The 272,612-nt window shown below is 43.9% G+C and overlaps 4 protein-coding genes, 1 long non-coding RNA gene, 1 other non-coding gene and 2 pseudogenes across 13 annotated transcripts; 5 read left to right on the top strand and 3 right to left on the bottom strand.

The window, feature by feature from the left end:
• The first annotated feature begins 51,680 nt into the window (after positions 1-51,680).
• On the top strand, positions 51,681-52,189 carry LOC120615634 (ubiquitin-60S ribosomal protein L40-like; annotated as a pseudogene).
• A 7,572-nt stretch (positions 52,190-59,761) lies between these two features.
• CUNH13orf46 (chromosome unknown C13orf46 homolog) lies at positions 59,762-72,041 on the bottom strand. 3 transcript variants are annotated; one of them, XM_039878749.1, is made up of 8 exons: positions 69,390-72,041; positions 65,664-65,715; positions 64,974-65,142; positions 64,837-64,884; positions 63,728-63,775; positions 62,465-62,532; positions 60,107-60,187; positions 59,762-59,960 (listed from the first exon to the last, which is right to left on the bottom strand). In XM_039878749.1, exons 1-7 carry the CDS (start codon positions 69,577-69,579, stop codon positions 60,121-60,123), a joined length of 642 nt encoding a protein of 213 aa, XP_039734683.1. In that variant the 5' UTR covers positions 69,580-72,041; the 3' UTR covers positions 59,762-59,960; positions 60,107-60,120. The 3 variants fall into 3 exon arrangements, with proteins under 3 accessions (XP_039734683.1, XP_039734682.1, XP_039734685.1); XM_039878748.1 differs by having other exon boundaries at positions 59,762-59,865; XM_039878751.1 differs by lacking the exon at positions 63,728-63,775 and having other exon boundaries at positions 59,762-59,865.
• An 81-nt stretch (positions 72,042-72,122) lies between these two features.
• On the bottom strand, positions 72,123-186,315 carry RASA3 (RAS p21 protein activator 3). Its single transcript, XM_039878747.1, has 24 exons — positions 186,163-186,315; positions 147,752-147,869; positions 129,969-130,072; positions 119,172-119,266; positions 112,041-112,117; positions 101,870-101,950; positions 101,404-101,476; positions 98,678-98,754; positions 95,845-95,949; positions 94,067-94,223; positions 93,588-93,736; positions 92,628-92,742; positions 91,666-91,740; positions 90,656-90,779; positions 89,122-89,228; positions 88,128-88,205; positions 85,615-85,692; positions 84,403-84,476; positions 83,435-83,541; positions 82,768-82,850; positions 79,304-79,512; positions 77,943-78,046; positions 75,097-75,280; positions 72,123-73,723 (listed from the first exon to the last, which is right to left on the bottom strand). The coding sequence occupies exons 1-24, from the start codon at positions 186,215-186,217 to the stop codon at positions 73,648-73,650; spliced, it is 2,505 nt and encodes an 834-aa protein (XP_039734681.1). The 5' UTR covers positions 186,218-186,315; the 3' UTR covers positions 72,123-73,647.
• A 4,431-nt stretch (positions 186,316-190,746) lies between these two features.
• On the bottom strand, positions 190,747-231,907 carry LOC120615606 (uncharacterized). 3 transcript variants are annotated; one of them, XR_005656322.1, is made up of 4 exons: positions 231,764-231,907; positions 196,823-197,042; positions 192,006-192,249; positions 190,747-191,293 (listed from the first exon to the last, which is right to left on the bottom strand). It is a non-coding gene; the product is annotated as an uncharacterized LOC120615606 (long non-coding RNA). The 3 variants fall into 3 exon arrangements; XR_005656321.1 differs by lacking the exon at positions 231,764-231,907 and adding an exon at positions 227,828-228,481; XR_005656323.1 differs by lacking the exon at positions 231,764-231,907 and adding an exon at positions 203,661-203,717.
• On the top strand, positions 193,523-193,629 carry LOC120615637 (U6 spliceosomal RNA). The gene has a single exon (XR_005656325.1). It is a non-coding gene; the product is annotated as a U6 spliceosomal RNA (small nuclear RNA).
• Positions 213,194-235,467, top strand: CFAP97D2 (CFAP97 domain containing 2). Of its 4 annotated transcripts, none has more exons than XM_039878745.1 (5): positions 213,194-213,692; positions 218,637-218,717; positions 219,641-219,759; positions 227,076-227,270; positions 235,014-235,467. In XM_039878745.1, exons 1-5 carry the CDS (start codon positions 213,603-213,605, stop codon positions 235,258-235,260), a joined length of 732 nt encoding a protein of 243 aa, XP_039734679.1. In that variant the 5' UTR covers positions 213,194-213,602; the 3' UTR covers positions 235,261-235,467. The 4 variants fall into 4 exon arrangements, with proteins under 4 accessions (XP_039734679.1, XP_039734680.1, XP_039734677.1 ...); XM_039878746.1 differs by having other exon boundaries at positions 213,195-213,692; positions 227,088-227,270; positions 235,011-235,467; XM_039878743.1 differs by having other exon boundaries at positions 213,195-213,692; positions 235,011-235,467.
• A 385-nt stretch (positions 235,468-235,852) lies between these two features.
• On the top strand, positions 235,853-235,971 carry LOC120615640 (uncharacterized; annotated as a pseudogene).
• A 9,330-nt stretch (positions 235,972-245,301) lies between these two features.
• Positions 245,302-270,596, top strand: CDC16 (cell division cycle 16). Its single transcript, XM_039878741.1, has 18 exons — positions 245,302-245,427; positions 248,616-248,667; positions 248,757-248,854; positions 250,091-250,129; positions 250,445-250,585; positions 252,392-252,551; positions 253,564-253,655; positions 254,154-254,287; positions 255,116-255,195; positions 256,321-256,370; positions 257,292-257,365; positions 258,959-259,084; positions 260,077-260,229; positions 261,676-261,739; positions 264,541-264,602; positions 265,584-265,719; positions 267,221-267,311; positions 270,105-270,596. The coding sequence occupies exons 1-18, from the start codon at positions 245,380-245,382 to the stop codon at positions 270,362-270,364; spliced, it is 1,860 nt and encodes a 619-aa protein (XP_039734675.1). The 5' UTR covers positions 245,302-245,379; the 3' UTR covers positions 270,365-270,596.
• The last annotated feature ends 2,016 nt before the right edge of the window (positions 270,597-272,612 follow it).

Raw genomic sequence — 272,612 nt, 5'->3', positions numbered from 1 at the left:
CCTTGGAAGCCCTTTAATAATTCATTTGTGGTTTTCTTCCGGTGCTCGAGGAGGTTGCTGAGGGGAGTTGGGGAGAGGAGCTGAAAAAGGGTGTGTGGGAAACCCTCCGTCAGCCATACTGACCGGTGTCCCTCATATTGACACACAGAGGTGCTCAAGGCCTGTGCGACCCTTAGTGGCTGGAGAGTGTGTGTAATGTAAGTAGGAGGCATGAGAACTAAATGTGAAATCAAACTATAATCACAGTCTGCAACGTGCTGATCAGCCCTATACCTAAACCATGAGGAAACCTACAGAACAAAAGAAGAGTCCTGCTGGCATTACTGACAAACCACAGATCCATACCTCGAAAGGAAAAGAGCGTATTTAGTGTACCTTACATTCATTCCCTACTGCCAAAATCATGGGGAACCAGTGGAACAAAGGCTGGGGATGGCCTGCAGGATTTTTTGCTACATACCCATGCTTTCACTCTGTATACCTATACCATCAAAAGAACATAGGTAAAGTCTTTAAACTGTAATTCATAGAAAATAAGAATGATATATAAACTGAATTCCCCAATTACTTGGGGTCTTCATCTTTGTCTATATATCTTTTTTTCATTGTCTTTTTCTCATTCTCTGTCTTTGGGAGGAGACCATGGCTCTGTCTGTGGAGCATCACTCCTCTAATAAACTGTTCTTCGTCTTTAACTCTGGCATGCGCTTGGATTCTTTCCTGAGCTCAGAAGGTGAGGGACTTGAATCTTCACTCCTGGGAATTCGCCCTCTCCTGCATCACGTGGAAGTCGTTTTCGTTGTCGTAGTGATTGCAGAGTATCATTGGCAATTAGAAGACAGCCAAGGGTACTGAATCCCCTGCCTTGTGCAGACAATCCCATACACAAATTATTCCGTATAAAGTGTCATTTAAGCCTCTAGATAAACTATAGAACAGGAGAAAAAGTAGGGAAGGTGGGAGGATGGGTTTGTGCTCCCAGCTAAGGCTTTTGGACCTTTTTGGATGGTATGTGGGAGCCATTGAGAGTTTTGGGGAACTGAAGTGCCATGTGGACTAATTTAGTCTAGAGAAGGTGATCCTTCCAACACAAGCTTGCCTGTGACTGAATGTCTCAGGCCCAACAAGGGGGCTTTGGTTTCTTCCTCACTGTGCATGTGCAAAAGACAAATGTTAGATGATGGGCCTCCTGCATCACTCTTGTTCCACCAGGAATTTATGGTTCAGGTTTCTTTGAGGTGCCTGAGGGAAGGAGGCAGACTGCCTGCTGGGAGGCCAATCTCTAGGCAGTTCCAGAAACCAGGCTGTGCAGGGCAGTGGGTGATGTGAAGTTTCACACAGACGGCCCAGAGCAGGGAGATGCTTAGATTCTTAAAAGAAGTGCCTAAGAACCCTGGTTTCTTGAGTAATTGGCAGCTTTCACAGAGCCTGAGAGAGAGTTGCCATAATCCAGGGAAGAGCCTTTCCAATGATAAGCTGTGAGCAGCTGTTTCAAAGAGAAGCTATAATTTTGGCCTCAAAATGCACATCCTGGGGCAAGAAGAAGGGAGGAACTGCAGTGATGGACTTAATCTATGTCCCCCGGATGCAGGTGCAGAGCGATGGACATGAGCCCACTTGTGTGCGTCTCCATCTCATTTCCATGACTATTAGTGAGCTATCAACACACCTGAGACATGCTGCTGACAGCGGCTACCTGTGGAAAGGGAAGGGGAAATTCCCTTTTTGCTTTATTCTTATATTTCTGCAGCTATTAAATTTTTTTTTGCATTGAACATATATTACTGTAACAAGTATAATTTACAAATACCAACTAGCCCCTCTAAAGGTAAGTGTTCTCTGTTGCATAAAGAGGGACTTTTGTAGAAACTTAGAAGGGCTTAATCAAATGACAGAAGACACAACAGCATGTGAGACCAGGGACTCTCCATCCAGACAAGCGTTACACACGCTGAGATAAAAGCGTCTTCTCTGGGCTGTCTCTCTGATGTTTCAAGGACAGCTGTGTGCATGTGCATGTGTTTGGCATGCTTAGGAGGATAAGGCTAAAAAGACCTAATTACAAAGGTCGTTAGGATTGCTTTTTTTGTTGGGGCGAATTATGTGATTACTATTCTGACTGTTCCCTTTTCTTATCTGTAACAGCCATCAGGATCTTTGAAAGTTATCTAACAGTTTATTCATTTAGAAAATTATGCTGATAACTGTCTTCCCTGGCAAACTGTCTCTGAAGACTGAGATGACTCATTTAGTTTTTACCAAAGGAATTAAGAGGCGATTCGGATTTTGTGGAAGAAAGCACTGAGTGGTACTTCTGAGCCCAAACCCAGTGGCACAGAGAAGCAGGTGGTAGTTTGGAGGTGCTGTCACCTGTGGGTCTCTCGGGGAGGGTGGGGGCTCACGCTCCGCCCCCAGCCTTGGAGGGGCTGTGTTGCACCCTGAGTGTCTGAGACCAGGATATGGGCTCCCTGATGGGAAACACTGGGGAGGATCGTGGAAGAGTATCACACACCTAAATTGACCTGAAAGATCTGCTTTGTTGTTTAATGTTTACCTAATAAAAGTAAGGGATAGTTGTAAGAACAAGAAATGTTCTTTTAGGAAGTCCCTAAATGTCTCAAAAGCCTCCCCTCCGTGATGGGGGAGGGGAGTAGTTTTCAGTGAAACCAAGTAAAGGGGTGGAAAGGGAGTTAGAACTGATCTTTCATGTCTGGGAAGGACATGTGGTTACATGATCTGATAAAATCAGGATTGGACCTTCTTCACGCATGTCGCTTCTCCACCTTTTGCTCTTTTCCCAGATGGGTCCTTCGATGGGGAAGGATTTAAATGCAGCTCAGTATAGGCTGCAGTGAGGGTAGCGATAGAGTATTTTGTTCTGATCTGCGTTGACAGCTGGCTTAAAACTAAGGAAAACGTGATGGAGAAGGCAGTCTGGGAATCAACAGAGTCATGCCGTGACCTCAATTTTGAACACACCCACCAGTGCCGACAGAAACTGAATCCTGGATCATGAATGCTGGCGACACGTAAACAAAGTTATTAAAATGAAATTGAGTAAACTGTGGCGCATATTTCCTCGTAAGTGCTGGAGTTTGCTGAGCCCTGCAGTTTCGAACAAATGGATGAATTTTGCTTTAATTAATTAAAAAAAAAACAAAAAACTAGTTTGACATGGAGCTTGAAGAGGTCTAGAAATGTCAGTCTGGGGAGTACAAAACATTTATAGCACCTCCTGAGCCTTTGGAATTGACTCAACTATTTAAACACACACAGAGTCGGTTTTTAACCTTCAAGGACAGGCCAGTGAGTGGTGACGCTCAAGGCACCTCGGTGGATCTTTGACACTCATCTCGGAGCAGCCAACCAGACTCCTGTTCTCATGAAGGCCATGCACTTTGGGTGTGTCAGTGTCCTGGAGCCACCGCAACAAGGACCAAGGTCAAGGGCTATGCTTCCTCAGTAGACTTCAGGGAAGGATCCTTCCTGCCTCCCATCTCCTGGAGTTTGCCAGCAGTCAGTCCTTGGCTTATAGACTTGTAACTTCAATCTCTGTCTCTGTCTTCAGCGTTCTCTCTGTGTGTCTCTTCTCTTCTTATAAAGACACCGGTCGTAATGGATTAGGACCTCGTCTTAACTAGTTACATCTGCAACAACCCCATTTCCAAATAAGGTCACATTCTGAGGTCCTGGAGGTCAGGACTTTAACATATGAGTTTGGGGTGACACATCTAACCCATAATAGGGTGATAGAATGGCAGAGCTGGGAAAGACCTCACAGGGACTTGTCTGCCCCTCTACATGCTTTGAAGGTGAAATGACGGCTGGACATCCCCCCAGATGGCAGAGTTGAGTGAACCCATCTTCTGGATGTTCCCACCCCGAACTGCTTTCAGGTGATGGTTTGTGCTTTTGTCTCTTGGGTATGACAAAGTATAGTTTTTTTAAATTTCAAAACCTGACTCTCACACAAACAGAATAAACAAATGTCAAAGATTTATTAACTCATTTATGAGGGAAGCAGACAGTTGATAAAACTGGTTCAAAGAGTATTTTAAGGATCTGGGTGTTCACAGGCATTTAAGAAGGAATGTGAGAACAAGGTCGCTGGGTCAGACACAAAACTGGTGAATGTCCTTCAAGGCCATTAACATAATATATATACTTTTTATGTAAATAATATATTTTAATATAAATTATATATATATTTTAAAGTTATCTTTTCTTGTGGGCAGAAATTATTCGCCTTTTTACTGGAAAAGATCTACGAGTTAATATGTAACTTACAGGATCTATAATTCATGTAAATAGCAAGATGAGATAGAGCACTTTGCAGAGACGATGAAGTAGCCAGGTGGAGCTTGGGAAAGGACGTCCAGTATGACAGTGGAGGTACAGGCCACATGCTCTCTGGCTTTATCTCTAAGTTTGGGATATTTTTCTTAACATAGATAATGACATCCCTCCATCTGTGAAGAGGCTGTTGCACAAATCAGAAAGTGTTTTGGAGAACTCTTTTTACCATGTAGGGTGTTATGATTACCATTTAATCTGTGTTCTGTACTAGTGGTTAAATCGATTCTAGATAACAAGAAAGACTGCTTACAGGCCAAATTCCTTTACAAGGAAATTCTAGGGTTACAATTGTCAATACTTAGTTGGTAGACCACTTAGTGAATTCAGGCAATGTGAGTGTGGAGATATTTCCCAAGAGATCACTCGTTTTCTCAAAAGGTTGGTTTGTTGGACAATCCTTTATTTGATGCTTAATGGAGAAGAAGGGAATTCTTGTTGAAATTACTGTTTGAGAGCCAAGTGTAGACACTTGGACTATGGCATCTATAAAACAAATTGCAGGTATAACAAATAAATTTAGTCAAATTCTTAGAATTTATAGTGAGACTCCACCCACCTCTATTACACTGACATGCTTGATGTGTGATGGAATTAGCTTATGTTTGGTACACCAAGTACCTCAGACCTCGAGGTGGCGCCTTCCCTGAGTCAGACAAGCAGATGCAGCTCATGGATGTGGGGTGTGAGCATAGTCCCTCTTCCCCCGAGCTCTCACCCCAGCAAATTTCTCGAGTCTGGCTATCGTACTACAATACCTGTCTTGTAGACGGTAAAGCACTTGCTCCCTTGGAATCTTTTCCCTGCTTGAAGAAGCTCCATAGCACAGGCTAGCATTTCCCATTTTCTTTAAAGTCAGGACTGTGTTCTACTCAGAAAATATATCCGTCCTCTCCTCCCTTGCACTTTCCTTGTCAAAGATGCCCTGGTATTTCGTCACCCCTCATCCTCCTGCAACTCACAAAATCCAAGGTTTTGGCCTATTTGCATGCATAGGTGATTTCCCCAGGAACTGGGCAGAGAGCAAACCTGGCCAGCACACTGAATTTTGCTCCAAGTAGTGTTGAGGTTATTAGTCTTTAAATAACCAATAGCCAGTTAACCATCCCAGGATGCGTGAGAAACAGCCATCAGAACATTGTGATGACCTGGGCACTGTGGACACAGTTAGGAAATGGTGCACGTGTACTGAAGATGTACATATAAGGAGGAGGCCCGCTTCAGAATGCTGAAGACTTCACCCTGTTCCAATTTTTTAGGGTTTGAGACATGCATAATTTATGTATTACACAAAAATGGATTTTTTTTTTTTTTGCTGGCTTTTTATTGCAAGAGGCAAGGGGAACACAACCAATTAGTTATAGTTGGTCAGAGTTGCCAAATCCTATATGATCACATAGGAGAGCGCTAAGCAGGGCTTAGGAAAGCACATTTCATTGGCCCCAAAGGCAGGGAGATCGGTATATTGGTGCCGAGAATGAGCTAATGATGTCCAGGGATTTAACTAAATAAACGATTTGTTGAAGCTATACCCACTCTAGTTGTGATTTGCCAAGTGTGATGCAGGCAGCCCTGGAAGCTGCTGCATTTTGGTGGGAGGATGCAGAGGCTGGAGCCAACAAGACAGAAATGCCTGCTTCGTCCTCTGTAGGCTGTGATGGAGTCCAGCCTCCCCTCCCACAGCCTGTAAAGGTTCACTGCGAGGGCCTGACACCTCTATTTCCTGTACATTTGTCGAGAACCGTGGAAATGCAGAGGGATTTTACAAGTAAACTTGATTTCATGCACAGTTTCTAGACTCTGCATGTAAATCAAATCATATTTGAAATGCAGAAGAAAAGCTGTAATGGTACTTTCCTGTGTGTTTTTGTAAAATAGGAGAATCAATGGATGGCTTTAATTTTTATGACACTCAGGTCGAAGACATTGTCTAGAGTGTTACTGCCATTTTTTTCTTTTTTAACAGAAGAAAATTTTTGAGGGCTTACTAAGCATCAAGCATCATAGCAGGTGCTGGGTACACAAAATCCATGGATGTCTGTTAATCATAAGGGTGTTGGCTGCGGGAGGTAGTGGTATATACTACCTCTTAAAGTTCTAATACACTATTGAACACTTAATTAAATTAAATTAAACTAAATTAAATTAAATTAATTAAATTAAATTATTTTGCTTTATTATCATTATACAGACAAGGAGCATGAGACTTAGAGAAGGTAAGTATCTTGCCTAGTGTCAGAGGCAAAAGTGGTTGAACTGAGTTTGAATCTAGTTCTGTGGGGTGCAATATCTCTACAGTCCTTTTGCAATAACTCCAGTCTTTCCTGTGATCCGTGGGGTGGGGGGAAGTGTCATCATCTTTTATATTAAGAGAAATCTCCACATCACTGTTAGGAGACGTATCCTATTGCTGACTGGTCTGTGTTCTTATTGGTGCCCACCATTTGATTCCTTCTTTGTATGTGTGTGACATCTTTAAAAAATAACTTGTTGAGGTGAAAATAAACAGAAAATAAACCATTTTAATGTGAACAACTCAGTGGCATTCGGTGAATTCACAATGTTGTGAAATCACCACCTTTATCTAGTTCCAAAACATTCCATCACTACAGTTAAACCCTACACGCATTAAGCAGCCACTCCCCACTCCCCCTTCCCCTAACCCCTGGCAACCACCAACTGCCTTCTGTCTCTATGGATTTGCCTCTTCTGGATACTTTTTATAACAGAATCATAGAGTATATCGTCTTTTGTGACAGCTTCTTATACTCAACGTGGTGTTCCAAGGTTCATTCATGTTGTAGCATGTGTCAGAGCTTCATTCCTTTGTGTGGCTGAATAATATTACATTGTATGGACAAACCACATTTTGTTTATTCATCATCAATTGAGGGGCACTTGAATTATTTCTACTTTTTGGCTGTTGTGAATAATGCTGCTATGAGCATTGATGTGTGTTCAGTATATTTTCTTATATTTCCATATGTGTACCCATACACATGTTTTTATGTCTTTTTTTAATCAACAGTTAATTTTTTTCCAGAAGTGCATTCTGAAAATATTATTTATGCTTTTGTTTCCTTTCATTCATCTAATAAAATTAAATTTTAATGAACTTTTTTTGGTATAGATAAAATAATTAAATTTAAAATATTGTTTTAATATACCTACTTTTCAATTGCTAATATCTTTCTCAAATACTTTAATGGTCCAGAGAAACTATTAAAAACACATATAAATACATGTACATAGGGATGGACATCTTTCCTTTTGTCTTAGGCCTTGATAAGGCTTGGCCAGCATTGGTCATTGGTACCCAAGGTGCCAGGAGGGCGTTGAAAGAAGCTTTGACCATCCCCCCAAACCCATACAATAATAATAACAACAACAACAACAATAATAATAATATTATAATAATGTCTAAGGACAAGGGATATTTTCTCAATCTTATGTAAAGAATTAATAAAAGAGATTTTAGAAAACTTTGCTACTTGTATTTATTTGTAACATAAAATCTAAGTAAACACAGTGCCTACTGTTCCCATATGGCTTCGAGCTGATCGCGCAGGCTGTGGGCGCAGTGATGATAGCTGTTTATCGTTGTCCGTTCTCCCTTCCCTCCTCAGTCATAGATGCTCAGCCCATAATCGCCTTCCTGACCATGTGACTAACTTCTCAGAGTGGAGTCTGAGGTAGAGGGGTGCACTCTGCACTCTCTCATCTTTTCCTCAGAGAGCCCAGCATCCACCACACAGCAGAACCAGGCCCTAAGAAATGGCAGAGCAGTGGGAGAGGAGGGACCTGGGTCCCTGAGCTGCTGTGTGGAGCTGTTACCCCAACAACCTGGGTCTGTCATGTGAGCAAGAAATGGAATTTCTTGTTTCTTAACAGTCACTGTGAATTCAGGCCTCTTTGCTGGAGCAGCTTAGCCTTGACCCCAACCCACACAGTGGTGGAGGTGGGGCATGCGCCCTGACATCCTTGACATCATGGCAATTACTCAAGATGCTGCAGGGACTTCTATAGCAGGTACTGTGGGCCATGGGGACCACCAAGCAGCCCCTAAGCCTTTCACGTGGGCACATGGCTTCTATTCACGTCAACAGCCCTAATCCATGTCTGCCACAACTCAGGCAATCATGGCACCTTCGTGGGCCCCTCTGGCCCCGGGGCCCTCCACTCCCCTGTGCCCTGGGCCCCCTGCCAGCCTCAACCCTGTGCTGATATCGTAATGCAGAGACTCTATCTGGGAAGCTTCTGTGGGATAGTTTATTTCAGGTCATGCCTTTTCCCTAGGGCTACAGAAATCAGGGTCACATCCTGAACCAAATCTCTATTTGACACTTATTGTTTCTGTTCCTGAGAAATGGATAAAATCAATTGAGCAAGAGTAAATATAGGGACACTTGACCTTTTCCAACACTTGGAGATGCGAGATGGTGTGTAAAGTAAAAACACAGCTGTAAAGATTTTACAGCTTGTTTGACATTGTGGGCTTGGCCTTTACAACCCGAGAGCCAGGGCTGCGTTTCTTCCAATGATGACTGTGTGGAATGCAATCCACTGACAGCCACAGAGCGCCGTCCCTCATGCAGCACCCTGAAAACTGTGAGAAGGTCGCCCTAGACTCTCTTAAGCTTTCCAAAATGAGACCAGGCCAAGCGAGAAACATGGAATGCCGGCCAAGGAAATGCTTTTGTCCAACCCCGCTTATCTGATTTTACCAGCATGTAGCTCTGTCTTATCAAAACAAGTTGTTTCCTCTGTTAAACTAGGTGGGAGTGTTAATAAATGTGGTGGGTGCCAGATTTAGCAAAATACTGCAGTGGTTGGTGGGAGGTGACCTTCTCTGTCCTTGTTGATGGGGGGTGGGATGAGATGCATAGTTTGGGGTTTGGATTGTGAAGATGGGGGTGATATAGGTGAGTGGGCAAGCACAGAGTTCTTTCTTGGCTAATGGGATTTTTGTTTCTGTATGCCCTTTCCACTCAAGGTTGTTTGAAGCATTGTATACTATATCTGTTTGCTCCTAAACTCCTTTAAAAAATGAAAGGTGTGTCTGAAGAGTGTTAATGACTTTTATTTTATAGAAGAGGAAAATGAAGGCAAAGATTATACAGACAGAAATGGAAGAGACCCTTAAAAAATACATATTCCCTTACGGCCTAAGATTTAGACAGACAGTGGCAAATCACTGCAAGTTAAATGCCTTCTATGGTCCCCTGGTTCCTCTTCATGATAGAGGATGTGCACAAAACACATGTTTAAAGTTACTTTCATAATCTAAGAGCTGGGGTCAGAAATATCCAACCTCTTGGCTCAGGCAGTTAGCTGGTAAGACATCACACAGGGAAAATGAATTCACAAAGTGATTTGATATTCACACGTTTGTGATGTTTATTTTGGAAACTTTCAAACATACACAAAGCAGCAAGAGCAGTGTACTGAGCCCTGTGATCCACTACCTGTGGCGATGATGCCAACTCATGGCCAGTCTTATTTTGTCTGCACTCCACCCATTTCCTTATGGGTTATTTTAAACCAGTCCCAGACGTCACGTTATTTTATCTATAAACATATCAGATAGTATTTCTAACAGATAAGAACTTAACTCCACATGACCATAATTCCATTATTACAACTAAAATAATTGGCAAGGACTCCTTAAAATTGTGAGATGTCACTGTTCAGATTCCCCTGGTTGTTTCACTATATTTTTAAGTTGTTGTTTTTTTCCAGTTAGGATCTTCTAAGTCTTTTTTAATGTTTTCATCTCTGGGCCAGGCTCTGGGCTGGGCACAGCAAAGGGGCATCAGAGAAGAGGGCCAGGCCATTACCCAGGGGGCTGGCCAGTGCTGCGGGAGGCACATCTGTGAACAGGGGCAGAATGGGCAGGAAGGTGTTGCAGGAGCCCTCAGGCAGTCATGAACCCTTAGGGAAGATGACCATCCTCCAAATGAGGTGGCATTGGACAAAGAAAAAGACATTCCACCCAGAGGGAATCTGTGCACAAAGGAGTGGAGACGGGAGTGGGCTGTGTGTGCTGGAAACTGCAATGGGTTCAGCAAGCTAAGTGGAGGATGTGGAGGCTGAAAAAGTGGGCTGGGCCCCCTCATTGTGGTCTTGAAAGTCCTGCTAGAATTTGGACTTTATTGGAGGCCACAGGGATATTGCAGTGTTCTGTTAGAGAACTCGCTCCATAGAAGCATTCTTCCCAAGGGTCTGCATGTTTCTGGCTTTGTGACCCCTGACACTCCCCGACACAGGCAACCCCCTATCAGTGTGGTGCCTCTGCCTATTTTGTTGTCTCCACCCACCAAACTTGACCACTGAATTAGTCCTCCTTTTGAATTTGGGTTAGCCCAGGAACTAAATCCCATGATGATGAGTCTTATTCATCCAGAAAGGAGATATGGAAGATTCTAAATATCTATGTGCAACTACGATCACATTCTGGCGTGCAGGGACCTCACCTCTTGGGTTCATAGCCATATCCCTAGCACTGGCTGGCACGTTGTTGACATCTAGTATTTATTGAATGAAAGAATTAACTTTGGGATAAGTGGCTTAAAACAACACAAATTTATTGTTTTACTGTTTTGGAAGTCAAAAAAGTCTGAAATAAAGGTGTCACAGGTCTGCTTCCTTCTGGAGGCTCCAGAGAACCTTTCCAGCTTTGCCTTTTCCAGCTTCTTCGGGTGCCTGTGTTCCTAGGCTCATGGCCACTTCTCCATCTTTGAACCAGCAGCACAGCATCTTTCAGTCTCTCTCTGACTGGCCCTCCTGCCTCCTTCTCTTATAAGGACCCTTAAGATTACATCCACCCACCTGCAAAATCAGAATCATCTCCCATCTCAAAATCCTCAACTTAATCTCATCTGCAAAGTCTCTTTTGTGTGCAAGGTAACATATTCATGGGTTCTGGGGATTCAGATGTGGATTTCTTAGGGAGGCATTATGCTGTTGACCACATAAACTACATAAAATTTTGTACTATGAGTATCAAAGACACATTCCCAAGGTGGATATAGGTTCAGGTACTTTAAGCCACATTCTTTCTTCCGATGGTTTATTGAAATTCTGTTTTAATGCTATAGTATACATCTCAAAATAAAGTTTGGATAAACGATTAAATGTCATCAACCACAGAAGATATAAAATAATAACACCTACACATTTATGTAAGAAGTGGCTTTTTAGAATACAAATTGAATGCTAAGGTTGCCCTACAGCCTATGCTATGTCTGCTCAGGGCTACACCAGCCAGAAGCAGTTCTGAGCCTGAGAATTGTCTCATGTCTCCTTGGGTAAAACAAAATTCCTACTCTTTTATAATTTAAATATTGTATTTTGAATCCTCAATGTTAACCCTTAAATGTAAGTTTTGCTACCTCTATTTCACAGATGAGGTAACTGAGATCAAGTTAAATAACTTTGAAAAACCAGAATCAAATCAGGTTTGAAAGCTCCATGGCCCACCTTCTTTCCTATTTCCAGATGTAAACCACCTTATCTAATGTTAGTGCTCCTCGGGGCCATGGGAACTACGTCTCCTGGGAGACTGTGATTAGAGAAGTTTCCCAGCAGCACAGAGTCTTTGGGTCTACAGTTGCTTTATAGGAGACATTGTCTTTATAGGACTGTCTTCGTGGCACTAAGACAGCTAAACTCCCTTGGTTGATTCAAGACATCCCTCAACCTACACAAATCTGGTTTCATGTGGCATTAACAAGATTCTGTTGTTAATTTAAGAATTATATATTGCTATTTGAGATGCACCAATTAAATTCAGATGGGAAAAGTTGGAAGAAATAGGAAGATTTCTGCTTCATAGAAAGGAGAGATAGAATTGGCTGGTAGCTGATGGCTGGCACATTTTTTCCCCTTATCCCACACTTTTGTGGTGGGAAAAATTATGCTTTGCTTAGAAGTGAGGTGGAAAAGGAGTGATTCTTCCCAGTTGAGGCCCACTAGGGAAGGGCCGGCTCCTCTCATTACCCGTCACATTCCCCAGAGGTAAATCAGCAGCAAAACATGACATCATGTCCATGTCTATGAGCAGCTGAACAAGTCTGTGGTTCCTGACCCATGCAGAAAGCATGTGCAGTTTAATGGGAAAGTGTGGGTTGTTATAATGCAGGACCCCTGCATATCCATGGTGCTCTTTGTACCTCGTCTCCTTGGAGCCCTAGAGAGCAGTGCACGCAAATGCAGATGTGAATACCTACTAAGTGCCAGAGGCTATGATGGGTCCTCACACTCAGGAGCCAACAGTTAGTAAGATTAATGGCAGGAGCACAAATGGAATTAAGTAGAACACAGTGTGGGATTAATGGTGGAGACCAAAAACAACGAGGAAGCAGCAAAGCATTCACTGGAGCTTAGGAGATTTTTGAAGCCTTTAGAGGTCAGCATCTGGCCCAATATCTTTTTAAGCAGCAGAGAGAACCATGGAAAGTCTCTGAGCTGGGGAGTGGAGGATGAAATTGTACAGCCCAGTGAGGGGTGGGTTAGGACAGGCTGGAATGGAGGGGCATCTGAACTGAGGGTAATCGGAAGAGGCTAGGCCAAAGCTAACATCCGTCTAATTTGTGATGGCGACAAGGAAAATGTAACGGGAACTGAGAAAAGAGAGCAGATGAAAGAGGCTTGCTGACACAGAACTGATAAGCCTTGGGAAACTCTTCAATGGCTCCCCATTGGCTTCCGGATGCTAAAGCTCAACTCCTCAATGCGATTTGCAGGTATGTCCCCTGCTCTTCCCTCTGGTGTCACCTTTCTCCACCTTCTCCCATGATTTGCCCCCGATACCTGAGCAGCTGGATGACTTGCCCTTCTCTGATGCGCCTGATGCTCTGGACCTAAGTCTTTGCCCTGCACACTCCCCACCCTGTTTCATCCTTCTGGGACCCTCTTCTGAACTCCCACCCAGGACTGACTCAGGGGTTCCTTCTGTGCGCCTGGCCCTTGGGTTGGAACTACTTTTTGCGTGTAGACATCATCAGGCCACGCCCTTGGAAGCACATCACTGGCATCTTGAGTGCTCAGCAAAAAAGTCTGAATGTCTGGAAGGATGAACTGAATATGAAGAACAGGATATAGGGACTTAATGCAGATCAGGTTTTAGGCCTGGACAACTTGGAGAAGTCAGTGAAACAGGTAAGTATTCAAACTTCTGCTCTGCACAGATCCCGTTACAAGGATGAAAGGACAAGCTACAGACTGAGAGACGATATATGCAAATTATGAACCTAACAAAGAACTTGTATCCAAAACATATGCTCTAAATTCAGCTGCAAGAAAACAAACAATCCAATTAGAAAATGAGCAAGCGATTCGAACATACACTTCACCACATCATTAGCCATGAGGGAAGTGCAGATTAAAACTGCAATTAGATATTACTCCACATTTGTCAGAATGGCTAAAATAATAACACCAAATCCTGGTAACAATGCTGAGAAACGATCTCTTGTTGACTCTTTAGGAAACTGCCCAAATATCTCCAGGGTGACTGTGCTATCTCACACGGTCACCCTGGAGATATTTGGGCAGTTTCCTAAAGAGTTGAACATACACTCCATGCAACTCAGCAATCACGCTCCTTAGGATTTACCCTAAAAAAATGGAGACTTGTGTTCACACAAAATTTCATAGCAGCTTTATTTGTAACAGCCAAAGACTAGAAACAACTCAGATGTCTTGCATCCTCCAAACAGATAAGCACGCCATGGACATTTGCGGCAGTAAAATGGGAGGAGCCATCAACACGCTCCCCTTGGGTGGCTCTCAAGAGCACTGGTCTCAAGATGCGCATACCTAAGTTCCCATTTGTACAACATTCTTAAAGTGACAAAATCGTAAGAATGGAGAAAGGTCAGTGGTGACCAGGGGTTAGGGTGGGGTGGTGACCTTTCAGGGGTGGCGTGAGAAAGCAAACTGGAACTGAAGTTAATTCTTTTCAACTTTATCAGGTGGCAGGTACAGAAAACCCAACCCCAGGTAGCTTACAAGAAAAGTGAGTTCATTTGTTGGCTTCTGTAGTTCAAAGCCCCGGGGCAGAGCTGACTGATGTCTACATCTGGCCCCTCTGCCTTCCCGCAGATCCTCCAGGTCAGCTCTGCTCTTTAATGGGCCCCATCATGAAGCTGGACAGGAGTTCCAAGGCCAGGAAGGGGCAGCCTTGGTCCTGGAAGCTCCCAGATGCCCAGGGACCCCTGGGCTCCCTGTTTAGAACACTCAGACCAGGTGCCCCACCACCAAAAAAACCCCCCAAAACTAAAATCCGAGGCTGTTTCTGGGAGAAGGGGCATAGGTAGAAGTGGACGATCTGCGAGCATCATCCACTCATGTCTCACAGCTGACCGCCAGCATGGGCAGCAGACAGCCCAGTGTTTAGAATAACGCCCAAACATGGTAAACTCAGGTAGGAATGGCAGAGTTGTTATGCAAAATCAATCACTATCGAATTAGTAAAGAACAAATAATGATAACACAAGATTGCTTTGTGATGTTTTGGAAGGGGAGCAGAGTTGAGTTCTGAAACTGGAGAGGTCTATGGCTGCAGCCTCAGTATCAGAGACCATCTGTTAGGAAGTGAGGAAGAAAGCTGCGTGGAGGGAAATCGTTTTCAAAGGATAATACTGATAATTTAGAGCTTTCAGTAGAATGAAATTTTGGATGAGAGAAACCAAGGAAGAGAAAGGAATCCTAGAGATTCTTAGCAGGGCCTGAGTGTGGTCAATTCGGTCAAGCGCAGTCATGATTCTCGCTCCTGACGGATGTGGGGATTTTTGGACGTCAAAGTTACATATAACAAATTGTACAGTTTTAATAAGTTGACAGTCCTATGTGACCCTCACCCTTGGTAAGATACAGACTGGCTCCCTCACTCCCTTTCTCAGTCAGCTCCCCCGACCCCTGCCAGAGGCCACCAGGCTTCTGTTGTTTCCATCATAGGTAAGTCTGATCTGCTTTTGAACTTCTTAGACAAGGATGCATGCAGTTTGCGTTCTTTATGTCTGGCTTCTTTCTCTCATTTTCTTCATTCACGCTGTTCTGCTGAACATTCTGGCTTTAGGAGGAAGTGTGGCCCCATCAGGATCCCATGTCATTTTCCTCCCATTACAGAGCATCTGGAAAGAAATGCTGCACCGTAGCTGCTTGGCTATGTGTAGAAGAATTCCCCAGTTCCCTGGGAAGAGGGAGGCTCATGTCAGGGGTGAGGGGCCCCAATTTCGTGACCACTGTCTAGACCAAGAGCATCCATTTCATCCCTCCAGTGATGTGTCTGCAACCTCAGCACTGCCTGCACAAAAGTCCCCCACTGGGTGGTTTAGAATAAATGACCAGTGAAGAATGAGTGAAACGCAGAAACCTGAGGTATGAAGCTTCTCGGGGCCATCAATGTCCATGAGGTCTGCCAGCAGCTGGTGATGACAAAGCCTTTAGATCCAGTGAGATTCGCCTTAGCAGGAAAGCTGAGCCTGATGGTGGAAGCCTGATGGTGGAACCCTTGCTGGAACATCTCCAAAATCAAACAGCAGAATGTTGGGAATTTTTTTCATACAGTCTAGAACTAGATTCTTGTTGTCGAGATTTCATTTTTCCTTACAACAAAGCAAGAATTTAGATGTGCTGAACTGTCAACAAACCAAAGGTTGTCGGCTCATGGTGGGGCCTGGGGTTCTTATTTCAAACTTGAAAGGGCCTGGAATAAGAATACATCATCACTAATTAGACCTCGGGCTCCAACAAGACAAAAATAAGCCTTATCGTAACCACCCACAGGCTGAGGAAAGATGAAAGCTGCTCCTCCGAGATTAAGGACCACAGGCAGAGCTGCACCCCGCTTCCAGACCAGGGCTCCCAGCCAGCTGGAAGCCTGCCCTGAAGATCATAGGATCTTAGATTTGATTGGAGCGGAATGGCCATCTCATCAGCTCTGTGTAAGGTCGCCTCCAACGCCCTTTTCACACCTTCTCATCCTCATCTGTGACTCTAACAACTCTTATCTCTTTTCTCCTACTCTGTGGAAACTGTAGGGTTATTTCAGGAAACAAAATATATTAAGCTGTCAAACCTGGAAGCACTGACTAACCAAAAATTAAAACTAAGCTTCCAGGAAAAAGATGCAAAATACTGTTATGCCTCCTGCAAGCCCCTTGTTTTCTGAGGGGAAGTACAAACTCCAGGTAAGCATTCGGAGTTTTCTCCATTGTTCCCTTGCAGTGGGAATGGACATGCTTTGAGCTTTTCCTGCATTGGGACTTCCAGTTTACATATCCCTCCCACCTCTCCACCATGGCCAGTTATGCCTGACAGCCAGTGACTCAGGATCTCCAAGGGGCTCCTCCAGCATGGAATGCCCACCTTACCCTTGCTCACAGGACCAGAACTTCCAAGAGGGGACTTTACACTCACAAGGATTCGGACTCCATCTTTACATCTTTTCCAGTACCTGATACATTGGGTACAAATACTAGGTGCTCCATAAATATAGGAAAAAGTCATAACCCTCACAGTAGAGGTATGCGATATTTAGCATTTTTTGCACAGCTCTTCAAAGTAGTAAAACAAACTTCTTCCTCAAACTCTCCAATAAAATACAAATGTTTCAGTATTGAAATATATTTTATTTAATTAAAGCACTGGATTGTTATAAGGTCAGCCATATATCAAGAGTCTTAAATACATTTATACCTCATGTTCCAATGTTCTGCTTCTGGGAATTTATCCAAAGAAAAGAATTCAAAATATGGAAAAATTCTTTATGCCTAAAAATATTCATTATAGGATAGCATTATTTCTGATAGAGAAAAATATAAACAATCCAAATGTCCAACAGGGAGACTATTAGGTGAACTGTGGTAAATTCTCTTAATGGTTGATGATAAAGCAATAAAAATTAACACTTATCAAGAGTTAATAATATTCATTCAGACATCCATGGGTTATGGTAAAGTATTCTGTGTAATAATTCTGTTCCAAAGGAAATAAGATTGTATACATGATATACGAGAAAAACTTTTTTTTTCTTGAACTGCCATATGAAAGTTCTTAAAGAAAATATAGCAAAAATGTTCACCACAGTTTCCTCTGGGTGATGGAACTCGAACCAATTTCTTTTTTTTTTTTTCTTTCATTTTTCAAATTTCCTATAATAAGCATTTTATAATGGAAAACTACCAGTAAGATATTGACTTCACTTGGTATGTATTTTCTACTCATGTATATGTTGATTTCTGTTGTTCTGCTGCCATTACCTACGTGCGCTATCTTTCCCACCGCTCTGTAATTCCTTGAGCAAACGAATGATGCTCTGGAGACCTGGAGTCACAGTACCGTGCAGGGCCGCGCATGCAGTGGTGTCTCATTGGTGTCTTCAGAGCAGGATGACCTACCTGCATATCTCCCCCACCGTGCAAGCGAGGAAACGGACAGAGAAAGATCTCAACCTGCCGAAGTACACAGCTCTGGCGGAGCTGGATCATCGATATATATCACCAACAAACACCACCGAAAAACTGTAGGAATTAATAAACTGTAGGGGAATTAATGTTTTCAGTCTATTAATGTCATTCCTGGAAACAATGTGAATCATTTCCAAACACCTCCATTGTTTCAGTGCATACTTTCCTTATGAGGTTGCCTTCGGTGGCCAAGGAATTTGCATGCTATAGCAAAGTCCTCATAAATTTCCAAACAATAGTCCCCAATTGTCTGCCTCTCTGGCAGGAGGACAGACATTGCAGCTTTGGACTCACTTTCTTCCAAATATGCATACTGTCAAAGACAGAGGACCCATCAGTGAGTTTAATAATCAGGGCCTTATCAGGGCAAGCCATTGTTTTAGCATTCAAGATAGAAATAGACTTCCAGGAAGATGGTCAAAAGGATAGCTGTTCTTGGGGTAAACACTCAGACGAGAGAGAATAATAACCAAAATAAAGAACAACTAACAAAAGTTCAGCAAGGAACTCTCTAAAAATAATGAGGAAATTTAGAGAAAAGACCATCTCTGGTCAAATTGATAAAAACTGCTCTGTAGGGGTAAGGAGAAGGAGATGGAAAAGAATAGATGGAAGAGACAGACCCACCATGCTGCGGGTGGAATACCCACTAAAAGCTGTTACTCATGCATGCCTAAATTTGCAATAACTATTTTACAAAAGAGAGATGAAAATGTGAATGTCTGTACAGGTGAGACAGTGTAATGGTATTCACATACTAAGCTTGGAATCATAATAGATCATTTAAAAGATTAAGCAAAGATGCAATGTTGATAATACTCCAAAAGCATTGCCAAAGTACAATACAGGAAGAACGGGTAGACTTGGGGAAAAAAATGAATCACAAAGATTCCTCTTGCAGATACTAGAGACAATGGAAAGGGTGATAGTGGTAACGATAAAAACAATCATAATAATAACCCCATTTATTGGGTGCATGATGCATACATTGTCCTGTTTAATCTCACAGCAACCTGTGGGGCGGGCATTCTTGTATCAAGTGTATGAAAAAGAAAACTGAGACTTGCAGCGATTGCAAGATCTCATAATTAATAAGCAAGCAGGGCCACATTGAAACCCAGATATAACTTTCAAGCACTTGCCAGCAATGTGGAAATGAATAACTGAAAAGTTAACTCCAGAAACTTTCCTGATCGTAAGTGCATCTTGGCACTGATATTATAGGCAGCCAGACTTGCCCATAAGCAACTAATTTATTTATTTTTTCCATAAGCCACTTAAAAAGTAAAGTTTCACTCCATTTCCACCCCTAGGCATCAACTTGACAAGTTTTTAGTTTTTTAAAAAAGAGAAAGGATCATATAAACACCCACGAAAAAATGAGAGGTAATATCTGGATAACTTGGTAATCATCCCTTAGACTTTTGAAATGAGAATATTTGGGGGAAAGTGTTAAATAAATAGAATTTCAATATATAACCTCCAAAAGTAGCATATCTAAAACATCACTCTTGATTTTCCCCTGGAGACCTGTCTTGGTCCATTATCGTCTTCATTTCTGTTAAACAGAGCTGCAGTGTCCAGATTTCTACCATACCTTCTCCAATTCTTCCACAAAGGAGGAGACCCAGATGCTCAGTTTCTCTTGGTCCAGGCTCTACAAACTGGGCACCAATTCATCAGGAATTTCTGGAATCGTTGCCAACATCCTGGAAGTCCAAGTCAACCACAAGCAGGTGGCATCAGACTTTTGGAGGGTCTGGTCAGGTGTGGTCTGCGTACTAGCCAAGCTTGCCCTAGTCACTCAGCCTCACAGTAATGTAGTACCACAACCCACCCGCTGGATTTTTTGGATGCCCTCTCCCCTTATGTTGTTGAGGGAGGGAGTTTATTCTATTTTGAAATTGTAATAATTAGAAAAAGGTGACTGTAATTGAATCTAGCAAGTAAAGATACATTTAATAAATTCCACAAAGCTATCATATTTCAATAACACTGAAACCAACTAAGAAAAAGAAGGATAAAAAGACACCTACAGAGGGAAATTAAGAATATCTTCTTAAATAAAACAGAAATACATAGAAAGCACTGTGAAGGGTATTTAAAAGCAATGAAAATACAGATTTTTAAATATTTTTCACTATCACAACACATTATATTTATAACATGAAGCCCAAGCATTATTTCTTATGGCAATGTTTCCTAAATTTCAGTCTTTTGCATGCCAATTTCAAAGTTTTGCCATATTTATATAATATGAACCATTATTATTTACTTAATACATGTTTAATAGACTCAGTTTTTAAATTTAAATACATCTAGCGCCACTTGAAACGATATCTGTAAAATCAGATTTGTTGTATTGGCTGTGCTTTTTTCTACAACACATTGAAACTATCAACTTTTAAAATAAAAAAAAGTGTGCATCCATGTGCCACATGAAACCTTTTGTATAATTCCTCCACATTCTAGGACTTAAGGAAATGGATAGTTATATCTTCCCCTATGAAAACACAGGTAGCTCAATAAATAAAGACCATAAATAGATGGATAATGGCAGTCAAAATAGAAAAAATAGCATAGCTTTTAATCTGTCCTCTGTCACCAGAAGGGCACCTGACACATGTACAGAAAACATTCCGAGACATCACCAAGTTGGTATATTATGCTACTCATTTTATTAGGGAAAGCCTCAAAATATATACAGGCAAGGCTCACTTAAAATCTAGGATAATTTTCTATCCCAAGTAAATTCTTATTATAATAGGACTTCTCCTTACAGAGCAGATATAATTTATCTTATGGAAAGGTGGCACCATAATTTGTGTTAACACTGAAAAATGTAAGAGCAGTATAAATATTTAAATAGTTACCAAGGTGCCACTCTAAAATTCAAACAATATTTTTATATAATTATTTTTTCTAATTATAAAAGTAATCCACGTGTATTGCAGACCACTTGAAAAATGTAAGAAAATATACATAAAGAAATACACTTTATCCAGAGATAACTGTTAAGATTTTCACACATGTTCATGATATCACACATGTTCTTTAATACATAGGTAAATATATATGTTATACCAATATAGATATATATTTTCATAAAAATGTGTTCCTGCTGTATATATGGTTCTATAACATGCTTTTCCTCCTTAGCAATATTACCAGCACTATTCAAGTTTATTAAAAACTCTCCTAAAATATATTTTAAAGTCTCCATGGTATTTCAGAATTGGAAGCTATCATAATTTACCTGGCTGGTAGCCACTGAGGGACTTTAGGACCTGCTTATATTTTTCATTACCATACCAACTAGGCACAGACATCTTTACACATGAGCTCTAGTGAACATTCAGTTAAATTGAAACATTTGAGACATATGAGTATTGTTATGATTCTCTGCTTTAATCATTTTTTTCATTTATCTGACCAAATATTTCAACAAATAAAAGGGCTCCTAAGAGCACAGTGTATTTCTCCATTTAGTCATACCCTTTTTTATGTCCCTTAGCAGAGTTTTTATGTTTTCATCTGCTTTACAAATGTATGCATGGTGGAGTTTTATATTTTTTATACATCTTATACTTTTTGCACACACTCAGATCTACCAGGCCTATCATGTCTGGTTTCTGCTTTTGGTATTATGCTTACACCTCTCAATTTACTCAAGTTTCTCTTATAGTTCCTTACAAAATTTGTTGTTTCCTCAGTATAAATTTTGTACATATTTCTTGATCTAACTAATCGTAGGTCTTTAATAGATTGGGTTACTATTTTGAATGGGTCCTCGATCCTCACTATTGTTTGCTAATTGGTTATTATTAGCATCCGGAAATGCTACTGGATTTGTATGTTTATTTTATTATCCATTATTGAAATTTCCTCTCTTAGTTTTACTAATTTTGAGTCCATTCTTTTGGGCATTTGAGGAAGATTTGTGGCTTGAAGCTCTGATTCTGGAATCAACCAGGCCTATGTTTGCATTTTAGACACACCATTTGCTAGATCTAGGTCTTAGGCAAGTCATTATATACTTTTTTTTCCTAGTTTTATAAAATATAATTGACAAATAACATTGTGTAAGTTTAAGGTGTACAATTTGATGATTTGGTACAAGAATATTTTGCAAAATGATTAATACATTAAGGTTCATTAACATATCTATCGCCTCACATAGTTACCATATTTTTTTTATGTGTGTATGGTGAGAACATTTAAGATCTACTCTCTTAGCAGATTTCAAGTATACAAACAGTTAGCCGTAGTCACTACGCTATACATTAGATCCTCAGAATTAATTCATCTTATAACCGGAAGTTTACACACTTTGACCAACATCTCTCCATTTCCCTCTCTCCCAGTCCGTGGCAACCATCAATCTACTCTGTTTCTATTAGTTGGGCTTTTTTAGATTCCATGTATAAGTGAGATTACAAAGTATTTGTCTTTCTCCGTATGACTCATTTCACTTAGCATTTATTAAATGTATCTTTACTTGCTCATTTTTTAATTGGATTACTTGTTTGCTGTTGAGTTGTATGAGCTCCTTATATATTTTGGATATTAATTCCTTATCAGATAGATGGTTGGTTTACAAACATTTTCTCTCATTCTGTATGTTCCTTTTCATGTTGTCAATTGTTTATTTTGCTGTGTATTTTAGTTTGATGAAGTCACACCTGTTTATTTTTGCTTTTGTTACTTCTGCATTTGGTATTATCTCTAAAAAAGTATTGCTAAGACCAATGTCAGGAAACTTTTCCCCTGTTTTCTTCTAAGAATTTTATGGTTTCAGGTTTTACATTTAAGTCCTTAATTTATTGTGAATTCATTTTTGTGAGTGGTGTTAGACTGGAGTTCAATTTCGTTCTTTTTCACGTGGCTATTCAGTTTTCCCAACACCCGTCTTTATCTTCTGAAGGCTTCGGTTCTTTGTCTGTAAAACAAGCATGGAAAGGCCTACGTCATGGGGATGGTGTGACAGTGAAATGAGATAATGTGTTTTAAAATGTATTGTAGAATTAGTAGTTAAAAAACAGTCACAGGGATGTAGATCACAGAATAGGGAATATAGTCAATATTATTGTAATGACAGTATGTAGTGCCAGATGCATGCTAGAGTAATTGGGGGGCTCACTTCATAAATTATATAAATGTCTAACCATTGTACTGTATATCTGAACTAATATATAATAATAATAGTTAATAATATAATAATAAAAAGATCTCAACTTATTCAGAAACACAGTACTTTTAGGGGGAAAAATGATAGATGCTTGAATTAAAAAGAACCTGCGTGATCATCTATGGCAATACTGTTATAGAACAGGTTTTGAACTGTTGGGGAAGGTCATCAAGAAGACATGGCTGCCGGTTTGACCATAGAAACTGGACCTTAGCAATTGGAGGCCCTCTATTCCCTCCCCTGTGCTTAGATATGTGCTTCTCTTGCCCTCCTCACACTAGAAGCTATCCAAGGACACGGCCTTGAGATACTAATTCAGTGATGAGACAGACTATTCAAACTGGGTATATAACTAAAGCCAGTTAAGGTTCCCTGCATATGTGACTAAACCCAGTTAAGACCTCTATATAAGCTTTTAAGTTTTGTCTCTGGGTGCAGAAATCTACTCCTGTTGCTGTTGTCCAGTAAAAGGCTCCTAGGTAAGTTCCCTTGCTTATTAAACCTGTCACCTGCCAAAAAAACTTTATCATAGGTCTTTCTTTCCTTCTCTTCCTTCCTTCCTTCCTTCCTTCCTCCTCCCCTCCTCCCTCCCTCCTCCCTCCTCCCTCCCTCCTTCCTTCCTTCCTTCCTTCCTTCCTTCCTTCCTCCCTCCTTCCTTCAGCTTCTTCCTTCCTCCTTTCTTTTCTCCTCCTCCTCCTCCTCCTCCTCCTCCTCCTCCTCCTCCTCCTCCTTCTCCTCCTCCTTCCTCTTCTTTTTCTTTGCTGTTGTATTTCTTATTTCTTTTTTTGGTCTTAATGCATTAGGTAGAACTTCTGGACTGTTGAATAACAGTGGAGACAGAAGATCTTTTTGCCACAGCCCCTATGATACCGGGAAAGCTCACTGCCTCACTGCCAAGGGTGCTGTTGCTTGCCCCTATTTTGTGCTCCTTTTCAGAAGTTCCTCCAAGTACAAACTTTGCAGCTGACGTCTCTTGACTGACATGGTCCAGGAGCACTACTAAGATAAAGTCAGGGAATCTTTCAGTGTTGCGTGGATCGGATATTCAGTTTTAAATACTTTACAGTAATTTTGCTTGGCAGAAGTTGTCTCTAGGACCAACTGGGCTCAGGGTACAGGACCCCTTTTGGGTTCCATGGGTGCAAGCAGCCCCTTTTGGTGCTCTCTGCCTGAGGGTGGATCCTCCAGCAGGGAGAATCACTCTGCCCAATTGAACTAATAATGCAGTGGGAGTTACCTTCTCCTCTCCCACCTTTTTCTTTTCTTTTCTTTTTCCTTTTTTCTTTTTCTTTTTTTTGCCTGGCTTATCTCTAAATCTAAAGAGATGTTGAAATGTGTTGGACAAAAACATCTGGGCGGCTTTCAGGTAAAGGCAGGCTTATCATCACGGAGAGGATTAATGACTTTAGATGTACAGCAGGCGAAGAGAATAAAAGCCGGTATGTAGAACATAGACAGGAGTTTCCCACCACCTTAAGAAAGCAAAAAACATGTTAAAAATGTTTCTTTTTATTTCTAGTTATCAATTTTTTTTATCAGATAAGGTTGTAAAATTATATCAATGTCTTTTCAGCATAGAATATTTCCCTTTTTTGAGCTATTTCCTTTTTATTTCCTTAATAGTGTTTTTTCAAAAGCAAAAGTTTTAAATTTTTATAAAGTCTAATTTATCAAGTTTTTCTTTTACGGTTCATGCCTTTCGTGTCATATCTAAGAATTCTTTGCCTATTCCAAGATTGCAAAGATTTTTCTCCTAGAAGTTCTATAGCTTTTTATTTTACATTGAGGTCTATGATCCATTTCGAAGTTAATTTTTGTGAATAGTGTGAGTTAAGGGTCAATGTTGACTTCTTTTTTGCCCATGTGAATATCTGGTTGTCTTAGCACCATTTGTGGAAAAGACACTCCTTTATTCACTGAGTTATCTTGGCACCTTTATTGAAAATGAGTTGACAATATATATGTAAGTATATTTCTATTGATGTGTAAAGATACAATTGATTTTTTTATATTATATTTGAGTTCTGCAACATTGCCAAATTAAAGTATTACTTCTGGTAGTTGTCTTCCAGTGCATGAATAGGTGTTGATTTTTGTCAAATGTTTTTTCTGCTCAGTTGATATGATTCTGTGACTTTTCTTCTTCAGTCCATTGATGTGGTATATTACACTAAATGATTTTCAAATATTAAACCAACTTTGCATCCCTGGAAAAAACTCCATTTGTCCACGGTATATAATCTCTGTTGTTCAGAATGGGTGATTTTTATTGTTTCATCTTTCAGTTTACTGATTCCTTACTCTGTCTCCTCTATCTTCTGTTGAGTCAATCCATTAAGGCTTCATATTTTTGTTCCTCCTGCCAGGAGGGCTACCCGCCTGACTGGTCTGCATGGCCTGCTGGGTGTTGCCGGTGTGGGCACAACCTGGAACCCCTGGAGGTTGACTTGTGCAGCCAGAACAGGTCACAGGAACAAAGGGGCATGGTTAGACCTCAGGAGTACAGGATTGGAGTCCGGCCTTGCTCATTGCAGGCCAAAGTCTGACCAGGCCACATTCACCTCTGGAGCCAAGTAGACATTCAGACAGAACTAAAGAAATACAAACATGAAGAAGGTTCTGGATGTTGTTCTGGCTCTTCGTTGCCAATGGTGGCCAAGATCTCAGACACGTTGTGATGCCCTAGGAGGCCGCCCCTCCCCTCGCCCTCCTCTCCCATTTGGGCCACTTTCCAAAATGGAGACAGGCTACCTGGGCCAGCATTGCATGCCGTTAGGCTCTCTGGTGATAAATATTGCATAAGCTCACAGTAACAGTTTCTATATTCTTTCATTTTCATTTTAGGAGAGAGGATCTTCCTGTAATGGTCATAGCACACACAGTAACAGTGATGACAATTTTGCATTATGCTGACACAGTTCCTAGAGCCGTAGATAAACCATCTCATTATTCCACTCAAATAACCTGGGAGGTTAGTTCTCTCTTCTGTGGATAAGAAAACTCATCCATGGGCACAGGAATGTTGGGGGCCTCACCTGAGGCCGTGTCCTGATAAGAGGTCGGTGTAGAGTCTGCATCGAGCCAGTCTAACTCCAGGCCCACACTGGAGGCCACTGTGCTCTGCACCGTCCAGTCAGCAAACGCCTTGAGGACCCTTGGGTGCTAGAACCTGCACATGACACTCACCTCAGCAGGGTGTCTAAGCCACGCTGTGAAGAGGGCCTTCTGCAGCTTGTGAGCAATGAGGCCAGTTTGTCTTCCCTTACCTGCCAACCATTTGGGCTCTGGGCATATCAAAGAGTTAAAGGTGTACGCTTTTGGATCCACAAAATAAACACAGTATGTTTTCTTAATCCCTTCACCATGTCTGTACATGGGTTTTAAGTGCTAATTGTGTTTAATGTCAGGAGAACTCATGCTTGGTTCAAACAAAAACTTAAGTTGGAAAGAATGTTCTCTCTTGTCGTGGGATGAGAATGCAGAGTGAGTACTCGGAGAGTTGGTCAGACAGAGCAGGACGATGAATGGTGTTGGTACATCAGTGGAGACTGAAGACAGACCCACCTTTCTGGTGCTTAGCGGTGCTCGCAGCATCTGGTCTGTGTTATATAGAAGCATTAAGGGCATTTACTTCTTGGCTGATTATAAATCAGTTACTTATTGTGGTCGCATTTAAAGAGCTGCCTAAGTTTTCCTCCTTGGTCAGAGTCCCTTCTCCCTTGAAAGCACAGTTCAGACTGTCTCTAGCTCGAAGTGGATCAAGCACGTCCTAATTATGCTTTCAGTCAAGATGCCTTTTCTTGGCATCAGAACACCCGAGCTGCTGGTGGCTCAAAGTGACAATTAGTGAAGTCCTTACCAGTTTTGTCTTTCCCAGACTGGATGGCTGCTGATTTTTTGGCTCATGCCTTGGTCCTAGAAAACTACGAGAGGATTTTAGAAGAGCAACATGTCCTTGGCAAGCAAATTAGATAATCCTGTATTTCTGTGACTTTCCTCTTTGCAATTGTGGTTCCAAACAGTGGAGAGTGGTTTCCTAGGAAATAAAAACCAAGGAGGTGGAATAACATGGGGGCCCCGTCAGCGGGTTAACGTAGAATGGACGACGGCCACCATCTAGAGGGCTCACTATACATTTTGACGTCCACGCCAGTGCCATGAAGCCATACTCACTGACGAGTAGTTTCTGGAGCTGCTACAATAACAACAAATCTTTGAAGAATGCCAATTCTTTCAGCATCTTATTTACGGTATGGAGAGCGTGCTTGTAAAATCTGGAAACTTCACAGCAAAGTTTACAAAAGTCTTGGTAATACTCAGAAAAGTCTCTAGTGAGCAAAGCCCAGGCTCACAGCAGGATTCAATTACCCAATAAAGGGTTTAAGGACAGTTACCCCAGGGCGGGCAACTGAGTTTGGTGAAATTTATATCCAGACTTTATTTTTCTCTTCTTTCTGAATCCCGTAGTCGAAATCCCGATGTCACCTAGTACTTCATGTTTACACAATGGCCTAAGGAACCTGTCATTTCTGAGAAGGAATACCAAAAAGGCTACGGTCCTCCAGCTTGAGGGGCAGGGGAGAAAACTCCTTAAGTTTGCTGCTCTCAGACATGTCAGGGGGTTGGTATTTATTCAGCCTCTCCTCCCCACCGTAGAAAGAAAGGAAACCATCCAGCGGAAGCCTCACGCTGCCAGTGAAATTGACCAGAAGTGTGGAAATGAAAAAGAGAAGGAAAAGAAAGCAGGTCTGTGGAAACGAGGGACAAGAGGGGACCTGGTCCTAGGGCCAGGGCTTCTGGTCTGGCTGGGTGTTGTCCTGCCACCTGGGTGAAGGATGGGCAGCATCTATAGCAGAGGATGTAGGTCATACCTGGAGGGGAGTCGCGGGACCAAAACTCTGCTGGGGAGGAGAGAGATTCTAATGGGAGAAACACCTCGACTCACTACAGCAGCTGCCACCGTTCTCAGCAAAACCCACCTTGAAGGGCACTCAGAACTTCATGAACCAGACAACCCTAAGACTGGGACAGCAGCTGGGGCAAGGGCCCTTGCTGTGTGATATTCAAGCACAAAATGAGCTCTGCGAAAGCAGAATAATAGTATTTATTAATATCTATCCCCAGTCATTTGTCACCTGAGATCACGGTGTGCCTCACCTCTGTGGAGTGAAGTTTGGGAAGTGCTGTCGGAGTGAGAGAAAATGCTTTGGGATCCTGCAGTGGTGGCAGGTGTCCAGGCAGGCCCTTTAGTAAATGCCGTCTCATGGATTTAAATGCTGTCCCGTGAGGTAAGCCCTTTTCAGCTGAGAAAACTGACTTTGAGAACGTTACCGAACCAGGTCACACCAGACTGTAAGCTGGTTGGCTTATTGTTCAAAGGATTCGCTGCCTCTTCATGGCCTGCCTGATGTCAGGTTTGGCTGCATGATTTGCTTTAGTCAGTAAAATGTGAGTCACAAATAAGCAGATGCTATGAGTACCACTGGGCGGCCCCATCATGTTCCCTTCCTCTTGGCCAGGGGATCTCCATTTTTTAGTTCGGGGTGTCGGAATGGAGCAGACAAGGAACAGAGCCACAGTTGACTAACCACCTGCAACAAGATCGAGAAACATGTCTGTGTTGTTGGAAGTCCCTGGGATGTTGGAGTTGTTATTGAGCATAACCTAGCTTGAGCTGATCGATTACAAAGCCAGAGTTCAAGTCCAAGTGTGCCCAGCTCCAGACTGGCCTCCTCAAACCCCCATAATTCTGCCCTCTGTGCAGGAAGAAATGTGACTGCCTACATCTGACAGAAAAGAAGCTGTGTCTTGGGGAGACCAAGCCACAATGTTCTCAGTAACAGAGATGGGAATCACACAAGTCCTCTGATTCCAAGCCCTATGACTGTACCCATGAGGAACCCCAGGGCCACTGTGCTGAACAGCCTTTGAGACACCATCCTTCTGCAGTCATTGAGGTCCCCAGGGATCTGGCGATATACTCTTTGGAGGGTTCATGTATTGGGCATTTTTGTGAGCTACCCCACTTTCGCTTTTCTTTTTTTCCTGGTTTTGGAAGTCCCTTTTCTGGTGAGATGCCCTTCCTTATCAATCAAGTGAAATTGATTACTCTCTTCCATCGTCTGCCACATAAGTGAGCACGTGACCCGGGGCTACCAATCAAAGAGTCCCACTCATCTGTTCACAGTGATTGGTTGAGGGGTGTGCATGTGAGCGAGCTGGGCCAATCAGACCCTTCTCTGGGACTTTTGCTGGATTACTGAGGAAGAAGCTCTCTGCTTAGATCAACATTGCTTGCTTTAAGCATGATGCAAATCACCTTCCACCTCATGAGACATTTTCCCGAGAATGAAACCAATCCAAAAAAAGGAAGTGGCCAGAGATGAATAGAGTGAACAAGAGATAGTCAAAATGACTTCTTTGATCCAGCCACACCTGAGCCAGTAAGATCTACTCTTATACTTTATATGATATATTTTTTCTGATTGTTATGAAAGGTAGCTTGAACTGGGTCTCTGTCACTTGTACTGAAAGAAGTCCTAACACTGTTTGAAATAGCACGGCTGAAACAGGCATGTTGGATACCTCCCACCATTCATTCGTTTTCATTCTACATCGATCCTAACCAGACAACATGCTGGCCTCCATCTCACTGCAACAGTGTGAAACAGTTAGTGAGATAGCATTTCCATGATGGCTTTGAAGGTAGAATGTATTTACTGGTATTGAATATAGTCCTGCATGGTAAAGATATCACAGCACAGTTCATGTACATGTCCAGACATACATGTGTGTACACATGAGCACACACTCATGCACACAGCTACATGATGAAATTGTTGTACTACTATTGGGTCATCTCTTCCATCATTAACCACTCCCCACCTTCAGTAGGAGAGCAGAGGGAACAGTGCCCTGTGACTGGTCACAGAGGATGCCAACAGTGGCTGCTGGATGCAGCTATTTTACCCAAGCTTCTCTGTTGGGAAATACTGATCTACTCCTAAAGCCTGGCTCTAGAGGAGAACAAGCTGGTTCAGTAGCTGCTACAATCAGAACCAGTAGTAATAAGAAGCAACTCACAAAAACAGTGGGATTAACAGAACTGCCCTGCTTGATAGAAGCTCTGCAGAAATCCATCCTGGTAGAGATGTCTGATTCTTGGCAGAGGGGCTGGAACAAGTGCAGATTCTAAACAGCCTTCATGGTACAGCTGTTTGCTGGGGCCTCAGCAGGGGCCATGAGTGTGATGTTGGGCCTCATCACCAGTCGATTGGACAAGAACTTTCCCTAAAGTGTGTGCCTGGGCACCAGGGTACCCAAAGGTTCCTGCTAGCGGTCACTGGGTTTACACTGTGGTGAGTCCTCACTTAAACCTTGAGAGCTCCTTTAAGGAGCAAGCACCTTGAGTGTCCCCAAATCCATCATCCCTGTGCCTGGACTGATCGCCTTCTCTCCTCCTGTAGGGTAACCTAAGAAAGCTAAGAGACAATGGCCCGAAGGCCACCTTGGACAGCATCCCCATTTCCCCCAGACATCATGGCCCACATGACCTACACTGCTCCCACTCCAGCCACAGGGCAGCTCTGGCAGTGTTTTAGGGGGTGGTTCCCTGGGGAGATGCTGTAGAGCTCTTATCTCACCTTTTTGTGATCTGGGTGGGCTGGGGAATGTGAATTAGCTTCTGGAGCATTGCTATGTGGCAGCTCAGCAGGGTCGTTGAGGGGTCTAACAGAGTGAACGTGTGGAAAGTACTTATTTAGTTCCTGGCACATAGCAAGTACTCGATAAATTTCAAAGATCATCTCAAATATTTTTCTATCACTGTTGAGGCTGATTTTTAACAATGCATCTGATTCCTCTTAGAGCGTCTCCAGTAAATCCACCCCCTTGGTTTTAAACTTGGGCCTAGAAACCCACCCACCGAGGGTTCTCCCGTAGGGCATAGTGTGAACTGATTCTCCACAGTAATAAGTGGAGGCCTCAGGATCTTCTGGCAGGAGCTACTGGGGCCTGGCCAAGAGCCCCACCAGCCCCAGTGTTAACTCAGAGGATCCTCAGAGATCAGCAGCCCAAAGTGGGGGTGAGCGCCTAGACTGAGGCCACCAGTGAGCACCGGCATCCAAGACTCTTGATTGAGGTGATCCCTGTGCCAAAAAGCAAGCATGACTATGTTCTCCTGCCAGGAAAATCCATTTTTAAATATAGTGTGTCGCAATATGCCTGACTTCTTCTTTATAGCCCCATTCCACCCCACCCACCCCATTGGGGCTTCAAGTAGATAGTCATGGCTCCAGGTTGGAGGCTTGTTGGAGGCTTGTGTTTTTGTTCATTGTGAAAGTCAACCTTCTTGGCCAGGCCCTATCCCCCGTATTCCCTTTGATTCATCAGCATTCTCAATTCTTCAGGGCCTGCCTTGCATTGCTGCCTGCACCCAGCTCCAAAAGAGCAACGTTATCCAGCAAAACAGCTTAGGAAAAGGCGATGTCTATTTAAACTTTAAAATGTGGAGGTTTCCTCCTTTAGGTTTTATTGTTCTTTTTAAAAAATATCATTTTCCAAATGGAATGTGAGGCCCGCTCCCCTCACCTCCTACTAGAAGCCTGGCCAACCCCTCCTGCAACAGCATCTGCCCCATCTCCTCTGCAGCCCCACCCTGGACAGCCTGCCCTGGACACCAGTGTTAAAGTCCCTGTGTGGCCACCTTCGTGTGATCGTCCCCACTCAGGGCCCTTGGTTGGCTTGGCCTGCAAATGGAGCTCACAGAGACAGTCTGAGCTTAGGTGGAAAATGGAGCTCACAGAGACAGTCTGAGCTTAGGTTAAGAAAGAGCCTCCTCATGCAGGACGTGTGGAGTCCCATCACACAGTTCTTATCCTCTCCTCCCTGCCCCTGAAGGATGGCACAGTTAAAGTTCAGTCTTTGCTGCAGAAGGTGATATTTCATGACAATCATTAGGGATGGGCGAGGCTTTAATGAACGGAGACATGAAACTGCCGAGGCAGAGATCTGGCCTCAGTTGAGGAGTCTGGAGCAGGTCGTGTTTTTCCATGCTTGGTGAGTCGGGCAGGCCTTGAGCTAGAACTTTGAATTTTTACTGTAGCTAATTCACTTGAGGTCTGAGCCACAAGTTTCCTCTTCTAAAAAAAAGGAGTTATTGACTAGATCATATGAAGTGTCAGCTGTCACATTTTATAATTTAATAATTAGGATAATTTCATTTATTATTAAAATATTGCAGACACAAAAGCTGCTCACTTTTTTCTATCAGCCTTATGTATTTTGAGTTCTCCTTGTTCTTTTCATGTTTAACCATATATATATACATATATTTACACAATTTCAAACATTTATACACTATTCAGTATCCTGATTTTTTTCATATATTTTGTATCTTTACACATTTACATATTATGCTTGTGATAATAAGCCATAAAATAGATATGCCTTGATTTACTCAATTGTTTTATTGTTAGACATTTTGAATTGTTTCTATTTTATAACGAATGCATATAGCTTTACTTTTCATCATTTAAATTAATTCCCTATGGGTTTAGTGGGTCAAAAGGCATAAATTTTTATATTCTATACCTTTTGTCAAATTGCTTTCCTAGAGTTTATACACTGTTTACGCTTTGTGCCATAGTTTCCTGGCCCTGAGTTCACATTTTATAATACTGAAAAAAAATGAGCAGTATCTGATTTAATTTGCGTTTCCTTGATTATTAGTGAAACTCTTCTGTTTGTGTTTATTTGCTCTTGCGAGACATATTCATAGGATCTCATCCCTCCCCACTCAGTGAGCCCGTTCGGGTGTGTGTTTCTTAGTGTTCCAAACCCCTCGCACAGCAATTTTGCACATAAGTATTTCAGCGGATGTGAAATCTGAAATATAGCTATCAATCTTTTGTGTCATATTTATTGAAAACGTTTTCCCCGTTCTGCCAATTTCTGGTTTTGCTTTGTGATTTTTGGATGACCCATGTGTTCAGGCTTCCTATAAGATGGCCATGAAAGCTGCTGCTCATCAGCCGATGCTGCCACAGGAGGTGCTGGCCAGGCTTCCTGGAGGAGGTTAGGGAAGAGGGGCTCACATTCCATTTGGAAAATGACGTGTGTTTTTTTTAAAAGCAGTAAAAATGAAAAGAGGAAACCTCCCATGTTCACATTTAAAAGTTTAAGTAGACATCGCCTTTTCCTAAACTGTTTTGCTGGATAACGTTGCTCTTTTGGACCCAGGGGCAGGCAGCAATGCAGGCCAGGCCCTGGAGAATTGGAGATTCTGATGAAGCAGAGGGAATACAGCGGGTAGGGCCCAGCCAGGGAGGGTGACTTTCACAATGAACAAAAACACAAACCTCCAATATGACTGGAGCATATGACTATTTACTTGAAGCTAATGAAAGGGGAAGGGGTGGGGGTAGAAAAAAAGCATATTGCAACATACTGTATTTTAAATGGATTTTCCTGGTACTAGAACATAGCCATTCTTATTTTTTGGCACAGGGATCACATTAATCAAGAGTCTTGGTTGCCCAGGCTCGCTGGTGGCTTCAGCATCTCTCTCATCTTCATGGTGCTCTTGCCAGGTGAGGATGAGACTTCCCTTGTAGACGAGGACACTGGGGCTCAGAGAAGCTAAACTGCTGATAGTGGAACCAGGAGGTTTTGTTTTATTTTTATGACTTATCTTATTACATTTTAATTAAAATAGTTGTATATGTAAAATACAATCACACTATAAAATAAAACAGGACCAAAATGCTTGCCTGGAATTGACAATGAGATGTCTTCCTCCTAACCATGTCTCAATTCCCTTTTTGCAACACCAACTACTTTTAACTTTAAGCCGTTTCTTCTGGTCGCTACTTTTATATTACTAAATCATATGCTTCTATTTTTATTCCTTGATTTATTAGTTATGGACAATATCTACTTATTTCTTGCTGCAATAGATGTTTTAGCTTCATCTTCCACACTCCCATATTCCCACTATAATTAATCTTTATTTTTAGTTACCTCCATAAATAGTATTCATATTTTAATGGCTATGTAAATATTATTTACTGCTGAGCCAAGAAAGCACTATAATTAATTTTTCCTTCTGTAAACACCATTTCCCTGCTTTGTCTACCCTGATAGTTTCAACTTTTTTTCTCATAATATGTTCTCATATTTGTTTATATTCTCTTCCTGTAGCTTTTATTCCTCTTCTTGATTATGTCAAATAGTCCACTAATTCCTTCCTGTTTTCCTCTGAAGGTAAGCCCCTCTTGAAGCCAGCTATCGTTCTGCTCCAGTTGGGCTATTTGCTCTGTAAACCTGATGCACAATCGTCATTTTAGGACTTCCCTTCACAGTTTTTCTGAGTTGGATTCCAGGTCTTCCTTGTTCTTTATTTTCTCCTTCATTTTGCTGGAGAACATACTGAAGTAACTTCTCAAAAAAGTGTGTCGGGGGGAGGTAAATATTCTGAGAACTTGAATGTCAGAAAACATCTTTATTCTATTTTTATAGTTGACTCATAATTTTTTTGGAACCAATTGCAAACTTGAAAGTAATTTTTCAGGTGCTAGGAATTGAACCCAATCTCTCTGATTCAAAAACCAGTTTTTGATTTTGTTTTTGTTTTTGTTTTTGTTTTTGACTTGATATACTTTCTGGCTGAGAAAGCAAGTCCACCATTATTTTTGTCCTCAGCAAGTAACTTGAAAGAAATCCTTTGAAAAGCAGTCTTAGATTCAAAACCAGAATAGTATTTTTCTTCTCGTCCTCGTCCTCTTCGTCCTCCTCGTCCTCCTCGTCCTCTTCCTCCTCCTCCTCCTCCTCCTCCTCTTCCTTCTCCTCCTCATCCTCTTCCTCCCTCTTCTTCTTCTTTTAATAAATTGCTTACACTTATGATGCTGTAAAATTTCCATTTGTAAAATAGAGATCCTCTCTCAATTGTTCGCTTTTTCTTTGGCATTTTTGGAAAACTACCAGTGAATTTTGGCTGAAAACTGTGTATGATGAAACATTTTACCAAGTAACCTCCATCCAGAGGTCTTGAAGCACTGGTCCTGTCTCTGGGTATTCTTAATGCGTTTGGCTTAATTTGATTTCATTTGTGCTGGGAAAAGAAATTGCCACGATCCTCTGAGAGCAATGACACCACAAATATTGACTCTAGGGTGAGCAAGTGTCTCAGCCAGCTCCAGGTGCCATAATAAAATATCACACACTGGCAGCCTAAACAACAGAAATTTACTTCTCACAGTTCTGGAGGCTGGGAATTCCAAGATCAAGGTGCTGGCAGATTTGGTTCTTGGCGAGGGCCTTCTTGCTGGCTTACAGATGGCCACCTTTTTCCTGTGTCCTCCCATGGTAGAGAGAGGGAACTCTGGTGTCCTTCTCTTCTAATCCCATGGAGGCTCCACCCTCATGACCTCATCTAATTATCTCCCAAAGGCCCAATATCCTAATGCCGTATTGTGGGTTAGGGTTTCAATATATAAATTTTGGGAGAAAACAATTCAGTCCATAACAGCCAGCTTTCGAAAAAGGTTGTGTTTTCTTTAATTCATTCCTAGTTAAGGTACTAGATCCTTAACTCACAAATGATCTGAGTAGGAGTCTCACCTTGAGCCCACTGTCTTTCATCTATACAAGCATTCATTGTACATCTAAGGTGGGCCAGCACATTTCTGAACCTGGGGACAAATAGTGAAAACAGACACAAATCCCTGCACTCGAGAAGTTGCACCCAAGCTCTGTAGCCCCAGGCCCTAGAGGGATGCATCCATTGCTTGTTGGAGTTGAGTCATGTGCTCCCCCTTGGCCTTTGTATATCAACATTAGTTAGGTCCGGTAAATTTTCTCCTAACAGAGAAAGTCTTAAAATGGGATTAGAGATTTTTCTGAAGGTTCTTCACAAAGGAAGTATGTAATTTCAGCCTATGTTCTCCAGTCAGTTCAGAATACCTTATCAAACTTGCTCGGCTAATCAGGAACTGGTTTCCCAAAGGCAAGTTTGAAAACAAACAAATTTTGAAGACAAATGAATTCTTTCATGGCCTGATGGTGTCTACTCCTTCATGCAGAGAAAGGGCTAATTTCCTAAATGGATGCTGGCAGGATTAACTAACCTAATTCCTTCATGAACACTGGACCCCTTGTTAAGGCTGCCACTATTCATCTACCCCTGGATAGCTCGAAGGAGCTCTGTGGTTAGAACTTGCCATTTGTCAAAGTGCATGTTGCCATTCATATTACATAGGTATGCTCTAATCGTAACTCACGCCTAGGGTCAGGATTCAGAGACACATGACTTGCTGCTCTTCTCCCTGCCTGGGGTGGGAGTGAGGGGGTTAAATAGCTCACCAAAGCTGTTAGTGGCACCCTGTTGACCCAGCTATGAAGCAGGAAGATCTGGGGAGCAAAAGAAGCAGAGAGTAGATAGTACATCCAAGGAATGGTAGAAGGGGAAAAAGAATTAGTTGAGAATTCATCAGGTGACACCAGTGCCAGTTTTACTCGTACAGACAAAGGACTTTTCTGAGTATAGCGGTCCTACCTCCTGTTAATGTTCCCCAGTTGCCTTGAGTCCTCAGTGGACAGCCATACTGCCACCGGGAAGCCCACAGCACTGTCCTTTTAGAATGCTTCTGGGGTTTTCTTTTTCTCTTGTCCTAGGAAAGATGCTATTGTGTTGTGTACTGACTAATTAGCCAAGGGCAAATGGAAGCAGTAAAGGGTTTTAGCAAAGCTTTCTGTCCCCATACCTTCTGTCCTTCAACTGTGCAGGCTTCCATATCATGTTTCGCACACTGGCTTCCTCCACACCAATGTTAAAACTGTCCTCAGGAGTCAGTGCAGACCTGTTCATCTTCAGTTCTGGGGTTTTTTTCAGCCTAATACTGTTCCTTACTAAATAAATGATCCCTCTCTTCAGCTTGAAGTGTTTTGACCCCTGGTTCATGAATAATCTGCCCCGCCCTGCCTCCCTCCCATCTCCCTGAAGTCTCTTTTCTCTCACTTCTATCACTCTTACAGCCTGGTGAAGATAAATCCCAGGCTTTGTCCTTTGCTGTAGTCTCTTCTCTAACATTCTCTCATGACAACCCCCCACTTTGACAAATTCACCTGTCTGGATAGACTTACAACTACCTTGTCACTGGTCTCACTCCTCCCTGTTTTCTTGCGTGATTTCAAATAAACAAATGTTCTCTCAACAAGGCATGCTCTCACCATGGTCCCTCTCTGCAAAACGCTTCCCAGGGTCTCTACTTCCAGAATAAATGACAAAGCCCAGCCGTCGAAGCTTTCCATTCTTTGCCTCCTATAAGCTTGCTGTTTGGTCTCTCACTCCTCCCTTTGCCATGCTCTTTGGTCCCACACTGGCCAATACTTGCTAACCTCTAGTCAAGTGTCATTTATTGGACTTCTGGCCTTTGCTTCTATTCCCTCTTCCTGGAATTTAAGGTCAACTTTTCATGTAAAGCCCAGAAAATTTCTTCAACTAGTTCTTTAAATTTTCAATACCAATTATCTGTACCTCTCTTACAGCTCTTAGGCTATTATGCCTTACTGTATGGTTACTGGTAGACAAGTCTTCTCTACTCTACTCATCTGAGCAATAGATTATTCATTTTTATATTCCTGTATAATACATTGTGGGCAGCAACAGATATTGTTATGTAAATGAATCAATAATTGGTCTCTGAATGTTTACCATTGACCACATATATAACTCATTGTGAATTAATTCATTGGGTTGATAAATGTTTGCTGAGCCACATTTGTTAGATAGATCAAAAAGAGTATTATTCTCTCACTTTCAATAATAGAACCTTTAAAAATGATCAAGTAGGAACTAGAGGACTTGAACAATACTATAAACCAGTGAGATCAAACAGCTATGTAAAGAATGCTCCAAGGAACGACAGCAGACTATACATTCTTTCCTAACTCCACATGAAGTATTCTCCAAGTAGACCACATGTTAGTTCATAAAACAATTCTAGTAAATTTTTAAAAATTAAAATCATATGCACTATCTTCTCTGACCACAATGGAATGAAACAAGAAATCAATACAGAAAGAAAACAGGAGTATTTAAAAATATATGGATATTAAATAAAATACTCTTAAACAACCAATGGAGCACAAAAAAAATCACCACAGAAATTAGAAAATACTTAAAGAAGAATAAAATGGAAACACAGGATACCAAAACTTATAAGATGCAACAAAAGCAGTGCTCAGAGGGAAATTTATAGCTATAAGCAGCTATATTAAAAAAATAAAGATTCAAATCAACGACCTAACTGTATACCTTAAGGAACTAGAAAACAAAACAAAACAAAAGAGAAGCAGCAGAAAGATGGAAACAGTTAAGGTTAGAGCAAAAATAAATGAAATAAAGAATATAAAACAATAGAAAACAAAGCCAAAAATTGGTTCTTCAAAAAGATCAACAAAGTTGGCAAGCCCTAACAAAGAGTCCAGAAATTAGCTATACTAAGAAAAGAAGAGAGAAGACATGAATAATATAAACATAAATGAAAGTGAGGACATTATTACCAATCAGACAGAAAGTAAAAGAAATATCAGAGTAGGCTATTGTATGCTCTTATATCAATAATATCAAATAAATTTGATAATCTTCAAGAAATGGACAAATTCCTAAAAACATATAAGTGACCAAAGTTGACTAAAGAAGAAATTTTAAAAATCTCAACAGATTTATATGAAATAAAGAGATGGAATCAAAAACCTTCCAACAAAGAAAAAAGTCCAGGACCAGATGGCTCCATGGCAAATTCTACCAAACATTTAAAGAAGAATTAACATCAATTCTTCCCAAACTCTTCCAAAAAATGGAAGAGGCAACACTTCCTAACACATTCTGTGAGGCCAATATTAATTACCCTAGTAACAAAGCCAAAGATACCACAAGAAAACTACAGACCAATATCTCTTATGAATATAAAAACAAAAATCCTCAAAAAAAAAAAATACAAGCAAACCATATCTAGCAAGACATAAAAAAGATTATACTCCATGACCAAGTGGAATTTATCCCAGAAACACAAGGGTCGTTCGCCATAAGAAAACCAATCAATGTAATACGCTATGCTAGCAGAATGAGGGAAGAAAAAAACAGTCATCTAAATGCAAAAAAGGCATTTGACAAAATCCAGCACTCTTGATAAAAACGTCAAGTTGAGAATAGAAGGCATGATAAAGGATATTTACAAAAAACCCCACAGCTAACATTATGCTCAATGGTAAAAGACTGAAAGTTTTCTTTCTAATATTGGGAACAGACAAGGATGTTTGCTTCCACCACTGTATGTAACATTGTATTATAGGTCTGCAGCCAAAGGAATTAAACAAGAAAAAGAAATAAAAGATATCAAAATAGTAAAGGAAGAAGTAAAACTATTTCTGTTTTCAGATGACTTGATTCCATATACAGAAAAAAATTTTAAATCCACAAAAAATACCTACTAAAGCTAATAAACAAATTCAACAAAGTTACAGGGTGCATGATCAAGACACAAAAATGAGTTGCGTTTCTATACATACCAATGAACGATCCAAAAAGACAATTAAGAAAATAATACCATTTATGGTACCATCTAAAAGAACAAAATACCTAAATGTAAATTTAACTAACAAGTTGAAGACTCATATGCTGAAAACTATGATACATTGCTGAAAGAAATTAAAGAAGACATAAATGTTCATGAATTGAAAGATGATATTATTAAGATGGAATACCTTCCAAAGTGATTTACAGATTCAATGCAATCCTACCATACACACACACGAATTAGGAAAATTCCAATGGCCTTTCTTACAGAAATGAAAAACCAATCCTCAGATTTATGTGGAATTGTAAATGATGTTGAATAATCTGAACACTATTGATAAAGAATGAAGTTGAAGAATTTATGCTTCTCTATCGAAACTTATTGCAAAGCTATAGTAATCAAAACCAATAAAATAGAATCGAGAGTCCAGAAATAAACTCAAATATTTAGGACCAACTGATATATAAGAAGGGTGCTATGACCATTCAATGGAGGAAAATAGTTTCTTCGACAGATGAGGCAACTGTATGATCACATACCAAAAAATGAATTTGGACCTCTACCTCATTCCATATATAAAAATTAGCTCTAAATGGATCAATAATCTAAATTTAAAAGCTAAAACTTATATTATTATTAGAAGAAAATAGGAGTAAAACTTCATAACCTTGGATTTGCCAATGTATTCTTAGATTTGGCACCAAAAGCACTGGCAACTAAAGAAAAAAAGAGATACATTGGACTTCATAAAAATTAAAAATTTTATGTGTCAAAAGACTTTATCAAGAAAGTAAAAACAACCCTACAGAATGGTGGAAATATTTGCAATCATATATCTAATAAGGATTCAGTAACCAGAATATATAAAGAACAATTTCAACTCAACGACATAAAGAAAACTCAATTTTTAAAATGGGCAAAGGACTCGAATAGACATTTCCCGATAGAACATAAAAATGGCCAATAAGCACATGCAAAGATGTTCAGAATCATTAGACATTAAGGAAATGCAAATTGAAACTCCAGTGAGATGCCACTTCACACCCACGAGAATGACTATAGTTTTTTTTTTTTAAATGGAAAAAGAAAGAAATGTGGAGCAATAGGAACTCTCATGTATTACAGGTAAGAATGTAAAGTGGTACAGCTTCTGTGGAAAGCAGTTTATTTGTTCCTCATAAAATTTATGCATAGAAGTAGCCTATGAACCAGCAATTCAATTCATAGGTATATATTCAAGAGACAAAAATGTATATCCACACAAAAACTTGTACATAAATGTTTATAGCAGCATTATTCACAATAGCCAAAAGTCCATTAACAGATAAACAGTTAAATAAACTGTGGTATAACTATAAAATGGAATATTATTCATCTATAAAAAGGAATGAAGTACTGATACATGCTAAAACTTATATGGACCTCAAAAACATTATGCTCAGTGAAAGAAGTTAGACACAGAAGTTCACATATTGCATGCTTCCTTTTATATGAAATATCCAGAATACACAAATCCATAGAGACGGAATCCCAACTGATTGTTGCCATGGGCTGGGGGGAAGGGGAATGAGAAATAGTTGCTTAATGATTATTGGGTGTTTTTCTGCGGTGAATGTTTTGAAAATGTTTGAAAACTAGAGAGAGGTGGTGGTTACACAACATTGCGAATGCACTAAATGCCGCTGAATTGTACACTTTAAAATAGCTGTTTGTTATATGAATTTTACCTCAATAAAATGTATGGGGGGGGGGAAAAGAGTTATATTTATGAGTGAATCTGTTTTTACATTTGCAATGGCAAGTTATTAGATCATTTCAGGTTATAGAGCAAATCACTTTACACTCACTCCCCTTGACACTTCCTGTTCTCGTTTAGCTGCCGTATCGGGGCCTTCAGGGACCAGATCATCCCTAGAGGCAGAGGACTGTGGAAGACACTACCTTTGACTTGCTCCACGAACTCTGAGGAGTATTTGACCATCCCTGCCTGTGTCTTCTCTGTGCCTTCAACCTCCAGGCCAAGGTCAGAGCTTGGACCTTATAGCCGTTGTTACCACTGGCTGTTTGAGGCTTGCAAAGTCCTGTCTAACAAAAATACCATCTCATTTACCTGTGGTGGAAAATATTGACCCCTTGGGTCTTATTCGATGAGGAGTACATCGATTGCTTGAGTGGAGCTCATGGATGCAGCTTCTGGCTGTCTGCTATGGAGGCTGGAGATACAGACTCTGGTCGACAAAATCCCTTAGTAAGGGCTCATGGGACAGGCATCATTATGTATGGGGTAAGCTGCTGCTGGTGCTGGTATTCTCTGGCTGGAGCAGACCAACGAGAACTCTGGGGCAGGAAATGATAGCAGTTATGCTATCTCCAGACGGTCGATCCTTCCATCCCACCCAGTCAGTCTTCCCCTCCTTCCCCTCCCCAGGTCTGAATTTCTTAAGTCTGAGACTTACCATCCAAACGCCCCTTGAGGGCCTCGAGATACTTTTTGGTGAAGAGACCTCCACCCCATCCCTCTCCCCGACAGGCAGCCCTTCTGTGGAGCAAATCTCCATGGCAGGGAGCAAATCTCCAGGGCTGGGCACACATGCACAGCAGTCATTCCTGCTTCAGCAAGACCAAAAGTAATAAGCAATGATGACTAAGTTAGATTTGGTCATGTCTGAATTTGCCAGAGTTTCCAGTTCCTGAGGCCAAGCGCAGCATCATACACACCAACAGAAGCCAAATAGTCCCCATGGGTGCCCTGGTTTTAGGTGGTTATTTAATGGGGGGTGGTTACTCCACTGGCCTTGGATGGTCAAACTGCTTTCTATGTCCAACTTTGTCAACATCCCAGGACAATTCTCTAGCAAGTCTCCTGGAAATATGCACACGCGAGCCTGGACTTCTTGAGAAGGGCAGTCTATGAGAATCATTTTCACCTCAGGCCCATTTTTCTGATAAAAGAATGTGCATTGACACTGTGCGGTAACCCACAAAAACTCTGTGGAGGTTCTTGGAAGAAAAACCACCGTGTTTCTCCAGATGTTTTGAAACATTAACTCTAAACGTGGCCCAAAGTAGTTAAAAGGGAAATGGAATTTTTGTTTATCCTTGTAAGTGGTGATTTATCATGTCTTCCCAGCCAGAAGCACACTCAGCACTATTCCAGGACACGTGAAGCAGGAGAGGTCTCTGCCTAGACCGCAGCCGAGACCAGGAATTTGCCATCAGAGAAGGTGATTGCGTTCCTGACCTGCGAGGCTGGAGATTTTTGTTTTTAAGAGCTCATTAGAGGCACTGAACCAGGGAAGAAAGCTTGTGCAGATAGAGTGAGTCATGGGGGTCATTTACCCATCTGTGGAGGAGGATGAGCATGAGCAGGGCCTGTGTGTGGGACGTGGAGCCCAGGCATGGTGGAGCGTGTCTGAGCCCACTGAGTCCTCTCCTCACAGACAGGAGCCAGAGCTTCCCTTGAAGCTGACACTGTGGCCAGATGGATGGAGGTAAGGGAGGGTCGGCCTAGAGCAGAGTCCAGTCCTGAGAGGTGAAGAAGGAAACAGAAACAGAAGGCCGAAGCAAGCCTACAGGGAGGCCAGCCCCAAGGAGGCCCAGCTAACCAGGTGATTTCTCAGCAGCAGCAGTGAGACCCTGGCAGGCCATCGAACGTCCCTCAGCCCCAGTTTCCTCATCTGTAAAATGGACACAAGAAGGCTACCCACCTCATGGGCAGTTGCAATCTGGTGAGTTTAGCACATTCCTGGCACACAGAAAGTGTTTATAAATCTCATGATCTGTGTTATCTTGTCTGAAATGAGAAGGCTGAACCCTACAAGAGCCCTAATGCTCCTGGCTTCCCACGAAAGTCTGTTTCTCATCTTGGTCTTGATGCATTTCTCTCAGTGACCTCTGATGCTGACATTGAACATCTTGTTCCCTGGATCACCGTGCTCCACACTTTGGTCCAGGATGAGAAAGGGCTGGACACGAAAGAGAAGTCCACGTGTTTGGTTAGAGAGGCTGGGATTTAGGTCAAGGTCAGAAGAAGCTAAGCCCTGGCCTCCCTAGCCAGAATCGATGGTTTAATTCTGTCTGAGGGTCCCATGTAAGGCGTGGTAGGGGTTGGCAACACCAGCAGAATGAAATTACATGACAGAATATAAGGAATACTGGGTGCCAGAGGGTATTTTCTGGTGGTCTCGTATCACATTTATTTACGCAGCTTTCCCACCCAACAGCCTGGTATTGGGCTATGTAGCTCCCACCTTGCCGTGGCACTCGGCTACCTTCTTTCTCCCAAGAAAATTGATGTTACCTAGAAAGAATCTCACACTGTGTGACCTAGGGCCCGCGATGCTTCTCTTCTGTGGTTCCATCATTGAACTTGCATTCCTAATACAGTCAAGGTGCTGCTGCTGGTTCAGGAACCCCACTTTGAGAACTATTGCTCTGAATGATGCTGCATTTATTTACTGGGATCTTAACCTTGTTACTGGGCTTGTTACTTGATTTCTTTGAACCTCAGTTTCCTCATCTGTAAAGTGGGAGTAATAACAGCACCCAAATCAAAGGAACCTGGGGGATTAAAGGCATGTAAACAAACACAGCACCTCTCATCTACAGCAACTATCACCTGTGCTCCTGCCTGCCTGCCGCCACCCGCAACACCGCCACCATGGTCCACTGAGCAAAACCCCCGTTCCCCTCCACCGCCTCCCCGTTGGCAGGGAAATTTGTCAAGGCTCCAGGTGCAGTGGGCACTGTGGGGCTGCCAAGGAGAGACGACTGTCGAGCCCTCTCCCAAGGATTCGGCACTTTGGAACTGAACACGTGGCCACAGAAAGTCCTGGCTTGTTTATCTCTTGGTGATTCTGGGCATGTGTCTTAGCTTTTTCCTATCACATGAATGACAGCTCCGATTTGACAAATATTTATTGACAAACTGTTTTCTTTCATTTACTGTAGACAATACAAACAGCCGATGAGGCACAATTTCTAATCTCTGAGTTTGGTCACTCTCTTACGTCTGCGATGGACCTCTCTTAAAAGTGTTGGATGCGATCACTAGGCTAAGCACAGCTCTCTTCATGGTCTCTTCTCTGATGGGTCCCCTTCATCCCAGAGGACTAGGGGGTCCTCTACTCTCTTGAGAGTGGGGTCCCAGGGCCATAGAACCTCAATCCACTCTGCAGCCTCTATTCTTGGCATCTGTAGAACCCCATGCTGTGACTACATGCCTCTTTCTAAGGTAAATTCCCCTCTGCGCCTCGCCACCAGGAAAGCCTGAAAACAAGGTCATAGACCAGCTGAGTGCTGCTGAGATGCACTCCAAGCTCGTAGCAATGAAGATGCCAACTTAGCCCTGCCAGGGATGATCCCAGAGAGAGCAGGCATTGAAGGCCAGCCAGCGGCCTGGAGGAGCCCATGGCCAGGTGGACTGACTATGGAGGAGGATGGAGGAGGAGGGCAGGAGACAGGAGGGAAGTGAGTGGGGCATTCACAGCTGGCCTCTAGGACCAGGCTGGGGACCTGCGACCACTACAGATAGACACTGGCAGGATGATTTGGAGAGGGCGGGGGTGTTGAGAGGTCATCTGGGTGAGTGGGGGTAGATTAAAGAGGGAGACCAGTGAGGCAGCTTGTATGTATTTGTGAGTATTTATTGAGCAAACTTTTCTGTTGAAATGTAAGGGCTGATCAAGATTCAGGACATCCCAGCACCCCCAAGGTTTCCTCTCACCCCACACAGGGCTGGCCCGGTACCAAGTTTATCACACAAGGCTCCTTTCACCTGTCCTGAGCCTTCATACAGAAGGAGTGCAACTGTGCACTCTTTGGACTTTGGTTCCTTCCCTTTAACTTATATCTGTGGGATTCATTTTGTAGTTACTCTGTCTTTACTGGGCTGAATTCCATTGTGCGGATGTGACAATGTGCCTCCTTTCTCCAGTGTGCAGACTTTGGAATTGTCGATGCAAGAGAAGATGAGGAATGATTAAGGGAGGGGCCATGGGGACAGAGAGAAACATCTACTTGGGAGAGATGTGCCCTCCTGTTGTTGGGAGTCCCTCCGCCCGCACAGTAAAGTGCAGAACATTCCAAAATCAGAAGTTCTGACTGTTCTATTATTTCTATGTCACTTCCCAGAAGTAACGTCGAAGTGACTACATGGGCCACTAGCATAATTTGCGTCCACTCCTTGTCCTAAAATTTAATCACACCCACGCAGTGCTAAAATTGTGAGATTTTCCTCCAGGGACCCATCTCCTCTGTTAAAGAATTTTTCATTCTACTGACCTAAATCCTTCTCATTACAATTGAATGTCACTTGTTGTGAAGGGGTTTTTTTGTCCATTTTTCAGCTTTATTGAGGTATATTTGACATGCAATAAAATGCACATATTTAAGATGTACAGTTTGATAAGTTTTGACATAAGAGATACACCCAAAAAGTTGTTACCAAAATCAAGATGATTATGAACACATCTGTCACTCCCAAAGCTTCCGCCTGCTCCCACCTTGCTTCTGCCCAGGCAACACTAACCTGTCACTGTAGATTAATTTTCATGTTCTGGAATTCTTTATAAATGGAATAATGCAGTATGAGCGCTTTTATTGCCTGACCTTGTTCACATAGTGTAATTATTTTCAGATTCACATTTCTTTTTAATGCTGAGTAGCATTCTGTTGTGTGGCTATATTAATTGGTTTACCCACTCACTTGTTGGTGAACATCTGGGTTGCTTCCAGATTTTAGCTATTAAAAGTAAAGCCGTTATGAACATTCATGTACCAGTCTTTGTGTGGACATATCTAAAAATGGAATGTCTGGGTCATATGGTCACATGTTTAATATTTTAAGAAACTGTCTAACTATTTTCCAAGGTGGTTTTATTATTTTACAGTCCTGCCAGCAGTCTACGTGAGTTCCATTTGCTCCACATCCTTCCCAACACTTGGCTGGTCAGTCTTTCAAATTTTAGCCATTCTAGTGGGTTTGTAGTGGTATCTTCTTGTGGTTTTAATTTGTGTTTCCCTGATGACTAGCGATGTTCAGAATCTTTTTGTGTGCTTCTTTGCCATCCATATATCTTCTTTGGTGACATGTCCTTTCAAATCTTTTGCCTGTTTTTAAATTGAATTGTCTGTCTCTTATTATTGAGTTGTAAGACTACTTTATATATTCTAGAGAAAATCCTTTGTTGGAAATATGTTTTGAAAATATTTTCGTCCACGCTGTGGTTTGCATTTTCGCTTTCTTTGGTGTCCCTTGAGGGGCAGAAGTTTAAGATTGTTGAGGTTTAATTTATTGCCGTTTTCACGTAGTTTGAACTTTTGCGTCATATTTAAGAAATATTTCCCAAATTAAAAGTTACTGGGATTTTATCTTCTATTTCTTATAGAAGTTTTATTTAGATTTATGATTTGTTTCAAGTTAATTTTTGTATGTGGTATGAGGTAAAATTTTTGAGGATTTTGTTTCATTTTGTTGCACATGAATGTCCAAATGATCCTTGTTGAAAGATAATTCTTTCCTATTGAATGGTCTTGGCACCTTTGTCCAGAATCAATTGACCCTATCTGAGTGGTCTATTTTGGGAATCTCTGTTCTGTCCCATCCATCTGTCTATTGTAATGGTGATATCATGGTGACCAGATGGCCCAGGGTCAGTTTCTCTTGGCTATTCTCCAGTTCTCCAGTGGTCAGTCCAGGAAGGCCAGCATCCCTCTTGGAGCTGTCCAGTGCAGGGTGTCCTCGAAGTGCAGCAAGTTCTGCCTTCTGATTTCTCCATGGCACCATTCTCCTTTAAAACTCCTCCCGGCTCCCAGCTTCTTCTTTCTTATCTGTCATTCAAGGCCCTGGGTAGCCTGGTGTTACCCTGACCTTTCAACCTAATCTCTCTCTGCTCCCTGGGTGGCTCCCGCATACCCAGTGCATCCTCCCTATAGGCTTCGCCAACCTGGTCCCTCTGGCTGTGGTGCCGTGTCTGGATCCTACTTTCCTTCACATCACCTGGGCCCAGCTTTCCATGAGAGCCCAGCAATGGGCTTCCCCTGCTCTGCACAGTGCTCCAGCCTAGGATGACTGGCCAGGCTCCTGGGTCCTGACAGAGTCACAGGTGAACTAACTCAGAACTAACTAATTGGTGACGCAGTGCCGCTTGCTAGGTGCCCTGCCTAGAGGTGTCTAGAAACCAGCTGGGAGGAAATGTAATAGGAACAGAGCTCACATCTTAAAATGGGGCCTTTCTTGCCACGAGGGTGAGGACATGGTACGGCCCTTTGGGGAGCTGATCAGGCCACAGGGAAGCATCTTTGAGGCAAGCCCAGCTTTCAGCTCTTCCTTCCTACCAACTCAAAGGAGAGAGCACATTCTTCCCTCCTCCAGCCAAACTCTCTTCTTTAGTGCTAACAGCACAATTGATCTTAAAACCCTCCTCTCAGCCAAGCCTGAGATCCTGGCTTTGGAGAGAGGGACTGTTCTCCTGCCTCCCTGGGGTCTTGCCTCCTACCTCCCGGGTCGGTGGGGTCGGTCCCAGTGGCGTCAGGCTTCCCGCAATGCCTTATCCCTGAGGACCTTCAGCTGCTTGAAGGAAAAGTGGAAAACAGTTCTGAAAAGCCTTCTTAGGCCCTGAGCCATTGTTTTCTCCTAGCAATCTTGGCCCCCATGTTCTGTTTAACCAATAAAAGCTTGGCCGCTGCCCCCCTGCTGTGAAATACTGCCCTGGCTGAGGCCAGGACAAACAGCGCCTTGGGGTGGCTGGCCTTCGGGGCTGCGCAGCCTTCCCGATTCCACCGGCCCTTGCTTTTGTTGGATTTCAAATTGTCCACTTAAATATCTCTCAGAAAATCAAGCTTCCTCCTCTTTAATGAAGAACAGAGTCAGTAGAATGGGTCTCTGACATCTGTCTCTCAACAGCTAAACTGGTGGCTGTTGGCAACTTGGCCTCCAGCATTCTCATTCCCCATGGTAACCACTGTTTTGGGGTAAACTGTATCCATGCCCTCCAGAGTTCCTGGTTAGGCTGCAAGCTGCTGGAAGCTGGGACTATGTGTTCATTTTTATACCTTCTTCCTTCTCTCCGTTTCGAGCTCACTGATCCCCAGCAGCCATGGTGCCTCCCCCTTGCCAGGCTCTGTGCCAAATGTCGGCTAAAAACCAACAACGTCATAGATTGTGATCACAGTCAGAAAAGCCTTGTGCCTTATAAAACACGTGCAAATTGACTATTGTCTTAAAATCCAGGAGTGTTGTGTAGTGCTGATCTGATGAAAGAATGCAGGATTCCATCGAATTTGGATTCTTAGCACTGAGCAGAAAAGCTGTTCGCATATATTAGGTTTTCATCAAGTTCAAAGGTCTTTTCAAAAGCTCAGAATTAGACGAAACAGACACACAACTTAAGAACCAAATAAATGCAGGTCAGTCAGGGACCAGCCCCGGTGAACGCGCCTGGCTTCTAAGCAGGAAGTCACCCACGTGCACACGTGGAATCACTGGTCCTGGGCTTCAGGATCCCCTGGGAACTCCTGTGCAGTGGCACAGTGAGCACAGGGAGAACCCATGTATCTCAAGGCCACAGTTGGCATCCAGTCCACATCATGGCCCAAATGCCTGCCTATCACACAGTCTCGAGCATGCTGACAGGCTATGCAGATGCCACCGTGAGCAAGAACTGGTCAGTGTCTTCTGGTCATGGCTCTGAGGCACACAGTAAGGATGGGGGCCAGCAAAGGAGGTTAGGCAAGCTCAGACACCCTGGGATGTGCTTGCTAGGGCTTGCCCATATCTCCCAAAACCACCTTGGGGGCAGAGCAGGAACCACAGCCTCAGAGGCACAGCAGCTTTTCACAAGTCAGCATCTCCTGGTTTCAGTTATGACTAAAAAAGGACGTGGAGTGTGTGAGATGGGAAGGGGGTTGCTTGTTAGTCCAAGGAGGCACTGAAAAAGCAAGGGGAGGGGTTAAGGAAGAAAGGAAAGGAAGACTGAAGGAAGTTCCAGCTAGTCCAGGGCCAGCAGAGCTGTTACCATGGAGACCAAATGCAGAACCACAGCCAGGGTCCATCCCATTCCCTCCAGCCTGCGCCTCACAGAGCGCCCATGTGCTGGACCCACTGGTGTCTATGATTAAGAAGGTTGTTTGCTTACCTCTTCCAGCTTCAGTGCCTGAAACCTCCCCTGTAGTCCTCAGCGTGGGCCCTGCAGGAGGCGCCCGGGCACTCACAGTCTCTCCTACCTGAATGAGCAGCCGAATGGGGCCCTCTGGCCTGATGGACCCCCAGCAGCTCCCCGGGGACATGGGTGGTTGCCCTTGGTCTCAATTACCTTATCGATTTTTACTTTACAATGTCCTTTCAGCATTTTTTCTTATGATTTTGATTTCCTCTTTGAGCTTTCCCTTTTGAATGGAGCCCAGGTCTTTGGAGGAGCAGCAGATTTACCGCTTCATAGAGCAGGGAAAGTATGAGATGAGCCTGGAACATTCTATGGGGACAGAAAGCCAGGAAATGCTTCCAAATTTAATGAATTAGAAAGTTAAGAGCTTGTCAAAGGACACAGGGTGCAGCCTGCAGGCGCTGCCAGTGGCCACAGATGGGACCGGTATGATCAGCAAAATATGTAATGATGGCTCTGTGTTCTAACCCGCAGAATAAAATACATGTGCATGTGTTTGTGCAGATAAACAACTGACTGGATAAGCCACTGGAAACAAGGATCAGAGCTCTGTGCTTAGAGGACGTTATATGTAAAACCCTGTCACTTAGTACTGCCGATGTCTTTTACTCCACGGCTCTGGGCAAGCAGAGGCAAGATTGCTTGTAGGGCTGGAGCTGGTAAGCCTGGAGCACCCACCAGGGCTTAAATGTGGGCTCCTTCCCAGGTGGGTCAGTGGTACAGCCTCAAGGGGCTCCAGCAAACCCAGAAACCCAGCCCGATGGGGCTGGGGCTACTGCCACCTTTTGCCATATGGAAAAGGAGGTCTGGCAGTGGAGGTTTTATTCCTGCCTCCCGTAGTCAACAAGTGTCCAGCAGATGCTCCTCGGGAAGCGAAGAGCTCAGCATCTGATAGGCCTATGTAGCTACCTAGGATGATGGCATCCAGAGCCAGTAGGCTTAGATAGATTCGAGAAGTAGCTGACTTGAGAGGGAAGATGTGCAGGGGCCAGGGGCCAGGACTCCAAAAAGACTTTCTGAAAAGGCCGGGCATTTCTTGGCCTGTGCAACAGCATGCATGTTGGGCCAGAAGATATCCTGTGCTCCATCACTGGCTGCAGCCCCTCGGGGTTCCTTTCTGATTCTCAGGCTTCCACCAGCAAGAGCCTGTAGAGAACGTGTTTTTTTTTTTTTTTTTCTGACAGAACAGGTCCCTGGACACAATCAAGCAGATTAGCAGACAAGGGGGGTATGAGAAACTCAGAAACATGGCCACTTATTTACTGCCAGCCAGTTGTTCTGTCACCTTGGCGGGGATCCTGGGTCCCTCTCCTTGCCCAGCAGACTATCTCTTGAGCATCAGCACTCCACCATGCCATCTGTTTGGGGAGGGATAATGGGATACCCAGGGCTGGGGGATATTTTGTGCTTTCCTGGCTCCCTCCCTCCCCCCGTAATTCTGGACTGTCAGTGCAGAACGCTCATCCTGCCCTTTCCAAGAACCCATATAAAGCCTTGCTTGGGATGCTGGAAGCTTCAGAGAGCCAAACCAGCCATGGGGGAGGGCTCAGGCTGTTCTTACAACTTCCAGCTGTGGGACCTGGGGACATCTCTTACCATTCTCAAGGGCTGGTATGAAGTTCTCAAAAACCTGTCCAAACAAGAGTCATAGCTAGAATACCATACAAAAATTTTAAAGAACCAACTTTTGGATGGATCACACAAACATCACATTGTTGAAAGGACCCAGGCCCCCTGCAAAGCCCCCGTACTTGTCTTCAAGAATACACAAAATCTGCATGGGGTGGGGGTGGGGGGTCGGTAGTGTCTGCTTTGGGAAAGGGGTCCAGTGACAGGCCAGAAAGAATCTGCTGGTTGATGTTTTCGGCATCAAAAAAATGTTTAAGGATAAATTTGACAAAGGGAATGTGAGACTTGGACACTGAAAATGACAAAGCGCTGGCTGAGAGAAATTAAAGACCTGGGTAGAGCTCTTTCTCTTCAGCGAGGCAGCCGAGCAGCATCCCCAGTGGATGGAGAGACACAGATCTTGGTGAAGACTCTGACGGGAAAGACCATCACACTAACTCGAGGTCGAGCCCAGTGACACCGTAGAGAATGTCAAAGCTAAAGTCCAGAACAAGGAGGGCATCCCACCAGCAGCGTCTGATTTTTGCAGACAAACAGCTGGAGGCTGGCCGTGCTCTCTCAGACTATAATACCCAAAAAGAGTCCATCCTGCACTTGATGCTTCATCTGTGGGGCGGCATCATCCACCCCTCTCTCTGCCAGCCCGCCCAGAAGTAGAAGAGCGACAAGATGATCTGCTGCAAGTGTTACACCTGCCTGCATCCCCCACATCCCTGTGCTGTCGACTGCCGCAAGGAGAAGTATGGTCACACCAGCAACCACACCCCAAGAAGAAGGTGCAATAAGGCCCCTCCACCGCCTCCTTAGCCTGCAGGGTGGCCTCCTGCCCAAACATCTTGTCCCTGGGGCTTCAATAAAGTTTCCTTTTGTTTACTGGAAAGAAAAAAGACCCAAGTAAACTGAGGGATGCTGTTGTGGTATCATAAATATATCTGGTCATTGTCCCAGTTCCTGGCGCTGAGTTCCCCAAACCCTTGGAATTTCCTGAGAAGAGCCCCTTCTGTTATTCATAAGAACCCCCTTTCTAGTACACCTGAGTCTGTGCTAATGAGGTGAGTCTTGGAGGCCTCTAGCACTGGGAACCAACTTTGAGATTCCCAAACTCTGGTCTTTTTGAGGCTAGGGGTTGAGTCAGTCACCAATTGACAATGACTGACTCGCTTGTGCCTATGTAGTGAAGCCTAGATAAAATCTTTTGGACAATGAGTTTCACAGAGCTTCTGGGTTGGGGTACTGGGAGGGTGATGCACCTGGAGAGGGCTTGGGAGCTCTGTTTTGCGGTTGGCCAGCAGAGTCCCAGTGCCCTGGGGACCCCACTGCGAGTGGTCTGTGCAGCGAGCACAGCTTCGTGGGGCTGAGGCCCTGGCCTGTGGAGTGTGCGCTGATTCCGGGCAGTTAGTGTCAGAGTGGGATTGCTGGACACTGGCTGGTGTCGAAGAATCAGGAAGTGGTGTTGGAACTCCCTTCTCTTGGTTCCTATACAAATGACAGGGGGCTGCGTGAGGGGAGGAGGAGGCTCCATTCTGACCCCTGGAGACCTGCCGGGGCCCAGTCCTTCGTGCAGAGAACAGACTTGAGCGAAGTGCTATGCTGGGCGTGAGCCTTCTCCCCTGGGACACTTCCTTCTCCAGAGGTGAGGTGACTGCTGCACGCCTCCTCATGCATCAGGACTGGTGTCCGCAGGCTTTGGATCTGGTGAGGGTGCTATCTGCCCTAATCCCCTAATCACATGTTGGCCGATGACCCTGCTTGTCCCGTATCCCCATCCCAATCCATTCTCCAACCCCCACCTCAAGTGACACCCACCTTGTCTGTAGCTTCGCTTCCACCCCCATATACCTGGCCCTAATTGCCCACTCACCAACCCTTGCCCGGGGTGGGAGTGGGGCTGAGGCACCTCTGACTGGAGCATTTACAGGGGAGGAAGGGGGCACTTGGCAGCAGAAAGCTGAAGTGGCCCCAACACAATCACATGTCTCTGAGTTGAATGTTGGTTTGCATTTTACAAACAAAACCAGCTGCTGAAACAGACATGTGGGCATCTAAAAAACCAGGGGAATCACATTTATTTCTCAATTATTTATTTAGAAAAACCATGCCAAACAGAGACTGAAGCCTGGACTGTAAGAGAGGAATCTGGGCGCCGAGAGGCAGGTCCCGCTGCCGAGACGCTGTGTCCCTCAGCCCAGAGCTGGATCACAGAACCCGATGGAATGTCACAGCCCCATGTGTGGGCAGAGCAGTCTCCTTCTGACCTTATTCTCCTTCCTCTGCCTCTCTGAGACTTCAGGCCCCTGGACCTATTTCTTGGGATTGGCAATCCCAGTACTGCCTTGGAAAGTAAACAGCACTGGACATCATGCAAATTTCCCTGGGTCAGTTCTCAGAGGCGCAAACAAGGGAGGCAGCTCCAAATCAAGCAGGGGAACCAGGAGTCTTGAAGGGCACAAGCAATGCATTCCGACTTACCGCTGGGGTTTGCAGCCTGGTCTGGGGACATTTCAAACCGCTCCTCCCCTGGGCATTATGTGTGGTTGGAAGAAGCCTGCTCCTTCCTGGGCAATCCCCAGGATAGATAGATATTTGCAGGGTGGGGGATCTTCCCATGAAGATTACTGCCCAGATTCTTGGGGTGTTGACTGGAGAACCCCCTTCGCAAAGTCGCCGGAAGTTAATGGGCAAACTTTGGTTTGGGGCACAACGTCAAGGCAAGATCACACACCCCTCCCTCTCTCCCTCCCTCCCACAGATCACCATGGAAGGTCCCCCCCAACACAGGTGCTGCGAGAGAGGACTATAGGGCTGTCTCCTAGAGTCAAAAACTTGTCTCCTGACAGATGGACAGCAGGGAAGTTGCTTCAAAGTAAATAAGATGATGACCTGACAGGGATCAGGAGACCACCTTAGATGGAGGTTTCCTGTAGATGGAATGTGAGGGACAGAGGCAGCTAGCATCCCTCAGGACAGAATGGCTCCTGTGAGAAGAGGCAGAGCGCGCCTGGCGTGTCCTGAGATGAACCAGGAAGGCGAGCGGGGGCTTCAGCATTCGGGCCCTGGGTTTCACTCACGTACAGTGCATGCAGCCTGGGGAATGAAAAGGCTAATTTCCCAGAGGTCTGTGGGTTGTAGGTGGCTGTGGGGGCAGAAGCAGCAGGGATGATGGAGAAAGGTGGGCATCAGGTGTTTTCGAGAGACTGCATGTGGGGACTGAGGCACGAAGGAACCTATGTCAGGTCCCCACTGACCGGGATGGTGGACTAGAGGCCAGTAAGGATGTCTGGCCCAGTGTGGTGGAAGGTCCTGTGACACTGGCCAGGGCTCCCGGCCCCCTGGGTGCAGAATAAGGACTGTGACCAAGTTTCCCTCAGTATCTGTGCTGCTTGCCTCTGTGCACCTCAGTGTTCTCATCTGTAGAATGAGATCATCTATGCCCTGCTTAAGTCTCAAAGTCTTGTCAGAATGAAATCCACCTAAGCCCTACTCCTCTACAGGGTATCATGCCCTCTGCCCCCCGCAGAGGACCCTGATCTACACTGTCACATTCGTCAGGACCAGAAATAACCTTGCCCTTAAAGCAGCACACCTTGGCAGGACCTGGACCTGGCTGAGCTCATTGTGACCCAAAAGGAGTTGACATGTGGCAAATGTCCTGCCACCTGTACATCACACTTACCTGAAAACCTGTTGCAGGTCAATGCAGATAGAGGGAAGACCCCAGCGTAGTCTAGCCAGTCCTAATTAGGGTCCTCTCAGCCCGGCCCATATACCCTGTCTTGTTGACTTTTAAATGCTGTGGAAGTCAGCACCTGGAGGATCTCCCTGACCCAGCACAGGGTCTCCCTCTGCTCTTGCCCCTCCCGCCTCCCTACACAGGGGTCTCTCTCTCTCTGCTCCTGCCCCCAGGATGCCCCTCCTCTTTTGCTCTTTTTTCCAAGGCACATAGGTGGAATTCTCAGGCAGGCTGCATCAGGGCAGGAGGAGAGATGGTAAGACACAGAGGGTCTTCCTTACTGCCTAGGCCTGAGCTAGTCCCAGACATCTTCAGTTCAAGTTGCCCTTGGAGGCCCATCAAGCCTGGGGAGCCTCTCTCAAGGCCTAAGCAGCCTCCAGACCTTCGTGCAGGGGCCAGACCATCCTTACTTGGCTCCTGTCCTCCTCCAAGGGAGACCCTCAGTGACCCAGTGTTACTGGGGGCAGAGGCATTGGTGACACCAGGGCACCAATTGTGACATTGGTGACACCATTGGTGACACAGGTGTCCTTGGGATATCAACAGTTTGAGGGAGTTTTGCTTTTGCTTTTTGTTTTGTGGAGTGAAATGTCTCAGGTCATGGTGGAAAAGATCCATTTGTGGGGTGGGTTTCCACACAAGCCAGCATCATCCAGCCTCAGGAGGCACCCAAGACACTCTAGATAAGAAGCGCCAGGGAACTTTGTCTGTCTGTTCTACAGAGCTCATGAGGTCATGGGTCATAAGGTCATGAGGCAAAGAGAGCCAGCGGCCTGGATACCTGACCTCTAAGCCGCATGTGTTAGTTCTGAGCCCTGAACTGCCCGCTGCCCGGGCCTGGGCACCCAGTGCACACAGGGCCTGGGTCGAGTCCCCCTGCCCTGCCCACCAATGACAGCCAACAACGAATTTATATTCCAGCCTCTCCTTCGATAAGTAATTAGATGAGAATTAAAGTTCTCCAGGAGTGGTGAAGCATCACTCTGCTGCCTCCTCTCGGTTAAAGATCTCAGATGGCGGCGACTGTCAGACTGAAAAACAGAGGTTGGCCGGGGGCGGGGGGAGGGGTGAGGGGAGTACTGCGTCGGAGCCACCACCAGGGGGCGCAGCGGGACAAGCGCTGCCGCTCGTTCCAGACGAGGTTTCTAAAAAGGGGTCGGCTTGCTGCAGGAGACGCATCCCTTTAATGACGCTTTCCTGGGAGGCAGCAGGAAAAGACTAGAAATAAGCAACAGTAGCAACAACAGCATGTGTAGGTTGGCGCTCTGGGGACGGCGACTTTTGAGGGCAGAGGCCAGTGCAGGTGCCCTGGTGAGTGGTGTTCCCTGGAGTCCCTCATGCCCCTCCCTCCATGCTCCATCTACCTGCTGTGCTCCGCCCCCTGCCCCCCCCCCCCCCCGCGCCACTTTCCTGGGCTACAAAATAGGTATAATAACAGAACCCGATTTGTGCATTGTTGTAAAATCAATGACTTAAAAAACGCAAAACTGCTCAGGATAGTTTACTGTGCCTGGCACGGAACAAACACTCCTGCTCCGTTTGCCATGTTGGCGCAGTTGTCAGAGCTGCTCGTATCTTGTTCTTCCTTCGAGGCTCTGTCTTCGGCTGGGCCCACTGTGCAGCATTTTCACATGACCCCGATGTGCCTGTTTAAGAAGAATGGTGCACTGTGCCCTGCGGGGTGCAGCCGATGAATGTCACTTTTCAAAGTGACGTAGTTAATTTTTAAGGAACTATGAGTAGATAAATTAAGATTCAATGGATGTCTATTACCTGTCTTCCCCACTAGAATGGAAGCTCCAAGAGTCTAGGTGTTTGTTTCGATCACTGCTGTGTCCCCAGAACTTAGAACAGTGTCTGGCATAGGGTTGGAGTTCAATAAACTTTTATGGATGGCGTTGGGAAAATGCTTGTGACATAATAAAAACTTGTAAAAAGAAAAAAAACATGGTCCCTTATGATACCAATTTTGTAAAAAAGCTGTATTTATCTATCTTCATGAATAGCACTCTCCATATACATGTAGAGAGAAAATTTCCGAGGTATGTGAAAACTCTAACAGTGATAATCTAAAGGTAATGAGATGACAAGTTAAATATTTGTTATTACTTCTCAATTATCTACAATGAGAATGCACATTAGATTTGGAGGAGAATAATAATATAGGAAAGAATAAGCTGGAGGTATTGCCGTGGGGTGTTTGGGGGATGAGGAAGGGACACGCACCAAGGTGTAGCTGGTGTTGCTCCATCAGAGGCCTCGGATCGGGAAGTGACCAAGGGCTGCCTGCTGCCTGTCCTGTTCCTGCCCAGGGAGAGGTCTGTCAGCCTCTCTCATTGCCCAGCAGGGACCAAGAAGGAAACCGGGTCAGGCCTGGGGCAACAGGGAATCACCACCGGGGACCACTGACCAAGCCTGTTTGTGACAGAAAAGGCATCAGTTCTCCTGGTGGAGTACCCCGAGGAGGGGGCAGTTCAGGAGAAAGACTCACAGGCAGCCTGGATAACCTGGCTTCGCCCCCTCCCTAAGTGTAAATGGCCATCTCATTGCCGGCTGTCGCAGCCTGTGCAGGATGCGTTGTCCCATTCTGCTCTCACCCACTACCAAGTCCATTCCACCCTGGCCTAGCCTCTGTGCAAGACAGGGCACAGCAGCTCCGGAGGCCACCAGGTGTTCTCAGGGTGGAGGCTCTGGTTTCCCTCCAGATTTGAGGCAAACAAGTGATTGTGGCGTACTGTGTCGCTGGGGATGAATAGATGGTTCTGGCTTCTCTATGGGTGTACAGATTCCTCAGGGTCATTGACTCTTTCTCAGTTCGGAGACCCACCGCCTCCCCTCATCACCCTTGGGGCTGGTGCGTTTCTCTGGCAGGAAGGAGAGGTGGATTGAGCAGCGCTGAGGTCACAAGCCTCCAACTCCAGTAGCTCCTGTTCCATGGGGGCACCCAAGAGGGCAGAGGGGCCTTGGCAGACCAGGGAGCTCCCAGAATAAAAGCGCAGGACTTTTCCTGCACGTTCCCTCACTCGAGGATCTGCAGCTTCCAGGGCCCCCTCTGCCCACTGCTCAGGAGCTCAGCATTTGAGCAGGAGGCATGAGCCACAAGCAATGTGCCTGCAAAACAGGCTCGTCTAGATTCCCAGGGGACCTGCAGACATCCCCAGAACGATGTGGGAGAGCAGAGACAGCACGTGACTTGGCATGTGGCCAGCTGCTCCCAGGGGCAAGGGATGGATAATGGACAAATGAATGGAGGATGATGACTTGGGGCCAGTCACCCTCCCGGCCCGTGGCCGAGCACAGGGTGCAGAGGACTGGAGAGAGGACTCAGGCCAATGCTGCTCTGCAGTGAGGATGCTGGGAGCTGGAGATCAGTGGCCTCTTCCTCCCACACCAACCAAGGGACAAACCAGCTGTTTCTCTAGAAGCTTTCTGAGTGCCTTTCTAGTTGGCAGCATTTGGTGGTCAGGCACGGGGACTGGGGCCTCCTGTCTGGGGGCTTGGACGCCGGGCCCTGGCTTGACATCTTGTCCAGGGCCATGAGCCTCAGCCCAGACTCCAGGATGCGATGAGCACTTGGCAGAACGGCCTGTTCTGCGATCTGTTCATTGGTCAGTGTGGCCGCAGGTCCACACCCCCACCCAGGAAAACCAGTTTCTGGGGCTGGATCTCAGCGTGCTGGTTCCGGCTATCTTTAAGCCTCCATTCTCATCTGGACAGAGGTCACGGTGGGGGAGAACTGAGGTGACTGGCACGTCTCACCAGCACAGTGGATGTTTGAGGGTTTCGCTTGTGTCCTCTGAACTCTGGGCCCAGATAGTCCTCTCTCTGAGATGCTGCTTGTCACCCTCCTGCACACTTGTGTGTGCACACATGCTGTGTATGCGTATGATTGCGCGCTCACGCGATATGTGCACGTGTGCGTGTGTGGTGTGCATGCAGGTGTATGCATGTGTGTATTGTGAGTGCATGTGCACGTTACGTGTGTGTGCACATGTTCACATGTGGGAGAGTGAGTGTGAGTGCTGGGTGGGGCCTGGTGAGATGTGTCTTAATGGAGAAAGCTGGGCCCACACATTCTGTCTTAGGCCGAACCATATGGAATTTCACATATTCACCCACTTGGCTCGTGGCAATTTGCCAAGACTAAGCCAGCTGAAAAAGAAAACTCCAAAGTCCCTGTCAAGTCTTCCTTTGCGCAGCCCCCTCTGCTTCTGTCCATTCCCCTGCAAGCAGTATCTCCTTGCACCTCGATCTCCTCTGTGTGGTGCTCCCGGCTCCCAATCAGGGCGCCTCTGACACGTGGCATGGGGACCTCCTGCACCCAGCTTCACTCCACTCCACTCCCAGCAAAGCTCAGCCTCCTGGGCCTCAGGGAACAATGCCCAACCTGTCTCGGGGCTCCTAGAGTTATGTCTTGTTGGAACAGGGCCCCAAGGTGATCTGCGGCCGACCTCGTGAGCTATCTCCCAGGGCCCATTCCAGGCCCATGGGGAATCTGACTTTGCTTCTGGGCATTCTTACGATCTGAAGGGTCAGGTACCTGTGACCTGGGAGGCTCTGCCATCAGGCCCTCTCTCCCTGATTTCACCTCCTGTCCTCAATTTACATTTCATGGAATCAGATGCATGAAAGGAAGGAAGGAGGATCTGTTGAGAGGGAGAGCATCTTCTGTTTAGTCTTTATTGTCTTTTTAAAAGATGGTATCATCACTCACCGAGTGGGTCAGTGATTCAAATCCGGGTCATCGGCGCCCCTGAAAAAGGTTTGCGTGGCATTTTTCAGGGCTACTTATCTTTGTCCTTCATCCCTTCCTGATCTGGCCAACTCCAGGTGACAGAAGTGGAGACCCTGGGTTGTTGGACAGAGGGGCGGGTCTCGAGGGGTACTGAGGAAGCTGGGGGGAGGTCAGGCAGGCAACCTAGCCTCCCTCTATTTTACTTCCCATCACCCCAGCTCCCCCTGCTCCCCCTGGCCTGCCTCCATATGCAAATTACCTTCTCCAGGGCTGCTACACGCTCTCCTTCACCTTCTTTCTCGTGGAGTATGGAATGCAGCATACCCAGCTGGTCCTGGTCCTGGAGGCCAAGAGGAAGGTAGGGGGGTGAGAGAGAGGTGTCCCCGCCCATGAGGCCACAGGTGCCTGGAGTGCGAAGCCTGGGCCCCAGGCAGCACCTCTACACCCCAAATGCATGCTACAGGGCCTCCGCTCCAACCTCTGCTATACCCCACTTCCTCGAATCTTGGGGAGCCGAGGCCTTGCCTCTCTAGCTTCAGGACTCTGCGTACGAAATCGATTCCAGTGCAGAGTCAGGTGTGCCTTCCCGCTAGCTGCCCCAATTTTCCCAGCCCACGGCCATGTCTCTGTCCTCTGCTCTGGAGCACCTGAGCCAGAAGGGACCCTTGAACATGAGAGACCTTAAAGACCAGCTGAGCCAAGCCACTCCCTGGGACCCCAAAGTCAGGGGTCACAAAGTGATGGATCCCCAACAACCAGCCCTGCCTGTTTCCAGAACATCTCAGCCCTGTGCTTGTTTCCCTGTGGGGCGGTCATTGGGGTTTCTACTTCCAGCAAAGGCTGCCTTGTAGATGAGGTGGAGCCCCCCATCCCTTGGCAGGGACCAGCATGCCTCGGTGGGCTCTGAATGGGCTGCTAGTGCACGGGTACCTGTCCATGTCATCTGAACGGGCCTGAGCAAGAGGGCTAGATAGGGATGACTTAGTTCTGAAAAAAACTGAGATTGTAAGTGAGCAGAGCAGCAGGACAGAGAGGTGACACCCCTTCCCCCACCTCTGCAAGTGTTCAGGCCAGGCCCTTAGAGTGGTACACCACAGACCCCCTTGCCCCCGACCTAGCGACCTCCAGCAGCCAAGGTTTGGTTTGGGGGCACTGGCTCATCTCATAGGTTTATTGGGCAGCTGAGTCATGGAGTGTGGGGGGCCAAGACCAAGAGACCAAGAGCGTGGACCCAGGATCGTCCAGCCCTCAGGGCAGAAAATAAAGCTGCCAAGCTGTGTCCAGTGTGACCGAATTTATTACCACGTCCATTAAGAAACGATGAGAAAAATAAGGGTCTGCTTATGAAAAGACTGCCTATTTTAAGCCACGTTTGGGAGTGTGATCCTGATGTCTTTCGCGTCATAAAGGCTGACATGTCTAGCTGTGTAAGTCAAAATCACAAGAGAAGTAGATCTTCTAAGTAAAGATGGAATTAAACTTCCTCACAGAAACTCTCTCCCCCAATACATATAAATCTGGAGGAAAGGCAGCAATAACAGCTGAAAGTCAAGCAAAGGGCTATAATGCTATAAACATTCAGAGCTGGCCATCCAAAAAAAATGGTATCCACCAAAAACCCCATTTTCACGAGCGTGCCTGTCCGTATGTCCTCAGGTCCAGGCTTTATTCTGAATCTAAACTTCAAAAATCGTGTGCTTCTGCGTACTCCTCACTGTTTCTGAGAGGCAGGTCTTGGGTAATTCAAATCTTTCCTCTTAGTTATGCAATTCCACGTTGTTTAAGTTATTTAAAACGACCATGTATCAGTTTTACAAAGCAAATAAAGAAAATTTTCTTTTAAAAAATGTGCAAGCAAATAAGCCAAGGTATTAATATACTTGTTAATTCTTAGTGGTGGGAAGTTGAATAAATTGCTGTTTTCTTCCTTGTGTTTCTCCGTATCATTAAAATAAAATAGATCCATGGGCCCTTGGGTGGCATAGTAGTGAATATCTCGCCTTTTCCCAGTACCCTTTACAGCCTCAGGAAGTGTGTGTGTGTCGGGGCGGGGGGTAGGGGTGGGAGGGAGCCTTCAATGGCCGTACACAATCTCAGTCCCGATAGGGTGTAGGTAGTCAGGACCAACATGCCTCCTGCTCCAGCCCCGAGGCCTGGCCTGCTTTGCTGAGAAACCAGGCACGTGTGATGGGTCCTCCCACCGCCTGCAGGACCAGTCTGCAACCTTTGCAGCCAAAACCCCAAACTGAGAAGCTGGTACAACTCACGTGGCCGCACCCCACTCCCACCTTCTCCTCTTCTCCCCTCCTTTCCCTTCTCCATATTCTAGCCATTCTGTTGGCTGATGAGATGGGAGAGAGGGTCTGGCTATGGAGTGAGGTGGGACTCGAGGTAAAGGTCATCCCAGATCCCTTAAGGGGTTAGATGCCCTGCTGCCTGCCTCTCAGTTCCTCCAGCCATGGTAAATGCTTAGGTCTCTGCATGCACCCAGGGGAAGATGGAAGGACATAGGCCCAGTTCTGCCCATTCCACATGAGGCACAGTGGGCCTTTCAGAAGCTGTGGTAGAGGAAGGTTCCCCCCACCTGCCTAACTGTGAACTTATGAGCATCACTCACTCGTCTTCTGACAAATCCCCCATGTCCACCTGGGACCTCTTCTCTTCTTTCACGGCACATGTGACCACCTGTGGGAAGCGGCAGGAGCAGTTTTAGGGGGAGGAATGGAGGAGGGAGTCAACCACAGGCACCAAGCCTGGATCTGCTGGACCTGCCCAAGGATCGGATGGGGATATGGAAATCGCACTGGCCTTGAGCATCCTCCCATGAGACAGGGCACCAAGTGGCAATTTCCAATTAGGGGACCCTGACCAAGGAACTGTGCCCTTGATGTGGGCCTCTGTGACCTCCAGTCTGTAACAGATCAGGAGACGTGGGCCCTAGGTCCCTGCTCTGCTATAGACTGACCCTCCTTGAGTCCACAGAAACTGTGATGCCCCCATGATAACCTTATCAGGGTTGATAACGAGCTCTTTTCACTGTGCAGTATGCTCTGAGGGCAGAGAAATAAAAGATGCAATCCGAGAAAAAATAACCCTTAGGGAGGAGCTTAAATTTGCCAAGAGAGAATTTTAAAAACTTCTAAAAAAATGACTTCTTACTACAGCAGGGAATTGGATAAAGACATCCTAGAATATTTGTGTTAGAAAGACATCCTAGACAGCCCCTGGGTCAACCATTTGTTTTTACAGAAAATGATGATGATGTGACAATGATGATAATGGTGATGATAATGGGGATGATGATGATGATGATAATGGTGATGATAGTGATGATAGTGATGGTGGCAGTGGTGGTGATGATGATACCTAATACTGAGGCTTTCTGGGTACTAGACACTGAGAGCTTTACAAAACAACCCTGGAGTATGGGTACTAGTAAGATCCCCATTTTATAGATGAGACAACTGAGGCACAGAGAGGTATGGTGACTTGTTTGAATACTTACTGGCAGAACCAGATGCGGAGGCCAGGTCTCCTAATTCCTAAGCCTGTGCCCTTGCTACCACCTCAGCATCATCCCACAAGAGGTTCTCAGGGCCCATGGACACCCCAAGCGTTGACCCAGGCCCTAGAGTCTCTGACGGTGGTGCTACAAGGAGTGCATGTCGGAGAGAGGGAAGAGGAGGAAGAGGAGAGAGGGTGACTTCCGGCCTGCAGGCCAATCCTCAACACCCTGGAGCTTTCCCGATGCTGCCGGTCCTGTCTCTGCCTCACCCTCCAACACACATGCCTGAGGCAAGCTCCCTGGAAAGCCTCATGGGCCCTGAGCACAAGCATTTCCCGGCGTGTGGTTTGGCTGTGTTGTGTGAGGGTTTTTTACCTCCTCGGCATGGTCTCCAAGATCAATCTCCACAAACACAGATGGTTTCTGTGAATAGAAACCAAGGAGACATGGATAATGTGCTTGGGCGAGCTAGGCAGGAAGTAGACTTCCTGGGAGGGAGAGAGTATTTCTAGCCTTGGGGGTCTGAGCAACTACCACTGGGACCACCAGACACTGACAGCGCTCAGTGGGGGCACCTGGAAAGCTGGGTAGAGGTCTTCTGGCAGCGTGAATGGCAAGGTATCCATGGGCCAGCTCTGGCAGAGGAGGGACAGGGAGGATTATGGCCTTCCCACCTTTCCCTTCTTATCTCTCATCAGGTCCCCAAGACCCCAGAGGGTCTCTCCCACTTTCACCCTTTGAGAACCAGGGCCTCCAGGTAACAACGTGGGGCCCAGAGCTGGCGCAGCCCCTCCACACCCACCCCAGGCCCGCACTATTGGGCAGCACCTCAACTCTGCCACCGCAAACTTGGGGCCCCATTTCACTGGGCAGGTGGATTCACACTGAGATGTGAGAGGCCCCGGCATCTCAGTTGTTAAAGCCTCAAGGTCACTAACTGGGCACCTTGGCTCAGCCCAGAATGTGTTTGCAATAGGAGCACTTTATTCAACACTAAGGGATGTATTTGGGGTGGGTGAAGGACTCCCCAGAACTCCTGGAGCCACACTAAGAACCATGTGTTATAAATCTTGGTAAAGCACATCCAGATACCACATGGACTGGGAGGGAGAATGACAGCTACCTTTCCTCAGAAAGTGCCATGTGCTGATTCCTATTACAGCGCTGATATGTCCTTGGCCAACGCACCGGGGCCTAGGGGCTTGGGGTTGTTTCCCTGGGCAAAGGTCAAACTGAGTTTTGCCTCCTGTCAGGGACCACATGCCTTTACAACTGCACTGTTTGGGGTTAGGATGCCCCAGCATTGGGCCAAGAGCTCAGAGCTCTCCGGGGCTCTCCGGGGCTTGGAGTGTGGCTTGGTCCAGCCTGTGGTCCCTGTGGAGATGACTTGGGACCATACGTCCTCAGAGTGCGCATGGTCCAGCAGTACTTTGCCTGACAGGCCTCCCCATCTGACTTCCGTCACCAAAATAAAAAGCTCTTGCCTCTTTTTCCAGAAGGTCTTCAAGCTTTATGGACTTTGAGTCTTGTTCCTGTAAGAAGACACCAAACAGGCCAATAAAGACGGGACTCCGACCCTAGGGGGCAGCAGTACATGGATATTAAAGGACCAAGGCCTGACCTTGGCCTCCTGGGTACGTTTCTCTGTGCTCTCTTCTTCCTGCTCCTCCTCACCACTGGCTTCTGAGTCACTCTTCTCAACCTCTGGTTCCATCTTTCCACTCTCATGGTCCGACTTTCCAAGGGCATCCTGATTCTTTTCCTGCTTGTCTTCCTCTAGGTTTGCCTGACTATAGAAGTGGAAGCAATGGTTTGGAATAGGTGTCGTGGAGACACAGCTTCAAGATGACACCTTTCTCTCTCTTGGGCATCGGGCAGCTCTGGGAGCAGCTCCAGCCTGGACACGTCAGCAAAGAGGAACCCGGGTGTTAAGGGCCTTCCCCCTTCCTGAGGGCAGGAGGGTGGGTGAGTGGACAGAGCAGAGCTGAGAGGTAGAGAGGGAAGGCAATGTGCAGAGGTACCGAGGACAGCGCAGTGCCACTCAAGTTGCTTCACGTACAGCAGGAGGGGTTGCCTGGGGAGGTGGGCACAGGGAAGGGGCGAGGAGGGGGCTTGCAACTCTGAGAACCACCTTGACTCATCCTGCCTCAAACCCTCCCATCTGGGGCCCAAGGGTCCTCTCAGGACACCCCAGGGCTTCTTCTGGGCCTCCAAGTCTCTACCTTGGTGCCAGCCCCACTTTCCACCCCCATCGTCCCATGTCCTACTCATGTCTACAGAAAACCATCTCTGCCGGACAAAGCTCACTTACCAGATGGTGTCTTCGGCTTCGCTTCTTAGGTCCTTTCCCTGATCTTCAGACTCTGAGGAGGAAAGAGTGGTGTTTGTCATCAGCACTTGCGTCATGTGGTATGGGAGGGCCGCTGGCCTGGGACCCCACAGCTGAGCCTTGCAAGGACTGATGGGACCCACCACAGGGCATTGGGCACTGGGCTCCCTGCAGCTCCAGGCACACTGCAGTGCTCAGTGTCCACCTGATGACTGATGGTTATGACTAAAGCGAGTCTGGATTTTTACTGGGACAGGTTGTCCCCCAATTCTGTGCCCCAGGACACTGACGACTCTGCACAAGCTTCCACCTACACGTGGTCACTCTAGGACCTCTGCCCTTTAAGGCAGAACTCGGGGTGAGGCATAAGGCATTGCCTATACAATAAAAGTGCAAGACCCAGGGAATCCCTTGAAATCTTCCTGGTCTCAGCACACTAGACTGGAGGCTGCAGAAGCAGACGGTGGAGGTGGGTATGTCCACTGGGCAGGCCTCCTCTGAAAGGCATTGTCGAGGTTTAGTGTGGTCATTTTTTCCAAGAAAAGCACTGACTGATGCCCAGTTAGTGAGGATTTTCGTCCGGGTGTGAGAGAGAGCAGTGCACCCAGTAGTTCAGGGAAGCTGCCTGGCGTCCAGGGAGCTGTTCTTCCAACCCCAGCCTCATGTAAGTAGTAAGTAGTGACCGTCAATTATGGTAAAACTGCATTTCAGTGACTTTGGCAGAACAGAGCCTGAGCCTCATGAGCTATTTTCACTGACCACAGAGCAGACTTCTGGCTTCCAGGAGCTTACAGATCGTCAGGGCCTGCAGGGAGGAGTTAGTTATTCAGGAGGGGATTCCCTAACCCCTCAGAGGGGACTCGAGGTCGCTGACATTCCAGGTTCCATTTCTGTGAGGCCACATCCGAGCCGGAATGGTTGGGATGACTGGTTCCTATAGGAGCTGCTCCCTCCCCGCCAGCATCTTGGCCCCACACAACACAACACACACCAAGGGCCAGGATGCAAACACAGCCCAGGGGAAATGCCAAAACTCTAAGTAAAGCTTTTGATAGAAGACCTAGGAAGTACCTCTGAGCAGCCCCTATCCTGGAAGGTTTCCTTATAGCATTTGGTGGTCGGACCATCTACTCCCGGCCTTCCATTCACAGGCCTCAGGGCTGGGGGCAACTGCCAGAAAGAAGAGGTGATGGCTGGCTCCCAAGATGTGCCCTGCATCCTGTTCCTGCTTCTCTAGGGAGTCTGATCCGGCCGGCCCTTGCATTCTCTCACGCTGTCCCTCCCTTGGAACATCTCCCCCGACCCCTGCCATCCTCCAACGCTATCATTCATGAGGACCTGGGCTTCCTTGCCCATGTCTTTGGGAGCTTTCGATCACAGCCAGGCCTCCCTGGTGCTCGGCATATGCAGCCTTGGGCTGTGTCATGCAGACACTTTTCTTTGTCCCTGTCTGGTCCGAGTTCTCTATGGATAAAACTAGGCATTCTCCATCTTCTTTATCTGCAGAAGCCACATAATCTCAGATGTTTATCTGTGGCTGTGCCATCCCCAGGCAGACACTGGTCATGCCAGACACAGAGCCTTGAAGGCAAATGTCGGGGGTGTGAAGGAGTGGGTGGGACAACTGTGTCCTGAGAGACTATCTCGGAATTTGGTACAGTAGTGCCCCCTTATCCACAGATTCACTTTTCAAGGTTTCAGATACCTGCCGTCAACTGTACGTAGTCTGAACATACTAAATGGAAAATTCCAGAAATATACAATTCATAAATATTAAATCGTGTGCTATTCTGAGCAACGTGATGAAATCTCTTACTGTCTCACTCTGTCCTGCCCAGGATGTGAATAATCCCTTTGTCCAGCATCTCCACTCTGCACGTGTATCTGCCTGTTATCCACTTGGTAGCTATCCTGGTTTTCAGACCCACTGTCACTGTATCGCAATGCTTGGGTTCAAGGAACCCTTATCTTACTAATAAAGGCCCTGAAGCACGAGAGTAGTGATGCTGACAGCTCAGATATGGCAGAGAGAAGCTGTAAAGTTTCCTTTAAGAGAAAAAGTTTGTATGTACAGGAAAGTTCGGTATTATCTGTAGTTTCAGGCATCCATTGGGCGTCTGGGAACGTATCCCTGTGGATAAGAGGGAACTTCTGTAGTTTTCAAGACATCCTTCAGGGAGAAGAGGATCAGTTCAGCTTCATCCTTGGATAAGACGACTGGAATGATTCAGAATCAATAGTTTTCGAACGGGGATTTAAAAATCGAATTCTTTTGGAAAACCTTCAGCAGCCCCTGAACCCATGTGTGCATGCACGTGCTTCTATGTGCCTGTTTTAGAAGACAAGGGCTGTCCCAGGCAGATCTTCAAACCCTGCTACTTCCTATAACATATATCTGGCAAGAAGAAGAAAAGAATCAATAAAAAAAAAAAGAGGTGATTTTTCCTTCTCCATGGGATGACGTGGACAGCAAGGCCTGGGTCAGCCTGCTCCCCATCCTGCAGGCTCTTGAGCTCCAAGGGAGACTGAACCCCTCCAGTATGGTCTAGGAGCCTGTGTGGCAGGACAACGTGCCACACAGAAACCTCTCTGCCATCCATTCAGTTTGGGGAAATCTAGGGGTGCCGGGTGGGATCTGAGCCTTCCCTCTGCATCCTCTCCTCATTGCCACCTTGTGGGTGGCCCCCATGTCGAGACATGCCCTCTGTGTTTACTTGCAATATCTCCTAAGCGGACTTAGGTCGATTTCTTCTTTGGGGAACGTTGCTCCTCTTGAGCGAGCCTGGGAAGTGTGGCTGTGCTCGGAGTTTTAACAGGAAGGAGGCGGAGGAGCCACTCACTCGGCTGCCCCTGCGCTGCCAGCTGGCCCGGCATCGCCTCCTTCTCCTCAAACACCACATCTTTGGGTTTTTACACTAGAGAAGAACAAATATTTTTGCACCCTTATCTCTTTAAATGGTCCCTAGAGCTTGAACAAGCAATCTGTATTCCTCGCTGTGTTTCATTTCTGTGGCCCACTGACCACCTCATAAAAGGCTACTTGCTGGAGTAAACTTTCCGGGAGAGCCAGACTGCCAAGTGCCCCAGCAAATGACCGAATTCGTCACTTCCACCCTTCAGCCAACTCAGGGTCCTACTGCTCTGAAGAAAGCGTCATGAGATGACTGCAGGTGAGAGAGCCCACGTTAGCTAACTCGTAAGGCACGTGCCACTTAAGTGCGAGGGCATTTCAGGGACACGTCCCCACTTCGGCCACCACATGACTCCTCTTGGCATATTTAGAAGAAACACGGCCTGCCATCCCCACAGCTTCATGGCTGACCCCAGGCCCTGGGAGGTGAGGCGGTTCCCTGAAGCAGAGGGAGGTTAGACTCAAAGGTACAATGTCACCCAAGGCCTCATTATAAACCCGAGACACTTCCCATCCTGGCCTTCTCAAGGCAACAGTATTCTCCATGTGTCTGATGGCATTGCAGGCCCATGGGGATCCCCAGATCCATCTGTCCTCACCCCCTTTTTCCTGTCCCAGCAGAACTCTCAGTTGTCCACCCATGATGGGCGTCAGGCCCTCAAGCTGGCCCCATCGGCACCCCGGCCTGATTCTGTCACCTGAAAACCTCAGTGTGCAACACTCACCACCTTGGCCTTTGGGTTTTTAAGCAGGGGCCCTAGGAAGGAGGCTGCTTGTCACCCCGCTGTGGCCCCTACCTAGCTCCTTGCATAGCTTCTGGATGCGGCTCGGAGGGTCCCCCTTCTGGTGTAAGCCGCCCACACTCCTGCTCCTCTGGAGTTCAGTCATCTCACTGGCCGCCTTGACGTGTCCGGAGGCCACCCCCAAAGGAGGGGCCCCGGGGCCCAGCCGGTGCCTCCTCTGCACGGTGGTGGCATCCTTCTCCATCCTTCCCCTCTCTTCAGGTTGCAGGAAAGAAGAGGGACCCGGCTCTCAGGCACACCCTCAGACAGAGGGCATGGTTTCCAACCTCTCTTGCAACGAGCAGCCCAAGAGTGTACCCGAGGGGGCCTCCCGTTGCTAAGTGTCCCCTGTGACATCACTGCAAAGTCAGAGGTCAGAGGTCAGCCCAGCACAGCCCTTCACGCAGGCTTCAGGTTTGGAGAGTGGGCTTTGCTGGGTTCCCTTCTTCTGGTCCGTCACCGGACTCTCCACTAGAGAAGGCAGAAGAGGGGCCAGGCAAACCAAGGGGCCCTCTCTGCGGACACCATGGGCACTTCTGGTGTTGTGTCTGCTTCAAGCCTTTGGATAATTTTCCATGCTTGAGAATCTTTTTTTTCTTTTTTTTTCCCAAGGACAAAATTGGCACAGACCAAAGTTGGGAATATGGACCAAAGATGCAGAAATGGCTGTGGTGGGTGCTGCAGACATTTCATTGATGGTGATGTGGTATCTTTTCTCTGTACTCTGCATAAGAGATTCTCCATGCAACCTTCAGTTTCAGAAGGCAGAGCTGTCTGGGGACAGGCAGGTTTGCACTGCACTGACAAAAATACCTTTTATGCATTTTCAGTCTGTATTAGGTTGCTGGTGCTGCCATAACAAAGTATCATAGCCTGGGGGGCTTAAACAAGAGATATTTACTTTCTAGATCTGCAGGCAGGAAGTCTGAGATCAGGGTGTTGGCAGGGTTGGCTCCTCCTGAGGCCTCTCTTCTTGGCATATAGATGGCTGTCTTCTCCCTGAATCCTCGCCTGGTTGACCCTCTGTGTGTTTGTGTACTAATCTCTTCTTATAAGGACACCAGTTACATGGAATTAGAGTTCACCCTAATGACTTCACATAACTTGAATTGCCTCTTTAAAGACCCTATCTCCAAATACAGTCTGAGGTACTGGGGGGCAGGGCTTCGCCACATGAGTTTTTGGTGGGACCCAATTCAATCCATAACAGAGCCTAACAAAAAATTTCTGACATCCTATTCCAGCACACTTTTTTTTTTTTCTTCCAATCATCCAAGATCATGGGGAAAGAAATCATAGTAGTTACTTCCCCTGAGCAACCAGCTTATTATACTTGGTGTGTCAGAAATATTCAGGATGAAGCAAAAGTGGCTCCCTAATTCCCCCTGCACTTCTGTCCCCTCAAACAAGCTTATAGCATCTTAGCTCATAGGAGGCCTCAGATCACCGAGCCAAGTGGCTGATGCAGAGACAGATGTGGTAGTGCCCATGTGCCCGAGACATTGCTCAGAGGCACCCACTGTAATCCAGAAGGCTCTGATCTTGGAGAGTCTAACTGATGAATGTCATGACAGTGGGACACTTAGGGACAGCTTTTTTTCTTCAGGTAACAGGATGTCTGAAGAAAGAGCAAGTGGACACTGGGGTCTCCAAAAGCCAATCGTGATCTGTTACTGGGGGTTCTGGGAGAGCGGCTTCTGGTCCCCACCTCCCAGCATTGGGACCCTAATGGAGTCCTGGAGAGGGGATTCTGGTACCCATCTTCCCTAGGGTTTTATCTTTTTAGTCCTTCCATATTCTCCCATGGAGGCAGACCTTCTCCGCCCTCCTGATTCTCTCTGCTGGGCCTGGTCCTGTTTGCGAATCTGAGTCGTCCAGGCTCCTGGGAGTGGTCCTTCTGTGGATGCTCATGGGCTGACCAGTGTCCATGGCCTCTCAACTCATGGGCAGGCACTCTCCCCTTGCTACCCCTGAAGCTCCCAACCAGCCCACAGTTGCCTCCCTCCCAGAGAAGACAGTAGAAACCAGAGAGAAGCAGCCTCCCCAGAGAAGGAGGCTGACAACCATCGACCGAAGTCCTGCAGCAGCAATACCCCCAAGAAACATCTGATTCTTCTCAGAACAACTGATTCAGATTGAAATTTTTTTAAAAAACCAAGTGAAAGCCAGATGGAGACAAGAAGGAAATGAGAAGACGTATTCTTGCCCCTGGAGGTGGGGTCTCTCCCCAGAGCCCCCATTGTGCATCTAGCTCCTCCCTCTCCACCCCTCTGGGAGAGACAAGGCTCTGCTCAATGATACTTGAGGTTCATCACCCTCTCGTTCCTCCTCTTTTGGGAGGTGAGCCTGTCTGGTCCTCAAGCTTGTGGCCCACTGCTTCATTCTCAGAGACAGTAGCATCTGATGGAGCCTACCTTTCCTACCCTCCTCGAGCTGGACCCCCATCTCCTCCTACACTGGCAGTTCCCAGCAGGACACCTTCCAGCAGCCCTCATGGTGCCCAGCCCTGCACATTTCCATCCAAGAGCATCATGGTTTCCAACTAACCCAAAGCCCCACAACTGGACCTCACTTGTCAGAGGGACCTCACCTGTCACTCAGAGGTCCTCACCTGTCATTGGAAGGCCCTCACCTGTCATCACAGGTACATCATCCAGCTCCCCACCTTCCCGGCTCCATAACACACACCCATCTCCCATGTGTGCAATTATCAGTGGGCACTCCTGGGAAACTAAGCCATCCAACAGAAAGAATAAAATGTCTGTTTTAATTGGCCAGTAAAATACATCACAAATCATTAGTATCTTATAAACAGAAACATTAAGTTACAAATCCATGTTAAAAATTGCAGTCTGGTGCAACCTAATAGCTGTGTGTCCCAAAGTTTATTTTCTGCAACATTTTTCTCCACCCTTTTTGTGACAAGTAATGCTACTATCTGCCATCTAGATTAATGAGTCTGAAGGACAACACTTGCAAACAAGAACAGAGATGGGCACAAGGGCACATGGTCCTGCGTGTTTCAACAGTGCTTTCCAAAGCCAGTGCCCGCAGCTGTGAGGACTGTGGGAAAACTCAGCAAACAGCTCCTCCTGAGTTAGCCTCCTCGCCCCCTCCCCCCCACCCCAACAGAAAATAGCCCAGCCACTGCCCTGATAGCTTCTAAGGGCTTCACAGAAACACAGCACATGCAATACTGCTCCTGGGGCCCAGGGGGCATCTGCACAGCTGAGCACCTCCCATTTCGAGCTCAGGACTTCTTCCCTTCCTTTGTCATCTTTGGAAGACCTGTAACTGGCTTCCATGCAATGCAACCCATTCCCTTTTTTGTCCTACTGTGGCACCCTTCCCTTTAATAAGTCCAAGTTTGAATGTTCTGAGTTACTTTATATCAAAGAGCTAATTAAAAACGTTAAGAAAAACAGCTTGAAAATAATACACATTTCTATTTTTAAAATCTTCGCCAAACTTCCACAAGGGGTGGCAAATGTGGACTCTACTTTTACACCCCACTGGCAGCAAAACAACACAATGTGTGCTTAAAGTGGGGGCTGGGCGGACGCCCAGCTCGGCCTGTCACCAGCTCCAGGGACTTCTGCAGACTGCGGGCGAGTCTCAGCAGTCAGCAAGGCTGGGACTCTAACCTCTGGGAGGGGAATCTGGAACACCACTCCCCAATAGGAATTCTCTGCAGAAAGACCTCGTACTCCCAAAGTATCAAGAGCATCCTCAAATTGAGATCTCCGTGCAGTTCTGCACATCCTGGCCACAAAACTGACCCTCCAGCCATGAACAACACCAGCATCAAAAGCTGAAACCAAGAGGTCACCTGCCCATGGCCACTGGGACAGCAGGCTTGTAGGAAAAGCGTAATGCTCATAATGTCCCAGCTGTGCTGAAGCAGAATGTTAAGAGTGCCAGACGGCTCCACGGTGCAGACATCGAAGAGACCAGCAGAGGCAGTAGTGCACACGAGACAGAAGCGCACGCTCTGCAAAGGACAAGGCCCCGCCAGCGCCTCGGTCCAGAAAGGCCAGCTCAGACAGAGCACCTGCCCATCAGCGTGACTAAAGTGCATGGCAACCACGAAAACGGCTCCTAGAGAGTCTCGGAAGTTCCATGAGCTTGATGCTTGTCATCTAAGCGAGCGGATAAAGTGTGAATCCCGTTGCTTGCTCGCTCTGCCTTCTTTCTCTCCCTTCTCTTTCCCAAAGACTGTGGCTTTCCTGGTGCAGCTCAGGGCGCCATCCTAGGATGGGACGTACTGCAGGCTCTAAATGGAATGGGTGGAGACCTCCGACTGCTGCCTGATGTAGCTTTGAAAACTCTTATCTCCAATGGGGTGTTCTCTGAAAAGGGGAAATGGGGAAGAGGAGAAAATGAGGCACAGCCCCCTCCAGCACCGGCGCTCATCTGTACTTTTTTTTAAGAGACTTTTTTCTATGTATGTATGTAATGCGTATTCTTTGTAATAAGTATGAAAAATACAGACAAGCAAAGGAAGAAGGAATTAGTCCAAAGTTGCCTGTGGAAGCACCCACTTTGACCCTGGTCAGTGTGTCGGTCATGTGCTCACAGTGAGTGTGTATGTAGAGCATGCGCTGCGCACCCACACACATGTGAAAACCGTGAGTTCCCGGAGGGCACAGTGCTGTCTGTTGAACGCCTGGTCCTCAGGGCTGTGCCTGTGTGTCGCCAGTCCTGTTAGCTCCCGAGCCCTCATACAGCTGCTGCCACAGGAAACAGGATCCAGCTTCACAGGCTGTTTTCAACCCATGGCTTTACCATGTTTAATGAAAGACAGCATTTTTAGGAGGTCAGTGGGGGCTCTCTTGATAGAGGCTGTTAAAAGGGATCTGAAATGAACTGTGAATGTTTGTGGAGCCAGGACAGCCTCGTCTAGGAGCAAAGATGGGTCAGCGTCACCTGGTCAAAGTTGGCATCTCTCTCAGAGCCCCTTCGCTTCCCTTCTTAGATCAAACCCACATCTTCCCTGGAAGGAGGGGACGGAGCAGGGAGGAGGACTTGCCACCACGTGGGGCTGCCCCATCCAAGGGTGTGTGGGTGAATGGGCTCTACCACGGTGGTCCACGGGCTGGACAGGGAAAGTCTGGCAGTGACACTAATGAGGACAGCCCCTCAGGACCATTCTAGCCCTTTATGTAATTTAACCCGATGTTCCAACAGCTCTTGAGGTGCTCATTACCCTCCATTCTTAGAGCAGCAGGAAGGGTGCAGCTTGGTTGACCTGCCTGTGGGCGTAAGGCCATCAGGAAGTGAAAGGGACACAGGTGGCTTGGCTGAGTCTAAAATCTCTGCACTCCCACCCCTCCCTCACAAGAGGCAGATGGGGGCCAGTCCAGAGCTGGCTGAGAGAGAGAGTGAGTGAGCAAGGAAAAGGAGAGGAACTTCCTGGGGAAAGGGCCGCTGGCCCAGGAAAGCCTAATTGGGAAGTGAATGGGTTGGGGAGGCAGGAGGGCAGAGGAATAGGAGAGTAAAGAGGCCGGAGGGGAGGAGCGGGGAGAGGTGCTGCCCCCAGGACACTGCCCGGAGGGCCCTGGAGAGTGAAGTGATGACCTGCTTGGAAGGGGCCAGGAAGCCTGCCCAGCCCTGAGGCTGCACACAGTAGCTCTGGGTCAGCCCAGCACCCTACACCCCCTTGGAGCTCCCTGTAGCCTCTTTCCCGGCTCCCCACACCCTTGCAACTGGGGGTCATACTCACTGGCTCCCATACTTGGTCTTCTTGAACTTGTCCCTTTTGTACTGGGCATGCTCCTGCTCCAAGGCCCCAACCCCAGCGATGACCTGCTTCAGTGTCTTGTAGGTCTCCTGGGGGTCATCGATGATGAACGTCGAATACTCTTCCTGCTCGGGGCCATCGTACACAGATCTGCTCCCACAGGCCTCTGCAGTGTCAGGGACAGGGCTGGAGGTCAGTGTGAGTGGGAGTGCACAGACAGGCTGCCCCTCGGACCTTCTCTGAAGCAGCCTCCTCAAGAAAGGGCTGACCACTCGCAAGCAGATGCACTCAGAAATGGAAGCCACTCCCACGAGTCCAGCCAACACCGAGTGCCAGAGAAGCCTGTGGGGCTAGGAAGCCAGGGCCTAGGAACCGAGGCTTCTGAGGGTCCAGCCCTGAGTGCCTGGGCCCCAGCCCATCTCTGACGAGCCCTTCTCCCAGACAACCTGTGCCCGTCCACACCCAAGGGGTTCACGAAGCCACAAACAGCAGACATCTGCTCCCGTACACTAGGTCAGGCTGGCTTGAGACCTGTGGGGTCACACATGGTCAGTCTAGGAAGATGAGCTTGAGGACGTCACCTCTTGGCTAGTCTGTGCTAGCAGTTTCCTGAGACCTCTCTTACCTCTACCTGCTTGGGCCATTTCACTCTTGCTGAAGACCATGCTATAGCCTTTAGTCATCCACAGGAAGCCCCCAAACACCTGAGCTGGCCCAGGCCCCCCCACCATCCCCAAACAACTGAGCTGGCCACCCCCCGCCACCGTCCCCAAACACTTGAGCTAGGCTCTACGCTCCACAGCCACAGAGAGGCCGAGTGGGAAGACGTGCACTTTGCAGGTGAGCCAGCATCAAGGGGGCTCCTTGCCCTCATCCATATTGCTAATTCATTATCACAGAACACGCTGGTGTCCTGTCCACTTTGCTGTCTTTACTTCCTAGTCAGGGGAAAACCCTCAATTCTTATGGAAAAGTCACAAGTCTGTGCAAATGAAAAGTGGGAAGATTTAAAATTCAAAGAAAAAGGGAATATGACGTGAGAAAGATAAGGGATTCTAAGCATGAGGGACAACAGAGAGAAGAAGAGGAGGAGGAGAAGGGAGACGAGGCCAGGGGCCCCCAGAGCACGAGCAAGAGCTCGGCCTTTTCCCCTTTCAAGTGAAGCACAGAGTTATGGTCTCGGGAGCCAGACTGCCTGCGTTTCCTCCCCAAAGCCACTGCTTGTTGCAACTGCTTGGCTTTGGGCAAGTTACTTAAGCTCCAGAGCATCAGTGAACCTTTCTAGGAAATGGGGGCAACAGCACCCCTGTGAGGCTCCTGGCCTGGGGCCCAGCACAAATGTGAGCTGCGGCTGCTACTGTCATAAAGATGGAAGGAGGAGATACCACAGACAGGTCAAGAGAGCTAAGATCTGAATAAGCAAGTGTTTGTGAAACATGTTAAAGGGAACCGAAATAAAAAGATAACTCTCACTGCCAGGACAGTGCAGGGTTAGCAGAGAACAGGCTGACATCGTCACGGAAGAGGGGGTCTGCAGCTTAGGTACAGAGCAGGCATCACCGAAGGCCCCGAGAGGAGGGACGAACGATGGTGATAGTGAGAAGGATAAAGATACAGGCAGCTAGGACCCAGCTCTTCCCAGCTCCAGGCGCTGTGCTCGCTGCTTTGTGGGGGTTTATCTTACTCAATCCTTGGATTAACCCCATGGGGTTGGTGCCACGGCTGTCCCATTTCACAGACGAGGAAATCAGGGCTCGCCTGGTGTGCGACTTGCCCAGTTTATCTCACAGTGGATACCAAAGCTGGCTCTGTGATTCCCGAAAGCATCCCATCTCAGGGTACTGAAGACTGTGGTCTGTGAGAGTGGGGAGTGACCCAAGAGAGGCCCAGACGCTGGAGGAGGTCCGAGGGCTCACGGTGTGTGAGTGGCTTTTAGTATTGAGAACATGAAGGAGTCCATAAGCCACATATCAGATGCAAAAATTTTGAATGAATTATTAAACAGATTATGAGCTAAGCTCGGGAAGGAGAAAATAAAACTGGCATCAACTAGAACAGATCACAATAAGTTCACTGCATTTCTTCTTTAACAAGGTTTGTAAAACCAAGACCTAGGGAAACGCCGGAGTGTGTATGTGTTGATTTCAGCAAGGCGACTGGTACGCTCTTATAAAACAGCCTAGGAAACAGAATGGAGCACTACAGACTTGACAACTGGACAGTTAGTTAATCAGGTAGTCTACCTTGACCCTCCACGGTGTCAAGTACTGAATTTTCCCCCCAAAAGATGCTTAAGCTGCAGAAAGATTTTCCCCAACAGTGCAAAACGATATCATTGAACATAGGCCATAGAGACTCAGAGGGGTTTACAGGCATATCTCGGAGACACTGAGGGTTTATTTCCAGACACCACAATAAAGCAAATATTGCAATAAAGCAAGTCATACAAATTTTTGGTTTCCCAGTGCATATAAGTTAAGTTTCACTATACTATTTATTGCCTATTAGGTATGCGTTAGCATTATGTCTAAAATAACAAAGTATGCACCTTAATTAAAATTATTTTATTGCTAAAAAATGCTAATCCTCATCTGAGCCTTCAGCAAGTCCTAATCTTGTGGCTGGTGGAGAGTCTCACCTTGATGTTGTTGAAAATGTAACATCCAGGAATTGCAATAAAGAGAAGCACAATAAAATGAGGTATGCCTGTACTTCCCTGAGTCATCTCTGTAGAGGGCTTCACGTGTCACCAGGACCCCGGCCAGGTGTCCCTAAAGCTGCCTATGATCTGTGTGACAGAGGCTGGATTACATCCTGTCTTTCCTTACCTTGCATCTTCTCAAGTTTGCTCATGTACAAGTTGAACAGGGAGTAGATGCGCTCCGTCTCTCGGTCCCCGTCGATGTCCAGCTGGATGTTTGCTGGGAGGCCGCTGCTCAAACACAGTGAGAAGAATGGAAAGCATAACGCTGTTATTCATGATACTGATTTTTTAAAAGATAACTAAAGACAAGAGAGTGATCTAACATTGAACTTATCCCTAACTGGAACTGGGGCATTTGTGTGAGGTTCACAAGTGTTTAAAAGTGACTGTCTACAGTCTTGGAGGACTGGAAGTCTCTCAGTACCCACACATCTGCCAAGACAGCAAGCAAACAAGGCAGACTTGTTTTGCTGTGGAAAGAAATAACCTGGAATAAAAACAGCCCCGACAGATGCACGTGGGCCATTAGTCCTGAAGAGCTGGTTGGCTGCTCCAGGTGGGGATCGGTGGGTCCCCTCTCCTTCCTGAGGCTCCAGGTGGGGAATCGGTGGGTCCCCTCTCCTTCCTGCTCCTGCCCAAGGATGCGACTATGGGCCCTCCCCTGACACAGGGCTCGGCCTCTCTGGGGGGATAGGATAGGGCTCGGTCACACACACTCCTGGACATGACCCAGCAGCAATTTATCTTAAGTCAGTTCCTTCATCTGCAAAGCCGCATCTCCTCTTCTCACGTCTGCAAGCTCGGGGGGGTGGGGGGGTGGGGGCAAGGATTCGTTATAGCCACAACCACAACAAACAGCAGTTATCCCTGTTCTCACAAGTCACAGGAGGCACAAGGACCGGCCGAGCACCAAGTCAGACCGCCTTCCAGGACTGGCAGCGATAAGCCTCTAGTAACCCACAGAAAGCCCAGCCAATAGTGGGGCTGGCAAGAGAAAGCCTGCCTCAGTTCGCAAAGAGGGGAGGGTGTGTCAGTTGGAGATATCAAAGAAGGTGTGGTCAGGGGGGTGGAACACTTCCAGACTCTTCTTATAAGAAACAAGATGGCAAAATCTGCCCCTGGCGGTGTGGGGGTGGATCTTCTCTCTGCCTGGAGCCCCCTCTTCCACCGCCCACCCACTCCCCAAGGACAGCTCCGACTCCCAGCAGGGGCAGGACTCTTGAAGGCTTGGAGTTCCTGCCAGTCTACACAGAGGCTTCCTGAGGATGAACCCAGGGGCTCCCTCAGGTGGAGGCTCCTGGGTGACTGAGAGAACAGCCTTGGACACTTAGCCTGCTGCACGCAGTTTGCCAAGTGGGCGGGGCTGCGTTTTAACTCCAATTCGACCCCTTGACCAAACTTCCTGGTAGAGTGCACAAACTGGATCACTGCTTGGCTGTGCTGGGAGGCTGGGAGGTCTGGGAGGCTGGAAAGGCGCTGACCTACCCAGTGCAGGGGGTGCAGCCAGGGGCCGTGTCCGAGGTGGCCCTACAGCACAGCCAGTGGCCGTTGAGGTAGGCGGAGGGGTGGTAGACGGTGAGGCGCTTCTTGTTGCACTGGCTCACTTTGGTGAGGATGTCGATCCAGGCCTTGGCCTCCACACAGTTGTTGGCCTGGATGTACAGCGCTCGCTCAGGCTGGATGACCTGGAACATCTGAGGGGACAGAGAATGAGCTCAAGGGGGCCGCCCAGCAAACAAGAGCTCCTGCCTGAGCCACAGGGACATTTCTTTGAGAGTATAAGCCCAGGGCTGCAGTGGGAGGGTCTGGAGTTATCCAGAGGCTCGGACAAGCTCAGGGGTGTCAGGAGTCTCCATTCGAAAAGCAAAGGAGTAGCACTGCTTGTCTCCCCGACAGGACCTCCTGGAGCTGACTGCAGCCGTTGCACAAATGGGTTGGTTTCTTTGGGTCCCCTTAGTTTTTAAGCTGGGATAGGCTTCTATGCAAGGTACATCAGAGCTCGCCCTGCCCACCTCATCTCTAGATCTGCCTCATGGCCTTTGCATGTGCTGTTGTCTCCATCTGACAGGTCCCCTCCTTCCCCACTGATCACCCTGGGGACTCGTCCTCCTCATTCTAGGCAGGTTTACTTCTCTCATGAGGCTTTGAGATGGCACTGCCTTTCCTATTTATTATTCATTCAACAAACATTCCTGAGTACCAGGTACTATTCTAGGTCCTGGGGACACAGCGTGGCCCAAAAAGAGTATCTGCCTTCATGAGCTTCCAGCCAGCAAGAAAGATAAAGTGAAAACAAAGTGCGGGGGGCTGATTGAGGATGAAGCAATGGGGGGTTCAGTATAGAACCCTCTAAATAAATGATCCTCCGGCTGAGATCACGGAGTGACTAAGAGTTAATTAAGCTGAGCGAAGAAAGCAAGGACAGGAAGTGCCCAAGCAGCAGGGACAGTAGACACAGAGGTCCTGGGGCCACAGGGACAGTATATGCAAAGTCTCTAGGGCATCAGGGAGGGTCAGGTGCTCCCCACAGGAGCAAAAGCCACCTGCACAAAAGAGGGAGTGAGCGAGAAGGTAGGCGGGCAGAGTCCTGGGAGGCTCTCGGGCTGGATGTGTCAGAGGCAGGAGGGGAGGCCAGCAGTCAGGATGTCAGAGAAAGACGATGGTGGCCTTTTCCAAAGGCACAGAGAGGACGAAGGAACAGGAGTCGATGGATTCTGGGAAAAGGAATTGTGAGTCCAATTTCCTGAGTGAACAGCCAGGGTTCATTTCCAGAGACCGAAGTCCTCCTGTCCCACCTGGCACACACGAGCACTGCTGCACAGGCCTCAAAGTGCACAAATCCGTGTGTGGCTTCGGTCCCCAGTGGAGGGAGAACCCCTAGAAGGAGGTATTTCGTCCTGACTGTCCTCACAGGCTGACCCCTCCAACAGGGCTCGGCACACAGCAAGCCTTCAAAATTGTCTCCCAAATGGAACAGCCATTAACCTAGTAGCCAGCGTCCGGGAAGCTGGCTCTGAGAAAGGCAGCAGGAAGAAAAGAGGCCGATGAATAAACAATGCTAAAATTAGGGAATTATGCTAAACCTAAATTAAGGGGCTGACAGAACGAAACAGATCACAGCTGTTTCCAGGACATATTCCGCACTCGCGTCCTTCCGTGGACGTCTGGGAATGCCGCCGGCTGAGGCACAACGTTTCCAGCCCCTATCCTGGAGAGGATGAGGTGCAGACAAGCTACAGAATACTGCCCACAAAGGAGGTGGCCTCCTGGAGCAGGCACGATGGTGTTAACGTCCCTCAGGTCTGGGAAAAACCGCGCATCTTCCATGGGGCCATCTGCCTGCCAAAGAAGTGGCCTCAAATAGCCCTGGGAGAAGGACGAGGAACTGAGTTAAGACAGGGCGGGATGAGCGGGAGCTGCTGCCTGCTGACGAAGCACAGGATGGAGCCACCTGGGTCCAGCAAACACCACCCACTTCGGGCCTCCGGGCAGATCTCAGACCAGGTGGAAATGGGAACTCCTCGTGACTCTTCAACCCCGGCCCAGCCAAAACAGAACCACAGCGTCCCCCACAGACCTAGTGAGGCCTTAGACACCTAATGAATACCAGACCATCAAACTGTGTCAATGAGCAAGGAGTGGACAGACACAGGAGAGGGAAGGGGACAGACTGGAGCCCCTGCCAGCTCCCAGGAGGCAGAGCCTGACTCAGGGTCCCATTCTATAAACCGTAAACTTGACATGTTGCTGAGCCTGCTGAGTGAGGAAACGACGCTCGATGCAGAGAGGCAGAGTGTCCAACGGGCCGTACTGCTATATGCTACCGGGCCGTCCTCCCAGGGCAGTGGGACGCCAGCTCCTGAATAAGACGGGGCCCTGGGAGTCCTTACAGTCCCAAGATACAGACGAATAAGCTGTTTGCTGAATAATTCTCCATGGGGGAGAAGAGAAAGCTGTGCATAGTAGGAAGCCAAGAAAAGCAGCGAGGGAATAAGGGAGCCAAAAAGGCATCACGGACAGGGGAGAATTTGAGAAGGAACAGGATACTGACACAATTCAGTGCATCTCTTCACGAATCACTGATTAACTATGAGCCGGGCCTCCCGACACGATGCACCCAGAGGACACAAGGCACCTCTGGGGTTCCTGACAAAAACGCATCACCCAAAACCTACCTGGCTGACCACCTGACACACCCAAATTGAGGTATGCCCACAAAAACTGGCCTGTATGCTTCAAAAATGCCAAGGCCACAGAACAGGGGAAAAGGCTGAGGAACGTTCCAGATTAAGGAGACAACAGAGAACTAAATGGGCCATGTGACCCTGCATTCCGTGCTAGCCTGGGGAAAAAAACGTTATAAAGAAGGGTTACTGGGACAACTGGCAAAATTTAAATATGAACTGTGGATTAGGGTCACATCAGTGTTGGGTGTCCTACTTTTGGTAACCACACAGGGTTATATAAAAGAAGGCCCTTGTTTATAAGCAACACACTGAAGTATTCATATGGTTCAAAAAAGATATGTACATCATACATGGAGAAAGGTGAGGAGGGAGAATGAAGGACCACGCTCAGGAAATGGGACAAAACCAGGGATGGATTCTGGATCAGGGAACATGGGAGGGTCCTTGTTTTGTTCTTGTAACTTTTCTGTAAGTTCAAAATTATATCAAAGTAAAAGTTTCAAAGAAATTCTGCATGGTCCCAGAGCCTGTCTGTCCCTGGGCCTCTGGAGTAGCCAGAGAAGCCACCTTCCGTCAGGCTCTGCTCACCCCGGCCGACCCAGGCAGGGACAGCCAGGCTGCTGCTCTGCCCTGTGGTTCAATGAGAAATCACGCAGTGTCTTGTGAACAGCAGGCAACGTGTGCCCTGAGAGGAGAAGCAGGGAAGGTAGGAGGGTAGCAGAAGCAGAGGGAGAGCTAGCCCCCTGGAGATGGTACACTCACGTTTTTCATCTTGAAGGATTCCTCCTCCAGTTTCTCCACTGCCAGAATGTTCTCAATGGGAATGCTGTAGAGAGGCTGGTCTCCTGCGGCAGAGAGGGGTTAGTGAGCAGACGGGCCCAGAGGTCAATGCCAGGTCGGGAGGAGGTGTTCTGGTCTCCTCTCCTTAGGTAAGATGGTTAAGAAACAGAGACCACAGTCATGAGTGGACCAAGGGGCAATGGTCAGAGAAGGCCTGGGGAAGAGCCCTTTGTGTCCACAGAACACCTGAATGTCACGCACTCATTCCCAATGACATCCAATACCTGCCTCCATCACGACACCAAAGCCTCTCACATACTGCCTCCAGGAACCATGTTCCCACATTTATATGGGGAGAAATTACATTCTCACCATTCCATGATATAGATCTGAGCCATTTCAGGTCCAGGAGAACACAGCCAAAATAGGAGAAGACTATTACGTCCGGTGAGCCCCTGATTCCTGCACTAGATGGTACGGGACCTGCCTGCCACCCTGCACCCGGCACCCAGGCCACCCTTGTGGATGTCACCCCCGCTCTCCTGTTTGAAGAAACTGCTCACTCTGAGGGACACACTTTCTCTGCCTTGTTTCACCCTGGAGAATACAGGGATGTGAAAACAAAGAAAAAGTGAACTTGTCTTGTTACCTTTGCTTTTCTGGTAGGTAAATTCATGGTTTGTCAGGCGGAACCATCTTTTCTTAAAATTCTTCATTCCAAAGCGCTTTCGTCCTTGTGCCCTCTTAATCATGAACCTATTGTGAATAGATATTTGGCGGGTGAATGTCCCATGGCTCAGGGGCTCATCCCACACCACCCTACCCATCCTGCAGCCTAAAGTCATATCCGCAAATCAAAATAACTCGCCATTTTTATATTTGTGATACCTGATGCAGACTGCAGATTTTCAATCTTATCATTTTATTTCCAAGCAAAAGGATTAAAAAATCAAAAGCCAGTGTCTCTACTTTAGAAGTTTAGCCCCTGGGCTGGTATTAACTTTAAATTACAAGTTGATGATGACAGTGGGTTTATCAGACCTCCAACAGAGCAGCCCTATCTCCCACATTGAAAATATCAATAAGAAATGCTCATAGAGCCACGTAGGTGTGTTCTGGAAAGCAGAGACCAGCGATGTGAAAGAAACACCTATTCTCTGGTAGGTACTATGCTTCAGTGTCTCCTGACAGAAGACGTTTCGGGAGTGAGGGGCTAATGGAGGGGACGGTGAGGCCTTGAACTTAGGCGTGAATGAGCCAACAACTGTGCAGACATGCTTGACAGTAAGGGGTCGTTCAATTTCCTCACCCCCTTTCCTCCCCCTGACAGGCATTTCTCCACTCCACAAATTCAGCAGAGGATAGGCACAGAGAAACAAAAGTAAGCAATGCCATGTTTAGTCATGATCTGGGTCAGTCTTGAGAAGTTTAAAAGTGATGGACAAAGGCCATGCTTCTCCCAGGTCTCTCCAGCCCCCAAAGGGTCTGGGCTGCCTCTGACCTAGGAGACCGCTGGTGCCCCAGGCAGAGATGTCCCATTTCATGGCTGAGGCAGACTGGGAATGACAACCCACTGCGTTTCTCTCCCACCTGCTCAGTGGCACTCACTGGCCTTACCCTTCCTTAAGCAGGATGGGCTGCTCCACGCTCTTGGGGTCTCTTCTCCCAGAGGATGAGATCAAATCTAAGAACTGAGGTGACAAAGAAACCAGACTATTAAAAGGGTAAGTGGCACACCTGAATACATTCGTTCTTACATGTAAATGATTCTATAGGATACTTTGTGTCCCTTTCTGACACTAGAGAAGAGAGAAGAATCTAGGAAGCAGGTGCCAGGGCAGTGGGTTCTTATTTGAGAATTGTAGGGATCCTGCTCTGGTTTCCACTGTGGCTGAGCAGCTTCCAGGCCCCACTCTGACCTCCCGCTGGCCCCTCCAGGGAAGGTCTCTCTGTACCCCAGCAATTACTTGGCCTGAAAGCTTGCCAAGCTTCAGGTAACACCTGGAGGTCCACTGCATTTTAACAGGTGACCCAGAGAATGCATCTCTCAAGGAATTGGAAGTAGCACCAGCTCTCCTCCCTGCTGTCCTTATCTCCCAAGAGCCCTCCCCCTGTGGTTTTGCCAGGGGCGGGGTGGGGGGCCTTCCTGTTCAATTCAACTGCCCCATGGCCTGTCTGGATTCCTTCCTTCAATCGATGGCTACCCCCAGCTCCTTTCCCTTCCTTCACTTCTAGTCAGGGTTTATATGATTTCTGAGCAATAAACATGTGTGACTGATTCTAAACAGAAGGAAAAAGTAGAGTTTTAGGATCCAGAAGAGTTTCTCCCCAAGCACTATGCCCCTAACTCTGGGTCCGGGATTGTAGGGTTCCACGACGGTGAGGCATTCGGTGGCGGTGGGGTGGGCTCCAGGAATAGACAGCCAGAACAGGGCAGGATATGAGAATTTGTGGAATAAATGGGGTGATATTCTATGAAGGTATAATGTGAAGTCTCTTAGAAAGAATTCAGACATAAAAAGTGAAGAATGAGCACCTCCAACTGTCAGGTCTCAAAGAGGAGTGTGGTGCAGGAGGAATTTACAGCAGCTCTTGGGGTGAAGAGGGTCCTGGCATGTGGTTGCGGGGTGGGGGCGGGGAGGAGTGAGTGTTGGTTGAACTATACTGGGAATGAACCAAATGCTCCGAACTGTTTAAAGTGGCTAATGGTCAATTTTATGTTTCATAAAGCTTAACTCATTTTTTTTTAAAAAAAGCAACTCTGTTTCTTAGGAACAAAAGATATTATATGGCAGTAAGTCTATGTTAATAATTGATGTCAATACTCACATTTTTTACTGCATCAGCATATTTCTGCTCATTGAAGAATTCGTAAAATGCAGCCATGTAGGATTCTTTAAAACTGGCCTAAAACAAAACAGGTCACTTAACGAAGGTCTGAAAAGTCTGAAAAATCTAGAGGCACGGATTATGATAAGCCTCTTTTATGGTAAGATGACAAGTATCGCTGGGTAACTGTACATGTTATAAGTGATGCCCCAGAACTTTAGCCCAGGCACAGTGGACCTTAAATCACAGAAGCATGCTAAAACGATCAGAGATAAATTCCACTTGAGCTGTGTTTTTAAAAGCTAACTATATGAGGTGTGTCGGAGGAGTCTTCAGTGAGTTATTTTTTACAAGTGACTCAATACCCTTCCTTGTGTGGTCACTCACATCTGGGTTCCAGGTCCACGAAGTTGTTACTGCACCCAGATGTGGTCGCTGGGATGGAGCCTCGTCAGTGAGCTGGGTGGTAGTGACGGGAGGGAGCGGGAGTGGGGGCCAAGCACAGGAATTAAGGGAGGGGCCTTCAAAGCAACCATCCCTAATGCCCCACCCCATTTAGCACTGTGTTCATATTTAAGTCACTTCACTATTTCTGGATGTGAAAATGAAGTGGGTTTTGTGCAGACCTCACACCCGGCAAGTGCCTATCTTTCTGAACTTCCAGCCAACAAAAACTGGGGTTGACTAGTGGAGAAAAGTACTTAGTGCACTTTAGCCTGCCCGTTAGCGACCGCACATCTTTCCTTTTACTCTGATCCAAAGAAAGCCAAGCAAACTAACAGCTCCACAAAGAACAGAATGAGGATGGCTGGAGCGGGGGCTTCCGTGGGTTGCGGCTCAACCCTTTCCAGATAGAAGGGGAGGCCATACCCAAGTTGGCCTGTCTACTGTCGGAGCCAACCTTGAACTCCACCGCCAAGAAGCAAGCCACCTCAGTCTGCACATCACTATCTGTGCATGTTGCCTCCCAACATCCTCAGAACTGCTGGTGATGAGACACTTTCTTGAGGCCTCAGGCCCTGGGGCAGACCCTCGGGGTGCACTCAGCACCAACATCCAGTATGAAGTGAGTGACAATGAAGGGGACACACAGATTTATCACCGAAAGGAGTGAAATGAATACAGAGCCCCAGGAAGGAAAGGGGCGTGCTGCTGTCTGCAAGGGGATGAGCCCTCTGGCCGTCTAGCAGCAACTCGACCTTCCTAAGATTCAGATGTCCTCAGATGCTCAAGGTCGAGGCTGCTGCCAGCTCATGGCAATAGGACTGGGCCACCTGTGGCAGCGGAGCTGAGGAGGCTCAGTCTCTGAATCTGCACGCGGGAGTGGATGTGTTAGCTACGCTACAGGTGATGGTAACGTACCATGTGCCATCCTAATTTTCCTCTAAAACAGCAAAGTGTCACAGCTCAGAGGGGCAAAGGGGCACTTGGAAAGTGCCGGAATGTTCTATCTCCTAAGCTTGTTGGCGGGGATGACTAGCTGGTTTTACTGTTCTTTTTTTGACTCATTTAAAAATTTTTTTCAATTACAGTTGACATTTATATATTGTATGTATAGCATAGTGGTTAGACATTTATATAACTTATGAAGTGATCCCTCTAACAAATCTAGTACCCACCTGGCACCATACAGTTATTACAATGTTATTGAGTATATTCCCTAGGATGTACTTTACATCCCTGTGATTATTCTGTAACTCCCAATTTGTACTTCTTAATCCTTTCACCTTTTTCACCCAGCCCCCAAACCCCCTCCCATCTGGCAATCATCAGTCTGTTCTCTATACCTAAGTTTGCTTCTGTTTTATTCATTTACTTTGTTTTTTAGATTTTACATGTAAGGGAAATCATATGGTATTTCTTTTTCTTTGTCTGACTCATTTCTCTTAGCATAATACTCTCTAGGTCCATCCATGTTGTTGCAAATGGTAAGATTGCATTCTTTTTTATGGCTAAGTAATATTCTCTCTATATATTTCACATCTTCTTTATACAATATCTATCAATAGACACTTAGGTTGCTTCCATATCTTGGGTATTGTATATGAAACGTCTTTGTCTCTTGTTATAGCCTTTGTTTTAAAGTCTATTTTGTCTGATGTAAGTATTGCTATCTCACCTTTTTTTTTTTTCATTTCTACTTGCATGAAATATCTTTTTTTATCCCTTTACTTTCAGTCTGTGTGTCTTTCAATCTGAAGTGAGTCTCTTGTATGCAACACATGTTAGGGTCTTGTTTTCTTCTCCATTCAGCCACCCTATGTCTTTTGATTGGAGCATTTAATCCACTTACATTTAAAGTAATTATTGATAGGTATGTAGCTATTGTCATTCTATTATTCATATTTTTTATCTTTTTTCTTTTTCTTCTTAAAGAAGTCCCTTTAACATTTCTTGTAATACTGGTTTGGTGGCGATGAACCTTATTCTTTATTGTTCTTTACCATTAAAACTGCATTAAAAATACACTCCTTTATGTCAAAAAGAGAAGACAATTAAAATAAACAACTTACAGACTTTGACTTGGATAAGCTGCCAAGAGTTTGAATAGTCTTTGAGATAAGTGTCAGCGTCCTAGAAGTCTGTGGGTCCTGTCAGACGGGAAAGAGAAACATGTTTTGTTTACATTTTTTACTTTGCTGTGATTGAGCCGAGAATTACACAGCCAACGAAATGAATGACATCGCCTAAAAGCTTCACAGTACAAGCATGCTGTTTGCTAGTAAACAATAAACATGCAAACACTGGATTTGGAAAAGTTCATTTAGATTCTTCTATTCCATGTGGTCTGGGAGTTGCTAAAAATGCAGGCTCTCAGGTCACTCCAGATCCCAGACCCCAGACCCCAGCATCTTAAGGTGCCAGTGGCTCCTTAAGTAGCAATGTATGAGAAGCTGCTGGAAATCAGTGCTCTGGACTCAACACATGGAAGGAGCATTGTCAACTTAGCATCCTTGCTTGGTTACCGTCCTCAGTTTTGCATCTACCTTTACATGGTTTGGAGAGCTAATTGAAAACCAACAAAAACAGGAACAGGCCCATCACCTGCGAATCCCCTCAATCTGGGCTTTCCACAAAGCACAGTGCCGACTTCGCCCTTTTTCTGCTTATGTGTCACTAACATTAGCTCCATGAAAGCTCGGAGCCTGGTACGTAGTGAGTGTTCAATAAATATTTGTTCATCAGTTCAATGACGGAATATATGACAGATCATAAATATTCCCATTTTTTCCATGGTGGGAGAGAGAACATAATAGCAGCTAGTAGGTAAAACCCTGGTCTTTAATGGCACAACTTATATAGAAAAGTGGCTAAACCTTCTTATAGACAAAGTTACAGGCAAGTGGCATGTTCATACCCTGATTATCATGCAACAACTTCTTCTCCCACCTCCACATCCCTCGCAAAGAGACCCTGGCCCAAGTTTCATGTCCCTTGCTGGTGCAGGAAGACTGGCTGGTACAGGAGGACTGGTCTACCAGTTTACAAAGGCTGATGCTCACTTACCGTGTGGTGAGGCGTGAGCTGGAAGAGGTTGGGAGACAGGATGGCAGGAGCGAAGAATCTCAAGAAAATGAAGCTACTCACAGCTGTGTACCTCACATCCAGGTCATCTGTGGCCAGGACAAAGAGAGAGCCAACTCAACGGGGCTCTCTGGAGATGACAGCAGTGGACCTGGGGAGGGAGTCTCTAATCCAGAGCCTTGCTCTTCCCGAGGGCCTCCTGGAGGCGGAGATGCTGGCTCGAAGCTCTCTCTTTGGCCCTACTCTCTCTCTCTCTCTCTCTCTCTCTCCCTCCCTCCTACTCTCCATCTCTCTCTCTCTCTCTCTCTCAGTCTCTCCCTGTCACTGTTGTTAAAAGCTCAGCACTGACAGTTGGGCTGTAACAGGCACACCTCACTCACCAGGCCCTAGTGGCATTACAGGGAGATGCCTCATTACTGGCTGGTTTGTTCAGATCTGAGGTGAGAGGGTATGGTTTGTTTATTATTTATTTACTTCCATCTTATTGCAAAGGAGGTCAGAGGCTTCCTGTGATTGGTAACTGCCCCTCCCAGACACTTGATGCTCTTCAGTCTGGAAGGAGCCTGAGCTCTCTGAAAGGAGGAGGTCCCAGCCGGAAGCGCATGGCCCAGGCTCTGCAGCTGGTGGGGACTGAGGTGCCCCGGTGAGTGGCGGGACAGGGCCAGGGCTCATCTCTGGGCCTTCTGTCCAGGCCACAGGGACTGCTCTAGGGACTTGGAGACCAAGGTTTCACCTGTTCCCCAAGACAGCAGGTCACACCTGGGCTGATTTACAGGCTCCCAGGGACGAATGAAACAAGTTGGGGACAGTGCCTACTGGACAGTGCCAGGCACCCCGTGGCCCCTTCCTTAACCTTCTGAGACCTAGTCTAAGCTGGTGTGCCCTCTACACCCAGGTCCTGTTAACCTGACCAGGCCCAGTAGGGCAGGACACTTCTACTTTGCCCAAGAGGAAGTCCACCCGGGTGGCTCTGGGTGCCTCCCTGAGGAATCAGCATAACTAAAAAGAGGGGGCTCGTTCCTGGGACCCCTCCAGTCCCAATTCCCCAAAGGGCTCATCCTGTCTTTCTTGAAAATGCAGCAAGGCAGCACTAAATAACAGGGCACCGAGCGGTGTTGTGACTGACCACAGCAGGAAACCGCGGGAGAACTGAGAAGGGCCGCTTCTCTGACTGCAGAGGCGCAAACTCAGACGAGTTAACACTCCGTCCCGAATAAACCACTGGGACAAACCTCGGCCAGCCGGTATTGTCGAGGGCCGGGGCACTGGTTCACCCAGGATGTGTAGACAGGACCTAGGGAGCACTGCCCAGCAGGACACAGATGGAGAGGGATGCCACGCGGGCCCCTCGCACTGACATCTGAGTGCTGGCCCAGCAGCTACGTTAGAACGGTCTTTATGGGGACTCTGAAATGTCCCTTCTTTGCTTTAAGGTATCTGGCACAGAGAAGGGGAACCACCCAGCGAGGGCCTGGAGTTATTTTCCACCGCATGAGCGTATCCACAGAAGACTCACCTTGGAAGCGCTTGGCAGCTGCCTCTCGGAGAGAGAAAAAAATGTCACACATGACAGTTGGACAGCTCACCCCCGACTTGGTGATGACATTGAAGATGCGGTCAACGTATTGCCGCAGGTTCTCCTGCAATGAGATGTGAGACATACTCATGGTGCTCATTTGGACCGGATACTCTCCCAAGACTGCATGGAGCATCACGACCACACTGGGGAGGGAGAGAGTCCAGAGGCAAGGGACTGGCTCAGAGCAGCTATGAGGAGCCACAGCGGCAGAAGATACACTTCCTATTATGATTTAAAAACAGCCTCTCAAAATACATACTGAGTAGTTATAGCAATTCACATGGCATAAATAACTGGAGTTCCAGGGTGTAGGGATAAGCCACATTGTGTCCCCCTCCTCCACCCTTAACCTCATTAACTGAATGTAGAGGTCATTTCACTGGACTATAAGTCCTCGAAGGTGAGAATCTCATCTCTTTTCTTTAAAGACATGACAAAGACTTGGCATGATCTGGATTTAAAAAAATCATAAAAAGGACTAAACCAGTAGGGTGAAGTGTCAAAATCAAGGAGTTCTGCTGTTTTAAAAAACAGGACACAGCTCTGGGAACGACCTGGGGTGGGCCAGGTTTAGGACCTGTTTGCTGAGAGGAAGGGAAAGGCGGGCAGGGAAGACTGGTCAGGCTGCTGAGGCCACCTCCACGGGGTGGGAGAGGGAAGGAGCAGGAGCTGAGTGTGGCAGGCCACGGAGTGACGCTAGTCAGAAGGAAAGAAGTCAAGAGCAAGGAAAGGTGGTGGCAAATAATCAACCAGGACTGGTCGCTTGACACAGTCAACCTCTCTACCTCAGCCTCTAGTGGGCACCCTCACAAAGCATGCCTCAGCTGGGTCTCCACCCCAACCTGAATCTTAGTGACACAGAGCATCCAAAGTGGCCATGTCCCAAAAATGCTCGAGAGAGGCGACTGGCTCTGGAAAGCGCTGGTGGACAAACCAGAACCCCTTACCATGTTGTTTTCAAGGTTTTCACCGTCTTTTAATTTCACAGGGTCAATTTCACAGGATTTGTGGCTCTGGCATATCTGGAAAGAGCATTTATGACAAGGAGTGAGTGAGACGAACTCCAGGAGCACAGGTGGGGTGGAGGTTAGCGGCATCAAGCTCAGAGACGGACATTGTGAGCCCTGTTCAGAAAACGGCTGCTCACGGCGAGCCCCTGCTCAGCTGCTGAGAGGAACGTGGGGAATAGCACAAGACATAGGGCAGTGTGGGAGGATGAAGTACTGTGAAAACAGGGCTTTCTGGAGACAGTTCTGCATTAGCTTACACAGGATCAGGCGTCATAAAGCTTAACAACGGTTTTCCTTCAAAGTGCTGCCAGGATTTTGCACACAGGCCAAAACAGAATGCTATTTTAAATGTTCTGACATTGCAAAGGGCCTGTTTTTTATGAAACCGTTCTAGGGGAAACACTGCCTGCCCAGGCATCACATTAAGGGGTCGAGTAAGAAACGCTGTCATCTGGAAAGGAAGTGTGTGATTCCTTCCAATGTGTCTGACAATAGAAAAGCCTCTATGACTGCTGGGGGCTCTGGAGATAGCTCTGGGCCTCACGAATTCAGGGAGACCCCACACTCATGGAGAAAGAGGTATCCTGTGAAGAACCAGTTTTTTTCTTGCATGTCCTTCTGTCTTTGGAATGATGGATTTTCTTAAGGGTTTCTTTCTTTTCTTTTTTTTTTTTTTAATTTGAAAAATGAGGAAGGTTCTGGAATACATACACACAGAAGGTCACTGTGGTGAAGCTGGGAGAGAGGCTGACATTAAAGTGATGGCTCTGCGTTCAGGTAAGTCCCTGTGCACTACAGTCTCTGTGCATCTGCCTGTTCTTCACGCGGATATGTGGGCTCCTGGGGAAACCCCTCAGCCACCGCCCAGTAATGCTGGGGCCTCGGGGACCCTGACCCACCTCCTCGATGGTGGGCTTCAGGGTGACGTGCAGGTAGTGCATTCCCGCCAGCTTCATCGTCTCATCGATGCACTTGGATGTCAACGAGTTTCCTCGGAAAATGGTGTTGGGGTCCCTGGAAAACAGCATCGGGTGATTTTTGTCTCCTCAGTCCAGCAAGGTGAAAAAGGAAGCAGACCTTGTTCCTGGGCGCCTGTCCATGGGACGCAGAAACACACTCGCCCTGTCTATTAGGTGTCTTAGGAGAAACACAAGACCAGGCCAGATGTTTTGCAGCTGGGGGTCCTGAGCCTCCAGGCCTTGCCTGTGTAAAGAACCCCCTGTACAAAGTCAGTGGAATTCCGCGAAACGGCGACACGCCCATAGCCATCAATCCATCAAGCGGAAAGCGAGCTGACAGTACTGCCCCTTTGCTGCCACTTCGTGCCTTGCCCCTCTGCAAGGCTTATTATTGCAATAAATTAATACCTCTAAAAACAAAACCTGGGGTCAGCACAGGAGATCTGGCAGGGAAGTGAACAGAGTAGGCTGTGCTTTATGACCTCTCTCAACAAGGGTGCATTCTGGGTGTTTCTGAACCAAAGGTGCCAGGGAGCGACTATCGGCAGAACCCATCCCCGTACAGCAAGCACAGTTCCTGGGGCGGCAGTGACCCCGTCCTCTTACGTGGGCCATACACCGAACCGAGCCCATTCCTGGGGCAACCGGTGCCACGTTCACCCCCGTCATGCACACGCACCTCGGGATTTCCAAGAAAAAGTGTCTCTCTGAAAGAAAACCTGAACCCACACATTTTCTTTTAGCTGCCCATCCCTGCGCTCTGATGCGTTCCGAGGAAGACTTCTGTTTTCTGGGTCCCCCGGACCTCCCCCCAGCCCTGGCCCCACCCCGTCACCAGGCCAGACCCCCTTGGGGGAATGTGAGGGGGTCCCGGGCAGGGGTGGCGGCGGCAGCACTCACTGCGTCCTCCGGACCTCAGCGTTGGCAATGGCACTGATGAAGGGCACCACCCGGCCGTAGTGCAGGAAGAGCCGGACCAGTGGGATGGCCGCCTCCTGCTTTTCTCTGCAGACCTCGCCCAGGATGTGGGCTGCGGATGCCGAGACGGGCTGCAGAAGAACACAGCCTGATCGGAGGGCAGCCCTCTGATCCCCCATGACACCTCCATAGCGAAGGGAGATGCAGATGTTTCTGAGCACAAAGCAGGCCTGGAGGGGCCAGGCTGCAGGGGAACATCACCAAGCAGGAGAAGGCAGCCCAGGTGTTGGGCCCCAGGTGGACAGGGAAGGAGGGCCTGGCAGGTGTGGTGGGTGGCCAAGGGACAGAGAAGACGAGGGTTGGTCTGCGGAGGCGAGGAAGAGGAGCTGGGCAGGGACGGGGTGGGTCAGCGGTTTGCAGGTGGACTGGGCTGCGGGTGGGTGCACCGGGCACAAGAGTACCTCCACGTCCGCAGACTTCAGCAGAAGGTCCCGCAGGGGGCTATAGTAGTCAGAAGAGAAGACATGGTCTTCTGTGTAAACCACGTTCAACCGCAGGGACCCTAGATCCCCTGGCTTCAGGCTCTTACTGCCGTTGTCTCGGGGCTGCAGGAAGTACCTGGGCACAGGACACAAGGACAAGGCAGCGTGAGGGCAGCACCTCCCAGGGGCTGGTCCTCCCATCATGGATTCTGTGTCAGGGGATGAGGCAGGAGGGGGCTCCAGCGTGATTCTGCAGGACACCCCTCTGCGGCGTCCATACACCTGAGGGGTTCGCCACGAATGTTTATTGTCGGGGCTGACTATATAGACCCATAGACTTAGAAGTTAAGGTGGGAAAGCGGGACGGGTGGAAGGAAAGGAGAGGACAAGAAGGAAGAGAAACGAGTGCAGATGTTACAGGAAACTGCAGAAAATAATTCACCTGGGAAGATTAACACTAGACGCTGGCTAGCGATAAGCAGAGCAAAACTGAAATTATTCTAAGAAATGTGTGGTAGGGCTTTCGGCATGAGGGGATGGCGAGCCTGCGCTGGTGAGCCGGGCAGACCACCGGGCGCCCGGTCCCTTTGGTGGTGGTTTCTAACAGGCCACTCTTTTCTCTTTGGTCCTACCCAGTATGGCCCTGGGGGAACCCTGCTTACTCTGAATTTATTAGCCAGGCAGTCACAGAGGCTATGTGGGTAGAACTTGTGTCTGTCTGGTAGAGGCACCAAACACATGGGTCCTCGGGGGGCTTCCACTGGGTTATCAGGTGAATATCGCATCCTTGGTTAAAAGGGCAGGGGCTGCTCAGCTAAACAATGCCTCCTGGCAGGAACCAGAACCTGGCTGGGGACTGGGCTGGTGCTGTCCTCGTGGAATTAGACACAAATTCCACAGTTTCCTGGGAACGAGAAACTGCCACTAAGCATAACACAAAAATCTACTCACACCGCAAGTCTGCAGACATGCAGAGCTCTATATGCGGAGTGTCGTGTGAGATCTGGGCCCGCGACATGAGACGTGTGGTGTGCGACCTGCACCTTCTCCCCATCTTGTGTGTCTGCTAAAGGAGATGTGTAATGTGTGTCTCCAGCGTCATCGTGATGATGTGCATTGTGATACAATGTGATTTATGATCATGAAAGAAAACAAAGGCATATTCCTTATGCCAAAATACAAGGTACCCTAGAGAAAACAAGAACTAAAGACATGGAAAGTAGTGAAGGCTTAGTCTTCTGGGATATGTGAGTGAGGAGGGGTGACTCACTCAGAGCTGGGACCCCCTCGACTTAGATGTGCAGATTTAAATGGAGATTTGCTTAAAACCCACAGCGCCCTGCACGCCTCTGTCATCAGGTGACACTTCTGACAACAGGCAAAGGTCATAAATGCCTGCCATGGGGCAGAGCCTGGTACAGTCATGCTCCAAAGTGTGCCAGCTGCCTGCCCTCAGCGATCTGACCCAAAACACAGTTCATGCCTCTGCCCTTCTCCGTTTTAGGCTCTCAGCCACCACTTCTCATGCTCTCAGCGTGACCACCTGCACCAGTACCTATCCTCCTGCTATGTCTCACCTGAAACCCCATCACCATGCCAGAGCTGGTTACGACCATGGGTAGGTGGCTAGGTGGGGTGCTGACTTGTGCCATTTCATTGTGGCTGCTAAGAGGCAGTTTCATGTCCTTTCAACTTGGTAACTCTGTCCTCCCATGCACCAGCCCGCTGGCGCGAGGCCAGGTGCGCAGTCACCTTACCACGCTTCGTAGGAGCTGGACTGCCGCAGCACTTTCAGGGGAATCCTGAGTTCTCCCAGAAACTCGTCTCCAAATTTCAAGTTACTGGCGTTCCAGAGGTCAACTCTGAAAAACAACACTTGCCGTAAGGATCTCTTTAAAGAAGGGGCAGGGACTGTCGCCAAGGTTCTTTCTTTCTCCCCTTTAAGCAGGATGGAGCCTTGAGTCCCACCACGTCGGTCTCCGTGAAGATCTACACTGACTGAGGACATTTAAAATGTGAGGTCAAAGCAGGACCTGACTTTCAAAAGAAGACATGCATTTCTCCCAGCTGCGGAGAAAGGAAGGAAGTGGAGGCAAAGCCCTTGTGCTGATGTCGGTGGGAGTGGGGCTCCTGTCTTTGTAACAGGAGGGAACTGCTATGACCTGAAGCCAGCGGCGTCCATTCCTTTTACCCAGGAGAGGCCCAAATGTAGCAGAACCTATTGTCCTTCAAGGCTGCAGAGTCTCAGACATAGAAGGAGAGCCCATCAGGGTGACCTCAGTCTGCGTGGCTGAACTCAGTGGCATGAATAAATGAAGTCCAGTTCTGCGGAGGCTGCCGCAGAGAGGTGCCCGCAGAGGACTGACTCGGCTGTCCAACTTAACAAGCAGGATGCCCCCTACCTTCCATCACAGGAAAGTACACCTGGAAAGAAAAACTGTCTCTAATCCCTCCTTCTCATTCTGCACTCAGAACCCTGTACCCATGATCCCTGGGACGTATCAGTGTGACTCATGACCAAGGGGGCCTGACACTCCCAACACAGAGGGGGAGACTGGCTAGCTGACAGATGCGACCACAGCACAATGTACCACTATTTTTGTGAAAAAGTTCACTCCCACCTTGCTGAAGAGTCTGGTCACTCACTAACCTTTTTCCTTGGGTGAAATTCTCACTGTTTTCTCCAATTTGGGGACATGGTGACTGTACATGCATGACTGATGGAGGTGAACGTTTCCCAGTGCTAACAAGCAAACATCACGAACACTCACAGTAAACAACTTAACCAAAGGTTACTTTAGGAGCTGGAAATATAAGATCAGTTCTCACCATACTTGGCAGTCAAAGGGAAAATTCTAGAGATTGCACGAGCCCTTCTGTCACCCTTGCAAGTCCAAGAGGGAGCAGCGGACAGCACAGAAAGGAAAGGGTGTAAAATGGGAGCACGTGCACGTCAGTAGGTGAAGATAAGCACCGTTCCGCAGCATGTCACTTACAGAAGAACAAGCAGGAGAACCTTTAATCTGCCAAGCAACACTTTAGTAATATAAAACAAGTCACCAGGCAGTCTTCTCTTCTTTTTAGTAGGAGAAGCATTTGAAAACATTTTTGGTTTGTATGTTCAGGAAAAAAAACAGAATATAACAAAACATAGTACTTCTCTCTTAAATTCAAAGTCTACTCTTTCATAAACACTTCTTTCTCTGAACACGAAAGGGGAGCTGTGTGTCTGAAGGAAGCTGGTGTACAGCTAAACCTTAAACAAGGCCTTTGAACCTCCAGTGGGGACCTTCTCAGACACTCAACTTGGGGTCACTTTGCTTCCGGTTCAGTATTTTGAAATGGAAAATGTAAACTAACTGGGAACATTTAAAACTGGGCTCAAACCAAGATCTGTGTGTGGAGGCCTCGGTCCCGCAGGACTTGAACCCGGGAGACAGATGCGGAAAGAGTCGCAGGGTCCACACTTGGGGGAGGGAAGAGTCCTGGCCTGCACCCTGCACCCCAATGGTCGGCCCCCATCCCACCTGGAGTTCCCCCACACCATGGCTTGGTTAATGCTTGGAGGACTGGAAAGCCGCTACACGTTCATGGGAGGGACACCAGAGTGCCCCACAAATGAGCGTCTGAGGTATTTCTAGCAGAACCTCATGGAAACTCTGGCCCTAAGGAAAGTAGATTTTAAACCATGTTGAAAACAGAGACTCATGGACATGGACTAGTGGTTACCAGAGGGGAGAGAGACAGGGGAGGGGGAAGGTGGACGAGATTAAAGGGGTCAAATATGTGGTGACAGAAAGAAATCTAACTATGGGAGGTGAACATACAGTGTAAATATATATGTACTTTACTGTTAAAGTATACAGTTGAAACATTGGATTTCATTAACCAATGTCACCATAAAAAAATTAATTAAAAAAAAAACCACACATGTCAAATCAGGAGCATTCCTACGGTTCTCCTGAACAGGCTAGTCAGACCAACATGTGATCACCCTAGCCCAGGATGACAGGAAAGTATGCCCTGGCTTATGATTTGTCTCTCCCAGGGTACCTCGCACCCAAGGGAGGTGCTATAGGCTGGCGGGGCTTCCTACCAACGTAGCTGACCGGAAGAAGGCCCTGAGTGGATCCTAAGACCAGTGCTGGTGAACTTGATGCTACGATCTTTGAGGATGACAAGTATAGACTCTGCACACTGAAGGCAGTATCACAAGGATCTCTAAGCAGCCAGGACAAGTGTGCTAGGCTGGGCGATGGCACTTGGTGGACAGAGCCTCACACACACTGAGTAGCATAAAGCCTTTGACCTTCGATTCTTAGAAGATATTGCAAAATGAACTATAAAATTGAGTTTGCCCCTTGGGCAAGTAAACGTCCTTTCAGCCACGACCAGCCAAATATCTGGGATGATTATGACTCACTTCAACTTCTGATATCCTCGTGTTAAAAGTACCAAGAACACTGAAATTCCTTCCTAGCCATTCCTCTATTTTTAGAAACAAAACAAACAAACAAAAAAATGAACAAGAGAGGTGAGCTCAGACTGCAGCTGCCAAGAAGAAATCCTGAAACACAGATTTTCGCTCACCGGATTTCAAGTTTGTCCACGTCCTCCTCCTCAAAGTCAAAATGGGACTTTCGGCTGTAGCTGCAGGGTCTGGTCACCTGGTAGTGCAGACAGAGGGAGAGTGAGTTAGACTGAGTGCCTGCTCCATGGGGACGGCCCCCAGGCTCTGGAGAGGAGGCCATGTGCCCTGTGGACGAGCAGAGGCTGGATTCCAGCCCGACCTCCTGGGAGCCAGGGGCGTGAGGCTGCACCAGGCACTTTCTGCTAACCTCCATGTAGTCCTCCCAGCACCCACAAGCGCTCTGGGCCACTCAGTCCCAGAGCTCCAGTCACCTTCCCCTCTTGACCTCTACTCCCTTGTGCCTTGATTCCACTCCTCCCAGCCTTCCCATCTCACTGCCTCCACCTGCTGCATCCTGTTGGCAGCCTGCTCATCTCTCACCCAAGCAGGGCTCCCACCAGCCATAGCCCAGTTGGCAAAAGCTTATCCACTTTGGCAAAAGCTTCTGAAGGCTTCTGAAGGCTTCCCGAGACCTCCACTCGTTCTCCTCACCTAGCACACGGGGGTCTTTCTACAACCTCTATCCCCCACCCAGCTCACTACTGGGTCCCTTCCTTACTCAGGCCCATGCTGGGAAGCCAACAAGGGTCTCTGAAATGCTACCTCCTCCAGGAAGCCCCCTGGCGCCTCCCGCCTGGTGCGGCTCACAGCTCTGTGTTAAGGTGTCCGGCTTCCAGCAGTATGGCCACAGGAGCTGGTCTGTTTTCTTCTCCCTCCTATTCCTGCCTGTCACTTAACACATCTATCCAGTAAACGAAAGAGGCTCTTACAGAATTTAAATAATCTCATTTAAATATTTAAGGGTTTTTAGATAAGTCTAGCTGTTATCCTGGAAGAAAAAGATCTGCCTCCTGCTGAAATGCCTGTAGGAGGCCCGTGCCAGCCCCACGCGCTCAGCCAAGCTGCATGTGCCCCCTGCCAGGGGCTCAGCCCCAGGCTGCTCGCCAGCTGAGGCTGAAAGGAGATGAGGAGAACACGACAGGAAGGGATCTGCTGCTAAGCAGGGCTGAGCCCTTTGAGTCAAAGGACATAAACTCCAAACAGAAGCATATTCCACGGCCCCGAGGGAGGCAGGCATCGGGTGGGCCCTAACCAGCAGCGCCGAGGTCCCAGGTCGAGGCCTTCCCTAGGTTTCCAAAGGTGTCAGTCCCAACTACGATCATACCTGGGGGGGTCACCAAATTAATCCAGTGAGTTGAGTCCCACATTTTTACAGAGTGGAATAGAAGCACACGGGATAGAAAACAGGCACCACTCCTCATGAGAGTGAGAACTGGGTGGGAGCGGATGTAGCTGTTCAAGTGAAGCCTGTCGCAAACTAAAGCTTATGCCTTAATGTGTGTTGTACTAAAAACACAAGTTTGGAAAGCGCTGATCTAAGCCATTCCAGGCAGCCTAGGCATGGAAGGTTGTTGCCACCTTTGATGCACAGTTCATATTAAAAACTTCCCTACGCTTGCTGTTCCAGACTTCTTCCTTGCCTTTGGAGACCCAGCATGAGTCCCCCTGAGGTTGGGGGGACCACATCAGCTTCCTGCCTTATCTTGAGTCTCTTAAAAACCATTTTCTTTGCCTGACTATAAAGCAAGAACGCCCATCTGGGAAAGAGAAGGGCTCCAGATCCCGCCTGGACACCTCTCCTCACAGCTGCACCAACCAAGTTGGCTGGCAGCCCCGTCCACTTAGGAAACGTGTGAGCTTCTGGACACCAGCAGGAAAAGGTCCAGGTTCTCTGCCCGTGAGCCTCTTGGTTCTAACTCAACTCTCCAACTTCTTTTTCCAAAAGTCTCCATTTTCACCCCAACCTCACTCTACATTCTAGATACAGTTTCCTGCGGCCTCCCAATGCTCCACACACGTACATGCTCCCTTCCCAGACTCTGCTCAGATGTCACCATGCTGGGAAGCCTTTTGCCCCACTTCCCAGGCAGGACTGGTGGCTGCCTTTGCTTTCTGTTCCCTGAACCCACTGACCTAACTAACAATCACTAGACTAAGTGGAATAATACATTCAAATGTGCTCTCTTCTGTTAAGTAGTGGGTTCATGAAGACGGGAGCGGAGGCCTTAGTCATCCTTACCTACCCATGATGTGGTACGTGTTAAGCATTCCAGAAACCTTTGCGGACAGAAAGAACACCTGCCTAAATATAGTCCATATGCGCTGTCTTAAAACTAAACCAGCCGTGTTGGCTTGTTGTCCTGTTCTGGTCTTCAATCCCTCATGCCTTCCATCTTACTAATTTTGGTTCGCATTCTGAGAGGCAGCCAAGGGGATCTCTGTGTCCGAATGCACTTCCTCTTTTGCTTCAAAACCCTCACTATTTCTAGTGAAACAAGCCTCCCTCCACTGCTCTGAGAAGATTGACTAGAATGGGTAAAAAAAAACAACACAAAAAACCCCAAACCAAACAAACAAACAAAAAACCAAGTCCCGATAATTTGGAAAGTATGAATTTGTCAGTATTCGACTCAAAACTGAGTCATTCTGGAAGCAACAAACGACCTTTCTTTCTAGGGAGGAGAGGAAAGTTCTACTCAGGGCGGGAGGGGACTCTTGGGTGTGGGGAATCGCTCAAGAGCTTTCAGAAGGAAACAAGTGACTAAGATCCTTCAGATCTAGACTTTTGCCAAAGAATCTTGGGTGTAGGGTTTCAGCTTAACATTCATGCCACTGAAATACCAACCTCAAAATAAAACACTTCGTCAAACTGAGGGTTGTTGGTCTTCTTTTTCACTTTCGTCTTCTTTGCTTCCGATCTGTAATCGAGGGAGGAAGAATCAAAATTAAAAATAACACTTTTGATGCCAAATCTCTCAGCCTTGAGACTGAGCTATCAAATGCACAAGTAATTTACTGCCTTTATTTATCTTATAAATATTTCTGTTTGTCTCCAACCCCAGATGGTATGCAAATCAGGAACCTTTACTGAGCCAAAAATACCCAACATGAAGAACATAAAGGCTTTCTTTTTTTTACGAAACAATTTTAGAGCAATAAAGGAAACAAAAGGAAGTCAAAGTTATATGTTCTACCTCACGCAGCGCATCCTGTCTTCCTCTGACTGAGAAATCCTCACCATCAGTCCAGGTGACTACCACCCTCCCTCCAGGCCCGGAGGCTGTGGGCAGGTGCAGGCGATGGCTACTTGCCTGTATGGTCCTGCTAGTGTCACAGTGGCGTAAGGATCACATTGCCCATTCACGATAGGGAGGCCTTGGCACTCGAGGATACTGAGGAGAGAAGTGGGAGGGATGATCAGGAGCAGGAGATGAAGGGGTCACAGCCTGTCTCTCAAGGCCGCTCTGGGGTCCGAGAAGGCAGCTGTTTTAACAGCTCAGGGCCAAGAGCCATGAGTTGTGGCACGGTGTTGGTCATCAACTGCCCAGAAGCTCCTGTCTAATAAAGAGTAATGGATGCACCGATTAGCCGTCAGAAAACATTTGTGGGGTGGGAGGAAGTGTGCATTGCATTCAGGGTACAGGAGCCTCGACTGAGGAAGACATGTTTCTGGTGATTTCCACGAGCAACGTCACGGCCTTCACTCCCTAGGAGCCAGGCATTGCTTGAGAGCTTTACGCGACTCACACGTTGATCTCTCCAACAATTTTACAAAGTCATATTTTTGTTAAGTGCATGTTATAGGTGGGAAAATGAGGCCCTGGCAGCTTGATGGGGCTTACAGCTACAGCCTGTGCATAATCTCCATGCTGCATGTGCCTCTCAGCAGCAAAAGACCATTTCTCACCCCTCACCGCCCAGCCTGTCTCAAGCTTCACTCATGCCTGATTCCACTGCAGGTCCAGGACCAACTGTCCGGACTCATGGTTTTGTTTAAATCCTGGAACATAGTTATACTAGCTCTTTGTCCTTGTTACTAATTCTATCAGCTCTGTCATTCCTGGGTCTGTTTCTATCGACTGTTCCTTCTCCGGGTTGCAGTTCACCTTCTCCTGTTTCTGGAATATCGATGTTGAGGGGATGCTGGACATTGTGAATTTCATGTTGTTGGTGTCCAGATTCTGTTGTCATCCGTAAAGAACAGAATTGCTGGACTCTGTGCTGGTTGGCAGTTAAGGGGGCTCTGGCTTTGGGCTGATTGTGGTAATTCTGGTTTGAAGCTTTGTCCAGGGAGGCACCAGCAGCCTTTGTCTAGGGACAGTTTGGCCCCACGACACAGGCATGGCCCTCCTAGAGTCCATGATGAGTGTTTTGAGTAATAACAGGCCTCTGCTGCACTGGTGGGGATTCGAATGACTCCCAGCCCTGCAATGGGAGCCCCCTTGTCTTACAGCCCCCATGTTCTGCCTGATTCTATGGTGTGTCACCCTGTACACACACTGGCCTGTGGAGCGTTGTGAAGTCCCCTCCTCTTCAGAACGTGCCCACAGTGGCCTCAGACCCCTAACTCCAAACTCTGTCTCCTCACCCACCTCTGAGCTCTGCATAAGACATCGCCCTGCCCTGTGTCACCACCACACTTCCAGGACAAAAGCTGGATGCTGTGGTTCACCTCATCTGTTTCCCTTACTTGGGGGTCACAGAGCTAAGCTGCCAGCTGCCCCATGTCCAAAATGGTTCACTCGTGCAGTGTCTGGCTCTTTAGCTGTTTGTGGTAGGAGAAGGGATCCATTTCCCACTATTTCAGTGTGGTCAGAAGTGGAAGTCCTAAGCCCCTTATTTGGACATCAGTTCAGCTACATATGGATGCATAATCGTTTTTCCTCAGATATCTGAGTGCTTCTTTTTTTCTTTGCTGTTGGGAAGTTGAGGATAACCATGTTCTGTCATTCTTTCATTAAGTCAAGTGGCCTGAGCTGCTTTGCCCTCCTGAGAAGACTTTAGGTTCCAACATTTTACCAGAATATTTCCTTCTGGGTAAAGGGTTTTGTTTCCTTTTGTTCCGCCTTCAGGGCGCTTGCGGCTCTTAGAGCTGGCGCCACCCCTGTCCTGTGCTGGGGAGTTCTCTATAAATTTCTTCTCTCTCCATTTCTCTCCTATTTTCTTCTGGAACACCTGTTGCATAAGGTTGGGGCTCATGGATTGCTCCATTATTTCCATTAGCTCTCTCTAGTATTTTTCAACTCTTTTTCTTTTTATTCTACTTTCTGGAATATGCTTGTGTTTCTCTCCCAAATTACTGACTTGGTCTTTTGTTATCTTCCTCCCTTTATTAACTCACCATTAAACAAATATTTATTCATCCATTAACTCATCGCTAAACAAGTACTTGTTGAGCTCTCACACTCGTGGCACATTTCCAGGAACCGAGATGGAGCCGTGAGGGGACAGAAGCTCAAGTCTGAAGCTCATGCCCGTGAAGCTCAGGTCTGCTTGGCTGGCACAGCAACAAACAGTGTGACAGTAAATAGGTAATAGGTGATTACTGTGTACGGTAATGTAAGGGAGGAAATAAACTAGATATAACAACAAAGAAACGCAGGGTGGCAGTCGACCCCTCGGGTAGTTGGGACCTCTGGGAGAAAGTGGTCCCTCAGGTTGAAGTCTTAAGGACAGGGACTCACCCATTATATGTCGGGGGAGAGAGGGCCCCCAAAGGGCAGCAGGTCTGAGACAGGCAGCCGGAGGTGGGGGCAACAGCTTGCTCAGGAGGGATGAGGGGAGGGAGGCCCATGATCCCTCTCTGTGCAAATGGTACACGTTAATGAAATGCATTTTTATATATTCAGTTGTTGATCAGGAAGAAGGTTCAGATGGTAGGTATGTACACTCCCCTTTTGTAGCCTCAGACATAACAGGTTTTTATGACCAGCAACCTGGATGGCATTGCTAAATATCTAACAGGAAGGGACTTCTTCTCAGTCGTATGTCTTAAAGAAGAGCTGCCAGATGCAGGACAGCAGCCACCTAGATAGAACACATCCAGCTACCGTGTGGATGTCACTTTCATTCCTCTTAAAAACCAATTTGAGAAACGCTCTTTTCTCTAACTCACAACAAAGCTTGGCTCCTGATAGCAGTTACATGAAGACATCTCGGGAGAAAAAGAAAAATCAATACCCTACCATCTGGCATGCAAAATGCACAAGCTAGGATAAAAAACGGTGTTAGCCTCCATCACACCCTCCTCCCCGCTGCGGGCATCACTTCATTAGCACCCTAACAGCTTTAGCAAGATTACAGCTCAGCTGCACAGCCTGGGGATGGGGGTGTGGCGCTCTCACCGGCTGCTCGGAGCACAGGAAGCCAAAGCTCATTTTACTTGAAAAGGTATATTCACATTTGGTGCATCTGCCTAGGCCTATTCTACGCCAAACAAATTTCACAAATGTTTAGGAATGTTAAAGGTAAATAACGGGAGAAAATACAATATTTGCTGCACTGGCCATTCTTATGTCCTGGAAAGGACTTCGAAACATACCAAGTAACAAAAACAATCAACTAATCCAGAATCTAAAGTACCAGAAATACAATATTTGTATTTATTTTAACATTTATAGATTTTGATATTCAACCTGACCCTTAAAAAATAGTTACGTCTCACAGAGTAAGAGCTTGCAGCTGTAAAATCTTGTTTCCATTTTTTTCTTTCCCTGGACATGGGCACGTGCTGGCACCTCCACTTCCTGCTCCACTAGGAAGAAACACAACATTCCTGCTGAGCTGGGCTGGTGTGCAGGCATGAGATAGCTGCAGAGACATCCTGGTGTGTGGTGACAAAGCACCATCTGTGGTCACCAGCAGAGGGCCCACCTTCTGGCTACCCAGCCCCCCACCCTTATGCTTTGCTTTGAAAGCCTTCCTGATCTTAGAAAGAGCCAGATATCAAAAGCCCGTCAGCTGTTTATTCTTTCTGTAATTTCTTAATAATAGAAAACAAGCTCTTGATTGTTTTGGAGATGTTGGAAACCTGAAAATAGGTAATTTCTCGGTTGGGTGCCCCTCGAGGTGGAGCTGCTAGCGGACTGTGCCGCCTTCTCTGGTGATCGGCACCATGGAGTTTGCTGGCCAAGCAGGGCCCACTGCTCTGGTCAGGAAGAGTGGCTCAGCGAGCACTGGCAAGGCTGTCAAAAGGACTCTTGCCAGCTCTCACTCTTGTGAAGTAATAACAGAGCTTGCAAGTGGGAAAGCACAAGAAACCTCACTCTTAGACAAAGCAGACAGGCATAGGATACCCGAGAGGAAGACCATTTACAGGAACAAGAAAGGAAGGGCTGTGAAAGAGGGCCAGCAAAGCTTGATCTCAGCTCCAGCAGAGCCAAGAACAGGCACACATGTGTTTTCCTTCCCCCTTGGTGTTCTGGCTGCACTAGTATTCTAAAGGAAGAGACTCAGGGTCCAAAGAAACAGTCACGAACGATCAATTCATTATCAATCCATAACATGATTTCCACTCACCCCGTCGTAGACACTCATGGCCCCAACACATCTCCAGGTCACACATGTCAAAATAAACCCAAAACAGGCAGAAGGAAGGAAATAATGAAGAACAGAGCAGAGATCATGACATAGAGAATAGAAAAACAATCAGTGGAACCCAAAGTGAGGTCTTTGAAAAGATCAACAAATTTGACAAATCTTTAGCTAGACTGACCAAGAAAAAGAGAAGACTCGAATTATTAAAATCAGTAATAGAAGAGAGGATATTACTAATTACCTTACACAAACAAATAAGTTTTAAAAGAAATTACAGAATATCTAACTAAATGGAAAGACATTGTTCAGGTGTTGGAAGGCTTAGTATTGTTAATTATCCAAACTGATATACAGATTCAATAAAATTCTTATCAAATGCTAGCTTCTATTTTTGCAGAAATTAAAATACTGATCTTAAAATTCACATGGAAATAAAAGAATCTCAGAATGGCTAAACAATCATGAAAAAGAAGGACCAACTTGGAAGACTCACACCTTCTGATTTCAAAAATTACTACAAATCTATAGTAATCTGTGTGGTACTGGCATAGATACGGGCATATAGTTCAATAAAATAGAACAGATTCCACACATAAGCTCCCACATTTATAGTCCAGTGATTTTCAATAAAATGCCCAGATAGTTTGATAGGAAACTATCTGGGCATTTTATTGAAAATCACTTTTCAATAAATGATGCTGGGACAACTGGACATTTAAATGCAAAAAACAATACTACTAACCCCACTTAACGCCACATGTAAATAAAAATTAACTCCAAATGTATAGAAGACCTAAAATTAAGAGGTAAACATGTAAACATCTTAGAAGGAAAATATAAGTGTAAATCTCTATGATCTTAGATTAGAAAATGGTTTATTAGGTAGGTACCTAAAACACAAGCAACAAAAGAAAAAGTAAATAAATTGGATTTCATCAAAATTTAAAACTTTCATATTATATAGAACACTATCAAGAAAGTGAAGACAACCAAAAGAATAACAGAAAATATTTGCAAATTATATACTTGACAAGAGTCTCGTATCCAGAATGTATGAAAAACTTACAACTTAATAATAAAAATGCTAATAACTCAATTAAAAAAATCAGTAAAGAACTTGAATAGACATTTCTTCAGAGAAGATGCAGAAATGGCCAACAATGACAAGGACGGTCAGTCTCATCGGTTATTATATTAAGAGAAATGTAAATCAAAACCACTTCACACCCACTAGGATGGTTACGATAAAAAAGACAGCCAATAATAACAAGTGTCAGCAAGGATGTGGAGAAAGTAGAGCCGTCACACACAGTTAGTGGGTGTAAAATGGGGCAGCTACTGTGACAACCAGTCTGGCAGTTTCTCAAAAAGTTAAACATAGTTACAATATGACCCAGCAATTCTACTCCTAGGTATTTACTCAAGAGAAATAAAAACATGTTTGTAAAAAACTAGTACAAGAATATTCATAGCTGCATTATTCACGATAGCCAAAAAGTGAAAGCAACACAAATGTCTATCAATGGATGATGGATAAACAAAATGTGGTATGCCTGTTCAATAGAATATTATTAAGCCTTTAAAGAAATGAAGTTCTGACACATGCTAAAACATGGATGAATTTTGAAAACATTATGCTAAGTGAAGGAAGCCAGTCACAAAGGACCGCATATTATATGGTTTCATTTATATGAAACCTCCAGTATAGGCAAATCCATAGACAAAAAGTATATTAGTGGTGCCGGGGGCTGGGGAAGGGGGCTGGAGTGTGATACTTATGGGGCTGGGGCTTCCTTTTGGGGCGATGAAAATGTTTTGGAACTAGACAGAGGTTAGTGGTGATAACTGCACAACCTTGTGAATATACTACTTTAAAATGTGGAATTTTATGGTACGTAAAGGATATTTTTTTTAAGTGAAAAAACAGAGGAAGAGGTGAGGTGGGGAAAGAAAAGCCCCAGTCGTGAGACACTTCTGACTTCCACGGTTGGAGAATATGAGCCCTGGGGGACCCCCACTCTTTCTCCCTCACTACATCCTTCTGGGAGACCCTTCTGCCCTGGGACTCCAAACAAAGTACACTACAGTGTGTACACGTGTTTATTACTGTGTGCTAACACGTGTGTGGTGGTATGAACTAGCACGTATGTGTATTAGCATAGGCACTCGTGTGTGCTGATGTGTCCTAGTGTATGTGCTAGTGCATACTAGATGTGTACTAGGTGTGCTAGTGTGGGTGCTAGCATGTCTACGTGTGTGTGCTAGTGTGTACTAGACTGTATACTAGTGTATGTGCTAGTCTGTGCTAGTGTATTCGTGTGTACTAGTATATACTAGTGTGCATGTTAGTGTGTATACTATCATGTGTGCTAGCACATGTGCTAGAGTGAGCTACTAGTGTGTGTACAATCAGGTGTGCTTGTAGGTGTTAGTATGCACTCACATGTATACTAACATGTGTACTAGTGTGTTATTGTGTACTAGGTGAGCCAGTGTGTGCTAGCGTGGGTATTAGCATGGGTGCTGATGTGTGTTATTGTGTATTAGTGTTTGTACTAGTATATACTAGTGTGTGCTAGCATTTTACTAGGTGTACTGGCATTTGCGCGAGTGTCCACTGGGAAGAAGTGAGCAGGATTCCATCGCACAGATGCAGGAACCAGACATCTGCATGGAAGTGCCCAGGAAGGTTGGCTCTGTACGCCTGGCTGGGGCCAGTATCACTAATACTTAAAAATTCCTCCGAAAAAAATTAATAAATAAATAAAAGTAAAAATAACAAAAAATTCCTCCAAAGGCTCCCACCCGTAGCCAGGACTGGGACCACGGCTCATCTGCCGGGCATAGACAAGGGTCCACTGCCCATTTCCTCCACAATTAAATGGCATGAGAAGCACAGCGGGAGAACTGAGTCCCCAGTCCTCATGGCCACAATCTCAATGAAACGCCCTGTCTCCTGTGGACGTGGGGTACACGTGGCCACATTTACATATGCTGCCACTTCCCAAAAAGTCATGCCCGGGGTTCAACGGGGACCTGGGGGCAATCACTGCTCAGCAACAGCTTCAGAGCCCAGAACTGAGGTTGCTCTGTGGAGGCAGGAGGCCGAACTGCTGACCAGGGGTGGGCAGGGGCCCACAGCCCTCCTGAGACGCCTTCTATTTGGAGAGACTGCTTCTCCGACCACGCATCTCTGCTTCCCCTTCTCTCGGTTGATCCTAGCAAGCTAACGCCCCATGGGGTCTCTGTGGCCTCTGCTTTTCCCCCAGGCCTCCTCTTCCTCCCACTGGCCTATCAGTCCTGCCCCTCCCACAGGCCCCAGCTGATGCCTCTGTCTAAGAAGATACCCGGATCTCCAGAACGACGCCATTTTGGTATGTGGCTCGTCTCCTGCACAAAGCTTGTTACATTGTGTGTGAGCTGTTCAAAGCCAGTGTCCTGCTGACATAAGAGCTGGTGTGTTGCTGCTCAGCACCCACACTGGTCCTTGGTACCAGGCAGTCTCTCAGAGGTACATGCTGCACAAAGGACAGGGGTATGGAATAGTAAAGAACTGGGCCTCCCTTGGGGCAGCCAGGCCTGGACAAAGCGGCCCTCCTCGCCAGTTAGGTGCCACCTGCGCACCTCACAATAGCCTCCTGGTCCCCCAGGGAGTGGAGCAAGACCAGGGTGATGGGCCCAATTCCCATATGTCAAAGAGGCCTGAGTCCTGCCAGCATTCGCAGAAAAGTCAGCAAGGAGAGGAAGCTTTTGTTTCCTCTCCACGGCTCCTTCCCGCTCCACTAGACAGGACGGGCCTTGTAAAATAAGCTGGAACACGTCCAGTACCCGGGTGTTTGCTGAGCATCTACGATGCGCTGGGCCCGGTCCCAAGTACCGCGGATGCAGTGATGAAAAAAACAGACCCAGATCTTGTCCTCTGGAATTTACATCCTAGGGGGACTGCATGAAATAACAGCTGTCATCAACCATATGTACACTGCAGTGCCGAGGGGCATGGGGTAGGGATGCAGAGGGCTGGCTGTGCCCTCTACAGACAGGGATGCCTCTTTGAGGACATCTGAGCAGAGATCTGAATTAAGGGGTATCTGGAGGAAGGGCATTCCAGGCAGAGGGACACAGAAGCAAAGGCCGAGGCAGGGTGGGCTGGACGTGTGTGAGAACCCACAGGAAGGTATGTCTGGAGTAGTGTGGGCAGAGGGACCCTGTGCCCCTCCTGTGCACACGTGAAAGGAATCAAACAACCACCTGCAGCACTAACAAAAACAGTTTGCAGCCGATCGCTGGAGGACAGAACCTAGAACTTGGTGAGGCAGGTGGTGAACATCCTCATGACATTCAAACAGACATCTGAACAGAAAAAGTATCGACAAGAGCCACATTGGCGCACAGATTTGAGAAAGCACTCTCAGAACAAATGCAGCTCATTTCCTTGCATAAATCTGAACCCTGTTAGAAAAACAGTGTTAGTGAGGCCCAGCCCTAACAAGGCATGGTCCAGTTAGCAGCTGTCTGCAAGGATCGAAGACAGCCTATGTAGCCTGAGGCCATCACGGTTCCAGGATCTGTTGGGGCAGCTGGTCTTTCCTCCCAGGAAACACAAGGATGTACAAAAGCTTCCCAGTTCCCACTCTTACATCTTCTCTAATCCAAAACTCCTTAAAAAAAGCAAAACCGAAAAAGCAGGCCATGTATAACGAACGACCCTGTGTTTCATAACAGAACCCCAAGTCCTTGGCCCGAGGTCCAAGTCAACTGCCTCTGGAGTTTCATGTGCCAGCAGTGGGAGTCTGGACATAGTGCACGCCCACACTCGGTGGCTGCTGCCGCCGACAGGCAGTCCTGACTTTAGACACTTGTGTTCCTGGAAACCACGATGAAACATGCACCCTAATAAGATGCAGAGACCCGATGACTGCGGTGTCCTGGTTAGGTCACACATGGACTCAGCGATAGACGGACACTTCTACCCTCCATCACACAGACGTGGGCTGGATGGGCCACTCTCGGGACAAGGCTCCTGTGTTTGCCCTCCTGGTTCTGTCTCCTATCCAGCCGGGTCCATTCTGTCTCCCCACTGCCAACCCACACCTTCTTGTTCTATGTGAGGCTTGTGTTAAACAGCCTTAAGTCCTTTTTGAACAAGGAATAAATTTTTAAGCAAACAAACAAGAAGATAGGCAGCTCTCTCCTCATGGCTCCAGGATCTGAGAGCACAGCAACTATTTTAAGAAGAACAGGAAGAATGAAGGAGTTAAGGACAAAGCTCGCTGAACTCACCTCCCATGTGTTTGTTCCCCAGTCCCCAAGTTTCAGATAATAGGAGTTCCCACCTCTTATACACGTCCTACACTGTGTCCTCCTGCATGTTCTATAGTGACAGCCCTGCAGCATGAACTGACCAGAGGCCATCTTCCAGCCATGGCATGATGAATGCAAATTGTGGACCATCTCAGACAGTGGCCAATGGCGGACACTCCTCACTACCTTCTGGTAGGGCAGAGGGAGTGGAATCCTAAAGCTGAAATTGGAGTCCTTGCCAGCATTTCCTAAGCCCAAGGAAAGGGCACACTCACCAAGCATTTCGGGGTAGAAGGGGTACTAGCGAGCTTTGGCGTCAGAGGTCTGAGTTCAGGCCCTAGCTCTGCCATCTGGCCTCAGGCAGGCCACTCACCATTTCCTCACTTGTAACACTAGGGCACGACATTAACCTCTTTTCCTAAACGTCCACAGAATAACTGGCTATTTATAAAACTCAACTAAGTCACCTCTAAGATGAGCATTTGTTTTATTGAGTACATTAAGAATACGTCAGAACCTATGAAAATGATATCAGCTTGGGGAATAATCAAGTCTGGAAATTCCAATTAATCTGTTTGAAAATCAACAACCCACCCCACGCCTGGGGGGTCAGAGTCACAATTTCTGGGCGGACTCGTGCCTTACCGCGTGGCCAGCTTATGGCAGACGACACCCGTGTCAGTGATGACTTCACTCAGCCTCAGCTCCAGGTGGACCTTGCCCTGAAAGGCACAAGGACAGAGGGTCACGGGGGAACGGCCAAGCACAGCGGAGAGCTGCAGTCTCCATTCACGAACACGTGGTTATGCCTGACCCTGCATGGCGTCCATCACACTTCTACCCACCCCCGCTTAGATTCCAGAGACCAGGACGGGGCGTGGCTCCCCGAGAGCATTAAAGGTTCCAGCCCAGCCGGCATATTAGGCTCCCCACTCTGCTGACAGCAAGCTACTGTTCAGAAAAAAAAGAGCTCAAAATGAGCAAGAAAAAGGTAGTCAAGAAAGTGCATCCCAGTTTGTTTGCTTTAGGTTGTGTTCTTTTACGCGACTTGGGTCTGTAGTCTGACACCCCAAAGCCTCAGGGGTAGATTTGGGCAGTTCTCCGCCCAGACATCTTGGTGCTTCTGCGTCCTTGGTGAGGACTGGATCAGAGGCCAGGGAATCTCAGTCCTGCTCTTCAGGCAGGAAGTTAATGCTCACAGATATTTGTGGAAGGAAGGGGAGCAGAGGGAGCTGGAGTAGTGAGAGCAGAACCCGTGCTGTATTCCTCCTGGTGTCTATGCAAAGGGTCACACCAGCGGGAGGACAGAGCAAATGGGTAAGGAGGGCACAAGCAGGTCATCATCAGATTATCGCAGGGGGTTCTGGGGAAGAGGAGAAAGGGGCCATGAGGAAAAGAAGAAGAAAACTCCTGTTTCCTAAAAAAAAAAAAAAAAAAAAACAAAAAAAACACTCAACAGATGTGTGGCACACTTACGTGAGAGATATATGTTATAAGGTTAAAATTAGTATTATTTTTTTATTAGAAAAGAGAGGCTGAACTAAATAATCTCCAGGGTCCTTTCTGACTAAAACATCTAGAAAGCCTTTTGAAGGCTGCCTTGTCTCTGAATATTCAGGACCCTGGGATGGGACAGGATGTCAGATGGAGCAGGTAGGACAAATGGGGAAGGTGAGAACAGGACAGCTCAGCTGGCTCCCACAGTGGTTTGAGTGTTCCTGCCACTTCTGTACTGCTAGTTCTCCTGGGCAGCTCCAGAGACACCTGTTGTCTGCCCCACCAGGTGTGCACTAGCCCTGTCCCTAACACCAGAGCAGCCGCTCTGCTCTTCATACTACCTGCATTCCAGCACACTGTCCGCATGGCTCGTGTCTGCGCCTCCCCAGTGCCTAACCTACATGAGAACCTTGGATGAGGTGGATCCCTGTCACCCCCAACCAGGACCCTGGGGCATCCGTGTGGAGAATGTGCTGGCCTTTCACCCATAGAAACCCCTAGTTCCGCACTTGGCCTGTGAGAAACCATCTGGCCAACAACATGAGGTTTTTGGATCCATCTCCCCAAGTCACTATTCTGAAACCACCCAGCTCTTCTGCCTAAGGAAAGGCAGTTCTCAAGAGATGCGCAGATTGAAAGATCTTGCACCTGCAGGATTCTAAGCTGTCCTTGCACCTGCGGGATTCTAAGCTTGAATCCTGAACCAATGGAGCATTTCACCGAAATGCTGGTAGCACCGATGATGAGAAAAGGATGGGCGCCATCCCGCCGGAAGATGAGGGAGACCATGGTCATCTGAGGGTTCCCCGCACTCAGACTTTAACTCCCAGTTAACACCTGACCCCACATGGAAGCACCACCGGTGTCTTTTGACAAGAGGCAGCACGACCCTCTTACTGAGAAAATAAACAAGAACCTAGGATCTGGTGAGGGGAGACACCTCTCCAGTTTGAGTCTGGGTTCATTTCCTTCACCCTAGCCCATCTTGACTCCCCTCTTGTCCCCTCTGTCCCCCTGAGAGCCCTTACTGGGCAGGTGCGGTTTTGAAAAGTACGTGGTGCTATAAACACCAGTCCACAACTTCCCCAAAGAAAGCCTTTCTGACTCTAAGCAAACTAGCTCCTCCCTTTAATGGGCTCCAGGATTGCCAAACCCTGAAACAAGTGGCTGTCCCCAGACACCACAGTACTGAGCCCTGCTTTGCAGTTTGGTGGGGAGGCTGGCTTCAGGGATTCTCCACAAGATGTGGCAGAAGCAGCTGCCACACCCACAACGCTGACAAAGAAGATCTGATGTGGATGAGGTGCCCCTGGGCTCCCTGACATACAAACTCGAGAGCCACAGGCCTCCCCTGGGAGTGACAGGCCCTAAGAAACTCAAACCTCGGCCTGGGCGCACATGGCAGCAGACTAGCCCCACACCACTCACCAGCTGGGGACAAAGCTGGTTACTGTCTTTGGGGCCTTTTCCTCATGTGCAGGACAAAGTGGTCACAGCGAGGGTGGAAACAATGGACAGGCAGATGCCCAGTGGTCTTGGAAGCAGGACCAGACTACCAGCACCACATCTGTGTGACCCTGTGCAACACCTAGTGTCCTGAGCACAGAATCGGTATCTGCAAAAGGTTTTGACTGGTGCCTGTCACACGTGGGAACTCCAGGAGCACTTGCCAAGAGACACTCTGCCTGGAGCAGTTGGTTTCCCAAGGGAACCAATGGCTCAGTCCAAACAGAGTCCTTGAGAGCTTCTTCCACCCTGGAAGCATCTCTCATCTGACAAGTGCACCAATGGCAGACTCCAGGATGTGGCATTTCCCCTCGCACGTGTCTGGGTCTGGTCCTCCTGGCTGACCTCGCTGAGCTCTAAGCAAATCCTCAGGGCCTGTAACTGAGGAAGGTGCCTGAGAGCCATGCCGGCTTTGTGGGGGTTGTGGGGGTGAGAGATATGCCCAAAGTGACAGCGATGATGCTGACAACGCTGATTTCCTATGGCTCCCTTTTCCTGAGCACCAGCCAGCGTTTAGAGCTTTCTGAATTATCCCGTAATTCTCAGCACATCCATGAAGTTGCACTGTCATCCTCTGCTAAGATGAGAACACTGAGGCGTATAGCAACTAACCACCTGCCCTCTGAAATCAGACTCAGGATGAAAGTTTGTGATAAACAGCATTAAGAACAGAACAATCTCCTATAAAGTCTGGTTCTTCCCCTGCCTTCTCAGATGCACTGGGTGTCAACTCTTTCATGGCTTAATTTTTAACATTGGCGATGGCCTTTCAGACTGATGTTTCACTAATTCATTTTAACGGGCTTCTGAGAAGCAAAAGAATGTAGCTGGGGTTTCATAGAGCCCCACTGCTGATGCCCGGGCTCGCCGTCCTGTTTCCTGTTTTTCCCAGAAGAGGACGACATGTCCACATCAGCAGACCCTGTGACGGCTCATGTTTCCTCTCTTAAGGCAAACACTTCCTTATACCAAGGTGGCCGATGTCGTTAGCTAATCTGTGTTGGTACCATTTTCTGGTGATTTGGGAGAGGATAATATGAGTTAAAACAAAACCATACATACACTTTACATAACCGAAAGGACTTTCTCCCCAGAAGTTAACTCAACTGATCTGCAGTTCAGAAGTTCACATCTGTTGTTATGCAGTGTCACTGACGGTTCAGGTGACGCCTCACACTGTGTGGGCATCACACCACCTCCAACCCAGCACAAACAACCCAGCCACAAATGCCGACGCCCAGAGACACTGAGGGCCACACCTTCCAACTCAGGGCAGGCAGGAAATTCAGGTTCTAGGCTCAGCCTCTGCACAGCCAGCATCTGGGCTCACAGAGCACCAGACACAGACCTGCTAGGCTGAGCTACTACCTGCTCAGTTACACACAGCGAGGTAAGTGGAGGGGAAGGAAGGAGGCCTGACCTTGCCCTCTCCTTCCTGCAACTCCTTAAACCCTTCAAAAAACTCAGCTGCTGACATTGATTGTTTGGGAAATTCTTCAAATAGGATTGTCTGACACATGCGTCACATTCCTAGAGATGATTTGGATGTGGCTGCCAGGCTTGCTGTGATGGCTCACTGGCATTCTTTTCTGAATATATAGTTTCTTAACAAGTTTACTAAAACAAAACAAAGCACAAAGCAGAGCTTAGTGGCTGCCAGGCATCGTTGGAGGTGTTAGGGAAGGACCCCCTAGTGGCACAGTAAGGGGGGCCTGCTTGGATGATGGCTAGGAGACTGTCTCCCTCCCCATTCAATACCAAGAAGGACCCAAGGCATGAGAAGAAGGAACCCTTCCAAACTCAAGCAAATGTTTTGGCAGCCATGACTGGCTGTGCAGCGCAGAGCACATTTCACGCTCATTCCTGCAAATCACCTTGTTCTGTGAGCCACCTAGGGTCAGGGAAGGAGCTGAAGCAACTAATCATTTTTAATAAAGTGATTTACCAGAGACTTAAACAACATCGGCTCCAGAAGGAAGCAAGATATTTTTTAAATCATCTTTTCCCCCCATTTCTGTGACTCATTGATCTCTCGTTGACCCCAGTTTTGTGACACTTTCTTTTGGACACATGCCTTTTACTGTGAATTACAGAGCAGATGGATTTAAGAAACCATATGCTGTCCTCTGCCCTTTTAAAAATCGTTAAGTGTGACATTTCAAAATGAAAAGTCGGCTGTAGGGCAAAGATCATAATTTCACTTTTAAAAGCCAGTTTTGAACCTGGGGGCGTGCTGCTCCCCTGGGGATATGACCACTTTTTGAGTGGGCACCCTAAGAACTAACTACCCAGCACAGTGCCGGGACTTGGCGGGCAATCAATGAACATCATCCTTCTTCTTCTCTTCATGGTAATAATGATAAAGTTCCCGTTCAAAATTCACAAATTCCTAGGAAACTGGCCCAGCTAGAGTCAGTATCCCATCTCATAGATGATATGAATCAGGCTCAGAAGGACAAGGGACTTATCCACAGGCCCCAAAAGTGCATCAAAATGAAATAGTGCAACTATTACACATAGCCATACGATGAAGCCATGCATCCACGTTTGTAAGATTTGTGGTAACAGAGCAGTTCTGGATCTTGACTGTGGTGGCGATTACACAAATTTACACATGATAAGCTGCACAGGATACGAATGTACACACATGTGCACACGCATGCAATCAGCTGCATAGAATACACACATGCACTTGTGCACATGTACCTGCATACACACGTGCATGGACACACCGATACACATGTGTACACGTAAAATTGGTGAGATCTGAATGAGATCTGTGTATTGTGAGACTGTCAGCTGTGCTCTTGCACCAGTTACACAGGATGCTACCACAGAGGAACAGAATGCAAGAAACACAGGCCTTTATTCAATATTTTTAGTCTTTAAGTATAAATAGGAGAATATACAATTTGCTAATCATTATTCCCTGCCTACTTTTGTGACTTCCTATGAATCTGTAACCATTTCAAAATTAAAAGTAAAAAAAGGCAAGAGAAAAGAAAAGTTACTCTTGTCAATAAAATCCCACTTGAATCTGGAGGTAACACGGTAGGAAGAACATGGTGAAGACACCGCTGCAGGATGCTCTCAGAAGCCATCTGATTATGCTGCCATAGGCTATGTTACTTCAGAATAAAAGTGATGGGGAAAATCGTCAGAATGAAAAGCAGGAATGGTTTCAGTTACAGAGCACCATTTCAGAGCACATCACTTTTGGAAACTTCTGTCTAAAGATGAGATTTCCAAATCACCCAAGCAGGTGCAGTTGGTTGTTGTATTCCTGGTGTTAATATTCATCTTTACTGTTAGAATAGTTTTTCAACTTCGGACAGGGTTTGTTAATTCTGTAGTAATTATACTATCTTCTAATCTCTACAGCAAGTATGGGCCCTTGGTTGGAATTAATTAAATGTGAAGTACCATTATGATGCCTCTCTGGCTCAACTCAACACTTCCCTCTGGCTGCCTCCTTGTCAGTTTGTGGATCCATCTCTGTGGCCACTAGGGCCTGTGCACGCCAGGACTCAACAGGCAGAATCCCTGAGACCCTGCCTTTACCCTCAGAGCCCAGCTGAGGCCAAGGGTCCAGGGGAAAGCATGAGGCATGAGGTCTCCAGATGCTGGACAAGAACCTCTGGTGTGGGGTGTGCCAGGCGGTGCTGGGGAAGTCCTACTGCAACGTGTCAGGCACTGGCCAGCCGTTCACAAAACCCTGCTTTACAGAGGAGACTGAAGCTTGGAGAGAACCATCCTTGGCATATTTCACTAGTAGATGGGGACACTAAGCTCTGAGCCAGTCCTGCCTATGCCAGAGACCCTGTGCCCAGCCACATACCCCTGCCAAGCCTTGCCGTCCCACAGGACCCGCCAATGAAAAAGCTTGTGTATCTCAGTGTCAGGGCCATTGTACCATCTGGTCTTGGCTCCCAGTCTTGGAAGCCACTTGCATGAGTTTAAGAACAGAAGTTCTTAAACTTGCATGAGTTCCAGACACTTGCATGAGTTTAAGAACAGGCTTCTCATGCATGAGTTCCAGACACTTGCATGAGTTTAAGAACAGGCTTGACTGGAAACCACACAAGCCAGGGTCACAAGAGAAGAGAAGATGCAGCTGCCCCTCCGATGGGTGTTCGGGTGTTCTCTGGGACACTCAGTGTGAAGAGTGACCCCAAGTTACTGGCAAGTCCAAGAGCAGTCTTGTAGGGAAAGGTTGGGAACCTGGAGCCCTGCAGTCTTGCCTGCTCGGGGGAGAAACCCCCAGTCCTTGGGGGGTGGCTCCTTCCACAGGATAGGGGGATCAGTCCTAGCTAACACATTGCCCATGCGAGCCAGGGTGAGTCTAGGACGCTTCACACGATGGGAACCTCATCAGAGTGGTCACTTCTTTTAACTCTAAATCCTTCTTCATTGAGTGTGGAGCGCTTGAGAACACATTCGATGACCTCCAGCAAACACAGGGACCTACAGTATGAAGTTCTGCGTGCTATTCTCACCTCATATCTTTATTTTTTCTTATCCATATTTTCTCTTCACCTTCAATTATGTTATTGTCCTTTCATAGTTTGTATTTTTAAAAGCTGCTTCAATCTGTGACAATAACAAATTGAATAAACAAAATTAACAAGCCTATCCTTACTATAAATAGGAGGACACAATGTGATAACCATCAGTCCCTGTTGAAACCAAAACCCTGCTTATCTTTTTTAACCACATAGTCTCTTCCATTTCCAAAGGTCTCCAATGTTCCATGGGTTCTAGTGGGGGTCTCACCTGTACTTCTGAGTCAGCGTCGACATGCTGCAGCTGGAACCACGTGTCCCTGTTATGGTACTTCTGTAAGTCCTCCTTCTGAATGGCCACCTTCCCTAAAACATACAACACAGAGGAAAAGCAGGCATGAGAGGGAACAAATCCTCCAGACCCAACAAGGTTCATAAGCGGAAATCTCCCACTACCACTAACCAATTACTTCAAACGATATAATCCAAAACAGATAATCGAGTAAACTGATAACGCCACGCTATCTTCCTTGCAGTATAGTCAATATATGCCACATTTCATCTTGAAGGTGCCCATGTCCCACCCACTAGCAGAACACATCTCACACATGACTGTCTCGGTGGTTGCCAATCTGCCTGCTCTCAGGATGGACGCACAGCCTGAGTTTAGACAGGGCCCACCTTTTGTGAGCACTTTCACTCTCTGTACTTTACACAAGGTGGTTGTAATGAGGTGGAGGCAGTAGTGGGGTATTTTCTACAGACAGGGAAACGGCTCTGCCAGGCACTTGCACAGTAAACTGCTCAGGACCTGGGAGGAATGCAGGATGGGGGTGAGGGAGTGAGCACTGAAGGCAATTGCTAGGCCATTCGGGCAGGGAGACCTGGACGAGCCACACCACCATTGCCTTCTGCCTCGACATCTGCGTTGCAAAGTGAGGATAGGGCAGTGCTTGCTTGGTAGGGCTTTGATGAGGATTTCATGGAAATGTGTGTGTAAAAGCAGGTGTGTGTGTGTGTGTGTGTACTTGTATGACCTATAGCTTAGAATACACAGGTGTGCATATTTAGGTTATACAGTGTGTGTGCAAACACAAACATGTGAACATACTCAGCTTAAATAATGTGTATGCACATGTGTGCATATGCATATTTTGCTTACACAGTGTGTGCATGCTGTGTGCACAGTCAGCTTATCTAGTATACATATGTACATGTGTATATTTAGCTTATATAGCATGTGTGCATGTGTGTGCATGTCAGATCCGTAGTCACAATGGCACACCTATGTACTCAGGTTACCTCATGGCAACAAAAGAAACTCAGGATGCAGCTAGAATGAACCATCACCCTCCTATTGCCCACCTGGGTCTATGAATCAGTGTCTCTCAAAGTGCGATCACGAGTCACCTACATCAAAACATCTGGAGAGTTTCCTAAAATGCAGGTTCCTGGGCCCTATCCCAGTTGGAGGGAACAGAATATCTGTTATGGGGTCCTGGAATCTTCATTTCCAAGTCCCCAGGGAACTTTCGTGGGCCCCAAAGTTTGAGGATGTCCACTCTAGATAGTTTTACAATCTGTACATAGGCTTGGTACTTTGGAGCTAGAATTTCAGCGAAAATACACATATACACATTTTGTTATATATATGCATATGTGTATTTTTATATGCAGCTTTTGTTTCCCTGCCTTTCTTCCATTATTTCCTCTTCCCCAAACATCCTTGCTCCTTGAGTCCCCCTGCAATGTCGCCTGCTCTTAGGTGCTCCCCTGGGATCTGTTCTGTTTCCAAATGAGACTTTACTGGGGTCTCCGCCCAATCTGTTCCAAGATGAGGGATTTAAGGAAAAGAAGAGGACACTCTGCTGTTTGGTGCTGTGGGATTTCAGGCCATGCTACCTCAAAATACGTCACTTTGCACAAAGATGACTTAAGCTGAAGGTAAACGAGAATCAACAGATGCAGAAAGGAGCCCGACCAGAGTTCCCCTTCTCTGACCACGAGCAGAAACTGCTGAGAAATAAGGGTTGCCCCACATCCCTCTCTCAGGAAGTTTTATGGCCATGAAGAAGATGGAAAGTCGGCACCAGGATGGTCCTAAACAAAAAACCTACTCCATTCATTCCCCATATACTCACTGTCCCATGGTCTGCCACCCTTCGAGGCCTAAAACCTTTCTCCTTTGTCTTGTCCCTTCTCTGAAATGTACTGTTCCTTTGCTAAGACGACATACCAGTCCAAAGTCTAACTCTTTGAGTTACTCATCATTGAAGTTTCCCCTGCGTGATGCGTGCCGTGGGCGTTAATAAACTGTTTCTCTCTGGTTAATCTGCCTTTTGTCAGTCCATTTTACAGGGCCCTGGCCAGGGAATCTTAGTAGGCAGAGAACAGAACTCCTCCCCTATGGTCTTCACACTTTGTTCTGAGAACTTGGTCAGTGGAGCTCTGCTCTGGAGTCCAGACCCTGAGACACCCACCCACCAGCACAGATGTGAACGTTCAAAAGGTGAAACAAACACGAAAAAGCTGTTCCAAGTGCCAGAGGAAAGGTGTCCAGGGAGTCAGGACAATTGACAATTTGCTTCCAATGACTCTTGTCTTCAATCTCCACCTATCCATCATTGTGCCATTCGTTATATCAGCACATGTACATCATCTCATTGTCTCAAAGGGAAGGTAATGTATTTCACACTCCGCACACTGCAAAGGAGACTTGAGAAAGACCCTGGAACCATTCGACCTGGGATCCTCAGTTCAAGGTCAGTTAATTTCACACAGCCAGTTCTTCTGTCTGCCTGTGAAGTGGACGCAGCACACAAGCACTCCAAGGGTCAATACCATTGCTCACGTCAACCTCGCTGGCTCAGCTCTCACCACACAGAGCCATCTGAAGCTAAATCCTGCCCAGCCACACACTGCACAACCATTTCAGTCACTGCACACAGTCAAAGTTGGTGTGTGGTGAGAGCTGAGCCAGAGAGACAGACGCAGGGAACATGCAGCGGACACAGGCTGCGAAGAGAGTATACTCCACAGAAATTCAGAGAGACCCAAATTACAAGCCATGCGAGATTTCCTCCAACCAGCATCAAGTTACAAGGGCAGGATGGCCCTCTCAGGACTCATCTCAGGCTCCTCCTCACTCCCCAGTCCTCCCGTCCCACCACTCATTGCCTTGTGGCATCTCGCTGAGGTCCTGACAGTGGATCCCACTATCTCTGGCCATCCCTCAGCCCACCCCTATGCCAGGAAGAACAGCCGCCGAGGGAATATGCCTTCCTCTCTGTTTGGCTCCTGCAAAACTCTTTCCTTTCTCCCAATGGGAATATGGTTTTGAGTCTTGCAAGAATAAAGCCACATGAAACAAAAAAATTCTTGGAATTGAATTGAGCAATATATTTCATTGAAAAAGAAAAAAGAAATCTTCAGACTCCGTGATTAGTTCAGCTGGATAAGAGGATTACGTTTGAAGTTTGAAATGTTAAGTAATTGCAATGCTTTTATGAGCTTTAACTGGAATAGGGAGGAGTCACATATTTAATGCTTATATGAATCTTGCAACTTACACATCATTACTCTTTATTTTTGGAAGTACTTAATCTAATATTAAGTATGTAATACAGGAAAATATCACAAAACTCGAAACTGTCAAAGAATATAAAATACAGTCAAGAATAAATTTCTCTCTCCCCTGACACACAGGTTCCTGACTCAAGGGTCACCTGTCACCAACTTTCTCTTTGGCCTTCTAAAGATCAATCACATTCAAGAATATACAAATCTGTGCTTTTAAAACATGTATATTAGTGTTTCTAAATACTGTTCTGAGAGAATACCTGATCTGCAACCATAAGGTCTACTTAAATGTCTTCGATGTGGCATAATCCACAGAGTTGTTCCAATCTGAGTTGTTCCAATCAAAAGTCACTAAATCATTTGGCCTCACTTTCTCATTTGGACAGAGGTGGGGCTGCCTGATTTTCACCACTAAAAACTTGTATTATTTCCTCTAATGGGTGCTGTATCTGTCAGGGTCTGTTCAGAAGAGAGAGGCACGCCAGGTAGTTCAATAGAGGGCATGTGATTTGGGAAACCAAGTACAGAGTTATCAGAGGACATGGGGACATGTGGACAACCACGGTAAAACCTGCAGGGAGGCCAATTAAGATCAGACTTTAGGAAGGGCAGCCAAACGTTTCCCCAAGGTCGAGCCAGTGACAGAGATGTTTGGTCTCATCACTCCTTTTCAACCTGGTGTCCTAACTGGTCCATAAAGGCAAGAGAAAGAAACAAGGGCACGTAGACTAGAAAGGAAGAAGTAAAAGTCTTTATTCACAGAATCTATAAGAAAATCTGTGAGAAAAGCTAATAGAACAGGTGTGTTTAGCAAGACCACAGAATACAAGATAATACATAAAAATCAAGTGTATTTGTACATACAAGTAATGACAATGAAAACTGAAAATTTAAAAAAACCAATAGTATCTTTCACAAAATGATGCTTTTATGGCTTGTGCTTTTGGTGTACTATCTTAAAAAGTCTTCATCTACTCCATCAAAAACAAAATATGTAAAGATAAATAAATAAATGTGTGTGTGCACGTGCACACATACACAAGATATGTATATGCTGAAAACACATTCCAAAATACCGATGAGAGAAATTAAAGAATACCCAAGTGCATGGAGAGATATGCCATACTGGAGGGTCTGACGACTCAAATTTGGTAAAATGTTAGTTTTCCCCAAATTAATCTACAAGTCAGTGCAATCTCAGGCATTTGGGAAATTAAGAAACTGATTAAAAAATGTAAATGACAATTTGAAGGGCCTAGAATAGCAAAACAAGTTTAGGAAACAAACAAAGTTGGGGGCGCGCTCACTGGATATGCCCCCTCACTCCTGGACTCGAATCCACGGCAGGGCACGCGTGCGGCAGCGGCACCAGGAGACACGGAAGGTGAGTGTGGGCTCCTCCTGGCTCGATGCCAGCAGATCAGACACGGAAGACCGTGAGAAGCCGGTGACTGTGCTCGTTTCCATGACACAAATTTATACTCTAAATCTTGGCTTCTCATCCTGGTAACAACATAATTACTAGTCATAACTTTAAATTATTCCTGGAGATCCAGACAGGCACTTATTTTTACAGCTGTAAAAAAGATGGCGAAAACATCTAAGCCCAATTACACACTGACACACCATAATTTTAAAGCCACCAAGAATGGCTAAACCATGATTTTGCTGGTAATCTTTAAAAATAGCAGATACCTCCAACAGAATGATTAATAACTATCTTACTTGATTATTTTGAGGGGAAATAACCTCAGAACCAATTTGAGCAGGTTCTCTGATTAAAATATGCAAAAACACTTAAATTTCTTTTTCCTTGAGAGAACAAAAGTTCTTATGTACCTCCAAGAATTAATCAAATTCCTTCATTCTAGTATAATCTGAGCCAATTTCTAAAACCAGAATTGTATCTCCATATTCATTTTCACCTGTCATACTGGTGTGTCCAATGTAGGCATAGTGCCACTGGGTAAAATGTCAACTTCTAACTGAATAGCTTAAGATTCTAACTTTCGCACTTCCTTTTCTTGCTTCCTTCCTTCCCTCCTTCCTTAAACAAACCTTGAGCACCCAGTAGGTGTTGTACAGTTATAAACCTGGGCCCTCCCTTAAGGAGCTCCAGGCCATGGGAAGTCATTTCAGTGGACACATAACAAGAAGCAAAAGAAATGCTCCATCAGGTGAAGCCATAGGAGAACACCAAGGGGACAGCTTGTTCAGGTGCCACCTCAGGCTAACCAGGGTCTTGAGTGGGCGGCAGCAGCCACGCGGGCATGAGGATGGGTAGACAGACCAGAGGTGGGGTGCCAGGCCGAGGAAGCAGTGTGAGCCGAGGTCAGGAGGCAGGGGGCACCAGGAGATGGATTGGGAAGGGTTAGGAGGGCTTGAGCCCACCTCTGGGGTTGAGGGGGACAGGAAAGGGGAATCCCTCTGCAAAGTACCCATGAAGAGCTTGAATGCCAAGCTAAAGGTTTGGGCATCATCCTGAAGGCAAAGAGAGCCTTGCAGGACCTGAGCAGCTGAGTCCCATGGTCAGATCTGAATTTCAGATCCATCACAATAATGAGGGACAGCTGCCAGCAAGACCTGGAGAGTGTGCACTGTAAACTTACAAACTCTTCATCAGTTTCCTTCAGAGTTAAGAATCCAGCTGGGAAGCAATCATGATGGTTCCATCTTAAAATTAAGCCAAATATGAATTATCTGAGTTCCTATGTGATCTATGCCCATGTATTTCCTGGACAAACTCCAGTTATTTCTACTTAAATCACAGCAGTTTCCAAAAATGTTATCTTTTGGAAATGAAGATTCTCGGGCCCTGTGTCAGACCCATGACTCAGCATCTACATTTTAACAAGTGTGTAAAGCTCTGATCTTCACTACCAGAAACACCACCGGAAGCTTGGATCATTTCTTCATAAGCACCACTTTACGCTACCTCACCAAAAAAGCTTCCTTTAGACTTTCTGAGTTTGAATTTGTCATCATCTGTCAAGTGAAAGCCCACCGCCCAGGCAACTTCACTGGACTAAAAAAGCAGTTAGGCTGGAGTACTCAAAGTGGCTCCAGCCAGAGGAGGAACAAGCTAAAAGGAGCTCTTGGTAGAAGAGGATGAATATTCTCTTTCGACCAACAAGCTTTGCAGAAGTGGGGCTCCCCCAGCCTTAGGCCCACATCTGTCACCCTGTTGTCTTACACCTACACAAAGCTACCTCTTCAGGTGGAAGTAAATCCACTGCAAGGCTCTGGTGTTTAGATGTAGAGACCCAATAAGAAAGAGTTCTACAATCACATGGTTCCATTATAATAAAGGGGAAATGCATGTCAGGGGCTAGGACAAATATAAATGGGGTTGGGGAGTCCAGGATGACTCTAGGGTTATGGGTTTGCACCAAGTGAATTTTGGGTGGTGGGACACAGATGGGGCTGAAAAATGGTGGACAGTGGTGGTGGAAAACTGTGGGTGGTGGAAGAGTAATGGTGGATCAAGGGACAGGATGAAGGCTTGAGGACGGTGGATGGTACATGATGAGTGGAGGAAGAGGACAGATGACGGTTGGCTGATGGTAGGTGATGATGGGCAGAGGGTTGTGTATGGTGATGGTGGATGGTGGATGATGATGATGGGTGGCAGATGGTGAGTGAATGGTGGATAGCGGGCGGTGGTAGATGGTGGTTGGTAGGTGATGGGTAGGGGTGGTGCAGGACAGAGGATGAATGATTCATGGCGGTGGTGGAAAGCACACGATGAGTGAAGGGAGGTGGATGGTGATGGTGGATGATGGGTGTTAGAGGATGATGGATGGTAGGGGATGAGTTGCAGGTGGTGGAGGACAGACAATGGATGATGAATGGTAGGTGGTCGATGGTACATAATGGGAGGAGGGTGGTGGATGGTGATAGTAGATTGCAGCTCATGGGAGGGGATGGTGGTGGTGAGTCGAGGAAGATGATTTCTTTGTCCGATATAAATACATCCTTCTGCCATCACCATCCTCATCTCCCACCTACCTTCTACCGCTACTACCATCCATTACTTTCCAGCCCCATCTATGTACCACCACCCACAATCCACCTGGTAGTATAAACGTATAAGCAGGAGCCATCTCGTACTGCTTCCTCCCCAATCAGTTACTCTCTCTAAATACAGGCAATGAAGCATAATCTAAAATGAACTCAGAAGCACAGACCGAGAATCTGGCTGCCGAGGTCTAAATGCCAGCTCTACCACCTACAAGCCATATGACTTGTCTGAAACCAGCTTCCTCATCTGAAAATGCACATACCTCACAAAGTTATGATGATTAAATAAGTCAATATTTGTAAAGTGCTTAGAACAATACTTTGCATATAATAAATGCTATGTATTTGTTAAATAAGAGATATGCACCAGATACTTCAATTTACATCTCTTCTCATTTCCTACAACATGAATTCCTGCCAGATAGTTCCAGAGTAAATAGGAAGCACTTACTATTCTTCCAAAGGGGAGAGTATGGAAGGTAGAAGAAATGACAGAACGAAAGTGCAGCTCCCTGACGCACTGGATGGCTCTTTAAAGTTGGGTGGTGGGTTTAACGTTTTAGAATCAAACACTAATCCCTATATACGCCCATCCAAAACGCTTTAGCCAGCAACAGAGTTCACTGAGGGCTCAGCACATGAATACCTCATAAAACTCTGATAAAGTTTTATTATTTTTCAGCTAAGCCACCCTAGCCAGAATAAAACAAGAATCAACATGTCCTAACCCTGTATAAAGGCTCCTCACTGCCCCACCTGTTTTTTTCATAAGCCCTAGATAGTACTGACTTGGACGCCTATTCACCCAACTTCGATAGAGCAAATAAGAGGCATTGTGATGGCTCACGGAGATGACTCAGGGGTAGGAAGTAAGCCACACGCATGAACTAAAGGAGGAATTCACATATGGATCAAGATCCTAAAAAGGAAAGTAGGGTGAAGGAGAGAAGGAAATGACAGAGCATGAGATCAGAATGGGAGGAAGGAGAGGGGAGGCAGGGGAGGAGCTTCTAAGGCCCTGCCCACCATGGAACAACTCAAGAGCAGAGCAGCAGGATGTGTTTTGTCGCTTTGTCCAGCCCCCATTCCTGCTGTAGACACAGCGATCTGGTGAGTCTGGTGGAAAACGTGACTACTGCTCTCCCTTCCTCTAGTCATTCCAAATCACTTAGGTTTAGGAATGCTTTCACACTCACGCATCAGGTGACTAGTGCCCAGAGTCCAGGGGAAAGCATAAATCTAAATGCCTGATTAGAACATAAAATGTTCAGACTGAAATTCTGTGAAGCCACCTATCACACACTGGGCAGGATGAAAATAAGATTCAGAGTAAGAGTGAGTTCTGGGGTGTTGGGTAGGAAAACCTACTGAAGGATTTTAGGGAGGTAGATGACTTCATGGGATGACCAAAGCAGGTGTAGACACACCTTTCCCCTCCCATGTCTCTGTTAATACTGGTACTCAATTCTCTACAAATAGAACCAGAGATGTTTGATTTGTTGGCCCCCCGCCTGCTAGGCCATCCTCTCTGAACCTCAGTGTTTTTTAATATAGTAAGTGGAGGTGTTATATACTTCCTGGGGTTAATACAAAAGATAAATGGCATGGTTTTATGCCCACGAAAACACCCAGCATAGTGCCTAGCACATATAAGCATTAAGCATTAGTTTTTTTCTAACTGTAAGAATCACCTGAGGAACTTAATAAACTATGGAATTCCAGGTTCAGCCCTAGGAAAATCTGAGTCCACTGGTATGGATAAATTTTAACACACTCCCCATTAGCGAGAGAGAAGCATGCTGCTCGGGGATAGACAGCATGGGATCTCGTCACTGCAGGACTAGTCAGATTTCAGAAAACTGAGGTGCATTAAAAAGGCTTCTAGTGGTAAGATGGTGACAGGTAGACTGTGCAGGCGGAGTCCTGTGCAGTACACAGGTAGAGTTCCACCCGTGTGCGTGTGTGTGTGTGTGTGTGTGTGTGTGTGTGTGTGAATACACATGAGGTTTTATGTCGAGACAGATAGAAAGGCCATTGTGGACACTGAGAAGTTAAGCCCAGAGAACAATTTGGTCAGATTATGAAAGGTCTCAAATGCATGCGCAGGAGACTTCTTTCTCCAGGCCAGATCAGGCAGGGTGGCCTCAAACTTGGCACATTAAAAAAAATTAATAAATCAGACTCTAAAATGAAAGCATGTAATTCCAAAAAAAATTTCTTCAGATAGGAGACTATCTATAAAACACACTGAATCTGTAAAATCAAATAAATGCAATGTGTGGAGTTATTCTCGAAAATCGTCCATTCTTTCAACAAATGTTTAGTGATCACCTCCTACACCAATGCCAGATGTTGCAGATGGACATGATGGAGTCATTTTGGGGCCCTGATCATGTTTTGAACATCTTTTGTAAGTGCAGTGGGATGCCAGTGGTCAGCTTTAAACCCACACATAAAAAAGGCAGCTCTGGTAGTCCTAGAGTGAGGAGAGAAGTGTGAAGAGCAAGCTCTGAGGCCATGCAGCCTACATTCCAAGACCACTACAGACCTTCCATAGTGGTCTGGGCAGTGAGTAGGGGATGGTCAGAACGCCCGAAGGCTGAGCCAGAGGAAAGGCAACGAACAGTCTGTGTGACTCAAGTGCCCTCAGATTCAAAGTGCTCTACCCAACAGCTAAACAACCCCAATGCCTTCCCTCCTAGGAAAGGCCAAGACCATAACGTAGATGCTATATGCTGCTTGGATTCCTATAACTACAATTGTGCCCACGTTTGGCTTCTCAAGTCTATTTTTAATGCCACGGTGAACATGAATGGGACAGAGGTGCACTCCTGAACTCCGGAAGGTTCTTTGATGTTCTACACCTCTCCTCCACAGTCAGATCGGGCATCACTCTCTCCAGGAGTTTACTACTGAAATGCCAGTGCCTTTTAGAGCACCTCACTATGTCTGAGAACACCCTAATATCTCTGAGAACACTCCAATGCCTTGGAGAGCACTGCGATACCATCCTAGTCACAATGGAGGGGTGTTGGGTGTCAGGAACGGGCACAGCCTGAGGATGACAGGATGATGACAGAGGGTCTCTTATGCACACTGGACCCACAGAGGAGCCCTCAGGAGTCATTTGAGGACAGGTTTGGGGGTGCTGGACTCTCATCTTAAAGGACAGTTCCAAAGCCTTTGCTGGCGTGTTCTGGTCTCCCCATGTGAGTCCATGCTGTGAAGCTCCTCCTCATGCTGCCGGGGTGGGGCTCAGGCAGCATGTCCCAGCCATGGGGGATGCCACAGCCAGCCTAGCTGGGCACCCTGGGCCACTTCCTGCCACTGCTCAGCACGGCCAGAAAGGCCAGGCTAAAAATGCTAAATCAACTCTGCTGTGCCTGGAAGAGACACCACGCTTACGCCAGAATGAGACCCCATTCAGAAGAGGTGAAGAAAAAAAGGAAACATCTATTTAAGTACCTACCAATGATTGAATCCCTCCGGAAAACGTCTCTATCAAAAATGTAAAACGACAGGTGGCGAAAGCTCCGAGGAATTTCACAGTAGAAGTCTTCTCCGTAGAAGGGGCTGGACAAATAAACAGAATGAGCACCGTTAGACTCTGTGAGGTGATGCCTCGTCATCAGTCGTCGCTCGCATGGGCATCGAAGTGGGGGCCCGCAGACTCAGCACTGACCTCGGGCACACACATGTCATCTTATTTTTAAATACACCACAAACACACTATTCTGCGTTCCACTTGTGAGATATAAAATTGCAGTTTCTTAATTGGGGTTAAAATGAACTCAAGAGTAAACAGGCTGTAAAAATCTTCATAGATGTGGCCCCAGCACCAAAGGCATGTCACATTAAATGAATGAACTACTACGCTGGTTTGGCAACACCTCAGGGAAATCAGAAAGCAGATCGTGGTATTAACAAAATTATGTCTGTTGTGGGTGTCTAGGTTTAGCACAAATGCTCCAGAACCACTAACCATTTCGAAGGTCTGGGGTAGCAGGTGGCAGGCCTCATTTAGCATTCCAGTTCCAGACAATGTTCCCCTTTCTCCAGAAGTTACGGTGAAATCCATGCCTTTGGCTGGAAGGAGAGGATCCTCACCAACCACAGCCAACCCTCCACACAGACTTTGAGGCTCATTCACCCACAATGGAGACTCAAAATAAACTGCAAATTCTGATCAAGGGGCAGGAATCCCCCGACGGTTCTGGCTGGGCATGGGCTTGGGTTAGCAGACGCTTGTTCATGGAAGCCACGGTAAATGTACAGAGAATACAACACCCACCAGATCTGCATCTGCTGGTTAGGAAATGGAGCAATTACTTCAGCACGCACACCTGTGACTACCTTGAAATCTGGCATGATTCTATTTTCATGCACGTGCATGGCTAAGGAAACACGTAATAGGTCAAGTAAGAACAAAAACAGTATGTTACATTTTGTTAGGAGAAAGAGGGATGTATATTCCTGACCAAGTATATAAAGAGAGATGGAAAAGAACTGATACCATGAGTGTCTCCTACCGAAAGTGACACTCATTTATTGTGACACAGACATGACAATAGGTAAGAAAGGGAGGGAGGGAGAGAGGGACCAGCTGCCAACCAAGAGACCTCCAGATCCATATTTTATCAATTCTGAGATGACTTTCCCCAACCCAAACTTTAGCATCTCTGAAATAAGAATGTATCCTGCAGTCAATGTCATAGATTAATTAGCACTGCTCTTTCTTAGTGGCACATAAAATACGGTGTATCTCATAATTGACATGTTACAGATTCTGTGAAATACAGTATTTTTGGTGGCATGATGTACCATTACTTGCTCTGGTATCATCGGTGTCTGCTTTCCATCATACTGTCCCCACGATGAAATAATGAAATCTCTAGAATACTGACTTCCCCTTAAACACAGGCGTGTGATATGTCAGTCAAAATTATGAAGCTCCTAAAGCACACGGACCAACTTCCAGCTCATTTTGTAGCTTGAGATCAACTCAGCATGGCCCAGTTAACCTGTGAAAGAAGGAGCAAATGGACCAACCCTGGAACTAGAATGAAACTCACCCAGTGAGGTGAGCTGGCTGTGGGGAAACCGACCAGGATGGGCGTGGGAGCGATGCTGACCCCTCAAGTAGAAGGTGGATGTACCAGCCCAGGAGGACAGGCTCCAGGAACCAGGGAGCTCGTTCAGGCCCTCATTCACTCCACCAACCAAGACAGCATTAGACTCAGGGACAAAGGTCACCAGCCAAAAGGGCAGGAAGCACAGAAGCCATCACCAGAAGCCATCACAGAAGGCAGGCATGATGGGAAAGTGAGAACCTGCTCAGAAGGGAAGGGGCGCAGTGTGAAGGATGGGAAAGCAGGAGGCAGGAGGGAGCTAGACAAGACTAGGGGCCAGAAGTGGCACTGCCCACGTCTGGCCCCAACAACCGCTGAGTCTGGGAATGGGAGTCATTGAGGAGGAAAGGGCGGAGGGAGGTGTGAAACCGGCAGGTCTGACATCTCAGGTCAGAAACCCAGAAACCAGCCCATGTGCCAATCCTTCCAGCCAGAAAGGGAAAGGACCCAGGATGGCCAGGACATGCTTCAGAAAGAAGATCAAAGGTGGAGGGCTCACAGTTCTAGGTTTCAAAATTTACGACAACGCAACAGTAACTGAGACAGCGTGGTCCTAGACCAAGGACAGAATGAAAGACCCCCAACCTCACACTATACAGAGCAAGTAACTCAACCACACACCTGAATGTAAGGGCTAAAACTATAACACTATTAGAAGGAAAGATAGAAATAAATCTTTGTAACCCAGGGTCAGGTAAAGATTTCTTAGATATGACACCAAAAGCACAATCGCTAAAAGAAAAATATCAGTAATACCAAAATATCAAAATACCAGACTTCATCAAAATTAAAAATATTTAAAATGTTGTACTTTAAAAGACATCATCAAGACACATAAAAGAAGACTGGGGGAAATATTTGCAAATCATATATCTGATAAAAAAAAAACTTGTATTGAGAATACATAAAAAACACTTAAAGCTCAATAATAAAAAGACAAGACAGATCACCAAAGAAGACAGAGGGCCAACAAGCATATAAAAAAATGTTCAACATCATTTGCCATCGAGAAAATGCAAATTAATTGACGAAATACCACTTCACACCCACTAGGACGGCGGTAATAAAAAGGATGATCAATTTAACAAGTGCTGGCAAGGATGTGGAGAAATTGGAACCCTCATACAGTGCTGATGAGAGTGTAACATGGTGCAGCCACTTCAGAAAACAGTTTGGTGGGGTCCTAAAAAGTTAAACAAAGAGTGACAACATGACCTAGGAATTCCCCTCCTATGTATAAACCCAAGAGAAACAAAAACATGTGTCTACAGAAAAACTTATATACGTCAATGTTCATATCGGCATTAGTCACAATAGCCAAAAGGTGAAAACACCCAAATATCCATTAAGTGACAAATGGAAAAACAAAAGTGACAAATGGTAAATCCATACAATAGATTCCTAATTGGCAATAAAAAAGGAACAAAGTACATATTACAACAATGAACCTCAAAAGCATGCTAAGTGAAAGAATCCAGGTGCATAAAAACCCCGCTTTTTAATATTCCATTTATGTGAAATGTCCAGGAAAAGCAAATATGGATACAAAGTGGGTCAGTGAATGTCGGGAGTCTGGAGGTGGGAGGGTGGTAGGGGGGCAACTGATGAGCGCACTTCCTGAGTGTTCTAAATGGATTGTGGCAACAGTGACGCAACTCTGTATATTTACTAAAAAAAATCGCTCAATTGTATGCTTTAAAAAATTCCTACATCGTCAAGAGGGCTCTTTATAGCGCCCTCCCTCCCCTCCTTACAGCTCACCCTCAGAAAGGGAGCAGAAAGAATCGTGCATTCTGTTCGGGGCGCTGGACGCCACCACCCAGGAGCCTGACTCGCTTGAGCATACATGACAGCCCAGGCCCTGTTCTGAGCCCCAGCATGTAGCAGATACAGTTGATCCTTGAATAACATGGGTTTTAAAATCTGCAGTCGGAAATCTGTGTTTTGTGGAGGGCCAACTAGTAGTTACACGAGGATTTTCGACTGCCCAGGGGATCAGCAACCCTAACCCCCAAGCTATTCAGGAGTCAACCGTATTCAGCCCTCACAACACCCTCGCAAGGCGGGGAAACTGAGGCACTGGGCAGTTTAGCTTACGCATGTTTACGAGAAAGGAAATAGTGGGGGTTTTGAATTCCAGTGTGGTTGGCAGAATAATGGCTTCCAAAAATGTCCAGGTCCTAATCTCCAAGGCTGAGAATATGTCACCTCACATGGCAAAGGGACTTGGCAGATGGGATTAAGTTAAAGATTTTGAGTTTGGAAGTTATCCTGGATTGTCCGAGTAGGTCCAGTGGATCACAGGATCCTCATAAGAGGGCAGTAGGAGGATCAGAGCCAGAGAAGGACACAGACCGACAGAAGCAGTGATGTGGGGCCTCAAGGTAAGGCCAGACAAACCCAGACAAGGCCAGGAAACGGATTCGCCCCTGGGGCCTCCCAAAGGAACCAGCCCTGCAGACACCAGCTTCAATGATTTTGGACTTCTTACTTCCAGAATTGTAGGATAGTCAATTTGTGTTGTTTTAGCCACTAAGCTTGTGCTACTTTGTTATAGCAGTCACAGGACACTCACACGCCTACCCATACCCAGTTTCTCATGCTACCGGGCTAGTTCCTTTCCATGGAATCGGTGAACTGCATGGGGAAAAAAAAAAAAGAACGCAGGAGAAAGTATAACATGAAGTGAAATGCAGAAATGCTCCAAAGAAATGGTGCAAATGAAGGCGTTCTATTTTTCTGGGACACTATGCAGTAGCTCGCTAGAAAGAGGAGTGGGGACTCTGGGGCACACGTTTTCCCGCCAGAGAGCAAAGCATGCACAGTGCTCAGATGGGACCTCCAGACCTGGGCTGACAAGCCGGGGTGATGACCCAGGCTGATGATGGCTGCTAGCCAAGGTTGACATAAGGAAGAGGGGGTGAAAGGTGACAGCTGTGTCCCCCAGAGCTGTGGGGCAGGAGGGGGAGGCCAGGCAGCACCTACCTCTTCCTGCTTAGACCCACACTTGATGACGAAACAACTTTTGTTTGGATTTAACTGATTTCACAATTTTTAAAATTTGCCCAGAGACTGGGTGAAGTTTACTTGGAAAACTATTTCTTTGTAATGAATATCAGAAGGAGATTTAAAATGCTTAAATTATGTTGAGCATTTCAGAAAATTATCCATCTAAAAACAGGAACTATCTTTTTATCTTTCGATGAAAGCAGAATGCCAACAGACTTCCATCAAGTCTGTTGTTTAACACTCATAAGAAAATCCTATTTAAGCACATTCTCTCCATTGAACTTTTTGCCTTCCTGTGAGTCAACTGCATTTTGAGGCCATGTCTGATGTCAACAGACCACACAAAAGTGTGATGTGCTGGGTTAACCTCAACCCACTCCTCATGTGAGATGCTAACTCTCTCAGTTCCCAATTATTCTGTGACTAGACTAAAGCATCATGAAGATCATTGACACAATCTACAGGAAACCTTCTAACACTCTAGAAGAAAGAAACTCTGGGAAGTCAATAGGTCAGTGTGTGTATGTGTGTGTGCATGTATGTATGTGTGTCTGCAGGTGCATATGGGTTCATTATGTGTGAGCATGTGTGCATGTGTACATGCATTGTGTGTGCATGAGTGTGTGAGTGTGTACATAAATATCCAAAGACACAATCAAATAGGCACACGCTTCTCACAGTATACTATTTTTGCTAACGAGGTGCAATGCCCACCTGCCTCTCCCAAAGTCTAAAATCGCAGTTGTGCTGGAAGATGAATTAAACTGTAAAACAGGACTGAGCTTTAGAACAGCTGTTCGCCCTGATCTGAGCCCACGAACTCCCCCAGGCAGAGCCTAACACCACATCACTCTGGAGACAGTTAGATGCTCCACAGCATCATTTCCTTTCTCGCAGGAAAAACCACTATTCATCTGCATGCCTAAGAAAGGAAATGGGAGAAGATGGTTTTCCAACTGGAAGGGGGAGTGGGGACCACCTGGGACAAGCAAAAGAGCTGTACAGCCTTTGTCAGAGAGTCATCAGAATGAGAGGGTAGAAGGACTGTTCTCAGAGAATCAACTGCTTCAGTGTTTTCAAGAGACTTCAGGTGCTGAGACATAGCTTGCAATATGTATAAAGTGCTAGTAACAGGGATTCAAATTAATATTCCTTCTAGAAGAAGGCCAGTGTGGCCGGCAGAGTGAGAGGACAGCAGGGAGCTGGAAGCTGAGGTCACAAAAAGTATAAGTCATTCTAGTAACTGAGGAGCTGCATTACAGCAAACCGGTGGCCTCAACACAGGAGCATAAGGGCAATTTTCACCGTTAGAGCTGGCGTTAGAAATATCTAAGAGGTTTTGCTTATTTTACTAATCAGCTCAAGTCTAAAGCAGGATGGGGGTACTGTGCTGTCCTGAGGTTCAGAGTCGCATGAAGAAGGCTGTGACAGCAACTGCTCCTGCCTCGTGTCCTGGAGGACAGAGCCCCAAAGCCACTGTCACTCAAAAATCAGAACTACTTCCCAAGACCTCAGAGAGAAGTCATCCATTTGCATGGTTTTGTTTTTCCAGTGGCAAATATTTCTAGGAAATGCCACAGAAATGGGCAGCCACATTCGAGTCTTAACTCGGCTCTTCCTCCACCAATTCCCCCATCCCCACAGCCGGGGGCCCTCGTGATTTGTGGGCCTCTGGTTGTTTTAAGTCTACATGGAACTGTTTTCACTCTTTGATATGGAAGAGAACACAATTGTCCAGGCTCAGGGAGGCGAGGACGAGTACACAGAGGGTGTGGCAGCAACCTAGATGGAGCATGGCCACTGACCACAAAGGTCTTGGGGCCATTTACCACAGAGGCGCCATCTGCACACATCATCAACTGTACCTAATCTTTCTTCCTAAATTTAGCATCTATATCTCAGGAAGACATTATTTTTTTTTTCACAATAAGTTGATTCATAATTAGATTTATGTGGAAATTTCTAGAATTTCCCTGTGTTTTTTTACTCCTTTATCACCTAAGGATTTTTTACTTTTAAAAAAGATACATTCATGGAAAAGAATGCTTCCTTTCATTTTAACCCAAAATGAGAACTTGCTTTTTCTTTTTAAGGATGACAATCTATTGAGAATTTTACATTATAAAATCAAAACTGGACCCACAAAGATGGCTAGAATCAAAAAAACATAATAACAAGTGTTGGTGAGGATATGGAGAAATGTGAACCTTCATACACTGCGTAGAGGGATGTAAAATGGCCACTTTGAAAAATAGTGGCAGTTTCTCAAAATGTAAACACAGAGTAACCATAAGGCCCAACACTCCCACTCCTAGGTATATATCCTAGGGAGATGAAAACACACATCCACACAAAAACTTGCACATGCAAGTTAACAGCACCACTCACAATAGCCAATAAGTGGAACAATCCAAATGTCCATCAACAAATGAATGGATAAACAAAGTGTGATCCATCCATACGATGGAATATTATCAGCCACAGAAATGAATGATGCACTGACACATGCTGCAATGTGGATGAGCTTTGAACACATTATATTGAGTGAAAAAAGTCAGACACAAAAGGCCACTTAGTATATGATTCCATTTACATGAAATGCTCAGAACAGGCAAATCTATAGAGACAGAAAGTAGATTAGTAGTTGCCAGACGCTGGGTAGCAGGGTGTTGGCAGGAAATGGGGACAGTTAAAGGGAATAGGTTTCTTTTTAGGGAGATGAAAACGTTCTAAAATTGATTGTGGTGATGGCTACACAACTCTAAATATACTGAAAACCATAGAATTATACATTTTAAGTAGGTAATTATATGGTAAGTGATTTATATCTCAATACAGCTATTTTTAAAAAACCAAAATTTAAAAAATACATAAAGATGTCGGAAAGCAAAAAACCAGAATTAACATTCTAGGGTATATCCTCCGAGAGTTGTTTTTTTCTCAAAAGATATATGGATACAGACTAGAAATAGATACAGAGACACATATTTTTAAGATAAAAGTGGGATTACATCATCTATCACACCATGGACCACTTTCCAAATAATTATATAAAAGGTTAGTGGTCAAACAGCACCTTAGGTCCGCATGACAATAACTTCTGGATCCACCCATTCCAACCCTGATGAATAGCCGAGTCCTTACCAACCTTTACTATTAGGAACAGCCCGGCATGAGACCTTAGAGTAGGGGGTCTCTGCACAGCTGTCCGATTGTTCTCTTAGAATAAATTCTGCTTGATGGAAAGGTGTTCACTGCACTAACGCTTTGGTGCATGATGCTATACAACCCTCTAGAAAGGGGATACAAATTTACCCCACACACCCACTAACACTGAGTCTTACCAATATTTACAAACTCTGTTAAACTGGTGGCCAAAAAAAAAAAAAAATCTACTGCTTTCATTTGAAAAGTTTAAATTATTAGTGAGGTTGAATATCTATCAGATGTGTATGAGTACTTTCTGTTTCATTTTCTGTTAAAATAGCTTTAGCCCATTTTCTTTTAAATGCCCATCTTTTCATATTATTTTCATGTTCAGGATGTTAACCCACCGGGAAGTTATAAATTTATGTTGCAAATTAAAAGACAAATAACTACTAATGCACAACATATAAGGAATTTTTTTTAACTAGAAATATCATAAGTTTGCTAACAATATCTGTAATCAACGGGCATATGATCCTGCCATTTCAGCTCCAATAGCATTTCTCAGGATATCTCAGCCCTCCCAGCTTCAAAAAGGATCCACACTGGGGTGTAAGTAAGTGATGCAGTCCACATAGTCAGTCTCCCCTCCTTCTGGCCCTGTAGACAGAGGACAGAGGATGAAGGCCTCCCAGGCATTGACCACCCTAACCGCCAACATGGTCATCTGAATGACCTGCCCCCTCCCCCCACCAACATTGGCGAATAAGAAAGTTTGCACTTGTCGATTCATGGGCAGCAGAGTTGGAAGTGTTATTTTCCAAAAGAAAAAGGAAACTATTAGATGATTGGGAGTGGGATGAGTTCTCTCACACCCACTCTTCTCCGTGTGCCTGGCAAGATAATATCTTCTTTCCGGTGGACTCAAAGGGGCCACACAGCCTCAAGCTTCTCCTTCCTATTAGGGGCTTAACTTGGGGTATCTCTCCCCACGGGTGCAGCTTTGTCCCCAGTCCAAGGTCAGCAGCAGCAGGATGCGTGGTCAATGTCACTGCACAGTCAGCCCCCACTTGCAGCCTTAGGGCTCCAGAACCCTCTTTCCAAATAAAGAAAAAAAAAAAGCTGCCTAAAGGACTTGGCTTGCCTTAAATACTGCTATCTGACAGAAGGAAATTAATGCGTGCCGCAGCATCCGCCTCTGAGGCCGGCCAGAGTGACAAGCTCTTTCCCTCAGTAATTACCAGGAGAAGCTCAAATGAAGTTTCACAGAATCAAGCGAACTCTTCTAAGGAAAAAAAAACCTCCTGCAGAAAACCAAGTTGCTTTTAAGGAGCATTCTGACAAGGGAAAACTGTCTGCAAACATCCTCCTCCTAGAGCCCAGATGTGCAGCCGAGAAGTTCAGACAGGTCCCCATTTGGGCCCCACAGAGAAACCTCCGACTTCTCCATGAGTCATTTCCCAGCATCTGCTACAGGCTGGCACGCCCCATCCCACACCGAGGCTGCCTGCCCCTGTGACAACAAAGTTTGCTCATGAGAAAATAATCGTGAGCCTGGTTTTCCCCAGTTTCATGCTATTTCGTAAACATCTGTGTCCATTTCCCAATATCTGGGGTCAGGAAGGAGGTGGGGGAGCTGCTGAGCTGCTCCACATTTGGGGTAGATGGGAAGGCTGAATGCTAAAGAATAGGGACCCCACACTCAGTCTCTTTGGAGAGGCCTATCCTTAAGATTGGTCTTTGTGCCTCAAGTCTGACCTATCGTTACACCACAGAGAAGGCCACAGTTGAGGGTCGAGCACCCAGAAACAGTGGATCCGTGACTCCAGGAGGAAACCCAGGGCTCACTTCCCAGCCCAGCGTGAACTGGAAGCCAAGCAGGCAGGGCCGGTTTCCCAAAAAAGGGCACCAGCCTATCTCTGAACAGCTCAGTTCTCAGCTAATAAAATGTGCATATGGTTAAATCATTAACTAACAGCTGGATTAAAATTTCATTAAACCAAATGCTGTACTGAAAAGGCCATAGCAGAAGGACTAGGAATGGAAAGGAAGTTGTGTAGCTTGCGCCCTCGCTCAGACTGTTGGTGCTTGAAGGATCTGAGTCCCCCACACCTGCAGCAGGCGGTGCTGTGCCCGGTACTGGGAAGGCCTGCGGATGGATTGTTCCAGAAAGGAGCCTCCCTTCCGCTGCCAAAGTTATCCCACAGGCACGCCGGGCAGCAGGAAAATCTTTTTTATTTCTTCTAAGTCCATCTCTCATTTCCTTGAAATGGAGATTTTAAAACTCCTTTAAAACCCCTGAGCAGCGTGGGCCTTGGCATCTGTGAGCTTCCATTATAAAAAAAATTTTTTTTTTCCTGAGGTTCCCAATAAGATTACTGCATCTTATTGAGAGGCAAGATTCTCAGTGTCTGATACAAACTCTAACCCTCACTTGTATGTCACTGGCTGAACTATTCACAGCAGCTTCCACAGGGACGGACAGTTCCCAGGAGAGAAAGCCACTCTGTCACCGCAAAGGGCAGAATGAAGAAATACGTGTCATGTCACACAGCATTCTGAAGATATGAAATGGAGACTAAGAGAAGTAGTTAACCCTCCCCAGGGAAGGAGAGAATCTGAGGTCAGATCAGTTTTTGTCCAAACATGGAGCAGAAGTGCTTTGCCTGGACCCTCCTGTGCATTTCTGTCACCTGGGCCAATTACCACCTGTATTTCAAGAACTCAGCACAAGCACTGGGACTACGGGACGCTGCTGATGAAGCACTGAAGGGGTCATGGTGGCCGCTACTAGATCATGGGAACACTGAGGACACCCGGCAGCCCGGCCTTGCAGGTAGGACCAGAAGAGGAGGAAGTCAGCATTGGGGAGGCGCGGGACCAAGCCTGGGAAACACACTCAGGGAACTGCTAATGCCCTTCCAGAAGTGCCGGGACCCAAACTGGATGTCTGTGTGTTGGAACCAGAGCCCACTGGCCACCTCCTCGGTGGGAGACCTGCAACTGGTTTCCCTGGCCTGACCCAGCTCCGAGGTGTATAGCCACATAGCCCAAGCAGGTTACCACACCTCTCCAAGACTCAGTTTCCCCATATGCAAAACCCCTACTCACAGGGTTATGGTGGGTTATGGTACATGGCTTACACCACTGTACATAGCTCCCCAAATATCAAATCCTATCACCTACAGCAGCCCCCTTCCTCTTAAACCACATGACCCCCAAGTAGAAATCACATGTTCTCACTAACAAATTACCATCAGACCTATCTTTATTAAGGCCTGGCCACGCTTTTAAAAGTGACTGAGACTTTGATTCTTAGGAGAAATCAGAGTCACACATGCGCCAGTTGTGACAACAGAAATGTTTCAAACTCCAAAACCTTCAGAAAGGCCCAGGGAGAGAAGGAGAGTGTGAGGGAGGAGGCCAGGGGTGATGAGAGGGGCGGACAGCCTGTGGGGGAAGTTTTTAGGGTCTCCTACAAAGGGTTCTAACTTGCCCAAGGAAAACCCATGAACTCCAGTATCCTACCAGCCCAGAAAATGCCCAGGCCACAGCTCCCGAAAGGAGAAAGGGAGGAAATCACTCAACCCTGAGTTCAGGGAGGACAGACAGGGCAGAAGTGTGAGGGCAGGTCTGAGCCCTTCTCCACACAGGCACACCCAGCCGTGAGCAGACCCACAGTCTCTCCCCGCAGGTGCTTGCCACACTTGGCACCGCTGATAAGACCCAACTAGCCCTGAGGCTGAGCCTGGGGCAACCCTCCACGTGCAGTAGACACTCAACGCTTGTGCAGGAAAAGCAAATCAGCACTCGCCGTCAGCGGGGCTCTCCTGTGACGTTCTAAGAGATTCCTCACATTCTGATGCAAGGTGGACTCCTGTGATTTAGGACAAACTGAAGGAGAAATTGAAGATGGATGTCAGGATGAGGATGCTCGGAATACTGCAGGCCCGCCCTGGACCCAGATAATCGCCTCGAAGCTGTCATAAACCCAGGGGACCCACTGCCCACCCCACGGCAAGCCTGGAACTCGCAGGGCCCACCTCATCAAATGTCAATGTAAGGAGTCCCCAAGGCCACAGCCACTGAGACTACTAGGACCTTGACGTTCGTGGTCGTCACCCACCTACCAAGTTGAGAAGAAAGTCCTCACTTAGAATATACAAATCTAAATCATTCCTAGACACATAAATAACACAGACACCTCCTTCGATATAGAATCACCCCGGATGCAAATACCCTTTCTCTGGAGACTGGGAGTAAAGAAACAGGGAAGAGGATGACATGGTGTTAAAGAGACATTCTTACCAACCTCACCAAGCCCAGCCCCTCGCTCCTACACTAAGACCCTGTGGTCCAGCGTGAAACCCTGTAACTCCACATAAGAGCTATGTTAATCAGGCCTCTGTCAGAAACTAACGTAAAGGATAAAAATAAATGCTATTACAGAAGACACACGAGGTCTTCGAAAAATCTAGTTTACATAAAGCTACCCAAAAAATCCTTTTCACAGACACTCATAGAAACAGCATTATGATGACCAAAAATCAGGCTTTTCCATGAATACCTATCGCGGACCAGGTCTGTTGTTAGTGAACTGGAATCCTGATTCTCTGAGTCATGCAAAGACACTTGGAGGGCTATGTCTCCCTGCCTGAAGTACCCCAGGACCATGGTGGGGTGGCTCCCCACCTGGAGCCCCCCAGGATTATGGGGGATGGGTCCATCTACTCCAGCTAGTGTGGGATGTCTGGACCACAGGCCTGAATTTATTTCAAAAAGACTTTTTTTTAAGCTTTACCTTGAGAAATTAGAGAGAAAAGTAAATGTTAGGGGAGAAAATGTTACCTGTATAATCTCTTAAGTTCGAAGTCAGTGTTTTCTAGTCAACAACTTGGTTTTTATTAAAAACGTCTCAGAAAATGAAATCTGTCTTCCCAAACCACAGACTTCCTCTTGTCCTTTCAGAGTCTAGCTCCACATAGCTTCTCCCTCTCTTAAGCATTGTGGAGCTATTGAGGTCTTTCTTGGTTTAGTCATATCTCCACGCAACGGCACCACTTTCTGAGCAATTTTCATCTTTCGGTATGAGCAGAAAGACATTCTCGTGTCATTGACCCACACGCTCCTTCTAAGTCAGAAGTGCACACCCACCCGCGCGGAAACAGTCTTTATTCGGGTAAGTTCTCGGTAAGTATGACAGGATCCGAGATTCTGTAATTACGCCCATGTCAATAAACAAGGTGATGAGTTAGCTCCTCCTCACTTTGCTCTAGAAAGCAGTTATTTTACTGTCTAATTGCTAATTTTATGTAAAAAAAAAAAAAAAGTACATACAAACAAAAGAACAAAAATACTCCCCACAATCCCACTACTCCGAGAAAATAACCACACTGAAATTTATATTCATATATTCCAAACCATTTTTGGAGCAATCTCAATTTTTTTAAACAAAAATGAATCTCACTATGAACATAGCTTTGCGACTTGCCTTTATCACTTAGCAAACATGACCCAACGCTGAGAAAGATAAGCAATATTCCGACTGGAACGTGAGGAGCTGTATGGGCTCTGCCTCTGGGGAAGACAAGAAGGGGCAGAGGGTGCTGTGCCTTGGTAGCTCAGGCCAGGACCATGTGGTTGGCCCCTTCCCTTCCACAGGGCAACACAAATGAAACCAGGTGAGAGGAAGCAGGAGAAAAGGGGCTGCTGGGCTGGACGTGGGGCAGGGACCCAGGATGGGCTTTAGGGTATGGGCTCAGCCTCAATCAGAGCTGCCACCAGGGAAGGCGAGGGTCAGATCGGGAACCTTAGGACAGCTCCTCACTGAGCCAGAGGCTGGGTTTTTTTGTATATATATATATTTTGTGGAGATTTTCTGGGGAAAGGCAGATGATATCATCCTCACAATAATCACTTATATAAATAAAAGGAAATTAAAACACTGATACATTATGGAATAGTCTTATAAATGACTGGACTAACCCAGCACTTAAGAGCTCTTATTTTTAACTTTTTTGTTCATGTAACATTAAAATGCTCCTTTTACTGTATAAAATGGCAATTTCCTCCTTGATGTAATCTTCTCCTCCCCTGTTTTAGAAGCAAAAGGCAGCCCCTTCCAAGGGGGTCCTAGGTTGCTCTTGACAGATACACTGTGCAGTCCAGGACGGGCAGCTGTGTCTGAGCCCCAACCCTGACAGCCCAATTTCATACAGCCTTTTAGTTTAAATAAACAGTAAACAAATAATGAGTTGCAATTTAAATGATTAAAAAATTATAGCTCACTCTCAACATCAGGAAGATATTTTTCCTGGTAGGAAGAACACTTTGCCCAAAATCACTTTCTTGGATAAAGGACAAGGCCAAGGAGAAAGGGCTTGTTCTTCCAAATGTATCTGATCCAAAGAGTTCTTACAAATAAATCTGCAATGGATACTATCAACCTCCACTCTCCCATGTCAAAAATAAATAAAAAGGAAAGACAGGAATGAATGGGAACGCTTTTCCTAAGATATCTGTTCAGTAATTGGCAGTGATGCTGTAGACACGAGTTGATGCTGAGGAACACTCAGTGAAGCATGGTCAGAGCCTGCTCTGATCCCCAGAGACAACCTCCTGCTGATGAAAAGGAGGGAAGGAAACGTGTATTCTCCCTCTTCTTTCTCATACATTCCATCTGCACTTCACGCTGAGTCAAAAGACAGATAATACTGGGTAGCAGCAGCTGGGCTCAAGGCTGACCCTCCTCTCCAGAGGGTGTTGGAGGGTTCCTGCTGGAGCACTATGTCCCTTGGACAGGGTGCAAGGCCTTACTGGCTATGACCATCATCCTGCCAGGCCACCAAATCCCCTTGGCTCTTTTGAGTTCAGAAATCAGATATAGGCTCTTTGTTTTCTACAGTGACTTTGTCAAATGAATGATCAAATCTTAAAGGTGATGCTGAGCCTGGAGGAGGCCCGCTGGAGAGACATAAGACTTTGCTCCATAAGTCATTGCCATGACACAAGGAAGAGGGAGCAGCTGCTCCCTTGGAGGCAATGACTAAACTCGGGTGTGGTGAGCTGACAAGTGGCCTGGTCCAGTCAGCATTGCCTGACCTTGTCTCTTAGGTTTGTCCACTTTCTTCTAGTCTTCCAGCCACCATCTGAGTCTGGGTCTTCATCCTCTCGTCTCGACTCTAGAAGAGGTCCCAGAGTGGTCATCTGCCTCTGGGTTCTGCCCCTCCAATCAATGCCACTCAAGAATATAAGCTAAGTCTTAAAATATCATCATCTTTCTGCAATCTTCACATATGGCCTCTCCACCATTCTCTCTCCTCTCACCTTTGGAATTTTCAGTAGGCATGTTTAGAGGCATGTTTAGACATCATTCTACCTCTGTGTCTCTAAACTTCTCTCATATTTTCATCTTTTTGTATCCCTGGAGTCTTTTTCAAATTTACCTTCTAGTTTATCAATTTTCCCTTCAACTATGTCTAATCAGCTATTTAATTCATCTATTTTTTCATTTAAATTCTTGTGTTCTTCATTTCTGGAAATTCTATTTGATTCTTTTCCAAATTGGTTCAGTCAGTCTTCACTGTTTCTTATCCTACTCATGTTTTTAATCTTGTCTCTTATTACTTTAGATTCATTAAACTTTGTTAGTTGACATTCTGCAAACTCTGTAGGTCTGATTCTGCTGTCTGTTGTTTCTCTTGCCAAAAGCACATGATGCTTTATTTACTTGCATTCTCTGTGTATTTTCTCCTCTGAGTTCACGTTCCTTGGAACTTTATACAGGAGAATTCTTTGAGACTTGGATTGAAAGAGATGGTTGGATTTGCTTTTGACTGGCATATCATTGCTTGGTGGATGTTACGAACTATTAATTCGGAACTACATTAATGTACAGGCAAGAACTGAGTTTTTTTCTACCACAGATGTGGTATAGATTCAGTAAGTTTTGGTTTCAAGTATTTAGCATCAAATGGCAAGCTCAATTTTCCTTGCTAAATTCTTTTATGAAGTGGGTTTATTTGTCTCTGACCTTACACCATAGAGCTTTGAGGCTACCAACTCGCAAAGCCCATCAGTGAGAATAGGGTTTTTGCCTCAATACTAAATATTAAATAATCTCTTGGAATTAGGTCCTGTAGGTTTGTCTCTTTCTTTGCTGTTGAGTTGTGACTTTCTGTTCGCAGCACCCCTCTCCTTAGATAAGCACTCAGCAAATTTTTCATTGAGCTAATGAATAAATTAATAAACTACATGTAATCTTATGAAAACTGTAAGAAAAGTGTGAATAATCTGCAAAGGAGTCAGAAACTCTGATGAATTGGGATTATTACCCTAGTGCACTGAAGGAATGACAGCATTTTGGGGACTACCCCTTGATTCTGACTACATCACAGATAGCTGATTTCATGGAAAGGACAGTATTACTACATCATTGTTTTTATTTAGCTCTCATCCTCCCTTTCCTGCACATTTTCTAGCATCACCAAAACCAGAAACCATGGTTTCTACTTCTAACTTTGTCTGAAAGATTTTGAAGACAATGGTCCCCATTCCTCAACCTCACATAAAACAGTGGTTCCCAAATCAATTCTCTTGCCAGAGATCCTCCTTCAGCAGTTCTGGTGAGAGCCCAGCTTTATAGAGACTGATAGTAATTCTCAAGTTTATGATCCACAAGCCTCTAACATCGACTATTTAAACAAGAAAGGATTTTTCTCACATTAGGCTAACGGAAATAACCCTTGAAGGTTATAATAACATCATCATCCCTGGTGTCAACTTATCATCAACCCAAAGCCAGACTTGCCTTCCGACAAATCCCTCAGTCTTTTCATTTTTCTTCAGCAAATTATTTCAGAGAATCTGGAGTATGCATTAATATAACACAACAACTGTAATAGCTCGGCCTCAGGAGCAGGCTGGCCAGCATGGGCAGCAATGGTGCAGATGGAGAAGAAATATGTCTCCACGTTTTAGGGACAGGAGATCCTTAACAGTTTTCTAAAAATTAAATTCATTAAGTCGTCAGAACATGTTGTTTGTTCCACTTAGAAGTAGAAACATACAGGAATGTAATTCATCTGTTAAAAATTTTCTCAAACTCAAAAAAGCTATTTGAATAGACCCACAAAACCCATAATTCTAAACCCAAAGGTGGACTATTTGGCTACACAGGGATTCTTCTTTGCTCCATTAACCACCGCATACGAACGACGCTCTCAGGGCCCCACTACCGGCTTTGGTGTGCTTCCCCCAGACTACAAACGACTAACCTCCACCTCCATCTGCTAACACGTGTGTAACGAGATATTCTGCTGCCTCACCCTGCGAGTTTCTGGTTTATTTCTTCCCGTCCCCTATGTAAACTACTGTGACTTTTAGGGTGCTATCACTTTCTATCTCTCAGGGTGTGGTCCAGGGCCCGCAGCAGCAGCATCTTCTGAAAGCTTGTTCGAAATGCAAATCACGGCCCCACCCCATGTGTCCGGGGCAGACATCTGTGTTTTACCAAGACCTCCAAATGATTCTTTGGCAAGCTAAAGTTGAGAAGTACTGATGTTCTGTTATATAGCAAACTTCTCAACCTCAAAACCTATTATTAAATATTTATTCCAAATATTAACCCTCTCAAAATTCTTGATTTGTACTCTTTTGTTACAGTATACATTTTCCAGTTCATCTCTAATTAAAAAGTACTCATACGTATCTTGCAGGCAGATAAAGTTACGTATGTTCGCTTTGTTCCCTTCTGCTGTTCAATCCTAGGCATTACGAGCATTTAGGGAATATCGGTTCACCACCAAGGATGGAAGCTCAGGCTACAATTGCCCTGTAAGCCAGAGCCCGTGTGAATATTTCCTAATCCTCACTCAAACACAGAAAATGGCAAGATGACGTGTATTCAGGCTATTTTCCATACAGAAGAAAACTTATCAGTATTAAACAAAGCAAAAGCAGACATTACCAGAGTGATTTCTCCACAATTTTGGTCCTGAAAACCTCCTCTTGGTCCAGGTTCACGGTGCAATAGCAATCTCGCATCTTGTTTGGCCCCGGGTAAGTGGGAAGATTTTTGGCTTCACCTGAAAAGCAAGTATGACTTTATTATCGACATAGCATAGAATTATTCCATCCTTTGCTTATCACAGACACATTTACAAGTAATGGGTTTATTTCATAGCAATGCACCTGCTTTTACTTTTATCTTGGTTTTCTTATTACTACAAGTCAAAATATCGATGAGAATACCATTTGTACTGTTAAGATGCAAGATAGCATACACATTAACCTCTAAAACAAATTGATAAAAGTAGAAGTCCAGTGACCTAAGAACTAGGATTATTTGTTTGGTTTTACTCACACCAGTCCTTTCAATTTTCTAATATTTAAATTATGGTAAGATACATATAAATTAAAATTTATCATCTTAACCATCTTTAAGTGTACAACTCAATAGTGTTAAATATATGTATATTGTGCAACCGATTTCCAGTAGTTTTTCATCTTGCAAAACAAAACTCTGTCTCCGCAAAACAACAACTACCCATTTCCTCCTCCCCCCAGGCCCTGGCAACCGCCCTTCTACTTTCTGTTTCTATGAATTTAACTCCTCTAGAAACCTCAAAGAAGTGGAATCAGATAGTATCTGTCCTTCTATGTCTGGCTTATTTCACTCAGATCAATGTCCTCAAGGCTCATCCATGCTGTGTAGCATGTGCCAGAATTTCCTTCCTTTTCAAGGCTAAACAATATTCCATTGTATATATGTACCACATTTAGCTTACCCTGCATTTAGCTTACCCTTTCATCCCCTGGGTCCCTTTTTACTTTGAATTTAATTTGATAGCAGTAGGTCAAAGTTGGGGCAATAATTAAGGAGTATTCTTTATTAACCAGAGTAAACTATTAACTACAGCTCTTTAAAGTACAGACTGATTAGCCAGTTAGGGAAAAGTCAAGAAAGAGAGACTTGCTATAGGTTGAGTGTCTTCCCCCTACACACACACACACACACCCCTTTCTACACACAGAAGCCTGATGAAGCTTCGAAGTACATTTGGAGAAAAAGGAGGAAACTTCAAGAAAGCCAGTGTGCTTGGCCAGCCCTGCAAAAAATGCCCACACCATCATAACTCCCTATTTGACCCAGAGTCTGTCTAGAGATCGTTATCAAAACCACAATTGCTAGCATACTCTGCTAGAAGCTCAGAACAAACATGAAGGGCAGGTCCAAACAGTCTTGTTTACTTGTGAACTGGGCATGAGCAGGTACGAATGAGAGGTAGCTTTCAATCCGGACAGCTGATGCCCAGGTGAAGTCCACTACATGGAAGAAGTGTCTCAAACATGTTTCTCACCTCCCATAGCCTTCCCTGTCTCTGAGTCATATTGGTTCTAAAGATGTGTGGCCCTTGGTATCCACAGGCACCAGACCCAGTGTTACGAAGACAGTACTGAGCACCTTCTACCATGCAAAAAACAACGCACTGATAACACCTGTACACAGGGCCAACCTACCTCATTCTTGTTAAAACTGGTAAAGAAAAAAAAAAAAACAGAAACCAAACCAATACCACAGTAGAAGTTGCTCAGAACTACATCTTCAGAGCTTAGTGCCGACTGCTTAGCATCAAAGCCACCCAGTGTGGCCACACCTTTTTCATAACCCCAACAAAAACATACATTATAACTCACATGGGAGTTTGAAAAGATGTCTGTTTACAAAGTGGCATGCTGGAACTTCCAAAGGCCAGAGATAAATTGTTCGAAGTTTTTCTAACTTTCCATTATTATTACTTGAGACAGAGTAGGGCAGCAAGTTAATAGAAGTCATTCAATAACTGGGTGGATGCTTTCTATGCCAATATATCTTATTTCTGATACCCCAAAGTGTTTTTTAGGATTTCTAACAGCACCAGTAATAATCTGTGCATGTAGACATTTCCTGTACATAGCCTCAGTTGCCCCAACTGTAAAAGCAAGAAATTTCTAAGGCTCCATCAGCTCTAAGACTCTTCTAATTCAAAAGATTCCAGAATTTTTTCTTTTGGGAATCATCAAGGAATCATTAATGACTATCGGTTGAAGGAAAAGAGATAACAAATAAATGTTTTCTCATAGCCACTACTATCCTTAAAACACCTTAACATTAAGATGCTCCCAGAATGTGCCAGTGTTACATTAATTAAGCAAATGAAAACATGGCCAATCTGGTAAGAGGCATCTGAATCTAAGCCAAGCTTCAAGTCAGTTGTTAAATGTCATAAGACAGATTCTCTGAAGTCTTCTGGCAGATGTGAAAGGTCATATGTGCACATGCATACTTATGCAGGGTAAGTGATGAACCCACAGGCAGGGAAGGGTAGGATGCGGCTCAGTGGGCTTCTCCAGAGAGGGAGGGGGAGGTGGGAGGTGCAAAGAGGAGCAGGTGCAGGTTTCCTGGTCACTGAGTTGACACGAAAGGATGGCCACCGCACACTCGCCAAGTCTGAAACGGGCGCTTTCAGCCTCCCAGTTCTGTTTCTGAAACTGCGCATTTTTGCAGCATTCACAAACCTTTAACCTCAAAACTAGCCAGCCTGACTTTGTTGACTTTCCAGCTGTCACCTTTATGATGTGAATTAGGAGTGACCATATTTCCTTTTGAAATTTCTTTTGCAACAAATTAAATATTTAGCTGCAAGTTCCTGTGTCTCTTAAAAGGAGGAAAAATACTTTATTGAAAGTCTAAAGGAGATGGTCATTGGTAGAAAACACACAACCGGGATTTTGTTTCTGTTTATTCTCCACAGAGCCTCAGAACACAAGCAATAGTAGCTGACACGTCTTCAAGGTGGGGACTGTCAGGATAAAAGAGAAAGAAGAGAGTTCTCTGAAAACAGATGCTTAAATATGTGAAAATGCTGAGTTATCTTGCGCCGGTATGAATGCAGTCTGATCCATCCATATTCCTCCCACCCCACAGGCCCCCAATCTGGACTGTTATAGAAACATCCTGGTTGCTATGACGATGGCAACACCAGACAGCCAGCTGGTCGACCTGCGCCAACATGAATAAACCAGTCAGACCATGAGGGTTGGGAGCAGTGGCTAGTATCTCACCCTGGGCCACATCATCTGCTCAGGGTCCTCACAGTACAGTTGGGGATCCTACCTGGACCGAAAAAGGACTAAGAATAATGAGTTACTCCCAAGTTCCTGCTTGGAGCTCCACAGAGCGGGGGTGGATGTCCCAGCTCTCAGGAGTTCTTTCATCTCAATCATATTCAAAACAGATTTGTTTCTTCCATGCGGATTATTTATACCAAGCCTAGAGGTTGCTTCCCTTCCTAACTACATATTATGGTACCTTTTTGTCTCTGTCAGAGAAAAAGCAATTTTTTTCCTAATAAGTGGAGACATTTACATAAGAATGTAAAGCTGGCCCTGGTATACAGTAGGTACTTAATTATTTGTTGAATGAATGGATGAACAAATGATTAAAAGGTAAAAGGAAAGTCAACTCTGGTTTCATTCTAAGAACCAAATAAGTAATCATTTTCATTTGACTCCTTTTCCTATTAACCACATCTCTAAAATTCACACTATTCACCAACCATGACTGTTCATCGGTAGCTATGATAAAGATAGCAAATTTGGTAGCTGATATCATCTCTGAAAACCTGATTTACTAACAGAAGTAAACGGCAGCACTTAAAAAATAGTAACATAAACAGCACTGAAACAGGAACCCCTGATTTCTAATTACAGGAATCAGGCAATGAGTAAGGAAAACAAAGGTTAGGATCTGAAAGCCATCACCTCCCGGAGCCACCACTGCTAATAATTCCTGTGCATTGTTCTCAGTGAACACAACCTGAAAAACACAAACCCATGGGTAGCTGGGTCTCCAGCTTGACCTTGTTGGAGGGTCCCTGAGAGGATTCTGTGCCACTTCCAGGTTCAGCCCTGATAAATAAGTCAAGGCCCCCGCCCATCCATCTTGAAAGGCCAACTTCCCTCAAAGACTCTCGAGAACAATGCCCTATATGCCCATAGAGAGGACATCAGGGGTCTTAGATCCCGGGCACCCTGGAAATGACTGGCAAAAGTCCAAATCTACGTCACCTCTGAGAAGGAATCTGATCCTGTTTGCTGCCCTCCAGCACCTAGCCCTCACCAAACCCACAGAAGAGAAGGATGGAGGAAGGAATGAAGGAGACATTGGGAGGGGAGGGTGAGGGTCAGGTCAAGGGCTGTAACTGACAAACCACTGTTCGTCCAGCTGTGAGCCTAGACCTGAAGCCAACAGAAATGCCCGGGGATGTACTTCCGAGATGTGCTTGAATCAACCCAATCTGCACAGCTTTGGACTTTGTTCTTTCCTAGTTAAGTATGGTGGTTTTCAATTTGACTACAGGTCAACCTCGCTAAATAATGCATAAACAGGTCCATGAGCATTAGTCCCATAAGAGCAATCTGTGCTGCCCCACCCCCCACCCCAGCTCAGCCCAGAGGCCTCCATGTATAAAAGCAGAAAATGCGAAAGAATCACTGTTCCTAAAGTTCCCTATCTTTACTCAGTCCTTTAGTCATTCTGATATAGAACACTCTAATGGGTCTACAAATCGTGGTGATCAATACAGCTTATTGTAATAACATAAAAGTCTGTTTCCCCATAGAGGTCAGTTTTACAATTAAAATATTCTATTTCTTTGAATATATTTTTGGCTGTCTTGCTATTTTAGCACTTGATATTAAATAGCACGAAACTCCATAAAACCAGATGAGACTGAATTTCTAAATCAGGTTATAAACAGCTTCCTTTACTGCATACTGACTTAGTAATCTGGGAAACTCCATGCTGAGCTTCCTGGAAGCCCACAGGGCACCACCTCACCATCACCACAAACACAGAGGACCTCTGCTCCTGGGAGGAGTATAGCACAGGAAGCTACTTACATCCATTTGAGATTTCCTCCAATTTCCAAAAAGGATAGGTAACACGTTAAAGTATATGAGACAAGTATAAAATAAGACTGTTAAAATGGAAATTAAAACCTTAAAATATGGAAAGAAAATTACATCTACCCAACCCAAATCTAACATGCATGATTCAGTGATCAACTGAGCTCTGATTTGCCTAGCGACTAAAATACAGATGGAAATATGGTGGAACACAAAATTCTCATAATTTATTTTTAAATGAAATATACTCATTCTTCAGGAAGAAACACCATTCTACAGCAACTCCACTGCTGGAAGCCTTACACAGGAGACTAAATGATGGACTGGGCATGTCTCCCGTGACAATTTTACAAAAGATGCAGAAACATGCTTCATGTGGCTCCTTCTTATTCTGTCCTTCAGGAGAGGTGAGGGCACCATATGAATTACAAACCCTGTGAAAGAGTTCTCAGCAGAGAAGGTGGGTGCAAACCAAGGAGGAGCCACTTTCTGCTGCTCCACTTGTTTCGAGACTAGACCTTCACACGTCCAAGACAAATTCCAACTGGCATTTCCACTCCTAACACCTTGTCTCGCAGCCACACTCACTCTGTCCACCCTGTGCCTCAGCTCTTCAGAGCGCTGGTCTATCAGCTCTGAAAGTTCCTATCTTCTCCCATAATCCAAGCGGCATCTGGGGTCACCTTGAACAACGAGAATTTCTGGCTGGATGGACAGCCCTGGATGGTGGCAGGCTGCCAGTGGGGAAGGAGGTCATTCGGGGCAAAGATCTGCGGCACCTCTGCAATTACAAAATGCAAGGTTGGCACTCACCCACCTGGTCCCCCGGGACCGTCTGTCCCCCACACCGCACGCAACTTCGGAACTATGGTCCCCACCCGAACACCCCAGTCTTCCAAACAGTTTGCACCCCTTGGAGCATCTCCTCCTCCTCCCTCTTCTTCCGTGCTCCCTGCTCCACTCTGCTCTGTCCCGTTAATGTCACGCGTACAAACTTTCCTTGAAGAGCCATGTGCCAAGACAGCCATTAAAATTTGGTGGAGCACCTTCACTGTTTCTCTGCTTTCACCAAATAATCAGAATTGCCAGGACAGGACTGGGGTTGGGGAAAGGAGACCTCAAAACTCTAAAGAAAAGTGCATTTTAGGCTCCCAGAAAAAAAACAAAAGCCTAAGAAACTAAGAATGCCAGATGGAAAATCATCCATTTCTCCATTTTCTGATTGATTTATAGACAATGGCACATTCCCCGAATTATTTAGACTTTCAATTTTAAATTGAATTAAATCTATTGAGCACCTAAAAAACACAAAACATTAGCTAATTTTGCTCTCTCACCTAAAGTCTGGTATTTTCCCATGGGGGGAAAAAATGAATGCTCTATTCTCTTGTGCTTTTCCAATTAAGCAAGAAATGAAAATAGTGTTCTTGGACAATAACTCAATCCCAAAATAAAAGCTGTGAAATTAAGTCAAGAAAAGGAAAAAAGAAACCACTAGTTTCCTTCTAATTTTTAAAATGTCATGTCGTATGGGTATTTTTAATCCTTTGGAAACTAAAATTTTGTGTCTCTGCTTATAAAATCCTTTCTCCATCTAATGCTGCATTTCCTAGCTAATGGCTATTAAGACCATAAAAGAGTAAGCAGGGCATCAACAATGCAGGCATTTATTGCTAAAGTAAGGATAGTATGGAAATTTCTGGAAGAGTAAGGACCTCTGGAAACTGCAAAGATGAGGACACAAGCTCTCCCTGGGCAGGCCCTGGGCCTTCCCCAGAGTGAGACTCACAAGCAGGGAGGCCACCTCCACATCAATCCCTGTGCACCTGGACAGTAAATAGGAGATGTCAACATGTGCAGAGCACACAAAACAGAAAATGCAGTCTGGGGGATGCCTCCAGGCTACAGGGAACCTCAGACTGAGAATGCTTTTCACCTGGTGCTTCTCACCTCCAGAAGAGTGTGACCAAAGAACAAGAAAAGGGGCAGAATGCCTGGGAGAACGTCTGGGTGAACACCTTGGAAATCACCTTGGAGAATCCCTGGGCCAACACCTGGGAGAACACCTGAGCTAACACCTGGTGAATGCCCGGCAGACCCATATGACCACACCCATCGCCTGTTGTTTTCTACTACAGAGTTATTATACATTTGCTTGTGTATGTGTATGTCTGTGTATATGTTTTGAATTCTGCTTTTTTTCAACAGTTTTATTGAGATAGGATCAGCATACCATAAAACTCACTCATTTGAAGTGTACAGTTCAATGGTTTTTTATTCACACGGGGTGGTACAACTATCACCACAATCATCGTTAGAACATTTTCATTCCTCCCCCCAAAGAAACCAGGACCTATTAACTGTCGCATCCCCTTCCCCCTCCCCCCAGGCCCTGGCAACCACTAATCTACTTTCTATTCTGGATATTCATAGAAACAGAATCACAGAATATGTGACCTTTGGAGTCTGACTTCTTTTACTCAGTACAATGTTTTCAAGGTTCATCCGCACTGAACCATGTGTCAGGACTTTGCCCCTTTTCTTGGCTGAATAATATTCCATTGTATGAATGTAGCATGATCTCTCTATCCATTCTTCAGTTGATGGACATTTGGGGTGTTACTAACTTTTGGCGATTGTGATAATGCTGCTATGATATTTGTATACAGATTTTTGTATGAATGTATATTTTGAATTCTCTTGGTTATATATGTGGGAGTAGAATTGTGGAGTCATATGGTAACTCAGTATTTAACTGTTTGAGGAACTTCCAAACTGTTTTTCCATGGTAGGTGTACCATTTTACATTCCCATCAGCAGTATGCAAGGGTTCCAATTTCTACAAATCCTGACTGACACTTATTATTGTCTGCCTTTACAATTATACCTTTGCTTTGAATCAAAGAAATACCTGGTCTCGATTTTTTTTTTTTTATGATGGCAAAATGGAGGGAAGTGATTGTGGCAACAGTTTTATTAAGACAGTAAATATTTTTGGCATACATCCAGGCAGATAATTACACTGTCTCTGAAGAGCACAGATGGACGTTCCTTCTGCACAGCGGCAGATCTGGGATGCATCACTTTGGGTGCATCCCAGATGAGCAACCTCCCCAGCCCCTAATCTCAGCATGAGTGATTCTGGGTTTATATTGCCCAAGTTAGAGCACTGGCTTTGAAAACACAAAGAGAAAAACACCTTACACAAGAGAGCCAGACTTGACAAGCAGGCATGTGTGACTATGAGGGCATCTCTGCTGGAAGCTCAGGTAGTAACCACACAAAAATGAAATCCATCTGTTTCCTCTCAGCTCACTAGAGCTGGCCCTGAGTCGTGGTTAAAGAAAAGAAAGCCAGTTCCCTTTTCTAGAGAAAACTAAAGAGATTCCAGAGGCATGATCTATATAACTCTGGTTCGGAGTTTTAAAATTTTTATTTATATACATCTTTTTTATTGCTATTGTTCAGTAGTAGCAGTAACGCACGGTAGAAAATTTCCAGCTACAGGAGTCCAAGAGTAAATATTAAGAGTCTCTCTCTAGCCCCATACGCAGTCATAGACCCACTCTCTAGAAATAGCCTTGTTGACTAATTTCTGTTTCTTAATTCTTTGAGCAAGCAGTATGAATGTAGGTAACAGCCTCACTAATATTTCTTGTTTATCAATTTAAACTCATTTATCGACTCCCTGCTATGGAAGATGAAGAATTTAAGGCCGTGTCTATCTCCCACCTCACCTCCCACTTTCTGTTGTTAAACTATTTCACACTGTCAAGTACTTAACATTTCATTCTGTTCTTTACTTAAAACTGTCTTACTTATTCTATGTTCTTTATAAGTTGATTCTAAATCTTTTAACTCCACAGAGTGTCGTTTACAACAAAAAGATTATGCAACTATTGCAGTGGCCCCTGTCGGAAGGCTCTCTGAGCATCGAGGTTCAGTGTGGCCAATTCTTGTCCCTGACGCGTTCTGGCCTCTCTCGTGTCATATCCAGACACTACTGCCTCTTACACCACATCACCCTTTGTTTCATTCCTTTTTCATTTGGCCTGAGTCACTGGTCTGGGGGGCAATGAGGATGGATCTTTGCCTGCCCAAGTGTCCTTACGTTTGAAAAAATACAAATTCAGGGCTCAAATTAACTTACCCTCATATTTTTAAGGCACCATTCCATTTGTAAGAGCCCTTTAAAAACATTAAATGGTCCAAATACCAGTCCCATCCTGCAGCCTCCTTCACGGGCAACAATGTACGAGCTTCTTGTTCCTCCTGATGGTTTTGTGAGCAAATACAAGCTAATATATTACATAAATGGCAACATACAGGAGTCTAACCATTCCTTATTAAAATTGGTATTAATAATGCACACCTTGAGATTATCAGTACATTAAGAACTTCCTACTCTATTAGGGCTGCACAGTTTTTGATTAAATGAATACACCATAGTTTATTTAAGCCTCCCTAAGGATGGGCACTTTGGTTATTTTCAGTCTTTTGCTATTACCAAGAATGCAGCAATACAAAACCTTGCATAGAGATTCTATTTCTGTATGATAAATAATAAGCTCCTAGAATTAGAATTTCTGGTACAAAGGGTAATTTGTAATTTTCATACAAATTTATCATATTGCCAAACAGTTCTCCATGGTGGTAATTTACATTCCAACCACCATGTTTGAAGATACAGTTTTCCTATATCCTTGCTAGTACTGAGTTACCAAAATTGGGGATCTTTGCTTATCTAAGAGGTGAAAAATGGTGTGTGTGTGTGTGTGTGTGTGTTTACACTCTATTTATGACAAAGGATTCTTTCTGAAGGATCTAATTTTATTCCATTTATTTAGGAGTGAAAGCCATGCCCAGAACACCTGCACAGCTGTTCCCTCCTCTATCCTCCATAAGACAAGGTCCCCACAAATCAGCCTTGACAGAGCTGGCTGGGCACAAACCACTGTGATGGAATCCATAGAAACAAAGTTTAGGGGAACTGAAATCATCTTTGCTGTCAAATTCCGATTTTTCCAACTGTTTCTGGATCCACCACTTCTAACTCTAAAATATTCAGTGGTGGACAGACTTAAGAGGCTGAGACCTCAGCCTGGCCAGACGCCCTGGCACCCTGGGCAGCCCAGACACTGCAAGGGTCTCCCGATCCTTCAACCAGAGTCTTCTCCAGTGAAGGTGACCTTAAACCCTGACCGGCGTAAGGACCGGCTGTCACTGCCGCAGTGCAGGTTTCTGGATTCCAGCAGCAAAAATTCTTCACAGTTTGCATTCGGTATTATTTTGAAGTCAAGGAAGGGAGACAATCTAGACAATACCAAATGTGGGGAAAGTCATTATGTGTACTGGGCTGTAAGCCCACTGACTGGTCTTGATACATAAAATAAGACACCTAACCTGGCCAAAGACAACCAATTTGTGGTGGAAAGAGAATCTTCTCTTTCAAGATCTAGGTTTATTTTTTAGAAACAATCAGCATACAATTTCACCCTGCTCTTTTCTGCCCCGTATATTTTGGTACTATTTTTGCTTTCCTTTCTTTTTCCCACACCATTCTCTGAAAGAGTCCTGGCTTGAACTTGAGAAATGAAATTTCTTAGATGTTAACAAAAGATTAGAAAAACTGTTCTTTTCCCTACAAAATCAGAGCCTGACATTAATACCCCTGGTGCCAAACACGAGTTTTGGAAAGAATTTTAAATGGATGGTGTTTCTTTGTTCATTCACATCTGACCTGAAAAGGAAACTGCCTAAATACTTTCAGATGCGCTGTGGAATATTCCAGGTCCATGACTGAAACAAGACCTCACACAGAATTAGCTGTCTTTCACATACTATTCTGGGACTAAAAGAACTCTTGACAGGCCTTCCTGACCAAAGCTTGAAATTTTCATATATAATTTATTATTTTTTCAGTTGGCTAAATACACAACAGGCTCAGTTTTACAAGCAGTTCATATTTTGTAGTCAGGGCTGTCTTTGACTCTTCCTGGCGGGGGGATCTCCCCAAAAGTGAAGGCAGTTATGACACGGCCAGCTTAATGCAAGGCTATTTGCTCACATGAGCTCACGTGTATTAAGTGCAATATCTATGAAGATGCTTGTGTGTAACAAGCCTATTTACTAGGCATGTATGGGCAGGCGTGGCATCTCTGAAGATGCATGTGTATAACACACCTGTTATTGCTCCTTTGTAAGTAAGGCTGGCATTTACTGAAACCCTACCAATACTCTAACTTTCATTTGCAGAAAGTAGAGAGGCTGCTCCCTCATAACAAACCAATGAAATCCCTTCCTTCCTTCTCTTCCTTGCTCTCAGCAGCCAGAAGTGAGGTGACTGTCAGAAATGGACAAACAGGAGGGACCCAATCACCATGACGGTGGCAAAGCCCCAGGAGAGGGGGCACTCTGAGCTAGTAGCAACTTTCTGAGCAAGGTGCCCATGACCCTCCAGAACTTAGAACAGTGCCCTCCCTTCAGGCCATGGTCATCAAGGCTGGCTAACTCCTTTTCTACAATGATCAATAGGAGAAGCACCATGATATAAACAGAAACAGACGATGACTCTCAAGGTGTGAGAACAAAGATTTGAGGCAAAACAAAGGCTATGTAAGATGTTTACCAAAAGAAAAGGATATTTGCAAGCTGTACATCTGCTAAGTGTTTTTATATCCAAAATATATAAAGAGCTCCTATGACTTAACAACACAAAGATAAAGAACCCAATCCAAAAGGACTCGATACACATTTCTCCAAAGATAAACAAATTGCCAACAAGCACATGAAAAATGCTCAACATCATGTGTCATTAGAGAAAGTCAAAACCACAGTGAGATACCATTTCACATCATGAGGACAGCCAGAATGTTTGTTAAAGGAAGATAACAAGTGTTAGCGAGGATATAGAGAAAATGGGATGCTCGTATATTGCTGGTAGGAATATAGTGCAGCTACGGTCGAAAAGTTTGGCACTTCCTCAGAAAGTTAACGTGGAGTTACCACATGACACAGCAATTCCACTTCTAGATGTATACTCAAAAGAACCGAAAACAGGTTTTCAAACGAATATGTGTACATGAATGTTCATAACAGCTTCACTGCTAGGAGCAAGCACCTGAAAAATGAAGAAAATTATCATAGGGATAATTTTAGGAAGAGCCAGGTGGCTGAGCAGGTATCTGTGTCCTGCACTAGTGACACCCAGGTGTCAGTATGGCTGGGGTCTAGGGCTGGAATGTTACTCACAGGAGCCCCAAGCTCTTGCCCAGAGGACCTGAAGGTTAACTATACATGTGCAGGGTGGAAACTGCTGTTGATGACTGCAGACTGGGCACAGAAAGGTGTGGCAAGAGCTAGTTCTGACTGGGAAGGCAAAGGCTTCACCGAAGATGTGAGGTTTGGGGCAATCCCACTGCAGGGGATGAAGGAGATGCAGGAAGAGCAAGTGAGGTGGAGGCTGACTTAGATCCAGAGGAGAGATGAAACCCCATGAAACGTTCCAAAATGCGGGCTCCCTTGTAACTGAGGCTGGCAGAGAGAGAGAGGCGGCTGGAAAGCGTACGGGTGGACGGAGGCAGGACCTTTGGAGGGATATAAAAAATGAAATAATAAAAGACAAAATTGTTTCTAACGGGCTATGGGATGTTCCCTTAGCTGTGACTTGTATGCACAAGAGGAGAAAAGCTCGGCACAGTGTCTCCCACCACAGGGAGGAAACACCACCGAAATCCCAGATCCACCCACACATTTGGATGGAGTGTACCCAGCGTGACTCACGCCTCAGACCAGCATCCCGTGCTGAGTGACCCCTCCCTCCTGTTTCAAACCTGGCACCAACTGTAGTCAACTCCCCGCTTCCAGCAGCCCTTGGCACTCCAGCATCTCACGCAGGAAGTGAGAGTTCTCTTTGCTGAGCTCGAGAGCTGCTTAAAACTCCAAAATTATTTTTAACATCACTATCGGTCTAATTAAGCAAGAAACACTGCCAAGTTTACAAGCTGGCTGCATTGAAAGAACGGTGGGCCATTTCAAATGAGACCGTATTGACACACCTAAGCACAGGATGTTTTTTAAACTTTGCTGAAATAAGGAAGAAACTAAAAAGCGAATAAACAAACTTGCAAGAGACTCAACCTTGATGTTATCTCCCCATTCAGATCACCCTTTAGGAGAGCGTGTACGACCAGCCTGATCACTTGTGTGAGACTTCTGTGCTGCCCTGTCCTCCCCACCTCTCCTCTCCATGCCCCCTCCGCCCCCAGTCCCTCTTCTTCCCTTCTTCTACTCAGTCCTCTCTCTCCACCCTCCTCCTCCTGCCCCTGGCTGAGAGAAGTGTCCAGCCAGCTTATATTTGAGAACAGAGAGCTGTGGAGAATTCCTACTTGTGCACGATTCCTGCATGTGCACAAGGAGTGAGGGATCCACCACTGGTCAGATGCACCAACCCATCCACAGCAACGCTGCTGACTCCGAGACCTCACCGGGCACAGGCACTGCTTTACGCTCCACCAACAACACCCCCTTCGCAGATGGAGAACTGAGGTCCAGGGTGGTTGAAAGCTGGCCCAGAGTCACCGGGCAGAAGCGGGATGCGAACCCAGGGGGTCATTTGGGTTCCTCACCACACTGTGGGTTGGCGTCTTGATCAGAAGTCCTGTGTGTTTCTCAGACACAGGCCAATTCTCTGCTGTCCTGGCTGCAGGCCCACTCTAAGATGAACCTGACTGGTCCTGGGGGCACAAAGGCACTTACTTCCTCACAGAACCGGGCTGAGGTTCCCAGAGGCTTCCTGCCACAGCGTCTACACTTCCCCCCACTGGTAGAAGTTCCCCTAAGGACAAGCCTCAGGGACCCAGGGGCTCAATGCCCGTCCCTAAGAACAGAATCAAGAGATCATCCTGAATCCCAACAGTAATGCAGGGCAAGGTATTACCACTGGCCTGGCAGGGTGCACCGTCACACCTGGGTGTGGGCCTCTCAGCGTTGGGCTTCTGATCCAAACCATTCCTGCTGCATAGACTTAACAGGACTGAGGGCTGGACGGACCCCCCTGTGCTGGCCTGAGGGGGACCGAGCCCATGCGCAGCATCCCACTCTGTGGGCCACAGTGACCTGAGTTACGCTCACCCTCCTGGCCCTCACGCCTGCTGCCTCCAAGCACCAAGTAGGCTCATGACATCTTTTCAGGGTGCTTCCCCAAGGGAGCCACGTGTCATCCTCTTGGGATCTAGAAGGTGTGCAATTCCTTTGAGGGACTAAGCTGAGATCACACAAAACAAGCAAAAAAGTAAAACACAAGTCTGTGGACCAATTTCACATGGAAGGTGCGTGTTGCTCTGGGTTCTCCAGAGTTAAATAGCAAGGCCCAGAGCAGGGACCAGAGTGTCGGGGCCCACTCTCATTGTCTTACCTGTCAGAGCAAGGGCAACACCAAGTCCTTCTGAGACGAACACATCTGGCACAGGTAGCAAGCAGTAAATCCACCTGTCATTATCGTGGTGGTGGCATTTGGCAAAAAAGAAAGCAGATTAACCAGCTCTCTGATGCAACAAGACTTAAGTGTGTCTCAGGATGCTTCGCGGGACCTGTGCCTGTTAGCCTGGTGCCTACTGACTCTAGATCCAAGTGGATGCTCTCAGAATGGCCTTGACTAGTGTGGAGGTGTGTCCAGAAAAACCTACTATCCTTCTTTGGGGTAGCTCTTGTCCAATCAAAGCATAACAGTTTGAAAAGCTCAAAGGCACCAACAAATGCACTGAGAATCTCAGAAGCACACTGTATCTATTCCAGAGACTTCCGTTATCTGCAGGCTGGCTCATAGCACACAGGATCGAGTCCTGGAGAGAGTTCCTGCCACAGACACAAGGTCTACAACCTGGGCTAACTGCTGAATGCAGCCAGACCTTAAGATGGGCCTACATTGTCTATGGTCACCCGACAAACACCAGCAGAGCACCCTTCCCACGAGGTGCTACTGGGATCGCAAGCCCAGCATAGGCCATGAAACTCCGCAGGAAGGCCTGCACCTCTGGGTTGTTTTCACATGAACTTCAGCCAAAAGAAACGGGCCTCTCTGCCTGACCCTAGTCATCAGGGAATAAGAGCTAAAGGCACCCACTCCCAACCCAATCATGGTGTGAGCGTCTGCCCCTACTGCAGTGAACCCAGCCACAAAGATGGTCTTTAATCTGCTGTCCCCGGAGAACCACAAACCAAAAGTCTGCTCTGGCCACTAGATTTGAGTCTTAACGAAAATTTTAGAATACAAGGAAACTACGAAATTAAAACTTTGGTTTTTCTTTCCTTATTTATTACTGTGAAAGACTGCCCGAGAGAGAGATCAGATTCTAAGTGCAGACTGTCGTGTGTTGGTTGGTTCTGTTGCAATGCCCTTCCTCTTTAGCCCTAATGTCAAAAACACTAGCAAACACAAACGAGGTCACCAGCATCCTCTCCAACTCAGAGGGCACTGTGCTGATGAGCCCTCACCTGTCCCCGATGCCCAAACCCCAAACCCCCGTGGGAGGCTTTCCACCCCACCATCCAGGGTAGGCAGCTCCTGCCCTGTAGGCCTTGAGGGGCCCTCCCAGCCCAAAGATGAAGGAAGACAGGGAAGCTAGAGCAGGCTCTCCTGGGTGGAGAGGATGGGAGAGAGATTCCCCACATGAGATCCTAAGGCCCCACTCCTTTGGGCTCTCAGCCACCTCCGGTCCCCAGAGGGCCACCAACCATCTGATAGACTTGTACCAAGCGCTGTTGTTCCACCACTGAGGGGGTGGGGTGGGGCGGGAAGGGACTCACCTTTTGAGGCTGTATAACCAGCGAGTGGCGGGTTTATTTATAACAGCAGCTGAGGCTCTCAAAGCACAGGGAACAGGTGCTGGTGAGGTAGCACCTCTGACCTTCGGGAAGGGCTCCCAAGGTGAGGGGTTGTGAGGAAAAAGGGATCTGGAGGCCCTCAGACAAGAGAAGAACAGCCCCAGCAGCCCCCAGCCTCCCACATGGGGACAAGGACCCCTCCCCACCTGCCTCCCACCTCCTCCCCAAAACACTATCACATCAAGGGGCACAGGCTGACAAAAGAGAAATTCACCTTCCACATTTTCACTGACCTGAAGCGTGACGGTGTGGCACCTACGTTTTGTTACCAGAGGCACATGTGTACAGGAAAAATGAAAGGAGCACCCGCCAGCCTCAGGGTTGCTCTTCTGTCTTCTCCTTATGTCTGGCTATGATTTCCTAAGTTGCCATTTCTCGATCTTTTAAAAATATTTTTTTAAAGGCCATGAATAAATCAATATCTAGGTCTCCTAAGGAAATAATCCATAAAACAAAGATTCATGAATGATTAATGTTTTGTAACAGTATTTATGTTGACAAAAAAAAAAGAAAACCATTAAATGTTCAGCAATGGGAGATTCTGACAGACACAGTACCTTGGGCAACACTGCGCCAAGTTGGGATCTAAACCATGACACATGCTACAAGATCGCCTATGCCATTTCTGGGCTTACAGTAGGTACAAAATCCACAGTGCTTTTTAGAAAGCTCTATGTTTAAGATTAAGAGTTTTACAAAGAAATTTTTTTTATCCATTTTAAATGTTTTTAATACAAAAAAATATATATACTCATTGCAACCAGTAATGCTCCATAAATACAGTACATAGAAAAAGTTAATTATCTTTCCCTCCCTTCAACCGGCCCCACACCTGTGAGCTATAATTAACGCTGACCATTTGGTGCAGAGACTGCAAGACCTTTCTATGATCTTTCAGCCGTACAAGGAATAAATGCATTGAGATACAGAAGGGGGACTTCCGAACTTGTTTACTAAAATAGAATCATACTGGACAGGACTCTTCAACTAGCTTCTTTCTCTTTACTATCTGATAAATTTGTTACTCCCTGTGGATTTATCTCCGTCCTTTTCAGGAATGACATAGTGTTCCACAGGATGGCGGCGCCAACACAGATGTATTCACCCATTCACTGTCTGAAAACTCAACCAGCTGGCACCAAGTTCAAGCTGCTGGTACCGCCTGGCAGTCCAGCGCCCTCAGACCCCTCCACACCCAGGCTCCTTGCCTCTCTGGTGGGGACAAGAGCAGAGCTCCTCGCAGGGATGAGGGTACATGCCAAGTACCAGAGAAACGTCACTGCTGTGGGGTGTGTACTTCCCTGTCGCATTAGTGGTGCCAGGCCTGGTAAAACATCTTGTGTTTTCTCTTCTGTCATTCACAGCCCTTGTGCCTCTCAGTGGTTGGTTTGTCCCAGTGTATGAGTGCTCCGGGTCTACTGAGAGCAGGTCGGTCATGAATGTGTGCCACAGACATTTCCTTCAGGTGTGCCATTTGTCATTTAATATCTTTTGCCACACATAAATTTTTAATTCTTATATAATTGATTCTGTTGTCTTTTCCTCTTCAGCTTTTTAGTTTACTAATTACGTAGAACGTTCCCCGGCGTTCCAGAGGCTATTCACAATATTCTCCAAAATGTTCCTGATGTTTTTTTTTTACATTGTAACCTTTAATCTCCATGGAACTTATCATATGTGGGGCAAGTTAGGACATAATTTCTTTCAAGACAGAGAGTCAATTAAGCCAACTCCATTTAGTAAATATACTATCTTTCCCTTGTGAACTAAAATGCCATCTTTATCAAAAATTAGGTTCCCAGATACATTTTGATCTGCTTTGTATCCTCTATTACGTTTTTGTCTATTAGGAACCTAAGTATATCCTGCTTAATATTTGAAAATGTTGATTATATACACTACAAGATGATATCTATGTCGTAAAGACCTATTTAACAAACCTATCGTTTCCATTAGTCTCCAAGTTATTATCGTTTTTTCACACACTAACATATAGACAAAGTAGGCACCTAGCCCTTTTACCTTTTTTCTGGTTTAAAGTCTAGCTACAGCTAATAAACTAACATCGAAAATCCACATTTATCCTTTAATTTATTGTAATTTAAATTTAAACTATCAACACTCTTCTGAAAGTACACCACTGTTGCTTGATTAGAACACATAACTTTAAAGAAAGTTCTCTAGCCAAACTTAGGCTTGCTCTGCTTTTCTCTGTCAGCTCTGTTTGGAGATTGCAATCTATCCTTTACCAATGAAAATCTGCTCACTTTAGTTTCATCTTGAGATTTTATCCTCCACGAAGTTGTTCCTTTTCCCTATCACTTTTATTTTTAGCTTCCAGAATCTGAGCTGTTGGCTGGTCTAGACTGCTTGTTATTCAATCAAGGGCCAATTCATAATTTTCCATGAATTAAAATAAATTGAATTCATAGACAATCGCAACCCTAATTTCTACCATTATGTCTAAGAAATGTAAAGTACTTGGAGCCACTTCTGTCAACATCTCCCCACCAGAACCCTGATGAAGATGGCGGGCCCTAGATGGCTAGTGTCAGGAGGTCCAGGAGGCAGGGAAATGGAAAGAGGAGGGGTCAGGCAAGGTAGGGAGATGGGGACAAAGTCTGTGTGAGGTCAGAGGGCAAAGGACAGAGGGTGGGTCAGGGAAGGTGGAGGCACAAGGGCAGAGGGATCATTCCAAACATTTTGCACAGTGGCCTGAATTAGAAACACAGGAAAACAGCTAACCGTGTGTGTGTGTGTGTGTGTGTGTGTAGTAAAATGTCATCTAAAATACAGAATGAATGAATGAATGAATGAATGAGTGAATGAATAAATAAATAAATAAATGAAATACAGAAAAAAGGGCGAAAGATCACACATAAGCCTAGGACCTCATGCCCTGTATGTTTTTCTGATACTTTCTACCACTAGTGGTTAGTAAATGTAACACTTTGTATTTTGCCTCCTCATGACATGATTCCATGGGTTTAACTTTTCACCTTCATAACCTGCTCTTTGAGTATCAACATCTCATGTCGGGACAAAGCATGCGAGGCTGTTTCTTTGCACACCCATGTTTTTGCCCCTTGAGGCCCACGCTCCTTTTCCCCATGGGGCTGGAGCTGGGCTGCCCACAACCTGGACATCTGCTTGGGCAGGTGGATGAGCTTCCTCAGAGCTCCTCCAGGAGGTTCTTGTGGCAGCTCTGCTCCCAGCTGAAAGGGCATCCTGTCCCACCACCTCCCGGGAAGCTCACAGCCATCAGGATCAGAGTGAACAGGGCCTTGCAAAGGCAGAATGAACTGAGAGGGGCTCAAATTACTGCTGAGCTTTTCAGAATGGAGCCAAGCCTGATTCTCTCTGAACCAGAGGCTTACACCAATGGCCCAGCACCCAGTCAAACCGCCCTCCCCCACTGTTATCTCAGATCAGATATGAGTCTCTCACTAAGCCTCAGTTTCTCCATCCGTACAATGGGGTGTAATATTGCCTATGAAATGCCATGGTTCCTAGCACACTCACAGAGTGAACAACAATGACCATTCTGAGCCTTTTTATTCCTGCTCGACCCCCATCAACATGAGAGTTTAAACAACAGATGTTATAATCAGGGGCCAGACCACAAAGGGGTGTGTTTTCCCCAATCACAATAATGGCTATTCCGCTTGAGCTATTCTGAACTGTCTCCAAATGTCCCTGTAGTAAATCATAGTCTTTCCATAAAAATCTGGTTCCACTAAGTTATCAGAGTGACTATTCAATGTATCACAGAGAGGTATTCCAGAATAACAGAACAGGCAGCAATTCAATTTAGAGCTAAGGAGGAGGAGGACGCTGGGGCTGCAACGGGCGAGGGGCTGTGTGGCGAGATAGAGTTGAGCCAGATTCAGAGCCAGACGCAGCGCCCACCTCCATTTGCCTACAATCTTCAAGAGTCAAAATCCCAAGAGTTTCCCAAGGGAATCTTTTCTGAGAAACTGTTGATTCCTGGGGCAGCACAGAGCCAGGCCTGACAAATGAGTTCTCAGAACCTCATCTCAGTCATGGGACATTCGGCTGGCTTTATTTCAGTCCCAACCTCTGGCATTGTGATCTCTTCTTGAAAAATGTGTAAACAGCACTGAACATCTTTTTCTTCTTTCTCTTTACGTCTCTAACTCAGTCACAGTTTTCTACTCAGTTCTTCCCCCATCAACACCAGAACCCAGTCCAAGCATCTGGAGCCCTGTTCACAGCCTCCTCTCATCTCCAACGTCAGTTCTAAAACTCAGCTCCAGTCTACGCCCCAGTCACATTTAGATAATCCCAAAACAACAACAGCTCAACTGACATTTACATGTTACAAACCATAGGCACTTATTCCAATTCAATCTTCTCTGAAGTAGATTAGCTGTGCAGACACCAGGCTGAGAGGTGAAGTCACTGTTCTCTCAAAGCACATAACTAGTCAATGTCAAAGCTAAAATTGAACTCGGGATCAACTGACTTTAAACTTGTCCTCTTGACACTGCACCAAGGTCTTGTAATCTGTGTATGAAGCTGAGGCTTCATACTAAACGCTGCTATCAGCACCTTCTTCTCCGGCTTCCAAAGTAGAGACTGTGACAGACTCCATGAGCCAGGGGTGCTCTTTGATAAGGGGGATCTCCCAGCTTAAGCACAAGACTGACAGTTTTGAACCCACATGGGACGTTCACGCTCAGAATACCCTTGCACCAGGTACACCATAAATATGTCCTATGTCTTAGCCACCCACAGACAAGTGACAGTCCAGTCTCGCCTGCAGAAGGGGAGTTTCTGGGGTTGACCCATGCAAAAGGCACCTGATACAAAATTATAATTTTTCATATTCTAACTTTCTTTTTCCATATTCCCTAAATCAAAATGTTTACTTTTGTACACACACACACACACACACACACACACACACACACACACACACACAGTATCCAAAGCCAATAGTTGTTGGCAATTCTCAGGGGACGAAAGGAACAGAAACACGCAAGGAGAGAAGAGGAGGCTGACACAGCAGGAGACCCTCCACCCTTCTCCTCCCTCACTGCCTTCCTCCTCCTCTTCCTCCTCCTCCTCCTTCTCTCAGCCCTGGCAGAGATTAGATCCTCCACCTCCAGGTAAGAGGATTTGAAAGTGTGTGGGAGCCCTAGTGCAGACCCATGGAATGAGGTCCTCTGTCAGTAGACCAGGCACTGATGTTTTTAAGCTCTCCAGGGGCTTAAGATGTGCAGCTGGCTTCAGGACCGCTGCCTGACTGGCCCCAGGAACTTCTCTGTTGGTTGAGGTACCAAAACACGTTTTGCACATGAACATTGCAGAGCACGTCTGAGTGCGAATCTCTCATACTAACAGTCAGCCAGCCAGGCTGTCAGGACTGGTAGCATTAGTCTGCACCCAGCACAGCATGTGACACGTCATTAGTCATTTAGCCCTACTTGCCCCTCAGAGGACCTGGATAGGGACTTACTGCACAGGGACACACTCCTCTGAAAATGAATAAGTTGACCCCTGGTTGGTGCTTGTTTGAGGACTGTGAATCTGACCTAAAATACCGATCAGCCGGCGGGATTAATGGGCGAGATTCTAGCACTGAGACCCTGAGAATGGGATTTCCACTGTGAGATTTTGCAAAAGACGTTGGGCTGACATGCATCATCATTCAGGGCTGCTCAAGGTAAAACAATTAAAACTACAGCAAATTACAACACAGAACAGCAAATTGTTGATACCACAAACGAGCTGTAGACAAAATTCTAGTGGGCTGGTGTCTTTAGGAGAGAAGCATCACTTCCCACATCCTACACTCCCACGCAGAACCCAGCCTCTCCACAACATCCATAAAAAGGCTCGGTATTTTCAACAACATGTGTGACAATCTTTCTTTCCAAAATAGTCTCTAACCACACAAGCTATTCAAAAAACCTCAAACGTAATAACAGAGTATGTAAACCTCCATCCAAGGTCAGTAATTAGGGTTCTCCTTGATGCAATTTGAGCAAAGCCGGTACTTCTAGGGGCACGTCAAATCCAAAATTGTGGTTGGGGTAATAATGCACGACAGCAGTAATTCCAAATAGAACATGGTCGACTTAAAATATCTTCCATTTATGCTGCCGGAGGAGGTACAGTTTTCACCCTATCCTTTAATTCCAGAGGCTAGTGGGGGAGTGGGGGCTTTAGTGGAAGAAACAAATGCAAAAAGCAGACAAGTCCCCGTGTGTGGTCAGGTATGTGGCATTGTCCCACCCTGTCCCGTAAACTCTGGTCCCCACACACCCCACCCTGCACCTAAGACCGGGGCACATCAGGCAATCTGTATGGGAAATGCTGGTGTGTAATCAGATCAAATTGGAGATGGCAAATACAGATAAGGAAACAAAACGCTCCATCTATTGCTAATGGGTGTTGGCACAGTGCCCAGAGGGGGCTCCCCGTAAGGGGCTACTTCCCAGAGCTGCTTGCTGCAGCTGAGCTGAGCCAGCTCCTCACATCTTGCCCTGAGGGAGCTGGAACCTGGCACTGAAAGGAGGGCTTTCACCCAGGAAAGTCAGGACCCCTCTCCCTAGAGCCATAGCACAGGATGTGATGAGGAGCACTTTCCACTGATGACAAGGCAGAAAGCGCTGCTGGAGTCTCAGCTCAGCTGTAAAAGAACAGCACACTTTCGACCCTCAGACTTCCGCTGCATTGGGAACCCCCTGGAAACATAAACCGCCAGGCCCTGCCCAGAGTTCCTGACTGTATAGGTCTGAGTTGGAGCCTGGACATCTGTGCAGTTCCCAGGTGGTACTGCTGATGTGGGGGCCCCCACTTGACAGCCAGAGTTGAGGGGAATTTGAGGAGGGGTTCGTGAGCACGCCAGCTCTTTCTGCCACAACAGGTCCCCTCCTCTCCCAACTTCAAGTGGGCCCTGCAGCCTCCTCCCTGGAGGACAGCAGAGGTGAAGGCAGCCCAGGCTCAGGCTCAGCTCTCAGTGCAAAGGGTTTCAAAGAGGAACCTCAGCAGAAAGGAGACCCTGCTCCTCAGAGTGGAAATAGGAGTGTGAGAACTGGGACATGCAAAGGGACAGGAATCGGGAGGGCACAGGGCAGGGAGGCTGGGAGAGGGACAGGGCAGGGGGGGGCAACAGAGCAGAGGGGCCTGAGAGGGGCACAGGGCTGGGAAGCTAGGGGGGCACAAGGAGGTAGTAAGGCCAGAGGCAAGAGCCAGGCTCTACTGGAGGAGGCCGACCAGGAGCTGAGAGAAGGAGACACTAGGAAGCTGTTCCAGACTAGGCAAGGGGGCTGGGGCGGTCCTGCGACAGCCTGCACAGGCAACACTGGGTCATGAGCCACAGCAACTCCAGGACCCAAAGGCAGCTCCTTTCCCTGCTCCACTATTCGCAGGTAGAGCTCAATCATGAGTCATCTCCCTCTGAGGACAGGCTCACACACAGCACCTGGGGCCTCAGACCCCACCTCCAACCCCTAGGGCACATCCCTAGCACACCAGACACCCTAACCCAGCAGTCAGCCCAGCAGTCGTGGCTCGGGGTCTTCCCCCACATAGCCCCACACATCCTCCAAGCATTCAGCCACAGCAAGCTGTCATGTCACTCAGACAGCGCATTATAAGACTGCAGAGCAGTGAAAAGGAACAAAAGAAACATCAAAGAAACAGATATGAAAGGATCCCAGGTCCCTGCTAAGCCCATCTGAAATAACCAAGTTGCTTCTGACAAACTTCTAAAAAAGAAATATGTTAATGAGAAAACCAGATTGGTAGCCTTTGTTATCCAAATTTCAAGATTGTGAAACAGTTTATAATACAGATTTGTTAGCTTGCACGACATTCATTAATTTATTCCCGAAACCATTATGAGGCGTTTACAGTGCTCCAAGCAGACACTATGCCTGGTGCTGGGGCCACCTGAACAATACTCACTGCCCTGGGCGAGCTGACGTTCGTTGTGATATTAGAAAGCCAAACCACAAATTTATCTGCAGAGCTTAAAATGAATTTCCTCTTGTCATGTGCTAACTTTCTATTCTGGATTTCCTGGGGTTTCCTTTATTAGACTTGAGTCCAAAACTCTCTTGGAAAAGACTCTGGGTCATCTTGGCCTTGCACATGTAAGGAAGGTGAGGAGAAAGGGGTGGGAGGATGGGAATAAGACTAAGTCATCAGCAATCGCTCCTGATCAGGAGCCAGAGAAGTGGGCATTTCCTGGCTCTGCCCGTGCATGAGATCCAGCCACGAAACTTAGCTGTCCACTTGCTAAATGGAGCAAAACAGGCCAGGATCCTCATTCTGCCTTTAAGAAAGTAATACCTTATTCTTGGCTGCTCTTTAAACTGCACAAATCAAAATGAGTGGAACATTATTATGTATTTAATTTTACTTATAAAAGCAACCTGGTTTTCTTCATCTTTCACTAATCTCTGTTTACTCATATCTGTTAATTATATTGGGCAAGTTTTTGGTATAAACCTGAAAGTAGTTTAAACATACTCCCTCCAAAACATATTTGGTGTTAATTTCTCAGCGGCCCCATCTCCATGTGCAGGGAGAAGGCTGACTCTCTTAACTCACCAATGAAATTATCCAGAACTCCCAATTAATCCCAAGGAGAGGAGAAGGGAGCTAAAGTTGTGCGATTCTCCTGCTTTGCTGGTGACCTGATGCAGAAAGCACCCCGGGCACACAGCCCAGTCCCATGAAGGGGTCATTGCTGCAAGGGGCACAGGGCAAGGCATAGCCACTTACAAAAACCTCCAGCCCACTGAGGGCTTCCCTTGTTGGGGGTTAATCTGCAACTCAAACTTGCATCCAGTGACCCAATATTTATAGTCTTGTCCCACTGTGAGAGAAGTAAGTTTTCTCTAGTATCTCCCAGGCATAGTTAGCACATGAATATAGTGTCTCTGTGACCAAGAATGATGACTAGGGGTTAGAGTAATCACACCCCCACTCAGCCTGTGCAAGGCTGATCAGCACACAAAAGCAATGCTTGTGTTTCAGTGCTTGTGTTGGGGGAGGCGGCGGGCAGGGCTGAGTGCTCTAAGTGCAGGCTCATCACAAGATAACTTCCTATAGTTTCTAAAATAGTTAATTGATTCATTAATACCCACTTCCTGTCATGAGAGCCTTGCGCCATAGAGATAAAACCATAGGAAAAAAAAGTTACAGAATTCAAAACAACATGCTAAATAACTTCAATTATCACCTAAGGTCCATAGTATCTAACGTGGCCCGCTGTTTTTCAGTTTCTTCTGTAACACACAGTCTTATATGAATTTTTTAACTACACTAAATGCTTTGTAACTAGCCCAGAAGTCAGAAACACCTCCTATTTCCTACTTCTACTGCATTCCAAGGGAAAATAACAGCTTCCTAGTTAGTATGTTGCTACAGACATACCTGTTCTTGCAAAACTGCATTTATATGTGTGATTATACTTCTTGGTTAATATTTTACTTTTAAGCCATAACCTTAAGTCATAAGAAGCATGACACTCTCTATGAAGGAAAGCGCATGGGCTCGCAAGCAGGCGACAAGCCGTCAAACTGGCGACCGTCCTGGGGTCTCCTTGGAGGGCAACCTGATGGAACAAGCATTCGGCCAGGTCCCTCTGCACCAGGCCTGTCCCTCTACCCCATGTCCAATAGGCCCTATTTTACATGAAGGTGGTTTGCAACTCTGAAACACACACATATAAACATAAACATAAAAAACAGTGCCCTGTCCTGCCATCCTGTTCATCTACAGACTCCATCCCTAGCCCTCTCTGCTTCTGCTTTCCAAGGAAAATGTCACATTTCAAGGAACCTAAGAAGCCTCTGTTGTTAGACAGACCGTTGTTATCTGCTGCTCATAAAGGGGAAACACTGACAATCAGTTGCTTGTCAGAGGCATCCCTACTTCAGAGCTGTTAAAATGTGGGGAATTGCATTTAAAATCAGATGAGGAGCATTTGAGATCTTGCTCCTTGGCATACTTCATTGGTTTGGCTCAAATAAATTCTTATAAAAATTCTTAAAAAAAAAAAGAATACATGAAACTTTAGAATAGGAAAAACACTGAGTTAATGTTTATTTCTAATGACAAAAGTGCTGCTCTTATTCAACAGGAGCCACTTTCATAATTAAAAATTAATTCTGCATATATAGTTTCTGTTATTTCTGAGAATTCTCTAGTTTGGAAAATACACTATACGCAGTGTGTGTGTGTGTGTGTGTGTGTGTGTGTGTGTGTGTGTGTGTATGGGTGTGTGTGTGTGTGCTTGCACACGCATGCATGCGTGCGGACACAGGCACACACACCTAGGTATCTGTTCCTGGGAGAATAGGAAGAGCAGCTTAGACCCACCTCAGTCTACCTTGGCGCAGAGGATAGCTCCCTACCCCAAGACCTGAAAACTCCCTATTTATCATTATTCCCATACATACATGACTACGTCCGTAAGTTTGTCTTATTTATCCCTTAGTCTGTAATGTCTTAGAAGGCAAGGCCTATATTTTCTTTGCATCCTGTTAAATCCCCAGTTTATGGCTCCATAGGCCCATATGCAGCATTTGAAGGTGGCATCCAACTATGTGAAACAGGGAGGTAAACATCAGAGGCTGACTTTAGCTCATTAGCAGCTTGTGTGATTTGGAATCGCTACCTAAGCAACCCATGAGCACATTTTAGCAGGAGAAGAGCTTTTGAAAACTAACTTTTCCTCAACTAGTATTTGTGATTAATACCTCAAGGCAAACTAAAAGTTCTTGCCATTGCCTTGTGGTGACCCTAAATAGTCAGCTGTCTTACATTGACTTCTGAACACTACCTATCCATCCTGGTCCACCCCCAACCCTAACACACAAAATCGACTCTTATTTATATGCCCCACAATATTTCCCCAATTAGATGCATACAGAAATTTCCCAAACAGTTTTTTATCTGAAAAATACTGTCACCACTTTTAGGCCATGGCTATACTAAAGTCCGAACTAGCTTCTAGAGCAAAAGGCAGAGCTTTGAAGAGCCACATTCTCAGGTGACCATTCTGTGTTGAATGATGAATTAGTGACCCAGCTAGCCTATCACCTGACCACCTATACTGAAAATTAATATATATCCTACTTTAAAAACACCAGCATTCATGTATTCACAAAACTGGTGGATTCTTACAGATATGAAAACTGACCAGAACCAGGGAGAGAAGGTAGTGCATGGAAGGGCCGGGGTGGGTAATACCACCGTTCTGGTATTCTGGGGAAAAAAAAATAGAGAGACACATAACTAAATTGTTATTGGTTACAATGAATCATGATCAGATGAAAAAGAAATAAAAAATTAGTCCAATCCGGGGGACCAGACACTGCCTGCTCCTTCCTCTTGCCTCCTGACCAGCCCCTTCAGCTCCCTGACTAATGGTCTGCTTGTCCAAAAAGGGCACAAGGGAGAGAGAGAAAGCCTGCCCTGTAGAGAACACCGGAACAGAGTTTATGAAACAAAATAAATAGACAATCAAGATATTGAGCAAAAACATAATGACAAGTGGTTTTTCTCTTTCCACACGACCCTTTATTTCCAGTCAGGACATGCATAAACACATTCTTGGGTCCAAATGCTGAGAAACTCTTTCTCCAAATACTTGACGCAGAGCTGAGCGGAGCAGGAAATGATGAACAGAGAAAGGAATGCCGCAGATTCCAGATGGATGGAGCCAGCTGGGGGGGCTCAGGAAGCCGCAAGACATCTTCTGACCATCGTCTCCCGTGATTTCTTAGGGAGTCATCACTATGTAACTGCAACTGCAAGGGGACAGTCGAGCCATCTGTAGCCCACCCAGCTTGGCGGGAATCCCACCAGGCAAGGCCTCCCCGTTTCAAGGGAGGCGTCCGCCCACCGAGGCCAGCAAGCTAGGGGCTCTCGCATAAGCAAGCTAGTTAGTTCCAGGGTTTGCCTGGTATGAAAAAGGGCCGGTATACAAACTCGCTCTGAGCCTGCCCCAAGTTAACAAGTGGAAGGAACTTCTCATCAAAACCTACAGAATTGCCCCAGGATCACCTTCCTCTTACTGTCACCAGACCATGTTATCCTGCAAGGAACAGACATCCATGAGGTGAGGTGGGTCACTTCTGACAGCTCAAGTACCATCATTTGCAGTGGTTTTCTTTTCATGTTTCTCCCTAGAATAATGTCCCTCCCACTTGAATTCCAATATATTCTCCGGAACATCACAACTCAGCCAGGAGTCCTTAGAGCTGGTCAAAGACTGAGAACTCCCGCCTGACTGCAGCCAACTGAGAACAGTCCAGAAACAAACAGGGAAAAAAGCTATAAGAAAAACCCCAGGTGTGAGTCTAAAAAGTGAAAAGTTTCTGATAGAAATATAAAATATTAAAACATCAAAAACGATGGCAGAAAAAATTCTCAAGTCATAGAAAGTGAAAAGGCAGGTGTCCCAGCAGCAAGGCCCCAGGACAGGCAGTGGAATCCTCACCAAGCAGCCCTCGAGGCTCTCAGACTGCAGCTGTTCCCAAACACACACCCACAGACCCCCTGGGGGTCAGGCCCCTGGCGATGAGTCACATGACTATCTGCAGTGTCTGCAGCCTCCACCACGTCAGGCAGGCAAAAAAGATTAAGGCTTGCTTGAGAAACAGGGACAATTTTTAAACTCCACACATCTTACTCTGGCACCCAAGGCCAGTTCCCTGGTGCCACGGATCTCAGATATAACGGAATAGCTAGAAAGAGCCGCTGTGAGCCTGCCTTACGCCTCCATTCCACCACCATACTGGGCACACAGCATTGTGTGCATGTGTACATGTGTGTGTGCGCACATGTGTGTGCATGTGCCTGAGTTAGTGTGTACACGTGTGTGTATGCATGTGCGCACGTGTGTGTACATGTACCTCTGTGTGACCATGTGTGCGCACATGCATGTTTGTGTGTATGCATCTATGAGTGTGCCTGTGTGTGTACTGTGTACACATGTGCCTGAGTGTGTTTGCACGATAAGAGGAGACAGACTAAGAAGGTAAAGATGAACAACTCCCTCCATCAACTTAAACCCTCTGCTTCACAGGGTGCAGCCTGAGGGAAGACCTCAAACGCTTCACTCCTCCGTAAGCCCTGACCAACTCCTGGACATACTGTGTGTTGGTGGTATGTGTTTCCCATGTGAACATCAGATAGGCAGAGTTCACTGCCCTTGAAACTCACCCCTATAAAGTATATAAAATATCCAGTTGTTCGATCCTAAGTTAAAAACCATTTAATGTTGTCGGCCCCAGGAAAGGCCAGCAGGGCCTCCTGAGAAGGCTGGCATGCCAGCCCAGTCCCCAGCGATCTGGAATTCCCCAGCCCGGCCCCTATCCTAAAGGCCATGGGAAAACCAGCCAGTCACAGCATCCCACCCAGATCTCTAAATAAGAAGTTGGTTTGGCCACGTCCCCTGGGGTCTGCACATTGATGAAATTCCTGGAACTAGTTCATATTCCTCAATCTCTGCTAATAGCTCTGTACCACAGTGTTACTCCAGCCTCAAAGCTCCAATTTAGATGGGCCGATATAAGCAGATGCCCAGAGACTTGGAGGCCTGGAGCTGAACCACTCTCCTGCCCCACTCCACAGCTGTCCTAGCCTCTCGAGGACCACAGGTCCACGTAAAAGTGTCGCTCTGCTAAGTCCCTTAAATGTTCATTTCAAGATTCACTAAGAAGAAGTCCTCGGTGGGAAACCAGCTATCTCCTATTTGAGGAAGTGATTCGATACACACCCAAGCAAGCTGTTCCTCGCTAACCACAGGAGCGCCCGAGTCTGGGCAATTATAAGTTCATCACAGGACAACTTAGGCACTCACAACCTCTCCTGCTGTGTGACCTTGAGAGGCGCCCTGCACAGAAGGGGTGCTAGGTTCTGACATGACACTATCCTACAGGAGCCAACTCTGTTGCACTCGGCGTGTCCACGGCTCCCTAAGCAATGCCTGATCTGGCGGAGTGAGAATGAACAGAGCACACAAAATCAAACCAACTGGATGCTCTGGTACCGCCCAGGAGTGGGTTTAGAACCGAAAGGAGAAACCACAAGAGCTAAACAAGGAAAATGAAAATTTTTTCTTCAGAAGAAAAAAAAAACACAAAATGAAGCTAAAGAGATTTCAAGGTGCATGTAGCATCCTCAACTATCTGATAGGCTTGACTGTGTGGGGATCACTGGGGGTTACTCTGTGTGGCTTCTTAGAATGGACACGACAAGAAAGGAGAAACTGGCCCTGACTCTAGTGGCCTGCACACAGATCACACCTAATTGGACCTACCCAGTGACTTTCGAAACTATGTGTCCACAAACAAGTCTCCAGAAAGGGATACATTTATAATTAGCACTCTCAATTCTGTTAAATGTCCTGAAGAATCCAGAAGCCTGAACCGAATCCCAGAATCCTGTCAGCCCCAGACACTGGCAAAGGAGGAAGATGGTTCTCAGGCAAGGTCTGGAGACTTGGTCCTGGTGCTGAAAGAGTCGCCAGCCAACACTTGTGGCTGCTGAGCAGAAAGCGTTGCTACCCAATACACAGCGGGACGTAGTCACCTAGCTAGGAAAGCACTGCTGCTGACACGAGTCTCCAGGCTCTGAATCACCCCGGGTCTAAGAAAGACGCGGCGACTTAGTTTACCTCTGGATTTTATCCCATTGGCAACTGGGGGCCAAGAAAGAATGATTCTTTACATTTTGGAAATTATTCAGATAACAGGAACAGAAACAACGTGAAGAGGAAAACACAAACACGAGAATCGTTCTTTGACCTAAGAGTGAGGGCAGTGTTCTGCTTCCAGAAAAGTTCCGATTGACCCGGTAACCCTGAGTGCGGCTTTCAGCCTCCTCTCGATCCTCCTAGGAGCACGCTGACCCACGCAGCGTGTTTCAGACGTTTGAGATGCAGCATTTACCAACTGTGCTCGTAGCGGGACGCTGACTATTCCCGATGTGGAGCTCAAACTTACTCAAAAACTGAAACTGACAATACCAAATTTCAGGACAGATAGAGCTACGGCCCCGGGGGAATGCAGCCCTGCGTGCAGAAACACGCCCAGTATTTTCAGACACTCACAGAGCAAGGAATCACTATCTCTGATCCCACGGTCATCTTGATAATCCATTATTTCCAGCAAAGATAAAAAAAAAAACACTCAAACCAAAAGCTCCCCAGACACTCTGATCCCCGGGTGGGCCTTAAGTTTGACCTAACAACCCTCTTGTGAGAACCACTTCCCGGGTTCCAGCCCGGAGTGATCTGGGAAGCCAAGAATTGGGAGACACTCATCTCCTTATTTCTAAGGATGATCATGGGACTTGCATTTATAACAAAGTTTGGACGTGTTAGCTGTTAATTTTGAAAGCTGTCTCACACTTAAAGAAAAGCACCGGGTCATCTGCTGTGGATGACAGGATTTAAGTTCCCTTTCACCCGTGTTAGAGATTCCTGAACACAGCAGCTGAGCGCCAATCCCACTTGGCATATCTGAGCTGGTCCGAGGACCCTCTCATGAGCCGGCCCCTCTGTGCTCCAGCTCGTTACTCATTTCTGTACTCCAAGGGCAGCCTCGCTCTCATCTCCCCCACGTCTTTCCTGTACGAGCGAGCCTTCTGCGATCCAAGTAAATCGTTTTATCTTTCTGAGCCTTGGTTCCTCTACAGAATGTTATTCGTTCCATTTTTAAAGTTGTGTTTTTAAACTCTCCATTCACCTATCTATATACAAAATTGCACGTCCATGCATAACAGTAATGTCCTAGCTTTTTCAAAACAGACCTTTTCTCTCTTGTTTCCCTATTCCTCTAGCAGCCCCACAGCCCCACCACAGGGAGTCTGACTGATGGACTTGTATAGGTCCTAATTTCCACATCTGCACATTATCTGGGTTTTATTATTCTTTAACAGGATAATCTTAGATAGACTTTCTGCATTTTGCTTTTCTTTCTAGTCATACCCCATGGAACTTCTTGGATGTCATGTGGCCTGGCCTGGCTCTAATTCATTCCTCCGAATGCTGCATAATATTCCACACTATAGAGGCACCGTAATATAATCACCCTTTCAACTGGCATTTACTTTGTTTTCACTTTTGCTATTTGTTCATTTAACCCCTGACTGTAGTGGTTCTGCAACGAACATCCCCGTACATCTCTAATCACTGGTCAAAGTTAGTACATTCAGTCGTGCTGCAAGCTCTTTTCTTTTTTGGGCTGAGTACAGAACCCCACCCTGACATTAGGGTGAAAAGACTAGACAACCAGTGACGACCCCATGCTCAAGTGCTGTGATCTTATATCTCCTCTCTCACCTTGGACCCTCCAGGGTGACCAGCACCTGCAGAACGCGATGTCCAAGTCCTCATAAGGCCCATCCATGTGCCCCACTCTTCCCACCCAGCTCTGCATCACACAATCATTCCTCCCTTCTCCAAACTCTTCACGGCAGGCTCAGGGCTACTGTTCCCAGATGCTTGCCCTTGCCCACCTGCGAGCACACAGGTGTGGCTATCTCTTACTGATGTATTTGTTTAGTGGGAACTCTAATTTGTTACAAGATTAACATAACAAATAGCTTCAAAATTACACTAGCAGAACATCTATCAATAAAGATCGGAGCAGTGGAAGTATCTTTGTTCACACAAGTCGTTAAGCTCCGCAAAAAAGATCAAAGAAACTGAGAGGCAGAGAGAACTTGGATTTGTCTGAAGTTGCGGAATTAGCGAGAAACATAGCTGTGACTTAGTCTTGGGTCTCCAATTCCAAGTGTAGTTAGTTATAGCCTCCTCTCCTCAGCTGGTTCCCAGGGGCTCTTGTCCCCACGACGGCCTGATGGCTCCATCTGTGACCACAGCAGCCTTACCATCTTCAAGGGCACCTGGAAGCATGAAATCCGACTTGCAAACCTCACTTCTCAGGCGTTAGCAGCTACTACTTCTGGTTGCCCCAGTGAATACATCCACTGCCTTTCTAAACATGTGCACGTCTTGTGACTAAGACATGATGCGCCAACGTTCTCATCCCCCAAGCACCTTCAGGAAGGTATGAGTGTTCAGAGAGGCAAATCTAAACGTTTTCTACCGAATGTTATATTCCAACCAAGCGATTCTGTCTACAGGGCCTCCTCAGGAGCACACGCTGGGCTCACCTGCCCGACACCTATTCTAACGTCCATGGGGGGCTGTATGGGTTGCCGATGGCCCTGCTCAAAGAATCATCTCTGAGTTTCTGCATTCAGTTCAAGATCACATCTTCACAATTTCTTTCCTCTCCAACTCCTACTCCAGCGCCCCATGGTCAGTGACCGCCAAGGCCAGCACTCCCCGATGTTTGCCCACAAGAGCCAGCAGCCCTGGTCCCTCCCTCATGAATACTGACCACTTCCTGTCCCCAAAAGTGGCCACTTCTCTCTTTCCCAGCCCTTCAGTAGCCCCCATCCCTCAACCACCACCACCACCACCGCCATTCAAATCCAAGATCATGGAGAAAGGAAAGACAGACAGTATTAAGTGGTGAGGAAAACAAGAATGTTGGCATCGAGCAAACATGGGTTCAAATCCCAGTTCCACTATTCCAGGCTGGGTGACTTTGAGCAGGTTGTTTAATAAGTTCTACAAGTCCCCTTCCTCAATGTCAATGTCATGGAGTTGTGAGAATTTAAATTATAATGAGATAATACCCACGAACTATCTACTTAAAGTCTGTATCCCTCTCTACCCCCACGCACATACACAGCAAACCCACCCCCTTCCCAGGCAAAACCTGGAGCCACGGGCTGAAATCACCCCTGGCCCAGAGCCCGGCTGCTCCCCAGGCATAAGCCCAGTTTTGCACATTAGTCCTTAGAGGTTAAAAATAACACAGGCAGCTAGCTGAGCTCGGTTAATAAAATATCCAGGTTAATTTTAGCATCAAAAAGCTCAAGAGAATATAAAATCCCTGATGCCAAGAACCACGTGCGGCCCCCCCGGCCCCTCCCTTACACTCTCAAACACACACACACACACGCACACACACACACATGCGCGCGCGCACAAAAAAAGCTAATGTCACTTATATGGCTCCCTTAAATTCACAAAATATTTTCTCTAATTGAGAAAACAATTTCTTCTTAGCCCTGTGAAGACACTACAAGTAACTATTTTAACTTTTTTAACAGGAGGACCACCACTTCATCTGATCCTTACAAGACCCTGTGACAAGCACACTACTGTTTCCCATGAAGGAAATCGGGTTACATACAACACTTTTAGCAGAGTGGACCTAGAACCCTGAGATCCCAACCACTGCGATCTGGGCATTTTCACCATGCCCCCTCCTCGCCAGCAGAATGGCCAAGGGAGGCACAGACTAGGGACCCTCAGCCACAGTTCCCTGTCCTCCTCTCTCTAGGCACTCTGAGGGACCTCCTGCTTCTAGAGGGATTATGTTTACAACTAGGTGGAGGGAGGATAGATAACCGCTGGGGCAGGCCCCCCCACAGGGCCACATTGTGCTGAATCGGGGCGGGGGGGAACTATCAGTTCAGATGTGCTCATGCTGAACCCGGACTGTCATCGCCCTTCTTGGTGGACAAGCTCTGCTCTTACAGAGAAGGACCATGAAAGCTTGCTCCGTGCGCAGTGCACTGGATCAAAGGAGAAGGGAGAGACCGGTCAGAGGGAGTCTTGCAGCAAGGAACCAGGCGGAGCTCGACCTTACATGAGACACACACACCAACACACCAAAAAGATCCAAACCGCACCCTCAGACTCATGATGAAAACCAATAACAGAGCAAGAGGGCTTTTCTCACTCCGAATTACAAGGCCAGGATATTTTTTAGCTTGAGAGAAATACTTTTGCTCTTAAACGGAAACATTTTCCGAGATATAAGATGACACTTAAAAAAGAGTACTAACTATTAAGGAAAAAAGAAAAATAATCACTGGGAAGTAAAGCTATCTCACAATGCCTAAGGGAGTGCTGGATCCAAAATAACACTGCCCAGCAGATGTGCTCTCATTGTGGGTTCTTCCCCCAATCAGTGCCTACAAATCTTCAAGTTGCTTCCCTTCCAGCGCTGAAGTCCTGACTCATGGAAAGTCAGAAGAACACACTTCCTCAAAGTAGCCATCTCATAGGAAGTGCGGTCAGTCTTACACGACATGAGATATTGGTGTAAAAACAGTAATAACTGGTACCAAAGACAGACAGTGTTTAAGATTTTTAAGTGTCCAGTAGAACTATCCAAAATAACTCTGAAAGATTTAAGTGTAGAAAACAACAGGTTCTTCAAGACAAGGATTCAAAATAGTTACAATAAAAATACCTCACTTTTATTTGGCACTTTCTTATGTATTGTCTCATTTGCAAAAGGTAGAAGAAAAAAGAAAGGGGAAGAAGAAAAAAGGAAGAGATTCCTCCTATTTTCCCCAAGTTTTGTCTCTCAATGAGACCAAGCACCATCACACTTTCCAAAACTGTTTAAGAACTAAAAGGCCAAGGCTCTCATACCTAAAAATCTCTTCATCCCCTCCAAAATGTTCTGCTTTTTTTTCTTAGCAACAGTAATGGTATTGCTTACTAGTATAACTTTAGGGAGAATTTTTCCTTTTGTCTTTTTCTAGGAGTGAGGGGGCGGGCATTAATGTAAGCCTGAACAACACTGTCTTGTAATCTCCCACCGGATGCAGTAGACAATAATAGCCTGCATTTTGCAAATGGAAAAAAGAGTCTATGAAAGGGGAGGACACTTGCCCTGGGTCATCCAGCAAGCCAACAGCAGACATGGGGCATGCAGCCAGCTAGCCTGGAGAGAAGGCTTAGAGATGAATGGATGGCCCGCCAGTGTCTCCGAACAAGGAGAGGCGAGTGTGCATGTGACTGTGTGTGCAGTGACTCATGCATGTCTGCCCCTCCTCTGTATCAACTGCTGTGTCCCTCATCATCATGTCTTCAAGACCAGGGCATTCAGGCAAGTCAGAGCCAAGACTGGCCACAGAGGACTAAAGAAAGAAATCAGCATACCACTTACCATGCTCAGGATCATCATCATCCCATTCTACTAACGAACATTCCCTCTAGTTAACTGAGACTAAGCCCCCAAACCAGCCCACCCACAGTACACCTTCGGGGTTTCCAGCCCAGGCTCTAACTCAGCAGCACAGCCTTGACCATTTCTGCACTCAGATGCAGGAGGTGCCCTGCCTGTGCCCTCTGTAGGCCCTGGCTCTCTGAATGCCTCCAGCTACAAAGGCCAGTCACAGATGTCTCCCTCTTGCAGCCCAGCGCTGTAGGTGAAGACCCTCAGACAGGCGAGAAAACAGGGGCTTCTCAGAGCCCCTGTTTTCTCCCTGAGGAGCCCCTGTTTTCTCTCCAGTAAGTTGGACGGCTGATGCACAGGCGTTTCTGCCTCACTGCTGTAGCCCCCAAACATGGGAGGGAGGTGAGGAGGCTCCAAAGGTTTTAACAATACCCAGTCCCCACATGGAGTTAAAGACAGCAGATGTTCCAGTCACTGCACTAATCCTCAGCTGAACCGACAGTTTCTCTCGCTTGTTTAAAGTGGAGCACACAAGAGAGAACGCCTAACCCAGCAGCGTCTTCTAACCCCGTTCCTTCCACACTGGGACCTCCCCACCACCCCCTGCCTGTGTTGAGGTCCAGAGCCCTCCTACAAGCATGCACTGACAGGCCAGCAGAGCTGCTCTCCTGGACCTTCAGGTGTCTCCTCACTCTTCTGCTTCACATATTATGCCATCCTGGATAGAAATCTATCCTCTCTGCTTAACAAATCACAATTCCAGAATCCTCCTTGAGTAGAGTCTGAGGTGGGCTGGCCATGCTGGGCCTGGACCACACTATACCCAGACCCATTCCAGCCTGCTGCTCCCGGAAGCCTGGCACATTTCCCCCACGGCCACACCCTCACTCCAATGCCCCCTTCTTGCTCCCCTTGATAAGGAAGCACCTGGAATCCTGCAGGGTGACATCCCCCACACAACTCACTGGACCCAGGCATTGGGTGAGGGCTCCTGATTGAGGGGACCCTAAGAGAGACACTTTCCCCTAATCCCCCTTCAGGTGGTCAGCAGCAGATTTCAACCAAGTAAACAAGAGAAACCCTCTCTCTCCAGGCAGACTCCTCAGGGTTGAAGTGCTGCCACATCCTATCTGCAGTGCTTCTGAGACAAATATCAACAGCACCTCAGCAATGATCCATAAACCAAAATAAAGCAGACAGGAAACAACACGCTGAATTGGGGTAGCTGGAATTCCTCAGGCAGCATCAAATGTCATCAACAACTGACATTGCAACAGCCACTGGGTGCCTGGCTCTGTTCCCTGTGGCCCTTTTTACATGGGAATGAATGGGAATGTGGAGCTCGCCTAGGGACAGGGAGTTCAAGAGGTGAGAAGGACCCTGAGGATGGCGACACTCTGGATCCTCAGAAGCCCTCTCCAACATGAACTGTCCTCTCACCCAGCATATTTATGGCATTAGTGTGTAACGGTAATTCCAGGCACCGCTCCTGTTTGAGGAAGGCAGAGAGGGAGGGGGGGCCAACTTGCACATCACTCTCCTAAGATAAAACAGAACTGGGAAAAAGCAAATCTCTCCAGATAAACCCAGGAAGTCCAGATATAGCCCTCCAGCTCACTCCAGAGTCTGCATTTCATTTACCTCCCCCAGCTCTTCAGTCCACTGAGAAAGGCAGAATCCTCCCCGGTGACATGGCCTGAATGGCAGGCCCTGGTGGCCAAAAGCTCCCTCCGCCAGTTCTCAATGGAAGGTGGGGGAGGGGTAGCCCCAGTGTCTTCCTGCTCTAAGGAAGCCCTAGGCCAGAGTGCGTGCCACACATTCACACCCAGACATATGCACACACAAATACACATTCGCCTACACAGATGTGTGCACACACAGAGACACATGCATACACAAAAACACACACATCCACCCACACGGACCTGTGCACATACAAACACCAGTCAGCAGCCCGACCTAGCCTCATGGCCTTGGGGAAACCTGTGGAAGAGCTTATACGTTCCAAGAAAAGGAAGTTTCTTGGTGCAGCAGCTGAGAGATGCCGAACCCTGAGGTCGGTGAATTTGGCACCTCAAATGCACGCATCCAGAGAGTACCACACGCACTCACGCATTTATGCACACACTCATGCACACACAGGCACGCACGCAGGCACACACTCCTAGCGGGGACGGGACCTGCGTCCTGCACCGCACCTCCCCCTCCATACAGGCGACCCCACCCCCCGCAATGCGCCTCCAGGGACTTGGGGCCGCTAGCGACGCAGGGAAGGCGGGAGAGCTGCGTTCCCCGGAGCCACGGGGCCCGGCTTGGCCCAGCCAGTCCTCTGGGGGAGGTGAGGAGGGGGTTGCGGCTGGCGGACCGACCGTCCGCAGGAGGTGGGATGGGGGCCTCGACCGGGAGCGCGCATCTCCAAGAGCAAGTCAGGGACTTGGGGACGCCACCGCAAGACCCTCAAAGACCCCGCGGTCTCTACCCGCTCCCGGGCGCTCACCGATCTTGATCTTCACGCTCTGGAAGACCCGGAGCCCCTCTTCCTCCACCGCCATGCTGGGCGGAATCCGCGCGCCGAGCCCCGCGGAGCAGCCGGAGCCGGAGCGACCGCGCAGTACCCGCGCTCAGCGCCCTACCCTGCGCTCGGCAGGTCCTGGGCGCCCCAGTCGCCGGGCTCCGCCCATTGGCCCTGCCCAGCTCCCCATTGGCCAAGACCCGCAGAGGGGCGGAGAAGAGGTGGCTTGTCCCACAGCACGATCTCAACTGCCCATTGGCCAAGTCCCGAAGAGGGGCGGGTCTGTCTCAAAAGAGGCATCCAAAGGGACCCGGAGAGGGGGCGTCGGGGAGGGGACCAGGAATGAAAGGACTTGAGGGGTTGCGGGGTTATCGAGGGATTAAGCGCGGGGCGGCAGGAGGTGGTGAGGCAGGGCAGAGGGGACCGGACTGGAGGCGGCGGGAGGCAGAGCGCGGGGGAAACTTGGCTGGTAGGGGGAGGGAACCAGGCGGGGCGGGAAGTGGGAGGGGGGATGCTGGGACTGAGCCAAGTGCAACGCTGTCTGCCCTCGCTGACCCCCAGGCATCTGCAGGGTCCCTTCCTCACCTCATTTACTTGTCTATCTCAAAGTGTCCTCCTGACTTCCTCTCCGCTTCCCTCCCTCCTCCCCTTTATCTTCATAGATACACAACAAAACAACAACAACAACAAGCAAACACACCCTGCATATACCAGAATACAAGCTTAATAAAGATAGAGCCTATTCTTTTCACTGCTGTATCCTCACTTCCAAAAAAAAAAAAGAATGCTTAGGTGTGTGTTGAAAGGATTAAGGACCATTCTTTACCCTAACTCCTCGAGCCTTCTTCCAGTTCCTCAATCATTTGCTCGAGTTTATCCTCTCAAGACCTTCATATGTGGTGTTTACTGGTAGTTTAAAATGGAATTTAAGAAAGCAGCTTCTCCTTGGTTCAAACCCCAGTGTTGCCGCCTCTAACTCCTGGGAAGGTTTCTGCAGTGCGTGCTGTTGTGCGCCATCCAGACTTTTCTCAAGACCAAGGCTTTGCCTCCATCAGGATAACTGAATAGCACCCCTCGCTCCTGAGCTTCTCAGAGGATTGGCTGAGGCTTCCGTAGCAACTGCACTGTGGTTAAGCTGCTTCTCTACCCAATCCTTTTCCCTCAAATGCTCACAGGACTTTTTTTTTTCTGAGAATAATACTGATAAACTCCTGCATATAAATCTCTGCCTCAGAGTCTGTTTCTAGGGGGAATCCAGCATAAGACAGTTGGGGCCAGGAGTGTATAGGAACAGCCTCTGTGGTGGGATTTGAGAGCTGGATGCCCACTGGCACATCACTGGTGGCACAGCAGTGCTGCCATATTTTAGCAGTGGTGAGCTGTAATGCAAGTCTGTGAGAGGAAACACACTGGCAGGTGCAGTATCTCAGGCACTGTAGAGGTTAAGAAAAGCAATAATTATCTGAACTGTGGAATCAGGTGGCTCTTGCTGAGGACAAGGCAATGAAAAGATCACAATTTAAAGAAAATTGTGAGAGCTTCCTTGATACCATGTAAAGACACCCTCATCTCCTGCAACTAGAGAACCAAAAGAAAAAAAAAGAAAAGAAAATGCTGTGGATCAGAGCCAGGATGTAATCATGAAGATAGCAGCACTCGAGAAAAGGTTGAATGCTCAACCCAAAGTCAGGACCCTGGTAGTGGAGAAGAGAGACTCTGAGACTTGGGGGAGGGTCGTCTGGACTAATGCACTCAGCAATCTTGAATCCCAGATTTCCCTCAATTTCCTGGATTTGAAGAGGTGTCCCACTTCTCCCTGTTAAAAGCAAGTACTGTCTGTGCTTGAAGATGATGTGGAGACCTCTGCAAGACAATGAAAACACCTCAATGGTCTACCTCCAGCTCACTCCTCCACAACACTTGCATCACCCAGCTGGGTAAGCGCTGGGCCTGACAAAAGAGGAAGTTCATATCTGCAAAGAAGCTTTAGAATGAGGAAATCTGTGCCAGTGGGAACTGGGAAAATAAATGCAGGACCAGATTCAGAGAATGTTGTATTCAGGGGAGGCAGAACATAAAGGTAGATCAAGGTTAGAGTTTACTGATATGGGATCATTCAACCATGATGCAGGGTTTGGCACCCTGTTAAGGATTGCACGCTGCCAGTATGGCATTTGGAAGCTTATAGAAAGTAATGTCCCATACTAAATGAGGTGGAAATGCCAAATAGGCGTGGCAGACAGCAGAGGAAAGCATCCAAATGCTCTGAGAAGTGGCACAGGAGAGTAAATATACTCCATAAAACCGAGAAACCTAAACTAGGAAAGCCCAGAGGACACCCCATTTACAAAGGTAATGAGGAATGTGCTGGTGAGATCCTCAGCAGTGGCTGGCCACTGTAGGACTGGGCTGAGGGTAGAGATGTTGTTACAGGGAGCATCGGGCTCCCTGACAGCAATGAGGATGATTGGATGGTGACATAATAGGGGCAAGGTTGCGACATTTAACCATCAGAAGCAAGGTAGGTGCAATTATTGTAGTGAGCAGCGAAACTGGAGTGACACCCTGAATTGCAAAGAGCTATAGAGATGGTCAGCCGAACATGGCGTCGGGAGCAAGACAAATAGCTAGCCAGCACGTGTATTGCTCAATTTATACAAAGGAAATCAAAGATAAGTATCAGGAGGCTGAAGAAAGTTGCCCCAATAAAACATTAGAATCTCTTGCCCAGTTTCCAGACATGAACCACTTCTCATCCTCAGAACCCACTGACTGGTAGAGAGGACCTGGCTATAAGTATATATGGTAAGGATTCTCTTAGGACTTCCCCCAAAGAGGACTGTGGCCATTTACTCAGGTAATTGTACACCTGAAAAAGGAAAACACTTAGATATTTTGAGGGCTGTTGGTCTCAGGGTCTGAGTTGACATTTGTACCCAGGCACCCAAAGAGTCATCGTGCCCCCGTTAGAGTGGGACTTGTGAGGTCCAGGAGTGGCTCACAGTTGGTCCACTGGATTCATTGACCAACCAAGTGATCATTTCCCCTGGCATCAAATGTAAAGTTGGTATGGACATATGTGACAGTTGTCAGAACACCCACATTGGCTCCCTGATGTGTGAGTTAAGCGTTATCCCAGCAGGGAAGGCCAAGTAGGGTGCCAAGATGGAAAACCAAAAGCAATAATACATCCTGGGCAAAAGATCTATACTGTCCTTAAAAACCTAAAGGGTCATTTCATTCACCAGTCCCATTGCCTATACCAAATAGGTTCTAGAGGATGACAATGGCCATCACAAACCCAATGACACAGTTGCCCTGTCTGCAGCTGCAATGCCAGCTGTAGTGCCACTGCCAGACCACATCAGCACAGTCTCTGGTCCATGGACTATGGCCATACAGCTGGCAAAAGCACTTTTCTCCAACCAGAATAAGGAATCTCACCTCCATCGGGTTTTCCCACCCTCTGATATGATATAGTCCAAAGAGATCTAGACCATCTACCTGGACAGTCTACAGAATAGCAGTTTGGTTTGCTATATTGATGACATCATTTTAATCAGCTAGCTGAGCAAGAAGTTGGCAGTCATCGGAGATTTTGATAAGATGTGTGGCTCTGAAATACATGTGCTCTAAAAGGTAAGAAATAAATTTATGAAGATTCAGGGGCTCCCCATATCAGTGAGGCAAGATGTTTCTGAGCATGGGCCTCTCTCTCTAAGAAGCATGAAGACCTATGCAGCATACTTCCAGGATTACTTTCTTAACAAAATTCGACCACCACAGAACTGCGCAAGCACCATGCTTTCTCAAATTTATGTTCTTCACAAAAGAATTTGTCTAGAAATGTAAAGGAAGTGACATTACATCTGTTTCGAAGCTGAGAAAAGCCACTGTGGGATTCTCCAGTCTCTCTCTTTTGCTGTAGCAATTGAGAGGCCTCATTTTGAAACTCAGAGATAAGATAAAAGCAGCCTAGACCCTTGAGTCACCACATATAGAGGGCAGCCACCTTTGTAAAAGTGAGAAATGAACTTCTGTTGTGTAAAGCCAATAAGATTTGGAAATCATTGGCATAGCCCAAGACTATCCTATCCTCACTAATAAAATACCTTAAAAGAGTTTATATGGAATGTCATTTGATTAATATCAATGCACCTGCCAATTTGAATTAATAGCAAAATATAAGCCCAGATACCTAACGGATTTACCTGTTAAACAGATATGTGTAATGCCTTGATTACTTATTACGAAGACCATTTGTTCAAAATGACTATTTATTTTTATCATAGTAAAGTTTGACTTGTTATTTTTGACCCTAATTAGCCAAATGTCAAGGTGATTTTTGAAAATACTTCTGAAATCAGCAATTAACCAGACTCCAAATCTTGTCTTCCTAGCTATGACAGGAAGGTATGTATTTTTTTTCTCCTAAAATCTCTATCAAATTATCCCAGAAGAAATTAAAAAAGAGGGGTATCTGATTCACATCATTTAGGAGGAGGATTTGCTCTCAAGACAATTCTGACACTTGATTCTCACAGCAGAATCACAACACAGGCCCTAGAAAACCCTATATCTGGCTCACAAGATGCCTCCTGTCCTGGGCACCAGACACTGGAGACCCAGCGATAAATGCAGCAACAAGTCCCAAAATGGTCTTCGGCATTGTCATGACCAGGCCAAACAAATCTTATCAGTGGCCAGTAGGAGGTGCTCCTTTTGTAAAACATTGGATTGAGAGACTCACATTATAGTAAATTTCAAAAGGGCAAAAAATGTACTTGTGAGCCCATCATTTTAAGGCAAATATTTTTATTTCCTAATTTCCTTCGAGGTTTTGTTAATATTGATATACAATTTTACACAATGGCCATACAAGTTGTTTGAATGACTATTTACTCTGTTTAGTGATTCATTTATTTAGCAAACCTTTACTGAACACCTAGCATGTGTCCAGAACCCGCGCGCTATGTAGGAATACCAAAGAAATACAACACACACCCCTTAACCTCAGAATACTGACGGGAGCTGTGTAGGTGCCACTAAATCACTGGAGAGCTTGCCTTCTCCACAGCATTCCCTCTGCCTGCAGTCTATTCAGTTTGGGATGATCCTGCAAAAAAAAGATAAACGGAAAAGAAAATCCTAGAAGTAGACATGGTCTCTAAGGTATAGATACAATGCCAGGACTGCATGAAAAACCGAAAGCCCGTTTCTGAGGATGTGGTGGCTATGGGAAACTGAAGAGCCACTTTGGATGACCCCGCCAGGGGATCGTCTTCACTCCTTCATGTAGCTTAGTTGCCATTACTCCAGTTTCGGGGGTGTGGGTGGCACAGAAGAGAGTGAATGGTGGCAACTGGCTGAGGAGGAATTCTGCCAACCTGTGCATCATGGGGAGGCCCGGTGACCACAGAGCAGCCAAAAGACAAAGCTGGGGCTCAGGAGCAAATGCAGCACCTGCCTGTGCGTATTAATAAATTTTATTTAACTACGAGTATAATAAATGATTGACTGGCACTACTTTTATTGTATTTGTGATCTATGATAAACCACTTAAATTCTTTTCTATTTCTTCCAAATAATTTCACTCTTTTCCCCGATTATGTGGAAGTGTCCTCATCTGTGAAACAGGGTAACAATAGTACCTGTGTACAGGGCTGCTGTTGGGAAAGTGAGTTGGTATATGGAACAGTAACTAGGCCAGTCAATATTGGGCAAATAAGAAAGTCAGTTCTCAGTGGCTTTCTCATCAATCACTCCCTTAGGGCAAGGGAAGGGCTTTCCTCTCTTACCCTCCTGACCCAGAAAACTGAAATGAATACCTGGTAGATGATGGCTCTCCTGTGACGTATGCAGGGCCTGCAGAAGTCACTGAAGCACAGACAGCAGCTCTGGCTCCGGGATCTCCGGATGTGAGTCTGCGAAGGTTCCCTCACCAGGAAGTCGGTTGCTTCCAGGCCCCCACATGCTCCCAAGCACAGAGACCTCTGAAGCTAGGCAGAGGGAGGCCTCTGGTGATCGAAGGCGACAGTGGGCCCATGTTCACACTGAGATCCTTGCTCACCTCTGTGGGAAGAAAATATTCTTCAGAAGACATTATGCGCACAAAATCACCAATGTTCACTGATAACCAAAACCCAGAAACCTGCGCTCTGACAGGTAAATGGCTAAACTACTCAGCAACAGAAGGATACAAACTACTACTGATCTGCAACGACTTTCTTGAAATGACAGACTATACAGATAGGGAACAGATAGTGGTCGTCAGGGGTCAGGGGAAGGGGAGGAGGTGGCTGTGACTGTAACAAGGCAGCAGGAGGGACCCTGAGGGACAGGAATGTTGTGTATTGACAGTTGTGGTGGCTATACAAACTTACATGTGATAAAATTGCACATTTCTAGACACACAGGCAAATACATGCAAAATTGGTGTAATTGGAACAAGGTTGGTGGATCATATCAATGCAATCTCCTGGCCGTGACCTTGTACCACAGTCACCACAGTCATGCAGGATGTCACCATTGGAGGAAACTGGGTGAAGGGCACCTAGGATCTTTGTATTACTCCTTATAATTGCATGTGAATGTACAATTATTTCAAAATTTAAAAAAAAAAACATTTAAAGAACAATATGGCGGTGATACCAACACCTGCCATTCTTGCTACAGCCCCACCTGGGCCCACATCCTCTCCATAGGGAGGCTGAAATCTGACTACCCACAGGAAGGGTGTGACCTCATGTTTACTCACCTTGCCCTGCAAGGAAATCGTCCCCTTGTTGTCATGAGAGGAAGGCTGAGGCCAGAGGAAACCTCAAAGTTCTCACTTGCAAACACCCTGCCATCCCCGTTTGACCCCAGGAGACCCAGCCACATCTGAAGACTGCGATTTGCACCTGCAGCTTCACAGAGTCCAAGGGCAAAGCCGGCTCCTGATGCATTTTTTTCTCTTAAGGGTCTTCTTTCCCAAAATCTTCTCGGCCTCTCTGGGCCTTATCTCCATTTCCCTCAGGAGCAAGCAAGCTTTCAGTAACCCGGTCGCTCTCTTAACTTTAAGATTTGGGGCTACATTAATGGATGGTGAAGTTCTCTTGACAGTCACTCTCAAACCGAAATTGGATAGAGAAGCCTCTGGAGCTCCCAGTTCCAGAACTGCTCAAACTTCTTCTTAAAAGACTCACAAAAGTAAATACATTTTAAGTCATGACCTGATACACTCACACAAATTTTACGAAACAATACTTATCCTGACTAATATAATGTGCTCTATAATTTTATATGTTCTATTCTAGCTTTGCATAAACTAATCTGGGTTATTTAATTTAAAAATCCATTTCAGGTGCTCGCTTCGGCAGCACATATACTAAAATTGGAACGATACAGAGAAGATTAGCATGGCCCCTACGCAAAGATGACACACAAATTCATGAAGCATTCCATATTTAAAAAAAAAAAAATCCACTTCAGGACCCTCAATTACATAGTAAGCCACTGGTGTACTGGAAGTATTGGCTCACGAGCTCCAAAGATTAAATTTTCAGGAATTTTGCCCACTGGTTGTTAAATGTGACCATTATTAAAAATTAAATTCTATAGGCTTACAAAATTATATACTTTACAAAATTATATAAACCCAACTCTTGAGTTATCAATGTTTATCATATAGTGGAAATAAAATGTAATGACCTGCCCTTTGTATCTCTTCCCAATTTGGAATAATTACATCATGGAGATCAGAAAATTTACACTCTCTCCTCTTCTTTTTCCCAGTCAGTCGTTAAGCATTTACCAGCACATCATTGGTTGTGACCCACAGTTTGAAATGCCCTGTTCTAGTTAATTCCCCTCATCCATCCCACCTTTGTGTTTAATGTGAAGAGACTGATGGATGGTTATGGGAGAGCCCAGGACACAAGAGTTCAAGCTGGAAGAGGTACCCTCTCTTTTGATTCTGGTCCAGTGCTGTCACCCCCACAAGTTCTGCCTCTCGACTCACCCCACCCTGGAGGTAAGGACTGCCTGCACGCAGCCGGGCCACGAGACTCTGGGGCTAGAGGCAGAACCCCTTCCCTCTCTAGGGCTGATCATGCCCTTCTGAGATGTGGACATGGGATGGCGGGAAGCTGGTCCCTGCTCCAGGCACATCTGCTCTGCCCACGTGTGTCCCAGGCCCCACGGCCAGCTGGATGCTGGTCTTCTTGGTCAGGCAGCCGATATGCATGCAGCACGGGGCAGGGTGCTGGGAGAGAGAAGGCAGTCGTGGAGACCCAGTGCCCAGCTTTGGGCAAATGTGAGATTGTTGCTCTCCGTCACGCTGATACGGCCCTCTCCTCCAGTGTGCTTCTTCATTTGCCCCTTCCAAACTTGTTTGTGACACATTATTTAGGAAATAAGGGAAGAGAAATGAGAGTGACTAAGAACATTAGCCCTTAGAATTGTTCCTCCAAGGCTGCCCCTAAATTAGAAAGAATGTCTGACAGAGAAACTGTATGTAGTTACGTGTTGCTGGACATGATGGGCCACTAATGCCCTTACAAAATGTTTAATTACAATATTCCAAAGTGTTTTTCCCCCCTGCAAAGTGTTTTTCTCCCATCACCAATTTGAATTGCTATGAAAGCAACAATTAGGGAAATTTAAAAGAATGTGCTCATAGTCCCACCTGTCTTACATGAAAGCTATTTTTGTGTTTCTATACTCATCTTCAGCAGTCTTGTCTCTGACATTTGATTTTCACATAGTTGTAATCAAGATCCTAGACAGCTAGAGCCTCAAACCATCCATTTGGAAACTATTGCATATCCCTTTCTACATTTTAACTGAATGGGCACTGAGGCTCTGAGGGTTGGCCCTGGGCGGAACCGCTATACTGGGCTCTGCTAGTCCCCTTTGCATATCTGAAGGGGATGAGTTAAGCGAAGCCACAGTTTCACTCTTCAGTTACAACTCTTTACCCAAATAGGTTTAAATAAAAACAGACAGAATTAGCAGGGCCTCTTTTCCTCTGGAGGAAGGACAGCTGCAAACTACAGTGTTCCTCTAATGAGGTAATGGCCCCATACAAGAACATCGATGAGCCCCAGTACCCTAAAGTTCTCCAGCCTTTATTGTTGCCATTCCCACTCCAACCACCCTAGACACAGCAGCTTCATGAAGCCTCGGAAGAAGGAAGCAAAGGCAACTGGAAGACCCACAGGACAGATGGGGCCTCCCGGGCTGAAACACCATGTTTGGGAACTGCGGGTAGCAGGAAGCCATGAGGCTCCCAGCTGGATTATCTTGTGTAATTCTAGCTAAATTCTGGCTCGCACAGTCAGAGACTCAGAATATAAATTTATGGTGCTGAATTAACTAACTCCTGGGATGTTACCTGATCCTGTGACCAAGTTACCTTTAAAATAAATATGTAGACTCTTAGGAGACATCTCAGTCTTACTGAGGTAGATTTTTAAAACATAAATTTGTATTTTATCAGGCTAGAAATTTGGGATGAGTTAGAGCACGGTCACTACAAGCCACTCGGCACAGGAACAAACATCTATTCTTTACTTCTCAGTAAGAGGAATCCTCTGGAAACTTGATTCAGGCCATGTCACTCTTCTGCTCAAACCCTGGACTAGCCTCCCTTCTAAAATCTCAAACCCCTACCATGTATGACCTGATGTGATCCAGCTGTGCTGTCCTCTGCCTTGACCTCCCACTGCTCTTTTTCTCACTGCTCCAGGCCACTGGCCTCATTGCTGTTCCTTCGAGCTCTCTCCTGACTCGGAATCTTTCACTTGCTGTTCTCTCTGCTGCTGGCAGGCTCTGTCTCTAGATAGCTGCATGTTGCTCTCTCTTCTTCCTTTGGAACTTTGCTCAAATGATACTTGTCAGAGAGATTTCAAATAACTGCCCTCCCACCTGCATTGATTCTCTATCTCTTCACTCTGCTTTATTTTTCTTCATAACATTTACCACTGCCTGATCTACTATTTGTGTAATTGATTGCTTATTGTCTGTCTCTCCCAGACTCAGTGGGGTGAAAATATCTAATTTATAACTCACTTTATAATACTAAACAAAACACTAATCTACATTCAGACTGATGATGCTTTTGTAAGGTTTTTTTTTTTCCCCCCAAATCTTTGAGAATCTGCTTCATGGATGAATTGGCACATTCAAGGAGTAATAAGAATAATAGTGCTGATGATGTCGAAAGCTGCCACCTGCCATCTGCTGCGAGCCATGCCATGCTAGAGCGTCACACTCTCGACCTCACTGGACTCTCACGACAAGCGGTTAAGGTCCTTATGACCCCCACGTTATATAAGTACAGAACAGAGGTTCGGCGACTTTCCCAAAGCCACACAGCTAGTCTAAGAACTTTTAAATAGGCAGTTCTTCATTGTACGAAGAAAAAAAAAAAAAGTCCAGTCTTTACCGGGCACCCTTTCTGCTCACTCTGAGAATCAAAAGTCAGGCTTTTTGAACTTCATATGCTGTAGTTTTTAAACCCTGGTGAATACAAATCTATAAACAGAAAGGACTGTAACTCAGGGATGATTGGGTACTGGCCCAGCTTCTGGAGCTAACCAATGTTCTCGATGTTTTTTATGCCATCCCCGAAGGGGTTCTCAGCCCGAGCTGAGTGACTCACCACAGCTCAGCCAGTCACTTCCTTCCTGCTTTCTGGAGGAAGGCTTCCTGCAGGGGAGACAAGAATTGCCACTCCAGCCACCTCAATACGGTTCGAAAAGCCAGCAAGCAGTCTTCTGTTTGTGTGTGTGGCCTGTTTTCTCTGATCTGACCTCCCTTTACACACACATACACACGCAGGTTACTTTCACATCCATTTAAATGAGTAACTTAGAAAGAAACTGAAAAAAAAGAAAAGAAAAGAAAAGAAAAGTTACTAGACTCAAATGGAAATTAAAAGGTGGATCAAAATGAGAGTTAAGATCTATGGCATCATAACTGTTGTTGTAATTGAGGATTTTTTCTAATTTAGCAGCTGTTCTGAACTTGATGACTGATACCTATTTTAAGTGGTGAGTCAAGGATCCCAGAGTTAAAGTTTGATGGGTTTTGTCGGGTGTTGAGGAGATGGGAAGCCACCAACACAATTTCTGAACCACTGACCCAATGGCAACGTCTTGTTGGTAGATTTCCCCAATTCCTTTCCAGGCCTCAATGCTGAATTTAAAAAAAAAGACCCAGGACAAGAAACACATACAGATTTAGTCTGTTTTACTTTTAAGTGGATTTAAGGCAAAGAGTTGGAAAAAACAAGCAGAAGCAACTGCTCCAGCTCAAAATGAGAATCTAAGATTGACATTTCATCTCTGGCTCTATTCTTGCCTGTTCAGTGTATATTCAAATTGTGTGTCTTAATTGCCCAATGAAATAATCAAAAATACAAAAAAAAATAAAAAATGGTTGTATAGTATTTTGAAATTTCTACTCAAAAGAACAGACTTTGGTTCTTTTTCAAGAAGATCTTATGCTTTTATTTCATCTGTTTTCATATTTTCTTGTTCTCTAAACTCAATGCCAGCATTTAAACTATATATACACAGGCACAATTTTGTGATTATCAACATGAGATTCTCTTAAGATAGACTCAGACATTCAAAAGCCTCTGTGCTAACAGAATTTTTTAAAACTCCCAACCATATCCATAATGCCCTTGGAAGCTTGACTTTTCTATGAGATTTTCAGAGCTAATTGGCAAGACCCAGCTCGACCTAGAGCATTGGCGAGAATCACCAGCTATATTTAACTTCCCGGAGCTATACTGAAATGCTTAATTCCTGGCGAAGTTACTGGGTTGAGTAACAAGACTATCCAAGACTCTGAGAGGCCCATGTTACCACTAATCTCAATGCTAACTTTTCTCCCAGAATACAGGAAGCAATGAGAGCAGCCAAGGTTTCTGATGTTCAGTGTGTAGCAGACACCGTGATAAAGACATTAAGTGCACAAATTCACTGCAATGCTCAGTGAAGCTGGTAGTAAGGTGGGACTTACACGATTTCCATCATGGCCCCAACAGGCTGCTGTGACACATCAAATTCCATTCGCTGGCCCATGGCAGACCTAGGGGCTCAGGGCCCACGTTGCATCTGCTCTGTTATCTGCAGCTCATGGTTATGCTCTCAACAGCCCATAATCATTGTTCTCTGCTGTTTTGGCAAAAGATACCAATCCCCAGACTACAGATAATCACATGTAGAAGTCACCAGCAGTCAATAACACACGGGGCAATTTCTCAGGTAGCAGAAAATAACCTATACTATGTGCTTTTTATATCTTAAGTCACCTGCGAAATAATGGGGATATAGCAAAAATTTATAGGGCCACTGTTTTTACTTTGCCTCAAATTTTCTCCTTCAGAAATAAAAAAGAGATTGCATTTTCAATCACATACCCACTTCAGTAAATCGTCTTGTTTTTTTTCTCTGTCCCAATAAAGGTGTTTCACATATTTTTACCAGGACTGGGCAACAGTGACATATCACCGACAAAGCACAATAAATTAAAAAATGTAATTGAGTAAACAGGTACTGATTTCAGAACATCATCCTTTATTCTCTTTCCTTAAAAAAGTCTGTGCTTACCAGTCTCAGTGTTACTGAAGCAAAGCAAGTGTTTTTTTTAATGACACACCTATTGCACTCAAATATTAATTATGCCAATTACAAGTTTCTCTTCATCACTACTGATGGCGTAATTTGACTGCAAGTGCCTTGCAGATATATACACTTGGTGTGTCAGTAACTCAATCAACTGTTAGGTTTATTCAGATTTCTAAAGGAGATGATGAGCATGTGCCACCTGCTGGAAATCATGACGATGTCCTCAAGTGAAAAGAGAAGCCCAGAAGGTGGCCCCAGAGCAATCCTGGCAAACTTAGGCTCCTGAGTCGGCAAATCTCTGGCTGGGTCAGGACCCCTCCATTTGGTCAGACCACAGCTCCACCAGCCAATTGGAGTTATTCCAGATCTTGCCCAGTCACTGGGTTACAGGGGTGCTTCGGTCGAGACTTCCCTGGGCCTTCATCAGAATGGTCTGGATCCCAGCACCTCCCAGAGCAGGTTCTCAACTCTCACTCATTCTCAGGCAAGCAAACCAGGCTTGTTCACCCTGTGGCAAAAGGGTTTCCCACAGCAAGAGTGGCAAACCCCAGATCCGTGTAATTTTCAAGAGTCTGCTTGTGTCCCATTGATCAAACCAAGTCATGCGCCAAGCCCAGGCTCAGGTGCATGGCCACTGAGCAGTCTGTCACAGTCTCATTGTTTCTTTCAACAAAAAATTTTGCTGTTTCTAAATAATCTTTAAAGTAACTTGTGAGAAATGGGAAAGGCAGACTAGTGTTGACAAGGTTTCTCTAATTCTAGATTCTAGGGGGCCAAGAATCAAGTTAGGCTGCCCCAAACTGTCCCCATTCTAGTATCCAAGGAAACCTTAGCCCTGGGTGAACTGAGACACTAGGTTACCCCATAATTACCCTATGAGATTCAAACTATTGTCACTCCATTTTACAGATGAGAAAATTGTGGTTTGGAGACAAGAAGCGATTATCCCAGAGGCTCTCGTAAGTAAGCAACACGGCTGAGGTCTGAGCTTGAGCAGTCCAAAATCAGAAGCATGTTTAACATTTAGGTAAGTGCTATTGCCCTGTCTTAATCACTCGTTTCATTTAAAATAATGACTGCTAATTACTTTGGTCTGCGTTAAAAAATAAAATTCAAATTTATCTTCCAAGACAAAGGTTTGCCGTATTTAAGAATAGTCCAAAGAATGCCACTATTTCTGAAGAAGTGTAAAAATGCTTTGAAGGGTATCATCATTGCATCAGCAGGTAGTCTTCTGATGAACTATTGGTGCAGTGTTAGCAAAAATGATTATGTTGTCCTTCGTTAAGGTCCATGTCCAGTGCTGTACTTCGTGTGATAATTGCTGACTAAACATGCAGGCACTGTTTTAAGTACTTAGCATGTAGTAATTCACTCAATTCTTCTATATTCCATAAAATAGATGCTATTGTTAGCATTCTTTTTTTTTTTTTATAAAGTTGCCAAAGACGACATAGCAAGTAAGTAGTAGAACCATAATTTGAACTTGTCCCTTGTCCCAAGTACATGCTTAATCACCACACACAGTGGCCCCTCTGCTTAGGCATAAAGGTCCAAGATAGATCCCAGGCAACAGTGCACAAGCTCTTTCCGTAGAGCTGCAGTATATCCTATGCTTGAAAGAACCACCCTCATTTGGCTGAATAAGTTCTCATTGGTTGATTGAAAACCAAGTGACCTACCACTTCCCACCAGGTATTCTTCTGGTGGAGGTATGACAGTTTAATGGCCAGCCTGGTCCCTGCCCAAGGAAAGGGTGAAGGAGGCAAATTCATGATCTGAAAGACTAGAAATAGGACACGTCTCTTCCATTCCCACTTTTCTGGCAAGGAGTTAACCAATGACCACTGCCAGCTGCAAGTGGGAGACGCAGACACATTTAGCCATATGCCCCAGAAGAAAGAGAGAATGGATTTTGGTGGACAACTTGCAGACTTCACCACAGAGCTTGTTGTAACATGAATTTGCATTTCCTGGTGTCATGCATCCTTTCACAGTTTTAAAGCCAATGTATTTCTTTTACTGTGAAAAGCTATTGATCTTTAGGGTTCATTTTTCTACCAAGTCTGTGGTCTTTTGTACTGGTTTCTTGGTACTCCTTATTTGTTAAAGAAATTAACTTTTTATCTACGATTGTAGTTTGCAAATACTTACCCCAGTTTGCTTATTTTGTCTTCGGACTGTGTTTCCATTGTTTTTTTGTTGATGATATATCCTATTTTTATGTTATCAAATTTATTAATCTTTTAGCTTTATTTTATTTTTGTTTATTTTAAAATTATATTTATTAATCTTTTATCTTCTGGAGTTTTGTATCATACTTAGAAAGACCCTTCTCTCTCATCTTATTTTTAAAAGCTCTCATATTTTCATTTACTACTTTCATGCTTTAAATTTTCTCTAGTTAAATTTTGGTTAATCTAGAATTTATTTTAGTATAAGGTATGAGGTATGGATTGAAGTTAATTTTTAAGATGGCTATTTAGTTGTCTCAAGACCACATGTGAATTAATCCTTTCCCTAATGACTTGAAATGTCATTTTTATCAGTAGTTTCCTGTATAAACTTGAGTGTATGTCTGGGCTTTCTCATTTGTTTATTGATCTATTCTCTACCAGCACTACTCTCACCACCAGAAGTCCTTTTTCTCAGACATTTTTGTAACTAATTTTGATTCTATATCTTGTCTAGTTAAAAAATAACTCACATTGTTTTTTTTCAGAATCATTTGCCCAGTTGGCATGGCTTTGCTCATCATTTCATTGTAAACCTTCTGAACCTCTCTGTTTTAGGCATGTTCTTGAACAGAGCATAAAGCTGGGATTTCCTTTGTGATTCAGCCTGGTTTTTAATAGGTGAGTTGTGCTTATTTATGGGTATTCATTAATAGGAAGGACACAGCTGGCCTTAATTTTATCATCATATTTCATGTTATAGTTTCTAGTTATAATTGCTCTTCTTAAAAAAAATTTACAGTGTCCTTTCGTTTGCTGTGTGTTTCTTAGTTTGGAAGGGTGACATTTTTGTTCAGGGAGATATTTAGTCACAGTTTTTAACCCCTTCATGACATAGTCTTCTACTTTTTCAGATATGTGTTTTACTTGTTTCTTTCCCTTTATTTTATATGTATTCTTTATCTTTGTATAGATCCTGCGCTGGTTTCTTTCTGATTGTGACTCATCTTGGAGTGCGGTGAGTCCTCCCTGATCAGCCATTTATAGGAAGTTTCATCGGGGAGCCCAGGGCCCTGTCCTGCTGGCACGACTCCTCTCAAGACCGGGGCGGGCATGAGAGATTCCTCTCCCTGCCCACAGGTGTGTGTGGGGCAGGCACTGTGCTTCCCGCAGGTGCATTTTATCCAGTGGCTCTATCCCTACTTTCATGCCAAGTGTCTTCTGAAATGTTGCTCACAGGTCGGTAGCCGGTGTGCTTTAGATCCTCACAGGTGATGCTAGTCTTTTCTTCCTGGAACTTTCAGATAGTTGCTCATTCATACACTCTGAGAGTCCCTCTGGCCGGGTCTCCATATGCTCACTACATCCTGACACCCTCAGCCCTGGGTGGGATCGTCTCATGAGTCACATCTTCTTTGCATTCTGGGAAATTTTCCTCTACTATGACTTAGTAATTCCTAACCCTTCTTTTTTTTTCTTTACTCTGAAACTCCTAGTGGTCAGACATTTTACTCCCCAGCTGATAACCTATGCCTCTCCTCTCTCCTCATGTATTTCTCCATTTTTCCGTTTTTTGGAGACATGTTCTGAAGATTCACTTGGCTCCAGCTTCCATCTATTCTGTGGGATTTTAAGTTCAACAGTCATATCTTTAATTTCTTTCTTGTTCTCTGCCTGTTCATAAATAGCATCTTGTTCTTACTTCATGGATATGCAATATTTCTTGAATCTTTCTGAGGACAATAATTAAACTTTTAATTGAATTTTCTTTTGTTTTCCAACTTAGCTATTTCCTCCAAGGTCAGTTGTCTTTGTGTATCTCATTACTCTCCTCTATGTTGCTGATTTTCTTCTGAAAGTCTGACGATATTTGGATGTTTGGGTAGGTTAAGAATCCATTGCTCATTCTGATGAGCTGCTGTGGGTTTTCCATGGACTTCTCTGAATGAAAAAGGGAAGCTGTGAGCTCTGTGTCCACAGATGGGGTTTGTTGGCTGAGCTTTATTTAGGATAGATGGATGAAAAGCTGGCAGAAGGCTGGCAATTTCCCTTCCTCTCCACCCCTGGATATAACCCAACCCAAGCCAGAATAAGGAAGATTTAATTCTTAATTCAGACCCATTCTACAAGTTGTAGCCCAACCCAGGCTGACTCAAGGTCTTTAAGAAGCGTTCTCTGGTGTCTGCCTGCTGGGAACCCGCCCTCTGTGAGTGAGGGGAGAGGCAGAAGGAGACGGAAGGGTAGTTGCTGGAAGCTTGGTCACAGACAATTATACCCCAGTTACACCCCAATTACACCCACATCTCAATGCCTCTCTAGGGTTCCTTCAGCAATATAACACCAGCCTCACTGTCACCCTCTTCTGCCCTTCCTACTGTCCAACACCTTCCATCCCCTTTCCACCTTCAGAAATTATTTGTCATCCTATTTCCTATTCTCTTTGCCATTATAGGTTTATTCTCCTTGTACCTGTTTTCTTCCAATCCAGTGGAGCCTAAGGAGGAAGGAAGCTGTGCATGTGCTCAGTGCACTCAGCAGCCCACTATATCACACTCGCTTGAGTTTAGAACAGATGCCCTCATCCACAGTGCCCAAAGCTTTGTGGGTATTCTGCTACTTCAAGAAACCTCTTAGTTTATAGTATCCCAGAGGGCTTCTTAAAATACAAAATGAAAATTAGACTTACCACTCTTCTAAGAGTTTGAGTCATGCTGAGATTAGAGAGTAAGTTACTGTCTTTAGTCATGCTCTTGTAAATGATACCCTGTAGTAGGTTATCTTCTTAAAGAACAACAACAACAAAAAAAAATTAAAATTACAAGAAGGAAATGATTAAGGTCTTTTCAAACAAAACTTTGTGGGCCTATGCAGGCGGGTGCTCTGAACTTAAGCTTCTTTAGATTCAGGGTGAATCTGCATTTTTTCCTACAGAGGGGCCAGTGGTGCAGGAGCAGGTGAGAGAGCCTGGGAAGCAGCAAGGGGAGGTCGGGGTAGGATGGGCATAATAAGAATCTTTGGGTTTGGCAGTGAGCAAGCAAGATTTAGAAATCTTTATTAGTGTGGTCTCCATAAAGACCTGAGGCCACGAACTTGATTTGAAAGAGTCCAGTGAGTGCAGGTTATGGGGAAGCTCACACAGTGGTGGAAACTGCTTGTGGCAGCGGAAGAAGGAAGAAATGGGGGACCCAGCAGCCCGCAGTCAGTCATGTTCCTCCCTCATCTTCCCAGATCCAAGGTGTTAGTGACACTCAGAAATGAAAATCCTTTGCCCGTAATCTCATTACCTCAAGGAAAGCAACCGCTTGTCTTCAACTAAAGACCTGTTGAAACCTTCAAACTTTTATGCCCTTGAAACCAAGGTATCTATTATGTCATCTACAGAAGAAGGTGAATTACCACCATTGAAACGCTTCAGGTCTATTTCACCAAGACATCTCAAACGCAAAAGTCTAAGCAGAGGGAGATGTCATTGAACCAAGAATCAGAACACCTGGTTCCAGCTCTGTCTCCACCCTAGCCGGGCCTATCTTGTAAGGTTGAAATGAATGATTATTATTACTGCTTACTGGATCTGAGTGCCGTTTTGGCAATAATAATTTCTATTTTTCAAAATTAAGTAGCTCAAGAGTGTTTCTGGTCCAAGAATAAGATGACTACAGAACATTTTTCTGACATTTAAAATTCAATTTTGTCCTGAGAGGAATAGCTTTAAAAAGTCATCAACTTATTATTAATGAAGTAATACTTAGTAGGGGAGAGTGTAAAATGCCTTTGGAAGAAGACTAGAGTCCTATTTTTAAAACAAATATAACTGTTTTAACCAATATAACTGTAAAACTATAAAGCAATATAACTGGATTTCTGAGGAACTCGCTGTATTTTCCATATTTTAACTTAGCAATGAATGTCCATTTTGAGGCTTAACAGAGCACTCTTATTCCAGAAAGTTCAAAGCACTTTAAAAATCCTTCAAGTGGCAACATGAACCTAAAGATCTTGCAAATAGCTCTTAGTTTTTCTAGGGGTGGAATAAAAATAAAGAAGGTCAGTCAACTAGAAATCCACAGATTTTTCTATTGAAGAAGCTAAGTCACCTCTCTACCTTTTCCTGAGAGGACAACTATCACCAATGTCTAACACTAGGTAGAAACAGAAATTACTTTATCATGTGGTTTTAGATTCTTCAGGTTAGCCTGCTGACTCTAAACAGCTCAAGACAGAAAAGGAATTTACCGGAAGATTCTGGAGTCTGTCATAAACCTCAAAAAAAACTGGGCTTGCAGATCTAAACTTGTGCCTTGTCTCTCAGGGTTTTATGGGTGTCTCAGTGTCAGCACATGCTGAGACAGACTAGCCAAATTGAAATACCATTCCAATTTCTAAAGAGATCATTTTAATGATCCAATCAACTGGGGTCCTGGCCAAGGGGAGGGATGGGGGCATCACATGCTAAGAATATGGCAGTTAGGGGCAGGCCTAGGGAGCTGGAGGGTCATGGGAGCTGGGAAGACACCCCAAATGGTGTCTGGAACACCCATTTATAATAAGAATGTAATTGGAAGAGAGCAGAGATGATGAGATCTCTCCACAGATTTGGGGAAGGCATAAGAACAGAAGTTAAGAAGCCCATATCTAATACTTCCAGGACTGAGGAACCCTGTTTCTTCAAGCAGTTTCTGTCAACCTCCCTGAGAAACAGTTTCCTTATAAAAATATGAGACTGAACTAGGAATAACAATCTATCCATGCTTCTTGAGCATTTTTTTCTTGCTTCCACATCATTCACATGATCAACCTCCTCCACTGATAGAACTTCTCCTTCCATACTGTCAGGGGTGAATTCCAAATGGCTATGTTGGGGAAGGGGGATGGAGGATGGCACTTAGAGGGAATCACCAGGACTAAGAGGGTTCATCGACACCTTCTGGGGAGAGGGTTGGGTACACTGTTTGAACTCTACCCACCGGATTCTAATTCACTTGGGGTCCTCTTCTTACCCACCACTCCCCCTTGAGAGTCACTGTTCTAAGAGATGATTATTCATCATATAAGGAATAATTAAAGGAATTGAAAAAGCTTAGCTTAATGAAGGGGTGAATAGGGGAAAGGGATACACATTACAGCCACTTCAAATACTGAAAGGGCTGTCATGTACAGAAGGACATACATTTCTTCAATGTGATTGCAATAGGCAGAATCAGAATCAAAAGGTAAAGGTTATGAAAAGACAAATTTCAGATCACTCCAATTATTTTCCCTGCATTCACATTGTTCTAGATTGAATGTGCTTCTTCTAGCACGAATCCCCCATCCTTGTGACTATTCATGTATCAAAAATCTATAAATCAAGGAAGATCAAAGTAGAGAGCACCAAGTTCTTCTATCGTTCAATCCTGAGATTTGGGGAGCATTTTTATTTCAAAGTGTTTCTACATGTGGTCTTATTCACCTCTTGCAGCAAGTCTAAGGTAGCCTGTCCCTATGCCTCACTTATAGGGCACTGAGGTCCAGAAGGTGAGTGGCATGCCCCAAAACAGCATCAAGATGGTAGAGTTGGGATTCGACTCTACTTCTTGAACTCCTACCCTGGACCTCTGCCACTTGTCCTGCTTCTAGAACAAGAGTTCTTAATTGCCGTCAGAGGCGCACTCCTTAGCACACACTCTGTTTTCATACATACCTTCTGATAGAAAGGGTGCTGAGTGTCAATAAGAAAATAACTGATTATTTGGATCCTTAATCTGTCTCACCAGTTTTGGTAAACTTGTCCCAAATTTCCAAAAGCACAGTTTGAGCAAGTTATAACCCTCTCCATGATTTTCTGTGAATTTCCAATCTTCCTAACTCCAGGGCCCTTGTCTCCGCTGCTGCGTCCATAAATCCTTCCTCAGTTTGGTCTTGAACTAGCAGGCACACATTACAATTTCCCACAAGAAAACCCACCTGCAATTTAGCTTTGAGAGCTTAGTAATTTTACTGAGAACTTGATACATATGGGGAGGAATTACACTCCATACCACACAACTGTCTGTCAGCTTCCTGGCTGGCTCCTCACGTCCTCCATCTTTCTTAACCTGACCCATCCTCATGGCCTCTTCACATGCACAGACCCTAGAAAGGTACAGACAGCCTTTCATTCTGCCTCTCTCATAGGTACAGACTGTTCTGTACAGTCTGCCCTCCCTGCCTGTCTGGAATTAATAATAATAATAATAATAATAATAATAATAATAATAATAATAATAAAATTAATAATAATAGTCTTCAATTCACCACATCTCTCTGTTCTGATTCCACAGATCTCCCTCAAAATTAACCTAGTTACCATGCCTGAAGTTTCACAATTAGACAAATCAATGGTTCTCAACAGAGGGCCATTTAGCCTCAGCTCTCCCCAGGGGACAGTTGGCAACATCTGGAGACATTTTTGGTTGTCACTTTGAGACAGAGGGGTTACTACTGGCATTGAGTGGGTAGAGGCCAGAAGTGCTGCTCGACATCCTACATTGACAGGACAGAGAATCGTTAAGCCACAAAGACCCATTAGGCCCAAAATGTCAATAGTGCTGGGTTAAAAATCCCTGAATTAAACCATTTTTCTAGTTGCCTTGCTTGAAGTTTTTCCAATTAGGCAATAAGCAATCTTATTAAAGTGTGGAAAGAGGTGGGGAACATAACTCTGATCAGATTGCTCTCCACCCAGAACACCAAGTGGAAGTCACTGTCTCTAAAATAAAGGGAATTCGGAAAGGCAAATCTGGGGGAAGGAAGAGGAGAAGGCGTGGAGGGAGTTGTGGTGGGCATGAGGCATTTTAAGATGAGACAGACCAAGGCACTACAGTGACTAGTTTTGCCAGAGAGAAGGCTCCAGTCATCAAGCTGGATAGAAATGAAGCCTCCTATTTACAGCCTCCTCGGGGTCACTTGAATATGTGCCGGGAGAGCAGTATCCACCACAGTGACGAGCCACACGTGAGACATGAAACCACGGCAGTGATTCCTGTCCAGAATTGCTATCCCACTAGAAGGTTGTCCAGGTGAATTACACTCTTCTCACGTTTCATTTTCCTTCCAAACTGGAGCAGAGGGTGTAGTTTGTTTTTCAGTTTCAGTTTCTCCTTTTTCTTGAAGGGAAGGACATGTTGCCAAAAATACTCATGAACTGCTTCCTTATTTTTATGATGGAGAAAATGGTTTATTTATTTTACAGTTACATCCGCATTAAAATGGCAGCAAGGGATAGCCTGGAGAGCCTGGGGCCCTGTTTCTCCCTGGGCTCCTGAAGTGTTCATGGGCATCTGGAAGGTCTCCCGGACATGGCTCCCCCAGGGATCAGAACACACACACATCCTGTTTAGTTTGTGCCCCCTGAAGAGTCCAAACTTCAAGGGCTATTGAGACAATGTCGGCAGCCACACCAGTGTCCAATCAAAGGCGGCTCTCAGCAGCCTCCCTGGCAGGCAATGCCTGTTGGTTCTTCTCCAGGGACTGGCTGCTTTGCCAGTTCCAGCCAGCACCCGCATCTCTGCTCTCTCACTCCCAGGGAGCAACCCTCCCATGCAGATGACATGAGCTTTGTCAAAGGCTAGACTTGAGGACCAATAACTAGTGACAAAAAACAGCAGCTTTAAAATAGCTCTGAAGGTCTCAGTGCCTCCTCTAGCCAGATTAAAGAAGTAATTGAGGGAGAGACCCTGGCAGGATAAGGTGCTGTAGCAAATATGAGAGGCTTTCAGTGAGGGAAAGAGCTCCCCAGCTCTGCATCCATTCTGATCGTGGTGGGTCCTGCACATTTGCCTTCTCTCCACAGTGGAAGCTGGGAGCTCTTGGCACCACTGCCTTTGGGGTCAGCTTTACCAAGGCTTTCCAGTGAAAACAGACTGAAAATTCAATCAGCTCTCCACTCAGCCTGGCTTAGAAGAGGGAGAAAGGCAAAAGAAGAAATAGCATCCATTGGATCCTTTCCAAAGTTCTTCCCAGTGGTCCTGAACCTTTCACAGTGTTTAGTGCTTTCTCAATACGTGGTCTCCCCTCTGCAGACGCCCTAAGACAGTCAGACACCATGAAAACGTATGGGGCTGATTAAGCAAAGACTCAATCACTGGCCACATGACCAGAAAATGTGAGGACCCAGGAATGTACTGTTTAGACATCAGAGGCCAAGGAGATTCTTGTTTGCTTTACAAGAGAATCTGTCTTTTGAAGAGGGCAGAGGGGTGGGGGGGGGCAGTGTTATGTGTTAGTTGACTTCTCTAAGCTCAGTGGATAAGAGAAGTGGTATCAAGGAGAAGGGGATGGGTTATAAACTGTGTGATGGAGGCCTTGCATATCAAATAGATTTTTTAAAAATTAACCACACAAATATGATAAAATCTGTTTTCAAAATTAAAAAATCTTTTCATCTCACCTATAAAAAATTAACTTTTCGAGGATGTCTTCTAGGCTCTGTGAACACTCCTGATTCTTACATATTGTAAGAGGACCAATTTTGTATTTGCTTTATTGGGTTTATAATCTTCCCAATCATAATAGTATCGGCTGTACTACATCCTATCGTGCTAATATACACAGGGATCTTCTACTGCAGTGGATAATGCAGGCCCAGCTCTCCACTAACAGTAACTAAGTAACATGGAAATTCATTATTTGCGTATATAGCTTTTTCTCTTTTGTGGATTAATTCCCTACAACTATTCATAGAGTAGGATTACTAGACCTCAGTGAATCTTTTCAGGACTACCATTCTTGAGAAGTGATTGCATAACTAAGGCTACAGGTAACACCATCGTTACTAATTACTGGCAGTTAGAAATCCTTATGCTCAAACATTCAACAAATATATCCAATTTATACTAAAATCTCCTCTCGAAGGTCACAGGGACATCCTTGTCTTGTTCTTGACCTTAGAACCACATTACTTCATTTTCAAATATATGGGATTCCGAGTTATCTTTTGTTGTTAATTCCTAGCTTGGTCCCACTGCCAACACTATCTGTGCAAATGCAGTCCTTTGAAACTTAAAAGGCTTTTTTATAGCTCAGCATATGGTCAAATTTTGCAAATTTTATAAATGTTCCTCCTGTATTGAAAACGTTTGTGGTTTCCTGTACCCTGTAGACATTTTCAATTTTGTCTCCGCCCCACCCCCTCCACCCGCTTAAAACACAGTAAGTGTAGTTAGTTGTCCTATAATCTGTGTCTTGTGATTTCAGTGTCTGTTATGTCTGGGAGTTTATTCTGAGGTTTCTGCTGTTTCTAGGCATGGTCGACCTGAACCAGCAAAAACCTTTGCAAGACGCTCATGCCTTGGAGACATTGGGAAAGTCTGAGGCCTTTGAAGAGAGAGCATAATTTTTTCTGGGCATCTTGGGACATTGTCAATCTAGGGCTGCTTTCACCAATTTCACTATTTGAGGGTGTTTTGGCTGCCTAGGCAATGTGGATATAGGCTGCGGGAACTCTTCCCCATTTTGCCCCTGCTCTGCAGTAACCTGGCAGTTGCTTTTTGAGGGAAAAGATCATTTCTGATTCACTATTTCTTGAGCATGCAGCCTTTGTCTCTTATTAGTCTCCCCAACTGTTTCTCTCACTGCGAAGACCCCCAATTTTCAGAATGAGTGCCCCCAGGAAGAGCTCCCTGTGTGCTGGTTCAGAACTCTAATTTCGTTTGACCATAGCCTGAAAATTTCTGACATCTCTGTCAGCTCATTGATGCATTTAAAACAATGACCAGGATTTTCAGCTGTTTTCAGGGGAAGGAGACTAGCCTGGCCCACCCTCACTGGAAGCAGGCATCTGGGTTCTTTAGTTAAGGTTCTCGAGTGACCCACACTCAACAGAGGGCACTGGAGGCACAATCATTTGTCCTGTCACTCAGTATTTATGAGCACATTTGCTCTCCCAAAGCTGAATGAAGCAGTTTGAGTTTATTTTTAAACTACTCTGTCCTGTAAAGTAAGAATGAAGTCTGTTGCTTTGTTTTCATCTCGTTGCTCTTGTGGGAGGGCAGAGGAACATGAAAACCAAAGCTTGAACTTAGAGTTATGGGACGCATAAAAGAATTATGAATATTAAGGATTTAATTAATATATATTATATCACAAAGGTTTTAAACCATATATTATATGCAATATAATAATCAATTCTATGTAATATCCTTCAAATATTCAGGATACTTATCACTCGGTAACATTACAAGGCATTTCTAATAAATTCAATATTCAAGTCAATATTGGACCAAAACACTGGTTAAGGCTGGAGCTGAACATACAGTTATTAGCTGAATAATCAAATCAAAAATAGGCTTTGGTGTTTATTTTCTACAGGGGATGAGTAAACATAGTGTACTATTAAACATTCAAACCTAGTCCAATATAAAAAAAAAAAATTCTCTACTTAACAATTCACAAATGTAAAGTGGTATCATCAATTGGATCTTGGAACAAGAAAAAGAACATTAATGGGAACTGACACTGATACTTAACGTTAATTAAACTCTAGACTTTTCAATTTTCTATTTTTATGAGTAATTCTTTGATGTATATAAGTCATTGTCACTGTTTCAGATTATTTCTTCAGGATAGAGTCCAAGGATAGAGTCAAGGAACTACTGATTAACTGACTTTTCTGGTCTGATCTTGTTAAGAACATGGTAAGAACCAAAACTTAGTTTGAGCCTGGGTGGGAGAGTGCATTGAAATTCAGACCATGCAGTTGGTTGATGATGATCTTTCTGGTTCATGGAGGGGCATGTCTGATTTTTCCAGATCCTTTGTGCTGGGCCCTACCACCAAGTCAAATCAAACAACAAATATTAATTGAATGATTAGTCGGTTAAGAATAAACATAGATAAGTGAGTGGTAGGTATATAGCTAAGACTCTTCCTTGAGGTCACTTATGGACAGGGGGCATCAATAACAATGTATATATCAAAAGTCCCATTATTTTTTTTTTAACTTTTAAACATCATTTATTCTGTCCAGTTTCTACTTTGCCTTCAATCCACGATCTATCTACATGAGTGTAAGCAAACTGGACAGAATGCTGCCTCTATCCCTCAGTTGACTGGCAGCAGCTCTGAGCATTGGCAGAAATTTCTCAGCATGTATAGCAGACAGGCTTCAGGAAAAGGGAAAGACAAGAATCATCTGGAAAATGATTTCATCAGTCTGAAAAAAAAATATCAGTGTATCAGTTGGGGGGGTCATTCATTAACATCAATACCATTGTTTCCATCATCATTAATAGCAGATATTTATTGAGCACCTACTGAATATTGGGCTTAATCAATGACCAAGTAAAGGAATTAATTATTTCAGAAATTAATTAATTCAAAATTCCTCTGAATACAAAGTGTAGATTTTACAGGCTAAGGAATCTTAATGAAGCCTTATGTCTTAAAATGCTGGCTGTGTTTTTTAGGTAGTAATTCTTACATCTATCTTCTACCATATATGAATAGTTTTCTAAAGCTAATACTTGCAAACAATATTGGACTCAAATAAATTCATTCTTTGAAAAACCCAGACAACTTTTTAACTGTCAGTACATCAACAATTTTACCAGCCTGTAACATTTTCTGCCAAACTTTTGAAGATCATTAGAACCAGCTAAGTACAGTGTAATTCAGATGCCTAAAGCAGGACAGGGGAGAATCATATTTTGATTTTATTCACATCTTATTTTTCCCAAGTTTGACTCAATTTAAGCTTGGCTAATTCTTTTTCAGACCGACAGCCATTGAATTATGCAAATAGGCAGAACACGATTCCTCATAAAATGCCCCTTTTCTATTCTTTATTTACACATAGCTGAACAACGAGTTCCCATTTACAATTCTATGCTACAACATTTTCTGTAATGGATATTATAAAGTAATGAGACTAGAATTCTGAAATGAAAATAATATTGCTATTTTGTCATTAACCAGTTCCTCTAATCACATCATCTCCAGAAGTATGCATATGACTTCGACAAAGATGTGTGTCTAAACAGATATCCTAGCATCACTTTTACTTCATTTGTCTCACAGAAAACTCATCGGAACCTGATGAAAGCTACCTACTGAAGAAAAGCTTAAAATGGCCAAAACTTTCTATAACTAATTCTCATCAATTGAAAAAAAAGTTAATGAAGATTTGCCACCTAAACTGCAAAAAAAATATTTGGAGTTGTCCAAATTATTATAGATTCTTCAAATATAGAAGAAAAGGGGACAAGGAAGGAAGAAATGGAGGGAGAGGAAAACATGAGAAAGGAGAGAATGAAAAGACGGAGAGAGGAAAGGAAGAAAGCAAGGAAAAGAAGAAAGGAAGAAGAAAAAAAGTTAGTTGGAGATAGAATTCTTTGACTTTATTTATGAGTATGAGGGAGGTGAGGAGTAGTCATCAAAATGGCATCACTAAGCTATTCAAGATGTCTTGAGAAAATACTCATTGGAGTGGAAAAATATTCAATTCTTCTTTGTTAAGCACGCACAGGCAATTCTCTCGCCCTCTTTCATTTCCCCTTGGCTTGGATGCCATGACGACTATCATGTGATCCAGCAAACACAGCCCTTGGCAGGGTTGCACGGAGGCCTGAACTGGCCCCTCTCTGAAAGGAGAAGGTTAGTTTTGTTGTTTGAGATGCACAGGGCACCCCAGCTGACTCTTTCCTGTGGCAGTGAGTGCCTGCAGAGCACCTGGGAGAAAGCCTACCAGAATCACAGGAAAAAGGTAGGAAATGTGGGTGCCAGGCCCTAATGGCTCAGGGTAAGTTCCCCAGAGCAGAACTCACAAAATGCCAGGGCTCTCCGTGGAAATCAAAAGCTAATTTTCTTTTCAGAGACGAAATGGTTGAAATCACATTTCCTTAAAAGTTTGGTCATATAGGTTGCCTTACAATAAAAATTCTATTAAATAGATTATGGTTTTTATGTGCCATGTTTTAGAAACATCCTTTCTCAGTTAAGGCATATGTTTATAAAATACTTACTATCATAAATGACTTGAAAGTGTCATAAGACAAAAAGATCCGAGGGACCCTTTACCCTATCAAAACAGCATACTCCAGTAGGGACAAAAAGCCAACTTTTATCTGCATTAGAAGATAATTATTATTTCCATTTTAATTTGATGCAAATGTGGATGTCTTTTGAGAAGGTAGCCAAGTGGTTCCAAAATAGCCTGCTGTGATCCTCTACCTGTCAGACATCACTGGAACCATCCAGCTGCTCGGTGCTCTGTTGGCCATGTATCTCTACATCTGTGTTCACCGAGTTGAGAAATGCTCTTAAGAAGGGGATCTTCTGGAACGGGGCATTACTTTGTGTTGATTTAAGGTGATCCCCCAGGGCAGTAGACTCAAGGTTTTTTCAGGACAAAGAGACCCAGGCAAGCCTTTCTACTCCTGCAGGGTTTTACATGCCTGCGTTGCAATGACATGGTAGCCTTAGGGAGGCTTGGGTCACACTTATAGCAAAGCTGGCCCAGTGCCTTCCACTCACACCTGGGCCCTGAGCCCACTCCACTATCCCTTCGAGAGCCCCACCGGGCACTCCTCCTGGTCATTCCAGGGCTCGCCCTCACTTTCTTAGACCTGGTCTTCTTAGAATTCTTGTCTGTGTCCTCTCTGGGAAGCACCCCTCCCCTATCCCTCTGTAGTCCCTTGTTCTGCTGGCTCATGTCACTATATGATTGATGTAACAGATTTGTTTTATCTTGTTTGTTTCCTCCAGTCTGTGAGGGTGGTGGCTGTGTCCTGTCACCATATTCTCAACACCTAGAGCACACAATGTACACTTAGTAAATAGTTGCTGCCAGGAAAAGATTGAAAAGGATGAAAAAAAAGAAAAAGAATGGGCATGACAGTAATAAGTATAACTTGATAAGCATCACCGCTTTGAGTAACAGACAAGAATGTAAACACTATGGTATTTTGTTGTTCATTTGTATATCCCAGGGACTACACTCATCCCTGGTAAGAGATAGGTGGTCAATAAACACCCCCAGCTTAAGTTAAGTAACCAAGATCTGTGCCTACGACACTATAAGATAAAGAAGATTTGACAAAGTCATTGTGCAAAGTAGAGAAATGTTTAAATGGAGAGAACCAGCATGTTGATAGTTGGCACGGGCCCCAGGTATGGTTAGGAGCATAAATTCAAGTATCACTGACACATGCAGTTCTGTAGTGTCCCAGAAACACTTTGGTGCTGGGTCTAACAATGGATTGTTGGCATATCCTAATGTGGCTTGTGGCCAGCAGCAGAGCATGGGGTCAGGGAACCGATGATCCTGGTATGAGGTGTTAAAGGTAGGGCCTTACCTAGAGGGGAATAAACTGAAGATGGGGAGCCACATGAAGTCAAGGCATCAGTCTTGGGTACAGTCAACTAAGAAAGCTGAAAATAAAGAGCCTGTGGGTGAGGAATGAGACAACTGAAGCACAGCTTTCCAAAGGGGTGGTTCCATGTGAGGACAATGCCTGGAGTCCTGGCAGGGGTTTCCTGGAGAGGAGAAGTCAGTTCATGAGGATGTCAGAGAATGGAGGGTGTCAGAGAATGGAGGGAGCTGGAAAGGCTGTCCCTATGATGTAGAACTCATTCAGGGGAAGACAAATCTGTGGTCCAGATGCTAAAGGCCCAGGTGAATGAGGGGACACATGTGCCTGCAGCAGAAGGAAAGGTGAGGGCCACCCAGCTCTGCCTGGAAGCAACAATAAAGAACCAGTGAGACTCCATTTACCACTCCAAACCTCGCTAGTTGGCATTGAAACTTGGCTTAGAACAAATTCTTCTTCCATATTGGGGGGGGGCGAAGGGCAGGGGTGGTCAGCTCTTTAGACTAATTTCACTTCTTATTGCTTGGCTGAGAACCTGAGATATAAGGGACTTTGATGCAATAGAGGAGAGAAAACAGACTTGAAGGAGAGCACTGTGCCCAAAGCCATCTCTAGAAATCAAGCACCTTATCCTCAGCCTGGCATCTACCTTACACCTGAACACATATATATGCTAAAATAAAATAACTTTAATAAAATACAAATTGCTATTGATATTTTACTAACATAATAAAATATAAATATCTCATCCCTAAGCCAATATCTTAATTACTAGGGAAATGCTGAAGGTGTTCCCTGTAAAGCAAGAAATAAGACAAGGATGCCTACTATTTCTTACACTCTTTTAAATTGTGTTGGAGGTATTAGCCAATGCAAGTAGACAAGACAAATCAATTAGGCAAGAAAATAGGTATATTTTTTTCTATTTCTAGGTAAAATGAGAGAAAATGTGGAGAACTCAAAAGAATCAATGGGAAAACAAATATAAATTGGGAAAAATAATCGCAACTTTTATCATAGATCAGATGGGTAATATCCTTATGTATAAAGAACTTCTAAAAATAAGAAAAAAAATTCAAACAACCCCATGTGAAAATAGACAAATAATATGAACAAAAAGTTCACAGAAAACGAATTGCAAATAGTTCTTAACCTATAAAAAGGTTATCAACCTTACTTATAGTAGAAAAATGCAAATTAAACTTGCACTTTAATACCATTTCTCAACTATCAGTCTGGCAAAAAAAATTTCAAATTTGTTGGCAGTACTCTAATGGGCAAAAGAGCACAGCCCTGTAGGGGTCAGGGAAGGGGGGATGATTTAGCAATGTCTCATAAAATTATACACCCATTTTCCCTTTATCCAACAGTCCCATTTCTGAGTACTCATTCCAAAGGTGTATTTGCAAAGATAAAAAAGAAACTGCAAAAGATTCTAATTGCACTATCTGTAATAACAAAATTGGAACTAATCCAAATGTCCATCAAAAGTGAGCGGGGGGACAGCAATTGCACTTCTGAGTATTTAGCTAAAGAAAACCAAAACAATAATTCGTAAAGATTTATGCACTCCCATGTTCATGGCAGCACAATTTACGATAGCTACAAAAGATATGGAAGCAAGCTAAATGCCCATCAACAGATGATTGGATAAAGAAGTTATGGTTCATATGTACAATAGAATGTTACTCATCCATTAAAAAAATGAAATCTTATCATTTGCAACGACATGGATGAACCTAGAGGTTATTATGCTGAGTGAAATAAGTCAGACAGAGAAAGATAAATACCATATGATTTCACTTATATGCAGAATCTAAAGAACAAAAAGAACAAACTAATCAAAAACAGATTCACAAATTAGAGTACAATCTGGTGATGGCCAGAGGGGAGGAGGGTTGTGGGGCTGGAAGAATGGGGTGAAGGGTTAAAGAAGTACAAATTAGTAGTTGATAGATGGTCACAGGGATGAGGAGCATGGCATAGGGAATGCAGTTAGCATTAATATAATGGCTAAGTGGAGAGCTATAGAAGAGAAAAAGCAATTAGGGGGATTGTTTTATAAACTATATAAATGTCTAACCAATGTACTGTAATGCTTGAAACTAATAATAAAAAAAAATGAGTTAGGTGAATAAATTAGGATGTTTTCACACAATGAAGTACTATGAAGCTATAAAAAGGAATGAGAAACATCTATACATATTACCATGAAGTTATCTCAAGAATATATTGTGAAATGAAAAAAATGGGGTGAAAAATATATAAAATATGCCATGTATCTAAAAAAGAGGGGATGAAAATGTATATAAATATATATATACACATAAATTTGTTTACACATACACACATAATATCTATAACCTTATATTTTCAAAAATAGAAGAAATAACTGTAAAGTTAAAAGATTTGTTAACGAAGAATAGGGAGAAGATGATAGGGATAGGACCCAGACCACTTAGAAAAAGAAATTGTTTGGATTTGACTTAGAAGTCATGCAAATATTTTACATATTATAAAACAAATTTAAATTTTAAAAGCATTTCAAAATGAGTGCGTTCTTTAAACCCTCTCACCATCTAGCCCTTCTGCCATCTCCTGGCTCCCCCCACACGTGCTCTGTTCCATCACTGCACACTCCACGGGTTTGATTCCCAGACTGCATGATGCTCAAACATTAATTTTAGACAGACTCAGCTGGTGGAGCTTTCCCATGCTATCGCTTTCAGATTATCAGCTAATAGGTCCCAGTAGTATGATCTATAAGCAAGTATCTCTACTTGGGAGGATGCCTTTTAATTGCAAATAGTAATACATATTTGTATATGAACTCATGCATTAAGTCCATAACATTTTAAAATATAAATTCCTTCTCTTGTTTATACATTTTCTGATAGGAAACTCTATAGGAATCATTTTGCATTTAATCAATGTTTAAGGCACTCATCTTGAAAGTATTGCTGGAGGCTCAGAGATTAGAGTGAGGTGGAAACAGGGACATAATTCACTGTCTTAAAGGCCTTTGGCAACAGAGTGCATAATAGAAATGTCAATTGGTGGTTACGGGTAATGAATCCTCACTCCCTACCTACTTAATTCTCCACTTGGAAATAACAATGTAGGCTCATTTTTGAGGGCTGCTTGGTTCCTCCAGGGGATATTTAGATTCTGAATGAAGTCCTGAGCCTCATTCAGAACTTTTTACCACAGGCTGACTTGGAATCTTCGGTGCCATGAATAAAGATCTATATGGCAACCCAGAAACCAAGTAATCTAAGCTCACATTAATTATTTACTAAAAGTGTGCCTGGGATCACACCTCCCACTCTATGCCATAGGTCCGGAGTGCCCAGCCGATCGTGGATACCCGTGCCCCGCTGTCCCTCAGCCACCTCCACCTGAACCTCAAGAAGCTGAAGGTAACTTTCAGTTCTACCTTTCAGTTACTGTCACAGCTAACTAGAAAATGTTAGCTTAAAACCCTAGGAAAATGGAAAAGGCAAGCTCAATAAGGAATAAACAGGTCACCATCAAAGATAAAATGCCATCTAGGCAACCAGTTCACCTCATCCCACCCCAAATGGAGCTGGTCTTCCTGTTGATCTTTCTCGTCTTGAGGAAAAGTGGGGGAAGAGAAGAAATTGTCAGTGTCATTTATTTAGCGTGGTTTGAGAGTAATTAGCATCATTTCTTTAAACCAGACGGTTTCAAGACCACCTCAAAATATTTATTTCTTGAAGCTTAAGCCATCTAGTGAGAGTACGAAACACATGGTTATGGTAATAGTAATGACGCCAAAAGCAAAATGCTATATACTTTTTGTGTGCCTATTAAGTAATAATCTCCTAAATGGGCAGAGCAAAAGCTGAGTAACCAGTTTTGAGCAAATCAATAGATTGTTCAATTTAAAAACTAAAACAAGAGGATGGTTGTTTCTTCTGGGCTTATATTTTTTCTTTTTCTGAATAGTATAAAATAGCTCTCTTAAAATATAAAATTATTTCCTTATTAGCATCACTGTCGCAGGTCAGAATTTTAGAGGTTGACCTAATTTCACAAAGAATTTTATCATCTTCGCTGTTACTTCCACACCAAGCATATGAAATTTGGCCCCATCTTTATGTCTTTCAATTCATAGACAAAGGAGCCTGCATACATCACACTTGTAGCTGAAGCTTGCCACAGCAGTGCTTGCTGATATTTGAGGAGGCAACGTGAAACCCACAGGGTGCTCAAGTTAAAGGAAGAGTGGGGTTGAGGCGATCCTCTGAATAAATCTGTGCACATTATTAGCATAGTCGCAGCTGGTGCTTCTAAAGGCTCCTTGTGTGTCTGCCTGCAGCTGGAGGAGGAGCGGCTCTCTGTCATTGACAGGGACAACCGTCTGCTGCTGGAAAAGATGTCCTGCATTATGAGGTCTAAGGGACAGACCACCAACAGAAATGACTACGCACACAGGAGGTAACTGGGGGCCCCGGCACTAGTCAGCACCAAACTTGGAAGGACTCCGAGCCCTTGGCTCCATGGCCTGAGCAGAAGAGTTGCCCAGGAGCCAGAGTGAGGCATTTCTGCCCTTACTCTAAAGGGTCATATGCCAGAGAAATGCCTTTTCTCCTGTAATCTATGAATCAAAGTTTTACTGAAGACGCAACTTCACTCTGGAGGGTTTGGAGTGAATAGAGCAAGCCTGGGTGTCGGGAATGCTTTGTGCTTCCTGGCTTACCCACTGTCAAGCCCCTGTCACTAAAAGCTAGAGCTATGGGTCAACTACCATTTTCTTAGAACAGTTTATGTTAGATCTAGAATCACTCTCTAGTTCAGTGTTACTTACCTTGAAGTTGTAATGAAGGATAACAGTTAATCTAAGGTGTCACTCAGAGAGAAATTTACCACTGTCCTCACTCCTAGCTCTAGACCTCTAAGATTTTGGCCAGGGAGAGAATCAGGTCATAAAACAGAGAGCTCATGATCTCTTCCCCAAAGGAACTGACTTCATCTGCAGCAGAGTGTGGGGAAGTGTAAGCCTCACTGGACATAAAATAAAAGGCATCCAAATTGAGAAGGAAAAAGTAAAATTGTCTCTATTCACAGATGGCATGATCTTGCATATGGAAAGTCCTAAGGAAACCACTGAAAAGTTATTAGAACTAATACACAAATCCAACAAGGTAGCAGTATACAAGATCGATATACAAAAGTCAATTATATACAATTACATATTGCAATGAACAATTCAAAAATGAAATTCAAAAAATCAACAAAATACCTGGGGATGAATTTAACAAAACTTATATTCTGAAATTGTAAAACATTTTGAGAGAAATTAAAGAAGAGCCAAATAAATGGGAAAAAAAAAAATCCCTTGTTTGTGGATAGGAAGATTTAATGTTGTTAAGATGGCAATATTCCCCTAGCTGATCTACAAATTAAATGCAATCTCTATCAGAATCCCAGCTGACTTCTTTGTAAAAATTGATAAGCTGGTTCTAAAATTCATATGGAATTGCAAGGGACACCAAATAGTTGAAACAATCCTGAAAAAGAAGAACAAAATAGGACTCATGTGTCCTGATTTCAAAACTTACTATGAAGCGATGATAATCAAGACAATGTGGCACTGTCATAAGGGCAGACATGTATATCTGGACTTTCAATGGAACAGAATTAAAAGTCCAGATATATACCCATGTGTCTATAGTCAATTTTTTTTCAACAACGTTGCCAAGACCATTCAATGGGGAAAGAATAGTCTTTTCAACAAATGATGCTGGGACAACTCTATGTTCATATGCAAAAGAATGAAGTTGGACTCTTACCTCACACCATATACAAGAATTAACTCAAAATGGACGAAAGCCCTATATAAGTGAAACTGTAAAACTCTCAGAAGAAAACATAGAGGTGAGTCTTCCTGACCTCATATTTGGCAATGGCTTCAGCTATTACACTAAAAGCATGAACAAAAAAAGAAAAAAATAGATAAATTGGAGTTACTCAAAATTAAGAACTTTTGTGCTTCAAAGAACACTGTCAAGAAAATAAAAAGACAACCCACACAATGGGAGAAAATATTTGCAAATCATATATCACATAAGGAAACTGCATCCAGAAAAATGAAGAACTCTTACAGACCAATGATAAAAAGACAAACAACCCAATTAAAAGATGGGCAAAGGATCTGAATAGATAGTTCTCCAAGGAAGATATACAAAAGACTAATAAGCACATGAAAAAAAAAAAGCTCAACATCATTAGTCATCAGGAAAATGCAAGTCAAAATCACAATATGATACCACTTGACACCTACTAGAATCAAAGAGGCAGATAATAGCAAGTGTTGGTGAGGATATAAAAAATTAGATCCCTTGTCTACTGCTGGTGGAAATAGAAAATGGTGCAGCTACTTTGGAAAACAGTCTGGCAGTTCTACAAATGGTTAAACGTAGAGTTGCTATATGATTCAGCAATTCCACTCCTATTAAATACACAAGAGAAATGAAAACATGTCCACAAGTAAAACTTGTACATCAATGTTCACAGAAGCATAATTCATAATAGCCAAAAGGTGGAAACATCCAAATGCTCATCAACTGAAGAATATATAACCAAAATTTGGTATACCCATACAATAGAATATTATCCAGCCATTTTAATGAATGAAGTACTAAAATATACAACATGAATGAACCTTGAAAACATTATGCTAAGTGAAAGAAGCCAGTTTCCAAAAGACAAGATATTATATGATTCCATTTATACGAAATGTCCATAATAGGGAAATCTATAGAAATAGAAAATAGATTAGCTATTGCTTGGGACTAGGAGGATTGAATGTATAGTAAATTGATAGTTAAAGAGTACATGGTTTCTTTTGGAGGGTGATGAAAATGTTCTCATTGATTGTGCTAACGGTTGCAATGAAAATGTTCTCATTGACTGTGCTGATGGTTGCTCATATCCAAGACACTTGTATGGGGTCAGGAAAGAGTTTTCATCTTAAAAGAACAGGCCTTAAAATGCTAAATAAGTCTCACTGCTGGAAAGATGGTGGTATAGGAAGCACCAGGAATCTGACTCCCCATCTAGACTACAATTGAACCAGCAGAATCTATATAAAATATCTATGTTGGAACTCTGTAGTCTATTGAATGCTTGCATCTTCCAGGGGGAAGGCTTCCATGGTAAATGTGATTAATTTCAGTCAATATCAGGTTTGCACATTGATCACTGATTGCTGCTTCTAATCACAGATGTGCAGATGAAGAGGTGGCAGCCATTCTTGTTGCACCTATCCCCATTGGTGCAGGACCATCCTAACTTCAGCTGAAGTGATTTCCAAGGAACTTAAAGGATTAATGCTTTTTCTCTAGCTCTTCCTTATTTTCCTCTTTTCTCCTTTTAGGAGTCAGACATTAAAGACTAGGACATAAAAAAAAAAAAACCTACTGCATATATAGGAAAAATTGGAAAGCGACAGTGCATCCTAAGAAAAGACTCAGAAAGAAAATAAGACATTATGTTTGATCTTTGGCACAGAGACAGCCTACAACAATAAAAAAGTTTTAAAAACCAGCAAACCCTAAGAAAGGGAAGAATATGATTTCCAGAGTTACCACATTATTAGATTCAAATGTACAGTTTTCAACCAAAAATCACAAGACATGCAAAGAAACAAGAAAGTAAGCCTCATTCAAAGGAACAAAAAGTGAATCAACATAAACTGCCTGAAAACGACCTGATGTGAATTATACTAGACAAAAACTTTAAAGCAACTCTCTTAAAGATGTTTAAAGAACTAAAGGAAGATATGGAGAAAGTCAAGAAAACAATGTGTGGACAAAATGAAAACATCAATAAAAATGTACTTGAAAGGTATAATAACAGAAATGAAAATTTTACTAGAGATATTCAAAGTCAAATTTTAACAGGCAGAAGAAAGAAACAGTAAGTTTGAAGGTAGATCAATGGAAATTATCGAGGCTGAGGAACAGAATGAGAAATATTGAAGAAAAGACAGAAGGACCTAAAGGACCTGTGGGACATCTCCAAGATTAACATATACATGTGGGAGTTGCAGAAGAAAAAGAGAAAGACAAGGGGCAGAGAGAATATTTGAAGAAATAATGGTTATAAATTTCCCAAATTTGATTCAAGAAGCATAACAAACTTCAAGAAAGATGAACTCAAAGATATCTATGTGAAGACACATTATAATCATACATTGGAAAGAAAAAAGAAATTTGAAAGCAACAAGGAAGAAACAAATTATCACATACAGTAATCATCAATATGATTATCAGTAGATTTCTCATCAGAAACTTTGGAGGCCAGAGCAGTGGGCTGATATATTCAAGGTGCTAAAAGAAAAAAACTGTCAACTAAGAATCCTATATCTGGCAAATCTGTCCTTCAAAAACAAGGGAGAAATTAAGACATTTCCAGATAAACAAAAGTTGAGGGAGCTCCTGACCACTAGAACTGCCCTGTAGGAAATGGTGAAGGGAGGCCTGCAGGGTGAAAGTAAAGGACACTGAACAGGAACTTGAAGCCATATGGAGAAATAAAGATATCAACGAAGGTGAATACATGGACAAATATCAAACCTCATATTATTGGAACTTTGATTTGCAACTCAAAATCTTGTTTTTTACATAATTTGAGACTAACTCATCAAAAGAATTATTATTTTATATTACCAGTTCCCATGGTGCATAGCCACACACAAATAATAGAATATACACAGAAGGAAATTAGAAAAGAATTCAAATCTTTCACTACAAAGAAATCAAGTAAATATAGAAGAAAACATTAATACAGGAAATGAGAGACCAAAAACCTATATGACATATAGAAAACAAATAGAAAAATGGCAGAATTTCTTCCTTATCAGTCATTACTTTAAATATAAATGGATAAACTCTCCAATGAAAAGATGAAGATTCATAGAATGGGTACAAACAACAATATATTGTCTACAAAATAATCACTAAGATCCAAACACACAAACAGATTGAAAGTTAAAGAATGGAAAAATATATCCCATGAAAATAGTAACCAAGAGAAGAGAGGTGGCCACTCTAATACCAAATGAAATATACTTTAAATTTAAAAAGTTTACAGGAGACAAAGGATATTACATATTAATAAAATGTTTATTACAGCAAGAAAATATAAAAATTATAAACATTTATATGCCTAATGACAGATCATCAAAATATATGAAGCAAAAACGGACAGGATTGAGTTGAAAAACAGACAGTTCTACAATAATTGTTGGAGATTTCAATACCTCACTCACAATTATGGATAGAACAATCCGACAGAAAATAAATAAGGAAATAGAGGACTTAAATAACACATTAGATGTAACAGACATATACAAAGCACTTTACTGATTGACAGTGTGCACATTCTTCTCAAGTGCACGTGGGACATCTTCCAGGGTAGACCATCTTATGTCACAAATTAAATCTCAGTGGATTTAAAAAGATACAAAATATTTTCTCTGACCACATTGAGATGAAGTTAGAAACTAATAACAGAAGAAAAACTGGAAAATTCACAAAATTGTGGAAATTAAACAACACATTCTTAAACAATCAATTGATATAAGAAATCATAAGAGAAAATAGAAAATACTTAGAGATAAATGAAAATAAAAACATAACATATGAAAATTTATTGGCTGGAACCAAAGTGGCATTAAGGAGGGAATTTATAGCTATAAACATACTAAAAAATAAGAAAGATCTCAAACCAACCACTTTACTTTCTAACTTAAGGAACTAGAAAAAGCCTCATGACCATAGGGAGTCTGTCTATTTTGTTCATCAGTGTAGACACAATGCCTGGGCACACAACAGGTGTTCCATAAACATTTGTTGGATAACTGAACAATCAAATGAGCTCATCAATGACTGTCCAGTCATTAAATTCATTGAACTGTTTCCTTTTAAAGTTTTAAAAATAATATTCATATTTTCCTGATCAGAAAGTAATACATATTCATATTAGAGGCTAGAAAGAAAAAATTTAATTACCTGTAATTCCATTGCTTGGAGATAATAATTTTTGTATATTTGTCTGCATTTTCTTATAATTATATTTTTGTGCACATATATGTGTATTACGTACAAATCAAATTGTACCTCATATATAATCTTACATCCTGACTTTTTTCACCTAACATTAAATCAAAAGAATTTTTATATTTCATTAAAATGTTTCCTTGAACATTAATTATGGGTTCATCACATGTTCTGATTTGACGGCACCAGAGCTTTTAACATCAGTGTCCATTCCCTTCCGGTTTTAACTCTTTCTCAACTCTCTCTTACATTTCCTTTCTGTCTAACTATTTTCTTCTGCCCTGTTTGGCCCTCTGCTCTCTCCTTAAATTCCCTTCAGTGCTGGTGCCCTTTCCGATCCCTGCTTTCACTTAATCATCACTCCAATGTTGCAGATTCCTTCACATATCCATGTCCTTTGCATTATTGTCACCCCAAACATCAGCCAAACAGGTGATTCTACGTAAATGTTCCACCATAACCCAAACCCAGTTAGACCGTGTGCTCAAGTTCCAGCTCCACCACCGGTTCGCTCTGTGACTTTAGGCAAGTTTTTAACCTCAGAAAGACTAATAATAGTGCCTACCTCTAAAGGCTAAGTTAGATAATCATATTTCATAGATTCTAAGATATACCCTCCTACTTTCCCCTACCTATCCCCCACTCCACATTTTAATGGCTCTGAAGTGGGAGTGCATCTTACAGTGCATAGCAAGGCACAGTTTTGCTGGCAACAATTTTTCTTTCTTGGTGGTATATAAAATAATGGACGGCAATCTGTTATCAATGAAGTGCATAAAGTATATAGAAGAGTGATCAAAAAATGTTCTGATAGTAGATGATGCTCCACTATTATTTCCTATTTCAACAACTCTCCCCATATTCACCCAGTTGCTTGATCCTAAGACCTGTGCTTCATTTTTCTCTCCTTGCTCTGCTCTCTCACAGCTTATCAGGAGCCAGCTGCTCTTGGTTCTTCCTCTCCAACAGCTCCCTTCCTTACCTGGATGCAGTTACCTGACTCAGGCCTTTTCCACCCTCATCTGAACCACGGCAGTGGGCTCCCAGTCTCATTCCCTCCAATCTGTTCTCCGCCCTTTCTCCACAGTGATCTTTCTAAAATGCACTTTTGAACATGATTTAAAGACATTCGGTAGCTCCTCATTGCCTTCAAGATGAGTCAGAACTCCTTGAGCTGCACACAAGCCCTCCAAAGTCCAGCCTCTGTCAACCTCCCACTGTACTTCTCTAGATGTATGTCACCTGGGATTTCCTTTCTCTTCTTGCTTGCCTGGTGACACCCACCATTCTTTCAGGGCTCTGTCCCAGTATCACTTCTCCTGATCGCCACCTCTTCCTACTGTCGTCCTCAGGAAGCCCTGAGTATTCCCACCTCTGTGTCTCCAATGCATCCACAGCGCTGTGTTTTATTTTCTCCTCTACATGTCACTTCCCTTAACTGGGCCATAAGTTCCCTAAGCTCAGGACTGTGTTTGTTCATCTCTGAAACCTAGCACCTCCCAGTCTGGGCACCCGGAGAAGAATGAGCTACTAAGTGTTTGTAAAACAAGTGAAGGAGAGTAAACACTTCCTCTCTGAGAGTCCTTTCTACCCTGTTGGCACTCGAACTCATCCTCTTTAATGCAGAATGAGGACTCTGTTACAGGCTTTAACTTTCAGTATTTCAAGAAATATGTATGCTGTTTTTTGGAGTCTAAACAGGGAGAAAAGAGAACAGGAACTTCGTACAGTGCAAAGAGAAAATAAAATCATTCTGGGAAGGATCACGAACTCAGAGCCGTTGTATCTAGCTCAAAGATGGCAAGAAGATTGGACAAGAACTGAGAAGTACAGGAAGGCCCTTGCAAAGTATCGTGGGAGACAGCAGACATGCCAAGGGAAAAGGTACTTGAGGTTTCTTTTTCTCTTTTAAATCAATAGCTATCTGAAATTTCCATTCACTTCCTCAGATTCATCAAACACATGGGCTCACTGATTCTTTGCTGTTTTATGGCATTTTATTCTATTGTCAAAAAGTGTATGCCAAATGGTCATATCCTAATAATAGAAGACACAGAACAATGACTCAACTGATGAATTCATCCACTATTTCCTCACACACACAAAAATTATTAGAGATAAAAATGAACTCAGTTGATTGCCTATAGGTTGTGCAAGAAAGATTTGGTGAAAAATAATAACTTAGCAGGATAGTATGCATAAAACTATCATGCGACAATGCTGAATTAGCTGTCATACACTGTATCCAGAAAAGCAAAGAAACGTAGTAATTTGAAAGAGTTTGCCAGATAATTTAAAACCTCCATCTCACCGTTATTGCTGACAAAACCATAATTCTAAATAAAGAAAAACTACTTTTAATTTTGTCATTAATTATCCTGCTCATGAATTTCCCATGAATGAAATTAAAGTGTTGCAAGAGCTTCACTTACTCCCCTTACCTGGATATATAGCCATTATATTGTGAAGCATTTTGTCAGATTGCTTTCTCTTGAAATCTGGTTCATCATAAGGAAAAATGCATGGTGTCAAATTTTCGGTAAACACTGCTGGTCCCGAGCCCCACTCCTGAGCATGCTCCAGGCCCTATAGGCTCCTGTCTCATGCTCATCCCCCAAAAGGTTCTGTTTCTTTAGGTCCTTGCTGGCCCCACAGGCATTAGAGTTAGTGTTGGCTCTACCAGTGCTTTTTCCTTGACTGGTAGGGACTTGGGAAGTCCCAGCTTTCTTCCCTGCTTGAACATTTCTGACAGACTCTTGAGGCATGGAGAGAACAAGTATCTTTTGCAATGATGCATAACATATAAGCAGTTACTAATTACTGAAGCATTCAGAGAATTTAGTTTGTTTTGCAATTTACATTGAAAACTTGAATATTTTGTTTCAAATCTTCATTTTTAATTATAAAACGAATATTTCTTTATTGTAGAAAACAAAATTTCAAATAGTACAGAGTATCTAAGTAAAAGGTGGGACTTCTCTTGGACTGAACTCCCTAAAAGTAATCACTGTTAACTACATGTTTGTGAACATTGACTTTATTCATTAGTTGTTTTTTTAAACAAAAATAGAGTCATACTCTATGTAGTTTTCTGCAAGTTGCTCATTTCATTGAATAACGTCTCATGGAAATAGTTTCATGTAAGTACGTAAAGATCTTTTCTATTCTTTTTTAGCAGTTAGAAAGTATTTTTGTGCAGATGTGCCATAATTTATTTAATCAATTCCCTAACTGTAGAAATTTAGATTGTTTCCATTTTTCATTATTTCAAATGAAACTATGACAATTATCCTAGCTCATACATATCTTTACACATATTATTTCTGTAATTTATATTCCTAGAAGGAAAGTTGTTAAATCAAAAGGTATGCACATTGAATTTGTTGATACAGTCAGATTGCTCTCTAAAATGGTCTAGCAATTTGTACCTCTAATTACAGTGGCATCAAATGTCTGTTTCCTCACATTCTTGCCAACACTGGGTATTATACATATTTTAGAATCTTAGTCCATCTGATTTCTTCTTCTATGAACTAATTGTCTGTTCAAACATTTTGATCAATTTCCTACTGGGTGTGTCTCTTTTAGTTATTAATATGTAGTAACCGTTTATATATTATCAATATTTACTTTTTTCTATTATCGATGTCACAAATTTTTTCCCTTATTATTACTTATCATTTCACTTAAATTTATTTTTAGGTTATCAAATCTGTGACTGTTTTCCTTTATGGCATCTGGTTCTTCTGCCATGCACAGAAAGGACTCTTTCAAACTGTGATTGGAAAAATACTCTTTTATATTTTCTCCTAATGCTTTTATAGGTTTCTTAATTAACTTTAAATATATAATTAATATAGACTTTAATAAACATGGAATTTTTATACATTGTGTAAGTTAGAGAGCAAAGTTCATTTTTCCCCAAATATATTGCAAGTTAACAAAATCAGTTTGCAATATCATAAAATTTTCAGTTTTCGTACTTTATACAGAGGTTTACAGCAGTTTACACTCCTCCCATTCACAGCCTCACACGAATACATCTCCTAGGTCCTCACCAGCACAGAAGGAGGAATTAATATAGGAAGAAGGCAAGAGAACTAAAATGTTAAATCAAGCTATGTTCAGACTGCAATATGCTGATCAGTCCTGCAGCCCAAACCTCAGGAAACCTGCAGAACAAAGAAAGATTTCTGCTGGGATTTCTAACAACCCATTTCCCTATACCCTGAAGGGAAAACAGGAAAAACAGAATCTTTAAGTGGCCCCTTCACAAAATAAAATCAGTTCATTCCCTAATGGCTAAAACCATGAGAAACCTATGCATTAAAGGCTGGGAACTGCCAGCACGCCTTTCAAGCTACAAATTCTTAACTTTTCACGCTACATATACTCCTATCCTTCCTTACTGTCTGTCCATATCTAAGGAAAATGGGTAAACAAAGTATTTAAACTGTAACTCACAGGAACTAAAGAATATATATAAACTGAATTCTCTGAACACTCCGAGTTCCTCTCAGTGTCTTTACTGTGTCCCTCTCACTGTCCTATCTCTCTCTCTATTGTCTCTGTCCCTTTGAGTGTCTCACTGTCTCTCTCACTCTCTGCCCTCTGAGAGGAGTCTACACTCTGTCTCTGGAGTGTCACCCCTTCTCTAATAAACTTTCCTTTTGACTCTAACTTTGGCACGTGTCTAAATGCTTTTTACGCTCTGCCCAGAACCCTCTTCTCTCTCCGTGCAGGACTTGAGTCTCTTCCGACTCGGGGAATTTGCCCTGTCCTGCATCAGAATCACCACCTTGATTGCTAGTAAAGTTGTGTCTCTTCAAGTGAGTTCTCTGTGTCTTGGGGCCCTTTTCCACTGGGACCCCATGTTATTCGCATTGTTACCTCTGCTTCCAGCCTTCAGTTTATATCTGTCTAATTTGTCCGCCCCCCCGCCCCACACTTCCACCCCTGACCTATGGATGTTGCTGTCTCCCCTTAAGAACTGGATCTCTGAAGATGGGGCATCTCCTCCCACGCGCTTGTGGCGCACACCCGATGGTGGGGGTGGGGGTGTCTGGCGCACCTGGAGTATGGTCCGTGGCTCCTCTGGGGCTCGAACCCAGGACCTTCTGCGTGTAAAGCAGATGTGCTAACCACTACTCTATGGAACCACCACTCTAATTTGTTTTTTGACATCATTTTATTTTTAATACTTCTGTGTCATTTTATTTCACGTTTGTGTCTTCTAAACAGAATACTGTAATTTTGCTTTTCATTTAGTCTCCCTCAGTTTTACCCATCTGTTTTTATTGATATAAGTATTGTGCTTGCTTTCATTTCTGTTTGGTTTTTTTTTTGGTCTGTGTTTCTTTGCTCCACCACCACCACCCCCCGCCCTCCCTCCCCGCCACGTGCCCCAAATTGTTTTCTTTAGCAAATGTCAAGAAAATGTTTGGAATCTATGCTTCAAATCCATCCTTCATTCATTTACTTTGACTCTCTTAAAAGTCCCCTTTTACATAACAGGAAACAGATAAAGCCCAAGAGATGTTAAGATAAAGCAAAACAAAGAAAAGGAAAACAGAAGCCTCTAGAATTAGGGTTTCCTGCAGCGGCAGCTCAGAGACTGCACTTTATTAGAAGTGTCACCAGCTTTGCTAAGTGTTTCAAGCTTGGCCTCTGTGATGCAGCCCTGAGGAATGGTGCCTTGGCTAGAAGCATTTACTTCTGACAAAGACCAGACGGCAGGGAGCCAGGCTGGCTGGCTTCCCAGCTCTGGGTCTCCTGGTGAGATTATCACGGCTCTGTGCTTTCCCTTCTTATGAAAAGACAAGCATAGAAATGCACACGGAAACAAATGCCAACTCATTGCTTCTGGATCCCAAGTCAGAATTGTGATCTGAATGTCCCAAATCAAAAGGTAGCTCTGACACGAGCAGCGGTCACACTGGAGCCTTCTGCTTCTGTGTGTCTGTGAGGGAGGAAGGTAGTGACAGGCACAGGGACAGAAAGATGGGCTATGGAATTCCTCGGTCGAAAATTTCCTTCCCTGCCATTGGGTCTGAGGGCTTTGAACTAGCAGGACTTGCTCTTTTCCTCCACGCCCCCACTCCCTCCGCCCCCCTCCCCTGCCCGCCCTCAGCCTTGGAAACATCAGGGCACTTTTTATGGGTAGGGCTCTTCCCTCTAGAAAGAAAAACAAAATCAAGCTATTAAAAAACTGCAGGTTTAAGAAGGAAAGAACTAAGTTGTATAGGACAAGAAAGTTGGAAAGTGGTCTGAAGAAATTCCAATAGCCGCCCTTGACCAGACGCCACCTCCCAGATATCTGGTCAGCTGGGTCTGGAACCTTTGCTGGTCCAGTACACACAAGATACATCACAGTTTACCTTTAAATTTCCAGAAAATATGCCTCTCGTTGACTTGGCAGAGAAAGCTGCCGATCTTCCCTAGAGCCCATATTCTTTTTCTTTTCCTGGAGCAGTGTCTCCCAAGGGAACACTGTACATTTCTTACTTTGCCGAAGGGCTGCTCTCCTGATATCTCAGTCTTTTTTCTTTTTTCTTTTTTTTTGTTGTTAGTTTAAATATTAATTTGAAAAATATCTCAAATATTTTGAAGGAAGGGTTTCAACTTTCCACCCTTCTCATTCTTTTCAAATCATCCTCATTTATCTCTAACTCCAGAGTAAGAAATTACTTAATTAATTTGGTAACATTTTTTACTAAGGGAGGATCAGATATCTATAGAATCATTCAATAAAATCCATTAGCCATCCTGGAATTTACTGAAGCCCTCAGTTAACTGGAAGTTGTATTACTCTAATCTAGTACCTCGACCCCAAATAACGCCCATACACGAAAAGGAAATAAAAATAAAACAAACACAAATGATCTCTAGGAGCAACAGTTAAATGTTTGCGTGGTCAGTGCAGAGTGGCATGGTGGAGACACAGGAAACATGAGGCTGACTCCAAGGTCACTAAGCCCCCTTTGAACCTCAGTTCTAGTTTATAAAGAAAGAACATGAACCACCTCCTAGAACTCATGTCAAGGTTAAATGAGTAGCATTTGCCAAAATGACTATAAAAATACCTAGCATTTATTTGGCAAGCAATTAAATTCTTTCTGTCTTTACCGTATGCATCTGCCACACAGAATAAAAACACTGACAAGTAAAATAACACTAATTTGAAAAGATATCTGTACCTATGCTCATTGCTGCACTATGTTCAATAGCCAAGACATGGAAACAACCTAAGTGTCCACTGATGAATGAACAGATAAAGAAATTGTGGTATATTATATAATACAATATTGTTCAGCCATTAAAAAAAAAAGTAAAATCTTGCCATTTGAGACAATAGGGATGGACCTCGAGGGCATTATGCTAAGTGAAATAAGTCAGACAGAGAAAGACGAATACAGTATGATCTCGCCTACATGTCAAATCTTAAAAAAACAACAAAACGAAACAAAACAAAAAACCCAAGTTCATAGATACAGAAAACAAATTAGTGTTTGCCAGAGGCAGGGGAATGGGAGAAATGGATAAAGAAGTTCAAAGGGTTAAAAAAATAAATAAAAGTAAAGACAGAGCCTTTAACATTTATGCAAACCCTAAATTCTGTTTATCAAAAATCATTTATTAAGAACATTTGGGAAAGTCGTATCTTAAGACATTTACTCACCTCAAAGAATTAGTGTATATGGTTGTATGTGTGTATTGGAGAAGTGGGTGTGGAAATAAATGGGGTGATGAAAAAGTAGGAATTGCCGTTAAAGTTACTTCAATTCTTCTCTGATAATAAAGAACCAAGAATAGGGTGGTATTTTCACATAAGTAGTTGAAATCAAGAATTTAATTATCGAAATATTTCTGTATCATCAGTCAACAATTTTTATTGAGAACCTACTATATTTCAAGCACTAGGCATAGCTACCAATAGGAATTTGTTAATATAGGCTTATCGTTAGAACTGAAAGAGCATCCAGTAGGTTTTATTTAAAGGGTTTAACCATTTAAAACACTGGAAAAAACTTTAATGTGGCTTACTTTAAGCTACAGAAATCCATCACCGTGTTTATCGAGCTAGCTTTTCAATTTACCCCTTGAGCAATATATAAGCTGTGGGAGTATTCTGTAATTATATTGGCCATCCCTTGATGGGTTGTTTGCCTGATTATATCTTAATTATATTGTGCAAATAAATAAAACTCTAAGAATTCAACTAGAATTTTAGATGAAACACTGATATGTTTGTTGTAGCCCCCACGCACTATGGAAGGTTAAGGCATGAGGTCACTCTCCAGTGAGAGAGATGGCAGTAAGCCTTAATTCTCCCCTTTTCCAAGTCCGAATATTTCCCTAGCAGAAAAAGAAACCCTATTCTGCTTCTTTTCTTGAGAGACCTGCACAACTAGGTCCCACTACCAAAGACTTTATCCACAGATGGTTCCCAGAACAGCCTTCAGGGAGGGATAAAGGAAATAAAAGAAAGAAAAAAAGAAAACAAAACTGGGGTTTGGGTGGCATCTTGAAGGCACTGCACATCCAACACCAACAAGTAGACTAGTTTCGAAGTGCAAATGTAGAAGTACTGATTTAGTATAAAAGTACTTTGATGCATTTTGGAAAATTTTCAACATCAAAATTGTAATAATAAAAGATTATCTGATTTAAAAGACATTTCTCCAAAGAAGTTGTATAAATGGCCAATAAGCCCATGAGAAAATGCCCAACATTATTAGGGAAATGTAACTCAAAACCATAAGACTTTACTTCACACTCACTAGTTGACTAGAAACAAAAGACAAATGTCGAAGAGGGATATGGAGGAACTGGAACTCTCATCCTCTGCTTATAGGCATGTTAATGGTGTAGCCACTTTGTAAAACTGTCTGGCTATTCCTCAAAATGTTAAACAGAAAGTTACCATATAACCTAACAATTCCACTCCTACCCAAGATAATTGAAAACGTATGCCCACACAAAAATGTGTACAAGAATGTTTAGAGCAGCATTATTATAATAACCAAATGTCAGAGACAACTCAAATGTCCATTAACTGGTGAACAGATAAACAAAATGTGATATAACCATACGATAGAATATTATGCAACTATAAAAAAGAATAAAGTTCTGATGCATATTACATCGTATAAGGTAAACCTTGAAAACCTTATGCTTAGTGAAAGAAGCCAGATATACAAGGCCACATATTGTATGATTCCACTTACATGAAATGTCCAGAATAGGCAAGTCCATAGAGACACAAAGTAGTTAGTGACTGACAGGGGCTGTGGGGAGGAGAATCAGGGGATGATAGCTAAGGAGTATGGGTTTTTGAGGGCAGAGTGATGAAATTCTTCTAAAATTGGATTTGGCGATGATTCACAACACTGAATATACCAAACCCACTGAAATGTGCACCTTAAAAGGGTGAATTTTATGATATAGAATTATGTCCCAATGAAGTTGTTATTTAAAAAAAAAAAGATTCTATGATTAATTCTAAATAAAGTAGAATTGTCAATAAATTGAAATACTCCATTTTCCTATGCATTCTAGCAAATTAATATTTTACTGTCCTTGCCTAAGGAAGGTATTTGTTTACAATACGTATTTTTGATCCAGCAGGAACCAAAATTTAACTTTAGTAAGGCCACACCAAGCCTGGACCCAAAAAGTGAAGTGGGAAGGGAGGACTCAGAACACAAATTGCAAAAAAGAAGACAAGTCTGAGAAGCAACAATGGGGAAATGGCAAGGCTGTCATGGGCTCCCCAATGCCCAAGCCACCACTGGTTGTCAGGGCGGCTGGCCAGGTCCTCTCCACTGTTATCACATTGAGGACAGCTGTATATGTGCATGAGGCAGCACTCTAAAATAGTGTGTGTTTACACAATGTACTTGACCACATGATGCAGCAAAACTATTTTTTGTGCTTCTTAGGCTGATAACTGGAAACAAATTATGTAAAGTAATATTGGGAGTTCACAGATTTCAAAGCAGATTTCTTTCTCTAGCTATTAATACTTACTCTGTTACCATATTTTGTGCTGTTGCGGATTTGTTTATAAACAAATTATAATTCCCAGGTGGATTTGTATAATTTACCTTAAAAACCTGTAATTTTTTTCTTTAACAAATATTTAAATAAATCAGATGAAAACTCAGTGTGATGAATCCTGACTCCACTACAACCTGATTCCAGAACACATAACCTAAGATGTGAAAGGAAATCAGTGGGTCTTTGTTAGAGTACTTAAGTGAAGCTGAGAGTGTCTCAGAAACTACTTATTTTCTCCGTCATGCCCAGGTATGATCATGCTTAAACTATTCCACAACAATGAACATCTATCTTATAGTCTCAAAAAAATGGTTAAAAGAGACGTGGTTCCATAGTGTAGCGGTTAGCACGTCTGCTTTACATGCAGAAAGTCCTGGGTTCGTGCTCGGGTGGAGCCACGGTCCATGGTCTACGGCCATGCCACCCTGAACAAGCTCCATCATGTCTGATCTCGGAAGCTAAGAAGGGTCGGGCCTGGTTAGTATTTGGATGGGAGACCGCCTAGGAAGACCAGGTGCTGTAGGCATAAATAATAATAAATAATAATAAAAATGATTAAAAGACTCATACACACCCTCATTCATTTATTCAACAAACTCTGTGTATGTGCCAGGCACTAGGGCAGCCTGGGACTCAAGATGAGGGAGACAGACATGGTCTCTACCTTACTCTGAACCCCTCATAAGGTCACGTGCTATAGATTAAGGTTGAATTCTCTACTAAAAAATAAATAAATAAATAAAGGAGAAGAACAAGAAGCTACTTTCATGCCTTTAAAACATACTTGAAGATCAACAGCCAGTCTGGTTTTAGGTTTCCATATCTAAACACAATCATCCCAGATACTTCACTGCTCCTACAGGCAGGCCTGTTAATCAGTGGTGTTTAAAATCATGGACCTGGAGTCAGACAGACCTGGATGTGAATTATGACTCTTCAGCTGATTCACTGAGTGACTCCCAGCAGATTACTCAACCTTTCTGAAACCCTCATCCACAGAGCAAGGTAGTGCTAGAACCTGGCTTGCAACTGGGCGCTTGGCCTTCGGTGCATTGTAGGGGTGCTCTTCAGAACCTCTCCATGTTGTCCACAGCCACTTCCTGTTGTGAAGCCTCAAAATGGGCACAATACTGTGTTAAGAGTCTAGATCAGTGCTAAATTTGCTAGAAAAATGTTCTTTTCGTAGCACCTGTATACTTGGTTTTCAGCCCTCATATCTGCACCTCCTTTTAACAGTGGCAATTTAGGGCTGACATCAGCACTTTCTGACTGTACAATGAATGAGTGTTTTTGTGCCTTGATCCTCACCCCAATGACCACATTACTCCCAGAGCTGTATTTTAGACTGGTCTCTGCAGCCTTGTCCTAAAAAACCCTAATGTAATGAAATTTAAACAATCTATCACGGACTTGGAAATTTTGCTGTTTGGTCATGAGAACATTATTCTCTTTTTCCACCTACCACTTCCCAGAGAGCTGACAGTTTATGACGACTGCCAAATTATTCCACATAGTCAAGAAGTGCACTCTCTGTTGGAAAACAGACTTTTTTTTTTTTTTTTAACAAGTCTTCCTGTACAAGGTGATTTCAGCTCCTTCTTCTTTACGCTTGGCTCGGAGAGTATTTAGTCAGCAAATGGGTCTTATTCCGTTAATGCCCCTTAGGGTGAAAAGTGGCCATCCAGGAGCTCTGATTTTGAAGATAACTTGAAAAAGCAAAGTATATACCAGGTATGTTTTCAGGTGAAAAGATGTGTTTGTCCCATATTATATTGTTCATCAAATTAGTTTAAATGTGTAGAACTTTGAAATACTGTTAAATCACCATAAATAAAATAAACAGGAACAGTAGGGCAGGGGCAGAGAAGGAGGAGTGGTAAGGGAGAAGATGGAAGAGCAGGAGGTGGGAGAGGAGAAGGGGAACCATGCTGTGCCATGCTGAGCTGGGTGCTGTGGCCCAGGCCAGCACTGGGTGAGGCAAGGAGATGCCTTGTGTAGAATGGAGAAGGTGCTTCCCTCAGGGCATGTGGGGCCTGACTCTGCACTCAGGGGCCTGAGAGTGAACATCCCCTCGCATCTTCACCCTGGGACCCTTCTCTGTACCACCCAGCCCCCAGCGAGAGCTTTACAATGTAGTGGCCACTCTCTCTTTTCTCAAGGACAGTGAAATATGGGCCTGCCAGAAACTCCAAAGTTTATTTTGGGCCAATTCTGTCAGCTTTTACATTACTTGCTCTCTTGCTTGCTGCTAAATCAGCCAAAGGTGCCTGAATGGACCATATAAGGCTGCCCTTGGGACTCCTGTATCCCCTGTATCCCAAATGGAGAAGAAGGTCATTATAAAGGGCAGTCTCCTTTCTTTCGGCCTCGGAGTACATGTAGGTCCCTCCGGTTGCCAAGCAGTTAAGAGTCTTGAATGTGAGGGAATATTCCAGAAATGCAGATGTGGGCAGTTGGATAGAGTATCTAGGCCCTCCCAGTGCTGAAGGTCTATAACTTCTTACTTTCAGAAATGGTTGTCTGGCCTGGAGGTTAAACTTGCCCAGCAGAGAAAGCAAACTCTTGTGAGCTAAAGTCAAGTTCCACAAACTGGGTTGTACAGAACATCAAGGGGGCACATTGAAACAGAATTAAAACTGGAAACTGTGGCATGGGCTTTAACCACCAGGAAACAAGAGCAACTGATTTTGAAGATAACTTTTAAACAGCAAATTGTAGTGTTTTCAGGTCTATAGATGAGCCTATCCCAGGTCATGCTGAGTTTGAGCCACTCAGTGAGGCCTTGTTTTGCTCAAAAAACTGCCATAGCTTCTGGTATTTACCAACTAGGACTGTTGTGTGTAGGATTTAATTGTCTTCTCCTATCATCATTAACTATAATGTCCTACAATACTGTAGACACATCATAATACTTCTTTAAGGACCACATTAATTTTCATCTATGTAACCCATAGATGAGGGAAAACTGCAAATAGGAGAGACCATCAAAACAGAAGCTAAAACAGAAAGAACCCAGTGCGTCTGCTGAGTCAGCTCCAACCCCTGGTGACTCTGAATGAGTGACGTCCACACTGTCCTGTCCTCAGTAGCCCAATTCAGCTTCTGTAGACACATACCTATGGTTTCTTTTATGGAGTCAATCTATCTCATATCTGATCTTCCTCTTTTCCTGCTGCCTTCTCTTTTCCCAGCATTATTGTCTTTTCCAAAGAACTCTGCCTTCTCATGATGTGCCTGAAGTAGGACTGCTTCAGTTTTCTCATTTTTGCCTCCAGCAATGTTTCAGGCTTAATTTGCCCTAGGATACACTTGTTCATTTTTCTAGTGTTCTGGGGTATCCCCAGAGCTCTCCTCCAACACCATATTTCATACGAATCCATTATTTTCCTATTGGTCTTCCCTGTTCAGTTTTCACAGCTATAAATAGTAATTGAGAATACAAGAGTGTAGATGATCTTACACTTGGTCTCTAATGACACATCTTTGCTCTCAGTGATCTTTCCTAATTCTCCCAGTGCTGCTCTTCTGAGTCTCAGCCTTCTCTTGACATCTTGGCTGCAGACTCCATTTGAATTGATGATTGAACCAAAGTAAACAAAATCTTTAACAATTTCAATTGAAACTCAAAAGGACTCTAGTAGTTCTTAAACTGGGTCCCTCATTGGTTCTCAGGCTCTATGACCTAAACCTCATGACCACCTTCTGATTTCCCTAACCTGACCTGTATGGTCAGGGACTTCCACAAAAATGAACTGCCTCAGGCCAGCAATAGTCCCCTACACACCTTAAAAGAAAAACCAATGGATGCGCAGATAAGTGGTGCCCACTAGTGGTGTTCACTGGAACTGCAGCTACAACTCCAGGGACAAAAGAAACCAGGAAGGCCAGAGCTGCAAATTACAGAGCACTTACAAATTACTCAGGGACACTCAGGACACTCTAAGTTAAGATCTTCTCTCTTTCTTCAAGTTTGATGAGAAATTTTAAGGAGCCCACAACTCCAGCTCGAATTAGCACTCTTTTTCTCATGGTTTTTTTTTCCCTCCAATAACTTCATCAAATTGTAAATTGTAGCAAAATAATTGATTGTTCTTAAATCAATATGTACTAAGCAACCGAGAATACTGAGATCTGGTCAAGAAGAATGTATCCAATCACCAAGTGCTATATTCACTGAAATCAGCAATTCTTCAGTACAGTTTTATGGGCTGCTGTTTTATAATACAATTCTCCAAATTATAAAATTAAATTTGGGAAAATATTAAATTCCCCGAGAATTTTAATAGAATCATATTTAAGAAGCAGTAGGAGTAAAAGCTGTAGGAGAGGAAAAAACTTCCTTTTACCCTTCTATGTTCTATAGCTGGCTTAAGAATCGAACTGACATGAATAAGACAGATAACCAGGAGAAAAGTATACAAATTTATTTAATATCTTTATGTGTACATGGGAGTCTTCAAAAGGAAAAATGAAAACCCGAAGAAACCATTAGACCCAGAAGCTTATATACCTTTTAAAACAAAGAATGACAAATTGTGGGGATGTGACAAGACAAAGGGGCTTGGGGCTGGGGGCAGTAAATTATGGGACAGTGACTAGGAAATTTATAGGGAAAATTAATGGAAGATAAGGGTTATTTTAGGTTTGTTTGTGGAGATCCATCTTGCATTGACTCCCATCTCTGATGATAAGAATGTTCTCTGCTTCTTGGTGCAAGGAGGGCACCTTTCTCATGGGAATTTATGCCCCCACCTCCCTCACCCTCCCACCCAAATCTCCCCTCCAGGCTCGCCAGACCCCATTCCCAGGGTCTTTTATGATGTTTAACACTCTGTAAGGTGCTTCTTTCACTGCCTGCCCCCTGCTGGGCTGCAGGTTTTGCAGCTCCATCCTCCCTTTGTCTTCTCAGCTCCTGGCACAACAGTGGACACAGGAGACTAAAAAATACATGCGAATGAGTCATTGAGAAGACGGTGTCTGGTGCAGACCCTTAATAGCCTGCCTGCAGTAAGCACAGCAGGACATGGAGAAACGAACAGTAAATAGAGATTTGATATTTCCATAGAGGTTATTTTCAAATTTGTAGAACTGTCATGGTAAAATGACAAGGGAGATGTTTACAAATCATTGACTTCTTAATAATTATTTATGTCCTTTTAAAGCCTCAATAGTTTTCCAATTTCAGCCAACAGGGGTCTACCAATTCTTAAATTACTCTCCTGTGGTGACAATATCACATTACTTCTCAATCCAATGAACAAGATTATTGTTCCCTCTTTATTTCAGAGTAATTTAAATTCTTGAGAAATTACTTGAGATATTTAACTTTCTCGTCATGCTGAAAACCCATGTCTTGTTTTCCTGACTATGTTTCGTGGACTAGTTTAAGGAAGGAATCGTAAAAAACAAACAAACAAAAAATGAAAACAACAAAACAGAGATTTATACATATGCAATTTCACAAAATTTAGCATTGCATAAAAATATAAATATGAAGCTGTTCCCCACTATTTGGCTGACTTCAGACTAGTTAACACACCAAAAAAATCATCGGTTAAGGATTTAGAACCCCTTGGATGAAAATTTATTATTGTCTAATATAATACGTGACTTGATTGATGATATCAATGTCCTCTTCTTTTTCTATACATGATTCTTCATTGACCCATTTTGAAGGCAGTGGAAATTACTTCTGCATAAAAATAGGCAATTTGAGGAGCGTAAGGTAGGTCACCCTGCCCACTACCCCTTGTCATTCTGTTGGCCCTTGCAAGTGGTCTCTGGCTGTTCATTGGCCTTTCCCACCCCCTCCGACACCTGAATGGTGATATCTGATTGGTGCATTCAGGGCATGGGTGTAGGTACGAGGGAGGAAGTGGAGGAAATAGTGTACCCAACACACACGCGCCGACCCTGATTATACATCTTCTTAAACTGCTGCTGCCTAAAATAATGTGCTTATCCCTGTATATAGTGAGTCCGATGAGCCCCGTGGGCATTGGCTACTGTTTTACTTCTCATCCTCAATTAGAACCATGAAGACCAAAGTGGTGGTTACAAAGTCCACAAAGGTGATCCGACAAAACATGAAAGTCAGAGAAAGAAAACCCAGATTAAGTTGTTATTCTAGAAAGATAAAGGAGCTGCTCCTTCCATGGTAGGAGTCCAATGTAGCCAACTTGCCACACAGTAGCTGGCTGGGCCTTGGTACCCAAGACCCGTGAGGGCTCAGGTAGGTGTGTCTAGCTGCTAAGCAATGGAGAGTCCAAGGTGAAGGGAGGCCATGCCACCCTCTTAATGCCACTATGGCCACTGAAGAAAAAGTGGTTCTGGATAGCTGACAAGTTTGCTCTTTGGCCTGGCTGGGGCTGGCCTGGAGTTGCTGGGCAAACAATAGACCACTTTTCCGAGGACAGATCAGGAGCAAGTGTTAGTAATACCTGATTCTTTGTTAAGTTTCAACATATGAATTTGGAGGGGGAGACACAAACAGTCAGTGTATAGCAGCGATCCAATTCATTCTTGTGCTTTTCCCCCTTCTATGTCTACTATAACCTACAGCTACATTATTATCACCGATCTTAGAATGATGTTTCTCAGATTAAATCTTTCATTATTATATTTCTTCTACCACATTTAGTAACTCATTAAATTAAACTGGTGTGGCTTATAAATACTTCTAGCAACAACATTTGAAATTAGAAGTGATATTATCTAGAATGTCCAGGGACCTATTAATTGTAATTTTACTATAGCCAGGAACACTGCATGTCCCTTCAACGGAGTGACCTGAGAGAGCACAAGATTCGGAATGAGCCAGCCCCTGGTGCTGAGTCTCAGCAAATCCCTGAGACTCATAGTCCATCCTATACAATGACGCTGTTGCCACCGCAACACAAGAAGGTGTGATGTGAATGACATGCTACATGGAAAGGTACTTTGAAGAGGGAGAAGCTTCATATCAATATTGGTTATTACTTAAAAGATCTTGGAACTTTGAAACGAAATGTTCTAAGGTTTAGATTCTTCATATAGTCCAATGTCACGGCAATCACCTTGATTTGAGTGCAGTGGGGAGGATTCTGAAACTGCCATCAACAGCAGGAACGAACAAACTGAAAAAAAGTGATAAATTGTGCTTTCAAGGGTATGTGTTTACCTTATTAAATCTCTTTGCAGCAAAGCTTTTAAGAGATGAAGACATTTGGAGAACCTGGTTAGGCAGAATGAAATAAAAGATGAATGCACTTCAAACACATCTGGGAAATGTCAACATGATTCAGTTACTAAGAGCTTGTAATTCAAGCTAAATTTATTATTTTATTTTATGTTTTTAAAAATCAGTTTGATGAAAAGAAAATTTTAGATGATATTTGTCATTTTACTAATTATTCATCTCAAATATGACTTTAACTAGGATATACAGCTTAATAAAAAAAGTTCAGTAAAGACTCTAAACATGAAATCAGGTATGACAAATCACCTGGCCAGTCTTACTGCAATAGAAAAACTCCAGCCCTATCTGAGGTTCCAGAAACTTTGGCTGCGTGGTCACTGCATTTTAACCATTCCATAGAGTCAAGCAGACCAGAAGGTAAAAAAGGACTGTCTTGGCACAGAGGCCTCAAATGGAACGGGAATAAACTGTCTAACTCTGAGACAGACCCTGAGCAATGGCTCTGACAGATTCCCATGCTGCTAGTTTATGCCTCTCAGACTTGTTAGCAAGACTTCTACTACTAGTATCACTACTAATAAATTCCATTAATAATGTAATGTAATGCAATGCAATATATACTAATATGCCTAATTATAAGAATATGTTCAGTGTTATTCTAAGTATGAATTATTCCATTGTATTCTTACATGCATCAATGCTATTATCATTCCCATTTTAAAGATGAAAAAAAATGATATACAGAGGTTGAAGAACTTGCCCAAAATCTGAACCAAATCAGTCTAACTCCAGTGTCCCCTTTCTCATCAAACAGCACACTTGTTGCCTCTCCCATGGTGTGGCCCTGCAAGATGGCTCTGAGTTTTTTCACAGGGCTTTCTCAGCCTTCACTTTATTACTCTTCTGCCTCTGGCTGCATTTTAGAAGTCTGCCCTCCCTGCCCCATGGCTACCCTCCAGTAAAGAGTGGGTAAATCACTTGGCTGTGGTGTTGGAAAGAAGAGATGATCCTGGGAGAGGTGGTCCATGTACTTTGAATTGGTTTCCAGAAGGAAGAGTGAATTTTATCTGATCCATCTGTATTTTATTACCTTGTTATAATAAAGGCATCCTTTTGGGTGGCTGCCTTGGTTAGGTAGTGTGGTGGGCTAAATAAAAGCCCCCAAGATGTCTATACCTAATTCCTGAACTTGTGAATATGTTACCTCAAATGGCAAAAACGACTGCACAGAACTGATTAAATCAAGGATTTTAAATAAGGTTCCTGGGTTATCTGGGTGGGTGCAGTATAATCATAAGGGTCCTCATAAGTGAAAAAGAGAGGCAAGAGAGAAGGTCAGAGTCAGAGAGAGATTTGAAGATGCTACTTGGCTGGCTTTGAAGATGGAGGAAGCCATGAGCCAAGGAATGCAAGTGGCTTCTAGAAGCTGGAAAAGACAAGGCATTGGATTCTCCCCTAGAGCCTCTAGAAGGCAAACAAACCTTCCAACATCTTGACATTAGCCTGGTAAGACCCTTTTCAGGTAATGATTGGAGATTAGGAAATAAAAACTCTGCCAAATATTTATATGCTCAAGGGTGGTTTGCCTAATAGAGGAAATTCTATTTATTTTCTTCTCCTCACATTCTCTCCCAGCATTTTCCCTCAGATTCTATCCAAACTGACCTAACAAGATTCTTGCTGAAGTCTGACCAGGGTGATCAGACATCAAAAGGGTATGGTGGGGGGGGTGAGGAATTCAGTCCTATATCAGGAGTGATCAAATACCAAGAATGGAGAATTCTGGCTAAACTGACTTATCATAATTCTTGCTAAAATTGGACAATGCATAAAGGAACAGGGAAGTCCAAAAGTCAGGCCTAGACGAAAAAGAGTTCAGCATGTTTTCTGATAAGGCAGCCTGAGTAGGGTCTGGTTGATGAGAGAATCTGTGTCAATAGAATCACAATATGTGGTCATTTGTGACTGTCTTCTTTCACTAAGCATAAGGTTCATCCACGCTGCAGCATGTTGACAATTCATTTTTGTCACTGAATAATATTCCATTGTATGGACTCAAAGTTTTACTGTATCAAATTTTTACTTTTTTTTCTTTTTTATCACAACTTCCTCTACCAGATGTTGAGGAATGAGCCTTTTGGTTTTGCCAAAAGACAATAAAAGGCACACTTGAGTGTGGATAGTAAAGACTAATCATCATGCGCCGGGACTTGGTTTGAGAGCTCATCTAACCCTCACAGCCAGCCCTTGAGGTATTATCATTTTTATACGTGAAAAAAAAACGAGGTACATTTGGAACCAAGGGACTCACCCAACATCCTACACGGGGGAAGTGGGGCTGAACTCAAACCAGGCCCAGACGTTGGACGCTGAAGCCTCACCGAGGACAAGTTACTGAATGAACGGCACAGCGACATGTAAATGGGCTGCGTGTCCCGCGAGACTCTAGTCGGAGACGAAAGGCTTCCAGGGCCACGCAAGGTCCCAGCCACCCAAGGGCCGAGAGAGCGCATCGGAACCAACAGCGCGACCCCAGTCTCAGGCGCCGGAGAAGACACATTTGCGGAGGACTTCCGGGGCAGGGTCTGGCGGGAGCGGAAGAGCCCGGGTGGCTGCGCGGCCACGAGCGAGGTCGGGCCGGGTAGCGGGGCAATCGCGGCTCCAGGTTGGGATCTGGGGGTACCCAGCGTCAGCAGGAAGGAAGACGCGCGCTGGGACGGCGGAGGGCTCTCGGCCGGAACCCCCGGCCGCGCGGCCATGAACCTGGAGCGGCTGCGGAAGCGCGTTCGGCAGTACCTGGACCAGGTGGGCAACCCGACCCGGGGAGCGCGAGCCACAGGATTCGCGAGTTACCCCTTTGCCCGTAAGGATAACTGTCATCAGGGTCTTGGTGGTGCATGGCCCGTCTGAGCCTGGGCTTTTGTTCCAGGGTAAAGGCCCTGAAGGGCGGGATCCAGTCCCCCAGCCCTCTCTGCAGCCGGGAGGAGCACTGAAAATGAAAGCCACTTAAGACAGTGTCAGCCTTAAACGTGCTCAATGTCCAGCTCTGCAGTCAGCCTAACTCCTAGGCACCCAGTAAGTGCTCAATACAGACTTAGTGCTAAGTGAAAGAAAGTTGAAGGATTATTTTAAGAGGAAAGTTGCAGGGTGGTCTTTGAATTTAGCTAGCCAATAGAAAATTTTCAAGTTTTCATTCTTATTTGGCCGAATTTAAGCGAGTAAAGATACAAACAAGCCTGTTGTCTCAAATCAGTACTTTAGAAAATTCATATTAACTACATCTGCGTTCCCTGCAGTACCCTTCAGCAAATAGTTTAAGGAAAGAAGTGTCTACAGAATCAGATCAGTTTAAGCTATGATGTCACTTAATTTTAGTAAAATATATGCTCTCCCAGTAAATAGAAAACCAAGAAAGGGAGTTAAAAACATGTTCAGTGTTCAAAATTTGATGTGAAATCATGCTGCCAAATATTTGCAGTGCATTGGAGAGCTGTACTTTGGTTTACCGTGAATGAGTTGAATTGAGCAAATGCTTCTTGAGCACTTTTTCTTTGGCACTGGGGATGCAGTGAAGAATGAAGCTTGGTTTCCACCCTGAGGACACTTAACATTGAGCAGATTTGTCCATCCCATAAGCATTCCTCCTCCCAGACTAAGTGGCAGCTGAATTGCTTGTCTGCATTCAGGAGGACTGAGGCAAAGATAGAAAAATCGAGGCAAAGATAGAACCATTGCTAATGATTAGATATTGCAAAATAATCTTTTAAATTATCTACTTTTTAAAATACCTGCCAATACATTTTTTTTCTCATTTTAAAACTTTATATTTCTCATCCCTTATCCCACTTCCCTTTAGCAACCATCATCTTGTTCTCTGTGGGTCTGTTTCTGTTTTGTCCATTCATTTGCTTTTTTAGATTTCATTTATAAGTGAAATCATACAATATTTGTCTTTCTCTGACTACTTCACTTAGCATCATATCCTCTAGGTCCATCCATATCTTTATGCATTCATTTAGTGATAGACACCTAGGTTGCTTCTGTATCTTGGCTATTATAAGTAATGCAATGGACATAGGAGTGCATGTATCTTTTCAAAGTAGTATTTTGTTTTGTTTTGTTTTAGTAAATACCCAGAAGTGGAATTGCTGAGTCGAATGGCAGTTCTATTTTTAATTTTTATGAGGACTCTCCATACTTTTTTCTGTAGAGGCTACATCCGTTTACAATCCCAACAGTGTATGAGGGGTGCCTTCTCTACATCCTCACCTGCACTTGTTGTTTATTGATTTTTTTGATGATGGACATTCTGACAGATGTGAGATGATCTCTCATTGTTGTTTTAATTTGCGTTTCCCTGATGATTAATGGTATTGAGCATCTTTTCATATGTTTATTGGGCATCTGTATTGTCCTCTTGGGAGGAACGTCTATTCAAGTCCTCTGCCCATTTTTTAATTGAATTGTTTGTGTAAATTCTGTGAGTTCCTTATATTTTTTGGATATTAACCTTTATTGGATGTATCATTTGTGACTGTCTTCTCCCATTCAGTAAGTCATCTTTTTATTTTGTTAATAGTTTCTGTCACTGTACAAAAACTTTTTAGTTTGATATACTCCCATTTATTTTTCCTTTTGTTGCCGTTGCCTGAGACATACCCAAAAAGATATTGCTAAGAGTGATGTTGGAGGAATGTCAGCTATTCAACATGGAGGAGGAGATCGATGTGCTGGAATTGATGTTCCAGAAAGCTGACTGATCTGGATTATATTCAGTACAGGCTGGAATATGAAATCAAGGCTAATTATCTTGATTCAGCAGGCGAGAAAAATCCAGTTACACTCTTAAAGGAATTGTCAACAATAAAGCCTCAACATTAAACTTTGCATGCACATTTTAAACCAATTGCTGTCGAGCAGAAAGAGACTCAGAGCCACATTTGTGCTACTTTCGATTAAGTCTGTGACCATGATACAAGAACTACAGAAGCAAACCACTGACTGAAGAAGAGAAAACTGCGGCACAGCAATTAAAAACTCACGTGTTAGACTTATGAAGTAGTGGACTTGCAAAAGGGATCTCTAATGGAGAAGAGATCAATTTCAGAGAGATTTAGGAAGATGTCTTGTTAGCACTTGATGACTAGAGGTGTGGGGTGTGGTGAAGGAGGAAATTTGGCCTGGGTTACTAGTGATGCCTTTTATAAGCAAAGGGAATATAAGAAGAAGGGCAGATAAATGAATACGTTTTAGTCAAAAGAATGGAATGGGAGTAAAGGGATTTAAAATATATGTGCACACACACTTAGTCTTGTAATTTGAGCCAAAGAAATCTCAACACTTTTTATCATCTGTTTTTGTATAATGGGGATAACATAGATATCCTGGCCTGTTGTAAAGAATGTTCATGTACTATGTCAGTCAAATGTGAGTAAGGATGCTTTGGAAATTAAAGGATAAAAAAAAAAGTGATGTCAAAGAGTTTTCTTCTAGGAGTTTTAAGGTTTCAGGTCTTACATTTAAATCTTTAATCCATTTTGACTTTATTTTTGTATATGGTGTAAGAAAGTGGTCCAATTTCATTTTTTTACATGTATCTGTTCAGTTTTCTTAGCACCACTTATTGAAGAGACCATCTTTACCTTATTGTATATCCTTGTCTCTTTTGTTATTGATTAATTGACCATTTAAGCAAGGATTTATTTCTGGGCTCTCTATTCTATTCCATTGATTTGTATATCTGTTTTTATGCCTGCTGGTACACTTTGCAGTGTTTAAGTTTAAAAAAAATAACTACCTTCTTGAACTATTCTACTAAAGATCTTAAAATAGTGTTTTATATTATACCGTTGAAATGAAACTCACCTAGCTAGATATGAGATCTTGTATTGAGATGTTGACTTACTATATAGCATTCTAATAATTAAATATCTGTTTAAAACTTGAAGTAACAGAGCAGTTACCACCTTTTTTTTTTTTTTTTTTTAATACAACAACAATATCAGAGTCTTTTATTTTGGCAGATAAAGTGGCAAGCTTTTCATGGTAGGTGACAAATTTATTTTTTTTTTTTCTGATTTCTCCTTTCTATTTTGCCTTGTACCTCTGATCATTTATGTAATTGTTCCCTCCAGAGGAACCCCAGGACATTTATTGGTTGGCTCAGTGTCTTTACCTGACAGCACAATATCATAGAGCAGCTCATGCACTTCGGTCACGAAAACTGGACAAAGTAAGTGATTGTATGAACTTTAAAACGTTTCAAAGCTTTTCAAAAATGTCATTACATTAGTATTTTAGGTGTGTGTTTTATTTATGTCAAAATTATTTAAAAGGATTAAATTTTTCTTACTGAATGTAAAGAGAAAAATTTTTATTCCTAATCTCAGCCTCGATGTCCCCTGTCCCCAGTCATTTAGTTTTGAAAGTTCTGTTTTCTAAATAGCTCTTAAATTACAGATATTTCTTTTCATCTCATTACCTCTAATACATTTTAAACCGTTAATTTGTCTGTTTTGTTTTTACCTCTCTTATTGTCTCTTTTCTCCATAACATCCCTCTCACCTTCCCTGTCTCCATTTCACCTTTTAAACTATCACAGGGGAGGTCTTTCTAAAACACAGATTTGATTATATCACTCATAGAAGCACTCAGTAATTTTTCATTACCTACAGGGTAGAATCAGATGCATTAATAGACACCTAGAGTCCTTTATGATTTCTCACCAGTCTACTGCTCATCTCCTGCCATGAATACATGTAACATGTACTCCAGTTATGCTGACTACTTGTACTTCTTAGACATCTGGTGATTATTCTGATTCAGTGCCAGGAGTGCTGACCAACTCCTCACTCATCCTTTCCCCTGTAGATATTTTCTTCAAGTGGCTAGTACTTTTTTCTTCAAGTAGAGTCGGCATTCAGAATTTTTTAATATAGGTTTTAGGTGTACAGCATAGTGGTTAGACATTTATATAATTTACAAAGCGATCTCCTTGATTAGTTTATTACCCACCTGGCACTGTACATCAATATCACAATATTATTGACTATATTCCTTATGCTGTACTTCACATCCACATGACTATTTCTCAACTACCAATTTGTACTTCTTAATCTCTTACCTTTTTCACTCAGTCCCCCAAGCCCTCTCCCACCTGGCTATCATAAGTTTAGTGTCTAGTACTTTTTATGCCCTTCTTTCATAGTCTGAAAGAAACTATGTGCTGTGTTTGTCTCCCGTGCTATAACCTCCTGGAGGGCAGGTCCTTACTCCTTTCTGAATCCTCGGTGCCTAGTAAACAGTAGGTTTATGGTAAATATGGGTTGAAAAGACTGGATTTCTTTTCTCTGCAAGAGTAAAAGGAGATATGACAATCGCTTTCTTCATTTTGTCCTTACAGTTTTCTTTCAGAGTGAAGATGCACATTGTCTTGACCACTTTTTAAATAGATTTATTTCTTTTCTAGTTGTATGAATCATGTCGCTACCTTGCAGCTAGATGCCATGTAAGTATGCTCTGTTTCATTTTTATTTGGTAAAAGTTTAGTATGAATGTTATACATCCCTCACATATGTTTGAGAATTCTAATGATGGAGCTTGGCAAATTAGTATCTTATGAGAAAAAATTTTTTTTGATAGTATTTGCTATAAAATATTGGTCCTCCATTTACTAAAAGCTGACATGCATGAAGAAAATTCTACTTCAGACATTTTAAATTTCAGTAATGAGTAGGTATAATATTCAAAATCTACAGTATTTCTGTGTATGTCTAGTGTAAGAGGTAATGGCTAATGAATGGTATTTCTGTTTTCTACATAGTATGCAGCAAAAGAGCATCAGCAGGCTCTTGATATTCTTGATATGGAGGAGCCTATCAACAAAAGATTGTTTGAGAAATACTTGAAGGATGAAAGTGGCTTGAAAGACCCCTCCAATGACTGGGAAATGTCACAGTCCTCAGTAAGTAATAATATAATAAGCATGCTTCAGTAAAATCAGTAAGAATTAGCCACTTGACATGGCAAAGATAAATCATTTTGTTTTACTTGAGTATAATCATGTTAAAACAGTTTGGTTGCCACCTTATTTAATTTGCTGCCAAAACCAAAATGATTCTGAGACCATTCTGAGCCATCAATCAGAAGCTGTAATTATGTCCTTAGGTGCTTGAATCTGAAATAGACTAGCTTGAGATCTTCCTTCTCATATTTGATTCTTTATCTACACCCCACAGGTAGAATCATCTTTACCCTTCTTCCTGTATTTCAATAGTGTTTGTACCTACTCCTAAGAAACCTTGTTTCCCTTGGATTGTTTCTTTCCAAGGAGTGGTTCGGTGTTACTATTTATGATATTTTGTACATTTCAGTTTGTGTATTTCATATCTGCATCGAATTGCAAATTTCTTACAGAGATTATATAATAATAAATGATATCCACAATCAGGTTACTAATCTGGACTGTTATTCTTTTTTTTTAACAGCTTTCTTGAGCTATTATTCACATGCCATGCAATTCATTCATTTAAAGTGTAACATGGTTGGCTTTTAGTATATTCACTGAGCCATACAACCCTCACTACAATCAATTTCAGAACATTGTTGTTATTTTAGAAAGAGACCCTGTACTGTGTAGCTTTCACCCATCAATTCCCAGTTATTCTTTATAACATATTTATAATGGAACTTGGTTAATATATTTTTCACTTAAAAAAAGTAGAGATACTATACATTTTTAGGTATTTTCTTTTGATGTTTTTGTTTTTTGGACTTTGCTAATTTATGTGCTAAGAAGTGCACATTCATTTTTCTGCTAAGAAATTTATTTATGATGAATAATGGTATTATTATTATTTTTGGACTTCTTATCCATTAATTTATCTGCTAAAAAATACATGATTTGTTTGTGGTTAATTATTCTTTATTTTATGAAATTTTTTTATAACTAATAGGATAGTACATAGGTCCAGGATTCTCTCATAATGTCCTCCAATATTTTTTAAATTGTGATTTTATAATAAATCTTCGTATCCCTTTACCAATTTATCTACCCATCTTCGATCATCTTTAAGCTCAGTTATGTGTTTCTTGAGATTCAGAGTCTGATCAGACAAATTTTTACATCTTTTTATTAAAGATAGTGGTGAGGTGCCCACTGTGTGAACAGTTTCTCATGCGTTAACTCTGTAGAGAGTATCACCTCAACTCCTCACAGAGCCCTGTAACTTGAATGAGGAAGGAAACAAGCCAAGAGAGGTTACATCACTTGTCCAAGGCCACTATAATTGTCAGAGCTGGGATTTAATTCAAGTCTGTTCAATTCCAGAAAGCCATGCTCCTAACCATTATTCTACATTGCTACATTATTCTACATTAGAAAATTGCTGCCAATTTTCTAATATTTACTAAGATCCTTTCATTGCGATCTACCTATTTAACTGTATTAAAGTTTGATTTAATATAATGTATGCTGTTTGCCGTTGCTAAATCCTTACCATATTTGAGACAGAACGAGTAATGAACAAAGCAATGACATGTACACCAGTTATAAAGATTTGTTGAAGTGAGGAGAACCTAAGGAAGATAGATTAGAGAAGTTTTATTTGCTTTCATGTTTCTATTAGTTTATACTATGTCTGACAGTTGGGATGGAACAAATCCTTTTAGATGTAAAAAATAGTCTCAGCCTTTGGGTAATATATAATTTTTGATCAAAAATTAACTTTAAAAGTATTGACTTAGTATGTGGCTCGTGTTTTTCCAACAGATAAAGAGTTCTATTTGTCTTTTACGTGGGAAAATCTATGACGCTCTAGATAACCGAACCCTAGCTACCTACAGCTATAAAGAAGCTTTGAAGCTCGATGTCTACTGTTTTGAAGCATTTGATCTTTTGACATCACATCACATGTTGACAGCCCAAGAAGGTTTGGATGCTCAGGTGTTTTTATGTTTAACACAATTGATGTTGTTTGGGTTGTTTTATTTTTCTCTAAAGTCTATAGAATCAACAGCAGGCCACGTACAGGTTTAAATAGACCTATTCACTTCCTTAATGTCTTCAAACATGAAGCACATTGCAGAATACAATATCGTGCAGTGCCTCTTATAGTTAGAATCTTTAGGGATTGTGATGCGATGAGGCCATATTTTTGAGAAGTGATTTGAGGTAATATAAACCAAGATTTCTGATTCAGTGATTCTCAACCCGGCTGCTCTTGAAATCCGCGAGGAACTTTAAAAACATTAGTGTGCAGGTCCCATCTCCAGGCCAGTTGAATCAGAATCTCTGGTGGGGAGGTCCTGGCATCAGAGGGTTTAAAGTTCCCAGATGATTCTAAGGTACGACGGGGGCTGAGAACCGTTGACCTAGTGCGTTGGCAGCAATGTGAGATGGATAAACAAGAGAAACAGAAAACGGGGATGTTGCATTAATAGGATTCAAACATTTTAGCCTAGTGCATTGGTTCTCAAACAGGGTGATTTTGCCCCTTAGGGGACATTAAGCAATATCTGGAGACATTTTTGATTGTCACAACTTGGGTATGGTGAGGCAGGGTGGGAGGTTGCTACCTGTTGCTAGTGGATAGATGCCAGAGATCCTGCTAAACACCCTGCAGTGCATAGGACAGCCAACACAACAGAATAATCTACACAAAGTGTCAGTATTGCTGAGACTGGGAAACTGGCCTTGTGGTCCATCAATTTGGTGATGACCAAAATTCGCCTGGAAGGTTTTGTGACACAGCCCTCCAGTTGGTTCTCATCACCTGGGTCTGGAAGCACTAAGTTTTCTCTAGCACATTTTGATCATGTTATTTTCTCTTTTGAGTTTGATTTACTTAGACCAAGAACTAAATGTAAAAGGATATTTTTCATTGCTGACTTTTTTCCCCTATAAATATTGTGAGGACATTTTTTTCCCTCAATGTTTTTAAGAAAAAGAACTTCTTGAATCACTACCTCTTAGCAAGCTCTGTACTGAAGAACAGGAATTGCTACGTTTTCTATTTGAGAACAAATTAAAAAAGGTAAGTAAAAGCATAAAGTTAGTATTTGCTTTCTGTAAATATCTTATTTCATTCAGTTTGGCCTTTATTCTTTTACTAGTTAAATTTTTAAAAATTAATTTTTATTAATTTAGCATATTTGCAAGAGTAGACTTAGATTAGTTAAAATATATGATGTGATTCCTTAAAAAATTTCCAAAAATACCTGTCTTCCTCCAAGGGACTCTTTTTACTGAAAGATTGAACTGTCAGGTAAATGTAATGATATTACATGAAAATGAAGATTTTCTTTTGCTTCCTGAACTTCTACTTTGTAAAATACCTCCTGTCATGGAATTCTGATATGAAATTGGGAAGAGAGTTAAATTTCTTGAGAGGAGAATGGTTGAGTCTTGAAATTAAAAAAGTTTCCAGAAACTCACACACATCTTTGTGTGAATTCTTTAAACATTTGGGTCAATTTGAGTCTGCCTTTTGATTTGGTATTGCTCATTGAATTTGTTTACCTTTCTGTTTCAGTATAATAAACCTAGTGAAACTGTCTTACCGGAGTCTGTAGATGGTTTGCAAGAAAATCTGGATGTGGTAGTGTCTTTAGCTGAAAGACATTATTATAACTGTGATTTTAAAATGTGCTACAAGCTTACATCTGTGTAAGTATGCTCACTCATTTTTGTGTAGGAACGTAAAATTCAGTCCATTTCACCTAAGAAATTCATGGGACGTGCTTTCTGAGTAATTTTGAACTAATTGATGATAATTTAAGTTGCCTTTACCATTTTGCAGAGTACCAAAGGGGCGCTATCTTAAGAGAGCATATACAGACACAGGCTAATGCACATTTGTAGGGTTATTCCATTAACTTGAGAGTATACATGTTCCTCATTTGAGTCTTTGATAATCTGCAAGTTTGAAAATACTATTCTGGCACATGGTTTTATAAAATCTCTTTGTTGTTAAAGTAGAGACGAATAAAATCTTGTAGCTGTTGGGTACTTAGGCTCACTAACTAGCCATGCCATCTCCCCATACCAGTTTTCCAGTGTACATAGCTCACACTTGTCCTTTAGCTAAATTACATGTACTATTTTTAACAAATCTTTGGGGTTGCTTAAATCCTTGAATTCAAAAAAATTTTAATTGACAAATATTTGTGATCTATTTTATATTTTACATTGTTTTTGATCCTTCTAAACAATTGGACTACTTATATGTGACAGTTCCATTGATATAAAGTAAATGTATATGTTGTTTATTTTTATTCCTTCTGAATAAATCAGAATTTTCCCTTTCTTTTATAACCTAATTATTACCTTGATTACCTAATTATTACCTAATTGTTACCTGAAGATAATGGAGTTAAAGTATTATAAGCCACAATATTGTATATAATGCTGTAATGACTACTTAAACATAATTAATTATAATGAGCTCTGTTATATACTGTTTCCGGGGTATTAATGTGTTGCTTTAACTTTCAGAGTAATGGAAAAAGATCCTTTTCATGCAAATTGTTTACCTGTACATATAGGGACACTTGTGGAGCTGAATAAAGCAAATGGTAAGAATTTTTAAAAATTAAAACAATAATTTTTAAGACAAATTTTTCTGTAACTCTCGAAATTTTGTCTCACAAATCCTGGATAATTGGGATTGCAAGTAATGGCATAATGGAGTTCTACAGTAAAAGTAAAAACTATGGGAAGAAATGCTTATCAAAGTGGCCAATAGTCTATCCTGTTACCCCAACAGAATACTATTTCTGTATCCCTGCTTCCTGCTTCCCTTTCTCCAATGTAATTTGTGGTTTGTGATGGGTGGAAATTTTTTTTTTCTCTCTCTTTTTTTTTTTTTTTTTTTTTGTAAAATCAGTAAGCAGAATGATATGGTAAGAGTCAGAATTGTTTAGAAGTTGGAAGATGGTAGATTTTTTTGCTTATGTTTCCCATATTTTAACATTTTGGAAATATTTAATTGTGTTTGGACTGTAATTGCCCTTAAATCTTTTAAACCGACTAATGAACTCTTGTCAAAAGGAAAAAATGCCAGCCACTCCAACTCCAAACCCCAGCTGCTCAAAGTATGGTCTGTGACCAACAGCATCATGCCTCCTGGCAGCTTGTTGGCAATATAGACACTCTGGTTGCCCTGGTCTAATGAATTTAAGTCTGCATGTAGGAAAAGTCTTTGTGACATGCTAGGTCTCACTCATTACTCAAGAGGAAATCATCTTGCTGATTTGATAAACTTAAGAGTTCGGTTAACCAAACTGATTTTGGGGGGTTAAGATGGTCCATGATAGGCCCATGGAGTGAGAGACATGGGTTTTTTAAGATAGGTGAGGTGCTTTGAAATAATCTCTTAAGCACCATAAAGTGCTTTATCATGTGTTATTCATCCAATTTTCCAGTCACTCAGTAAGTGCTCATTGCCCACTTATGGGTCTGGCATCTGGTAAGGAGTTGGGAGGGTGAGGTTTGAATGAAACAGCCATAGTATCTGCCCCCTGGAGTTTCTGTATTTCATTTGGTAAATGAATTTTGTATCTAGAAAGAAAGAAAAGTATGAAATAATTGTCAAAACAAAATTTATGTGATTGCAAAGAGTTGTAACTAGGGGAAAATCATATCTTAAAATTCATTTGCAGTGTATAATTTTATTCTCTTTTTCTTTTCCCTTAATGTAGAACTTTTCTATCTTTCTCATAAATTGGTGGATTTATATCCTAGTAATCCTGTAAGTAAACATAAACTTTTTTATAGTGCTTTTTCTTACTTGAACTTAAAATGCTTTACTAGTATTTAGACAGTAGCCCATATTTAAGTTTAAGCAAATATGTTTATTTTAAGGTCTTATTTTAAGGAACAGAATTTCCTAGTGCTTATGATAACTAGAAGTAGCATTAACTTTCTCAATCTATGAAGGTATTTTTTTCAGTCTAGTGTAATATAACTTAAAACAAAAATCATCATTTTTTTCTGATTATAGAAATTGTATGTGCTCATTATTAAAAACACAACATAAAGATAAATAAAAAATATTGAAAGTAAAAGTCACACTCTCACCTCTGATAAGCAATGCTAATAATTACTTGGTAATATTTACTTGGTAAGATAACATTAAATTGTGCACCCATTGAGTCATCGTGTCTTCCAAACTGCCACAGATCAGAACTAAGACCTAGAAATAGAAAATGGAATCAGGAACTGTGTCCTTAAAGACAAAAGTCAAGAATCAGGGTCTACGTCTGAGTAGAGAATCTGCATCCTAGATCAGCGTGAAAATATAGAGGCAAAACCAGTGCAGAAGAAGTCAGCTAGTGATGTAGAATCTGGTAGAACCAGGGTAGAGCCAGGGAAGACACACGTTACAGGCGGGAGGCTAGGACTCAGGCTGGATTTGCAATAGGACGTGTTTAGGAGCCTCATCTTGTGTTGAATGATGCAGCGACATGATTGAAGGCATCTTCAGGAATAGTTGTGGAGAATCTGTCCTCTTTTCATCCAGGACCCTTAGTAGATAGCCTGTCTCAGAGAAATTTCTAACTTGAACTAGAATATGGGGTGGAACATTTAGTCCATCCTCTGACCTAATTTGTTAGAGATTTCTAATTCAAAGTTCAGCATCTTTGGTCATGGTAAATTTTGAACTTTGTAGGTATCTTGGTTTGCAGTGGGATGCTATTATCTCATGGTTGGTCATAAGAATGAACATGCCAGAAGATATCTCAGGTATGAATTTATTATCTTCTTCCCTTTATGGTGAATCTATATGAAGAGATTTCTTGCTCATCTGCTTTAATACAATAAATATTACTTTAAAAGCTGTGTAAAAGAATAAATGTTTTCTTTGACAGATTCAGTTCAGTTGCCTCAGTTATGTACCTTGCTCTTTATAAGATGTCATGAGAGGAGACAGAAGTAATCAGTGGTGTAGATCTTGTCTTGAGGAGCTTATAATATATTTAAATTTTTATTTATAAATGAGAAGTATGAAACAATAGAGAACAGTAGAAAGTAGTTTGAAAGGTTCTGTTTTTTATTTACAGAGATACTATTAACCTTTCACTTTTAGGACTTTTGTTAATAGTGAAATTAAATAAAACTTTACATGACATTAGGGGTCATTAATTATGACTTTAAAACAGAATTTTTGGTATAGTAAACTACTGTGGTTTTAATTTAAGGAATTCCATGCAGCCCAATCAAACTACTTAACCAGTATTATTCAGTTCAAGTGCAGGAAAATGTTTACTATATGAAGAATTAATTACTAAAGATTTAAAATTTAATGATACTTGTGATTTCTTCCATGCAAACAAAAGCGCATGAACTTTGGGTACAGACTTGAAGCCAAATCCAAGTTCTGTCACTTACTAGTGGTAATTCCTTGAGAAAGTTAATGTTTCCATTTAATTTTCTCTAAAAATGGGATGTAATACTTGGATCCCAGGATTTTTAGTAAAATTGATAAGTTGACACGAAAGGATCCTGTACTGGGAAGAAAATAGGGAGAGTGCTCTGGCATTAAGCACTTTGGAAACCTTGCATGTGCTTTTTTCCTGGAGTAGGAAGATGATTTGTGTTGGAGTAGTGCTTTGAGCTATGCTGCTTTGATTTAGTCTGCTTTTTCAGTGATGGACTCCACATGAAACAGGGAACATTTGGGTGAAAAACTTAGAAAATAAAATGCTAGGAAGTATGGATTTCACCCTTTATATTTTCCATGTTTTGTAATATGTTCTCTTTGTTCCTTGTTGTGGGTCATCAGTGGGCCACTGATTGAAGACTGTTTATGACTATTTAAATAAACCATGTAGTCCAGTTCATGGAACCAGGGTGAATATCTTAGCACCATCTCTAGGGTCTCGCTTAATCTTTTGAGCCTCAATATACCTATATTTAAAATTTAACTAATTTATCTTTCAAGTTATAGGATTAGATATAATATATAAGGCATCTAACATGGTACCTGGCACTAAACAGGCCTTCATTAAATGACTGCTGCTACCACCATTTATCAACAAAGTTGCGAAATAAACCTCCTGGATTAAGTAATATTTATAAATTCTATGCAGAATGATAATGGGTTCAATAATAGTGCCTATAAGATTGTGGACCTCTCCTAATATTTCTTAAAATTTTGATTGTACTATTAAACATTAATTTCAAATAAATTAGCACAAATCTTACATTAGTGTTTAATATGTTGACAGTTCAGCTCGTTGATTGATTTAATTTGAACATCCTCGAAGTCATCAGCTTACATAAAATTAACAGCTTAAGAATAAATATTGTATTAATCGAAGGAAATCTCTTGTTTAGTAAAGCTACAACGCTTGAGAAGACCTACGGGCCTGCATGGATAGCATATGGGCATTCGTTTGCAGTTGAGAGTGAACATGACCAAGCAATGGCTGCCTACTTCACAGCAGCACAGCTGATGAAAGGGTATGACAGCACATTTCTGGTTTTCTAGGGTATGGACCTGGGGAGAGGGAGCTGGGAGTAGGACAAGTTAAAACATCACAAAGTTTGCGGTCCTTACTGAGACTCAGCTGTTTTTCTAGAATAAGCACTCCTTAGATTGTTGTAAACTTTGGTTAACTTCCAAAGTTCTGAAAACATTTATTTTGATAATTTTTGGCAGTGTTCTTGTTGCTTTTATGGAGGAATGGATTTTTGGAGGTCCTTACTCTGCCATTTCGAAAGTACTTCCTCCAGGTAAATACTTTTAAAGGGTTCTTTGCAACCCTTCTGTAGAAGGTAGAATCTTGAATCATGATTCTAGATTAGAACCAAAGCACATACCAACCAGTCAGTCGGTATTTACTGATGTTCTTACATCCATCTTGAAAGAAAGATTATCTTTGAAGTGTATTTAATCACTGGTCTGACAGTGTGAATTAAAAAGTGATTAGTACTTTGTCCAGAGAACTGTCTCAGTATATGAAAATGGAATATACATGATGTAATTCAGAGGTCTGGTGTAGAACTGGTAATAACTGATATAATGGGAATCCACACAAGGATTTAGGTTAGAAAGTCAGAAGCAGCTTCATAAAGGGAAGTGAAACTTGAACACAGTTATGAAGGATAAATGGTTCTGAATCAATAAAAGAAGGAAGAAGACAGTCTAAGCTAGAGGCATAACGTTAGTGTGCATAGACCTGCCCTTCTGCTTTAGAAGATTTTTATTTTTGTTTTTTACTGTTTAATAATGAAAAATAAAGGTAAATGGGTTGCTGATAAATTTTAGAAGTGGCAACTGACGAGTCTAAAAGCCCATTCAACATTAAGTGAAATATTAGGAAAAAAGTAAATACTCTGTTTTGGGCCATGTTTATATTATTTTGCAGGCAGTATTTGAAGTCAATAGATTAATTTCTGCTGAATTATAAAGTTTTTGGTATTGAACATGTGAAATTTTTCAATATTTTTAGGTGTCATTTACCAATGCTGTATATTGGATTAGAATATGGATTGACCAATAACTCAAAATTGGCTGAAAGATTCTTTGGCCAAGCTCTAAGCATTGCACCAGAAGATCCTTTTGTAATGCATGAGGTTGGCGTGGTTGCATTTCAGAATGGAGAGTAAGTACTGAAAGGCCAAAAGCCCTTCTGTTTCCTTTTTATAACTAGAATAAAATCTCAATCACGAGAATTTTAACTGATCAGAATGACTGTTCAGTAGATTTTTATTTTTAAATGTGTGCTATTTTTGGAGAAGGTGGTGGACAGTGAAAAAGGAAATAGAAAGTGTTAGCTTGGCTTTCTTTAAAAATAAAAAACCCTGAGTTTTGATCCCTTTGATGTGGGCTATCACAAGTCTTGTGTTCCAAGACTAGACAGTTGTTGCCAACTCTGTGAACTCACTGAACCCCATGAAATAGTTGGAGGCACTGCAGAATCCTCAGTCATCTGTCTCCTTGTTGATTAGGAGTTGGATTTATACATTTGAGAACGATTTTCCACAATTTTGAAACAAAAATGTTTTCTGTTTAGTTACCAGTTAATTTGAAAATTAGACTAATAAGAAGGGCTCAATCTGAGTTTCCTGGTTAATTGAGGTGTTACTATAGCCTGAGATACTTATAGAATAAGTAATTCAGTGTCATACTCAAACAGAAAAATATCTACAGTCCTTTGCCCTAAATTATACATAAATTTAAAATAGTAAATTAGTACTGCTGTTGTGGTTTGTTGTGGCCTGTGTGCGTGTGTTCTAAAAATTGGGTTATTTATTATTTATAAAAGAAAGTTTGGAGCTTTTTAAAAAATAATGTAATAATTTAACATACAGTTAATTTATTTTTAACCCCAATGTCAATTAAGGTGCTTTCGCCTACACACACAACGTACATGTTCCCAGCTAAGGTCAAACAAGTGATATTCTGCCTTCTTATTTCTCCTCTCCTACTGTAAACAAGTGTTCTTTTTACAGTCTATTTTGTGCCACATTTTTGTGCTTCTAATTGATGATTTCATTATTTAAAATGATCCCCAAATGTAGTGTTGAAATGCTGTCTAGTGTTCTTAAGCACAGGAAGGCTGTGTTGTGCCTTGGAGAAAACAGATTTGTTAGATAAGCTTTGTAAGGCATGAGGTACAGTGCCATTAGTTCAATGTTAATGAATCAACAATGTATGTTAAATTAGGCATCATTAAACAGGAGCTTATATAAAACCGATTATAAGTTGAACAGTTGATGAAAAAACATGACCGGATGTTTGTAGGAATTTAACCCTGTATTTCCACAGAGAGCAGTGGTTCAGTACTCACGAAAGCAATGTTCACAGTGACTTTATAGAACATACTTACTGAGAATGAGAATAATGACAATTGACTGTATCTGCTAAAATCTTGAACTCCTGTGATGTTAATAACATAAAATTAATCATTTATCGTCTGACTTAAAGTTGATTGTAATAAACTATAGAAATCTACCTCATTTCATTTTAGTATTACTAGAAAGATTTAAATTTTTCTTTATACTTCCTAATTTTGAATAACCTACAACCTTTTTTTCTTCTATTTTAGATGGAAAACAGCAGAAAAATGGTTTCTTGATGCTTTGGAAAAAATTAAAGCAATTGGGAATGAGGTATTTTATGTAATATCTGTAAATACACAACATTACAATCCTAAGTGTATTTACTATTGAATGAGGAAAATAATATAGACAAAAAAAATCTGTCTTGCCTAGAAGATAATAACCTAATGTTTATTATATAATAACCTAATATCATAACAAACGGCTTGTTAATGTTTGAATTGTTGGGCAATTAAGTGTTTTATTATATGGTACATAAGGAGTTTGTTTCTAATTGAGAGGACAGATGTTGGCTGCTTCTTAAGAGGCTCTTGTTTTAATATGTGGGGGTAATTAGAATATATTTGATGATAATTTAATACAGAGAATATGTGATGGTTAGTCGAAACTGGTGGGCACTGTAGCATCTAACAGAGTATGTCCTTCTCTAGAACCCAAAAGAACCTTATCTTCAATTAATGAATAAATATAGCAGCAGATCCCACTTTTGCAGAAATAGGGCTAGTTGTTATTGAAATTTAGATTTATTATTCCTCTTCCTTACCTATACTTAGTATACATTTAGACCTTACAGTATTTGAAATATTTAACAAAGTTCTATTAGACGAAAGAGGTTCCCCATGACTTTGTGCTCATGAGTTAATTGTCCAGCTAGCATGGATGTGTATACATTGGTATTATTTTAAAATAACAGTTTTAGATATTGTAAACTTTTGTAGGTAAGGGATTTGCATGTTGCTACTCTTCTGGTTCCTGATTCTTTTTATATATACCTGTTTTGTTTTAATTTGTTCTGATTGTCACTTCCCAGTTTCATTCTGTTCCTGTTTGGGCATATCTGCCCACAGCTCACATCTTCTTTGGCTGTTAGTTCCTCTTTACTGAGAAGACATCGCTCACTTGGGCTCCCGGCCAGGTGGCAGTCCACCTGTCCCCATAGTCAGAGTTTTATTTACTTTGTGCCTCTTCTTTTTTGTTATGAACTTAAAAACACTGTATTTCTGTGTGTTTACACAGAAATACACACACACACACACACACACACACAACACAGAGGTTCTTCCACAGCTCTGTCTTGGATAGTCTGGATAATACATGTGTTTTTGTTAATATACGGTTGCCACTTATCTATCACTTTGCCAGTTTTCAAAGAATTGAATGCCTTAGGACAGCTGTCCCCAACCTTTTTGGCCCCAGGGACCAGTGCTCCTATGAGAATCTAATGCCTGATGATCTGAGATGGAGCTGAGGCAGAGCTGAGGCGGAGCTGAGGCGGTGATGCTAGCACTGGGGAGTGGCTGCAAATACAGATGAAGCTTTGTTCCATTCACCCACCACTCACCTCCTGCTGTGCATGGCTGGTACCTGTCTGTGGCCCAGGGGTTAGGGTCCTCTGCCTTAGGACCTTGCTACTCAAACTAGACTAGTCGCATCAGGTTGTTAGAAGTGTGGAATCTCAGATCTGCTGAATTGAAATCTGCAGTCTTAGCAAGATCCCTAGGTGATTCCCATGCACAGAAAAGTTTGAGATGCACTGTCACAAATGACACTTAAAATTGAAATTGTATTCTTTGATGATCAGAGCACTTTGAGAATCTTACAAAAATTTAATGATTTTAAGTTCAAAAGCACAATAATATAAAACCATCAAAATGCCCATTAAAAAGTTATGTGAAGAGGGAAAAATATTGTTTGACTTTAGTTATCAACTGCAGCAAATGTCAAAATAGTCACAGGAAAAGTCATGCCTAAGAGTCATAAAGGAGTTGTTCTTATTCCCATGGGCTGTGCCTCCTAGAGCCACACTCAGGAGAGTTACAGTGTGACTTAGGTCTGTTTATTCATTTAGTTGAGACTTATTTAAAGCATGTCGACTGTGTCATAATTTCTGAGTTAGGCATTGGGAGGCAATAGGGAATTGGTTTGATATTTCCTGCCCTCAAATTTATTGGGGAATGCAGATAAGTAAATTCGCAGTAATAATACAGTACATAGAAAGAGCTGTAATTGAGGAAATAAGGGAATCCACATAGAGGGGCAGTTAACCCATACTTGGGGTGGGTCAAGAAACCCTTTTGGATACAATGTTAGACATCTCAGTCCTAAAAGATGATCAGTGTTAACCAAGCAAAAGTGAGGAAAAGGGCATTTTAGGTATAGAGAACAATATGTGCAAAGTTGGAGCTAATTCAGTATGGCTTGAATTTCGAGTTCATAGAAAATATCAAGAAATGGGATAGGAAGGTTAAATGTGGATCATTAAGGGCCTTGAAGATGACGTTAGAGTTTGTGGGACAACAAAAGTTTAAGAGCAGCATGGTCTGACTTGTCTGATTGGAGCCCAGACAAGACTTGTTAATAGGGGGCTGGAGTTACGCTGAGGAGGCTGATAAACAAGCCTTGGTGATTCCTGGAGCGGGCAGAGATGACATGGATGCCATGTACAGAGTGGCAAGGTAATCAGAAGGAAGTGAGGTTAGGAAGCTGGGATGGCAGGAGAGAGAGGATAAGAGTTTAGCACATGGCATATTGAATTTGAAGTGCTTGTGAGATTTCTAAGTAGAAATATTTAGTAGGTAGATGGAAAGCTCTGGGACAGATAAAAAATTTGAACTTCAGCATAGTTGGGCTCTTTGACAAAATGGCGCAAATAAAATAATATCATCCTCAGAAAGTATCATCTAGTAAGAAAGAAAAATGAAAAAACCAACAAATGAAAAAAACTTGCTCAGTGTTGTGCAGGCACCAGGAGAAAGCCTGACTTGCATAGATATGTAAAATAATGCAGTGCAAGCAGGCCAAGCTGAAAAGTGACGTAGGTAAATCAAGGGTTTGATGTTGCTGTGTTTCAGGTAACTGTTGACAAATGGGAACCTCTGTTGAACAACTTGGGGCATGTCTGCAGAAAACTTAAGTAAGTGAAGTAGAGCATTTTCAGAAATACTCTTTGTGACAAGTTTACTTGATTTCGTGTAGCCTTTTCTATATTTTTATTTTATGAGAGCCTTTATCTTTCTTGCACTTGGCTGCTCAGGGATAACAAGCATAAAAATAATTGTTTTTATTATCCCTTGATATAATGTTATTTTAGTAACATATTGAGAATTATAATTTATTTTCTTATATTAAAATTTTTTAATATTAAAAATTAATTTAGAAGTATTAGGACAGTAGGATCTAATTAAAACCACGTCTATATTCTAACTCACTGTTTTCCTCTAGATACCAGTTTTATGGTATAATAAATAGATGACAGTTGAAAAATAGATTCTCTGGTTAAATAAGTTTGGGAAACTTTAGGTTACTCAAAATTTAACAGCTTTTTCTATTTCGTAATTTCTTGGAGTCTTTACTGCGCATTATGAACTATAGAATTTTCCAAACTTTATTGAGAACAAAACCTTTTTTTCATACAAGATTTTACAAGGAGAGTATTCCAGAGAACTTTGGGAAATGCTGTTTCAAATAACTCCTTTGGGCCTTAAAGCAAAACTCTTGATTTTATCCACCCATGGTGTAGGTGATTTGACTTCACATAAAGAGGCCTTGTCATGTGATGGGGCACAGGCCCAAGAGTCAAGTGTTAGGTTCTAGTTCCAGTCTCCTGCCAGACATCAAAAGGAATACTAGCAATAGCTAATATTGCTGCAGGAGTACCCTCAGCCGGCTGAGTGAGCAAAGCAGGAAAATAAATTTCAAGGAGGTGTTGCAATACACAAAAGTGGATATGAAGGACCATTACTAGTCTCAGTTGTTGTTTTGATATAGGGAAATGTTAATGTTTTTACATAGATTGATATTCACCTTAAACTTAGGAATTTAGTACTGTACCCACTAATTGTTTTCTCTTTCTTCCCATTCTCCTCTCCACCCATTTCCTCTCATCTTCTCACAGAAAGTATGCTGAGGCATTGGATTATCACCGTCAGGCATTGGTGTTAATTCCTCAAAATGCATCCACCTATTCTGCCATAGGGTATATCCATAGTCTGATGGGCAACTTTGAAAATGCTGTGGACTATTTCCACACAGTACGTCTTTTGTTTTCTGTAACTTTAAATCTGGTTGACATTTAACATTTCTTTTTTAAAAAGATCTTTTCTAGGCAATGTTTTGTTACTTTACCGTTTTAAAATTCTTCAGGCAGCCTTGTATTATATTATTTTCTGTACCAATAAAAGCATTTCAATGTTGTGAATTAGAAACCAATGTGAGACTTGTATGTGAGATATGTAAAATAATGCAGTGCAAGCAGGCCAAGCTGAAAATGCGTGTGGTGATGTTTGTCAGCCCAGTCCTTATGTCTAGGTGGGAAATATAGAAATTTATGTTGCACAATGAGAGCCCTTTGGGAATTCCAGTCTTTCTATTTATGACGTAGAATTAATTTACTTAAGTCACTTTAATAAATGAAGAAAAACAATCTGCATTCATTACAAGAAAAGTCTCTTTTTAATCCATACTCTGTATTTTGTCAAATCTAAGCCACCATTAATAAGCAAGATGACCACAAAAAACCAAAACAAAACAAAAAAAATCACTGCTATTTAAACTTTAACATAATTCTTTCCTATCACTTAGGTTTTCAAAAATTTTATTTTATTATTAGTTTCAAGTATATAGTACATTGGTCAGGTATTTATATAGTTTATGAAATGATCCCTCTGATTACTCTATCTTCCCTCTGGCTCTCCATCTAGCCATTGCAGTACTGCTAACTGCATTCCCTATGCCATGCTCCCCATTCCTGCGACCATCTAGCAACTGTCAATTTGTACTTTTTTAACTTTTCACCGCTTTCTCCCAGGCCCCCCATCTCCCTCCCCTCTGGCCATCACCAGATTGTCCTCTATATTTACTATCATTTAGTTTTTTTGTCTTTAAAAAAACGTGTTGTTTTGGACATATTAGGATTAGATTTTTATCAGGGATCACTCTAGTACCTACATGAACATGAAAATGTAAGTTAAATAAATAAGGTATTCAATTCTTCACATTCAGAGTTTGTTTCTTCTAAATCACTTTTTTACCAGGTGTTCCATATTCTTGTTTTCCCAAAGATAAATTCATGAGTGATAGATTCATAACTGATTTTCAAGAGATGGCTAGAGATTTTTAGGCAAGATGATGTCCTGAAGGACCCACTGATAATCAGAATACTGAGATAGTCAGAAGTGTGGACTAAGCAAGTTTTCTTGTTTATGTGACCTTTCAAATATGTATATTTGAATACTGTATAATTTATTGTCTGTGATTTAATACGGAAGCTTAGAGGGCTCTAAGTGGAGATACAGTTTTTAAAAGCTTTTTGGAGAAGAGGAATTTTAAACAAAAAATAAAATAGTGTAATGACCCTTCATGTACCCATTGCCCACCTTCAATGGCCACTCTTGTTTTAGCTGTATCCCCATTAACCACCTCCCTCTACTTCCATCCTGGATTCCCTGGAGTATATTTTGCAGGAATATTTTTAAACAAAAGAGAAAAAAAATACATTTTATTATAATAACCATGCTGAATCTTTTCTGGCAGGCCCTTGGTCTTAGGCGAGATGATACATTCTCTGTTACAATGCTTGGTCATTGCATTGAAATGTACATTGGTGATTCTGAAGCTTATATTGGTAAGATTATAATTATTCTTATTAACATTATATTCCATTTTTTAGATTGTATTTCTGTTCAGTATGTAAGGTTCTAAGTTTATCTTTTTAACCATTCTAACTACATTAATATAAGAAGTTCCGTTTATTTTGTTGGGACAATGCTGTGGGGATTAATGACTCATTAAATATTCAGCTTAAAGTTGAATACTTGCTCTATGCAAAATACTGTGATAGAATATGTGAAAAGCACTGTGATATACAAGAATCATCTAATTGCATAGTGGAAAAATCCTTAATAATGGGCCTTAATAATGTAGGACATAGCTTATAAATCTTTACATTTCAGTGGAATAAGTTGGCTTCCATTCACATTATGGTACTCTAATTCTTTGAATTTTTTAAATGGTAAGCAAGTCATAAGACAAGTTTGGATGGAATTGCTGTACTTGAACACTCATTTATTTATAAATATTATAAGATAAAGAGGGTGCAGTGAGGTTAAATCTTGAGATCTGGACTTTGGAGTTGGCAGAGCTCTGTAACAGGACATAAAACCACAGGGGAAAAAAATGTTATATTGGGTTTCAATAAAATTAAGAACTATTCATCAAAAAAGCATGTTGTAGTTACTGACAACATATAGACTCGTCGAAGACGAGTGTCTATAATACAAAAACATATAGACCTGTGTCTATAATACAAAAACTCCTACAAATCAGTAAGAAAAATTTCAATTAAAAAATAGACAAAATACTTGAATAGGAGCTTCATCAAAGAGGATATCCAGATAGTTACAAAGCAAATTAAGGTGCTTAATATCATTACTTATTAAGGATATGAATTTAAAACTATAATGAGATACCACTATACATCTTGTCAGGATGGCTAAAAATTAAAAACACTAATAGTGCCTACTGTTGACAGTGATACGGAGCAGCTGGAACTTTCATGTATTATTATCGGTGAGGTTATAAAACTTCTTTGGAAAACTGTTCAATATATCTACAAAAGTTAAACAGGCATATTATATCAGTTATCTGTTGCTGCCTAACCAACCCACAAAGATGTATTATTTCTCATAGTTCTGTGAGTGATTGTTGGCTCATTTGCTGGTCTCATTTACATCTATAGCTGTGGTTAGCAGACACTTGGTGGGCCCGATGGTCTAAGATGTCCTCTTACACAAGTGGGGACCTCAGCTGACACAGCTAGGCCTCTCCATAGGTCTTTTATCCCAGGCTTCTTCATAGTGTGGTGGTTGCAGGGCTCTAAATGACAAGAACTAAAGCTTCAAGACCTCTTGAAAGCTGGAAGTTGCATAAAATCCTTTCCATCACATTCTGTTCATCAAAACAAGTCATGTGATTATGTGCAGAGTCAACATGAGAAGGGGTTATTCAAGGGCATTGTGCTGGGAGGTATGATTCATTGGGACTATTAGGGCAGTAATCTAAACTGAGCTTATGATGTAGCAGTTCTTCCAGGTATATGCCCAACAGAAACAAGTGCCTCAGTAAGTCAGTTCACACACAAGATTATTCATAGGAGCTTTATTCATAATAGCACCTAACTGGAAATAACTGAATGTCCACTAATAGTAGAATGGAGAAATAAATTGTGGTATACTCATACAGTAGAATACTACACAACTAAAAGGACTAACTACTGAATTATATTGTAACATAAATGAAATGTCACAAATTTTGACCAAAAAAAATGGACTGATTAATTCCATCTATACAAAGATTAATAAAAAGCAAAACTAATCAGTAGTGATAGAAAAATCAGCAGCGATTACTTCTGGCTTGGAAAAGGTAAGTATTCACTAGAATGGGAATGGGGTGGCTTTTTATTTATTTGTTTATTTTTAAATTAATTTTTTATGGTGACATTGGTTAACGAAATCCGATAAGTTTCAGCTGTACACTTTAACAGTAAGGTGTATATATATTTACACTGTGTGTTCACCTCTCATAGTTAGACTTCTTTCTGTCACCACATATTTGACCCCCTTTACCCAGTACACCTCCCCACTCCCATCTCCCTCTACCCCCTTTGGTAACTACTAGTCTATAGTCCATGTCCATGAGTCTCTGTTTGTTTGTCCCGTTCATTTGTTGCTTTTAGATTTATATCCCACATATAAGTGATATGATGTGATTTTCAACTTTTTCTGTCTGGCTTATTTCGCTTAGCATGATTGTCTTGAGGTCCATCCATGTTATCACAAATGGCAATCTTTCATCTCTTTATGGCTGAGTGGGGTGGCTTTTTAGAAGGCTTATTTGTCATTATCTGTCAAAACATTACTGAAAGCTTTTAGTTTGAATTGTGTAAAATTGTCATTTTGTTCACGTCAGAAATGATCAAACCTAACATATCTCTTGAAAGTCTTGTTATTCCTAAGATTTTAATATGTGGAAAATATATTTCCCTTTACTGTGAATTTATGTGTATAAGACTTGTGACTATACCAATGCCAAATGCCAATAGGCAGTTCTTGTCTGTAACAGCTGAGAAAAAGTTACCTACAGGTTTCTATCAGTATTTAAGGGGCTTTGGAATGGGGCGGCTATTGAGCCACACTGGAGCTGAAACTCCATGTGCTTCTAGAGGTCTTCCCAGCAATCTTACTTGATAATAAAAATAAAAAGATGGAAAATGATTGGAACATTTTTTCCTTCAGAGCTATATTTGTGCTCCTAAAAGTACCATTTGCTTTAATAATAGAGGCAGTGTTATGTAACAATGAAAATGACAGATAAGTGATGAAATTTCTTATTTTATTCTTATTATGGTGTTTCTTTTTAGGAGCAGACATAAAAGACAAATTAAAATGTTATGACTTTGATGTGCATACAATGAAGACACTAAAAAACATTATTTCACCTCCGTGGGATTTCAGGGAATTTGAAGTAGAAAAACAGACTACAGAAGAAACGGGGCTTGCACCACTGGAAACCTCAAGGAAAACTCCAGATTCCAGACCTTCCTTGGAAGAAACCTTTGAAATTGAAATGAATGAAAGTGACATGATGTTAGAGACATCTATGTCGGACCACAGTACGTGATTCCAGACGGGTCCTGATTTCGTTTTGTCCTAGAGTAGAGTGTGTCGGTGTTCTTTCTTCACGTCCTTGTCATGTCTTAAGAATTTCCCATTTCTTAAAATGAATCCAGACTACACCTCTACATTTAGGAACGGAGACCTGCCTTAAGAGACTGGGTAGCACACCCTTGCAACAGATGTTTTCTGATCCTGCAAAAAAATTAGGCATAGTGGAATAAAGAAGGTAAACCATTTGTGATGTCTTTTTTTCTTTTTCAGTAAACGTTTATTTTGGACTAATTTTAGATTTGTGGAAAAGCTACAAGGATAGTACAGAGAACTTCCATGTGACCCTCAACCAGTTTCCTCCCATTGTTAACATCGTATATCACCATGGAACCTTTGTCATAACTAAGAAACCTACTTGGTACATTACTAATAACTAAACTCCAGACTTTATTTAGATTTCACCAGTTTTTCCATTAATGTCCTCTTTCTGCCCCAGCATCCCATCCAGTGTCATACTGCACTTAGTTGTCACATATCCTTGGGCAATTCTTGACTGTGATGATGTCTCAAAATCTGCTCTAAGAAATAAATTGTACGTGTGGATATAGATATAAATAGGTAGCCATTTTAAGCATTTTCAAGTGTGCAGTTCAGTGGCATTTATTTCTAAATTTTTTCATCACCCCGATCAGAAACTTTATACCCATTAAGCAGTAACTCCCCACTAGTCCCTCCCCCTAACCCCTGGTAACCTCTATTCTACTTTCTCTCTGAGTTTTCCCATTCTAGATAATTGCGTGAAGTGGAATCATGCAATATTTATCCTTATGTGTCTGGTTTATTTTATTTAGCATAATATTTTTAAGATTTATTCATGTTGTAGCTTTGATCAGAACTTCATTCCTTTTTATGGCTGAATGATACCGTGTGTGTATATGTACACACATTCATCTGTTGATGGACACTTGGGCAGTTTCAACCTTTTGATTGTGAATAATATTGCTCTGAACATGGGTGTATAAATATCTGAGTCTGTGTTTTGAGTTCCTTTGGATATATACCTAGGAGTGGAATTGCTGGGTCATATTCTGTGCTTAACTTTTTGAGGAACCAGCAAACTTTCCATGTGGTTGCACCATTTTACATTCCCACCACCAAAGCATAAGGGTTCTAATTTCTCCACATCGTCACCAATGCTTTTTACTGTTTATTTTTTATTATACATTCACATAGTAGGTGGAAAGTAGTATCACATTTTGGGTTAATTTTCTTTAATGAGTAGTGATGTTGAGCATATTATCCTGTGCTTATTGGTCATTTGTAAATCTTTAGAGAAATGTCTATTCAAGTCCTATGCCCATTTTGAAATTAGATTATCTTTTTGTTGTCGAGTCGTAGGAGTTCATAGATTTCAGGTATCAAACCCTTACCAGATACATGATTTGCACATTTTTTTCCCATTCTTCGGGTTGTCTTTTCACTTTCTTCATAGATGTTCTTTGATACACAAAAGTTTTTAATTTAATAAAGTCCAGTTTATCTATTTTTTTTCTTTTGTTGACTATGCTTTTGGTGTCATTTAAGAAACTATTGCCATATCCAAGTTATGCAGATTTTCACTTATTTTTTCTTCAAAGATTTTTATAGTTTTAACTCTTAAATTTAGGTCTTGATGCATTTTGAATTAATTTTTGTAAATATAAGTTGAGTCCAGCTTCATCCTTTTACATGTGAGTATTCAGTTTTCTCAGCACCATTTATTAAAGACTGTCCTTTCTCCATTGAATAGTATTGGCCCCCATGTCAAAAATCAGTTGATAATAAATATGAGGGTTTATTTCTGGGCTCTGAATTCTCTTCCATTGGTTTACATGTATATCTTTATGCTAGTACCACACTGTTTTGATTAATGTAGCTTTGTAGAAAGTTTTGAAATTGGTAAGTGTAAGTCTTCCACCTTCTATCCTTTTCAAGATTATTTTGGATATTGTGGATCCCTTGAATTTTCATATGAATTTTAGGGCAGTTTTTCTGTTTCTGCAAAAAAAAAAAATCTATTGGGATTTTGATAGGGATTTCATTGAATTTTTATATCTTAATATTATGTCATCTTTCCATTTATTTATGTCTTTAATTTCTTTCATTAGTGTTTTATAGTTTTCATTGTAGAAGTCTTTTGCATCTTTGGTTAAATTTATTCTGGCTCACTTATATAACATCTTGCAGTTTTTTCCCCTTCATGTTATTAATGTTGTATATTA

This window comes from Pteropus medius, unplaced genomic scaffold, assembly GCF_902729225.1.
Source record: "Pteropus medius unplaced genomic scaffold, Ma_sr-lr_union100, whole genome shotgun sequence".
NCBI lineage: Eukaryota > Metazoa > Chordata > Mammalia > Chiroptera > Pteropodidae > Pteropus > Pteropus medius.
This window is presented reverse-complemented; position numbering and strand designations above follow the sequence as displayed.

What these genes read in the sequence shown, in the direction of transcription:
- CUNH13orf46 (XM_039878749.1), bottom strand. Translation starts at nt 69,579, where the DNA reads ATGGAGAAGGATGCCACCACCGTGCAGAGGAGGCACCGGCTGGGCCCC. An exon ending in GAAGCCGAAGACACCATCTG is followed by an intron (nt 65,143 to 65,663) that starts GTAAGTGAGCTT and finishes CCACTTCTATAG; the next exon opens with TCAGGCAAACCTAGAGGAAG. An exon ending in AACGTACCCAGGAGGCCAAG is followed by an intron (nt 64,885 to 64,973) that starts GTCAGGCCTTGG and finishes GTCTTCTTACAG; the next exon opens with GAACAAGACTCAAAGTCCAT.
- RASA3 (XM_039878747.1), bottom strand. Translation starts at nt 186,217, where the DNA reads ATGGCGGTGGAGGAAGAGGGGCTCCGGGTCTTCCAGAGCGTGAAGATC. An exon ending in GCTTATCCAAGTCAAAGTCT is followed by an intron (nt 85,693 to 88,127) that starts GTAAGTTGTTTA and finishes GTTTTGTTTTAG; the next exon opens with GCCAGTTTTAAAGAATCCTA. An exon ending in GGCTGCACCCCCTGCACTGG is followed by an intron (nt 78,047 to 79,303) that starts GTAGGTCAGCGC and finishes GTGTTTGAGCAG; the next exon opens with CGGCCTCCCAGCAAACATCC.
- CFAP97D2 (XM_039878743.1), top strand. Translation starts at nt 213,603, where the DNA reads ATGCACAGGGCACCCCAGCTGACTCTTTCCTGTGGCAGTGAGTGCCTG. An exon ending in ACCAGAATCACAGGAAAAAG is followed by an intron (nt 213,693 to 218,636) that starts GTAGGAAATGTG and finishes TCTATGCCATAG; the next exon opens with GTCCGGAGTGCCCAGCCGAT. An exon ending in CAGACATGCCAAGGGAAAAG is followed by an intron (nt 227,271 to 235,010) that starts GTACTTGAGGTT and finishes TTTTTGATCCAG; the next exon opens with CAGGAACCAAAATTTAACTT.
- CDC16 (XM_039878741.1), top strand. Translation starts at nt 245,380, where the DNA reads ATGAACCTGGAGCGGCTGCGGAAGCGCGTTCGGCAGTACCTGGACCAG. An exon ending in GGTCACGAAAACTGGACAAA is followed by an intron (nt 248,855 to 250,090) that starts GTAAGTGATTGT and finishes TTTCTTTTCTAG; the next exon opens with TTGTATGAATCATGTCGCTA. An exon ending in CATGTCTGCAGAAAACTTAA is followed by an intron (nt 264,603 to 265,583) that starts GTAAGTGAAGTA and finishes ATCTTCTCACAG; the next exon opens with AAAGTATGCTGAGGCATTGG.